The sequence below is a fragment of the Ixodes scapularis genome, unplaced genomic scaffold, assembly GCF_016920785.2.
Source record: "Ixodes scapularis isolate PalLabHiFi unplaced genomic scaffold, ASM1692078v2 PGA_scaffold8__174_contigs__length_109621045, whole genome shotgun sequence".
Classification (NCBI taxonomy): Eukaryota; Metazoa; Arthropoda; class Arachnida; order Ixodida; family Ixodidae; genus Ixodes; species Ixodes scapularis.
In genome coordinates, this window is record NW_024609883.1 from 80,654,155 (window position 1) to 80,937,366 (window position 283,212).

Genomic DNA, 283,212 nt, shown 5'->3' on the forward strand with positions numbered 1-283,212 from the left:
AACCTTGACATTTTTTAATTATTCAAATTCGAACCTTAGCGAGGTTTGAAATTTGAAAAACCTTTCAAACTCGAACTTCGGGAGGTTCGCGACACAACAACATCAACAGACGTCATTCCCAGTAGTGGAGAAAGCCCACAACAGCTATAACTGTAAAACAGCCACAAACTGCACCTAACAAGCGCCCAAAAAACCAAGAGACAAGCAAGACTCATCGATAGCAGTCAAGCAGTTAAAAAGCAAGTAACCAGCGTACAGAGCTTGTTGCAGCACTTTATTGAGCGACGTCGAAGCTAGAGATGAGGCGACGCTGCCACCGCGACATCGTCGTGAACGACATTGCACACGCAGCAGCCACAGAACGCCGTCCAGGATCGGCTCTCGTGGTGGAACGCAGTCGTGCGGTTGTGCGCCACCTTCACGGGTCGCGTGGCGTCAAGTCCACGGAGATATAAATGGAGGAGCTCGACGGGGTCGCGGACGTCACAAAGACTCGCTGTTGCGTGCCGGCCGCAGGATGTTCCGCTTCACGCACTGGGTGATCCACTCGATGCCTTCGTTGATGCCTTCACTGCAACGACCCCCATTCGTTCGTTTGAAGTTGCCCGGTCTATACTTCGTTTCAAAATAACTTGGCGAACAGTGAAGGCTATGGCATCCGCAACCCAATAAGAGCATTGGAGTGAGGCACGTGACACCATGTCACGGGAGCGTTAGTGTCGCTGCCTCTGATACGCGGTCCGGAGGAACCGGCTGTCGCCTGCTGGTCAAGAGTCGTCTGCAGCGAAACCAACCAACTTCAAACGAACGTCCACTGTTGCAACATTGTCGTCTGCTAGAGTAGCGAGCTCTTCAGGAACAACCATACACTCAATTTACCCGCGAATCTGTGGCGGGTGCTAATGCGAAGTCTATATTTTAAGCAGAAGCGGAGGATTACATGGCTGCGATGGTTTAAACATCGTCCAAAAACCATGTTTTTCTCAGGAAAAGTGTTAATCCGTATTAAGTATCGTTGAGAAGTAACATGTCTTTGTCTTTTTTCTGTGTCATGTAGTGTTGCAGTCAGAAGAGTCTGACCACAACACTACTAAAAGAAACGCTGTTGCTGTGACAGTAAGGAGGGCACCCTCGTCTCCACCATGGAGTATTGTTACGTGGACGCTTTTACTGGCTCGATGGGGCCACAGCCTCCACAGCTTGCCAAGTTATCGTGAAACGGAGTATAGACAGTGGTGTAGTGCACTATCGCATTTCCGCAAAGATGAGAGGGGACCTTTTTGGTAACCAAAGTTTATCTTCCCTCATCTCCAATTTTTTTTTCTTTTTTTTTTGCAGTTTTTTCTTGATACTCTTCTATAGGGGGGTTTCACGTGACATACATCCGGCTCAAGATTTCACCGGTCGCCCTGTTGATGAACTCTCGCCTACGTATTTCTATGCGTGTAAGCAGCGTTTTTCTGCTCGCCTGAGGTTTTCTTGTCTTTCTTTTTTTTTTTTTACATCACGATTGATAATATGAGCCAGGGCTGTTGGAACATAAAAGTGAATCGGCTGGTACTTTATTTTTTCGCATACCAGTTTTCGTTAGGACTAAGACCCATCGACGACCGAACAGGCCCCATAGATGCTGACGGGTTCGGCTCCAAAAGGGATAAAAAGTTTAGTGAGTATGGGTTTACGCGACCCAAATACGGCTTCAGTCTCTTACCGAGTTCTATCCTTGACGGAGCCGCATCCCACGCTCATGCGTTTCACCGATGCTAAGAACGACGCCAATAGCTAAGTGGCGGACGCTGTTTGTCAGTGTGGCGGAACACAGCTTGCCGGAAGTGAAATGATGATTTGTGAAACTGCCCTATAGTCAAAACAGCAATGCACGGTGGTGACACACAGCCCACAATCATGGAGATCAAGAGAAAAAACCCAGAAAACGCATCCGTAAGCCCACAAAAAGGTCTTCTCTTGAAAACGTCACTTGTGTCAGGTTCTGGGCATCCGTTGCGGTGCAGACAGAATATTTGTGCAAAAACAATGCCTCCACCGTGTCGTCTGCTTGTTCATAATGATTGGGAAATTTATACAGGCATAAATACCGCAGGCTACTACCGAGGAAATGTGGTGTCTGCTTTTTTCTCAGAAAAACGAAGCACATCTCGTGAAGGCCAACTCCAACACGAGTAACTGTTATGCTTCAAGGTTAGAAACCCATTGCTATTAAGTTGCCGGCAGCTTAAGAAAAGTGAGGCACGGTTCGTTATGTTGCTGCTTTTTGCTTTGCGATTCATTCTTTGGTGCTCTTATTGAGTTATGAATAAAGATTGGCTGATTGATTGACTGATGTTGCAATCTCGTTGGTCGCAAGGCTGGGCAGAGATGTACTACTCCAAAAAGATTTCCGGAATACAAATATTCAGATACATTTGTCTTTTATGTGATGGGATATCCCTTAGATACTTCCGACGAAAAAAGAAAGCACCGGAATACAGATACGTGTATACATACAGAAATAATTTACTGTTCCCCAAACGGTGATAAGTGCCGAGGGTGCAGTTCGTGGCCAATGGAAACGATTGTGCTTGCGTTCCTCTTTATGTGCCAGTTTATACACCTCCCTTAATCTCCAGCCATTCGTCCATTCACAACTACCATCACAAATGTTGCAAAAAAAAAAGCATTATTGCTCTCAGTGAACCACCTAAGTAATAGAGGACAACGACTGCTTTCTCGATACAGAGAAACAGATACTTTCACGACACTGCCCAGCCCTGGTGCAGAGGAAGGACCAGATGTTTAGAAATCGCCACACCCTTTGGTGACTACCTATGTGATATTAAAAAATTGGCAGACACCTGCATAGCTTTCAAGTGCGCATGCCTCGAGACGGCTTAAGACGTTCTCACCCGTGCAGCGCGGACGCTCCAATCAAGTGACAGTCGCGCCGTCCAATCAGGTGCGAGCTCTCCCGGAAATGCTGCCGGATTTCGGCAACGCTGTAGCAACCCTGTTTGGAAGAACGGTAGTCAATGAGGTCACGGTAGTCTCAACCGTTTCGCGCGCTACGTGGGACGTGCGCACCTCGTCGCTTTAAGCGTGCTCTTGCCACGGGATGGGGAACGAGGGCCACAATCATTAAGAAAAAATTGTTTGGGATAGTTAAGAAAGTAATTCCATCGTGGTTTTTTTGGGGGGGATGGCGGGGAGTTAAACAGTCCCAATGCATGTCGCCCATTGTCGCCGCAAGATGAGAAGTTTGGCCAATGCAGTGCCACTGCTAAATGAGACATGACCGCACACGCTGGTATGATGCTCGACCAGATCGAAGTTGCAGCGCAAAGCTTTTGCTCCTAATACTCCGGGCCGCGGTGCCCAGACCCGCCTGGATAGCTGAGCAAGACTTGTGCAGTCAACAGTAGAACCAGCTGCCTTCGTACTCAACACGTTGCATCAATAGGGTGCTTTCGAATTTTGTGGGATGCGTGTGCTCCGCATTCCTGAACGGGCCAGAGGTTTCAACAGTGTCGACGCTACTCACAGCAATGTCTTGCTTGTTTGCCACCATGAGCACGGGTACGCCGTGGAGGGCGTCATTCCCTATCATTTTCTCTGGAGAGAAAAAAAGCAAAAAATAAACAAGTGTGCGACATGGTCAGAATGTTTGTTTTAAGAGAAGACGAAACATGCATTCCCCTAGTGGGGTGCAAATGTTTCCTCGTGAACTGTACATAGAGTTTCATGGGATTTCGATTATGAAAAATTTGCTTTTGGTCATAGAATATTTCGATGCTTCGTAAATGCTATTGAATTATATTAGAGTAGTACCTTCAGAACAGTGACTCTACTTGGGGCATACTTCTGAATTCAGTCAAAGCTATGGGCACCCGTGCTCCACTTTTTCTTACTTTGTGAGGGAAGTTGTCCCCAAGTGTAGCTATTTCACTATTTCACTACAAAAAGTGCACTTCAATATGTGAAAATGTTTTTTTGTACCTTCCCGAGAAGACGCAGACGACAAGCGTTATACAAGCATGCAAGCCAACAATCGAGCAAAAGTCCGGCATAGCCGACCGTCTCACGAGGAAGAAACAGTCGTAGGCCATGGAGGCCACATACCAAATGCCTGTTTTGATTCCTCTATCCTCGCTTCGTTGGAGGAGTCCACAACGTAGATGACAGCATGGGATTCAGCATAATACTGAAATAGTTTTTTTTTTTTAATCTTTAAACGGGATCAATATTAGATAGTTACACTCTACATCTGTTTCACAACATCGAAGAGATGAAGGTGAAATGAAAAATATTCAACAAGCAATCGCCACGGACTGGTCATACAATGTTCAGATAACAAAGCATGCATTTGACTGGCTTCCTTAGCATGCGCTCCTGACGAACGCCAGTCAAATAGGATAAAGGGGCGACCACATTCAGATGTAAATCTCAAAACAAGGTCAGTATAAAAAGAAATGCACGCGCGCACACGCACACACAAAAAGAGAAACAGATTTTATTTACTTTGTCCCAGAGGGATTGAAGCGAGTCTTGCCCGCCCAGATCCCAAAAATTGAGTCGTATTCCCTGGATGTCGATCTTGCCGACTGCACGAATGCAAATAATATTTCAACGCAACTTCTAACTTCTATATTATTACAATTATTATTCTAACTTCATCAAACGGCTGTTGCGCAAATCCTTACTGTTCAAGCCAACTGTCGTGGTGATCTTGTGTGGGTTCAGACCCTTGTAGCCCCTTGAAAACTTGGTTTTCGTCTGTTCAAGGTACGTCTGGAATCATATTATAGTCAAAAGCATAAGCTATTTCGGTCTGCAAACTCAACAAACACAATAATGCCGAGTGTTTTCGTTCGGAAAAAGTTGTGCTCACCGTTTTGCCAGCGTTGTCAAGCCCCAATATGAGCACGTAATACTCGTCTCGCTGACTGATGTATTTCCAGAAGCCGTGTAATAGTGTATACATGGTTGGTTTAAATTACTAAGGCTGGGTATTTATTTTTTATTTTTTTTTTTACATTAAATTAACAAAAGCAAGGTGAGTACATTACATCGCTGCCTGCTGGCGTACTTTGCGACCCAAGTAGTTGATCAAAGTTCTGTTTTTGGTCTCTGGAGCAATGTTGCTCGACGAACTTTTAGATTCGCCGTTACCAGCAGTTAGCCAACCGTCACCAGCACCCGTTAAAAATACGTGTTGTTTTTTGTTTTTCTTCATTTTTTTTTTACTTATATAGCATGCAGGACAATCTAAAACAAAATAATTAAAAAACAGTAATATAAAAAGGACAAAAAAAAAAAAAGCTGTACCAATCAAGCATGCGCAGTTGATCTGATATCCGAAACCGAAACTTGACCGTTACCACCTGCGCGTACTGCTTTGTGCGAACGAAGGCAGTTTCTAAATGGGGAGTTTCTTTCGCGAAATAACCCTTCCCAGATGGAACCGAGGAAATGTCGTCGGAATCTCTACTTATATGCGTTACTTTCCTGCATCTATTTGGCGGCATCAGGTAAGGCATCTGTGACTTTTGGTCAAAACTTTATTCCAGTACCATTGATGAAGTGCGCGGTTATATTAGTGAGACGCACGAAAGCGACGAATTAATATTAAAATCATATTTGCGAAAGGTGACTATCCTGGGGACTCTTTTTGTCCAGACACCCTGCGGGCGTGGATAAGGAACTAATTTACCTCTGGAGATATTTATTTTTCACGACGATATGTGACGGCCGCAGTGATGCGATTTGGTTCGAGTCATTTTGAAGCATGTTTTGGGCAAACCAGATTCATTTTGGAACACAATCACACACTTTAATCCTCATTGAATCCACTCGTTGGCCTATCCAAATAAAAGACCCTGGCCTTCACACTCTTGTGCAACTTAAAACATAATTCTAAACAGCAAAGGTAATTTAATTCTGCACAACAAGAACATCTTACCTGTAGAGATTTGAAGTGAGTTTGTGGAGAATAAATACGCCTTAAAACAAATTCAGGACAGCATAGGCGCCGACTACATCGAGCCCCCTCCCAGGAGCTCCTCGGGAAGAGCAATGTTTTGCACTCGCCAAGGAGCAACAAATTCTGTGCCCCCCCCCCCCCCCCCTTTTTTTTTTCTCTCTGTAATGTCCACTGGCAATGTATAGGTACAAATAAGAAAAATAGAAAAATAAACCCTCGCTTCGGGGATTTCTGGGTGCACGGAAACAAAAGGGGTGTATGGGGGGGAGGGGGGCTTGGCTTGTTGCCGTCGCCGTCGCCCCCCCCCCCCCCCCCCCCCCCCCCCCCCGGAGAAATTGAAAATTTCCCGTCTATGCAGTGCAGTATTCCCAAAAGCTTTCCTTCTGCTGCTCAAGTAAATTTCATTAGAACAGTTGAAGTTTATTTAGACGTAAAAATTAACCCATGGCACAGCCCAGCCACACCTAATCAAGTGAGTCATTAACCCTCCTTTCTTGATGCCCAAACATCCTTCCTTCAAATTATATTTAAAAAAACAAAAAAAAAACAAAAAAAAAAAACAACAAGACTGCTAATGATGCACGCGACTTGTCAGAGTCTCGCATGGTTGGAATAGGATAGAGCTGTTGCTCCCAGTTTCAGAGATCGAGTTGTTCTCTTCTTCTCTTTCCAACCTCAATCGTCCTCTTCCGTCTATGTAATAATATAAACGAACTGCAGTTTCTCTTTTGGAAATTTTACTGGCGTACGTTATCTTGTCAATCAGCATTTACCGTATTTCCTTTTTTTTAACTTTCTTTTTTTTCTTATTAATACACAACGCGCGGTCGTGCATCATTTCATCCTGGAGGTGTGTTTTACTTCTTAGTCTGAGGCTGCGCTGTGACGAAGCGACATACACAAAATCGCAATGTCTATATACTCCGCGAGCGTAGCTTCTCTGCAGTGCACGAGTGCCCGGCGAGGAGAGCACCCAACGGAGCTAATTAACCGCCCGAACTGCCCACGAATAAAGCCCCTTGGTGTGCACCGTGAAAAATTAGAAATCTCCCGCAACTTCCGAGCACCGAGTCATGTTGAATACGAAGATCATATCAAATCACAGCTTAATCTACATGGTAGCCGAAAGTTAAAAAAATTCCTGCAATCATACCGTAACAATTTCTGGCAGGACGCCACAACTATTGGTTTCAGTATTTCTCTATTAATAAAGTGTAGTGAACTCTTGGCGCCATGTTGGCTCAAATTTCTCACACATTTTGCTGAAATGTAGCAGGACGTAGCAGGGTAAGCGCTTTGGCGCAAATGGCGCAGGAATTAGTGCAATTTTTCTCGGGATAACATACATAAAGAGAGGCGAGTAACCATAAAGTTGTGCAATTTCCAGATGAGGGCTCCCAAGTTTCTCAACAGAAAAGGCTGCTCCAGCACTTACTCGATCCCACGAGGTACGACAAGGGAGCTCGACCGGTGCGGTTCAACTCAAACATCACGCATGTTCACCTGAACGTGTCGATACAGAATGTGGTTGACATGGTAAGAAATAGTAAAAACGATAAGTATGACAAGCTTGCAAGCATTCAGAAGTCGCTCTGATTGCCACAGAAATTAATACTGCACTCAAGTTGCTGCACTCAACTTGCTGAGTAAAAAATGTACACAAAGAAATACAAAAGTGAGCCTTTGCATAAACTAGGATGTGTGACTAATGCAGGTAACAATTTTCAAAATAAAAATGTCAACGAAACACGCAGAGGCTTCATTCTGGGCAGTGAACAGATATTGTTTCATACTAGGTCCTTCAAATGTATGCATGAAATAATGCAACAAACCGTGGGCAAATTTTTAGCAACTTTACAATGAACGCTTTCAAGTCACTTAAGCTACAGAGGATGCTACTTACAGGACCACTTCAAGCAAGCCCTTAAAGTCAATACGCTGATTGCAATGGTAAGTTAAAAGAAAAGACAAAAATTATTCAAATGCTTAAAAATTGTAAGCACTTAACATTGCTCCTCCACATTTTTAGAAATGGGACGACGAATTCCTGACCTGGAACTCAAGTGACTACGATGGACTCTCTTACATCATCGTTCCATCCGACAATGTTTGGATCCCTGCATTCATTTCTGGAAAGTATGGGAACTTAATATATTGTACTTTTTGTTAAAACGAAAGAGCATAATTCGCTACTCCTTAGGGGAAAATGGGTGCAATGTTCTAAAACTCTACAGTTTTAGCTCCCTTAGAACTCTACACTCACAATCTATAGGTTAGCGTCGACTCTGAAAATACGGTAGATCATATTTTTTATATCCTAGGCTATTTGGTTGTATACCACGATTATGCGGAGCGGAAGTTTGTCTGCTTCTTTTGCACGTGTTGCGGCGACGTCAGAACACCGAGCTCTGATTGGCTCTGATTGAAGGATAGTGAAAAGACCTCAAAGCAAGCTGCCTTGAGATCTACCCGCTGTCCTTCAATCGGAGGCTAACGGAGCTCGACATTCTGACGTCACCACAACCCCAGCAAAGGAAGCAGACAAACTTGTGCACCACATACTGCAGTGGGCTACACAAAACATCACGGCGAAAATGTCTTCCACATGGTTTAATGTCTTACGTTTGTCGCCCCGCTTTTCAGGAATGCAACCCATTATTTGCACGAGGGAACCAAAACGTCAGTCCGAGTGGACTCCAAAGGAAATGTGGTGATGCACCAAACCAAGCAACTGCAAGCTCACTGTACGAGCACCGTGGACGGATTCTCGAGCCTGCTCTATTACTGCACCGTCATCCTGATACCCTGGAACTACAAAGGCTCCGAGGTCAACATTCACGGTGCCATCGACGTCGCCGGGCTCCACAACGCAAGCTGGGATGCGTCCCACATCGACATGCACCTCGACGGGGGCACATTGCCATTTATGGGTACATATACCCTTACACATCTTTGCGGTTCTCCAAATCAGATGTTCTGGAAATCCGTACCACTAGAGCCACTAAGGAAGCTGAGCCTAGTTTGTCGCCACTCATACCCCGATGCTCTTCTGGGTGCTGCCATTTTTGGTAGCGTGCGCAATTGGCAATCATTACAATTAGAAAATGCGACTTCCTGGGCCTCGGGAAGTTTGGGCGATATCATTTCGCTTTGTCGTAGGCTGTTTTAAGATTTCTAAAGGACAGAAAACTGCTTCCTGCAAATTCATGTAAAGCCTTAGACAATTGACAATGATTTTGAGCACCAAGAAGGTTGGAGGGCCACTACTTTGAAGCGTAGTTAGGCTATTTAGCGGCCCTAGGTATACAGTCAAACCCATTTATAACGAACAGCAGGATACGCTACGATCAGTTTGATATAGCAAGTAATTCGATATAGCAAAAACCATTTACAATGAACTTCCACGATGCATTTGTTGTAAGGCAAAAGCTTCTCTTTCTTTCTCATCTCTTCGCTTCCGCCCTGTAACAAAGCGTTGAAAACTTTTTTTTTTGCATGCGTGCCGTTTTTTTTAGCTTATTTTCCTTTTTGAATTGCTTCTTTTCGTGGGCAAACAGTTTTGGGATGAAAGCTTTTTTTTTTGTGCATGCGTGCAAAGCATATTTTTCAGCTTTCTCCACTTCTAAATCGCTTCTCTTCAATTTTGTTTGCAACTTGAGCTTTCGAAATTTTCTTTCTTTCCTACTCTTGCTACCCGGGGGAAAAAAGTTTGATATAGCCAATAGGTTGTTCGTTATAAAAAGTACTTTTTACATGTATTTTTATTTAAATTATCTCAGAGTTCAATATCGACAATAATTCGCTGTACATGGGTTCGTTTTAAACGGGTTTCACTGTACTTGCACACCTTCGCAGTTGTTTGAATCTGATGTTTCTTGAAGTCGTGATGAGTACCACTTCTAGTTTCACTTAGAGCCACTAAATATAAGCTACACTTGGGAGTAGCGTAGCAACACTTTAGCTACTTTGTGCTTAAAGTCGATACGTCACCAGTTATCTGAAATTGCTAGAAATATTTTTCTCTCCTCCAGAAATGTTACCATGACAGAAAAAATTTACATCGCCCGAGCTCTGTGACACTCCACTTAAGGCCCAGGAATAATGATTTTCAAATTTCAGGTATTGCTAATTGCATTCACACTGTCACATTTTCAAACGGTGGGTATCGACAGTTGCACCTGCACCGCACCAAGAACCGAAATTGCTGCACCCACAAGATAATCAAGGAATGCAGTGGCGGTACACTAAGCATAGGTCATTGGTGACTTTAGTTCCACCAGTGCAAAATGTAGTGGTTGTACTTCCTTTTCTTCCTAAAAGAAATGTCATATGCATGCCTCCCAGGCTAAAACGAAGGGTGGGCTTTTCCACGTGCACTCTTGTGCTGCGGGGGAAGCGGTACGCAAGTGCCACATGCTGCGTGAATAGGGAATAGGCGAATGAGTGGCGCAGCCAGTTTTTTTTTTTGAGGGGGCGGGAAGGGGGGGTGGGATCTCAGGCACGTATTAAGGGGGGGGGGGGGGGGGGGGGGCATGGGGCCCCAGGCCCCCCCCCCCCGAAATCTTCCATTTTGCTGGGTTCTCCTCTCCCCTCTCCCCCTCATACAGAATTTTGTCATGGGTGGGCCCCTCCCCCCCCCCCTCCCCCCCCCCCCCCCCCCCCCCTCCCCGAAACAAAATCCTGGCTACATGCCTGTGGGATCTCAATGACAGGGTTGGGGGGATGGAAGTGGACATGAAGAGAGAGGGAAGCAGGGGGTTTTAACTTGAAGTACCCCTCTGCTTATGCCACTATATCCAGGTGAATGTAATCTTCCCTTGAATGCGGTTACTTGCTCCGAAAACCTGAAGCTTGTAGGTGTAAACTTATTTAACTTGAGACCAAGGAAGCAGAAAGGTGACAGATAACAAAGGACATATACACCCCTTAAAAGGATGCTGAACCGAAACTTGGAGCTCACAAAACAAGGCTGGAGCAATAAGTGGGACATTGCAAAACCCCAAAAAACATCCCTCATACAACAACATATCTAACAAATGGCTGTATTTTTGGAAACGAGGTGCGCGACTGAACACGGCCGACGAGATGTGTGACGTTGCAATTTCCATTCCATCTCCGCTTTGTTTTGTCCCCTCGAGCAGGTGAACTAATGCGAGGCCGCTTCCCCTCGTTCTCAACTGTTTGAATAGAATCGTGAAGTCACACTTCTTGCTTGATCGCACCCTTCCTTTCCACAAATATGGCCATATATTTGAGATAACAATATACGAGTGATGTATTGAAGTTTGGAGCATCCCGTTCAACACTTCTGCGGCCTCATTTTACGAAGTCCAAATTTCGATTCAGCATCCCTTAAAGGGGTACTCCACCGTTTTTTTCATTGTCTCCGATTTGCTTGAAATTTTGCTAAACTAACCAACAAACATTGCTAAAATAGTATCCCAAATATTAGGTCAAAATATTGTTTTTTCGCAAAGTTATTGAATTTACAGTTTTGGTCTTCACCATGTTTTTCAAACTGAAAGTCTCTACCGGCAACAACAAAGTGACGTCAGTGGAAGGCAGGGGTTAACTTTTTGGACAATAGAAGTTGTTCCCAACGGATTTGAAGCGGTTTCTTGGTGTCGAATGAGTGCTTTGGAAGCTCGCTCCCGTATCCGCGCTCCAGCACGGAACAAATGATTTGCATATTCTATTTTTAGACTACTTGCTCAACTGGCAAGCCCGCCTGCCACTGACTTCACGGCACTGAAAAGTGCGCAAATATTTGAATGTTGGTTTTTGCACCATTTTCATTTGCCGATTTCACAATACCTATTATGAATTTTGCGATGCTAAATAGCATACCGGAAAGGCTAAAGGCCGGGGAGTCAGAAAATATAGTTAGTTGAAGTAGCTAAAAAAATCGGTGGAGTACCCCTTTAAAAAGATGGCATCTGGTTGTCTTCCTCTTTTTATCTGTCTTTTATCTGCCTTCTTGAACTCGATTGTTTTAGATATGTTTGCCCATCGGCTTTCCCGAACATACTCTTCTTTTCCGAAATGCACATCCTGCCACGGTGATCGCACGAGTGCAGGCTCATATGACCTCAAAGCCCACAGTGCAAGTATTTGCTCAACACTAATGAACTGCAACGGACCACTAACAAAGCATCTTCTCCGAACTTTTGACATTCCAAAATTCAGAATTCAGCTTTATGCTCAAAAGGAAGTACGAGACCAGCTGGGACCGCCCCACGGCTGCTGTCGTCATCACCACCCTAATCATCTTCTGGCTGCCTTCATCGCCGCCGAAGATCACCCTCGGTGGCATAAGCCTGCTGCTCACCACTTTCCTGATAGACAGCGTGACCAAAGAGTTCACGGGCTCAAGCAACGTACCTCCCATCGGTGCGTTCCTCCATTCACTGGGAGGTTCCAGGACCTTGTTGACCGTGACTGCATGACAAACCCAGAGGGGCTGTACAAGGATGTTAAGAGGGCACACCCCTAGGAGGGTCGACTTTTGAACCCTTGGCTTAAAATTAATTAAATTTACAGGGTAGGCTGGTGGTCACGCTAGAGAATGCATAACAAAATTTTAGGTCTGTCGGGTAAATGAGAAGGAAATTAGAACAGCTTCTATCAGCAACACGTCCACATTGTTTAGTAAACCTATTGTCGGAAAACTATCACAATATTCAAGATTTGTATTCGCTAGATAAGTAGCAGAATGCCTAGGGCTATGGAAAGGTTTTTGTAAGAAGCCAGTCATTTCTATAAATTTTCTCTTCTGCAAAATTAGTCAACTTTTTGGTCTTCAGTGTCTTCGATAAAATGTCAACATTTTTTATAAAAGACATCTGTAAAGTGACAAAAGCAATCCATAGGCATAGCCACACTCCTTATTAAATTTCAGTCAGGAAAAGTGAAGAACGAGCCTTCCCAGTATTGCCATTATCAAACGATAGGCTGACTAAAATGGAATTTATACCAAAAAGTGGGACGGAGAAAAATGCGTTCAAACTGCTCCAAACCCTACCTTTTCTTTAGCTTCAGTGGACAGAAAATAATTTATTAAAAATTAACTGTGCAGTCTACACTAATGAAACTTTCTGGGAATACTCTCTAGATGTTGTTGGATGTATTTATGTAATTTTTCAAAATCAACTTTTTTTGCAGAAACTTTTTTTTTTGGGTAGTGTCCCCCTTTAAGTAGAAATGTTTCTAACTTTACACGAGCTTACAGGCGCTAATGGAACCCAAGTACACATACTCGCACGCAACGCCACCGACCAAGAAGCTTCATTGTCACCGAACAATTTCAAGGACAAAAGCAGACGTTTTCTTTGAGTATCTCCTTTGCAAAACTTGATGACGAAGTTGCGGGGATCGCGTTATTGCGTTGTCAACAATGTGATCCCCAAGGTTTCATTGTCAAGCTTTGCAATATCCTGCGGTGACAATATTCAAATGTGGCTCATAGAGTGGACACGAGCACTCTGCGAGCACTTGATTTGGGCTCCTGACAATTGGTGCTTCGACATTAGTGTTGCGTGAATATTTAAAAAGTAGTTCCGAATAATAGGCTATTTGATATTTGCTTCGAGATGAACTGCGATATTTGTACTTTTTGAAGTGTTGATCACAGTGGTTTGGTTAGCCCCGTTGAGCGCGCTTCTTGCCGAGCACCGGTGCACTGCGGAAAAGCAACGCCCGCAAAAGCGAGCTTCGCGAATGTTGCTTCTCTGCAGCGCACCGGTGCTCGGTAAGAAGCGCGCTCAACGGGCCTAACTTGCCGCGATCAACACTTCAAAAAGTACAAATATCGCACTCGCGTGCTTACACGGAAAGCACACTTTCAAAGTGGGATGGTACTTGCCCACGCCTTGCATATTTAATTAGAAACACTCTTTGTGAATGCTGGTATCTACTCTACAGCAAAACTTCCCAAATTAAACTGTGGCTATTATGCAAGCATATATGTTAGGCAGGTATTTTCTGACAACCTGCATTCATTATTCATGATTGTCTTTTCTGAAACTTGAAATTTAAAAAAAAAATATTTCCATATAACAAGATTTATAAATGCTCCCAATTGGGTACAGATGGGCATCCTTATAGTCAAAATTTTATGTCAAATGTGTCATTTACTTGTTGTCCCAATGTAGGCATTGGGCTTTCTGAGGCCACTGTCCATAAATATTAGATTAAAATGAACTTCGAAATAGATAGGTGCAAGCTTGGGAACAACCTGCATGGTTCAGTTGGGCTTTCGTTTTAAAGACTTAGAAAAACTATTTGACATTCGATTCGAAAATATATGGCTAAAAACCACTATTCGCTTTGAATTCGCATCAAACTCAAAATCCACTTTTTGCACATGACCACTTGACATGCATTCAGGTAGTGGCTCATGCCCCATCGCTGCGACGACACAAATGGCTGAACCTTAACATGAGCAACTTGGCGCGTGCCCTGTATTTTGCCAACCCCAATGCATGGCTATGAAAATATTCACTGCATATAATCAACCCCACATCACGTGGCCACTTGCTCTGGCTGCGAGTTAAGAGAACGAATGCTGCTCACTTTCCTCGAACATTTTTCTGCGACTGCACTTGTCTGCAGAAAAAAACAACTAACGTGTGTTTCATCGGTTACGAGTGTCGAGGAATAATTCTAAGTGGCATTTATTGAAAAATACAAGAATTGTTGAAGGCCCCTTTATTGTTGCCAGACTGAGGTTACGATTCACCTGTTTACCCACGTCGGTGCACTTCTTTTGCTAACCCCTTTTTCTCGTGTCTTCCGATTCAGTCACATTCCTGTGCCACTGCACAGTTCTGACCACTGCGTCGCTGCTGTGCGCCGTTGTCACGCTGAAGCTGCTGCACAACTCCCACGCCTGCCAGCCTCCCCGCTGCCTGATGCGCCTGCTAGACGGGCGCTTGGGCAGTCTCCTGCTCGTCGGAGACTTCAAACTCGCCGACCGTCAAACTGAGATGGCCCAATTGACGGAAGACGCGTCTCCAGTGGTGGAAAGGACAGTCTCTCGTCGACGGGAGTGGCAAGCCGTGGCCCGTGCAGCAGATAGAGTCCTCTTCCTTCTCTTCGCAACTTCGTTTGTCACTCTTCGCCTTTACGATCAACTGTACCATAATGTACTGCACGTGTGAAAAAGACTGGTCGGGTGTTGCGTGTTTGAGCTTGATATCGTAATGTTCGAATTGCGTAAATATTCAAATAGTAGTTGCAAATAATACACTATTTGATTTCACCTCGAGGTTAACTGGCATATTTATATTTTTCGAATTATTGATGGTGGCGGGGTAGCCCTGTTGAGTGCACTTCTTACCGAGCACCGGTGCAGTGCGGAAAAGCAACACCTGCAGAGCTGGCTTCTGAGGGTGTTGCTTCTCCCCAGTGCACCAGTGCTCGGTAAGAAACACATTCCATGGGGCTAAAACACCGCGATCAACACATTGAAAATGACAAATATTGGAGCCGCATACTTAGAAGAAAAGCACACTTCAAAGTGGAATGGTCACGCTTGTATCTGGTGTATTTAAAAAGAAACGAAAACTTCACAATTAAACTGGCTAATATGCATGAGTATATGTCACGTACAGATGCCCTGAAAACCCGCATCGATCATTTGCAACTGGAGAAACGGTATTTTTACATAGCAATAATATTTATAAACCCCTATCTTATAGGCTTAATTTTATGTCAAGTGTGTCATTCACTTGCCAATCCAATGCATGAAACTTTCTGAGGGCACAGTCGATAAATATAGTTACATAGATAAAAATTAATTTAGCTTGGAAATAAACAAATGAAAGCTTGGGAACCACCTTTACGAATTCAGCTGGGTTTTTGTTTAAGCATGGTGCAGTAGTGAAAAGCTTAGAAAAACTATTTATTATTGGATTCGAAAATATTTGGTTAAAAGTTAAAAATCACTATTTGCTTTTCTGAATTCGCTTCAAACATAAAATCCACTATTTGCACATGACTAGTAATGTTAGAGCAGCTTGATTGAGTGTGTTCAAAGTAGCTGTTACTATATATGTGCTACAAGCAGACTAGCTTATTCAAACATATATATCCTTCAACAGAGTATGTAATCAAGTCAGATTTGTGCATTAAGTAATGTTTACTTCCTACCAAAGTTGTAAATGCTACAGTGTTCCAAATAAGTTCCACTGTATGTGCTACAAGCAGACCTAGTTCATTCATGTAATCTGGTTATTTAGTGCTTTAAGAAATGTTTATTTCCTACCCAAGTCGTCAATATTAACGTGTTCCAAGTAGGCCCTCTGTATGCACTACAAGCAAATTTAGTTTATTAATGTGAAAGCATTAACTGTCTCATGGAGCGAGCTGACGTCATCAGTTTGAAACGCGAAAACGGCAGATAGTTCCCTTTGGTTCCATTGGCTGGCGTGCGTCGATGGGGCTCCCATTGGCCGCTGCACTCGTCAGTTTCCACGACTGCTCACCCCATGGCGCTGCGTGTTCACCAGCGTGCCATTGCTCCCCTGGGCACGGAGGGTCAAAGGTCACCTTGCCTTGGGGAGCATACGTGCTGACCGGCGACGAAAAGTATGCAGCAGGCGAAAAAGAGAGCGGACGAGCGGCTTGCATGCTTTCACATTCACAACTAATAAGACGTGCTTAGATGTACCTCAATCTTTTTAAATATATCAGTCCTTTGACAAAGTACTGTCGTGCCCGCTTATAACGAAATCTGTTATAATGAAATAGCGACTATAGCGAAGTGATTACAATTTTCCACTCCCGTTTGCACTTTAGTTTGTGTCTGTTTTGGCAAAGCAAATTGAGCGGCTCCCACAGATATAGCAAAGAGAAATTTTGTGATGATACTTATGTTACCTAGTCAGATTTAGTTTTTTTATCTAGTCAGATTTAGTTTCCCACCAAAGTCATTTGGTTACCCAAAAATTATTGCCTACACACTGAATATCACATGAACTTTATTTAAGATTTTATTTGGTTATACTAATCAGTAGCATCGACTGACTTGAATCTTGCTGTTTCCATGTAATAATTTGTTACCAGTGCTATTTGTTTGCTTTACCCCTGTTGTACTGTTCTTGGGGTAGTGGTGTTGCCTAATGAATAAAACCTAAAGCTTTGGCAATCTCCCTGTCGTAAAAAGTTCAAAAGATGATAAATAAAGAATTACTATTGCAGTAGCTGAGTAGTTAGAACCTTAGTGACGTTGCTGTGCCAAGACAGTTGATGGTGTAGCCCATAAAATATAGCACCTGGCAAAAATGTGTCTGGATCCTTGAAAAAAAAAATATATATATAGTTTCCTAAAATAACCACTTTTAATGTCAATAAAATAATTAGATGATTATTGGTAAGTAATGCCACCAAAGAGCTGGAAAAAAGTTTTATTATTGAGACAATATAAATAACGTTCAAGACAGAAATCACTGCCAAAAGACTCAGTGCAATACCTTGTAACCAAGAGTAAAACTCAAATTTCTGCCGGTCTGTAAATCCTTTCAGATAAGCGAAAAGGTGGGAAAGAGGGCAAGTAGGAGGAATTGGTAAGCACTAGCTGTGTGTCAGTTCTTAACCCACTTATAGTTGAAAAAAAGCCCAGTTTGTCTGCAGTATTCCACTCTTAGTACATCAGTGAAAGCAACGACTGTGAGGATATAGCCATAAAAGAATAATTCTGTGCCTGCTCAGGCCATGTGAGTACCTTGGAACTCTGCTTTATCTAAAGTAGAGCAGTGGAACTACAGTTACATACTCATGCTTATAGCACTCCCTCTTGTGGTACTAAGATGCATTTGAAGACAAAATGCTTGAGCTAAGGCCTTGGCATGGCCACCACTTCAAGCTGAAATGAAGCACCGAAAGGTATAATCTCGAGCTTGAAGCCTCCACAGAACTGCTAGCAAAGCGCTACAGATCACCAGACAAGCCAGGGTTGTTTCTGCGGTAGTGAAACAATTAAAATGGCTGCAACAAAAACAGCCCGGTAGCACGTCTCGCACCTCAGAACTTGCGGGAGAGTACAGCCACGTACACCCAGACGGCCAAGACGTTGGAAGGGTACGGATGAATGTGGACGGCCAGTGCAAACTCGGCGTTCTTTGCTTCTGTCAGATGAACGCCGGTAGAAAGGACGTTTTCGATGACCGTGTCCACGTCCGTGAAGCTCATGGAGAGGGGGAAGCCACTCATCTATACAAAAAGGAACCAAGAAAATTCAGCAATCCTGTGTGAATCAGCAATACAGACACGGCGATGGCTGTGGCAGCTTGTCGGACCACAATGTATCCTCACGCTTGGACATGAAGGAGCCATCGCCGATGCCTGCTTGGAGAGTAGCACATGAACTAATCTTATGCACATGGGAGCCCTCTAACGGACGCGGCGTGAGACTCGGGCGGCATGATAAGACGTCCCCTCAACTGCGGCCACCTAGCGGACGCTGCGCGAGACTCGTGTGCGCAGCTGTCCTCGACACGTGCAGTTTCTTGGGCGGCATATTGAAGCAGCTGGCGTGACTTTGAGGTAGCGCGCTCACCTCACAATAGACAAACCCGAGATCGAATCCTGAGAAAGCCGTGGTGGGCTTTAGGGATTCCCTTTTCCCACGTTTGGCAATATGGACAACGGACACCTTACAACTGCAACAGTTATGTCATTTTGAGTGGTGTGAAAAAGTGGATAACAGCTATCATGTAAAATGGTTAAAGGGGTACACTCATCTTTGTTTCCTGGGCACCGATTTGTCTTAGAATGAACAGATATGGCTGAACTTGTCCCCTGAATATTATGCCAAAAATAAAATTTTTTTATGAATTATATTTTCAACTCTGGTTACCAGTTTATATTTTTTATTCTTTCAAACTAGAAGTTTTTATTGGCAACACTAAAAAAGTAATTCCAGTGGCAGGTACAAATTCGCTGTTTGGACAGTAGAACTGATGGTGTCAAGGGAACGATGTGGAAGCTCACTTCATGGCTCGCTCAGCACCACAACATAAATGTGTGACATACTGCATTTTCTATTATAGGTTACAAGTCAAGAAGGTAGCGGCGAACGCCCCTCAAGGGGAACCATATATCCCTCCACCACCTCCGCATCCAATAGCGTCCCATCGTTTCCGTGACGTCACGGCCAACGCGCGAGGAGGGTCTTGCCCTCCTGTACATATTTGCTTTATCTTTCAACTTTTACTTAGCATTGTGGAAGCCACGAGAGGGAGATTAGAGTTTTCCCCCTCTGATGGAAACAAATACGACTTTCGGGGATTAGGTTCCCCCTCTTATGGATACAAAGACTGCTTTCAGGGGCTCAGTTCCCCCTCGGATGAACACAAAGGTCGCTTTCTTCAAAAGTGGGATCGGAGACAAGTTGGAATCCATTGAAGCGGAACAAGGAGCGTTTTTAGTTAACTCTTCTTTCGAATGCGGAGGGATTTGAAACGGGCGCATTATGTTTGTGGGAGGAGCTTCTCCCACCTTCTTGACTTGTAACCAACTATAGACTGCCCCCTTGACGTGCAAGTCTGCCTGGCAGTGACGTGCCAATGGAAAGCGTTGACAACTCTGAGCACTGATTTTGACATCCCCTTCATTTGCCATTTTCTCCATAGCCATTCTGAATTTAGTATAGTGTTCCGTAAAAATGGAACCCAGATACTCGGAAAACATAGCTAGTTTGGGTAGTTTGAAACAAAGGACAACACAAATGCAGAGACGTCTCAAACACAGCCGCTGTGTTAGAGACTTTCCCATGTGTGCGTCGTCCTCTAGAAAAACCGAGCCTCTGTTCAAGTCTCCGCGTTTCACCTTCACAGCTAGCTTCCACCCTCGTTTTTTGTATGTGCAAATTCTTGCAACAGGTTCGAGTATCGAAATTGCACTACAAATTGCCTCTTTAAGGCCTGTTCACACATATAGCATAGTGCTAAGGCAGCACTGAAACTATAGCTAATTTATCACTAATGCAGCACTGAATTTGTGCTGTACCCGTGCTGATTGGCACTGATACAGCATTTCATCATTACTAATTATGTTCAAGACAACGCTGCTACGTTCAAGGCAGCACCGCATCACCGCTGTTACTACAGTGCTGATTCAGCACCAAGACAGCGCTCAGCTGTACGAGTTAAGTAGCCCTTAGCGAGACGGCAATTGACATATGAAATCAATGCACAATCTGTAAATGTTTGGGGCGAAGAGAACGCCAGGAACCAATCGTAGCATATGTGCTAATGGTACTGCTAGCACGTACGCTACGATTGGCTAAACTTTAAATCAATGAAAACAGGAAAATATTTCTAAACATTACTGTTGTGCTATGCATAGGACGCCGACATATACCTTGTAGGTTGCCAAAATTTCCGAAAGTTCCTGGATGTCGTCCGTGCTCGACAGACTGGCAGCCATGGATTCCAGTCTAAAGAGAGATGTACTTTCAGGACACAGAAAACAGCGCTAGTCACAACTGCGTCAAAGGCTGTTGCAAAGCGATGGGGGAAACAAAACCAGACTTTCCTTGGAAGTATCTTTCTGAGAACTTGGCTGGCATAGCGGTTCCAGGATGTTCGAAACCTCTTTCTCCAATTCATGATGCTCTCTTTGAGGACATACTCAATCTTCTGCTGAAGTTGCTCCACGTAAGAGGGATCCGTGGCTTCGTAGACAAGTTCGCTCGGCTTTGAAAGAAGAATACAGCAGCAGCTGTGTATCAAACACTTCAAAAGAACAAACAGTCGTTCCTGCACCTCCCTTTTTTATTAAACAATGAGCTTAACCAGTGCCTACAGCTGGTTTACTACACATTCCTGCTTGCTAACTGTTCATGCATATTTGACTTCCACTTCAGGCATGGTAACTCTAAAAGTGGAGTGTTTCGTATGTTACACAAACTAGGGATATAAAAAAAATTTACAAACCTTCATTCTGGTTTGCAGGCATTTAGAAAAGGATGTATCCATTATGTACATTATAGAAAATGCTTGTTTTTAATTCGAAACTTTTTTTTCAAAGGGGGTGACTATTACATGAAAACCATCTTCTTTTACATGTTAATTGAGCTTGGCCAACATCTAAAGGTGGTTATTCAAAGGTGGTGCAGCTAGCACAACCTTTGGACAGCAGCTGCAAACGTGGTCATCCCTTGCCAAAGTTTCAATTTGCAATTTAAAATTTCAGAAATTTAAATTTAATTTTTGAAATTTTAAGAAATCTGATAACTAAAATAAATCAACAAATATTGAAACTTGCTAGCGTATATTTCCAGCTGTTAATTGTCCAAGGCAGGCTATATGCCATTAAAATAATTAAATAGCATTAAGAAAGTTATCTGCATAGGAAATGGTATCAGGGAAAGGAGTTTCCATTCGGACATGGTGTGAGCAGATAAAAACAAACTACTACCGTACAAAAACCGTGGAAGCGTCCTTTTTGTTTAAGCGCCTACTACAGTAAACCCTGAATTGAGCGAACTTCAAGGCACCCAAGGAAATACTTCATTTAACTGAAAGTTCACTAAACTGAATATATTCACTAGAATGTGGAACAGCATAGGGCACAGGATACATTGTGTCAAAAGTAAATGCAATTAATGAGTCATGTACATAGATATATACAAAGTGCATAACAGTTACGTTGCTACCTTTCTCAATTTGAAAAAAAAAATAATTCCATTTGCACCGGCACTCAGCGCATGAAGTAACAAAGCTGTTCAGAGAGAATATGTTTTTTGGCCCTTCCTCTGGCACAGCTTGTTGCTGTGACGAAATCATACCGCAACGGCATCGTCCACTGGCTCGAAATATCCCATGCAGAGTCATTTCCTGTTGGGATTGAACGCAGTTTCTCCTTCAAGCTTCGACTTTTGCTTTACTATCGTTGCCAAAGTCGACAGTAGAATCCCGTAGTCCTTCGCAATGTCCACTTGCCTTTGACCACTGTGCAGACACTGAAAGATTTTGAGCCTGTCTGATAGAGACAACCGCTTCCGTTTTGCCGTACTCATTACAAAAGTGGATGCACAAACTGTCGTCCTGCCGTTGTTACCCAAAACTAAAATGGCCGAACGGAACCGATGACAAAGAAAAAACAAACACCACGCGGTTCGATTTCGTCTTCTGCACCGCTGCTTTGCCTCGGCAGTGCTGTGAATGCCAGCTTTCCCCCTCGCCTAGGGGGAGGAGCCCTGTCTCTGGGGCTTCTCCTAAAGAGGGGGTGGTTCCTCTAGCCTTCCCCATTGATAAAGGGGAGCCCCTTGTTTGGGGTGGCTTCTTTGAGGGGGAGGTCGACATAAAAAGTGGTGACTCCACAAACCTACCCAAGGCTGAGGGGCCCTCACTTTGGGGCTCCTCTGGGGAGTCGTGGGATAGCAAAGATCACTGCGGCGGGGCTCTTTGGCGCCTAGTTTCCTTGCAGTCTCGTTAAACCCACTGTCCTGCACACTCATGGCACCTTTGCAGGGTCGGGCGGGGTTCAGGGTCTGTGGGGCCCTCTCTCCCCTCTTTTCCGTCAGTCTCTCCTGGGTCGTTTTCGTGGTGGTGACCAGTTTTTTCTTGGTTCAGTTCCTAATTGGCTTTTGATGAAATTTTCATTTGATCCAAAGATTAAATTTTTCTAATTGGCTTTAAATCGGTTGTGCTTATACAGGCGGTACTAATCAAGGACCTCATATTTTCATGCTTTTAACTTCCTCAACCTAACTCATGTAAACGCCAGCGATGATACGCCACCGTTGAAGAGGCGGCAGCGGCGGGGCAGCGGGCATCGGCGGGGCAGCGGGCATCGGCTACGCCAGCACTGCAGAGCACAAAACTTCGTTGAACAGATTGCAAAAATACTCCTGGGACCACCGATCAAGTTCGTTGAACTGAAATATTCGCTATTCCGAAATTCGTTCATTCGTTTAACTGAAACATTTTTTGCATAGAATGCATAGGAAAACTGCCGGGGATTTCCTTAAAGTTAGTCATTCTGAAACATTTGTTAAACCAACATTCGCTCAAGTGAGAGTTTACTGTATTAACACCTCCCAAACTTGGGAATTCTGTAAATTATACGCTAAGCGCCCAATTTGACCGGACAAGCACCCATGCCTAGATTAACCCAGGTTCAGTGAAAGTGGGGTAGCACTCCCCCGGTATTCTGCAACATGTATGCGAATTAGAGCGCAGCTCTTAGGCGCCTGTTTCCGGCTTAAGCGGCGTCGTCGTCGGCGTAACCGCGCGGTGCATTATGAGATGCATGACGTCACTGGTGACGTTACTGATGACGTCATCAGTGACGATGCCGATGACGTCATCAGTGACGATGCCGATGACGTCATCAGTGACAATGATGCCGATGACGTCATCAGTGACGTCACTGATGACATCATCAGTGACGATGACGATCAGGTCATCGTCATCGTCACGTGACCTCACAGGGGTCACGTGACCCCGTGAGGTCACGTGACCTTGGCGACATCACATGACCCCCGTGAGGCCACGTGACCCTTGTGAGGCGACGGTGACGCCGCCTAGAGGGAGGAGTAGCAGACAGGATGAGGAGGTGAGGAGGAGGGAGAAGGGGTATACCTTCCCTTCAGTACCCTTCCCTCCTCCTCAAAAGCTGCGCTCTAATTCGGCGTTACAGGCAGTTCTAAACGGCTTTCATTTTTTTGTGCCAACATTAAAAAGAGGAGCACTCTTTTTTGCCCACAATGTGCGAAGAAGTAAGAGTGACAGCTGTGGTATGTTCGTGCAATGCGGGCAAAATGCCGTCGCCATGTACCCAAGGATGGAGTTGCAAAGTGGTTAATGCGCACTGCTGTCGGGGTCGGTGTCGTGGGCGCCACCGACGACTGCTACGAGTGCTCGGTTATCGGTAAAGTAAGCAGCCAAGGCAAGACATAGATGCGCATGTCATTGTCAGTCGAAACTGGTGCCGGCACGAGTTGTCGGTGCACCGACGTCAAACACCACGCAGAAGCCCAATTCCGCCGCAACGAGGCTGCAGAACCGCTTGTTCTTGCGGCCGCCAAAGTTGACGTCGACGTCACCGGTTACAACGAGTGGGACGTTGTTGCGGTACGAAGCACAAAATCGGCAAAACGTTTGTTGCGGGTTGGCCACGTCGAAGGCGTTCGCTTACAGGGGCCGCGCAGAAGTCGGACATTGTCTCCGCGCTCGCTTCTGGGACGGAGTACAGCCTTGGCACGGTGGCGCCAAGGGGAAAAGTCTGTTGCGATGACGATGTGAGCGAAGGTGCAGGTTTCCCCCAATGTTGTTGAGTGGCGAAACGAGGGTGTAATGTTGACGCTCAACAACGAGCGGAAAGGGCGATGCATAATGTTTCATCTTCGCGCGGTGCAACTACGGCGTGCGCAGCCAAAGGGAATGCCCGACTTTTTTCTCCTTACACCACGAGGGGAGTTAAGAAGTTGTCTTTCGATGTCTGCTGTCAAACGTTTTTCTAGTCGTAACTGTCTATACTGACCTGCACGGAGTCGAGCTCTGTTTGGTGCTTTCCCTTAGGAAAAAACGGCTTCCAGTGGTTAGCCTTGGACAAGTTGTACGACAATCTTGAAGGGTGCTCGTGCTTCTGAACGTTGGCCCAGATCTGTTTATGAGAGACACAATAAAATAAAATATTTGGTACCTGTGAATATTAAAAAAAAAAAAATTAGTATGACCAAGAAACAAAAGACGAGACTACATGAGTGATAGGCATGATTTGTTATGTATTATCTATCGTCACTTGCCCGAAAACAGTTCAAGAAACGCATAACAGTGCAACCTTGCCATAGCAATGCAGAAAAACATTTCCAAATCACTGCAGCTTAGTTTTACAGCACAGAAGTGTAGTACTAAGCACATAATGCTGGTACAAGCATTTGAAATAGAACTGATATATAGAGAAATAATTGTACAATAAATTTGCTTCCTATCTTAAACTAAGTTCTTTATGTAGGCTTCTGTATACAGTTAAACCTCAACTTAACGAGTTGTCTTTTAAGCCGAATATTTTGTTAAATCGTAAATTTCGTTGGACCAAGGTTTTTGTTTTTCAGCATTACAATTGGTCTCCCAGGCTCCCAAAACCCTCCAATTGCCCCACATCTTGCAAGTAAGCGTTTACAACTTTACAAATAAGATTCCACTACAAAATGTGGCGGTAACAGAAGAAAGCAATTCACCGACCCTCATTTTGCATGGTTATGGGAGCAGTGCCTCGCACCGCAGGAGAGATTGCAGTCGGGAAAGCAACCACTGGCACTTACGGTAGCCCTAATGCTGTCTTTCAACTTCAAAAGTGAACTCTGCGAAATTGCATAAGTATTTCTCGGCAACTGTCTTTCTTTTTGCCATTCGTCACTTCAGCGATTATTTTCGCCTTGATGTCGAGCGACAGGACTTTCCTTTTGGGCGGTGCACCACTGATTGTTCCAAGAACACAACCTCTTTCAGTGCAACACTTGAGGCATGAAATGATTTTTGTTGTTGCAGATGCGTAAAAGCTCTAGTTCGTTGGGCGTAGGTGCATGTGATGGCGAACTTTCTTTTTTCCACGAAAGGCAGAGGCTACGAGACTACTCATCATCGTCGTCACCACTACCACCACCACCGGTGTGAACTTTTTTATTTTGTGAAAAAGATAAAGACCGCATATTTTTATGCTTAGTTTTCAACAATAAAGTTTGTTTCTGTTAATTTTTTTTTTTTTTTTTCACACGGAGGTTGTTGGTTTGTGTATGTGCGATTTCCAAAGTCTTTGTTAAATCAAAACTGCTGTGCAAAAGTACTCGGCTAAATCGAGATAAAATAATACATTGTCTTCAATAAAAGCAAGATAAGGAGACAAAAAAAGATTCAGTTAAATCGCAAATTTTGCTAGATCGGTGTTCGTTAGATCTAGGTTCAACTGTATTATTATTTCGATATGGACTCATGCATTCACTCCGGCTGATTCATACTAATTTGGACAAAAAATGGTACTTTAGTTGCGACCGCTAAAACGGGCATCGAGAACGGCATGGTGACGTACGTTGTCCCTCCCGACAAGGCAGCCGATGTTCTGGAGCGGGCCGTAGCTGTCGGTGGCGCTGTAGCGCTTGCCCGTGACCGCATTCCAGATGGAGACCCCCCCGCTGTGCCCTTCGCGGGTCAGGACATACGCGGTCTGTCCCTCGGGGATACCTGTGCCCAGCAGCAGGTAGGCCTCTTTCCCCAAATGGAGGAAGAAGTTGCACAGCAGGATGGCGTGCTCTTCTTCGTCGCCCACCAGGACTTGCAGGAATTGCTGAAATTTCAAAAAGTGGTGTCGTTATGAGGCGTTTCTGAGCACTCTTCAGGCGTAAAAAAAAAAAAAAAGTTTTATGAATAAACAAACAAACTTGAGTGCAACGAAACTTTTTGCAAAGGTGTCTTTGGTGGCACATTTATTGTACAAATATTTCGAAAACATAGGTTTTAGAAAACAAAATCTACCGTAAAGTTCCGAGAGAATGTCCGCTTCAGAGAGAACGCTCATCACGTTTTTCTGGCTAAATATCTGCAACATAAAAATTCCGAAACATCGCCCACCCCCTCGATTCCCGTCGAACGTCCCGCGATATCTGATGGAAATCGCATTCACTGCGCCGTCAGCTGTACTGGTACGTCTGATAAGTGAGTTCATAGCGGGTTCCCGCGTTTTTGTCCGCTATTTGCGCACACGCAATATCAGCTCCCATAACACGCAAGTTACTCCCACGTGTTTATTGCATCGTAAAATGTGAATCTACTGCGTCCGCGATCTGCAGTGTCCATTCCCGTGACTTGAGAGTTTGTCAAGGACTCCGCGTTTTTGTCCACGACTTGTGCGCGCGATATCGGTTCCTGTAACATGCGAGTTGGTACCGCATGTATATTGCATCGTAAAATATGATTCCGCTGCGTACGCAATCTGCGGTATTTGTTCCCGTGACATACAAGTTTGTAGCGAATTCCCGCGTTTTCATCCGCCATCTGCGTGCGTGATATCGGTTCACGTGACGGGCAAGTTTGTGGCAGGTTCCTGCGTGTTTGTTGCACCATTAAACTACCTAACTTGAATCTGCTGCGTCCCCGATTTGCAGTATTTGTTCCCGTGAGATGCGAGTTCTCGGTGAGTTTTAGCGGATCCTTTGCACGGTAAAAAGCAAATCTGCTGCATTTGCAACCTGCGGCATCCTTTCCCGTGACACGGGAGTTCGTAGTGAATTCCCGCGTGTTTATTGCATCGTGAAACGCGAATTTGCGGTGTTTACGATCTGGAGTATCAGTTCCCGCGTCACGTGACTTGTAGTGGGTGCCCCGGTGTTTATCATTAATATTTTATAAAGTTTTGCTGTGGCATCCCCAAAGATGGCCCACCTCATGTTTTTTACCTTTTATCTCTTTAATTTAGGTGGGTGTTTTTTGGGAACTTTACGGGCAAGTCCGAAAAATCCCACTCCTTCCTAGACATGAGGAGGAAATGGCGAAAACCGTCTGCTTGGCGCTGCTACTCACAGGTGGCACGACGTAGAGCAGATGTGAAAGCTTTTTTGAGACAAACACCCGAAATCAGTTCCAGCACATCCGAGCGTGTGTGGTGCCATCCGCGAGCAGCAGCATCAGCCAGACGGTTTTTACTGCATTTTCCTCCCTGTGCACGAGAGAAAAAAACTTGAGGTTCACCTATGTACTTCTTATGAGTTGTGAATGTGAAAGCACGATAGCCGCTTGTCTGCTTTGTTTCGTTTGCTGCATATTTTTCGTCGCCGGTCAGTGCGCGTGACTTTGAACGCTCCGTGTTAACGGCGCGCTAAATGGACACGCAGCACCATGAGGTGAGCGGTCGTGGAAACTGACGAGCGCATGCAGCGACCAATGGGAACCCCATCGACGCACACCAACCAATGGAACCGAAGGCGAAATTCATCAGCTTTACTTCGCTCCTTTGGGATTGCGGAAACTAGGTGCCATTTTCGAGCTTCAAGCCGATGACGTCAGCTCGCTCCATGGGACAGTTAATGCTTTCACATTAAAAAGCAGAACTGTTAGGCCTACATTTTTTTTCTAGAGCCCTCACTCGTAAACTTTGAGTATGGTAAATATACCACCTAAAGACACTTTCATGAAAAGTTTCAATGTACTTTGTTCGTTAATTTATTTAAAAACAAAAAATTGTATGCTTTAATAGTGTTTGTAAACACCCTGTACATGGCTTGCACCCGATGTCATCACACCGTGTTGTTGGTCGTTCGTACTTGTTCTCGCCAAGAGAAATGAATTTGGAGGTGTAAAACGTATACTTGCATAAGATACACACTCGGCAGCATTACGTTACCTGACACACATTCCCGACCAGCATGTTTAACGTCCTATCCCCACCCATACATCGAAAGTGGTCCCAAAGTGGTGACAAATGACGTCGCAGGAGCCGAAAAGTTGTGGTGTCGGATGTCGCGATTCTGGCGGTTGGCGTTAGAAGTACCGGCAAAAAGTATGAGCGAACGCAAGTATCGCCGTCGTCGCGGCGTCTCAACTACTGACAGACGTAGCTTTTGTGGACTGTCAAGCTGGAGAGCAACTCTAGATACTGTCAATGACATCGCTACTGACAATAAAATGGAACATAGAATATGCTAAAACACACAAGTTTATTGTTGCATTTTTTTTACTTAGTGGCTTTAGTTTTGATTGATGGGAGCCAGTATCTTGGGATGACATCACTGACCAGGAGGTGGAACTCTGGGCCGAAATGGCGGCGACGGGGTGGTGGCTCTGCCGTCTGCTCTCGTTCCGCCAGACGCGAAGCCACCGACCCACCACATAGGATTCAGCCCGTGTGACCGTGTAGTTGAGCTCTCAATTCTGTCTTGGTGCAGTTTAGTATATTTTGGGTCTGAACGTTAATGCCTCCAAATTAAAAGAGTGTCTCCCATAAATTACCAGCGTCCGTCTGTTCTGCAAGAAGGTAGGAATGTCTAGTCCATGCAATGGACACCTGCTAAATGAGTTTAAATGCTGTAGCTCCATAGGGCGGGTGGTGCTCTTAGTTCAGGTGATGCCTAGGGCAGGATGAGCCTTAGTCTTTCAGTGCCTGGGGTGGGTGGTGCTCTTAGTTCAAGTGGTGCCTTGGGCAGGGTTTTGTAAAGAAACAGATTACTCCACACCATTGTCTCTTTATGATGCTGTGCATGCTTCCCTTCAGCTTCACTTGGATACAAAGCTTTTGCACTGTATTGTCTGGGTCATCAAGAGAAGGGAAGTGTGCTTTCTGCCCTGTCCACTTTTCCTCGTTCTGCATGCTCCTCCTACACCACCTGTTTCTGCAACACTCTGTCTTGCCCTTTCCACTCTGCACACTTTCTCACACCACCTGCTTTTGCTCCTCCCATTCCTGCGTGCTGGATCCGTAGCTCAGTCAGCAGCGCACTCCGCTTCCACACTGGTGACCGGAAATTTACCCCTGGCACCGGTTGACGTTTTTTTCAAGATCGTTTAGCGGCTACAAACTGACCACCCTACAGATTTTGTGCTGGTTGGCCCTATAACGCTACTGCTCTAATACAAAACCTGTGTCTGAAGCAGTCAAGAAAGACAAGGAGCCAACACTCACATCGCAAGTGCTCCATATGTCGCAGAGGCCGGGGAAGAACACGCTGTCCGACAGCGTCGGAATCAGAGACACAAACCGTGCGACCAGGCTCTGCGACACAAAAAGAAGACAGGAATAACCTAAATAATTAATAAAATTCAGCAGAGAGACTTAAGATTGCTTACGTGTAGGAATGTGAAAGCATTCCTACATGCAGCACATTCCTACAAGCAGCGCACCCCGTCTTCTTTTTCACAAGGCACTCCGGCGGTGACATTACGCTCCCCCACTGCACAGGCGTGGCGAACCCTATCGGCTTCACAACGGCTTCCGTGACGAAGCATCTGCGTTCCTATGCTTTTCTTTGTGTTTTATTTCTGAAGCATGTGCTTGATGATGTATTGGTGTGACCATCTTTCGGGCACAATGCCGACGCTTTTTCGCATAATGCGACAAGTAAGGCTTTCGCCTTAAAAACTGGCAGCTGGTCATGAAAGGGAGGCAAGTGAGACCCTTGAAATCCCTCTACGTCTGTCCCCGTCCACGCATTCCCCAATCCTCGACTTCTTTTGAGTTGCGAATCACCAGACTGCTTGTTCCTCCTCCGAGAGTTTAAATCACCGCCCAAACAGACAGCATGCAAAGCAGTGTCCAAATCTCTTAGTGTCCTTTCCCCTTCCTTTTTTATCTTTACAATTTGGGAGGGGAGGAGCCTAAAAAGATCTGCATTGCAGAAAATCTGGGGTGTTGTTATGCTTTCTTAGACAAACCACCCAAAAGAAAATAATGGCCTGCAAACTGGTTTTACCTCGTTCAATAGTCTAGTAATATCTATGGTTCTTTTGTTCCAACATGCCTACAAGCTGCAAAAGTAAATATAAGACCTAAAATAAAATTAATTGAACCAGTTTAATTTTCTGTTAAATTACAACATAAAGAATTATTTGAATTTTTTTTTTAATTCTGGCATTTTATACAAGTCTTTTTGAAAGAGGTTCTACAGAACTGGCATGGCAACCATTTAATATTATTTCCCTCTTTGAAAACACAAAAATGAAAAATGACACGTTCAACACGGATTCTGTGGGACCCAAAGGGCAAACATACAGCAAGAAAGTTGACCACAACGTAGGCACAAAGGCTTCTGTCTCTACCCACTAGGTCCTCCAATCGGAACTGCGCTGTAACATCACTGTACCTCTGTTCAAAAAGCAGACAAACATGCTCGCTGTATAGAAAAAGAAAAAGCAAACGATTTGCTACATCCCCTGCATATTGTAAGGCATGTTCACACGCTTGTGTGCTTATGACCGAGTTCTTGCGACCTCTTACGACGAGAGAATGCGCTGGTACACTAGCGCCATCTATGAGGTGACCCTGGAACTACACTAGAGCCAAGGCTTTGTAGTATTTACAAGATCAAATGTACTACACGCTATCTATGAGAAATGGTCATTTATTACATTGTCAAAAGTTTTTCAAGCCAATAGTGAAAGAATGAATGACATAATAAGAAAAAAATGAAAGCCGTTTACAGCTCTCTGTAACACCGAATTAGAGCGCAGCTCTTGAGGAGGAGGAGGGAAGCCTACTGAAGTTGACGTGTTCTCGGGGGGGGGGGGGGGGGGGGGGGGGGGGTGACGTGACCTGGGGTCACGTGACCCCCAAAACAATTTCCCCGCTAAATCTAGCGGAAAAATTTTCCGCAAGATTTAGCGGGGAAATTTTTTCGCTAAATTTAGCGGGGAAATTTTTCCACTAAATTTAGCGGGGAAATTTTTCCGATAGATTTAGCGGGGAAATTTTTCTGCTAGACTTAGCGGGGAAATTTTTCCGCTAGATTTAGCGGGGAAATTTTTCCGCTAGATTTAGCGGGGAAATTTTTCCGCTAGATTTAGCAAGGAAATTTTTCCACTAGATTTAGCGGGGAAAATATTCCGCTAAATTTAGCGGAAAAATTTTACCGCTAGATTTAGCGGGGAAATTTACCCATAATGCACCACGCGGTTACGCCGACGGCAACGCCGCTCAAGCCGGAAACGGGCGCCTAAGAGCTGCGCTCTAAAATAACATGTTCTCCAACTCCTTGGTCTGTCTTGTACGCACCATAACGTCCTTGGGTGGTGGCCCCTCCATGATGGAGCTCGCCCGGCGCGCCGCCAAGACCGAGAGCTCCTCGGGTGGCGCGAGTGGCCTCAGGAATCTCGGCACAAAGACCCACTTCCCCGAGGCATCCATTGCCAGGGCCTTCACAAACCGCTGCGGATGCTGGGTGTGCAGCGCGCTCTGCCACTCTTCCGCGCTCTGCACCAGCTGTGATGGCTCGGTACTTTCACACTGGTTGGGGGTAAGTGGGAGAAGGAATTGACTTGTGGGGGGGGGGGGGGGGGGGCGCTGAGCTTCCCTCTTCGTTTTGCTATGATGCAATCGATAGTACTTTACTGTATTTAATATGTTTCAGTGACAGATCGTACAGTGGAGATGAAAAAGAACCCAGAAGGTTCCACCAAAGCTATAGGATGACCATAACCCTCGAAGTAGAAAACGGGACACTCAATCTAGGAGGAAAGGGGGGGGAGCGCTATAGTAGTCATTGAAGCGTAGAAACAGATATTGCTCCGGAGTCGGACAAGTGACTTTCACCACAGTCGGACTAAAAGCACAGCCCTTAGAGCAAATATATATCCTAAAGCACGTTGACTAAAAGCGAATCTCCCAAAGCACGTCTTTCAACAGTGCAACAGCTGGTGTTGGCAGTCGTAGCACATGCCTATTTTTTTTTAAAGTAAGCCTCTTTAGTGGTTTTCCATCTACGAAATGAGCACTTACACAAGCCCTCAAAACTTCAGGTGGTTGGAGGCCCGGCTCGATGGTCAGGTAGAAAGAAATGTAGGTGCACATTGAGGGCGCGTCATGAATCAGAGCCCACGGCTTCACCTCGTGGACGTAGCCGAGCAGCACGGGGGGCGTGTCCAGCCTGAATGTTCCCTCAATCTGCGTGTCGGCAGAAGAATGTGCCGTTAAGAGTGGTACCGGCTGTAACCGCCGCTGCACATTTCAAACGTCGAATCGGGACCTGAAAGTCGTCTCGCGACTGGTCTAGACATTCGCGGTTGAGTGTGACCGAGCGCAGTGTGGCCGCTTGTGACTGCTCATGACGAGGTGGTTGCTACGGCAACCGAGGCCTGTGCTACACGTCATAGTGTAACGTGAGGGGTTGTAACGCAGTCGGTTCACAATCTAACATAAGTGTTGGAACACCAAACTCGAAAAAAAAAAAGTGTTGCGTTTGGTGTTTGATAGGATGCATATGGCACTAAACAAACATTCGCTCCCAAAAAACCGACAAACGTTTCTACAATATTTACGCCGCGAGACTTAATTTGAGTGAGGATAGATTCCAATACATGCTTCTATTTTGACGCGTAGTTTCAAACGGATGCACGAAATAGAAGCATGCTCAAAATTAATCTCGCAACCTAAACATTGCACAAAAAATAAAAATAAAAATTGAGGGGGGGATGTGTTTTTTTGTTACATATGTGTTGTATTCAAGCACTAAAAAAAGGCATACGGTACAATGCAATAAATGAAAGAAGAACAGTGCCATCAGTGCAAAGAAGGAAACATGCTCGCTGGAATGCTCGTCTGGCTCTGCGTTGCTGCGGGGATTCATACTTTGGAGTTGAGGTAGAGCGTTGAGAAGGGGACCTTGAGGTTTCCCAGCCACCTCCTCTCAAGCCGTTGGTGTACCGTGCTCAACCTTTCCCTGTCGTCCTCGAGCAAGTCCAGCACCACTTCGTCGAAGAGGTTGAGGTAGATGATGTCCCTCACCGAGCAGGGTCCGTCGGAGTCACCCATGCTGTCGGAGACAGGCGACGCGGGGGTTGTTTGCTAAAGCCCGATTGTCGTCACTACACGTGGCTTGCACACAATGTTGTTGCAACATACCAACGGTCACTTCTGCTCCTTCGTACCAAGTAAAACAAATTCGGTGGTGTAACATGCACGTTGCAGGAGGTATGCACAAAGCAGAAACATCCTTGAGATTGGCAGCTGATGCGACGTCAATTGCAAGCCATGTCTAGTATCATGCCTACACCCGTAGAACAAAAATTCACGCCTTTCCTTCACCATCATGAAAATGGCAGTAGTTACATGGAATGTATTGTGTGTTGGTTTGGGGTGATGTTGCACAGAGCAACCTAGTAGGCCTGTTGTGCTTCGACGGCGCAAACGTTGTTGTGCATGGTGTCTCTCAGGACACGAGTGCCGCATCGGCGTTCGGGTGGGACTGATGTTCAAGACGAATCCTGATGAAGCACTCACGTGTCACTCTTTCACTACAAAAGCGGTAAGAGCCAGCTGTATAACACATTCTGAGTAAAATAGAGAAATAAAGCTGCCTACGAGCAACATCCACCCAGGAAAAATAAATTCAAGCTATGGTTGCCAGTATCATAGCCAGGAAATTTTTTTCGAAAGGGGGGGGGGGGGGGGGGGGGGGGCGGGTTGGAGGTAACTGGGATGTCTATGACTTGGGGTGCAGGGGAGGGGAGGGGGCTCAAAATGCATGTGCACATTATAGGGTCGGCCGGATTTTGGTGGGGGGGCTGAAGACCCGTAAGCTACCCCCCCACTGGCGTCGCCACCGATGGTTGCCCCCCCAAAAAACAGTGACAGTGCATTTCAAATATTCGGATTGATGACTCCATTTCGGTAGATGTGCGGAGTTCTGGAACAAGAGTGACCGAGGTCACTATGTACTCGTTTTCACGTCAAGAAAAAAGTAAGTTTTGCGCAGAGCCGATACGCTCAGCGAAGTAGTTTTTGCAAGCTGTGGTCGTCGGCTGAAGAAAGTGATGCTTTTGGCTTTTGAAACGAGTTTGTCTTGATAAGATAACACATAGCTACCCTAAAATTAACCAACATATATCTTAATTCACCACATAAAGAAAAAAATTAGTAACGCTCTGAGAGGAGCCGGACTTTTTTTTTTACTACGGTCGTCGAGGTGACTACGAGCATAAGCTCACTCACGTGAGTGGGAGGCGCAATTCCTGGTTCCACGTTGGATGAGGGCCCTCGGCCACAAAGGTCCGGGCCGTTTTGCGCTGGAACATGACCTCCACGAAGGGCCGCACCTGGCACTCAATCACGTCTTCTGCAACACCTTAATGTAAAAAAAACAACAAAAAAAAACACAAGTTGTGAAACACATGGTGTAATGCACAAAGTGCAAAACAGAAGTTGTTAAACACGACTTGTGAAGCACAAGCTGTTATGTACTAGGTGTCACAGTTGATTGTTTTTCACGATAGGATGTGAGAGTGTGTCTGAGTTTTCGTGATGCTGGAATCGCTCAATAAACATTGGCTGCCAGTTAGCACCTGTCCTGCGTGTGTGTTTCTCCGACTTCTTCCTGCCCTTTTTGCGCTTTCTTTCATTATGTGCAAAAACACGAGTTGTGAAGCACAAAGCTATGACGCATAAGTAGGGTGTGTACTTTCCGGTGTTTATTTGTGAGAAAAATCGGCGGATGTTTTTCGGTGTTTATTTATTTTCAAAACACCGGTGTATTTCGGTGGAACGTCTCACGACGAGGCTAAAATCGGTGATTATCGGTGAAAAAAGCGATTGATCACAGACAAAGATTTCCAATTTTATTCACATAGTTCATACACTTCTTCTCTAGGAAGCAACTATTTCTCACACTTGGTTATTATAGTAGATGCAAGCATACTTTCATACTTGCATCTACACGTAAGGAACGTGCTGCTGCCATGGCAGCAAGTTCCTTGCGGTTCGCTACCCGCATTTATGAAAACGCATGCTCCTGTACGACACGGACGTCGGCAGTGTCTTCCAGGAACCACAGCAACCTCTAAATACATGGCTTGCACCGACATTACTTGGCCAGAAACAATGAGCAAAAGGCACGTTCCACTGCGTTAATTTGTCCACAAAAGGGGGCCATGGGAGACACTATGGGGGAAAGGCGTATGAGAGCTTAGCTTCCACTGCGTTCACTAGACGCTTTTGACCCCCAGAAAGGAGGGCGGACTGACGCCACCTGCAAGCCATGTATAAACACTGGAAGAATGCAGGATCCACAAGATAACACGTTTGACGAACCTCTACGGGGAAAGGGTTTCGCTAGGTCGGAAACTAGCAACGACCGGTGTTTTTCGGTTTTAACCAGGGTAAAAATATCCAACCACCGGTGTTTTTCGGTTTTAACCAATTTTATATTTTCGTCACCGACGGATGTTTATCGGTGTTTTACGGTTAAAACCGGAAAATGCACACCCTACGCATAAGGCGCAAAACATACAGTAAAATACCAAGCGAGCGCCCCCTCCAAATTTACAGATTATCCAATCATAATAGGGAGGGGATCCTTACTCAGTTCGGGAATAACATTCAAGATGGCGGCCACAAAAATATCACATTTTCATAAAACGGGAGGGTGCACTTACATGAAAGGGGGCACATGCTCGGCATTTTACGGTAAGTTATGAAACACAAGTTGTCATGCACAAGGTACAAAACACAAGTTGTTGAACGCAAGCTGTTATGCCCAAAGTGAAAAACACAAGTTATGAAACACAAGTTGTGAAACACAAGTTGAAAAGCACAAGTAGCGAAGGAACTTCTGTTCACCTTCACTGGCTCCAATTCTCATCTGTGCTCTTGAAAATAGTTTTTCATCAAAATAACAATGCAATCATTTTTTTCAGCTCAGTTGTGTTTATTGGGTTGCGAACATAGAAACTCATTGTGTCCTATTGAAATTTCCGAGAACATTTCTTATTTTAGCTTGTTGCAAGTTAGCAAGAAATGAACAAGCTTACTTAAGAATTATAAAACAAAATGAGCTAATACTCTTTATTTTTATGACCACAAGACTTCGCAAAGTAGACTTAGGACATGTACTGTATGCGTAACGTCAAAATGTGACAAGTTCCTAAAGTTTCATAGTACTGCTGCAAAGATTTTTTGCATGCCCTAAAATTTAGCAAATATGGCCACTTCAGAAGCTCAGAAAAGAATAGGGGCTTGTAAAATATTGTATGCTTTACAGTGAATGTTTGTCAAAATTAAATTTGGAAGAGAAGAACCAAGCTAATTCGAGAAACAAGGTTCTTCTCAAAACATGTGAATAGTCCACACACAGGGAGAAGACATAAGGACTAACACATTTGGCATGCCTCGCAAAATTCAAATTCCAAACATACATACCTGAAATTGGGCATGTGAACATAGTTTTGCCAGAAGTTTTATGTCTATTTTTTTTTTAGAGCTCAATTTTGAGGTAGTGAAATATTAAAAACAAAGCAAAATCGAAGGTCGTGTAGTTGTCTGCACACTGGTTTATGAGCTAGCTCCCGAGTGGCTTGCCGAATACAAAAAAAAAACACTAAAAACCTATAGCAGAGGCTCCTGATGAGCAAGATAATTGCGATAATTAATACTTTTAACGAAATATATGAACAATGACCACTTGGGAACAAGCTCACAATCCAGTGTGCAGACGAAAACATCCCGTATAGGGCACAGGAAATGCACAGTCGCCGTTCCTGCTTTATTTTTAATATTTTACCACCTCTGACTCGAGCTCTGAAAAAGATACACATAAAACTTCCTGTGAAACTATGTTTACATGCCCGATTTTAGGTATGTATGTTTGGAATCTGAATTTTGCTAGGCGCGCCAAATGTGTTGGTCTTTGCGGCCGCACCCTGTATTTGACAGTAAATCCCACCTTTGGTCAATTGTCCATCTTTCCTGACGGGAACGTTGGTGGCTCTGAGGACTGTGACCAGAATCTCGGCATCGGCAGCGGCGACACTCTGACCGGTCACCTTGCGGCGTTCTTTACGACTCGGTCGTAACGGACGATGTTTCTTCACAAGTTTGAACAGGCCAAATCCGAGAGACCTAACAAAAGGCAGACAACACTGTCTAATAACAACCCATTAAAAAAAGAAATTACTGGGATCTTTTTAAAATTTTTATAGCCGAAAAAAAAAAAATCAACACTTTGCGCCTTAAATAAGCCTAAAATGGCCGCTTTTTAACCAAGTTTTTTTGTCGTTTTATTTACAAGATGCTTAGTGCCATTGTAGTTTAAAAAGCATTTTGAGAGTTGATATCTTTATGACTGAAGTAATTAATAAGTCATAAGTAGGCTAAAGCAGTCATAAATGGCAGTTAAAAAACCCCATTTAAAGCTATACGGCAAGCAAGAGTTCCAAAATGCGTCTTTGGTGCATCAAAGCGCAATGAGGGGAATGCCAATGAAAGGGCAATGTAGAGAATGTGCGGTGAATGTACTATGACGAGGCAGCCAAGCATGCATCGTCATTGGTTAAGGTCGAGGGGAAACAAAACCATGTGTATGTATGCATTTGGCGGGTAGACAAATGTATGACGTTTGCAAGGAGCAGACGAACTTGCACGCCGTACAAATTACTCTCAAAGAACCACCCCACAGTATTTTCCCAGACAAATTACTGATCAATGTACAAGGTGTTTCACAGCTGACCAAACTGCTCCTGCAAAAAGTATGAATTACACACAAAAAAAAAAGGTTGATATCCTGTTGGTCTTTGCCAAAGGGATTATTAAAGAAAATTATAATTGGGTTCTTCATTATTTTAGAGCACAGCTCTTAGGCGCCTGTTTCCGGCTTGAGTGGCGTCGCCGTCAGCGTAACCACGCGTTGCATTATGGGACGTGTACCATAATGACGTCACGAGGGTCATGACTGACATCACTCCCAACCGCGTGTTGCATTATGGGACGTTTTCCATAATGATGTCACATGTGATGTCACGAGGGTCATTAGGGTCACGTGTGATGCCACTTGTAACTGTGCATTGCATTATGAGACGTTTCCCATAATGATGTCACACATGACGAGGGTCACAAGTGACGTCACGAAGGTCACTTGTGAAGGCCACGACGAAGGTCAGACCTTGACAGTGAAGGACACGTGAAGGTCACGATCTTAGTGTCACCTTCACGATGCCTTCACGAGTGATGTAACGAGGGTCACGAGAGGAGGAAGGGGAGAATGAGAGGAGGAGGAGGATGAAGGAGGGGGTGAAGAAGAGGAGGAAGAGGAGGGGAGGGTACGGAGGAGGGGCATACCCTCCCCTCCTCCTCAAGAGCTGCGCTCTAATTCAGCGCTACAGGGAGTTGTAAACATCTTTCATTTTTTAAGTAATTAACTTTTTAATTACCATAAATTCCCAAGCAAGCACCCACTCAATATTTTGAGGAAATCATGAAAGACTGGGTAATGGGTGCTTCTTAGGTCAAAAATATGTAAAGGTAGGTCTTTTTTGTATTTTCCGAATGTTACAAAATCGAGGGGCGGGCACTCATTATGGAATGGGCAGATGCTTGGTATTTCACGGTAGTTAAAAATATTAATTGGGTTCTTGGTTGTTTTTAAGTAATTTACTTTTTAATTACTTAGCATTAAGAGAGAGTTTGAAAATAAAAGGGCAAGGAAGTGTTACTATGGGCATTCAGCAGCATCAGTCAGCTCGTGATCTAAGAACTCCCTCAGTAAATACCAATTCCTACAAACATCCACATTCTAACTGTCTACAAAGGGCCACTTAATTTAAAAGGTTGCATCTAACGTTTCAATGCGTGCAAGTTATTGCAAAAGAGCACAAAGTGCAACCTACATTTCAAGTTAGTACTGCCTAATAATGCAGATCATAATACTACATAAGGTCATTTCGAAGATAAAAACAACATCTGACTTGATAGCCCACAACAGACTGAGAGCTGTATGTTTTACACAATACCTCGTAGTGGGGGATTGAGGAAACAGCAGGAATGCTATGTTAAAGAACATTTAAGAAAAAAGATTTATATATGTCTCGATGCCAACAGAACATTATTCACAACAAGAGGTTAAAGATAGTGACAGCATTATCAACATGATAAAGATGTCACTCTAACAGACATGCCAGAACTCCTGCCAAGAAGGAAAGAAAAGAGGAGATGTAAATAAACAAGAGCTTGTCAAATAATAATAATAAAAAAGACTCCATACACCTCATTTTTGCCCTTCCAACCCACCTTTTGCTACTGTAGAAATATGCAGAAAAAACCTTAAAAAAGGTGGCTCTCGGGAAAGAAGCAGCTACACAGACTTTTTGGGTGATTAGGAAAAATCACTGAATAAGATATGCTTAGATTATCGCCACTCCATTTTTCAATTTTTACGGTCGAAGTTGCCATTTTGGCGCTTGGCGCAGAGCGAGCGCAATTGGTTGGCGATCGTCAAGATAAGAAAATGCCACTTCCCCAGCTTCAAATATAATGTCGGGAAGCTGAGGTCATATCAGCTTGTTCCATCATGAACTGCTTTAAAGGGACAATGAAGGCGATTTTATTTAATTTTTTTAAATGGTGTTTTAATGCTTCTTGGGAACATAGCATGCAGCCCAATTTTTTGTACCCATTTGTGACGCGTATTTCTGTGCATACGAAAGAAGTAAAGAAACCGAAACTGAACAATCTCCATTTTCGTTTCTGGGCCTCCAAAAACGGAGGTGACGTAGGAGTGACGTCAAGTGTGAATAGTCGGTATCGGTAGTATTTAGGAGATCGAGATTCTGGTTACCGCGGTGGGTTATAGCGGCGCGGTCGTTGCGTCGAATCTGTCAACATGGACGGCAATGCCGCTCTCGCGAGCGAGTTCGAGCTTCCGTTCAGTAACCTAACACACACGAAACGGGAGTACATGTGTGGCGGCCTCCGCCGTCACCCGAGGGAGACCGCCCAGCCGGTAACGACGGTAACGAGCGGCCCGCATGCCGAAGTGCCCATAGTTGCTCGTTGGCCGTTTCGTGTCCAGCGTAGCAAAGAAAAAAACAATTATGCTGCTTTATTTACGGGTTAGTAATCCTTTCCGGTCCGATTTATACTTTTCATGGTTATTCAAGCGGAAATTAGAACAGTATTCCTAAAAACCGAGAACCAAAACGTGACCGAGGGCGCGTCTCTCGTTTCGACCAATCGCTGAGGCGTCTCTTGTGACGTCGCGCTTCTTGACCTCGCATCGGTCACGTGAGCTCCGCTTCTCCTGGCTTCTCCCGCAATTATCGGGGCGTCGCCCCAGTCAATTCCGGTACGATTATTACTGCGACTGTTTAATTGATTTGCGCGGCACACAAGCGCTGGTTTCAGCTGAAATTTGGGCAACGTGGTCTGAGACGTGCCTGGAACCCAGTTCAATCGCCAAAAAGATGTCCGAAATTGCCTTCATTGTCCCTTTAACACATCGGAAGGACGGTAAAACCAATTTCATAGAAAGCTTCAGATGACCGGCAGCAATGATTTTAGGGACCAAGAAGGCTGAAGTGTCGACACTCCGAAGCACAGCCCATCCAGCAACTCTAGAGAAATCTACATGCATGACACTCCAAACTAAATATTTTGCATCGAGAAAACCAGGAGCTCGGACGAAGTGGTTGTGGTGCGATGTAAGGACGGAAACCAGCAAACTGCGGGATTCTAGAAATAAGGAAGACCAGTACGTGTGAGCTACGATCTAACTAAAGGTAAACTTGCCCGCCTGCGTCATAGCGCTGCGGCGAAGCCGACCCTGCGTCGCTTTAGGAATGAAAAAAAAAAAAACCCGGACGTTAGAGTCCACATTTTAGTAACGCGACACTTTTCTCAAAACTGAATTGCCCGAGTCACGTACACTAGTATATTAAGACTTGTATGAAACGTGTCTGCCATGAACATACCAAAGTTTGAAGAAATGAAAGCGGTGTCTCTCTCTACACGAAAAGCTACTGTAAGAAAGCTTCAGAAATTGCGGTCTTGCCAAAACCACTATACAGTCGAATCTCGTTATTTCAAACCCGAGGGGGGCCAAAAATTTGTTTGAATAAAGCAAAGTTTGAATTATCAGGAGTTTCCTCCTATAGAGACGCACAGGCTGGGACCTGCATGTTAGTTTGAATTATCCACAAGTTTGAATTAAGAGAGTTTGAATTAATGAGGGTTGACTGTATGCTTTGTTTCGCCTTACGAAGGACTGCAAAGGTCGCTACTAGCCATCAAAGACAATCGAATGCTGTGTGGCTGTCACAAGACCTCCGAGAGGGGTGCAGCGACATGAAGCCATGTAATGCATTCGTGGCGCCGGATTGGCCGAGATGGCTCGTACGCTGCTGTCAATCGTAAAGTGAAATAGACTGAAGTACAGGAATCAAAGTTTAATTTTGCAGCGGGTAGTCACAGCATCACCAGTAGGCTGCAGAAAACACTTCCTTAAATTAAGTCTTGGGTGCACAGGTTATGACAGTGGAAATATACACACAGTGAGCCTTACTTAAAAAATAAAATTTTTGACCTAGGCACTAGTTAAGGCCCGTTCACACTCTTGCGACCTAGTACGACCGAGTACGACTGAGAGAGACGCGATCTCTTACAACTTCTTAAATGTTTCTAGACTGAGGGAACACACTGACATTGTGGCGCCATCTATGCGGTGACCCTAGAACTGCATTTCACAAAAGCGAAGGTTTTGCGGGATTTCCGAGGTCAAATGTGCGTAATACCCATAGAAAGGCTCGTTTATAACATTGACAAAAGTTTTTCGAGCCAAAAAAGAAAGGATATTGCGCGAGAAATAAAAAAAAATATGCCGGACCGCTGAGTTTACACTGCTTCCCAATAGATGGCGCCAGTGTGTTCTCTGGTTTAAGAAGTTTTAAGGAACCCAGGTTTAAGAGGTCGCAAGCAGTCGCAAGAGTGTGAACGGGCCTTTACTCTAAAAGCAGGCTAGACCTCAACACAAGTCCTATACCCATATTTGGCAAGTTGCAACATGAAAATTTCGAGGCACAAACCATGACACTCACATGCTCTAAGACCAACTTCTAACGAAGCTAGCATAACATAAAATTGCAAAGATTGCCAGCCTAGAAAAAAGTGAAAATGCAAATGATGCAGATAGATTATATAATGTTTTATGACCCATGAACCATCTGCTCCACTGTCACGCCCTTTTGTGCCAATGTGATGTTTTTCTCTGGGCAGCCCTTATCAGAAATTGGAGCTACAATATTCAATAAACCATACAAAAATGTATTAGTATAATTTTGGTATATTTGTAATACAAGCCCGAGAAAACAGTCTAACTTAAAGGGGTACTGTGACGATTTCTTCAAAGTCCCCGATTTGCCTGAAAGTTTGCTACGCACACCAACCCACATAGCTGAAATAGTATCCTAAATAATAAGTCAAAATATTTCTCTTTTTCACAAAGCTGTTGAATATACAATTTTGGTTCTCACCGTGTTTTTCAAACTGCAAGTCTCTACTGGCAACAACAAAAAAGTGACACAAGCAGAAGGCAGGGGTTCACTCTTTGGACTAGAATTTTTTCCCAACTGATTCCGAGCAGTGTCATGATGTCAAATGAATGCTTTGGGAGCTCGCTCCAGTACTCGTGCAGCAGCACAGAACAAATGCTTGACATAGTCCAATTTTTAGACTGCTTGCTCGACTGGGAAACCTGCCTGCCACTGACGTCATGGCACTGAAAAGTGTGGGTATATTTGAATGTTGGTTTTTGCATCATTTCAATTAGCCAAATTCACGATAACTCTTATGAATTTCACTATACTAAATAGCGTACCGGAAAGGGTAAAGGCCGTGGATTCAGAAAATATGGTTAGTTGGGGTAGCTCAAAAAATCGCCACAGTATTCCTTCAAGATAAAGCAACAGGTGCAAAGGTTAAAAATTTAATTCTTATGAGTTCTAGCAAATATGCAGCGTACAAGTTGCAGTTAGCACAGTCGCAAGCTGTACAACGTCAGATGTTCCTTTAACTTTAGGAGAAAAAATTTACCACTCACCCAATTATTGGTACTTTCTCTTCGATTATAATGTCTTCCAAGACACGATGGGTCTGAGACTCGTAAACCTTCCTGATGACTTCTTCTCTCATCTGGTGATGGTCATCGAAAAATGAGCTTTGAAGTTTCAGAAACTAAGAAATTTTAGATCACATACCATAACATCACAATAAAGACATTTTTACCAAACAGTGGCTGGCACCATATGTTGTATCAGTTGACATTCGTCAATTAACTGAAATAGCAATTAAGACTGTTTACTTACAACACAAAATATATTATAATATTATTTGAAAAGCACAAGGTACCTATAACAATGGCTAGTCCTGGTGCACAAATTAAGATGTAAGCTAATTACAATTACAACCCAACTAAACCTTCCCCTTAAATGAATCCGACTTAGAGTTAATTATACTTCGCTACTATGTTCATGTGTTCTTTTTTTATGTTGATCATGACGATTTACACACAAAACTAATGCACACACCTGGAAAAGCAAAAATATAAAGAAAAAAAAAAAACAGTGCATGTCATTTGACATGCTTCTCCCCTAACATGCAAACGTGTACACTAAATGAATCTATACTTGTAGGACATAAAACAACTACAGAATACACAATGCACCAGCAAAGAGAAATTCGAAAGCTGTCACCTGCTTCATGAGATGAGCACGTTTCACCTGACGGTCCTCAATTGGATCTCGGTGACTCGGCAACTTTTCATCGCATGGCTCCCTCGCATAAATTTTCTGGGTATAAACCATCATTATATAAGTCCAAATTAGGACTTATCTCTAGATACTTAAATAGGAAAAAAAAAAACAAAAAAAACAAGCATATCATATTATCAATGTCTAATGATTCGAAGTCAAAACAGCAAACATGGTGATGAGAGACGTGGACAGAAATGCCAAATTACGAACATGTTAAAACATCAAATGTAGCTTGTAATAACTACAAGTCTCGACCCAATGTTGAAGCTTTATCTTTAAGGGAAAACTCGCATCTAGTTATCTCTACTACAAAGGTACAATAAAAAAAGTGTAACATGTTCGAAGTTAAAATAGAGGAGCCAATTTATGTGGTCTAGTAGATGCACTGATGCAGTGCATGTCCCTAACTCATGTTTGCCAACTGGGCTAAAAGAAAATCCTCTGGCATTCCTCGGAACACCAATATTCACTCTACTGTCTCTACCACAAATGAAGATCTCATACAGTTTAATTACAACTTAAACATAGCTGAGCCATGTAGCAACACATTACCATGGGCTAAACATTAACACGCACCTCTCCGTCACGTCCAGTGTCCCTAACAAATTTCTTAAGCCTTTGGAATTGTTTTAGAATAAAAACCCCAGAGGGCTAAAGAAGTTAATCGGCTCTCACTCATGGTAAACAAAGATTCCCCGAGATCAAGCAGTTCAAGAATCATTGCTATCGAGGGGGATGATGGGTGGCCAAGTGTGTTAATGCCCCACAGCTCGGAGCACGTGGGGCACAGCACAGACACGAGACGTCTATTGGGGCTAACTAACTTCACGCTGTCCAAAAGTAAACGCAGCATGATCACTTTACCGAGATCTTACTGCAGAACAACAGATACAAGCAAGACTGGACATGATGTAGATCACTGGTGAATTGGAACGACAAACGGGGAAGTACAGAAGGGGTGGTGACCTCGATCAGCGACACCGAGTACTCGTTCAGCAGCAGGGGAACCGCGCCGAAATTGCGGAACTCTGCTGAGCCGCTGTCTCTGAGCCGCAGAAGGCGGAACCGTGGATTCCGCTCTAGTTCTGCTTCATCGCAAAACTCTAGTCTTTCCTCCTTGGGATCGCTAAACTCCGTGGGGACGTCCTATTAGAAAAAAAAAGAAAGACAACTAAGAAATTGAGCTTTTGAGCAAAACTTGCAAATTTGGATGCAACCTCGTCTTGGTTACAGTACCTAGGTCTTCCTATTGGAATAATTAGGTGCTGAGATTGTACCGAATAACCGAGCTCATCAGGATCAAATTCAAATCAAAAACATCAAGATTTGATTTCGTAATATGGACTGTAATTGTGGTATGATAACTGTGGCCAGTGCAAATACATCTTTAAAATAAATTAAAGTTTGCTACCTTACATAAAATAGCAAGCTTTTAGCCAACAATCTAAGTATCATTCTCCTGAAGGACTAAAAACGGACAAACACTCACATTGGGTTTGACCAACTAGATATGCTAAAGTTGTTTTTGAGACTTTTAAGTGTGCGTGTCGTACCTGCAGTCTCGGGGTTTTTGAATCATGTCTAAAGTTGTCCTCAAATTCACTTTTCAAGAAAACAACCAAGCAGAAGTAATTTTAGAATGCAGACTGTGCTTTTGTTGCCGCTATGGCCACAAGCAAAAACGAAAGTGGAAAAACTATGTTTCCAAGTTAGACACATTTTCTTTGCCTCTCCACCGCTTCTTCTAAGATTGCAGACATGTGAGCCTCTTGCAATACATTTCCACCATGACTACTAAGCATTTCTACAGACTACAGCCATCTCCACCTTGGCTCGGGACTGCCTGATTCCATGGGATTTCATAACCGCAAATGAATAAAGTCTTTTGCATGTGAAAATAAAACTTTAGATGTCAAATTACGCTGTTCATGCGGGTGTTTGTTGCCACTTGTGCCTTATTTTATTTCAAATATGCACTCAGCCGAAAACAACTGACCTGGTCGTCTGCTTGCTGCACCTATCGGGAGATGGTGCCAAAGGCACAACCTTCGCTAACTCTGTCATCCGCGTCAATGTCAACCGTTGATTCTGGCAAGTTTGCTGGTTCAATCTTTTATGGAAAGAAGCTAGGCTTTGAAATTTCACCAGGTAAAAGTTTGCTGGTTCAATCTTTTATAGAAAAGAAGCTAGGCCTTGAAATTTCACCAGGTAAAATCCACCACAGAAATACACCTTTGATGAAAATTCGAGAACACTGCTAACAGTGAGAGGAAAAAAAAGAATAAAACAAACTCGGGATGAGGGACGACGAACATTATTCTTTCTTTGCCAGTCAATGTTACCAACACGCTCTTCAGTTAATGCGAACTACAAACAGGCACCGATTCCTTCAGCCGATTTTAGAGCCTTGGGATTTATGCCACCCTAGGTACAGTACTCACAATGCTGCGCCTGGAATCTCCAGCACCTCCCTGAGCAATCACCCTGAGTTTTGAACGGTCCAGTATGCTGACTGACCTCGACTTTCTTCCATTTCCATTGACCACGAGTCCCCTGGGCATTATGTAATGTTAAGAATCAATGAAGAGACAACCAAATGCCATGTCTGCTTTTATGCAGAGTGCACATAGTACCCAGTTTCAATAAATACATTTCTTTCAAGCTCCCGAGCATAATGAATTTATAGGACGTCGAACAAAGAGTGCAAGTCAATATAAAAAAGTGATAAGTGCATCGTTGTCCCGTTTCCTTTCTTCTCCTCATGCCTCCAGGTTTTTAGGAGGTGCACCAACTTAAAATTGTCGATTTTAGAAAAAAAATGAACTTTCTCATTTGTATGTATTGTGGTTCCACAACTAATAGGAGTGCACATACCTGCAAATTTTTATCGGGATATCTGGAGATATTTACATAGACATAAAACATTCACAGTAAGCTTCACATTTTTGCAAATGCGAAGCTTATCGTACATAGAAGTTTCACATTTTTCCAAATGTGAAACTTCTATGTTTATGATTTTTGAACGGCTGTAGCTCCGCACCGATACGCCCTAGAATGATGATCATGCTCTCTTTGGAAAGAGCATTTCCTCAAAATTTCAGTACATTAAATATCTTTGTTCGTCTTCACTGTGAATGTTTATGAACTAAAATTTAATGAGGAATGCGGCTAGATATTCATTTTTCAATTTTAAATGAAGCTCTTATTACCAAAAAGTAGGGTTTTGATGACGAGAAAATACTCCATTATATGGAATACTTTTCAAATTTACATTTTGCATAGGAAAAGCGCGAATTTCAGGGTCAAAATAGATGACCGCACCCCCCATATGTTCTAGTTGAGGCTGAAGCTTAGAAGTGTTCAATATTTTGGGGCAATTTTATATCATAGATTCCCTTATTAAGTGAGGCGACTTACATCAATAGCTGTATACCTCCCCCTGTAGCTCATCGGAAAATTTGTCCTACGGAGATGAAATGTCATACAGTGCATTTAGGCAATGAGATGAATAGACCCTCCAAATTTCATCAATATTAAGCGGCTGGTTTAAAAGTCGACACTCAGAGCCCTGCGCGGATAACAGTTTGAGTATCCGCATCCGATCCGCAACCGCAGACTTTTTACATTATTGTATCCGTATCCGATCCGCATACTTTGCATCCGTATCCGAACCGCATCCACAAAACGTGGAACCATGTCTATGTTCTTGCTAACCACCAGAGGTTACGATTACATTTAGACTAGCAAAATCAGCGGAAATCACGCCGACCGCGTTCTTCCCCGCCGGAAGCAGAATCGGAAGTCTGAACGCCTGAAAAAAAAAAAGGTCATAAAAATTTTTTAAAAAAGTTTGGAAAGAGAGGAGGAGAAGCAGTGGTAGGAAGACGAAATCCTTTCTGTGATGTTACCGAGCGTATGCGGCCGCCTCGAGTCTCACAGTGTTTCGTGTCAGCCAGCGGGCAGATGCGCCGCTAAGTCAAAGTCCAAGGCCTGATCGGATCGACTAATGTGTTGTTCGAGAAAGATTGCGGCCTGCAGGCGCCCAAATATATATATTAAAAAAAAAACTTTTTTTTTTTTGCTTGGGCGGTTACAGAGGTTGCGCGCGGCAGCCGCTGGCATTGCTGGCGCCCTGGCGTCGTACTCGTAACCGGACGAATATGAACTACCAGACTTTCTTGGCTAGGACTCTAAGCATACAAAAAAAAAACAGACAATTTAAGGGCTGCCTATGTGCTTGCGCCGCTGATACCGAAACTTTGCAAACCGCGGCGCCATAGAGTCGCGCTTGCTGTCGAAGCACTTCTTCTGCTTTTGGTATCATGACCACACCACTCTCTGCAAAGAGGGGGAGGTTTCTTCTACTTTCTTGTGACCTGTGCATTTGAGGTTTTCTTTGCCCGAGAAAGTTTCTCACTCTTTCCCTGCCAAAGAACTAGCTTTCTCGCGACGATTAATGCCCCGCATTCTTTATTTTTACTTTTTCTATAGATAGCATTTTTGACGAGATGAAATGCACTAACTGAAGCGATCTTCAGTAAGAATCAGATCTTTCTTAAGATCCCTACCGTTTCTTCGAAATTCGTTTTGTGGAAATACGTTTCGTGGACAACTTTTCACGGACGTACATTTCATGGACACACGGTTCGTCGACGCTGGACGTTTTGTGGGCACATGCCCCTGCGACGTTTTGTCGACAATATATTTCTTCACTAAGCCGCTAAAAGCTAGCACGCGATTCACTAACGCATGCTTAACCAAACCATGTCCCCCTCCCCCCTGTAATCCTGGCGAGACGCAAAAAGTTTGTTACGAAAATAGCAGGGTTGTGTGCGACGAAACGTCTCAAGTTTTTCGATGAAACGAACACGGGAAGCCTTTCGATCAAACGTTGCATGTCGACGAAACGATCTGTAGATGAAACCTCGATTGACAGACTGAATGCCATTGAGCAAAAATTAAGATGCGGATCCGCGGATATCCGCATCCGCAGCCCCCGACATCCCCATCCGATCTGCAATCCGCTAAAATGTGTCTAATTTTATCCGCATCCGCCAGTTTACTGCAGATATCTGCGGGTATCCGCGGATAATCCGCGGATATGCAGGGCTCTAACTATATGTAGTGTTGTGTGAATATTCGAATAGTAGTTTTGAATAACGCGCTATTCAATATTCGCTTCATGGTGAACTGCGATATTCATACTTTTGGAAGCGTTGATCGTGGTGGGTTAGCCCCGTAGAGTGCATGTGTTGTCGAGTGCCTGTGCACTGCAGGAAAGCAACACCCTCAGAGCTCACGGGTATTGCTTTCCAGCAGTGCACAAGTGTTCAGCGGGAAGCACACTCAACACAGCCAACCCGCCGTGATTATGCAAAAGTATGTTAGGCAGCCATGTCTTGACAGCCCGCACTCATCGTTCCTGCTTGTTTTATTTTTTGGGGTTAAATTTCAAATAGAAGAAAGAGTCTTTGCATATAGCAAACAGATTTAAAAATCCCCTCGATTAGGATAGCTGCAAGAAATATGTCGTTTACATGTCACAGTTCATAAATATTGGCACGCGTGGGAAATTTTTGTCGCTAAATTTAGTGGAAAAGTTTTTATGCTAAACATAGCGAGGAAATTTTTCAGTTAAATTTATCGAAGAATTTTTTCCGCTAAATTTAGTATGGTCCGCTAAATCTAGCAGGAAAATTTTTTCACTAAATTTAGTGGGAAATTTTTTCCGCTAAATGTGGCCAGGAAATTCTTCCGCTATATTTAGCAGAAAATTTTTCTGCTAAATTTAGCGGGAAAATATTTACGCTAAACTTAGCGGGAAATTATTTCCGCTAAATTTAGCGGAAAAAATTCCCTCCTCCTCCTCCCCCGCGACGCCACATGTAATGTCATTATGGGAAGCGTCCCATAATGCAACACTCGGTCACGCCGACGGCGAAGCCGCTCAAGCGGGAAATAAGCACCTAAGAGCTGTGCTCTAATAAACGAAAACATGCATAAAGGCTGCAGAATTAATTAGCTCCGAACAAGGCAAGATGTTAGGTAAAGCTTTCAACTTCGTTCTGACACTCTCCAACAATGCTGTTGCTGGTGTGCGCCAGTGTGTGCCATACGACAACCAGATTCACTTACGAGAAGTCTAAACAGCGAGATTTTACTAAACAAACCGAGCATGGCCTACCTATTGCGCAGTTTTCCGCTGGGGACTATGATGTCCCGACCGCCAAGGCTTTCAACCCAGGCGGCGCCACAGGTCAGGTCTCCGTTCAGGCTAAGCCATTGCCGAGTGCTCTGGCCCACTTCCAGACGGAGACCTTCAATAAAAGGACAAAAATACGGAAACGCCAGATTTGTCATTTGTATGCCGAATAACCTAAGAGCTTTCAGAATGTCCCATTATGCAAATCTACCATTATTATCTCAAGCTCCAAAACATTCCCTCCTCTTCCTCCCTCCTCCCTTGCGAGATCATCTCCATACATTTCCGAGAAAATAGCTTGTCTCTCCAGTAGGGCAAATGCATCCAATCAACCTCTCTTTCTCAAGACTACTGCTAACTGGTACTGAAATAAAACTTTGGATTGGGCTAATTGGTTCGTAATTAAACATAATTAAAAATGTTCACGATTAAACAGGATTTAGCTTCAAAATTATGTAAGGCAATCACATTTTGCCAAACGCTTTAGGAACTCTTACAGTAAACAACTTTATTTTTGCTGGCACAAAATTTCGTGATTTGGAGTGAAATGCCATGTGTTTTAGTTATCATAGGCCAATATATTTGCGGGACAGATTTTTTGCAACGTATTTCACGTTGCGTAGCTAGTCCTCGCAAAAATTAAGTCCCTATCTACAGCATTTCCTCTCCCCTCCCTTGCTATTCATTTCAAACCCAAAATGCACTATCGTAAAATATCGGACAAGCGCCCACTCAAACTTTGGAGATTATCGCAAAAAAATAAGGGATGGGCGCTTGTCCAATCATTAATTTTACATATAAATGTACTGTGCATATTTTCTCAGATCTTACAGGTTTGGGAATGGGCGCTTAATGTGGAATAGGCAGATGCGCGGTATTCTACGGTATATATAGTGGGCACAAGCCTAAAAGCTAGCTAGTGATTATGATTAAAAAAATTACCGCATCTTCATGTGGTGAATGATGCTGATTGGGGCGAAACTGTGGTGGTGCTGATGATACTATATTATTTTTGTTATATATTAACGACATTGTAAACATACATGGCAGTTCAAATATAGTCCTATATGCAGATGACACAAATATTTTCTTTTCTGGCTCGGACATCGACGACCTCTTTGGAAAGGCAAAACAGTGGTTGCGGGGATTAGACTTATGGCTTAGATCTAATAAACTTTATTTAAACATAGAAAAAACAAAGTACTTACTGTTTAGACCAAAAGGAATGATACCACCTTCCAATTTGCAATTAAAATTCCAGGACTCTTATATTCAACCGTCTTCAACCATTCGATTCTTGGGGGTTTTATTCCATGAAAATCTATCATGGATGCCACATATTGATTCTTTGAGAACAAGTCTTTGTCGAGCTGTTGGTGTCTTAAATAGATTAAAATATTATCTTTCAAGAAAAGTGAAACGTCAAATTTATTTCGCTCTTCTGCAATCCCGCATAAGTTACTGCCTTTTAGTGTGGTCAACGACATCCCAAACAAATCTAGACAATATTGTATCCATACAAAAGCGAGCATTGCGAGCAATTGGTAACATACAACTTCTTAAAAGTGCCACACCATATTTTAGGACATATCAAATACTCAACGTAAGAAATCTACATCACTATAAACTATCACTTGAAATTTGGCGGCAATTTCAGCTTGATAAATTGGTGTTCCATGCTAAGTACCACGCGAAAGATAGCCCGTATAATTTAAGGCGTCATTTATTAATAAAATCGCGTTCGCGAACGAATTACGGAGACCAGAGGTTGAGTTTTTTGATACCAGACCATTTAAACCAATACCCATATATTTTAGCTTCATCAGAGTGCCTACGATCACTCTACCAATATAAAAATATTGTAAAAGAATACTTACTCGCAGGGGAATAAAACCGGATGTGTTTTAAGCAAAATGCTTGGAATGATAAGTAGCTATTGTCCTTTCACGTCATGTTTTGTGATGTATTTGTTTTGTTTTGTATAGATTTTTAGTTTGGAGTGAAATTGTATCATTCCTCATTTATTTGTTTTTGCTACCGTTGCTGCCAAAAGGGTGGCATGGCCCCGTCAGGCATTTATGCCTTTTGCCATGTCCCCTGAGACATCTCTGTACCATTATGTCTTAAATAAAAAGTTATCAATCAATCAATCAATCAATCAATCAGAATACTAATTTTGTTTATAGGTAGTGCTGGTGGTGCTTAATTTTTTTTTTTTTATTGCTTGTTTCATGCAACTTTTTATCCATGACATCCCCAGCTCTACCACATCTCAGAGCACCCTACTCGTCCCGTAGTCGTGGCCGAGTGGTTACGGCGATAGACTAGAAATCCATTGGGGTCTCCGCGCACAGGTTCGAATCCTGTCGACTGCGCAAACATTTTTTCTTTTTTTAAGAAGACAGATGGGATGGCAATCGATGTGAGCACGGACGCCAGACGGACAAGGCTAGACCCTAAGGAGCTTCGCCCCTAAAAAATAATTTCAGGTCAACCTTCGAGAAAATTTTAATATACAGTAGAGTGTGAACGAGTCACATTCATGTTAATCATTATAGTGGCTGGCAAAGCAATAGGGAAACACACGTACCACACCCGACGCCTGCTTGCGTCGAAGTAACAACGATGTCGCTCGCGAAATGGATCGTGGAGAGATGCGCCTTCTCGACGGTCTGCTCTTCATCCGGCACCGGCAACAGCACATCTGCTAGCTTCTGCGACGTGATGCCATGAGATTCGTGGACCTGCTTCCAAAGACCACTCGTCAGTTACGTTGCAACATTGAGGGGGCAAGCACAGCACTAACATGCACTGCGGTGCGACGTCGAGTTTCTGTGTCATGCAGCTGATATCAAAAGGAATCGAGAATCCAGTTAAAGGCCGACATAGACTTTGCGCTTTCCACACCTTTGCGACTTACTCCTCTCCCATATCCTCTCCACCCTTCACTCTTCTTCTGCTCTAGAGTTGAATCAACACCTCCTAGACTACAAGGCCTACATAGCACTGAGTTGACTACACCACCCACCAGCGGCCAGCGGGGGCACAGATTGGAGATGATAGCTGCATCACTGTCTGGCCACGACTCGTGGCTTCACTGATTGAACACGGGTCCCGGCCAAACGCAGCATTCTTGTCCATTCCATGCCCCGTGCCGACCTCTGGAAGGTGACATAAAAAGATCCAGCACTACGCCTTGTAGTCTTGGAGGTGTCGGTTTACACCCCCTCCAACTGACTGGACAGTGTGGGAGTGCAGTCTCTTTTTTCGCTTCTTTAACTCCCCTCACAGTTTAGGGGAGGGGGACACTAAGAAATCGGCTCGCTGCTCCGTGTAGATACAAAAACAACTGACATTCGAGAAATATTTTTAAACTGCTCCGACCAAGCCCTGTGATTCTGTTGTACATGAATGAAACACTTATTGGCAGTTCAGTATTTGAGCAACCTATGTAGTGATTTTGCCTAAAGAAAAAATGTGCACAAGCAAAGCTAAAGCATCTATACAGTACCAAAGTGCGCATGGACATGCCCACCCTGAAAGTATGTCTTTTCTTCACGCGTGGTGCATTGCAGAGAAGCTGCAGATCAAAAGGCCCGCAACATTTGTTTAAAAGTAAATTTCTACAAGACATTTTTCTGGCATCTCCGCACGGTTGGCATCATCAGACATGCTTCTCACCTCTCGGTGAAAGAAACCACTCCAGCATCAATGCCTGGCAGGAATTCAGGCAGTGCAAAGATGAGGAAACAAAAAAAAAACAAGAGCCTCCACAGGCAAAACGATAACCGAGAAGTGCCGTGACCCGAGCAGACGAGGAAGAGTACTACCTCCACCGTAAGCGACTGCGGAAACTGCAGCACACGCAGGGTAAATATCTGCCCCCAGGTCACCGTAAAGTCTTGACTGAGAGCCCTGAGGAAGTTATGGCAAGCATGGACAACCGTCACGACACCGGGAAAGCCAAACTACGGTGCCCCGAATGGAGTCTCCGACCAGTGCAATTGTAGTCCCATCGAGCCTATGCGTCGAAAGTGGTCCCAACAACAAACGTCACAGGAGTCAACCTGTCACGCTGTCGGACGTCGCAATCCTAGTAGTCTGTCGTAGAACTTTTAGGAAAAGGGTATGAGCGAACACGAGTGTCGCCATCATCGCGATGTCCCAACTTTTAACTGCCAAAACTTCTGCGGACTGTTGAGCTGGAGAGTGAACTGCAGCAGAACAGGCAACAATGCAACACTTCTATGATGACGTCAAGTGGAAATTGAGGGACCATAATTGAAGGTGCGGTAATCCCACTGGTCGGAGCCGTATTCTGGGCACCATGGGCTAGACCGACGAAGCAATGTTTTTGCTCACCTCGGCTTTGTCTTACAGACTTCTTTGTTGTTGAACACTATCCGAAGATAAAGCCTGGTGTTTGCAACGTCCCGTTTCCTGTGTTGTTCTTCCCTTGAAAAAGAAAAGAAAGCGTAAAATAATTTGCCAGTTTCTGAAGTGGTCAAACATACTGTATATTGCAACGTATAAATCGACTCCGAATATAGACCTAAACCCTTTTTTCCTTTAAACTCTGACCAATAAAAAAAAAATGTTTTCAATGATAAAGTTTTTTTTTTTTTTGCTTATATTTGGAACACTTTACTTTGAGATATTCATTTCTGAAAAGGTCTATTTATACACGACAATATAAGGTAGATAACGGTGCCGGTATGTTACAAATAACATTTGACGGTGCCCGATCTCAACAGAGCTATCTGCAGTACAGCTTCGTGCCAACTGAATCCATAACAGCAACACAAATCGGCGAGCAATGCAAGTAACGCTGTGTAAGAAATTCAAAACAAATTTTAAAGACGTGCCCGGGAGATTATTATGTGTACAGGGTGTTTGACCTTATTCTGAACAGGTATATAAAAAAAAAAAAAGCTGCAAAAGGTACACGAAAGCAGTCTGTGCAGGCGAGTTATATGGCCAGGGGGACATAAGATATGACGCTAACCGACACAATAAGCCAAACCAATAAGCGAGATTTGTTAACTAACTCTTCAATTAGCGAAAATTAACATATGGTTCCAATTAGAAATTTGCTTAAGAATGACAGAAATCCACGCAATTACTATATTTTAGAAAGCCTCATAGCACGTGAGAAATATGGCGTGCTAAAGTTATTGCTTGTGCAACAGGCGCAAGGCTAGCGGCGGTAAAACGCGGATGATGAGATTATTCTCCACATTTTCTTACCGCCAGCTTTGAGCTTGTTGCCCGAGCGGTAACTTCAGCGTATCGCTGCACTTTTTCAGCTGCTTTAAGCATTTCTAAAATCTACTAACTTAGTAGTTTTTTGGGACGCTCAACAAGTTTCTAATTAGAACCACATGTTTATTTTAACTAAACAGAAAGTTCATTAACAACTTCCAGGTAAATATTTGACTTACCTATTGCGATGATTAGCTACCAAAATTGTGTCCCCCTGGCCCTATAATTCACCTGCCCAGGCTGTATTAGTGTACCTTTCACTATTCTTTCTTTTTATAGATCTGTTCGAGTTAAAGTCAGACACCCTGTATAAGAAAGTATTTGTAGCATATTAATGCACACTGGCGGATGTTCCTGTAGATGGCGAATTAGTCATACCAACGGATGGAACAACAGAACTCTCATAAATCATTTCTGCAATGCCAATGAGCATATTTCGGTTTTGCTGCAAAGTTGATCTGACTTTGCCAAAAAGAGCAAAGACTGAAAGCAACTGGAGCTTAAACTTCGTGACTTACCGAGGACACTGATTTGCCGGCGTTAAGTGTGAGCTTTGCGTTAGATAAGCAGCATTTTCTCTAGTTCCTGAAGAGAGGTGAAACAACACAGATTTAGCAAAAACAGATTTACAGCCGTCAAGTTAACACTAACACTCAAGTAAAACAGACTTTGAAAAGAAGCAATTTTAGGTTCTTTTGATCTAAAATGCAGAAACACAAACCTGCATTTTTGCTCCTTTGTTCCAGTGTTCGTCGCACCTCCTCCGCAATTTGTCCCTCGTCGAGTTCGGGTGGAGGAAGCGGCTTCATTTCAAATGTCTCGTTCGAGTTGGCAGAGTCCAGGGAGGTATTTCCCGGTGACCGCTGTGTTTCAGAAAAGAAAGCAACATGAGGACACTGTTTTCTCGTTTTTTTCTTTTTTTAATTTTAAAGAGTCGAAATAAATGTGAACATTAGCACTGGTGAGAAGAGCTCTTTTAAATAGTAAGAGCTTTAACTTGTCAACCAGTGATCAAAAAAGAAAAGCTTCCTCCAAGAACCTTACAGCAAACAAACACACTCCAATTCCTTGCAATAATGACCTTTCTGATTGGTTGCATCCCAAACTATATATTGCCACGAGCGTGGCAAGTGGTTACCGCGCTTGACTTTCGCGTGGAAGGTGTAGGTTAACATTCTCGTCTGATCGAGTTCCGAACGTTCTATCCACCGAAAGTTCTACGCCGAATGATCCAGAAACCCACAAGAGTACATAAGAGACTCTGCGAGGCGGGTGGAGTCAGTCTTGCCCTCGCGTTTGATCCTGCTGTTACGCCACCATCGACGCCCGCGGCACTCTATTGTTATCTTCTGTTCCCTTTTTGTTTTTGGCACAAGTTCGCCACATTAAACGTTTATTTCTTCCCGTTTATTTATTGTTCTTTTGGTCACCACCCGTGACAATATGCATATACAGTGCAACCCACTTATAACTATAATGAGAAAACCCGAAATTTCAATCATTATAGCCAATTATTGTTGCATCTGGACTAGAAACTGATCATTTCCAGTATGGAAACTCTAGAAACTAATCGTTGTAAGCGGTACATTGTTATATGTGGTATCGTTGTAAGTGGCTTGCACTGTATTCTGCCAATGATAACTAAAAAGCCTTTACACACAACACAAAAGACTATCATTGTGGTTGGTGTGTGATGGTCTACAGAAGAACCGTTCCTCATTACAAAGCAAGTGTCGCTTCTGCAATCTGTAAGCACTAGCAAAATTATCTATGCATTTTATTTATTGAAATATACTGTCAGCCCTCTCTTGAGGGCCATTACAGGGAGAATATAAGTTACAAATATATACACACGACAATGCAGAGAAAAGTTGACAATAAACACACATTAACGTGCAGTACAAATTTGTGATTCCATTAGATTAACAGCCGAGTGATGGAATGTTTGAAGAATAAAGCAGCCTCTATATTGACTATTTTGTTTGGCAGTAGGTTCCAGGTTTCAATCATTCTTACAAAGCATTATTACTTGAAGGTATCTAGTCAACTACTGAATGTTTAAAACTGTTTTGGAGTGGCTTATTCTGCCTGACCTTTTTGTACTTGCTGGCCGAATATATTTATATTATGGCTTAAATTAAGCTTGCTGTTAATAATTAAGAAAAGTAATGTTAAGAGTGCAGTTGTTCGCCTTATCTGCAATGGTTGTAGATTGCTTGAGAGAAGCATTTCTGTTGGAGATGCCTTTCTCTAGTACACAATTTTTGTGGCTTACAAAACAGGTCCGCATTGATACATGGAAACCTACCAAAAAAGTTCCAGCTTAATTAAGCAACCTTGCACCTGACTTGGCAAAGCAATGCTTTGGGCCAAAGTGTTTCTGAGCAGACCAAAAGCGACTGTTTAGTGATTGCAACAAAGCTGCCACTGCGGAAACATTGTAACGGGTGAAGCGACTCACTTTGGCAGTGTGGGGACGGCGCCACTTCCTATCGTATTCCATCAGCTCCACCCGTCGAACCATTTCCCTAACTTGAAGCTCTTCGCCGAGCTCATCTTCGAAGTGCTTGGACATGGCACTGCTGGCTGCTGCATCCTCACTGAAAAACCACAAACGCCGGATGCTCTGGCAAAACCACAAGTCATCAGCTTCGCCCACAAACGAGTCGTAATCTGCGCGTGCAAGAACCGGTCGATTTCGATTCCCGTCCCCCGTAAAATTTGCTGCGACGCGACTTGGAGTCACACCCCTGCCCTCCCAAACTAAACAAGGTTACTGGGAGCCTTGCCACTTCTTTGCACTCTGTCTATACAGTCATCAAAGAAATGAAAAGGACAGGGAGGTGCTTCAGCTATCTTGCCTCCAGTGGGAGGTTCCTACCTTTGATAACGCCTCGGTGTCTTGTGATCCTTGATTGCACACGCGCAGTCAAAGAACTGAGCAAGGCCACGAGCGCGTGCCGGAGGTGGAGCATCGAAAAGAGATGCCTTGGCATTCTCATTCTGTCAATGAGTATGTATACTCTTTTTCGTAGCCTGTGTTATGCTACCATCCCGCCAGAATGTCTTTTCACGCCTTTTGATCTTTGTGCAACCTTGTGAAAGCGGTGTTGTCTCGGCTTCGAAGATACAACTCGAAAAGGACTTAGTAGTCCGAAAAGGTGTTACAACTAAAAAATAGTTTGAAGTGGACTTGGCATTCAAAAAGGAACCTAGTGAAAGTCTCTCTGCAAAATTAGAAAACAATGAAACATCAACTGCCGTTCTGAAGCTTCCGAGAGATCACCTTTTCAAGTTTTTGTTACCAGCTTTGACTACCTCTGTGTTTTGATTAAACATTTTAACCTGTTTCCAATGAAGGAGAGTCAAATCTGGGTGCAGTTGCTACTTTACTTAATCCGTTGCAACGATATAGTGAGCCAGTTTCAATACTTTTTGTTATTGCGGACCTAGCCTCTCTTTAAGATTGCGATTCACGTAAAGTTTGCCCTCATCACTGATTTGACATTTACCTGCTGTGCCTCAACGTGACTTCAGTCACTGTGTAGCCTTGAGATCTCCTGAGATTCTCTATCTCTTCCCAGACTTGGGACATTTTGTCAAGAACTTCTCCCAGGCTCTTCTCTTTCTGGTCTCTGAGTTTCCGCGAATCACTGGAAGTCAAAGGAGCCGAGTTACTCATTCAGGTCACGGTGCCCAGAATGTATCTCCGGGTGATGAGCCCATTCAGCGTCCTAGACTGCAGAATCGATTTAATTTCAATGCACTGGTGGTTTCAAGAACAAAAGGCACGACAACCCGAGACAAACTCGCACATGTCTTCCAACTAAAATTGAGCAGACGAGGTATAGATACGATAAACAAACCATAATTGTGACGTTCAAGCTTCAACATCCCGGTATAATTTTGTGATGAATCCTCATGACTAAGGAAACTAAAAAAAACTGCTGTGTTGTTTGTTTCAAGGAAATACCGTAACTATGACGAAATAGTGAAAAAAAAAAAAGAGATCCAACGCCCCCATGCGAGGCAGTGGCACGAAAATCACACAAACACAAAAACAAAAGCACCTCGATGCATGCTACAAGAAACTTTAACAAACTATTCAAAGCAAACATTTATTATAAAAAATACAATAAAAGGAGAACATGGTTACAATACTGGCTTATTGCAAAGACAGACAACTAAACACTAGCAAACTCACACAGGGATTCTGTTTTCACTTCCTTGACAACTACCACCGTTTCACTGCAAATTTAAAGCCAAGCTAATGAAGCCAAGTAAGATTTTTATGCAGCTCTGGTACCACACTCTATTCACATCTAAGTTGACAGGGTAATGAAAGCTATGTGCTAGTTGGAGCTAGTTGGAGCAATCAATTGTCTCTCTTGCACCATATGATCAGGCTTTCTGCTCAGGGTCGGGCAATAAAGGATGGGCAATCGACTGGTGTGGCGAGCACATAGCGGCTACCATAACCCCATCAGCTTAGCGGAGAATGGAGTTTAGTACTGCACTTACACCAATTGCATCAACTTCTTCTTGAAGGCTGCGATGACGTGCATTTCAGTGTCGGCATCCATTTTTTCCAGCTCTTCGTGTAATCTTTTGATCTAAAAAAGAAAAGCACTGAATTCATCAGTCAAAAACCATGCTTTTCAGTTTATGTATGGATGCACAAATTTTGGAGGGCAAGGTCTCGCAAGTTTTACTTCCGGATGCAAACTTTCTTTTTAGTATAAATTCACCACTCAAGACACGCCTGTCAAGTTAGATTTGCAATTAAACTAGGTATTCTCAGGCCCATTACCTGCATTCAAGAACAGCTTGCAAAGCAGACTGTGGAACGCCTCTCAAGAAATTTTTCGATGTAAATACAGACGTTTACGCTTCTCTGTAATGCGAAATTAGAGCGCAGCTCTTGAGGTACTTTGATTTTGCGATACACCATGGCAAAGAATTTGAGAGAGAAATATATATAGTATACAATAATCCCTCGTTTAACTGAAATCGCCTTTTCCGGATTATCGCTTTTACTGAAGTTTACTGTGGTCCTGAACGAGATGCACGCATTTTTAACCGGATTATTATAAGTGTATCGGCAGCCGACCACGCTTATTACGAATGCCGCAGGCTAAAGGCAGGCCAGCCTACAAGGAAGAGCACGGAGACCCTTCAATTCCCTCCCCCTTCTCCACCGAGCCAAATAGTAAACTGGGGAAATGGAGTAAACAGGTGACGGAGGGCAGAGCTCGCACAGCGCCGCATCCGATGCCGATGCGTCGACGTGGGAACGTGGACAGGGAGCAGCAGGAGCAGCGTCAAAGTTCTGACACTACTCACGGCGCCCGCGCCCGACTTTTGTCGGAGATCATCTTTTTGGGAGCCCCCAACGCGTGCGCTTGCGCGAGTGCGCCTGCAGCGTACTACACACAGACGTATATCGTATGGGAGGTTGGTAGCGTTTATCGAAAATGGCTTGGTCCTGCGAGCTTGAGAAAAGTGGCCGGCCCAACTCCAAAATCGCCAAAGAATTCGACGTTGTGGCATTGGCTGTTCAAAACCGTCCAGCACCTTGCACCGTCGAGTTGGTTATCTCTTTCTTTGTCCCGGCGTGGCCGATCTTCCAGACCCACTGGTTCCAGCCACCGGGTCTGTGTCATTACTGGGTAAGCTGCCATTCATCGAGCTTTGGCACAACTTCTCCCTGGGACGCTTGGCTAAAGGAGCTTTCACGCTCGGACTCAGACGATCGGCTGTCAGTCAATTGTCCCCCTTTTCTCTCATTTGGGGTCCATGCTAACCCAGGGAAAATATTACACACATCCACTTCATCTCTGCAGCACCCAAGTTCTCGGGGGACCAGTTTAGCCGGACTACACATGACCTTGTAGATGCTTCGGGGTTAGCCCTTGACAAAAAGGCGGCCTAGGAACTTACCTTTTCTTTGTCGTTGGAGTGTTCGATGCCGAGAACTAAGAGGGTGTAGCTCTCGTAGAGGGTACTCAGGTTGCTTGCCAGCACGTGTTCCCTGCTGAACAACGGATGGTGGTGAAACTTGAGGGACGAGACTTCTATCTCCAGTTCCATGTATTGCTCCGCATCGCAGTTGTATGGATTATAGACGGAAGCCTAGAAAGAATCCCCGGAGAAGTGATCAAAATGAACACTGGACAATCTGCACGAAGTCGAAAAGCTGTAAAAAGGGACAAGGTGGCACAATGTGATATACATATGTACAGCAGAACCTCGTTGATACGTTTCTCAGGGGACCGCTGGAAGAAAAAGTATAATCCGGGAAAACATAAAAAGACAAGAAGGCCCTTGGGCGGCTGGGGCCCGCGGTTTTGAACGTAAAAGCCGGGAAAACGTAAAAGCTGCGGAACGTATCAACGAGGTTTTACTGTATACAGTACGGCCTGTGGGAAGCCATCCCTCATTTAATCCGTTTCCTTTATTACTTTTTTTTTCCACACACATGCAGCTCAGTGACTGGTCTCATAAGGGAAGGGCGCCACGAGAGCACACGACACGAGAGCGCCGACGGAAGAGCGCGCGACAGGAGAGCGCCGCGACACGAGAGCGCACGACAGCAGAGCGCCGCGATACCAGAGCGCTTGACGGGAGAGCGCCGACGGAAGAGCGCGCGACAGGAGAGCGCCGCGACACGAGAGCGCACGACAGCAGAGCGCCGCGATACCAGAGCGCTCGACGGGAGAGCACGCGACAGGAGAGCGCGTGCCATTAAAGCGCGCGTCACGAGAGCGCGTGTGCGCGCCTGGGGAATGACCAATATTGGAGTCTTCAAACACATGTTTTCTCGGATAGCGCAGTTTTTTGCACGTAAGTTAGTGTCCCAATATATTGTAAATTATATGCAACATAATGACGTTTTTTGTTTTATCAAAACAATATCTGTTTAAAGTAGGGCTTTGTGCTTTGTGGATGTTGTCTTCGCTAAATGCTGTTCAAGGTTGGTGGACATTGGAGGTACCAATATACGGTAAAATGTTGGACAGCACAAAGGAGGAAACTAGCGCTGCGCCAGCGTTCGGCTGGCGGTCGGTCTGCCAACTTCTGTTGCAGGTACCTAACCGGGAATCTTTAGGTGTCAGCCATACAACACATTCTGTGTTAAAACTAAAAATGCCTCCCGAGATAATACTACATAAAGTGCCGTGCAGACTACTAAATCTTGATTTCCAATTAAGAGTACAGCATGCAAGCACTGGAGTGACCCACCTTCGAGTATCTCACATGAAACATGTTTTCGGTGTCACTGTAACTTGGCAAACGGGAGGGACGTTCATTCAGGAAATTTTCCACGGAGCTGATGTTACCACTGGAGTCAAACCAGTACAGTTCCTGAAATAAGATATGATGACAACAGTGAAGTGTTCAATGGACAAAGAACAATGTAAGTGGCACACCAGGCATACTTTTATTATTTCTGTTTTACATAACTAATTTATCTATAATTTGTGGCAAATTCTGCAGATATGGGGGTCAATAGAGATGGTGTAAAAATATCAAATTTCAAAAATCTCCCAAGCTGGAACAAGTTGACTGCCATTCAAACTTTCTACATGAGGAGCACAAGACTAAATTTTTGTTTAACTAGTACCAAAATGAACTTGCACTTCTTTATTTTTTGCATCAACCAAGTGATATATAATGCAATGATATTCTTAACAGAGCTCATACAGAAAACAAACCATGAAAACATTATTCCAGGTAATACGATATGCACGCTAGTGTGCATGCACAAGGTAAGGAGACTAAAATAAAGGATTAACACATAAAACAAATCAAACTTTTGCACTGCAATACTCAAACTTTTATTTTCAAAAACGCTCACATGCCAGAACGCTGTCTTACTCTTTCTTGTTGCACCTACAAGGCATTTGTAGGGCATTTTGTTTTTTAGCCTATACAGATTCTTTGTTGAAAAAGTCAGCTATAAGAGGTGGTAACATGCTCACATTGTGCATCACTAATCTGTTTTCCATCTGGTTGGCCCCAAATCGAGAAAAAGGAAGCGTCCTGCTCGGTTGTAAGTTCACTTCGTCCCCAGGCTCCCCGCTGTCAGCATGGTAGTCTACTTCCTTCGTTGACAGAGACACTGAACGAAACAAAGAGACGAAGGCCACACACTTGCATTTGTCGAAACGTCAATGTGATGCGTTCAAAGCTGGCACCATTAGACGAAACCGAAATTAAAGTGTTGAGTGTTAATCTGCAGACTGAAGCACAGTCGCACACAGATATCCTGGACAGAAATATTCATCTGTTGTGGTGAGTGTCCTGCCAAATGTAAAAAGTTATTTGCCAAAGGTGCGAGGATGAGTCAAAAGTAGACGGTGAGTGACGTTTCCAGTTGGCTCTCCTCTCAGCCATGTACTCACACAATAGGTCCTGGCTTCTTAGTGCTCATGCAACTTTAGTGAATACATTAAAACAATAGAGTGGTTGTATGCACGGTTCATTAGAGATCTCGTTATCTGTCTTCGTTTATTTTACATTTAAAAAATATCTCAAATGAGCCAGGGCTGAAAGTGTTAAGGATTCAAATACATTCAGTTAGGCACAAACCTTTTCTTGCAGAAGGCACATGGTAGATCAAAGACTCATTCAGCTTTCTCTCATCCAATGGCACAAAGGTTGGCTTTACCATCTTGTACATCAGTTTCTCTTCTTGCACATAATGGTCGGCGCTCAAGAGGTCGTCATCTTGGGAAGGAAACGAGAACACTGTTAAAAGGACACTGACACCCCCCATAAATTGCTTTTTATTTTTTGCCAGCGATCCATTATGATGTCAGAAGACTACTCAATCAATATCAGCGTCACATATTTTTAACAAAGTAAAAAAAAACTGAACTGCCCGAAACCGAAACCGAACTGGGGAGGAAGAAGAAATATAAAGGAGGAGAAAGTTACCAAAAATCATGTTGCTGTGCAACTCTTTTTTTTTTTTTTTCAATCAACGTATTTGGGTGTCATATTTTCAGTCTATTTTTAGTATTGAGTGTATGCATTCGATGACGCATTACGTTGATTATCTTTGGTGGTTGTGTCTAAAGCATAGAAAATGGCACATAACCACGGAGAAGAGTGAGCGTGACTCAAAACGGCCAGGTCTTGATCGGCGGTTTTCAGGCGGAAAGAAAACGAATTTCGAGCCGCAAATTGTGCTCTGGGTAGTTCGGCTCTCATATGTCATGTACAAATAAAAACCTTGGCAAGTATAAATACCCTGCCAGTGCCCCTTAAACATAATCCCGCTTTTCAAGTGTACCATATATTCCAGTCTGTAAGTTCTGCCCCCTTTAAACAACTGTTTTCACAGAGAAGTTGACATATAAGTCGCACTTTTTTGTATGGTCGGTAATACTGCATTGGTTAGCCCCAATATAAATGTGTACTGTGATCTCGAAACATGCGGAAGCTAGAGCCAGTCTCAATATTCCCGCAATTAAAGAGAAATATAACCACGCCCAGAAAATTCACAAGGTTAATTAGGTCTGGACTTACAAAAATGTGCAAATAAGTCACATCGTTGTATAAGATGCACCTCCGGAACATTGGGATAAAAATCAAAACTCGTACACCAAAACATATGGTAGTTGTACATATTTTGGCTATAAAATGGCAAACTGGGGGGCATGGATAGGTTCAAGACTTGACAGATATCCATGCATTCGGGGTGCCCCGGAAAGTTGGTTTCCTTTTGTGCGCCGCTGCACGACGAAGAAGTTGCAGATGGAGGAGAGCTCACTTGTTCGAAAACGAAAAACCGGCGACATTGTGAATAGGACGTTTTGTGAATAACTGGGCTTCCGATTGGCACTTACAAGTTTAGCTATTGCACGTAGCGATTGTGAGCGTATGATGAGCTTGCAAGGAAACAGCTGAAAATCTAATGTCCAAAAGTTATAGACGCTTTACACACGCGCCATATTACAGCCGCCATTGCTGACCTTCTCTTGTCTTACCGAGATGCCGAGCAACTGAAACGGTCGTTGACAATCCTCTACAAAGGCCGATGCTTTAGAAAAGGACACAGTTGAATCTAATATGGCAATAACCTGGCCTGCTATGGTAATGATGAAGTGAAATAAACGAAATAAGAGGAAGCAAAAACTGAAGGTCAGTTATGGCGGCGTCCATGCACAGCTGCTGCAAAGCGTCTATAAAGGGATCTCTTAACCTTTTCTTGAGCCTAGCCCACAGAGAAGCATGCTACAGTCGACTTGCATTAATTCGACCTATTGTTTAATTCAACCCTGTTCAAAGGTTCTGGGGAAAACCTATACATTTCTATAGAACAAACTTTCGGCTCCTGAAGAAGGAAAACCAGCGAAGCTGTACTATGGTGGGAATGAAGTAATGGCTGGCCACAAGTTGGCAAGCCAGAGTGGAAAGGCTGGAAAGGCTGCCGCCGTCTATAAGCAATTGCGGCAACCAGACAACCGGCAAGCCAGTTGTCTGGTTGCCGTGTCGCTGCCGCACCAAATGCGCGAAGGACATACGCAGCCATTGCCTCCGCCGTGCGACGGTGTGCGGCGGCTCATTATGAAAATGTTAACACCCCTGATCTAAAGCGCTGGATATTCGGAATTTCGCACGCATCTTTTAATTTGACTTTCGGATAATTCAACCCAATTTCGGATGTCCCGTCAAGGTCAAATTAACGGACGTCGACTGTAGATAGAACCAGAAACACCAAAATTTCAAAAGTTTTGCACAATATTTATGTCACAAGACTAATTTGAGCAGTTCCAAAATCTGCTTCTATTGCGGAGTCAACAGCCTGCAATAGAAATCTATTTCCGAATCACTCCCCAACTTAAAATGTGTCTCTCTATATAAATATTGCGTTAAAATTTTTTTTCAAGAAAAGTTTATTAATGTTTTATTGTGTTCAATGAAGCATTGTGCCACCCATTTCCCTGGTTTTCAGACTAGTGCTTCGACACTAAAAAAAGTGCACAGCACAAGAAAAACAAAGACAAAAAATTAAAAAACTCAGCAGAACAAACGCCTGTCCCTGTTTAGTTCCTTACTTTGTCTTCATTCTTTGCACGCTGTTTACCCATTTTAGCAACTATGAACCGTCATGTCCACATTGCCACCTCGATTACTAGGCGGTTTGACCCCACAACAAAACACGACGCACCTTCTTCGTCCTCCGCAGCAGCAGGTTCGTCTGCATCTGGAGAAATCGCTTCTTTGTCGTCGCCATCTTCTCGCTTTGACCCGATCAGCGACGGCTCGGAATTACCGATTGCCGTGTCGGTTTCCGGCCGCTGTGCTTCAGCCGACGACCACTTCTTGGTGAAAAAGTCTGCCGACTCGTCGGCTAGCGTCCTCTGGGCTGCCTCCTCCGACTTTTCATGCACGGGGACGAAGGACAAGTAAGTCGTCAGCAAAACAATACACTTTACTTTGTTTCATCGTAAGTCTGAATGCAGTCGAAGGCCCAAATACATAAAAATACCGACATGCAGACATACTAAAAGTGCAAGTTGACGGGCATTCGCAGCACTTGATTTGTTTAGCAGATGATACAGCAAGTGGAAAAAGGTACCAAATGCCACGACGTTGCGTTTATGATGCTGTCCGATTGGTCCCGTCAGCTTGTAGTGTCAGCTGTGCTCGGACCTAACCCCTTAAGTGGGAAGTTTTCTTTGTGGGTGCGCGACCATTCCTTGGGGAGTACCTGCGTACCGTACTCCCCCAAAAATTTTCATTTTTTTTTTTTTACATTTATGGAAAGGAATAACACATTGCCTCTTCTTGTTCTCAGCATGTTTTGCTCGATAAAGAAAGCGTGCTCTCGAGGTTTCGCTGCCTTGCTACGGCAACATAGAGGATGCATACATGATTGCTGTCAGCACGTCGCCCAGGTCTTCTTCAGTCATTGTGATCGTCGAGTGAAGAGGTTTTGCTGTCACTAAGCATGGTCTACTTGTTGTCTGAGTCACTGTCGTCACTTCACTCAAGTGACGCTTTGTGCTGCTTCCGAGCATGGAAGATCCAGAACAAGAGCAAGAACAGAAATATTTTCCATCAATGCAATTTTGTTATGTTGCCACCCGGGAAATGCAACTCAATTAAACTTGTCTAAAATTGTGCTCAATATATGGTATAACGTCCATTAAAAGTTTGCACCCATTTAAGGGCACACTAGTTCCGTGTAAAGGTCAAACCTGAAGCACTTCCAAAGAGGTGCTCGCCAGTTAAGAGGTTAGGGTGCAATGAAATATAGTAGCTCTAACTCCCAAGGTGATTGTACGAAAGAATACTTTTTCCCATGTCAAAATTTTTCTGCATATATATACTGATGAAGCAAATAGTTTCTTTAAAACTGTTTACTGCTAAACATAGATAGTGTTCCACTGTATGAGGAATACAGTACAAAACATTTCCGATAAATTCGTAATATTGTTACAGGCATTTTAAGTGCTGTTCTCAGAAACTTGCGATACTGATATGGATGTTTGACATACTTTTGAACATTTGAAATACAATCAAAAGACTAATGCAGTAAAAATCTTTTTTTATTGCTAATTGAACTTATTATAGACAGTATAAAAAGATTTTGTTCTAGTGAATTGTGCAAATTTATTCATACAGTCATGTCTCGATCGTTAATATGGACACCTTTATTCCACCCAATAGACCTTTTCCGAAATTCAGTGCCATCTGGTGGTTTGTAAAGCAGTTTAGGTTTTGCCATATCAATGGCGGAAATGAACTTGTATCGGCACCGTCACTTTCGCAAGTACACAGCACGCGAGGAATTGTTTAGTGAGTTCTTTCTCGACCACTTTCAGTTCGACAGTGACCAAGAACCTGCATTCAGAACAAAGCTCCAACCCACTCAGATGCCTCGAGAAAATTTTATACACCAAAGTGCTTTAAAGCAGATTGTGTGCCGCACACAGATTAACTGAATCTGAGTTATTAGAAATAAACGCTTACGTAGCTCTTGCGTTCCATTTACTACGTCGCGTCGTACTGACCCCCCGAATGTACAGACCTCGCAAGATCCGCTTAGGAGCATCTTCAACGTCTTTTTTTAACAGTCATTAGGAGGCCGCCATTGGTATGGCGCAGATGCCGTTTCACTGATGATGATAGTGATCAAAGTGGCCAGACTGAATTTCGGAAAGGGTCTATATTCATTCATAATGTGAGTTGTCCATGATGACGAGACAAAAATGCATACATTTACCCAGTTCACCCATGAAACTGTTGTCTATGTAGAGGGGTATCCATACTACAACTAATAGGATTCCTAATAACGAGACATGGCTGTGGTGAGAACAAAAATGACCTCTGTCAGCACAAATGTGGAGGCAGAGGTTCCATACACAGATTTTATACAAAAGATAATGTAGAAGAATGAAAGTGGTGAAGCATTTTTACCTGCCGCAATGCCAAAGAGGCACTCGTCTTCCACTTCGAAAGTGCCTCATGGCGTCTTCGTAGCGCATCTTGCAGAACGTCTTCGTTCATGTCGACCTTTACAGGTTTAAAATGACAGTCAGATCTAGAATGCTCAGCTGCCTCCATCTATGGTGCATTAAATTACTCCAAAGTAACGTATCTGTGAGCGGCAGATACCTACCTGCTCGTGGGCCGCACGTGGGAGCACCAAGGGTTGGGGGTCTTCCACGGTGATGCTTCTGCGTTGCTCAGCGTTTCTTCGCTGTTTTGAAACAAGAATAACGTTCACCGAGAACTGTGTTTGTTCCTTGCATGTTGGCACTTTCAGTATGCTCAAATTACAGCCGCCGCAGATGCCCCTTTTGTTTCAGTGACATGCTGAGCCACATGAAATAGGTGAAGATGAAGCTACTCAGACTGCATCAGCATCAAAGAACTTCAGGGTGTCTAGGAAGCCGCAGATGAAGCGAAGCCACCAGATTTAGAAAAAACAAAATGGGAAGGTCAAGTACGGTTTCAACCATGCACAAAAACGTCTCTTTGTCACCATCAAATTATTCGAGATAACTGCAGCTTGTTGGAGAAGTTCAGATTGTGGAATCTTACCTGGATTCTACTGGTGATTGTGAGTGCATTTTCCTGTTCTTGCAAAGTAATCTGTCTTATTGATGCAGACCGCTAAAAAGTAGCAATGATCTGAAACCAGCTCTGCTTCTCCTTGATTTTACCAAACACTACACGACCACCTCTAACGGGTGTGATATTGTTTCAGAACGGCGAAACAATCCGTCCATTTCTTATTTAAATTATTCAGAAATAACTTAGACATACTTAATACAGCTGAAACTGTCCCTTCTCCACCTGTACAAAATTTTAGGTGTGGGCATCAGTATATGTACTTCAAAAACTCCTGGAGATGAAAGGATAAATTGTACAAATGTCCATATCATGGTGTAAGATACACAGGATATAGGTGTGTACACTGCACGCGTCCCAGCTGCCAGACAAAGTCCTCTCCTCGCCTTGGTGGCAAGCGGCGCCACCAAACGACTCCTCGGTATGCGGCTAGTGGCAGTACGTCGCAGGCTTGGTTTCCCATGCTTCTTTATGGGAGACATGCTTGTGCTTTATTATTGTTTTCTGGGCACCCCACGTCATGTAGAATTTGGTACTTGCACTACACGTGTTGCTTAGACGCTGCTTTGTCGCTGACCCTAGTGTTGTCCCTCAATGGCAGCAATAACAGTTTTATAAACGCGTTGAAGCGGAGAGATGTCTGGCGCGGTGCTCAAGCCAGCGTCCTTCAAGATAAGAGCAGACACTCCGAACAAAAAGAGTTTCATACTTTGTTTGTTTCTTTTTTTCTCAGCTGTGCCGTCTGGAAGGCCGACAAGCTGTCGGCTGGGGCTACTTGGCCACTCGCCAATGGGACTTTATCTGGTCGACCGCATTGTAGCGTTTGCCGTGCTGTGTGTCCTCACCTATATATCTTACACCGTGGTCCATATGTACCAGACTTCTACAGTGGAGCACGGGCAAGGTTTTACAAAATATAGACGGACCAACCTGAAGGCGGAGCCGGTGACGAATCCTCTCTTTGCTCGCACTCAATGGCTTCAGACTCACCGACGAACTCGGTGTCGGCGGGCCCGTACTGGCCTCTGCATTTGGAATCGGAATCACTTATGTTCACTGTGTGACATTGTTTGCGTGAACACAATAACATTTACCCTTTTTCGCATATGACTTAGGAGTACTGGTGGGCACCAAATTTTACCACTTAGCTTAGTGCCCTAAATGAGCACCTGTCATCACACTATGGTCACCTACAGGGTTGGAACACCTGGGAAGCCCTCTAGCTGTCCCGCCTCCAGTGAGAGCTTCCTACCTTTGGCAACTCTTGGGTGTCTCACGAAACTAGAGCATGCATGCTCAGCCGAAATATGACGGAGGGCAACGAGCACGTGCTGGATACCAGGCATCGGAAAGACATGCTTGCAGAGTCGTGCGGTGTACAATCATTTACCAAGTAGTTGGCAGCCACTCTTTGAAGACAGGTACACATCACTGCTGAATTCGGTGACGTCAGTAGGCACGGCTGGACGCAAAGCATAGGATTGGCTACTCATCATCATTGATGTGTTCAGCCAATCCTGCTTGCCGCCCTGCACTGCGACGTCATGAAATTGGGAACCGAAGCTCTTCTGGGGCCCTGCTCTACATGGCGGGTCAAAGCTAGACGAAGGGACTGGTACATCGCCGCCTGCTGTGACTGGTCAGCGGCGCAGTGCCAACCAACCGCAGTAGCCATGTATATTAGGGCCCCAGGAGAAAAACGTGCAGGGTTTGGTGGCCAAGTGTGTTAAAGTATGTTGCAGCTCTGAGCACCATGGAGCAAAAGCTCTCGCTGAAGAACCCAGAGATCCCGACTTTGATCCACACCCTCGTGTGTTTCAATCCGGATGAGCACCGTATCGGCATCCGTTCGTGTAATCACTACTGCACAATGCACGTTAAAGATCCCAGGTTAGCAGTCATACTCACTAAATTGCTTGTCTACAGCAGAGACACCAGACACCCATTGGGGTACTGACTAACTTCCCGCTGGGTTGACAATAAACGGACTAACTTCTCGCTGTGTTGACAATAAACGGAGTTCTCACTGTGTTGACAATAAACGGAGTGACGCTGGCAGGACGCGACAAGCCGGACCTCTCTTGAAAGCGGTCGTCGAAGGATGCGAGCTTGACCAGCTTTGGCCTTTGTGCCAAGCAAGTGCTGGACAGGTGCACAATGCATGCTGCATTGTTCACGCAGGCCAGAGTGGCTACAAAAGAGCGCCTCCTCGGCGACGGGAGAACACCAGCCCCAGTGTTCGGCTAGGTCAGTCAAGCGCTGCGTCATCATTATTCCCATGGGTTCAGTTCCGAGGTTAGCCACTAGGGGCGCAGGGGTTGGATCTCCAGAAAATTTCACACTGCCGCTTACCCGAAGGAGCTTTCTTCCTGGGGACAGGAATGGGGGGCAGTCTGGGCGATGGGCGCTCAGAAAGAGGAGACACGGGAGCCACAATGTCCTCCTCTTTGTCTGTGAAAGCTTCATTGTCGTAGTGGACCACACTCTGGAATGGAATGGCACGACAGTTCTAGGTTGTGACGTTTCGGAGAAAAGGGGGGAAAAAATGTGTAGCAGATTCGCTGGGCGATTCTATTGCATGTGAAATGTGTGGCGTCTATGCTCTCAGTGCTCTTCATCGGTTAGTTTAGTGACTGGCTTAATGCATGGCATGTACACTCGACAGCAATACATGGAATGGAGATACCGGCGTTAAAACAGGTTTTAAAAACATGTGACACGGTGTCAAGTTGCTATCTGCCGGATGCAGAGCAGATGCCACGCAAGGCTTTCCCGCCAAATGGCACCTCAACTCATGGCAATGTGTCGTGACATGCTGGAAAGACACTCGCTTAATAATCTAAACCAGTGGTTCTCAACCACTGATGTTTCGCGGACCTCTTGTAAATTGGCGGAAATGATGGGAATCCCCATTTGTGGCAAGAGGAAGAAAAGGTATAGTTTAATTATGACAAGGATTTAATTAATGGATATAACTAAGGACTAGTGTGAAGTAGACTTCTCTAATTGACATACAGGCAAGAAAACTCACTTAAAAATTGGAATGTTTCTTCTCACTCTAAGAAAAGACAACTTTTATTGCAGGGCCTCACTGATAAGGCAGGGCTTAGCAGACCCCTAGAACTCACGGATCTGCGGACCACCATTTGAAAACCACTGATCTAAATGGTCTAGACTTGATTCCTGCCTGGTGCAAATGTTTTTTACTGTGATGGCCTCTTCCTTTCTCCCTCTCTTCCTTCCTTCACCTCCCCCCCCCCCCCCCCTGTCGAGCCTCGCGGCCATGCTTTTACGAAATGCCAAACACATAGCCAAAGAATGTTTCACATTAAAACTGGCTGACTCTGCTATTTCCTAAGGCATCCTAAATGTGTAGCATTTGTACTCCTTCGCACTCCTTCTTTTGCAGGCACAGTAAGGAAGCCACTGAAGGACTCGAAATTTTTGTAAAAAGGTGAGCAGTCATGTTTTAATCCACAGTACAGTGACAGCGATAGCTGTGACACGTCACGGTGAAGTCGTTGGGCATCGGCAGCTCGGTCACGCACCATGGGGTGCATGAACAAAAACGTTTGGAGCAAAATATGCATCTGACCATTTAATTCCAAACACTTTTGCTCCTTTTCTGTTCTGAAGCGCGTGAAAGCATTCTCCTGGCTTGAGCTCTTGGCATTGACAGTACTACAACGGCATTTTGTTATCGGCTATTTTTTCCCCCCCAGAGAGCACGTGTAGTGGGCATCGAGTACTATGAAAACAAAATAGACATCTGAGCATTTTGTTCCAAACGCTTTTGCTTCTAATTTGTTCCGGAGCATGTGAAAGTGTGTCTGCTGGCACGAGCTCTTGGAATTGACAGTGCTACAACATTTTGTAATCAGCTATCTTTTAAATTTTTTTTTTTTTAGAGAGTGTGTGCAGTGGGTACTACAAAACCCCTAAGTATATATCTGGTTGCTAATGCTGTGGCGTAGCTCAGTGGTAACGCCTTCGCTTCGCACGCAGCGAACCCAGGTTTGACTCCCGTGTGCAGCAGGCTATCTTTTTTAAGGATTTGGCAACATCGATGATGGATGCTCCACAACGACAACTCCAACATCAAACGTCATTTCCAGCAGTGGGAAGAGCCCAGCGATCGCTGTAATATATAAAGCTGCTACAGGTAGTGTCACATGACAATGCAATATGTCACGTGACGTCGTGGTGCTACGTGACGTGATGTCACGTCATTGGGGAATTGTAGTAGACCGTTTCTGCAGCCCGCTAAGCACCCGGATAGCGCTCCGTAATCCGCCACAAGACCTCTAACCATGCAGAGAAGGCTGGCGGCGCGCAAGCGCAGCTTCGGCGTTTTCTTCGGGGATACCGTAGCGAAGGAGAAAAACGGTCTACTACAATTCCCTATTGTCACCCAAAGTCAGGCCCGGCCTTACACCATCAAGCTCCCTGGGCGACCTCCGGCCGTGGCGCCCCCCCCCCCCCCTCGCCCCTTTTTTTTTTCACTCCCCTATCTACTAGGTATGACATCACGTTGTTAGTAAACATGTGAGTAATAGCCCAACATGAGCGTTTCGTCAGACGATAACCGCATTCCAAAAACGAAGGGCGCTGTGTTCAAATAAATAAAGAAAGCTAAAATAATCTCAAAAGGGGGGGCTCGGGGGCGCCCCCCTATTGATGGCGCCCTGGGCGACCGCACAGGTCGCCCACCCCTAGGGCCGGCCCTGCCCTAAGTCACGCAACCATGTGATACATTAGGCCACATCATGGCACCACGACGTCAGTGGCGCGTGACATGACTTCGCGACGTCACGTAATCGTGTCACCCGACGGCAGTGACACGTGACGTAAGACGTTTCGTGGTATTCGGGATGACGTCACAGCGCCAAAGTGCGACGTCATCGAGACTACATGTGCGGATACGAAAACCGACAGAGGTGGCCCAATGCTTTTAAAACAAAAAGTCGTACGCACCTCTTTTTTGTGGTCACCCAACTCTTGCTCACCCTCAGATGGCCTCCTCCTCCTCTGGCGCGCTCGCTCCCGCAGAATGCTACGTTCACGATAAGAGAGAACGAAAGCTCTCACATTTTGATCTCAGGAACGCCATCGAGTAACTGCAATGCACGGTACCATTAGTACCATGCCTTCGTAGGGACTCACGTTTGTATTCCAGACATCGTATGTCGTAGAAAGAGATGATTCAGATGCCGATTAAAAACTAACTGGGGAAGAAGCTAACCACGGCGTGAACCTTGCATAGCCTGTAGATTTCGAAGAAAGCGCACACTCATCCAAACAAAACACACGAGATCTCCATAGAAACGAAAATCGGCGCGGTTCTGATGATGCTGTCCGCGATGCAAATCTCCATACGTCCATACCACCATACTTGAGTCTTGACCTGCTAAATTAAACATGAATTGTTTGTAGCAATAAATATAAAAATTAGTAAGCGTATTTTTTTTTTATAATCATTATTGCCGCGATCACTTTTTTTTAGGTAACGCAAGTTACCGCCCACCTATTTATCCTTATTATTTATCCACGTATGCATATACGGCTCTGCACGAGCAGCACGAGCTCCACCGAGATCTCTGCTGATCAGCTGTTGCACTGCCAAACGCCAAACTTGCGTAAGTTTTTCTTCCGCTTTGGAGATACTTTTGCAAGGAAAAATTAGTTTCAACAAGCAGTTTCACCTAGTCACTCTCCAATAACCCAAGTTGAGCGAGCTTGTGTGGCGTAAACGTGAACAGTAGTAAAGTTTGGTTTGGTGTTAACGTGCACTGTGAAATTTCCCGAAAAGATTGCGTAAGCTTAAGTATCTTTAAAACAAGTTAAAATTACAGTAGTGGTGAGTTCTCAAACCATAAAATCACGATCTAGATCGGATGTCATCACATAAACAAGAAGTAATAAGTGAATACATTTTATTTGAATATATTGTGGTTTTCTTTTGGGGCACAATAGCCCGGGGTAAAATAATGCCGGCAGTTTCGGACGGCACGTGTGAAGCGTGTTAACGTGTCGCTCTAACAGTGTCCGACAGTGCACATAAATACATGTAACAAAGCGGTTCCAACACCGTTTTTAATGCCGCGAATTTCAAATAAAAATGCTGTAACTGACCAATTATTTCGTCTGCGTGACTGAGAAATGTCCCAATGTGCCTAGCACGCTCAAATTATTCGTGATATTTGCTCTTATAATCGAGCGCAGAGAGAAAATACACTCGCTTTTTCCCATAGAAATGCATTACCGGAAGTCAATTTCTGACTGCTTGCTGTCTGCTTCAATTTGCAACAGCACACTGGCGCCAGCTGAGCCTCTAGCGTTTATTGTAATAACTCTATGCACGTGACCCCCTGACGTCACACAACCCCCCCCCCCTCTCTCTCCTGAGGTCACGTGACCTCAAGGAGTCACCTATCCCTCTGTACGCTTCCATCCTCCTCAAGAGCTGCACTGTAATCCGGCGTTCAGGGAATTATAAATGGCTTTCGTTTTTAATCCCAGTGATAATGTTAAAAAAAAAAAAAAAAAAAAAAGAAACCTGTAATAACTGCCAATGTTAAAAAAAACAGTATGCCAACTTTGGATTTAAATTTGGGTCTGCTGCATGTGAAGCGGACACCTTTCCACTGAGCTACTCTGCAGCTTCAAATGTTCATTTTCATAATTCATTTTACGAAACCCAATAGGGGACACTGCCGGCATTTCTTTTCCCGGGTTATTGTGCTGGCTGCCAACAAAATATCCGCTTGTGCTGGCTGCCGGCAAAATATCCACTTCCTTTTCTTTTTAACTCGCATTGGGCACACTGCATGTGCATGCTGGTGTAAAAATAACGGCTGATGGTGAATTCTAGTTGTAGATCTGGTTCGTAGAACTTGGCCTCAGCATCTCAAGGGTATGCATGGCTTATTGCACTAACATCGCACCAGCGACCATTACGAAGAACCTCTCTGCTGCGCGCATACGTCACTTGCAAGCCACATACAGTTGTATTTGTTGCCAGAAATCCGGGGGACTTGCGTTGTGCAGAGAGAAACCGAAAGGCAGGGGGAGATCGGAGAGTTCTGTGACGTCAGAGTGTTAAGCGCGGTTCACACTCATGCAGCCGAGTAAGACCGAGAGAGACAAGACCGGTTTTTAAGCCCCTTGTGATGGCAAAGGACCGGATACGCTACTTTGGAGCAGGTCCTCCGCCGTCGCAAGAAGCTTGAAAACCGGTCTTGTCTCACTCGGTCGTTCTCAGTTGCAAGTGTGTGAACGGGCCTTTAAGCTCCAATTGGAATCGGATAGAGGGTAGATGCAAAAGCTAGCTGCCTTGGCGTTTGCCCTCTGTCTCTCTTCAGTTGAAGCAAACAAGAGGGTTGTAGTATTTAAATTTTTCGCTAGTTCTTTACACACTATTTAATGGCGCCACTCTCCACCATTGCGCCGTGTTGTCAGGGTCGCGTTCCTGTGACGTCCTACCCCCATGTTTGTTTACCGTTAATAAAGAGGGTTACGCTTCAGCCACCGACCGCATCGGACATGTCTCTCTCTCCTTCCGGGGCTCCCATGCCCGGCCGCCCGGCCCGCCGGTCACCACTTCGGCATGTGAGACCCCTCGTTTTTTCCGCAGGCCCACGCAGGCACTGCTCTATTTTATTTTCTCGGGTAACCGCTTTTAATACTACATTTTGGCGACGAGGATTTACCGAGAATCACAACAAGGGTCGTCTGCTCGCCAAATGCCAGATTCTGCGCGAGAAGCAGACGACGCTGCTGTTTGCTCTAATAGACCCTTTTCAAAACTGCACACCGTCTGGTAGCTAGCTGCTGCACAAAATTTCCAAGTCTGCCATTGTCTGGGCACATACTTTGAGCATGTATTAGACATGAGGGCTGCATCGGTGTTCAGCGTGAACAGTCGGCTCGGCTTGTATCAAAAACGAGTGCTGCGTCAGCGTTTGGCGAGGAGTTGGACCCAATCACATGCTTCGTGTCCAAGAAATGGCGGCCGTCAATGTTGCATGATGAAGTTTTGAAAAGGGTCTGTCGGTGGGAGACAGTTGGCAAAGACTTAAGGACAGCTAGAGTTTGCAACTATACCGACTATATTTTCAGTCGGAGCTCGGCACTCCGACGTCACACCATGTATCTCCTCTTCTCCTTCGGTTCCTATCTGTATTGCTTAGACCCAAAATTTGTGATCTCTTCTTTACAATCTCGAAAGGTATCTACGGGTACCTTTCAAGATTTAAAATTTCTTTTTTCCAGCGGGGTGTGAGCGATGGGTATGCTTTTGCACTTCAACGATGCCGAGAGGGAGCTGAACGCCAAGCTGAAGCCTCACCTCCACTCGATCCATGCGTCGCTTAAGCTGGACCAGGACATCACCGACGCCAACGTCGCCATCTTAAAGACAATATTGGACGACATCTACGAGCAGATCAAGCGGAACGATCCCCTCTTCAAAAAGATTTGTAGGAGGTGGGAGGAAAAATCCCGTTTAACTGTCTTGGTGTTGCTTCAACATGCCACAAACAAAAAAGACTCCCGGTTCCTCGCCATATCTTGCAGATTAACTGCGGCGACAGCTGCCACGTTTAAATTCAGTGCATGGTGTTCACATGACCCTAAATTCCCGCGAAATTTAGCGGGAAAATTGCGACATCATGTGACGCTGTGACATTGGGATGTCACAACACCGTGATTTCGAGCTAGTTGTGGTGGAGCAGTTTTCTGTCTAAGCTAAGCAGGCCATGACATACATACACAAAACACTTGCAGAGGATTCACTGCAAAACCTCGCCTTAACGTCCATCACGGTAAAAGAAAGCTCGTGCGGTGTCGGCGCCATGGAACTGTGATTCCGTCTTCAAACACTTCACACACCGGCTTCAAGTGTTTTGTGTATGACTTTTTTTCAACGTCTTTGCTTCGAGGCTTGAGCAACTCTCATCTTCTGCATCCACGCACAGGAACCGTCATAACAGCAATGCACCATATTTTGTCGCAATTTTTATACTTTTCAATAGCGTCATGAATGTTAACCGACTCCTTTGAAACCAAACGAAAATGATCAGATAGCAAACCAGAAAAGGGTTAAACTCCCTTCTCGATCAGGCAGAGCACAAGTTCGTCTGCGTCTTGCACAGGGTTGTGATCATGTCAAAATGCCGAGCTCTTATTGGCTGATTGAAAAATATACTAGTGAGTGGACCTCAAGGCATGTAGCATTGAGGTTTACCCGCTATCCTTTTAATCAAAGCCAATCAGAGCTTGCTTTCATTCTGTTGTCACCGCAACCCCCGCACAAAAGGCAGACAACTTACTCTTTGCATTATCATCAGCCCCACGCTTAGTCATTGGTTTCTATCCAGATCGATCCCCACAATTTTTGCTGCAGTGGCCAACAAGCAAGCCATCAGCAACCCCAAAATTATGCAAAAAAAGTTGCTCCAAATCAGGTAGACCTAACATCTGTAGGGTGGCTACGATGGATCCTAGCACTGTCAAACGAACAAGAAAAATCGGTACCCGAACATAGACGCTCAAACATTCACCAAATGTGCATTTAGGTGGTGGTAGATATTACCTTGTGAAATTTCAACGTAGCTTCCTTCCTATGAGAAACGAGACCAACAAACGTGCCAGGGTCAATGGCGGACGTGTTCGCAGACAACCAATTCAGCGATGGTTGTTACTTGTGGTGCCATCTGCCGATATGCACGGCAAGCAGACAACAAGATGCGTCATTTGCTTGCTGCACCTATTGGGAGATGGTGCCACAAATTGCAGCCATCGCTGACTCAGTCTGTGAAGGAACAGTGGCAAAAAAAGCTTGGACAAGGGTAATGAAACACACACGACAGGGTGTCGCTGACCGTGTGTTTCTTTACCCTTGTACAAGTTTTCTTGCCACTGTTCCTTCCCAAGATGTTAACTTCAAGCCAACTAGCCCAATACATCACATTATTGCAGTCTGTGAACATGTCCGCCTGGCAAGCTTGCTGGTATCATTTTCACAAGAAGGGAGCTTCGCTTCGGAATTTCACAAGGTAAAATCCACCAAATCGGTGAAAGTTTCAGCTTTCTGTGTGCAGGCACCAATATTTCCGGTTTGTTTTACAGCGCTGGGATCTATTGTGGCCACCCTATAGTTTAACACGCCGTTTACAAACAACTCTGCATTTGCCCAGATATGGTGTGGGTGCTGTCCGTGTGCAGAAACCAGATTAATATGCGGTGAAGCATCTGCACATGCGCAGTGCCATCATAGCGGCACGATGTAACCACAGCATGTTTGTGTACGTGGGTTATTCCACTAAGGGCTCTCTGGGCAGTGCCATTTTGTTCGACTTCAGCGCCGTCTACATAGGTCCAACTATTTCAACGGAATCGTTGGGGTACAAGAGGGAGAGGACTCACGCCCGATCCCGACGACAGACGACAAACCGGCAGTCCTCTACGTTCATTTAGTCCGATCTGGTGTGGTAAAAAGGAAAAGGGCACGCACCACCCTCATCGTTTGGGCAGTTCTGGCAGGCAGTATCACCGGAACTGTCCAAACGGAGGATCATTTACCTCTTCGTTCTCACCCTAGTAATATAGTTTGTAGTTGTTAACAAGATGGAAATGGCAAGTCATCTTTTTTAATGCCTGGCCTCTAGCATGCGCTCATGCTGAAGGCAAGCTCTAATCCATTCTAGTTTTATCAGTGACCATAGGAACAGTATGAATAGGTTGTGCAATAATATTGTCCTACTGAGCACTGTTTTCCCTTAAATGGTGGGACGCCGTAGTTCCTGCACGCATCCCTGAAGATTTTGCAGCGTGTCATTAACCCTTTGAGTGACACGCCCGAGTATACTTCGGCACACTCCCATGCAGGTTTCAGTTTTGATTTGCTCCCTACCTCTCCCAACTGGGCTGTCGATTTATTTGTATGCGTAGAGCAATGTTCTGTTCCGTAATAATGCCTGCTGACGGCATGTGTAAATTGGACTTAGGTCATGGTTAGCTCTTTCGTTGTTCCAGAGAGGCAAATCTAGTATGTCATTCAACCTTGCACAGTATGGAGAACACTGAGATCTAAGAATTAGTAATAAACCAATTTAGCAGTGAACTAAATGAGAAGGTCAAAGTTCTAAATAAAAAATGTTGGTTAAGGCCACTCGAAAAGAGTGATCGCAGGATGCAAGGCGGTGGGGGGGGGGGGGGGGGGGGGGGGGGCCCTCTTTGCAGGGTACCATGTCTCGAAAAGTATAATTCGAAAAAAATATCAGGGTGTCTTCGATAAATAAATATACTTCATAAAGTGTGGTACAGTTTGTCTGCGTGGAACCAAAGTTTGCACTCAACATGCGGGGAAAAAACCCGGCACTCAAAGGGTCGAGGTCCCTTCAATCTTTTTGTCTTAACTTGTGGAGACCCTGGATTGCCTTTTGCATGCCACTGTCCAGGCTCGTGTACACTGGAAGTTACTACATCCGGCTACGGACCAAGAAAGCAGACGAATTCGACATCAATCTTGTCCTGGATTTACCTTTTCGGAAAGGTGAATTTACCGTAAGTTTTGCACCGCACTATTACTAGCTGCTTTTTCTTGGTGCCTGATGTAATATAGTCTTCCAACTAGTGTTTATTTATTTATTAATTTATTTAGTTATTGTTACATTTCGCCAGGGTCTTTACACGGGGGAGGTAGAGTTTTTCGTAGTCGCATAGCAATGAAACACTTCTTTTTATGAAAGCAAGCGGTTAATTATAAACTATTCATAACTTTCACTTGCAAGGCCGTAGTGTTTGTGTATAAACCCAGTGCACTCTACTTCTTAAAAATAAAATGAGATTATTCAACGTGAAGAAAAAATGTACCGTAAAATACCGAGCAAGCGCCCACTCAAAATTTAGAAATAATCGCGAGAGAATGGGGGATGGGCGTTTGTCCGGTCATGAATTTTACATATAAACATACTGCACATATTTCCTCAGGCCTTACAAATTCGGGAATGGGCGCTTAATGTGGTATGGGCGGATGCGCGGTATTCTATGGTAGTTGTTAAATGGACCACCCCCCCTTCTGCAGACTCTCTTTTTGTGACAGAAAAAGAACATCAACGAACCTGGCCAGGTAACCTTGTCTGCATTTTTTTGGAAAAGTTGCATCCCTTTCTCGGATTTCAAGTTAGGCCGAAAGCATTAAATGCTCCCAGCAAAGGCAGCACAGAAGTATTTCCAGCGCTGAAGTGTGCTGTACTCTGTTTCATACTTCACGTAAACAGTGTCGAAGCTGCTGGCACAAGCATGGAGCTTCATCTACAGGTCGAGTCAAGGGGAGCGATGGCTGTTGGAAAGGGCCATATAAATCGGTTGCTGAACGTATCGAGACAAGATATTTCGCAAGGGTGGCCGAAGAATGTGCATTATCTGTATCAAAATTTTACTGAACAAGCTTAGCCAAGTAAAAGGTTAGAAATCAAGAACTTTAAATTCCTACCTACGGCATCCATCTAACGAAAGGCCTTTGCTTGGCGCAACAACCGACAGATGTCAGCAGTGCTCTCTGGGTCGGCGGCGAATGCACCAAGTACTGCATTTTCCAGTGTTAGCTTTGGTGATGATACCACTGTTGTAGGTGGCTTGTCTTGGAGGTTTTTGTCTTCATTGGAGAGCCCTGAGGTCACCGTGAGGTCACCGTCGACCTCTTCCTACGTCTTTTTTGCGCTGTTCCCACCAAACAGTATGTACCACCAACTAGCCCAACAACATGCCTTGCTGAAATTGTAGGAGAGCCCTGAGGTCGCCGCCAAAACTCTGCCCGAAAACATCACCAGACCTCCTCCGTCCTCTCGCACACCCCATACCTGAGAGCAACCTTCACAGATAAAAGTTTTAGACGTGTAAAGAGACGCGGGTAACAACCAAAGTGTGCAAAGCAGAGAACGACCTGTAGCCGAAAATAATTGTAAAAGAAACAAGACAGCACATGTTTTGTTTTTCTCTCGTTTTCGTTTTTTATGTTATATTGTGATTAAAATAAAATAACCATGCACTGACTTTTCGTGCAGAAAAAAGCGGTCTCTTTTGGCTCGGGAACGCCGTCTGCTATCGCCAAGGTCGAGGGAGACGCCCGTCGTGGCCGCCTGCTAGAGGGCATAGGAGTAAAGAGGGTCCATCTCAAATCACGAGGAGTGTTTGCAACTTAACGGTAGAGATTAGTCGCAAGTGTGCAAGCACTGCGGATTTGCATGGCAAGGAGGAAGCAAGCGGAAAGGCGGAGATGCTCGTAGAGAACCAACGCATTCGTCACCTTCTCGCAGCTAGTATTGCCAATGAGGCCCATAGACCATGTGACCCCGATCGAGTTGTTGGAAACTCTCTGTAATGTAGGCTCTCTACACCGTTTGCGATCTTACGTGCCACCATCTGTCGGCTCCTGCACTAATCAGACGCCTTTCGTTAGCAGACGAATGCCATAGGTAGGTATTTTATGTTCTCAATTTCTAACTTTTTACTCGAGTGAATTTGTTCAGTGAAATTTTTATACCCTTAATGCACGTCTTTTTCAAACGCCTGGCCTCCTCCAGCACATGATTCATGCCTTCCGCTGTGTGTTGGCTATGCACGCGTGGATTTGAGGTGCTGAGACATTAGGGAGTTTTAGTAGACCGTTTCCGCAGCCAGCTAAGCACCCGCATAGCACTCCGTAATATATGCCACAAGACCATGAACTACGTAAGCAAGGCTGGCGGCGCGCACGCGCAGCTGCGGCGTTTTTTGTACGGATACGGTAGCGGAAAAGAAAAACAATCGACTAAAACTCCCTACTGAAGCGTTGTCAAAGGTAAGAAGCTTGTGCTAGGAGGAGGAGTGGGAGATTTAAGCTCCTCCATGCCATCCTCACGTTGTCAGTTACTGCAGTGCCTTGTCTGTGCAAGTCTGACTCATCGTCCCTTTAAAGCTGAGGGACACTGAACAACATTCATCCTAACCTCCAGATTTTGGACGAACGTCCCGGCTATGTCGGCTACAAAGTCAGCCTAGCGGCCGTCAACAGGCTTCTCCAAGAAGGAGAAAAGGAGTGGGTCCATCCCTTGCTCAAGTTGATCAACGGCGAGAATAGGCTTATGCCCGAGAGGGTCAAGAGGAGCCTGCAGTCTGCCTTCGACCGGGTTCTCCAAACCTATGTCATCCCTTCTGGACTTCGCTCATCCGTGGCTAGGGTGAGGGACTGTCTGCCACGGTTGTAGTCGGGTCAGCGGACTTCTCCAGGGGTCCGATTTTGGTCACCGCAGGGGTGAGATCAAATTTGCCTCTCGCTATGCGAGTGACGATTGCTTTCACGGACGGTTCGTCCGTCTGCTACGAAGCGCCATTCGCGGATAGAAATAAAACAAAAAACACAATGCGTTGCCTGCTAACAGACCGGAAAAAAAATTAGACGTTTAGAAATCTCGAATGCGAAACTAGAGCGCAGCTCTTGAGAAGGAGGAGGCGAGGAGGGTACAGAGGGAAGGATATGCCCCTCCTTCTCTTCCGCTCCTCCTCCTGTTCCCCTCCTCCTTCTCCTCCTCTTCTATCCTCCTCCTCCTGCTTTCCTCCTCTCTTCCTGTTGCTGAATTTGTTTATGGGTGACGTGACACGAAGTTGTGACGTCATTTTTCCTCGCTAAATTTAGTAAGGAAACTGAATTGGTGTTGAGGTCACGTGACATCAATTTGCCCGCTAACTTTAGCGGGGAAACGTCCCATAATGCAACACGCGGTTACACTGATGCCGATGCCGCTCAACCCGGAAACGGGTGCCTAAGAGCTGCACTCTAGAAAGTTGATTGTCTGCTACGGACCGAGCACCGCAGCAAAGCGAGATCGGAAGCAGGCTGAAATTGTGATTGTATGCTATTTCATGTCGGAAGCCATTGACAACCCGCGCTTCGTTTGCAAGTCTCGAGTTGTTCTGCTGCCATACACGAGCTAACATTGACCGGTGGACGAAGAAACCGTGATACCTGTCTCGCTATTCTATGTTGGCGAGACGTTCTCACCAAATTATTGCCCAACTGTGAACTCACTAATTGGTCAAATATGCCTCATTGATCGATTACGCACAGGCTGTGGTGCCATGTCCAATCAGCAGCAGAGAACACTCGCGCTCTCACCTCGACCAAAATCGGACACCAGCCGAGTGTTCTTTTTTCATCTGTTTCGCTTTGCTTCATAATTGAAAGCTCGGTTTGAGAGTATGCAGTGAAGCATCTAAGCTGCCTCTTTAGTTACTGACAGTAAAACGGCAGGGCTTTTCTTTGAGATGCCCTAACATCTAGCAGGGGCTCTTTGCCTTCCGTGGTGCTTTGGTTGTGCATGCACCCTTAAAGGCCACGAGACGCCGAAGCGTTATCGAAGGTAGGAAGTTAGCGCCGAAGGCAGGACAACTGAAAAATTTTCCTGCCGTTTTTATCCTACCAGCATTTAGAAACGAGCGTCTGTAGACATTTGCTCTTTCACCTTAGTTTAGAGCACAACAAAGGCTATGGGCATGCAATCAAAGTCTTGGAGGGCACAGCGGTGAAAGTGGTTTCCAAAGCCAAGGCCTCAGACTCCTAACATATATCCTTATGGCGGGAGTTTGGACGTGTGATTTGCTCCTCCTCTGGGAAGGGGGGTAGGAGGGGCAAAAGGCAATCGTGGGATAGTCACACACATAAAAATAAAATGTGAGCACACTACGGGCTGTAGCGCTTGATGCCAATAGCTGGTTTTCTTCAAGCTGGGGTGTATGATGATCTGTCCACCACGAACACAAAGAAGAAAAAGAGCGGAGGAAAAGAGATGCACAAGGAATGGCACGGTTTTTCGGAAGGGCGCGAGAAGGGCTCGAACTCGGAAGGCCAAGCTGCTAACAGCTGGGCGGACCTTCGTCGGCGTGACCAGACGTCAGATGGCCGACTCCTCTCATGGTCAAGGAACCGACCTGACCGAGGCCAACTGGACTATGTGAAGTGCGGAAGACAACTCCATTGATCGGGCACATTGACATCCCCAGGAACCAGACATTCCAGGCTCCCAACAACTATATCCGAGCTCATCAATGAGGACCCCTCCACCGTTTTCCTTTGGCGGTCCAATGGTAATTGGTACCGTTGGGAAAATTCCAATTGGAACCTAATGGGAATTTTCAACTGGGTGTGCGAAAGACGACTCTCAAAATGACATTCCTTGAAATAGCTGTGGTCCAAATATCTAGTTATTCTCCGATTTATGTTGCAATAGCGTAAGATTCCCTGATGCATCCTGTGTCTTCCTTACTTTTATTAACACCATAAACACATGAAACATACCTTACCATCACAACTGGCATCCGCAACAGGAAGAGACCTATCGAATTGCGGTAATATTATTTCTAACCTGCGATGTGAATATCATACAGTGGGAGTTATTTGGTAGCTTTTTAGCACATATATAGTGGAAGAAGTAGCATTTCTTCTAGCTAGCAGGTAGGATAGAAAAATTTTGTAAAAACACTGAGCTCAATCAGGTAACCAAACTCGGGGAGTCACAGGGGATGGACAAGGTGTTGCTTAAGAAATGGCTAGAAGGTCACGCTTTGTACGTGAAGCAAGAGTAAGAGCTGGAATTTTTAAAAAAAATGGGAAAAATGCTATGGCAAGCGACGGACAATGGGGCTGACGGAGATTCTTTAGGAATACAGAAGTGTTAAAGAGTGACGGTCGCACGACAGTCCCGTTTTCAGGCCGAGTCTCAAAACCTGAAAGAGATGATAGGGCTTTTGGAAGCCATAGTGGCGACAGCTCAAGATGCGATGTGCACATCAGTTAAAGAGCGCTGCACAGATGAGAAAGTTGAGGATGACGCGATAATGCCCCCCTGTACCCTGAGTGCAGATGCAGAGGTGCCTGCCAGGGAAATGATCTTAGTTAGGGAGGCTATCCTTATGGAGGTTTAAGTTGCACCCCAGAAACGGTGAAAAATGAGACACCGAGCGGGAAAGATGCAACCAACAAGTTGGGGCTGTGGCTTCTAGCCGGTGATGCTGCTGAATCCAGACAACAAGATGGCGGCTCGAAGAAGTTTGAAAGAAAGAAATGTCGGACCGAACCTCGTAGAACGAGATGCAGCATTGTTTCTGCAAGAGTGACGGAGGCAAGTGTCCTACCCCGTGCAGTTCGGAGGAGGGTGAAGAGCGTGTTTCAAGATATGCAAGCTTAGTCGCTCAACAGGAATCAGTGGGCTGAGACGGGACTCGCGCCAGATAAGCAGAAGAGTCGGCCAGAAGACGCGGAAGCGAGTTCGGATGCAAAGACAAACCGGGAGCACGATATTCTCGGAGGTTGAGTTCAATCCCGTTGATGCTTACCTAGCACAGATTGAGTGTGACGCCTAAACGCAGTTAGGTCCCACACAGTTCTGGTCAGCTTGAAGGCCCAGATCAAGCAGTTATCTAATTTAGATTTAGAAGGCCAATTTAATACTGAGATTTTGACCGGATATTGCATGCTGCCTGTCTGTAGCGTTTGCTGCAATTCATTAGCTGCTTCGTCTTGGTTTGTTTTTTGTCTTCCGATTTAGCACTTTTGTCATGGCAATTCTTGTGTTTTCTTTTTAAACTTGCACTTGGCAAGTGAGTTGTATGTGGTGTTTGAACTCTAAACTACAGGTTTTCAAACTTTTGTGATGCTGCCTGGCTACTTTTAACCCAATTATTTGGAAGGAAGTTTGTTATTTTTCGCTTTCTTTTTTACTATAGGGTTAAGCGTCGAGTGATAGCTTACAGTATGAATTTAAGTTGCTTTTGGACTAGGGTTTTGTGTCCAGGTTTGCACGTCTCAAACATGTTGATGTTTTTCTAGGACATATTTCTCGTAATATATTGTTTGCAATCTTTTGCTTTGTGAAAGCGCAAGTGGCTCTAAGCATTATCTTTTCTTTGCTTCAACGCAAAGCATTATTGCTCTGTGTACATCTGGAACTACTTTGAGAGGCTCATCATCGGCGGTTTCAGTTTTTCTTTCTCGTGAAACAAAAACCTAAAGGGGGTGGGGGATTGTGTGATGATGTGCATGCTGAAGGGAAAGAAAAAGACGACGATGCAAGAAGCTTAAAAGGAACAGCACGAGAGATTAGCCAGCGACCGACAGCCAGGTCACGGCACTTGGGAAAACAGCCCGAACCGGGACTGGGTTGCAAGCCACTGGCAACCAGGAACCCGCCGTACAAAGTCGGAGTCTCCAAGTCGGTGCGTGGACCATCGAAACTTCCATTCAGGGAAAAGCCTAAGAGTCGTTGACACAGCTGCCTGTTAATTCGAGCTCGGCTTGAACTGAAGTCGCATGGGAAACCCAGGACACGCTCGACGTTCCACCGCGAGCCTCCAACCTTCATTCTCTCTCCGACACACAGAAACTCGAAGACTGATGTGTAAACAGCAACACCTCTGCCGGAAGAAATCGAACTGAGCATTGCCGTTTCTGCTGTAAATGTTTTGTTTTTATTACAGCGGAGCTGTTAAGGGCTAGGTTCCCCAGGATCATGTCCGGTACCAAAATCTTGTCAGCACAAACCTCCACAAACCTCTAGACAGCTACCGCCATCTATAAGCAACAGTGGCAAGCACACAACCACTCTGGTTGCTCCCGTCGCTCGTAGATGGCGGCAACCTTTCCAGCTATCGTTCAAGAATGGATAGTTGGGCGAGTTTGCGGGAATTCAACGTAGGAAACGGCGCACAAAACAGACGAGGACGAAGAAGAAACACACGTGACAAGTGCAGCGCTCGTCACGTGTGTTTCTTTGTCCTTCCCTGTTTGAGCGCTGTTTCCTACGCTCTTATCAGTTTCGGTTTAGACTCAGGATGGGCCAAGCGCGTCCCCTTTTGTGAAAAGAAGACTGGGTGCGGAAAGAGCGGCGACATACGCAACAGCGCGAATGGGTCCGCAGCTGACGTGAAGCCGCTGTCGCCTCGACTTCCACTGCGTCCATCGCTTCAGACTCCCTTGCGAAAGAAGAGCACATTGCTTGCCTGGAAAGCCGCCGCAGAGAACAGAACCAGCGCTCCACGGCAGCTGAACTGTTCCCGGGTGCGACGGCAAGGTTCCGGAGGGAGTTTGTCGAAAACCCGTTTGGCGTCACGTGCGCCGTGTGCAACCGACTCTGGTTCACCGTAGACTTATCCACGATAGGCGACGTGCCGGACGAAAAGAATCAGGAAATGGGCGCGTGCGCATTGCGGTAGTGTATCGAGTTGGCGGACATCTACAGTTGAACCTCGATTTAACGAAGTCACAGGGACCCGCTAATTATTTAGTTAAATTGGGAACTTCGTAAAATCGAGGAAGGGAGACCTTGTGCATAGGCTGCGCAGGGAATCCGAATTTGTTCGTTAAATCGGGAACTTCCCAAAATCGGGTTTCGTAAAATCGAGGTTTAAAGGGCAACTCCGCTTCATTTTTGATATTTAGAAAACTATGTAGCCCTCTTCAGTATCATATAGGAAGACCCCATGTCAAATATTACTATCTAATTCCGTCTATATATTTAATAAACTGGCCAGCAAACTTTAAATTGAGCCAAGTCGCCGACATCTGCCAACTGTAGCGTGCGACATGAGGCGCAATTGTCAGCGAACTTAATGCAACGAAGTTGGAGCGACCAACGTTGAGCCACTACGTCAGAGGCATGACTACGCCATTCTCACGTTTTCTTTGTTTTTACTTCTCGGAGCAAAATTGAACGATGACGCCATGAGTTTCTCCTCCCGGAGTTGGCTGAACGGCGTCCACGTGATCACCGTAACGTGGATGCGCTAATTTGCGCTGCCCTGCGCGCTTATTGGTCTGTTTCTCCGTTTCCCCTCTGCTCTTTTGTCTTATCCCCCTCCCCCTCTCCCCCAGGCCAGCACCGTCCACGCCATGCAAAGCGACCTGCCCGCGTCGCATGTCCTGTCTCTCGCCCCTACGAACGTCACAAGACCACGTGGTTCGACGTGACGTAGCCATGACTCTGACGACACGATACCCATGTTGCCTGACGCAACCGAAGTTTCAATTTCGGCATCAGCTGATGTTTAAATTAAGATTACACAAATAATATTCCACCTTTTGCGAATCCGAGGACGTAGAGCTGTTTAGTTGTGCTTTGTAAAATGGAATCACATGTAAGCCTAAATTTTTCGGAATTGAGCGGAGTTGCCCTTTAAGTGTACAAAGAACCGGCGTGCAGAACATGCCGAGATTCTCTGCCCAAAAGCGCGGTGCCCCGGTTCGTGACCGTGAATGGCTACAAGTACCCACCCGTACCGGGGCACCTACCGAGGTTGAACGTAATGGAGGAACGACTAGTGGCGCCTCAACTCCCGTTCATGAGCCTTCGGCAGTTGACATGGTATAACAAAGACAACCGGTAACAATAGGGTTCTCACATAACCAATTACCCAATCACAGCTTAATCCTTACATTTATAAATACTTAATTTCACCATAGTACAGCTTCACTGATTTTCCTTCTTCATGAGAGTGGAAAGGCAGAAAGTTTTTCTGTCTTATTTTATGTTCTATGTTTAGCTTCTTTTTTGATGATTACAAATTGCTAAAATTTGATTTAATCTTGTCTTTGATTATTTTACCATCTTAATTTAATGTGAACAAACGAACCTCATGACCAGAGTCCCATGTTCCCATAGCAAAGATGTTATCAGAAGCTAAACTAATGAGGCTGATGAGCTATTCTAGGTTCATCATGGAGATCTGCAGCTGGGAAATCTAAACTGTGGGATTTCTTAGTCTTAACTCTTCATTCTGGGGTTACCTTTATGGCTTTTGCAACTTGAATGAAATTGTGCAAGCGTGATGGCTAAAGCTTTAGCTGGGACATGCCTAATGGAAATCATGGATGGCCTTTTGCTTCCTTTTAAGAAATGTTTGAGAGAAACGGCTATTGTTTTTCCAGATTCGGCCAAGTCAGAGTGGACCTGCCAAGACATTCCGTATCATTCTTAAAGATGGCCAGTGGATTGATGTAGATCTTGTGCCTGTGATAGAATTTTGTTACCCCAACTGGCCCAGTGGCATTGAGAAGAAAGACTGGATGGATAAGATTTCTCCCTTGGTAAGCACCTTCGGAATATCTTCAGCTTTGCAGTTATTTTGGAGCATTGCTATCAATGCAAGGACACAGACACGCACAATTCTGACATCAGAAAGGCTCGCGAGCATTTGAGTGATTCTCGTGAGGCAGGCAGAAACAGCCAATTTAGCTGATTTTAACACAGACTATGTTTGATCAGCCAAGTTCTGTGAGAAAACCGTCATGAAGGACTGTGACATTACGAAGTTACGTGGCAGCGTCACTGTGATATGTACCCAGCTCATATTACTTTGAGTTTTTCTTGTGACAGCAGTGTTCATGTTTCTTTTTTTTATTTTTGTTGCAAAGGATCAGAACTGGTTCCTGGTTCCAAAATCACCTATGTCCAATCCCTCTATGCCCGACGGCTCCCACTTGTGGCGGCTAGACTTCCAAAATATGGAAAACAGGCTGATTCAAGACTATGGTTGCGTCAAGCCCATCATTCGTTTGCTCAAGGTATAGTGAACACTGCCAGATATATTAAAGGCCCCCAAAAAATGGCTCTTATGTGTTTCATGCATCTTAGTCACCCGTATGGAAGAGTGGGGAGGCAAGTGAGCATGCTGTCAGCCATTAAATGTCATCTTTCTTATGTTGTTCTCCCTGAGGATAATGATGATTGCCATCAAACCGAAACTGACGTAAACTGAAACTTAACAATATTCACATATTGCAACAATATGCTTTCAACATGTTGACGACACCCTTCTTCTGCTGGAAGGCGTGCTTCTACATGCTTCGCATGCACTAAAAATAAAGGGCAGACAAGGTAGTTTACGGAAGCTGGGGATGCACAGGGCTTTCTTGAATGTAGCTGGTATGGCCCGTTTCGTGTATGCAACTCGAAACGGGCTTTTTTTTTTTTCACCACATTAGTAATCTTCAAAGCGATAGTTTTATACTGGAAGCCTTCACGAACCTTGGCTGCTCATGCGGGAGTTGGTGTTGGTTGCACTGCAGCTAGGCCAGGGAAGCAAGCGTTAGCCACGGAGCGCAGGTGCGTCAGTTACTAGTTTGGCATTATAGCACACGTGCGACGTGTTCTAAGTTTCATGGAAGCACAGGACTGGCATTTCTGAGCATAGCAGTTTAGAAAACTAATAAACCGAGGACATATCAACGAGGTTAGTGTATGTGCTTGAGATGACGGGGTAAGCAGTAAATAATAGAAAAAAGACGAGTTGAACGCACAGCGTCCTGCTGTGTATACATTTGTACGAGAATACAAAACCTCGGAAGAGAATGACAAGCTACTAGTGTCAGTAAATTCATCCTGAACAATGTTAATTCATAGGCAGGGTTCTCCCCACCGCTCTGACTGACCGCCCACCGCTCGATTGTGCCACACGATGACGATGTGATTTTGCCTGCGCACATGGCAGCAGGCCTGCACACACCGCCCCCCCCCCCCCCCCCCCGTTATCGCATCTTGTCGCTACTGCCGTTGCCACCACTCTTTCAAACAAGGAGAGCGGAGCTGCAGAGTGCCTGCCGCCGGGGAGGATGAGGAGGGATGGGGTTGCTCGGCGGAGGGGAAACACAAAATAAACAGACGACATAAACACACACCGTGCAGCAGTTTTCTCCACAGTTCGCTCTCTCCCTGCCTTCCCCACTTTTTTTTTCCCCAAGGCAATTTGGTTTTAGTTTTATCACGGAGGCATGGCACCAGTCACAGGGTTGCAAAGTTAGAGAGCCTATGCAAAGTGCGTTCTGTTGGCTAGCCTGTGCTGTATTGCAAACTACTACTACTACTACTACTACTACTACTAATACTACTACCCCCCCCCCACTCGCATGGTACTTATGCGCACCAATCAAAAATTACTGGGGAGAACCCTGTCCATAGGTATAGAATGCCTGGCAACCTTAATGCTGTGTTGATCTCTAGATAGCTCCAGACCATGGAGCCAAGCTCTAGTTTTGAATGCACGATAGATGTGCAAAGGCTGACAAGGCACAACAGCGCTTTGAAATCAGGTCTAAGTCTAGGTTCAGGTGTGAACCAGAACAAACAAAATATGGAACATCCGCCTAAAGAGCAGGACGGGTGACGAATTGCTGGGTTGCGTCAGTGGACTTGAGTATCAAGTTGTTTTACCAATCTTGAGGACAGATTAGCAAACAAAAAGGTGACAGTTGGTTGTTGTTGTTTTTTTTCTGCAGACTACGAGGGATTCTTACACGTGGAACCTCTCCTCGTATTCCTTGAAGACGTTTGTCATGCATCAGCTCTTGGCAAAGTATGACCGGGGATACTGGGACCCCAAAAACCAGGGGATCCTTTTTATCACGGTGAGTAAACCTTTTCCATGGATTCCTTCGCCGACTGGCGTGAGCATGTGCAAACATGAACAGTGACACTGGGCGCATACCTGCACCAGTCTACACCCCCAGCATATCACCTTATGCAGCATATCTTAAAGGGCAACTCCGGCCAAAACTCAAAATGAAATAAATTACTGGTATCATTGTAGTGACACAAAATACAACCCCAGCCAAAATATTACGACCGTGGGACGCCGCATTCTCAACTAATGCCGATAATAAAAATGCGACCCGCCGCCAGCCGCTGCTCCTTAGCGAGCGGCCAGTGGGTTGCCGATCGCTAAAGCAACATTGGGCCGTAACGTCAGTATCGTTCTCTTTTTATCCTCCGGTCCGGGCGTTGCGCGGAGTGCGCTTTTTTGAGCCGCTACCACCGATACTTCGGCTTGTGATTGCCATGTTTAGCCGTTGCTTTTACCTGTAGCCCGTGTAGCTTCGGTATAGCCTTTTGTTTATTTGCTTGTGAGGACTCCAAGACTCGTTTTAGCGAGCAACTTGGTGCGCCCAATACTGTAAAAGAACTTGTTGTTCGGCTAGTTGGTGTTGATTGTACTGAACCATGGTTAAAAGCACTAAAAAGACGTACACAAGATAGAATATAGCGCCCGTGTTTGTATTCTATCTTGTGTACGTCTTTTTAGCGTTTTTAACCATGGTTCAATGCGCCCAATACTGCCCAGCTGTTCCTCGAAACATGCCCAGTGCGACTTGTAGCGCTGTGGGCTGCTCAAACAACCCGCTGCGCAACACGGATGTGCTTTTTCACAAGTCTCCATCGGACCGGAAATTTGAGAAGGTGTGGGTGAACGCTGTTCGACAAGTGGACTTTTGACTTTGGTTTTTGCGCGCCTGAGGAAAAAAAAAACACGAAAAACAGACGTGTACAGCCCAGCACACGTGTGTTCGGGCGCCGCGGCCCGCGCCGGAGAGCCTCAAAGCTTTGTGTCTGGGGCTGACCCGCAGTGCGAAAGCGAGAGGGCCCCCAGTACTGTACGTCACTGGCAACGCGGCGTAGAGCAACACCGCCCCATCCACGGAGCCCCGATGACAATTTAGGCCTAGCGACGAGTACGGAAGACCGCACACACTGCAACAGCCACCGAATACGGCACCGAACAAGTTCACTCGTTTTCCAGTCGCTAACTTTTGGGTATACAAGTGACGAGTACGACATAGCGCACGCACGGCGGCGGCCGCCGAGTACGGCATTGTATGAGTTTACGGGTTTTCCAGTCACTAGCCTTTGGGTAGACGCACTAACTCTTGCCAGTGGCGTCACCCGGAGCAGTAGCTCGCCGCGCACCCCCCCCCCTACACTCTCGCGCGGCCCACCAACCACTCCCCCGCCCCTTCCCCCCCCCCGCTCTCGTGGCCGCCGCGACACCCCCTTGAGCCCTGCGCCCTTGGCGATCCGCTCCCCCCCCCTTTCTGACGCCACTGCCTCTTGCTACGTATGCTGAATAACTACCACGTATACAGAATTAAAACAAAATCAGCTTACCTCCCATCTTTAGACGTCTAGCGCAAAAGAGGTAGGTGCCGCTCGGCCTGCATACTCGTTGAACGAGAACGATCCTGACGTCACGTTCACATAGCGGCTGTTTTCTAGTGTTGCCGGGACGTCGAGCGGCTAGTTTCGGCTTTGTTGGCCGCGCCCCAAACAAAGCATTGAGGCGTCAATATCTTTGAAACTACCCACAATAACGAGAAAAAAATTATACCTTGCAATTCAGGGACGCTGACTGCACTAAAAACAGTCATAATCCCAAAATCGAAAGTATGAACCGGAGTTGGCCTTTTAAAGCACATATTGGTTGTGCACCACCCTGCACCAGTTTACACTAACTTAAATTTTTCGGAATGGGTGCAGCTTGGCATAATTGCAAACTCAGCGGGTCAGTCTATGATGACTTCGAGCCACTGCACAGTGATGGTGCGATGACGGCGCTGAGCTTCCGCTTTTTGTCGCTCTCTTTCCTGAGGATCGTAAGGGCTTGAAATGAAATAAACCTGTTTATTTCATTTCATTTACTTACCCTCAAAGGGGTACACAGCATTTTCTTCATAGTCCTCAATTTGCCTGAAAATTTGCTAACCACACCAACAAACACCGCTGGAATAGTAACCCAAATATTGGGCAAAAATTACTGTTTTTTCGCAAAGACAATGAATTTACAATCTTCGTCATCACCGTGTTTTTCAGAGCGAAAGTCTCTACTGGCAACAATGAAAAGTAGGGATGGGCAAATATTCCATTATTACGAATAGCCAATCGAATTTTGTTCTATTCAGCATTCGCTTCGAATCGAATTTAGGTATTTGACAATATCTAATTATTCGACAATATTGAATTATTCTACCTTTCGAAATACAGTCAAACCCGACTATATCAAACCCGTCTACATCGTATTATTCCTTATATCGAACAATTTTTATGCACAGTAATGTTACAGTGATAATATATAGCAAAAACTATGGTTACACCGAACAAAAATAGCAGTCGCTACCGATATATCGAACTGCCATGACCTCCGTTTTGCTCTGCAAGCTGGCTTTCCCCCAACGCGAGCGGCTGCATTGGGGGAAAGCCAGCTTGCAAAGCACGCTAGCATTTTTTTTTTTTGGGGGGCGGCCAAAAGAAAAAATACCTTTTGCGAAGGGAGCGGAGAGAGGGTGCTCTGTGCTCCCTCTCCCCACTCCGTCCGCAAAAGAGAGTCTTATTTTTTCTTCCAAATGGCTGATGCGACCGCCCAAAAAAAAGCCAGTCTGCCATTTGTCTTAGGGGGAAAGCCAACTTGCAGAGCAAAACGGCGCTCTGCAGGGGAAGGTGCTTCTGCTCGGAGATGCTCCGTGCTCTCGGCACAGTTCGGCGCTAATGCGCGAATATAGAAGGCAGCGGAGTAGTAGAAAACATGTACCAGTTTGCACAGCAACCAATCACAGCGCAGGAGGGCGAGGCCAAACCTGATCCAACCTATCACAGCACAGGAGGGTGGGGCCAAACCCAATTCAACCAATCACAGTGCAGTAGGGTGGGGCCCTTTCCCTCTCTCCCATCCCAGTGACCAATGCCAGGCAGTGGGCATCGATGGCCCCGCCCACAGGGCATTAGCCAGTGACCAATCGGAGCTCAGCGAGGTCCCGCCCTCGAGTAACGTGCTCGGTATAGGTGTAAAGTCACGTGTGCGTTGCGTGTCAGGCGCGTGCCACTTACCATGACCTCAGACCTCAAACCTCAAACCACAAGCATGGTTGACCAGGTGTTGACAGCTGTGGTCATTGTCTGATAACAACCACCTCAAACCTCAGACCTCAAACCACAAGCATGGTTGACCAGGTGTTGACAGCTGTCTGATAACAACCACGTGATGTCACGGGGTCCAAGCTTCGTTCGACAGAGGGCGTTATAGGATTTTAATCGCGGCGCGTCTCACGTGTGATGTCACAGGGTTCGAGCTCCGTCCGACAGAGGGCACTCATGTGATGTGACACAGGGTTCGTGCTGCATCCGAAAGAGGGCGCTGCGCTGCGGTCACATGACGGTCACGTGTTTTGAATTTGAATCGCTGCGCGGTAAATGCCCCTTTTATTCGATAAAAAAAGGCTCCGCGGCCGGCTGGGAATCGAACTCGCTACTTCGTGCACATAGGCCCGACACTCTACCCCCTCAGCTACGAGCACATTGCTTCCGAGACCGCTTAAGTCGTCTTAGTTGTTCGTCTGTGTGTGTGTTCGATGCAGATCACGTGATGTCCCCCGCGCTACTTGGCTTTTGTAATACGGTTAAAAACAGGATGCGTCATTGCCGCAGGTCACGTGTCCATGGTCGTGTGACGTTCCTCGTCTTCCTATCACGTGATTTCGCGCGCGCAATTCAAGCGGTGTTCGCGGCCGCAAACCCCATTACTGTCACATGTTCAAAGTCCAGGAGAGCGGAGCCAAACCCGATCCGACCAATCACAACGCAGCAGGGCGGGGCCAAGCCCAATCCGACCAGTCACAGAGCAGTAGGGCGGGGCCCCTTCCCTCTCTCCCATCCCAGTGGCCAATGACAGGCCGTTGGCATGGATGGCCCCGCCCACGGGGCATTAGCCAGTGACCAATCGGAGCTCATCGAGGTCCCGCCCTCGAGTCACGTACGCGGTATAGGTGTGAGGTCACGTACGCGGCGCGTGCCACGTACGCGACACTTAGCCTGTATTCACCAGGTGTTAACAACCAGTATTATCAGTCACATACGCGGTGCGTGTCAGAAGTGTGGGAAAGACACGTATCAGAGATGTCGTCACCACGGCTCCCATCACGTGATTTCAACCACGTGATTTTCCCCGGGTTCGAGTTGCATCCGACAGAGGGCACTCACATGATGTCCTCACAGGGTTCGTGTTTTCCCCGGGTTTAAGTTGCGTCCGACAGAGGGAGCTCACGTGATGTCACACAGAGTTCGTGTTGAATCCGACAGAGGGCGCTGCGCCGCGCTCACATGACGGTCACGTGACATTATCTGAATCGCTGCACGGTAAACGACTTTTATTCGCTAAAAAAGGCTCTGCGGCGGCTGGGAATCGACCTTGTGCACAGCAGCCCGACACTCTACCTCCTGAGCTAGAAGCACATTGCTTCCTAGAGGGCTTATCTCGTCTTAGTTGTCCGTGTGTGCAAATCAGATCACGTGTTTTCCCGCTACTTGGCTTTCGTAATATAGGTAAAGAATAAACCCCACATGATATGAATGCATCATATCGCAGGTCATGTGACGATGTCGTTATCCGTATGTCGCGCGAGTCAGATCACCTGTTAAAGCTGTCCTGCTACATGGTTTATGCAATCTGGTCTTCGACCCGCTAAATTTGGCCGTCATGTGACGGTCCCAAAAGGCACCAGCTGGATTCCGCTCAATTGGGGGGTGAGGTGACGGTAAAATTTTGGAGCTCGCGGATCGTGATATATCTTGGTCCAGCGTAAAGCTTTAAACTAGCCCTGCTAAAATTTGGGGCCAGCCCGTAAAACTTTGTAAAGACCCAGCGAATTTCGGGAATAGGCGCCATCTAGTGTTCACACTGTGAAGTTGTCCTCGTTAAAATTGAGTGCCATCTGGTGGTAAAAGCTTCGACCTGCTATAAATTTTGGGCGTCATGTGAAGGTCCCAGTTAGCACCAGCTGGGTGCCGCTAAATTGGGGTGAGGTCACGGTAAAACTTTGAAGCTGGCGACCGTGTTAATTGTTGGGCCAACGTAAAGCTTTGAAGTGAACTTGCGTAATTTTGCAAGCCAGTGCAAAGTCTTGAAGCACACAGATCATGCCGGACCCAGTGATTTTTTTTTTTATTTTTTGGATAGACACCATCTAGTGTTAGAGCTTTGAAGAGTTAAATGCTAAAATTGCTGACATCTAGTGGTAAAAGCTTCAACCCGCTAAATTTGGACGTCATCTGAAGATTCCCTTAGCACCAGCCGGGTGCCGCTCAATTTTTGGCTGGGGTCCCACGGTAAAACTTTGAAGTTCACAGGCCGTGCTACATCTTCGCCCCAGCGTAAAGCATTCAAGTGGCCCTGCTAAACATAGAATTCCAGCGTAAACTTTGAAAAGCTCACAGACCGTGCTGGACCCAGTGAATTTTCGGATAGACGTCATCTAGGGTTAGAACTTCGAAGCGCTCATCGCTAAAATTGCTCACATCTGGTGGTAGAAGCTTCGACCCGGTAAATTTGGGCGTTACGTGATGGTTCCTTAGCACATGTGGCAAGCTGTATCCATCTAATTTTGAGGGGTCACGGTAAAATTTTGAAGCTCACGGACCGTGCTAAGTTCAGACCCAGCGTAATGTTTTGAAGTAGCACTGCCATATTTTCGGGCTAGCGGAGTAGGTATGACCTTGCGACATCTTTTGCGGAAAAGGTGAATTGCTTGTATTTCTAAGGTGTGCTCATCTGTATTTTCACGCTGGCGCAAGTCCGGACTTTGTGTGGTTGAGTTGCCAATTCCGTTTGTACATGGCGCGCACCTGAATCCCTTAGCTGGCGTGAACGTTTAGCATTATCGCGCGACATCTCTTGCAAAACTTAGCGTCAGCTTAGTAGATGGCGTGAACTTTCTCTCGCGCGCGCATGATATCTCTCGATAATTTTAGCGTCATCTGTCTGCTGAACGGAGCAGTGCGGGAAATGGAATGGAGCGTGGGCGCATCCATACGCGCTAAAGAAGAGACTGATATGGTGTTTCATTTTTTTTTTATTCTCGTTCGCTCGTAGAGCACGCACACTTATAAATTCAGACTCGGCGTTTAAATTCACTCTACGCAACAAAGACATCATTGGAAATACTTTACACAAAAAATGTACAACAGAAGCAGTTTCAAGACAAATCCGAGGCAAAAAAGTTGTGAAATGACATCTCACGAGCAACGCGCGCGAGACAGTCCAAAAATATTTACAAGGTCAGGATCTTCGACGAGGAGAAAGATTGCTCGCTTCCGTACTTTATCGGATTATAGAAAAAATATGTACAACAATACAAGATGTTTCAAGACACACCGACGGCAAAAAGTTTGGGTAATGACATCTCGCAAGCGCTTCATTGACTCTGACGGCGTTGTATCGGTGAGCTTTTCGGATATCGAAACAAAAAAAGTCCTATCAGCCAGGGATATACCGCGCGTGCACTTCCTTGACGGGCGCTTGTTGCAGACGTGAGACGTTAACAACCTTCATGCGATGTTAACTATCTGGATCTCATTTTGCATGTACTTCCAAGAAGCACGTCTTGCACCCAAGGAAAAGGTTTGTACTAAATAGGGGTAGAAACTGACTCGCGGTCGCACTACCCAAAGGCAGCCTCATAACTACCCCATCATTTTAAAGATGGCAGAGGACGGACAGCGAGTCTTTGATATTGTACATTCTCACTTCATCGAGCGTTTTCGGCAAATAAACCCTGAGTCTTTGGAGGAGATCATTGCGTTTGTCAATCCGCAGCTCCTCCACGACTACGGCTCGGGTGAAGGAGAAAACTGGGACGAGGAAGAAGATGATCCCGGGAGAGATATACAACCACGTCTATTTGCATACTTGGTGATGAAAATGTCAGCAATTCCTTGCGGTCGCCTTCGGTCAGCATATCTGCCCTTGCGGGATTCTTCTATCGTATTTTTCACCCTCTGACCTTGTACAACAATTGACGGCCCGCTTCCAGACTCTACAGTTTTGGGCTGGCTTGGGTAGATCCCGCGAGGCTGCCGGGGGCGGCCGAGGCGACGCATCAGGTGCGAGAATTTGTGCGGGATCATCTGATAGTGGCTGAGCACCTGCTGCCAGTGCGGACTGGTGAGTCACGTATGTACAGCTTGATAGCTTCATCCACTTTTCTTTTTCTTTTTTCAGATTACGATAGTGGTGTGGAGGATGACTATGTGGACAGCGAATAACAGCTGATACTTCGTGTCACCTCCTCATCGGTGAGAAATCCGTGTAGAACATTATGCTGTTGTACCTAAAGGATGACATGGCAGAAACGCGTTCGCCGACATTGGTTGGAAAAAGGGCGGAAAAATGTCAATGCGTTCGGTGGGTAAAAGAAAAGCCGATCAACTTGCACGCCCTATCGGATTTTCTTTACAGCTTTCGATATGTCATCTGTCGGTCCAGGCTGGAGAGGATCCCCCACAAAGCTGCACCTGCCAAAAGAGTGCTCCCGGAAGCAAGCGATCTTCATATCCTCATCGCACGCCCTGACTTTGTAAATAGTTTTTAGACTGTGTACCGCATTGCTCGCGAGATGTCATTTCCCAAACTTTTTGCCGTCGGTGTGTCTTGAAACATCTTGTATTGCTGTACATTTTTTTTCTATAATCCGATAGTGTACCCATATCGAGCGATCTCTCTCCTCGTCGAAGATCCTAACCTCGTAAATATTTTTGGACTGGCTCGCGCGCGTTGTTCGTGAGATGTCATTTCACAACTTTTGTCTCGGATTTGTCTTGAAACTACTCCTGTTGTACATTTTTTGTGTAAAGTATTTCCAATGATGTCTTTGTTGCGTAGAGTGAATTTAAACGCAGTCTGAATTTATAAGTGTGCGTGCTCTAAGAGCGAACGAGAATAAAAAAAAAATATGAAACACCATATCATTCTCTTCTTTAGCGCGTATGGATGCGCCCACGCTCCATTCCATTTCCCGCACTGCTCCGTTCAGCAGACAGATGACGCTAAAATTATCGAGAGATATCATGCGCGCGCGAGAGAGTTGACACCATCTACTAAGCTGACGCTAAATTTTGCGAGAGATGTCGCGCAATAATGCTAAACGTTCACGCCAGCTAAGGGATTCAGGTGCGCGCCATGTACAAACGGAATTGGCAACTCATCCGCACAAAGTCCGGACTTGCGTCAGCGTGAAAATACGGATAAGCACACCTTAGAAATACAAGCAATTCACCTTTTCCGCAAAAGATGTCGCAAGGTCACACCCACTCCGCTAGCCCGAAAATGTGGCAGTGCTACTTCAAAACTTTACGCTTAGTCTGAACTTAGCACGGTCCGTGAGCTTCGAAATTTTACCGTCACCCCTCAAAATCAGATGGGTACAGCTTGCCACATGTGCTAAGGAACCATCACGTAACGCCGAAATTTACCGGGTCGAAGCTTCTACCACCAGATGTGAGCAATTTTAGCGATGAGCGCTTCGAAGTTCTAACCCTAGATGACGTCTATATCAAAATTCACTGGGTCCAGCACGGTCTGTGAGCTTTTCAAAGTTTACGCTGGAACCTGATATTTAGCAGGGCCACTTGAATGCTTTACGATGGGGCAAAGATGTAGCACGGCCTGTGAACTTTAAAGTTTTACCGTGGGACCCCAGCCAAAAATTTAGCGGCACCCGGCTGGTGCTAAGGGAATCTTCAGATGACATCCAAATTTAGCGGGTCGAAGCTTTTACCACTAGATGTCAGCAATTTTAGCATTTAACTCTTCAAAGCTCTAACACTAGATAGTGTCTATCCAAAAAATGAAAAAAAAAATCACTGGGTCCGGCATGGTCTGTGTGCTTCAAGACTTTGCACTGGCCCGCAAAGTTACGCAAGTTCACTTCAAAGCTTTACATTGGCCCAACAATTAACACGGTCCGCCAGCTTCAAAGTTTTACCGTGACCTCACCCCCAATTTAGCGGCACCCAGCTGGTGCTAATTGGGACCTTCACATGACGCCCAAAAATTATAGCAGGTCGAAGCTTTTACCACCAGATGGCACTCAATTTTAACGAGGACCACTTCACAGTTTGAACACTAGATGGCGCCTATTCCAGAAATTCGCTGGGTCTTTACAAAGTTTTACGGGCTGGCCCCAAATTTTAGCAGGGCTAGTTTAAAGCTTTATGCTGGACCAAGATATATCACGATCCGCGAGCTCCAAAATTTTACCGTCACCTCACCCCCCAATTGAGCGGAACCCAGCTGGTGCCTTTTGGGACCGTCACATGACGCCCAAATTTAGCGGGTCGAACACCAGATTGCATAAACCATGTAGCAGGACAGCTTTAACAGGTGATCTGACTCGCGCGACATACGGATAACGACATCGTCACATGACCTGCGATATGACGCATTCATATCCTGTGGGGTTTATTTTTTATTTATATTACGAAAGCCAAGTAGCGGGAAAACACGTGATCTGATTTGCTCACACGGAAAACTAAGACCAGATAAGCCCTCTAGGAAGCAATGTGCTTCTAGCTCAGGAGGTAGAGTGTCGGGCTGCTGTGCACAAGGTCGATTCCCAGCCGCCGCAGAGCCTTTTTCAGCGAATAAAAGTCGTTTACCGCGCAGCGATTCAAATAATGTCACGTGACCGTCATGTGAGCGCGGCGCAGCGCCCTCTGTCGGATTCAACACGAACCCTGTGTGACATCACGTGAGCTCCCTCTGTCAGACGCAACTCGAACCCGGGGAAAATCACGTGGTTAACATCACGGGATGGGAGCCGTGGTGACGACATCTCTGATACGTGTCTTTCCCACGCTTCTGACACGCGCCGCGTACGTGACTGATAATATCGGCTGTTAACACCTGGTGATTACAGGCTAAGTGTCGCGTATGTGGCACGCACCGCGTACGTGACCTCACACCTATACCGCGTACGTGACTCGAGGGCGGGGCCTCGATGAGCTCCGATTGGTCACTGGCTAATGCCCTGTGGGCGAGACCATCCATGCCAACGGCCTGTCATTGGTCACTGGGATGGGAGAGAGGGAAGGGGCCCCACCCTACTGCTCTGTGACTGGTCGGATTGGGCTTGGCCCCGCCCTGCTGCGTTGTGATTGGTCGGATTGGGTTTAGCTCCGCCCTCCTGGGCTTTGAACATGTGACAGTAATGGGGTTCGCGGCCACAAGGCGACGAGGCCGCGAACACCGCTTGAATCGCGCACGCGAAATCACGTGATAGGAAGACGAGGAACGTCGCACGACTATGGACACATGACCTGCGGCAATGACGCATCCTGTTTTTAACTGTATTACAAAAGCCAAGTAGTACGCGGGACATCACGTGATCTGAATTGCACACACGCACACACGAACAACTAAGACGACTTAAGCGGTCTCGGAAGCAATGTGCTCGTAGCTCAGGGGGTAGAGTGTCGGGCCTATGTGCACGAAGTAGCGAGTTCGCTTCCCAGCCGGCCGCGGAGCCTTTTTTATCGAATAAAAAAGGCATTTACTGCGCAGCGATTCAAATTCAAAACACGGGACCGTCATGTGACCGCAGCGCAGCGCCCTCTTTCGGAGGCAGCACGAACCCTGTGTGACATCACGTGAGCGCCCTCTGTCGGACGCAGCTCGAACCCTGTGACATCACACGTGAGAGGCCCTGAGGGCCACAATTCAAGTCCTATAGCGCCCTCTGTCGAACGAAGCTCGGACCCTGTGACATCACGTCGTTGTTATCAGACAGCTGTCAACACCTGGTCAACCACGCTTGTTGTTTGAGGTCTGAGGTTTGAGGTGGTTGTTATCAGACGATGACCACAGCTGTCAACACCTGGTCATACACGCTTGTGGTTTGAGGTCATGAAAAGTGGCACGCGCCTGACACGCGACACGCACGTGACTTCACACCTATACCGAGCATGTGACTCGAGGGCGGGACCTCGCTGAGCTCCGATTGGTCACTGGCTAATGCCCTGTGGGCGGGGCCATCGATGCCCACTGCCTGGCATTGGTCACTGAAATGGGAGAGAGGGGAAGGGCCCCGCCCTACTGCACTGTGATTGGTTGGATTGGGTTTGGCCCCGCCCTCCTGCGCTGTGATTGGTTGGATCGGGTTCGGCCCCGCCCTCCTGCGCTGTCATTGGTCGCTGTGCAAACTGGTACATGTTTTCTACTACTCAGCGTCTTCGACATTTTGGAGTCCGTCGATAGCTTAAAAAAATATCGTTATCGCGGATGCAATGAAGAAAAAGCAGCAGAAGATGCAAGCTTACTACTTCATTATGTAATATTTCTGCAGAAAGTGGATTTTTGAGAGTCAAACTCGTTAAAACTTTTATATCGAATCACCCGCTATATCGAACTGGCAGGCTTTTTTTGCGAGTTTGATATAAACGGGTTTGACTTAATCTGGCTTGGATTTCCACTCAGGTGGTGCAAGCTTCCGACCATTTAATACTCCCGAATTCAATACACTTGAAATTGAAATTAACAATTATAGTACTTATAATACCAAATAAGGGCAAATATAAAACTATAGTTTGAACATATCTTGTGGTATTTGTTGCTTGTAGTATTCGAACTATTCTATTCGAAATTATTCGGCCAGAATCACTATTCGCTTCGAATTCGTTTCGGACCCAAAATCCTCTATTCGCCCAGGCCTAATGAAAAGGTGACGTCGGCGGAAGGCAGGGGTTAATTCTTTGGACTGTAGACTTTGTTCTTAACTGATTGCGAGCAGTTTCACGGTGTCAAATTAATGCTTTGGAAGCTCACTTCAGCACCCACGCAGCAGCACAAAAGAAAATGCTCAGAATAGTCCATTTTTAGACTGCCCATTCAACCTGCAAGCCTGCCTTCCCCCGACGTCACCGCACTGAAAGATCGGGTATATCTGAATATTGGTTTTGGCATCACTTTCACTTGCCGATTTCACAATAACTATTCTGAATTTCGTGATACTGGATAGCATGCCGAGAAGGGTAAAGGCCGGGGATTCTGAAAATATAGTTATTTTTGGGTAGCTAAACAAATCGCCGGAGTAACCCTTCAACCTCAAGGCATGTAGCATAACAGAGGGGAAGTGGGGAAACACTGATTAGCAAGTAAGTACTTCTGTCTTGAAAGTCAACAATCAAAACAATTCAGCGGAATGCACGAGTCTGGTGCAAGTAATATTGCATGGAAGACTTGGAAAAAGCCTGAAAATTTGGACATATAAACACGCTAGACATGCTGAAACTTTTTTTTAAAGGCATGTTAGATTCCCAGACGTTTTTTTTTAAGAAGAAATCTCTTCAAGTTGAGCACGAGGCTTTTGTTTCTTCCTCGCGCCTTAGGTCCTCGAACGTTTGGGGCTTGCCTTAGCTCAACCAGGTCCTGCCATTCCCTTCCTCTTCCACCCCGAAGTCGACCTCGCCGAGAAAGTGAAAAAGGCAACCAGGGAGGACATTAGTAATGCAATTCAGCACATCGTGCACAAGCTCAGGGAGTCTCCTGACAAATGCTGCGAGCTCATCTTGAAGAACGAGCCAGTAACGGCTGTTCCTCCGAACAGTGTTGTCGAACGGGTGTCCCTCAAGTCAAAACTGTGAGAGTAGTGAAGGGGGGACGAGGAGAGAGGGGTCGGAACAGGAGGGAGCAAACAAATCTGGAAAGCGGGGTGTGCCGGCCTTATCTGAACACGAGTTTGGCCCAAGTGCCACATTTTTCGGTCTATAATTTGCATAAGAAAAGCTTTCAGCTGAAGAAATGGTTTGGAACGCAGCTCTTGGGCGCCCGTTCCTGCATATATACAGTGCAATCCACTTATAATGATATCACATATAACAATGTACCGCTTATAAACAGTCGGTATCTTAAGGACCATGCATTTTTGTGTGGGGTATCCAATCCAGGTACCACGATAATCGGCTATAACGATTGCATTTGTGGATTTTCTCATTATCGTCAAAATAAGAAAATTCTCCACACTGACAAATAGAACATCATGAATGACGTGTAGTAACAGTGGGTGTTTCGTGCCGTCGAGATCATTGATCCATATTACAACCGGCTACCTGCAGGGGCATCATGGGCGAAAGCAACACATAAACAATCTCTGCTTTTCTTGCTGACCAACGTCTGGTCGCGGGATCTCGACAATCGCTCCGATAACGAACAGTTTTGCGAAACAGATCCTCGTATGGTCCACGCGTTTGGACGGTCCCCACAGCATAAAATGTTAACTTTTAGACACGGCGTATAGTCGACAGACCTTGGTCCGGAAGATATGGTGGCATTATTACGCTGCAAACACAAGGTTGCCTTGGAATTCGGACGCGCAATTAGGTGTGCTAAACAGCCCAAACTTTTTTCGAAAAGAAAGCTCTTCAAGTTGAGCTCAAAGCTTTGTTTTCTTCCTCGTGCATTAGGTCCTTGAAAGTCTGGGGCATGCCCTAGACCAGCCAGGGCCTGCCATTCCGTTCCTCTTCCATCCCAATGTGGACCTCACTGAAAAGATTAAGATACCCACCAAGCGGAACATCAGCGGCACAATCAAGCACATTGTGCGCAAACTCCGGGAGTCTCCTGACCGTTGCTGCGAGCTCATTCTTGGGGAGCCGGGAACGCCGGCTCTGCCAAACGACGTTACTCAAGAGGCCAAATTCATTCCCTACATGGTTCATCAGACGGAAAACTCGGGAGGTGCATGGCGCTGTCTGATTAGCTGAGCCGCTTGTCCAGTGGCACGACTAGATCACACTTGTATTTGCTTACGACAGAGTTCTTGTAATCTCTTACGACGAGAAAATGTAAAAAAAAAGAAAGACATTAGCAAATCTCTGTAATGCAAAATTAGAGTGCAGCTCTTGAGGAGGAGGAGGAGGGGAGGGTATGCCCCTCCTCTCTCTCCCGGCCTCCTCCTCCTCTCCCCCTCCTTCTCCAGCTAAATGTAGCTGGAAAATTGACGCCACGTGACCTCGAACACCAATTCAATTTTTCCGCTAAATTTAGCAAGGAAAATGACGTCACATGACTTTGTGTCATGTCACCTATAAACAAATTCAGTTTCTCCCCTAGATATAGCGGGAAAATTGACGTCACGTGACCTCAGCAGCAATTCAGTTCCCGGCTAAATTTAGCGTTGAATTGAATTGGTGTTGAGGTCAAGTGACAACAAATTTTCCCGCTAAATTTAGTGCGGTTACGCCGATGACGCCGCGAAACACTTAAACGGGCGCCCAAGAGCGGAGCTCTAAAAGCAAAATGAAAATATACGGAAACTAACGTTACTAGAACACTCAGTTGGAAAGCTGCCATAGAGCCTGCTCTGAAAAAGTGGCACAGACCCGTACTCGAGAACCGAGCTAATGACGATCGCAACACCGATATTTTCTCCGCAGCGGCCACTCGGGGAACTGCACGGCTACTTGTATTGGTTCGGGTGTATCGCATTGGATAGCGTCTGTTGCGACTTCTATTTTGGCTTTAATCGGCCATTTTGGCGCCGAAACATATATGGTGGAAGGGGTTTCAGGATTGCCAACCCTCATCTCCCAAGAGGATGCGCCCAGGTTGGGATGCGCTACCTGAAATCACTGATGAAACGTGGTTGTATAAAAACAAAATTAATCATACCGCAAAACCTTGTAAACTAAAGATTTTAGAAAACATCACGCGCCTGTATTTTGTACTGATCTCCAATGAAAGTTCCTGCAAAACGAGTTTTTTTCGTTTGTTTTTATGCAAAAACATGCTTTCTGAAATCTCATGGTGACCACAGTAAATAAAAAAAAGATTGAGCCGCCATCTTGGCCCCTCAAGCCTGGGAGTTTCGGTACTCGGGGAACATTCAGTGACTCTAGCAGTAGCCATATAGAGCAACCTTCATGTTTCAACTCGTTGCTAAATGGTGGTGCTGTTATCGTATTTAGCTCAGCCTCGGTGGACGCCAGCGGCCCAGGTTTCAAGGGCGAGTTTCCAAACTGAGTGTTCTAGTTACGTTGATGGAAACTGAACATGTTCCACGGATGCCCAATAGGCGGAGCCACTGTGTTCTCTCAATTGCAAGAGATCACAAGAGGTTGTAAGGCACTCTGTTGTCGTAGGGAGTCGCAAGTAATGTGAATCAGCCTTAATTGTTTGTACGATAGCACCACTCGAATCCTATGTCTGGTTTAATCTAATTTCCGTGCGTGTTACCTGTACGGGATGGAACCGTCCGACACTATTACTTCCCAAGTCCTGCGGGATTTGGTTGTTGCTTTTAAGAGTACAAAGTACACAGTATGGGTTTATATTTTTTAGAGCGCAGCTCTTAGGCGCCCATTTCCGGCTCAAGCGTTGGCGTAGCCACGCGTTGCATTATGGGAGGGTTAACCTCATGAGGGTCAGGAGTAATGTCATTATAGGAAACACACTGTGTGTGACGTCACACGCATCTAACATTGCCAATATTCCCGCTAAATTTAGCGGGGAAAGTTTTCTGCTAAATTTTATGGAAAAACATTCCCGCTAAATTTACCCTCGTGACGTCACAAGGGTAAAATGTTCCTGGTAAATTTAGCGGGTAAGGAAGAGGGGCATACCCTCCCCTCCTCCTCCTCAAGAGCTGCGCTCTAATTCGGCGTTGCAGAAAATTGTAAAAATCTTTCATTTTTTGCCTCCTTCAGTGCTTATTTATATTGCGGGGATGGGCAAGTGCTGGTTCCAGGCAAGCAAAAGCTGATCGTGCTCCACGTGTTCACTTAGCAGTGCGTCTGTGACAAGGTATACATAGCCGAACCCTGTGATGTAAAGCATACTTGGCCCATTCAAACGTTATACTGGTCTAACTTTTTCTTTGTGCTTGTAATGAGACGAAGGGTAGGTAGTTGCGACGGTGCCTGTATATTGTCCGCGAAAGTTTGCGGCGGACCTCTGCACGGGCCAAAGACCAAAGCTTTGTGACATCTTGTATACTTCATTGGTTCCCATATACCATACCTGCAAGTTTTCCATGTTGCCATGTCTCTTTATGCCTTCACGGATGTTTTTAAGGTGTGAAGACATTCTGACACTTTGATTCAGTGGGACAAGTCCTATTGGGCTGTTTTTTATGCGTTTTAGTCACTGGGAACATTTATAAATGAAGCTGCAAACAATGTTCAGCCGGTTCCTCTCTTTTTTTTGGACGAAAGGCTGAACAACAATTTGACTTGACACTCGCATTGCATGGGTTTAGGTAGTAGTGCTATTACTTTTTTACTTACTTATCGTTACTCACTCATTCTTGCATTGTATGATGGAGCTTGATATTGTGGATGCTTGGGCTAGTTGGTAGCTGTGTGCCTGCGAGTGTGACTGTACATCTGCGCTGTTCCATTCAAGTGTGATGGAGACTGTGGTGCTTGAATTGCATAAACCTTGTCCTGTTGTGTTGGTAAAGATGATCGATGAAGACTATATAAGGAGGAGGATTAAATAAATGAGTTAGTTGGGTTTGAGACGTCGTCCTGTCTATTTTCTGTCTGTTCTACATTTTGATGTTTCTCCTCCACCCCAGTCTCAGGTTAATCTAACATGGTTAATATTCACCAGCTCACCTGCACCCAGGGATGGGCAGTATTTCAAATACAAGTATTTGAAATACGTATTTCAAATACTTTGTGTATTTTGCATTTGTATTTAATTACAAATTGGGTAATGTATTTGACGTGAGTATTTAAATACTAAAACGTGGGTATTTCAAATACAATTATAATTAAATACAATTTTGTGGGCAAAAATACATTAAAGGCACTGACCAGAGCAGGAAGGAAACTACGTTCTGCACCGAATGCAGTGTCTCTCAATCAAGCACAAGCGTTTAGTGACTTTGTGATTACGGTGCTAGTCCAGGGCAAGAATAGTGACGAAATCGACGTTCACAGGCAGATTGACTAAATAAGTGCGTGTGACAACTTGTAATGCTTTCCAGCCTGATTTCCATCCATATTTTTGCCTGGAACGTTGTAAATGCGCGGGTTGTCCAGATTTTCGTAACTGGTGCGAGTTGCATCAATAAAAAAATCTCTAGCTAGTGCTGCGCATCTTGGTCGTCCCGGTTCTTTGTTGGTCTATACCAAAATGTAATCGACAAAAAAGGCTCCTTGAAGCTCTCTACTTTTTCACCTATTACGTCCAAGCTGATTACATTTTTTGTGATTATATTTTTATTATGTTACTAGAGCCTCGCACACTAACGATGTGCAATGCAAAATTAAAATGAGATACCCAGAAACCCGTTGCAGGTGCCCTGAAGTCGCTCATGCAAATTTTGAGGAATGTATTTGGAAAAGTATTTGGAGGAGACCAAATACATTTGGTTGTATTTGTATCTTGTACTTAAATGCTTTTTTTGGCAAAGTAATTAGATTTGTAATTAAATACATTTTTGACAAAGTATTTTGTATTTGTATTTCGATACAAATTGGCATGTATTTTGCCCATCCCTGCCTGCACCCTTACAATATTTTCTCTTGTATTTTAATTTTTCTTTTCATTTGCCTTTAAAATCGCTGGTCGCTAGTCCCAGTGAAGTATTTGTGTTCCTATGTACATACTGTAAGCTTTTATTTTTGTGGGCCTAATATTTCGCCAAATTCGGAAAGCTGCTTACCCGTTACCATGGGTCGATATATTCACAAGATCTAGTTTCTGCAATATTTTTCAGGTCACAAATTTCGCGAAAATTAAGTTGCCGTGTAACCTTGTGGTGTGCTGCCTGAGTGTGGTCTTTGCATCTAGGTAATCCCATTGCCCTTGGATCATGGCAGACAAATGTGAGGCAGCACAGTGAGCCCGAAGGAAACTTTGTTTCCCCTTCAAGTATTTATTGACGATTTAACTTTCATAGCTTTTTCTCTGATCGTATCACATCTCTTAGTTTGGTGTGCAAATTGTTTGAGGGAACTTGGTGTTGGAGTTCATGCCTTTCACATTGTCACAAACATGTCTATTGATTCCAGGGACCAATCATGAAAGATTGCAAAACCTTTTGTGCAGATTTTGAATTTTTTTTCTAGACAGGTGATTGTTTGGGGTGCAGCTACAGTGCCTTAACCTGTCCACATCTCTCTTGGGACAGTGTCAAAACATCAAGTGATATGGCAACTGTATGAATCTCGGACAGTAAGTTGTTCTGTCTCGAGAATGTGGCAACCTCCGTCTCCCCTGTCGAAGGTCCACTTGGCTAGTGCAGTAATGACTACTTACTCAATAGGGATCACAATAATGACTGTCCTTATACAATGATTGTCTATATTGAAACCAGTGGAAGTGAGGTGTATCTCTGAAAGTGCATTTATTTTTATTTTCACATCCTGTTGTATTCTCCGCACTTGCAAGCCCTCTCACTGAGAGACCAGCAGACATCTCTGAATGAACATTTTCTAAAAAAAGGCACAACTTGCGACCACAATGCAAACTTCCCTCGTGTATCAGTGCCATATGCCATGGTGTTGTCCTTAACGCATGTACACTGATCTCCATTCTATAACTGCCATAGTAAGCAAATGACAGGCCATGCAAGGCCAGATGACATCTCTTATCCTGTGGAGGCATCTACACAAATTGCTCATTATTATGCCATGGCATTGTTTTTTCCTAGTGTTGCATATTGGATTGTATGCTTTGTTCAGTGATTCTCATTCTCTGCCATTTTCAGTTGACCATATGCACATGTAATACATGTTCCAAAGGGTTAGGAAATAATAAATAGTGTAAGAGCTGGCAATGGTCATTTCCTTCCTGCACTGTTGACCTGCCATGCTGAACCTGTGTTGAATGGCAACTGTCTTGGCTGCAAGGAAGAAGTCCACAGTGTTGCTAACCGCGCACAAATCTACAGAATGCCATTCCAGCTAAAGCCTACCTTTTTGTTGCTCGTCCTGTTGACTAAGGAATAAACAGGTCTTGGCAGATAGAAGAGAAGGACTATGAATATTTGAACAAACGTTAAATATACTAGAAGATGGAAAACCTGCATGCACGTGATCTGTTAAGTTGTACTCGCGCATGCGTAGATCAAGTTAGAGCCTTGAAAAGGAAGGACATGACCTTCTTTTTCTCGACCATTTTGTGTCGTGACCTGAAAAGTAAGGTCATGGCACAAGAAAGGTACAAAGCTCATAGACTTAAAGGGGCAGTGCAACGATTTTCAGACGTTGGCCAACTAACTGCGGAAATTAATCTGCGTCACCTATAAAATGAAAAACAGAAAACCGCATTTTCTTGCGAGCGCTAGTTCTTATTTAAAAAAAAAAAATGAAACAAATCGAAGGTCAAAGTGCCTCTCAACTCTCCACGCCGACTTTCGAGTGACGTACTCTGGGGGTTCACGTGGTTTCCCCTTGGGCCCTTTCTTCAGAGACCCCAGCCGCTTCCTCCGCAATTGTCGACTTTTGAAGGATTAGCCTCGTCGAAGGTCGCGGCGAGCGATCGACACAAAAGACGGTTCGCCACGGGGCTGATGGCGAGTGTAGCAGTGGAGGGGTACAGGGTTTGTTGGCGTACCCCCAGAGATGCCGTCATTCTGATTCCTGTAGCTGCCACAGGTGGCTGCAGATTGGCAAATAATTAATTTTTTTTGCCTTGCGATTACGCAGCAGAATAGCAGTTTTTCGGGGAAAGACGACGCGTTTTTGGTCACTTGGGCTTGTATAAACAATATAAAAAATGTAAACTGGCAATTCTTTCAACATTAAAACCTTTGCACTGCCCCTTTAACACAAAAACCTTCTTTAAAAAAAAATGAATGTTGAATGGTTGTTACACGTAATACAGTGAACCAAATCTGACAGTACAAATTTGGCATTTCACATTAACCAGTGCAGTCTTTCTGCAGAATGTCACGCAGAGTACCTTCTGACCAGACATATCGAGTTGAAAATTCTGAGATTGCGCAATGTCCAAGCCGAGCCCAAGCTTAGCTAACAAGTGCCCACTGGAATTGACACGGGAGTAAGCAATGACTAATGTATCTATTTTTGTTTTGTTCATTCAGCACACTAGGTCAAACAAAAGCCAGTGTGCAAGTGACAAACTTTGGCTTCCAACATCATGTCACTTTTTGGTCCCCGATGGGCTGGTGGCATCCAGAAACACACTGATGGTGGTCATTCAACTATCGTGAAGAATGTCAAGACATACCGTAGTCCCATTTTGATCCACATTTCTAGTCCACTTATTGCTTCATCAATGCCCAAGTATGGCAGCCAGTCAGTTACTACTTGCATGATGTGTTAGCGACGGTGTCACGAGAGGCTTCAGTATTGTCGCTGCAGATACGGCTCACCCTCATGCCAAAGATATTCATGCGTGCCTTTCCATGCAAATATTTAGTCGATTCCAATTTCCTAGAAACGCCAATATTTATTTTGGTGTGCTCTGCGGCTACAGTCGATTCGTCAAGGATGTATTGTCTCTTTCCTGGAAGGTGCATGGTACGTCATGTCAGCTGCTTTGCATGAACCTCTTGGAAACTGCCTGGACTGCTCCGAAGCACTTGCGATTGACCTTACTTTTCTTGGTCTGCCATGTCCATACTAATGCTGAAATGTAACAAGTCAACTGGACCATGTTTTAAGAATGAACAAACACATTCATTATAAAGGTTGAATGGCTATTTTTTTCTCAAAGTATACTGTTTCATACATAGCATATGATGCTGGCAAAGCTACTTGCACCAGCGCAGCTTAGTTTGTTATTCTGTTTTACCCGTGCACGCAATAAAACGAATGAGATGCCAGGTGTAGCCACTCGCAGCAGTACCATAGTCCTTATATTATTGCTCGCTGTGCTTTGTATGGAACAGTATAGCAGTAGCACAAATTTTGAGTACATAAACAGTTTACAGACCCAAATCTAATTTTTTGCATTCTTGAGTTTTATGAAAATAAAAGCATCATGCCTGAACACCATCTGCCTGTAAGTTATTCCTCGCAGAAATGACAAATAAATGTACCGGGAACATCAGTTGCTACAATCCCAAACAGGGTTAAAAACAGGTATGAATCAATAAGCAATTACAGTCGAGCCCGGTTATATCACACCCGGGTATTTAGAATTATTGTTTATATCGAATAGTCCAAACATCCCCTTGAAAATCACGTGTAATATGGGAGCGTTCTTTTTCTGTATCGCTGGTGAGCTAGCTCGCGTTGCGGGGCTGGCAGACCGCCAAGCCAGCATACCCGCACGGGGATACACAGTGAAAGAACATAAAAAGAAAAGAAAAAAGTGGGGGATGGCAAAAGCAAGGGGAAGGGCACGCGCGTGCGTAGGGAGGACAGGGAGTGCTTGCTGTTGGAACCGTAGTGTGCGCTCTTTCCACAAACACCACTGTCACTGCACTACTCCTAAGCTCCAAAATAAAAGAAACAAACAAAAAAAGTCTGTCAAGTCAAGTGTGTCAACGACAGTAGAGCAATCTCACTTCGAATGCCTTATCTCTGTTTACCTTTTTCTTTCGCCGTTTTTTCTTTGCCCATTTTTTTTTTGCTGCTTGAATTAATTGGTTTCTTTTTTCTTGCTTGGTTACGTTTATTCTATGGATCAACAACTTTTTTATCCGGCTCGCTTTTTCTGTTTTCATTTTTTTTAAATTCTTTTCATGTCTTGTTGCTGGCGCTGTGTGGAGGTTGTGGCCCTGCATAAACGATCGCAAACACCGTCACGTAAACGCAGCAGTGTTTGTGATCTCTACTGTATTTAGCGGCTGTTAGAGGCTCCATTTAATAAGGTCCCGTTTGTCGTGGCCTTCCGTATTACCAGAGACACGCGGAAATTTCAACTGGAACTTAAGATATTTTTGTATATCAAATTAATTATCGATATATCGAACTATTTTACGGTCCCCTTTGAATTCGATATATCCGGGTTCGACTGTATTTCACTGTTCACACTCTCTCTTAAAACTGGGTTCCTTAAAACCCCTTACAACCAGGGCAACCAGGGGACACACTGGCGCCACCTATTGGGTAGCAGTGGAAGCTTGGCGGTCCGGCATTTTTTCTATTTCTTTCGCGCATAATCCTTTTTTTATTGGCTCGAAAAACTTTTATCAACGTTATAAACGAACCGTTCTTATAGGTATTACGCACATTTGACCACGGAAGTCTTGCAAAACCTTCGCTCTTGTGAAATGCAGTTCCAGGGACACCGCATAGATGGCGCCACGATGCCAGTGCGTTCTCTTGGTTGCAAGAGCAGCAAGAGTGTGAACGGGCCTCTAACCTGCAAGCTTGAAAGCAAGTAGAGGTCAAGTTCATGACTTCTATCTAGTTGGCAACAATAATGAAGTGTTTGTTGGGTTGCAAAATGTTGATCGAACACAGTACAGGTAAAAAGTTGTATTTACAATGCACAGCGACTCCATATTGCAGCTTTCAATGCCTACCTAAATTGCAAATACAGTGCCTGAAACAAGTCTGACTGGTGCGTTTACTGCACTCATGAAAATCGTTCCTGAATTTCCGCTTGACGACGTCGTAAAATTGTCATGCTGTCGCCAGCCACGATCCTGGCAGTGTTGCAGCAGTGGTGATAGATGAGGCAGACACTTGTTCTGCTACAGGCTGCTGTCCAGCTCGACAGGTCACAGGAGTTTCGGCAGGCGGGAGTTGGGAAGCAGTGATGAGAGACACTACCATTTGCTTGAGCTTTTTTGCCAGAACTTGTACGGCCAATCACCAGGATCATGACATCCGACAGCATGACGTTGCAGTCTTTCCGACATCATTTGTTGCCACTTGGGGACCATTTTCTCTCCATGAGCAGAATAACTCTAGTCAAAGACTCGTTCCAGGCAGCATAATTGCAACGCACATACTAAAAGTACAGTCGACCCCGACTATATCAAACACGTTTGCATCGAATTATTCCTTATATCGAACAATTTTCGTGCACAGTAATGTTAGCGATAATATATAGCAAAAACTATGGTTACATCGAACAAAAATAGCAGCCGCTACCGATATATCAAACTGCCAAGAGCGCAGCTTTGCTCTGCAAGTGGGCTTTCCCCTAACTCTCTGGTCACATTGGGGGAAAGCAAGCTTATAAAGCACGCCGTTTTTTTTTTTTTTTTTTTCCGGCCGCGTTGAAGAAGAAAAGAAAAATCTCTTTTGCGGAGTGAGCGGGGAGAAAGTGCTCCGTGCTCCCTCTCCCCATAAAAGAGAATGTTATTAAAGAGTTTTCGTAGATCGTTTTTTGCTGTCCCACAATGCCCCCCCCTCTGCAACCCGCTACGATACCGAAACTACAGTCAAGGCCATAGGCGCGCAGGCGCAGAAGCGGCTTCTTCGTTGCGGAGGGATTAGCGGAAGAGGAAACGCGGTCTACAAAAACTCCCTATTTTTTCTTCCGAGAGGTTGACGCGGCCGCCCGGAAGAAAATAAAGCCAGCTTGCCCTGCTAGCTTGCTTGCTCTTGACGCAGCCGCCTGCCTATGGGGAAAGCCAACTTGCATAGCAAAACGGCACTCTGCAGAAGGTGTTCCTGCTCGGACGTGCTCTCGGCATATACAGGGTGAAACAAAGAGACGCCAGGCTCTTTAAATCGACTGGAAAATTCGGTTTCTTAACCTATCGCGCAACGACTTTGTGCAGCGTTGCCCACAGATGGTGCATTTTTTTTGTAAAATTTGCGAAGAGCGAGCTTACCTGAGGAAAAAGTAAAGTAAGGAAAAGTCTTAGCCCCTACGGAAACGCAGCGACGCCACCGGTCTGCAAAAAACACGGCGCCATTTCGCACGGGAGACGAGATGGCGCAAGCGGTCGCGACGCCAACTGCCGCCATTGAACGAGCAGACGACGCCGAGAGCCGGCCCTTTTGCAGACAAGGAACTGCAGTTCCTTGTTGTTACCGCGCCTGCCTTTTTTGTTTCTGCGACTGTCGCCGCCTGTGAAACGCGCGCCGCTTTTGAGTCGAAAAGATGGTCTGCTAAAAAGGCCTGCTCTCGGTGCCGTATGCTCGTTCGTTGGCGGCGTTTGTTGCGCCATCTCTTGTCTCCCGTGCGAAACGGCACCGTATTGTTTCCAGACCAGTGGCGTCGCTGCATTTCCATAAGAGCTAAGCCTTTTTCTTTGTTTACTTTTTCCTCAGGCAAGTTCGCTCTTTGCAAATTTGACAAAAAAACTGCATCTGTGGGCAACGCTGCACAAAGTCGTAGCGCGATAGGTTAAGAAACCGAATTTTCCGGTCGATTTAAAGAGCCTGGCGTCTCCTTGTTTCACCCTGTAGTTCGACGCTAATGCACGAAGATAGAAGGCAGCGGCCTCAGCAATTTGGGGTCGGTCGATAGTGCAGAAAAATTTCGTTATCGCGAATGCAATGAAGAAAAACCAGCAGAAGATGCAAGACTATTTCATTGTGTTATATGTCACCAGAAAGTGGATTTTTGAGTCAAATTTATTAGAACTTTTATATTGAATTCCCCACAATATCGAACTGGTAGACTTTTTTGGCGAGTTCGATAAATAGGTTTGACTGTACAGCAATGCTGGTTAATTATTAAGTTCTTAGACATGCACACTTCCAAATGTCCAGTGCACAGAGAAACAAAAAAAACAACAAAACATGTAACATTATAAGAGCTTAGGGACCTGCTCCTCTGGCATCTGTTGCTACCCATCATGCACGAAGATCCTTGGACAGCTTTCCAAAAAACCATTCCGAGAGATTCTCGTATGCCTTAGCAGCTACAAAATTTCTGCCATCATCTTGAGCTGTGGAAACCTGCTCAGTGCCTTTCTCTACCAGTCTTGTGCATACCAAGTTTCCCGGCCTTTCTTGGAAGTTGCCACACTATTTTTCCTATTCATGCTGCACATCCTATAGGATGAATGGTTAGTGGGATATCGAGCTTTCTTTCTTCCATGGACAGGCATGTTTTCTAGCCGTTCATTCTGGTTTTTCTGCACGTTGCCTTCGTAGGATAGTACCCTTCTACGGCGAACCACCCACGACCTTGACAGCTGCACACTATCACAGTTGTTACTTGTGACCTATAACAAAACTCGGTCTTCTGCAAGATAATGATTTGGGAGCGTTGGCAGACATTATACATGATGAAAACCACTCAAACGACGAAGATGTTGTAAAGACAACAAACAAGACGGGACGAAGCTGTTCTCGCAAGTTTTATTAGTGAAAAAAACAAAGAAAACAGTGAAGCCAACACTGATTACATCAACACCTACTCAGTTATCAGACACCACACAATCTTTGGAGCTGAAACGGTTCACACACTGCTTTAACTTGCCAAAAAACAAACTTCTTTATCCGACGGAGCTACCGTCAAGCTGTCATTAAATTTTTTTCTTTTTTACGAGTGTCCCATGTTCCGATTTTATACTTGCGGCATCATAATAGACAGAATGGGTGATGACTAATTTCTGAGGAATCAGTAAATAAGCCCAATAAACTTCAAGAATATTACAAAACAGGACATTTACTTTTAATGAAGTGACAAATTCTTATTGTGTTAAAATGCCACGTGGCGCAGAATCCGCTAAGCTAAAAAAATAAACAATTCGGTGAGCTTTTCTTTGCATCCGCTGAAGGGCCGGTGAGCTTTTCTCCAAATCTGCTGGTTTTTGCGGTAAGCTTTTCTCCGCCGCCCATAATGTGGAATCCACTTTTTTGTATCTTGTTGTTGAAATCCACTGAGGGTAAGATGATTTTCAACAAGCTTGTTTCAAACAGACATATTCCAGCACACTGAATTTGGGTGGTTGACTCACCCTATAATCAAGCCAGAAGATATTGATGATAGAGCCTTCTAACCAATGTTATCTCACAGTGAATATGCCTACATCTATGAAGTAAAACACGAGAAAGCATTGGAATATTTTTTTCTAGTATTTTAGAATACAAGCAAAAGCCTTAAAAGTTATCTTTGAAAGAATAAGGCTAGAAAAACAGCCATTTTATCATTTTGCCGATGGGTAGTTTCAATGGACTGATTTTGTTTTTAGTAAACTGAATTCACTGCCAAACACATTTTCCAGTGGCTACTCGTTTCATATTTTGTATGCACAATTTCAACAGAAAACCTTTTAAAATCTAATTGGGCAAAAATTGTTGACAAATAGGACCTGTTTTCAATCCCAATACAGGCATATGCTACTACTTAGTATATAAATAATACATACAATTTGTCTCGAGTCAGAGTTTAGAGAGTACAACACGCCAAAATTTACACTTAGGTGAAGCATCTCTTGAATCTGCATTTCACAGATCCAATAGAAAATATTTCCTTGTCCATGATAAAAGTAATAAGAAACAACCAAATATCTGGCATAGTAGAGTGTGTCCCCCCTAAAAAAACAAAAACCTAGTTTTTATTTTTACTGCAAAAATGAACTGTGCATTGCTGGACGCTTATTCTCCGCCCAAACGTAGCACTAGCAGTCCGCACCAGATTCCAAATTTGCGAAACTATCCGTTACCTCATTCAAAAGTTATAACTGATCTTCTGAAGATTTATGGAAACTGGGCCCATTTTCGGTAAATGGCGCCCCTCTAAGTGTTTAAGAGCTCTGTTGGCCGCCATTTTCACCATCGGAAATTCAAGAAAATCGCCTATGACTTTTGAATAAGGCAACTGTTAGTTCTAAAACTTTGGCAGTTTGTTCGGACCACTAAGGTCACATTTGGGTGGAGAATGGGTGTTCAACAATGCATAGTCCATTTTTGCAAAAAAAAATAAACAAAACCCTTGTCACTTTTTTTTTTTAGGGGACATTAAGCATTGTTTCTGGCTTCTGCGAAATAAAGACTCCGTCACATGTACGGTACCTACCGCAACGTTTGAATATGAGAACCACTGAATAAGCTACGCTTCAGAGAAACAATGCTTTGGTCACCTTGGTGTCTGAAATCATTCTTGCCAGTTATCTGAAGCTCCATCTAAAATTGTAAGAAAGACTTTTCCATTTCCCAGGAACGTTAAAACAGGCGGCGACGCTGCAACAGAATGTCACCGAGGTTCCCGATACTGTATCTAAAGCGGTACCAAAATAGTGGCACCCACAATAATAAGCACCAAAATGGCATCGCCTAGAAGTACAAAAATATCGGGGAGTGAGGTGCCGCTGCTCGCACAGCTTTAGTATTGGCTGTAGTGGATGCCACACACCCCTTCCTAATCACCACGTTCAAGAACTGGCTTGGTGCAAAATGTGCACCAATGTAAAACATGCACAGGTACGTCCATTGCACGCTTGCCCTCGTCTCCCTAAAAACTCGGAGAAGTGAGTGTAAAGAGTAGAAAAAAGGAATGGTATTTTGTCAGTGTATGGGCTGCGACAGAACTTGCTGAAACAGGCCCAGAGTCCTATTTTATATGGTCAGCGAAAACCAGCATCGCAAAGGTAGACAATGCAATTTTTCACAAGAGGCACTTGTTACACTCCATTCATTGCTAATCTGATAGTGCAGTGAAACCTACATGCTCGTTAGACCAGTCATTCGTTGGTTGATCGATACGGCGAGCATGTAGCTACCATTGCACTGTTAGCTTGGGCGTGAACGGGGTATGGTTAGCATATATCGAATGCATCGAGTACGATAAAACTTTTGCTTACTTGATACCACCATGCGTAAGGCACTGGGAGAGTAAAACAATTGTGACATGCACTCGTTTACAGATATGTCAATTAAAGGGCAACTCCGCTTCATTTTTGATATTTAGAAAACTATGTAGCCCTCTTCAGTATCATATAGGAAGACCCCATGTCAAATATTACGATCTAATTCCGTCTATATATTTAATAAACTGGCCAGCGAACCTTCAAGCGAGCCAAGTCGCCAAAATCTGCCAACTCTAGCGTGCGGCGCGAGGCGCAATCATCAGCGCAGTCAATGCCACGGAGTTGGAGCGGCCAACGTTGAACCACTACGTCAGAGGCATGCATACTTCGTTCTCACGTTTTGCTTGTTTTTACTTTTCAGAGCGAAATTTAACGATGACGTCATGAGTTTCTCCTCCCGGTGTTGGCTGACCGGGCGTTCACGTGATCACCGCTGCCCTGCGCGCTTATCGGTCTGTTTCTCCGCTCCCCTTCTCCTCTTTCGTCTTCTCTCCTTCCCCCTCTCCCCCGGGCCATCACCGTGCACGCCATGCAAAGCAACCTGCCCGCGTCCACAAAAAAAAAAAAAAAGGACCTGCCCGCGTCGCGTGTCCTGTTTCTCGCTCCCTCCCGAACGTCACAAGACCACGTGGTTCGAAGTGAGGTGCTCATGACTGTGTTGCCTGACGCAACCGAAGTTTCGGTTTCGGTATCTGCTGATGTTTAAATTAGGATTACACAAATATTATTCCACATTTCGCGAATCCGAAGACGTAGAGTTGTTGAGTATTACTTTGTGAATGTGAATCACATGGAAGCCTAAATTTTTCGGAGTGAGCGGAGTTGCCCTTTAAAGCCCTACCTTTGACCATTACCCGGATGCAACTAATATCTTTGGTAAACCTACATCCTTTATCAAATCGTTTCAAAGCATAATCTACCTCGCTTTTATGACCTCGAGGGGCATTCATCTTGACACCATTCACCCTTCGAACGTGAACCTGAGTTTCAAATCAACTTTCGAAGACCCCAAAAAAATTGTGTTTTTTGGTTGCCGAGCACTACGTTATGCTGCCCGATCGCTTCCCATAATTTCCAAAGGAATGTTTTTCACTAAGAAGGCGCTGTGGTCCCTCGATGCGGTCAACTAACTGCATGAGACAAATGCATTCAACGAGTGCTTTCCCTCTCATTTCCAACCATCATGTACAGTGCCACCATCTCCTCAGTCTGCGGAGCAAAAAAAATGGCTGGCTCGGTTTATAGCTCTACCCCTCGCTGCCACAAACATCTCTACTACACCTTGCAGTCATAAAATAAATCGCACTCCAAAGATTGTGTTGACGCCCCTTTGAAGCAAGAGGCGGCAACCCCTCAAAGGATGACGCAGCACTTCCACGCCCTTCCCGAGCTCTGCGTCAAAGGGGCCTCGTCGCTCATCGCGGTGTCTTCGACGTCGTTCGTCTCCACGTCAACAACGTCGTTGGACGGAACATCTCTAACAACGTCGTTTGATGCAACAATTCCGATGTCGTCCGACATGACGTCTCCCAAGACGTTTTCCAACGGAGCCTGGCCCTTCCACTGGTCCTTCAAGATGAGCTCGCGGCACTTTTCTGGAAACAGCCGCAGCTTGCGCACGATGCGCTTGATTCGGCCACCGATGTTGTCCCTGGTCACTCTCGTAACCGTCTCGGCGAGGTCCACCTCTGGGTGGAAGAGATATGGAATGGCAGGCCCCGGCTGCACCAGGGCAAGTCCCAGGCGATCCAGGACCTTGCATGGGACAAAGAAACAAGAGCCCAGTGTTCAAGCAGACCCCACGATCGCCCCTTCCGGCTGCGAGCCGAGAGGATTAAATGCCGCTCATTTTTGCTCCTGCTAGTACATTGAGAAAAGCGCAATTCATAGGTTGCGAATAGGGTTATCTACCCGTTTTTTGGGGGGATTATCTTTCTTCTAATTCAAGGGTGTTTTTCAAGCCTTAATTTTTCTCAGAGATTTTGTGTTTTTCAGAGTCGATCTACCATATTATGGGCGATAGTAGGGTAGTAAGGTGTACCATATTTTCTGGCCTATAGTCTGCGGTTTATAGATGTTTAAGAATTAAAATTTTAGGCTGTGTGGAATACAGTGATGGAAGTGCAATTTGACCTTTTGGAGCAGGCCTTGTAGCAAGCAAAATGTTGTTCTGGAGCAGTTAGTGGCCCTTTTGGAGCAGGGTCCGGCATATGTTGGCACATTACTTGAAAATGAAATAATGCTGCATTGCTATAGAAAGCCCATCTCTATTATTGGAACACAGCGCCTGTCACCTTTTTAAGACTATAAAATTCAACAAAGTAAACGCAAAAAAAAAACATTTTGTATATAAAGTTTATCTGCTCGTCAGATAAAAAAATACAATTAAATATGTCACACTGAGTTCTGATGGTACAGGATATTAAGTTTTATCAGCATGCACTTCTTTTAAGGTATCTGCAGCAGCATCTAACGACCCTCACTGTTGTGGAATGTTTTAGTTCAGATTAGAGTTGTCTTTCGGGCAGCAGCCTCAAAGATTGCGGTATCTGATATTCGCTTCAAAAATTCCAATTCATTTTCGATGTGCTGGCGAAGTCACGATCGGATCACGGCGAGTTAACCCGTTGAGCGCCCTCCTTGGCATGCACCGACGCGCTGCAGAGAAGCGACACCCGCAAAGCAGACACCGCAGACGCGCGAGTCGCGCAGTGCTTTGTGCTCCGAAAAGGACGGCGAGGCTTTACCAGCACTACATCCAGAGTTTGGTGCAACTCATCTATACTTTGTTTCAGCTTCGGTGCGAGCGCAGCCGAAGCTACAAGCGCGCGCATGGAGCCCGTAACGGTGCCCACACTGCACGAGCCCACGCGCGAGTCAGGAATGCACAGAGCGGCTCGCGCTAGCTTTGACTTCGCTGGTAGCTAGCGCACGGGAACAGGGCGGGCCAACATTAAAAACATCCACAAGCTCGACCATTTTTTTTTTTTTTTTTAAATAGGCTGTTTAGTGGGATGGTTCTCCGCTTAGTCTCTGCGGCTTTGGTCTCAGATGTTGCTAACGTTGCTCCTTTCAATGATGATAATGATGATAATGCGCCCTCGCAGTTTCGGTTTGCGTAACAGCTGCGGCGCGGAGAATACCGCGGTACCACCACGCGCTCTGATAAGACTTCAATTTTTATTTTTTATTGCTACATCTCATCTCGGAGCAGGCATGGCGCAATTCTTCGGTAAAATGACGATTTGGCGCTACATGTAGCAGGATTGAGTCCTTGGCGCAATTTGGCGCAGTTGGCGCAGCACTTCCATCACTGGGAATATCTAAGCATGCGCGCGGACTATACAGGAATTTAGTTTTTCATGATCGTTTATTATGACGAGATGTGATAGACTTTGTGAATGATGATTTATGTATAACACAAGCTTCTTCGTGAGCTAAGGAAGCAGACATTTGTCAAGGTACGCTGTGCATGAGAAGATATTCGTGTCAACTAAGCACCAGGTGCGGACTATGCATGGCGTGCGGACTATGCACCGGGTGCCGACTATAGACTGGAAAATATGGTATGTTGAAGGAGATGGGACACGGGTGTACAATTCCCCGACCCCTGGAAAACATGCACATGACCCAAATGTTTGAAAAATATCATATCTAGACGCCAATAAAAGGATTCCCAAAGAAAGAAGAGACCTTGCAGACTGAGCCGTATTCAGGGTCGAGGCAAAAGAAATATTCTATTCCCCCCCACCCCCATGAAACTCGTGTTTTTACTTGATCAAGAACAGTTCCAATTTGAACTTTTTTGTCTTTGTCCCCATTCGACAAAATCGGCCCAGGAGTTACCTTTCAGGTTTGTCGGTATATGGAGAACATGGAACCCCACTTATGAATGCCAAGGATTCGTTCCAATCCTGCTTTTAGCAAAAGAAAAGGTGGTTTCGTGGCCTCTTTAAAGTTCACAGCACCTGGGACCCGATGAACCAACCCGAAAAGCCCATCGAGGCCTCGGTACAATTCTGAACGGGTATGCGAGACTGCTTGTTCTAGCTCCCGAATATGTTTTTACACAACTTTTAACATTAGTATCACCACGTTAATTTTACTAACCTAAGACTCCATTTTCGTCTCTTCCAGGGTGTGTTTTAATATACCTAGACTGCCTTCGTAAGGCACTGTAGACAATAGTGCCTGACAAGTTGAGAACGGCAGGGTGGTTCTTCAGTTGTCCTGCCCCCAGTGATGTGATTGGCCTTAGCCATTTTGGAGCAGCCAAAACAGTGTTTTGGAGCAGCAAAAGTGGCCTTTGGAGCAGCCGGAACAGTGTTTTGGAGCAGAAAAAGTGGCCTTTGGAGCAGCCAGAACAGTGTTTTGGAGCAGCAAAAGTGGCTTTTGGAGCAGATATTCTTAGAAAAATAAAATTATTTGTTTTAATTGCTGGACAAACGAAGGGCACTTTGTGGTGTGTTGTGACAGAACTCGCTGTTTGTGTCTTACTGCTGAGACATCTCACAAGTGTACAGTGTTATAGGCGTTGCCGAGCAATTCCGAAGAGGACGCTTGCCACCATTTTACTGGTTCCCGACGGGCCAGATTTTAGTCAAAAGTAAGCAAACGCAAAACAATGAATCGCAAGCGTCCTGGCTGGCGCCTCTGTCATGCAGTCATGTTCACATGCACGTGAGGGCAACTTCAGCAGGCTTGCAGTGGCATGTGCTTTGTTGTGCGAGCGGAGACAACGGCTGTTCAATCGAAAACGAAACAATGCCACTCCCCTCCGTCGCCAACTGGTTCCCAAAATAGTATGCAAAATGTAACTGTCCAACATACAAAAAAAAAAAAAAAAAAAAAAAAAAAGAACAGTCGAGCGGCTTGTATTTGCCAGGCCGGCAGGCGATGTACAAGCTAAACACACAGAAAAAAGAACCTGAGCGCATCGATGCATGTCATCGGGAGCCAGGGTCAAAAAGTTCTTGGAGCGCTTTGTGCAACGACCAAACTCAAGACAAACAAGCGCGATGTGCGGGTTCAACGTGCACACATTGCCTTCTTTGCTTTAGCTCAATTCTCCTCACCAACTTTCTTTCGCGGCAGATTTTTCACGTACCGGGCTGCGTGTTTGAGCAGTCTTTGAGTTAAAGAGGGATTTTTGTTGTAGTGTATGATTTAAACAAGGACAGGATTGTCGATGAACAAGTTTAGAAAGCGCCATATCTGCAGCGACGTGGGGACGGCAACACCTGACGTCGCGCGACCACGGTGACTGTGGTCGAGCGAGCGTTTCAGCTCACAAAGTAACTCTCGCTGCCCAAAAAACGTGGTTTTGTTTCACAGCATGACGGCATGGCTGGCACCTGGCACGCTAGCATCGGGGTGTCCACACACGCCCGCGCCTATCGTCGAAAAAATTTTAAAAAGACTCGAGACGAGATTTTTGAGACGACGAGGGACGAGGACACAAGCAACGTTGGGCACGAGGGCGCGAAACCAGCGAAACGCGAGACGGCGGCAAGGAGGTTAAGCGCGAAACACATGTACGACGAAACCGTCGGATCCGACGTCCGACCAGGCAATACGGCGGTCATTCCGGCAGTGCGCACGTCGGATTGGAAAATTTCGTCGTACATGTGTTTCGCGCTTTAGGACCAGTTAGGACGGCGGCAGAAAACATGCAAAACCGGATGGACGATTAATGCAGGGTACTTTGTGTCGGGCGGCCGGTTGCACCACCTAGCTGACGCATGCGCAATTATGGTTGTCAGTCTACTTTTGGTTCTGAAAGGCGACCGAAATTGCTCCTTTGGTGCAGGCTTGGCGCAGATTACCTACATTTTGGCAAAATGTAGCAGGATGTAGCAGGGTTAGCCCCTTGGCGCAGCTTGGCGCGATTGGTGCAGCAATCACATCACTGTGCCCCCAGTGCGAGCTTCCTGCCTTCGACAATGCTTCAGCATCTCGTGAGCCTCAGGTGTGTTTGCGCAGCCGAAGCATGGTGGAAGGCAAAGAGCCTGTCCTATAGGTCAAACTTTGGTAAGAAAACCAAACAAAATGCGCCCAGTTTTTGCCGTGCACGTTTGTGCGTGCCAACGCTCACGGTAAGTATGAGAAAACAGCCCACTCACCCTGACAAAAAGCATCCCTTGGTTGTCGGGGTGCCAATATTGCACGTCGTAATTTTCCACAAGCTGCCTCATGACAAACGTCTTGAGGGAATAAGACGAGAGATTCCACTTGTATGAGTCTCTCATGGCCTGGGGAAAAATTTATCAACAGTCACACCCTCGTTCGCCAGTCTGGCACCACGATCTGCCAAAGAAGCTGGCTCGCAAGACGTGCAGTGGAATGTGATGGACTTGCGGCGGTGCTTTTCCCCGCTAAATTTGACAAGAAAATTTTGGCATCGTGTCATGTGACATTGATGCCACATGGTACCCCGATGACGTGCGACACCATATCGTGCAACACCATATCATGCAACACCTTGATGCACATGACACTCTGATGTCTTGTGATGCCGCAAAATGCCACGTGACATTGTGACATTATGCGGTGGGACCAAGATGAGCGAGTAAGGTTCGCACCGATTAACCACCCATTTAGTCCTTTAGGAAAACTATAATCTAAATTTATCAAGAAAAGCAAAGAGAAAAGTAATTTGTCTGCAACCCAAACAAAACCGAAGTAATGATGTGAAGAAAAAAAAACAAGTTTCAAGCCTAGATATATAAATAAATTTTAAAAAATTCCGAGGACACCTAAGCATTTCTTATGAGTTGTGAATGCGAAAGCATGAATGTCGTTTTTCCGGCCCCTTAGTTTGTCTGCAGTGTACTGGCGTGGACATCAATGTTTCGCCACTGCCAAGGTTGCAGCCGCCGACAATATAGATGCCTCGGGCGCTGCCATGTTCCATGGTGCCGAGAGGTGCAGAAACGGCCGCAGCCCCCCATCCTCCTCCGGTAACGCCTACCACGAGAGCGTCGGCTCAGTGCGCGGTCTCGTGAAGCAGTCGAAGCTGCGATGCCCATGGTTGCACTTCATGGGCATTGCAGGCATTTTAACTGCCTTTAGTTGCCCGTTTTTCACGGTCACAGCCAACGCCAGCTGTGCTCCATGGAACAGTTAATGCTTTCGCATTAAAAAAAACTTAATAGACCCCCTCTTTTTTTTTAAGGAGTCTCTTTTCTTTTTTTAAGGAGTCTCTTTTCTTTTGCAACGTCCCCACATCTAAATCCACTTAGCCCCTAATCCCTATAGAAATATTTCTAAACAGAAATGGTGACCAAACATATTTTAGAAAAGGGGGTGGCATCCCCTTCACGGTACCTTGAGTAAGCGAATGATGGGCTTCACACAACCGTAGTCTTTGATGAGCTTCTTTTCTATGTTCGGGAAATGCAGCCGCCACAGGTGGGAGTTGGGCGTGGGGGGCTTAGGAATCAAGAACCAGTTGAGATCCTTTCGTAGGGAAGAAGACAGAATCGTAAACACTGTGCACACGAGAAACTCCAGGTAAGAAAGGTTAATAAGAGAAAACAACAGAGCATCAATCCTAATCAAGACCGAGGGAACTTGTAATGCTGGAGTCAGCTTCGTCTAAAAAGAAAAATGAGTGGTCTGGTTGCTGGACTACATGTACTCACAATCTCAGTCAGTGATAAGCTCCACAGTTCCAATTGGAGTGTACCACATATTCTTATCATCTCTATAGTCCGTTGCAACTCAAGAAGGTAGGGCGAGGGTAAGACAGGCTGGGGAAGAGGAAGCAGACAAAACGCTAAAGAGTGAAGGAGGTTTCCCCCTCTCTTCTCCAGCGATCCATCTGCAGCCTTCTCCCCGACCCATCTTACCCTCACCCTACCTCTGAGTTGCAACGGACTATGGGTCCTTTTTTTTTTTTCATTTTAAGGGCAGTCAAGAACAATAACAAAGTTGTGCGCATCTAGGACTAAACGCCAAATGTTCTGGAAACGCTCACCTTTGAAAACATATTAGCCATCCAATCTTTCTTCTCAATGCCTTCGGGCCAACTAGGGTAGCAAAATTCTATTACGGGCACAAGGTCCACATCAATCTGGAGGCCATTTTTGAGTATAATATAAAATGTCTTGGCAGGGCCGTGCTGGCTTGGCTGTATCTGAAAAAGAAAAAAGCTCCTCTCCCTTCATTTTCTTTTCACCAGCGAATATCATCAATGGCTGAATCTTCCCCTCAAGAAATAAAACTTTGAGCCTGCCCATGCTGGAAATCCAACTCCCATGCATGCATAACTTCAACTAAGTTTTGAAAGCCACAAAACAAAAAGAAAAGAAAAAGATAAAATGAGGTCACTATGGTTGGTTCTATAAAACAGTTCCGTCCAAGAGTGACAGACTACGTTGAAACTGCGTGCGACCACTTGTGACAAGAGAACAGACTGCCATGCCATCTATCAGCTTCAAAACACATCCAAGCTGCCCATATGCCTCACACATCTATCTACCTTTCACCGAGCACTTAAAATGATTGTTACAGTGTTATAAGTAGGGTTCCGCGTTTTCCGTAAATACTACAAGCCCCGACAAATAACCTCCAAAGTGTTTTTCTCGGAATTGGGGAAAACCGAAAAACCTTGATTCAGAGCTGCCCTTGAATAGGGAAATCCGTCGTTTGGGGTGAAGAAATCTGCAGCATTGTTTTCGTGACCCTACCACAACTTGTACCACCTGTTCCTGAAGTTGTTTTTTTTTTCTCTGGAAACCACGTCTCTTGCCCAGAGTCGTATATTGAGAGAGTCCAGCCAAAGGGTGTGGCAACGAAGGCAATGGAGAGGAGAAAAGTGGAGGAGAGAAGGGAAGCGCCGAAGGGAGCAAATAGGAAACGACCGCCATTTTGACACAGAGCTTTTGAGGCTATGTGTCGTTTGCTACGGGTCGACTTCTTTTTCACCTGAATTAAAGTTTGCGGTCAAGTGTCGAGAAAACTTAATTCATTCGTTTCTTAACCCACCGAGGAACAGCAGTGTATCATTTTCTTGCCAGAGCCAGCAATATAGAAGGAAATAACTCAAATCTAGATGCCGATCCCATGCATTACATCGGGCGAATAAATGAAAACGGCAGCCCTCCCAGCTCAGCTCGGAGCAGCCGGAAGTTCACGCGATGCGCTCATGCCCCCCCCTCTGCACCACGGGCTGATTGGCTCACTCGGGAGAGGGGGCGTTACGGCGGCGAAATCATAAACTGGCCGAACTCTTCCAATATATGGCTCTGCCTCACACCAGGACCCCTTGTCTCCTGTTGTCTGTACCGGAATGATGTCTCTTATTCGAGTATTTGGGTCATGGGCATAAGTTCCATGGACCCTCGAAGGGGTCACCAATTTATAGATATGCAGTCATTTTATAACATTAGTCCCGATAAAACCTTGATTTCTTGCCCAGCGCTGAAAATAAACACCGACTCTAGAAGAAATAATAAACCCCCAAAACACGGAAAACACGAGAGATCGCCCATTCTGTTTTTCTGGCTAAATATCCGTAGCATAAAAATTCCTAAACGTCGCCCGCCTGCCCCCCCCCCCCCCCCCCCCCCCCCCCCCCCGATTCCTGTCGGACATTGCATGATGCTTGACGGGAATCACAACTGTGTGATTCGCGGTTCCTGCACATTAATCCCTCGTCATAACGAAGGCAACGGTATGGCAAAAAAATTTGATAAAAGCGATAGACTTAATCAGCGCCAGCAGCCTTTAAAGGGCAACTCCGCTCCATTTTTGATATTTAGAAAACTATGTAGCCCTCTTCAGTATCATATAGGAAGACCCCATGTCAAATATTACGATCTAATTCCGTCTATATATTTAATAAACTGGCCAGCGAACCTTCAAGCGAGCCAAGTCGCCGAAATCTGCCAACTCTAGCGTGCGGCGCGAGGCGCAATCACCAGCGCAGTCAATGCCACGGAGTTGGAGCGGCCAACGTTGAACCACTACGTCAGAGGCATGCATACTTCATTCTCACGTTTTGCTTGTTTTTACTTTTCAGAGCGAAATTTAACGATGACATCATGAGTTTCTCCTCCCGGTGTTGGCTGACCGGGCGTTCACGTGATCACCGCTGCCCTGCGCGCTTATCGGTCTGTTTCTCCGCTCCCCTTCTCCTCTTTCGTCTTCTCCCCTTCCCCCTCTCCCCCGGGCCATCACCGTCCACGCCATGCAAAGCGACCTGCCCGTGTCCAAAAAAAAAAAAAAAAAAAGGACCTGCCCGCGTTGCGTGTCCTGTTTCTCGCTCCCTTCCGAACGTCACAAGACCACGTGGTTCGACGTGAGGTGCACATGACTGACGACCCGAGACCAATGTTGCCTGACGCAACCGAAGTTTCGGTTTCGGTATCTGCTGATGTTTAAATTAGGATTACACAAATATTATTCCACATTTCGCGAATCCGAAGACGTAGAGTTGTTGAGTATTACTTTGTGAATGTGAATCACATGGAAGCCTAAATTTTTCGAAATTGAGCGGAGTTGCCCTTTAAGGGGCACTGATACATCAAAATCATATTTTTTTTTTATTATCTGAAACGATTGAAAACGATGCCGGGACATTACCCTCAAAATTCGAAAATTGGAAAGTCAGTATTTGTGAAGTAAAAAAACAATTTCCAAATGCCGAATTCGAAGTTCCCGCGCTATCCGTGCCGGTGCGTTGACATAAAATATTCTGGAGTCCTGAGAGTCCCACTTTCTTTCACGACTTCCTGCTGTTGCCATGGCGACCCAAAGCGAAGAGGAAAGAAGCGAGCGCCGATGGACCGGTTTTGAGTGGTGTCGCCTGTTTTCCGTGGGAGGATAAAAATCCAGGAGACGGCACCACAACGAACTCCCGATTTTTGGTATTTCAAAAAGAAGGCCGTAGTGCGTTCGCAATTGCGTTAAAAAACATGTTTTATGGTTGCCGTTATTAAATGTTATAAAGATGTCGCCTACAAACCTTCTAAATTTCATGATTCTTGACGTCACAAATCAAAAGAAGCGAGGCGAGAGAATCAAACGCCAAAAATAAAAAGGCGCACGCACGCGCGGGAAGATTTTTTTTTGCAAGTCTATGACTGCAACTTGCATTGTTTTAGACAATAAAAAAAATACGACCTTTGGGGTGTCAGTGCCCCTTTAAGGTGGATGAGAACATTACGGAACACTCTCACCGTATATTTACTCAGACAATCCTTAATTATGAACATCTTGCAGCAGCTTCACCGAGTAAAAAAAAAAAAAAATCTGTGGAGTTTGCCAGTAATTTCATCCAGGCATCAGCTCTACCCTGACTGCTCCAGGCATCGCAAGAACACTGCCACTGCTGCTGCTCTCCAGTATGTCTCGAAGCAGCCGTAGGATGTTTCGCATCTCTGCAGTTGTCGGCGTTTCTCGAGGTACCTCTCAGACGTTGCTTCGTGTTTACCCAGGCCGCATGCAAGGTTCACATTCGCAGCACCCGTGGCAGGAGCAACAACAGGAACATCCGCATCAACAAGCGGAAACGAATCAAAGTTATCCTCAGTGGCTTTGCGAACATGTTTTCACACACTCTTGTATAAATCGTTGCAGCTATGGAAATCGTGTGCCGGCTCGGCAAGCATGTTAGTGAAAGAAAATCCGATCTGTGCAAAGCTGTTGGCGATCTTTCATCCTCAGGTCATGGGCGTGCTTTCTCCTGCATGAGAAACTTCTCAAACCCGTCCAATGTGCCTTGCTTATTCTGCAAAATGATGGACAGTGTCGAACAGCCGATGCCGAAATGTAGAATTCTTTGTCGATTTCGGACTTGGGCTGGCCACTTTTGTCAACCTCGCAGATCTAAGCGACTTTCGGTAAACACTCCTGATCTCCCATATACAATCGCCGACCGATTTCTCGGACGCCAATGATTCAGACTTGTTCCATATTTCTGACCTAAAGAGGGAACCGTGACCTACCCGATAGAAGTAGTGCACATTCATGACCGATGTTTCGGACAGCTTGAAGTCGGAACGTTCGTCTAGAGCGACCGGTGGGAAACACCACCGCGTAGCAGCCATTTTGAATTCTATGTTGGCTGCACATGGATTGGCTTGGTTTGGCAGGCCTAAATGAGTACTGCTAAGTCCTACTGCTAGGTGACGCTGTATGGGTCTTTTTTTTTTTTCTAGCTGTGTGTCATTATCATCAACATTGTTTTTACAATTTTGTTTTCTTAATTCACCAACGCAGTCGTGGACTTGCGCCTCATCTCGACCTCGTTTCGGAGAATTCTGTTTTCGGACTATGCTGGCTTGGACGTCACTGCCTATCTGTTCTTCTGCCGCTGCAATATGTCGCTAAGAAGCGCAGAAAGTACTCGACCATAACGCTAGAAAAGAAGGCAGCGATTCTCAAGTTAATAGAAAGTTACCAAACACGAACGGAGGCGTAACCTGAAACAAGGCAATACTTATGGCTTTTTTAAGCCTGCTTAGACATAATAAAGGCAGGTTTTTTAATCTCCTGATTTTTCGGACTGCTCCATTATTTGGACGTTTTTTCGGTCCCTGCAAAGTCCAGAAAATCTGTCGGCGACTGCACGACGCACATGTGCGTGCAGTATGCCACAAGGGCACCCGCATAGGCAGGCGCGTTGGGGGCTCCCGAAGGAGTGATTTACTCTGGGCTCCATTGCTTCCTTGACCAGATTCCGACAGGAGTCGACCGCAGGCGCCGTGAGTAGTGTCGGAACGTTGACGCTGCTCCCTGCCTGCGCACTCTGCCCTACGTCACCTGTTTACTCTGTCTTCCCAGTTTGCCGTTTGCCTCGGTGGAGAAAGGGGAGGGAATGCAAGGGTCTCTGTGCGCCTTTGTGTAGGCTTGCATGCTATCGGCACTGCGGCCTTCGTAATAAGCGTGGTCGGCCGCAGCTACACTTAGCATAATTCGGCTAAAAATGCATCCATTTCGGTCGGGACCGTGTTGAACTTCGATAAAAGCAATAATTTGGAAAAATTAATTTTGTTATAACATATATTACTTACTTGCAACAAGCGAGTTTGCAGTGGGGATACCCTGTTTTTGTCCATGATCTATGCGACCAATATTGGCTCCCGCATTTTTTGTCCGCCCATGGCACAAGAGTCTGTAGACGGTTTCTGCATGTTTATCGCACCGCGAAACATGATTCTGTTGCATCCGCAGTCTGCGTTACCCTTTACCATGACACGGGAGTTTGTAGCGAATTCCCACGCGTTTATCGCGTCGTAAAACGCGAATTTGCCATGTGCGCGATGTGCGGTATCAGTTCCCGTGTCACATGGTTTGTAGCGGGTGCCTCTGTGTTTCTCATTAATTTTTTTTATTAAGTTTTGCTGTCTCATCCCTAAAGACATCCCATTTCATGTTTTTCGCAGAACCAATCAGAACCTTCAGTCTAGCTATACACAGGTCGGGGGCGGGTGGCACCAGTGAGCTAGCGTGTTCTCTCGTCGTGAATGGTCACCAGTGGTTTCAATGCAGTTGCTCACACTCGCAGAAATCTGTGAACCAGCTTTGGGAGAGCTTGTAGCTTAGATTCCCGGTTTCAGGTACACATTATTGATTGGCCGTAAACCTGCCAGTTTCATTGCTTTACCCCTCTTCATTTCTAGCCATTACAGCAGACATTTGGCATCCTAGCACAAAAAAAAAAACTAGCTAGTGGCTTGAAATACGAGAGCTGGTATTGTGGGCTGCTGTTTTACTTTATCCAAGCAATGTTTTTTTAATGGGCTGTGTTAGGAATAACCCACGCTTGCACGGCGGGAGAAGGTTGTGCATCCATGCTACTGGCATAAAAACACTGGCTAGGAGCCTGAGCCCTTGGCTTCAGAAGTTGCCACCACTGCGGCGCCCTCCAGAGCTTCCACCACATGCCCGTAGCCTTTAAATGCTCATATCTTTACTCCGTTTTACCTTAAGATAGATCGTGGAGGGTGCCGTAACGCAAGCGTCAACGTGACCTTCGGGGAGGGCGCAGCAATGCGCGGGGCTCGCAATCATGTGACGTGCTCGCAGCGTTGTCTGCTCCATCGTAAGCTACAGAATTAAACACCGTCACTCGGCTTATTTCATATTTGCCGTGTACCTCTCGCTGCTGGTCTTTATGTTTCTGCGTTTTTATTGTGCAATAGATTATGCAGTAAAAATCGTACACATTTCTTTGTGTGTTAGCCTCAAACCTTACAAGCCACTTGAGCCAAAGATGATACACCTTTTTCCTTATCTCAATAGGTGGTAACTATGCTGTCACAAACTTTCACCTCTACATCCTGCCCATAAAACATAACAAAACATAAATGCCACTAAAATGTTAGCCTTTCTATAGAGTGCAACCCAGTTATAACAATAATGAGAAAACCCAAAATTTCAATCATTCTAACTGATTATTGTTGTATCTGGACTAAAAACTCATTGTTTAGAGTCTAGAAACTCTACGAACTGACAGTTATGGGTGGCATATGATTGCATGTGGTATCGTTGTAAGTGGATTACACTGAACTACGTTTCACCTTACAATAGACCGCAAAGAACACTGCAAGCCGCTGAAGGCAATCCAGTGCCGTACAAACGTCACACGACCTTTCAGAGGGATGCAGCGACGTGCGGGGTGCGTAGTCACAGGATGAGATGAAATTTCGTTAACGGTGCAATAGAAGCCTTTTAAAATTCATCGCCAGCTGGTGGCTCAGAAAGCAGTTTCACTTTCGACAAACTAATGGTGGTCATGAAAGTGCATTTTATTGGGCACCGTCCCTTTCACATCAGTGGCGGGTGACAATCGGTGCTTCAATCATCTTATAATTCTTTCTTGATTTGTTTCAGTTTCCATGATGCAAACGCAAGAACTTTTCCAGTATCAAGCCCCTCGATTCAACTGACGCCATCAAAGGGACTCAGAGCCGAACTTGTGCCAAGAGATTGATTGGACCACCCTCCAAAATAAACGCTTATGCAGCCATCGTATCTAATTTGTGCATTCTGTTGTACTCATATCTCGCGTGTAAAGGCCTTGTGTATCCTCCACTTGGTAGTGCTATCTTCAACTTCTTTCTTCATCAGCCTCAATGAGTCTGCCATTAGTTTGGCATACACCAATAGGATGATAGTCATCAAAGCTGCTAGACTAAATTTTGCAAAGGCAAAAAGGGTCTATTGGATGCGTCAAAACCAAGCCTTGAGCTCTGAAGCAAACCAGAACGCACTTAAAAAAACCGACTCGCGGCTGGAGAAATCCGACGAACCAACCACAACTACAGCAGACACCCCTCACCTTATCCACAGCCGAGCAGGGCCCAGAGGGAACGACGTAGGTCTGGAGAAAACGGTCAAAAACCGACTGCAGCCACTGCTTGACCCTGTCCGGCTTGAGTCTCTTCTCGGCGTCCCTCCACTTCAGTAAGTGCGGAACCCACTTCACGTCCCCTTCCCGGAGCAGCCTGTGCTCGGCCGCCGGACCGATTTTGTAGCAGACGTAGCCGGGACATCCGTCCGACACCTGGAAGGTACAATTGATGTCATTTGGAGGACGTACCCGGTGCGTAGTTTCGCAAGCTATGGACACTGACAAGGTGAGAAAGGAAGGGAGGAAGTTCGGTTGTCTCGTCTCCAGTGCGTGCTTCCTACCTTCGACGACTCTTCAATGCCTTGTGCACTTCGAGCGTGCACGCACAGCCAAAGCACTGCGGAAGGCATGGAGCATGTGCTGGGGTTTGGGCATTCGAGCATCACGCCCTGACATTCTCGCTCTGTCGGGGACAATAATCAGAATCATCGTCACCAAAAGACTCGTGAAGGACTAGCGACATTGTATGTATTTTGCGGTATACGGATGTTTCCTTTAAATGGTACGTAGCTAGACCTTTAACTGGATTCTTTCGTGTGCCTTTTCCATCGCAAAAAAACCTTTGAAAAAGGCAACTCTGTCACTCCATAGCCTCCATAACTCCATAACTGTCTGTTATGTCGAGTCTAGCTAACTTCCTTTGTTGTCCCGACACGTGACGGGCTGCAAACGCAAAATAAGAAAACTGAAGCTAATGAAGCCGACACTTGTTTTGTCGACTGCCATGTTGTTTCGTCGTGCAACGTGGTACAAAAATGTGAGACAATAAGTTACATATTAGTATAGGTTAACCTACACCAACATCTAACTGCACACCAGAAAACAAACACGTCAAAGGACAGGCAGATAGTTTATATGTCGACTCAATAAACATGTTTGTAAATGACGGCAATATTTTATATAAAAAAAAAAACAACCACCCATCCATTTTATTACTTGTGACCATGAATGGCTTCTAGGCTGACCACATTTCTCAAGGTAGAAAACGGGACATCCCAGCCCGGAGGGGGGGGGGGAGTGAGTGAGTGAGTGAGTGAGGGGGAGAAAGGAGGAGGAGAAAAAGAGAAAGAGAGAGAGGAGGGGAGGGAAGGGAGGGGAGGGTATAGTAAAGGTTGAGATAGGGAGAACAAATTTAAGGCCAGAGTTGCGATTTCAAAGCGTTAACATATTTCATGCGTGCTGTATTCATTAACCAAAAAAAAATATTTCTATTCACGAGTCTTGACAAAAATACGTGTTTGTGGGCAAGAACAGTTCTCCGAATTTTACTGGGTAAATGTTTTAAAGTACCTACCTTTTTTTTTTTTTTTTGTAAAATATATTTGTAATAAGTGGGCATAGTTTCCGCTTGTTTCAACTCGCTTTGTGCCAAGTTCGAAATTATGCACGCCTGCGAAAACGGGACATGATTCCTTATTGGGACAAAAAGACAGGACGGCCCAAACGGGCCTTAAAAACGGGACTGTCCCGGCCAAAACGGGACGTCTGGTCACCCTAGGCTTCACCCCTCCCTGCTTCAGTCTCATGTCACTGTAAATGTACGCAAAAATTAATTAATAATTAACTATGGTTGGCACAGCGCTATGATAAGCACCGAGACAGAGTGACCGGTGCAGCTGCAAAACTTACGGTGAATTCGTCCTTCTCGAAAGGTAGGTTCAGCACAAGGTTTATGTCAAACTCGTCTGCTTTTTTGGTCCGCAGCCCGTCGTAGTAGCTTCCGGTGTATTCGAGCCTGGGAAGCAGCACGTGGAAATTTAAGTGTACACGATTGTTAGTGAGCTCTCATTCAATGGTTCCCACTTGTTTTTAATCCTTTGACGATCGTCGCCGTACATTACGCGGCGATTTCACATTTGAAATTTCCCACACAAACGCCACACCATGTGCAACCCGAGAGGTGCTGCTTTCTATTATGTCTTTGGGGAATTATAAATGTTATATTTTCACGGCGTTTTGCTTTGCTGGGGCTATTTGTACTAGATTCGACACAGTGCACGAGAAACAAAGACTAAGTAGAAGGTATACACAGGACGAGTGCTTACTCTCAGCTGAAGTTTTTATTGAAAATAAACACCTAAGTAAACAGCAGCATTCCACACCATCAGGCCAATTCAGCATGTGTTCAGATAACAGATCTCTTTGCTATGTGGAAGGACCGATGTTTGGTTTGCACATTGCCCAGTCCCTTTTTTTCTGATCGTGTAAGCCTCTAAAATTTCCCGTCACCTGATCTCCCCTCCTTCTAGCAATCGTGAAATGATGGAAGTTGGGCTGGCATCCACAATCTGCACAATGAAGCGGCAAGTGTCCCCCTGCTGTCGACCGCAAGGACCAACCATGCTCACACAATCTTCCATTTAGTCAGCGTAAACCCCTACACAATGCCTATATCGCACATTCCACATATTTGTTCCTATGTTTGACTGAGCAAATGTGCTTGGATCCACATTTGTTGGCAACTCTTGGGCACAATTGCGCGAGTTTGTCAAGTGCAGAAAACACGATAGGCATGTTGTATCTCTGGGCCATATTTTACAGCAAAGCTGTATACGCCTAGGGTTCCATGCATTTTTGGTATCCGTGTGCAAAAACAAATTGCATGTAAAAGTGCTCCATTGTATGGAAATGCATATACGCCCAGTCACCTCGATATGCATTTTGACAAGGGAAGACGTTGAAATGTGTGATAATGGAGACACATCCGAGAACAATGGGCCTTCTCCCGCTCGAGTCGGGTGATGTCGCTGCTTTACTATATTGATTTATTTATTTATTTTATTTTATTTTACGTGCCCAAAAACAACCATGCAAGTCTCTTTTTTGGCACACAAATATATATTTATATATATTTAATAAATAAATACATATATGAAAGCAGCAGCTTTTATATATGTAAAGCAATATATGTATAGATTTAACTTCAGCAAAGAATCTCACCAAAGTTCTAATGGACCCCATTAGTGTATATCAGTGATCACAAAGCAGTAGTCACTGCCATTTCAAAATGATTTAGATACCTACATATACTGTAAATAAACATTTGATGAAGTGCTTTTGTGTGGCCCTTGGTGAACCATTTGTGGTGGTGCTCTACAGCTTTGCTGGCCAACCACCTTCGCAGAATGGAATGGCTCACAATTTTCGAGATTGTAGAATATTTGATGAAAGTAGGGAATGACTATTGGTCTCTTGCTTGGCCTATCTTTTTACACTGTAGCCCTCCCCTCAACTTCTTAAGCAGCGACTCTGCTATTTATAGTTTCAAAGCTACATGCTTCCCACACCTGATACGCACAAAATTGTTGATTCTCGTGTCAACTGCTCGGACGATGGTGGCAATCGGAGCGCCGGCTCTCCAGAGTATCAGCCAATGAGGAAACTCTGTGAAGAACCTCGGGTTCAGAATCGAATATTGCCATAATGTTGCAGAAGCACGCATGCCAAAGTGAAACCGAATAAAAGAAAGGTGACATTTTCCCCTCAATATTCGCATTCAATGCTTCTCAACTTGAACAGCTTTAACGGGAACACTGTGCATAGTCCCGATAAATAAGATATAAAGAAAAAACTGTACATTGACTCTTTCATTGTCCTATCCCTTAGGAAACAAAAACCCAACCACTAGAAAAAATGTTTTGGGGAAAAAACAAAAAAACTCTTAACTGTGAAAGGGTTAAAAGAAAGAAAAGCTGAAGGGCCCTCAATAACGCACGGAACATTCTCAACGACATGGAAACCACAGAATCCTCCCTGTATAAGGAGAAAGTGTTTTATGGAGATTACGACTATCGTATTGTGACAAAGGCACGAAGTTCCATCCTCCTCAGGTAGTCTGAATAAAAACCAAAGCTTTGCAATTTATGAGCCTTCTCTCATAACGAGAAAGCAGACACTTCCTTTTTACATATTTGTTGGTTGTAAATACGGTGGGTTTGATTATCAAATTGCCTAGTTCCACCGTCTCCCTGAAGCCCACTTAAGGAAAGCATTTTCCTCACCTGTTAAAAAGAAGGTTGAAGAGAGCATCCTTCTGCTTCATCTGAATGCAGATGTCGTCCAACAGGGTCTTCAGAACGGCAACATTGGTGGTGGTGACTTGCTTGTTCAGTTTGAGCGACGCATGAATTGAGTGGAGTTGAGGCTTCAGCTTGGCGTTTAGCTCCTTCTCGGCGTGGTCGAAGGGCAGAAGTAAACCCATTGTTTCAGTCTACCGGACTTTGGTCTGTTTCCTCTGGATCCCTGCATCGTGACATAGCAGCAACACTTTCAGCGGACTACAGATTGAGGTGGCCATCACTGCCCTTAGCACGTCCTACCAACACACCGGACATCCAGAAATGGGGATGGTGAACCTAGAGCCACGGAATGATCCAAGTGTACACAAACTTCATATGCCTCGGTTCTGAACGGCGTATCAGTGTTGGAATTGACGGCTACGATCTGGCGGCCCTCTGCAATCAGATTGAGCCGGGCAGAAATACCTTAAATAGCCTTTTTTTTTTTTTTGCACAATCGCTTTCCCAGCCTGATCACCTTCCGATCAGGCATACGTCACCACCTTTTCAAAGTTATAGTGCGCACACATTTTTTTTTTTTTTTTTCTCGTTTCGTTCTTTTAGTGCCGATGTGCCCGGCCACAGCCAATGGAGTGTGGAACTCTGAGAAGATTCAATGGTTTCAGGTGAATTCACATCCATGACAAAATATCCATAGTGTCAGAAAGTGAAGCAAATGGAGTTTTCTGAAGAAACAACAAGTGGAGGGTGGTGCAGTTGTGGTTAGATCCATGCACACCTGCTTAAAAGCAGCACATGCTAACCACAACGTATTTCAATGGTGCTCGTGGTTTTCGAAGTACTAGTACTTCTGCTGCATGAAACATCAAGAGAATAGTTCCTAGAAGGTTAATCACCAGCATGGCAGACCCAACTATGTTGGTGCAAGCTACCGAAGTTCATTATCAGCTTCCGAAATATTAAACGAAGGCATCTAGGACTGCTGTAATTGTGTTACGTCTATGTTTACACGGTGGGAAGTTAGTCAGCCACGACGGGTGCCTGGTGTCACTGCTGTAGAGGAGCAATTTCGCCAGTGCAGTACGACTGCTAGATCTTTAACATGCAACACGCAGCAGTGTTACATGGCCCCGTGCCGGTGTGTGCTCATCCAGATCGAAACGGGCAGGGGTGGGTGGTTAAGGCTAGGGCCTCTGGGTCTTGCAGTGCAAGCTTTTACGCCACGTGCTCACAGCTGCATTGCATTAACACACTCTCGGCGACCAATCTCCTAGTGGCTTTGCGAGACTTGTGTCCACGGAAGGAGCTTGCAAGCATGTACCAAAGCTGGAAATTGTACAAAAAAAAAAAAAGTTTTGGGCTGCAGGTACTATTTTTTTAAGGCAATAGACATATCAAGTTTAAGATTTACTTGCATAATGAACATACTTTTTTTCCACGAAAAATAGGCACATATTTGGGAGGGAGGGAGGGGGGCATTTATTACACGGTGTAAGATTTTTGCATTTTCACACTTCGTGCAAATGCCATATTGGGTGCCAATATGACACGGCACGGTACTGTGGCACGTCTTTACTAATGGAGGCGCACCCACGGCTGGTGGGGGCACGCCACAGTAACCATGCTTTACAAGTGGTGCTTAACATCTGCCTGCTGCAAATCTTCCTAAATATATCATGGCAGAGTGCCAAGCAGCCACCACCAAATTTAGAGGTTGAAAGTTGGACATTACGTGACATGTCATGTGTGAATCACGTGTAACAAATTCTGATGAAGTTTGCATATAATTCAGATATATTAAATCAGATATCTACCTCTACATGCTTTGGTGCCTAGATTGTGTTATGTTTGTAATGTGTAGTTACAAAATATTTTAATGTTTTGCAGCTATGCTCTGGCAACACCAGGTAGTTCAAAGAGAAAGATCCACAGGAGATAAATTGCGAAAATCGGCCTTGCAACCTACGACACTAATCTAGCATGTAAGTGCAACCAGGTGGCACACTTGATTTCTGATACTGTCAAAGACTTGCCCCAGTTCAATGGTACATGCAAAAACAAATATTTCTATGGACTGACAGAGGTTCCTAACAGAATTAGAACCATTCTGTTTACTGGGGCATTTGGTTCAACAAAAACAGAACGAGATCAAAGCAGGGACTTCATTCCCTTCCCAGTTTTTGATGAAACAAACATCCCAACGGGCGACATTAATGCTTTGTAACTTTTATATGAAATAAATTTACTCATGTCAGTCTGTAGACCTTGTTTTTATTTGTAACTTTCGACCGGGAAATACCTTTTTGTCTATATTTACAGAAATTAACTGCACCGCCTAATGTAAGGTGACCACCTTCCTGCAGGCGATATGCGGGGCACCCTGACCGGGGAGGAGGGGGGGGGTAAGAAGAGGACAGTATTTTCACGACTCAAGAAAAAATTATTTAAAGAACATTCACCATCACGCACACCCCGATACCCTGCGTTGTCCGAAAGCATATTATACACCTCAAAATTTTGTGGCAGCAATTAAGCTAAAATAATTTTCACTTGCAGTGATACATTTTTTGTGTAATTGTAATGGTAAATATTTTACTATGGGTGTCTAAGTTGAAAACATAAAAATTGACTGCAGCAGACCCCAATGCATGAAAGGGAAATAAACAATAAATCTTTTTCGGCGTATACACCTTTCCGAAAAACGCTCCTAGGCTGCTGCCATGTTGCTGATGCCGTTGGTGCGAATCCCGCGCCCTCTACCAGCTAGGAATTTTCTGTCACTCTCTTGGACTGTGAAAACCCGCTCAGCGCGATTCTCTACCTCCGTTTTTTTGGTTTTGCATTAGCTTTCTGGCCCCTCTTGAAAGTTTCCACTTAATTTTTTTTTTACGCATGCTGCATATGCGCAGCACGTATGCAGCACTTACGTGCTGCGTACGCACGTGCGCAGCACAGGCACGTGCGTATGTATGCAGCCCGTGCGTTTGTGTTATCTTCCACTGTGAGAAAACAAGGCTGGTAAGTGCCTGCCATTCGAGCGCTTCTGCTCGACATTCACGGGAAACTAAGGAGGAGAAGGACGTGAAACGGCCCTCGACGTGATTTTGCGAACAATGAGAATTGTTCTCCCCCCTCCAGAGATAATCCACGTAGAATCCTCAGTCACCTCCAAAAATAGTTGTCCGAGTTGGAGTGGGAAACGGGTCAGTCGTGTTCGTTCCTTTGCCTTGGTGCTGTTGTGAAAAAAGGAAGCTCTCCCCAAAACGAGGTCATCTCGGATTCCGTCCCATCGTCAAGATGTGACTGTCGTCGACTGTGACTGTGTTATTTGAGATCTTTCTCAAATGAATCTTTTTTAGATAACGCTGCATTGTGTGGTACAATGCTTTCCCAATGTCCTCAGCAAAATACATGCACCATGAAACGCAAAATACAGTGGGAAAAGACGAGAACTTAGCCGCCAGCAGTGTTGAAACTACGCCTATCGAAACCACAGTCCACTCGGTTAGGGTTAGCAGGGATGCCGGTAAGAGTCTAGCCTCAAACCCAGTCACTGGGCTGGGCAAAAACAGTTTGCTGCCTCTGGGGTTGAGTGTTTCTTGGAAAGGTGTATTGTTTCCTGTTGGTACTATACTAACATGCTCTTACACAAAATTAGAATCTAATGTTGTTGTTTCTTCGACCCTTGTGAGTTACAGGTTTTTTGCCTCGTGTGGCCGTCTTCACTAAAAAAAGCTTTCTACAACAACGCTTTCGCATGACGCATTATGATTTGCAAATAATTACAATAGTTTATTTTTCAGCTTTTGGCGAGCAATTTTCGCTCGCAATATTTTGGCATCAAGGGGAGAGGCACAACGGCACATGGACGTCTTCTGCAAGAATGACAGTCGCTTCCTGCAGTGCTTGTATAGAAAATGGCATACCATCAAGATTCACATGTTTATCAGTGACCTCCACGCTACCCCGTGGCTTGTTCAGAAGCGCCATAATTTGCGCAGCGAATGCTACAACAATGTGAAATGCGGGACATTTTAAAGATTTTGGTATTTCTTATGGGACGCGGGACACAAGCCTTCAATGCGGGACAGTCCCGGGAGTCACGGGACGGGTGGTCACCCTAGCCTTGTGACTTACGTGATAAATTAGTGCCGTAGGTCGCAAAGCCAATATTTGCGGCTTAAAGTGGGTTCTCTTCCAGTGGACAACCTGGGATTCCACATGTTACGTGAATGTGTGGAATAGAACAATTGAACAATGTTTTAAGAAAACATTGTTTGCTATGTTATAGCGAGTTCGTTTCACACGCACTGGCACCGTTTGAGTTATCTCCCAGAATGCATCGCACTCGCAGGGTGTTGCACGGAGAGCTGGACACAAACGAACACGCGAAATGCACCGAGTGCACAAGACTGATGGTGCCGCCATCTATGTTGTAGAAAAGGTACCAACCCCAAACCGAAACTAGCGCCTTTCTGTTTGGAGTGATGGGTGGGAATGCGAGGATGCAGTCGCTACCAAGGTTTATCTACAAACGTCGGTCACTGCAACCTGTAGTTTATATTTGCGATGACTTTAAGCAACTCGGTTGTTGTAGAGATAGTTACAGTTGGCGTCATTTTCCGCAAGCAACTGTCTGCAAAGCAGCTGGTTGCGATCTCTTAATAACCGCTTAAACTGAAGAAAAGTGATGACGCTATCCGAGCAGAAGCTTGATCCGTTTGAGCGTGGTATTATGTGTGAACCACTGAAAGGGTAAGGCTTAAAACTAGTCTGTTGGAATATCCAGCAAAACTTTTCATGGGACTTTCTATTTCGATCGTCATTACAGGTGGATCAGGTATTAGCCTTGGTGAGGGCGTCGAGAACGAGAGTTTTCTCGAACAAAATACGACGGGGAAAGTTAGCTGACGTAGGTAAATGTTAAACATGATGATGTTGCCCAAGCCTCGCGTAAGGTCACTATGTTTAGCTTTCTCTGGTGCTTATCAGGCAGTCACAGGTTTCTGCTGGGGGAGTTTTGTCGACAAAAGTTAAATTTTTCACCCGGACGCGGATGGTGATAAACATCTCGGGGACCGCTGATGCGTTTGTTCTGAGCATTTCTTTACACACTGGTATATTTCAGCGTCTCTAAAACAACAAAGCGACTTCAAACCTGCAAATAAAGCACGGTTTGTCAATTGCTTCCTTTATGAAGTAGCAGACGCTCACAATTCAAGCTCGCATTTGATTCCATTGCCCGCGAGACGCGATTTCTATCTGAAAATCTCCTCTTTTTCCTTTCGGTTCTGCGACTCAGCGTAGCAGACAAACTTTCGTCGCCTGCTCCCGCTCCTCGCCGGCCTCGCCGGAGCGAGGAATGACGGGATTGCGTTTTGGCGCACTCCCGATTTTCTCGGTGCAGCGAGTGCATGCACGCGTGGGAGTCGGTGCTGAAGCGAACTCGGAGAGTGTAACCACTCGTGGAGTGCCGGCTGAAACGAACCCGCTCCACGCTGCGAGTGGGCACGCATGGGCACGAGTGCCGTGAAACGAACTCGCTATTGTATAAATATACACAATAAGTTTTATAACTTTTTTTTTGTGACATTTATACAACAGTAATTCGGCAACATTTCTCAAATGATGTTTTATAACATTTTGGAACATGAATTCATAACATTATTGGCGAGGTGTTTTGCATTATTACTTTAACATTTTTTACAATATTACCAGAGCGTAAAAAAAAGTGTCAATGAACAACATATCTACTATCTGTACCCATGCGTTAGAGCGCCGTGCCGTAGCGTACGCAAAACTGAATTTTGATGAGTTTCATATCTGGATCACCCGGTGTACGTACTACATACATCTGCGCGCGCTTTTACAGATCCTTGCAAAGCTGATAGAATTTCTGATCCAAAACAAGATATCATACCATGTGGAGAAATTCTACAAAGGTTATTCTGCTGGGCCTTATCACGAATGTAAATGGCGCTGATAAAATATTTAAAAAAGAAAAGTGCAGGGGGCGATTAGAAGAGGGACCCTGGCTGATCACCGTGCGGCAACTCCAGAAAATGTATGCCAGTAAAGGCGAAAAAAAAAAAAAAAATGCAGTGAAACACCAACCAGGTACTACATAAACGGGCCTCACAGATCTCGACCCATAGGCAGTGCAATAAATAATAAAACTGCACTTACGTCGCTCCCGCTCGTCGTCGATCGTTCGTACACCACTTGAACAACTGTTGATGGAAGGAATCTTGGATTTTGTAAGTGCTTGACAATTTTAAGCGTGGCAGACGTAGCCGCGGTTAAAAAAGGCGCGAAATGGAAGAGCTACAGTTGCTACACTGTTCTAGAACATCGTAGAAGAGCACAGCACACGGCTTTGGAAGAGCCAGTGGCAAAGCCAAAGCCAAAGCCCGAAAGTTGGCAAAGCTGGCGAAGCGGGCAAAGCACGGGATGGATGGATGATAGATGCTAATGGCTGTACCCTTACAAGGCGCGGTAGCTTGCGCCACCTAGCCTAAAAATTAACAACCATACGTATGATTTGTTTACTTTGCCATTTTTAGCTGAACCAGCGTTCATGCAGCCTCTAAAATTGAAACCGAAACCGAACAGGGAATAACCAAACTGACCCGCAACGCTCTCAGCAACCCGCTGGAACTCTGTCAAAGCCATCGGCGCGCAGGCGCAGTAGCGGCGTCTTCGTTGAGGAGGGCTTAGCCGGAGAGAGAACCGCGGTCTACGAATCGTGCTTAGGGAGGAATTTGCGAATTTACTGTGGAAATGTCCGCGTGGTTACCGTTTTTATAACAAATATACGTATGTGCCCTGCTTGAGCCCTGTTGAGTGCGCTTTTCACCAAGCACTGATACACCGCGGAGAAGCAACACCCGCGGAAGCAAGCTCCGCGGGTGTTGCTGCCCTGCAGTGCACTGGTGCTCGGAAAGGAGCGCACTCACCGGGGCCGCGGGAACAAAAAGTACAAATTGCGCGAAAATGCCATGCTAATTAAGCGTCTCACGAATACATTGAAAACATAACGGGACAACCAACATTTTGAAATTTCTTTGAATTAATCAGAAGTAGGGAACATTGGAATTTGAATAATCGCGAGCCTACTGTATATAGAACGTGGCACTCCGAGCGATGGATAACTATGACATATGGGTGCGTCTACAGCAACCAGGCAAATGTTTAGAAAGCGGTCCGAGAGCACTACTATCGGTGGAGAGGTTTCCCTCAAGCCAATTTGGACTTTCGTTGTGATAGATGTTCTCCTGAATTTTATAAAACACCGTAGGTAAATTTAGGGGCAAAACACCAAGAGAGATTTTTGAGACTTCCAATATCAAGGTGCAGGGTGACAAGCATGTCGGTGTGCCCTCACTGCACCTTTCTCATAAGGAATTTGAATTTATTGTGTGGGCATTTTGAGAAGATGGTACTACCCACGTAGCACGAGAACGTCCTGAGAACATTCCGGGAATGTTCAAGAGAATATAGACAACATTCTTGGAATGTTGGAAATTCATGTAAGAACATGTTATCAACGTTGTCAGAATGTGGCGCAGGCACTTATCGCTACATTCGGGGAATGTTTTCAAAGGGATATTCTTAAAACGTTCTGAGAACGACATAGAACATTACCAGGATATTCAACCAACATTCAAATATCCTAACAAGGTTCTAAGAACATTTTCAGAACATCCAAAGAACTTCTGCAACTTTCATGAAATGTTGCAAATTTATGCAGGGACATCCTTTCAATCTCCCCGGAACGTGCGTGGGTACAACCCTACATTCAGGGAGCATTTTCTGAGGTTTATGTACAAATATTTTACAATTACGGTTTGATTTGGAAACAGCACTAATCAGCCGCACTACATATATGGATGATGGTAAAGCTGCTCACGGGGCGATGGATATTTTTTAATCAAAGATATTTTTAGAGAGCGGAGGCACAAGATTACCGCTTTCCCAGCTCACCAGCACGAGCATGTACTAACGACAGTTTACTCCTACCCATCACTTGTCAACTTCTTTCATTCAGAATGTTCTGCGTAGATGACCGATTACTCACTCCGAGCTTAGAACAGATTCACATGGCATCCCACACTCAACTGCAGGATATACCCTTTTCAAAGTTTTCTACCCCACATGCGAAAAATCGGGTCTATTCAAAACTGCACCTCTACATACACAGCGAGTGCCAAGTTTATTATGAAGTTTTGAAAACCATTGTTTTTCTCCTACACCTTATATTACATTCCTCGGTAGATTCATATAAGATAAAACTGATCCCTTATGCTAAGTTTTCAGAAACTCCACTTAATTTGCATATTTTTGGCACAAAGTGGCATATAGTGGATGGTGTTTAGAACCACAGGTTGCGTGAGAGCTCCGTAAAGTTGGCTTCACCTGCGAAAATTTTAGGAATGTTCGCAAGTGAACGTCCAAAGAATGTTCCGCATATAAATATTCGAAGGTGAATGTTCTGAGAACATTAGGCATACGAATGTTCGCCAACAAACGTTCCTAGAATGTTGAGCAGCTTACCTTGTGGTGAATGTTCGCATACGAACGTTCCTAGAACGTCCTAAATAATGTTTTAACGTTCCTTTAACATTCAGAACACAAAGGGAATGTTTGCACAACATTGGGTGCTACGTGGGTACTATCGGGTAGGTGGGAAATGCAAGCCGCAAAGCACGTGGAGGCCCAGTGGCGTAGCCAGGAGTTATTTTCAGAAGGAGGTTGAGTTTTCCATGACCAGTAGTCGATGTCCTGTAAAATTCATGGGTACGGGCACGGCCGTCCCCAAGCCCCTCGGCGATAGTCGTTCAATATTTGTCTTCCTTTACTAACCAAAAATAAATAATAAAGTGATGATTTCGGGGGGCTTTGACCCCCCAAACCACCCCCCTCTGCCTACGCCACTGTGGAGGCCCCTAGGCAGCGATGAAGCTGCACCGTTTCACCAGTTCCAAGGGGCCTCCAGGCAGCAAAGTCTGGGCAAGTTAGTCCACAAGTTAAAAAATATAAAAGCACCAAAAACAACAAGGACCCTGACGAAGTAAGAAAACACGTGCAGCCCAGCATGTATCGAAGGCCACGTGCACTGCCGTTTTCGTATCATTCATACCCGACAGCGCATATGTTTGGCAACCGTGTTTTTACATTTGAAACATGTGGTGCATGTGTATGAAAACACAACAAAGGTTACATTCCCAAACAATCCGTCAACTGTTTTTCCACCGAGTAAGGCTTCAAACTATGATGGCTTCTTGTCTTCGTGGCTCTGTAAGTGCCGAAGGAGCCGCGTCTTATGGAAGTACTTGCGACCACACCGTTCGCACGCAAATGTCTCCGTCACATGAGTCGCATGGGACCGCTCGTGAACTGCGAAACTGGTCCAGTCGGAAAACGTGAGCCCGCACTTCCCGCACGTGTAAACCATTCCCGCGCGGTGGAACCGCAAGTGTGCATCCAAGTTCTGCCTCGCGGTGAACGCTGCCTCGCAGTGCTGGCACTTGTACGGCTTCGCGACGGCGTGGCACCGCTGGTGAACCCGGAGGCTGAGCAGGTCGCCGAAGACGCTTGGACAGTCCAGGCACGGGAACGGCCTGTCCTTTGAGTGCGTTCGCCCATGCCTCACCAACTGGGGCTTGCTCGAGAAGGTCTCGCAGCAGAGCCGGCACTCATAACGTTTCTTGTCCTTGTGAATGCTGACGTGATTTGCCCAGAGGTCTTGCGTGGGGAAGAGTTCCAGGCAGAACCTGCACTCGTAGGACTTCTCAGAGTCATGTTTCTGCATGTGTGCCGCAAACGACGCCTTGGATCTGAAGACCCTCGTGCATGGGTTGCATTTGAATGACGTGGCGGATTTCGAAGTTTCAGCGGGGCCCGCTTGGCTTTCGGGCAGTTTGTCCGACAGTTCAACGCTTTCCGTCGTTTTTCGAAGCGTGGGGTTGATCTCGAGGGCATTGGAGAATTCGATTTCGTGGTTCTCTCGGGTCTGGGGCAGTGGAGCCGCCGTAATTTGCAATTGTTTCTCTGCGGCTGGAGAAAAAGAAACACGGAGGATCACTTTGTAGTCATCCTACCTTCATCGTTCTTGTCAACAAAGTTTTAGATGATTCCAATAAAAAACAAAATAAATAGACTAAAAGGTCACATAGGGCTATGTTGACAATCGCTGTCAATTTAGTGTGCATAAGGCAGCATATATTAAGTCCCTGCAAAGCAGGCCACTTCCAAGGTTACCGTCCAAAATGGACAGTAACTTTAGAAGTGGCCTGGTTTTCACGGGCAAAAGATGTGCTGCCGCCACACTTATGCATACTGGATTGACAGCGATTCGATAACATCACATTCAGGACAAAAAGATTACTCTATCTCTACCGACTGAAAACAATGATGAATGACCTAGGCGCAAGCTCCTTGCCTTAGAGTGCATCTCGCCTTTATGAATGCCTGTGCAGCAGGAGCACCTATGAAAGCTACGTGCTCGTGCACAGATGTGCACTTGAGTGTGATCGATTGCACTGCGACCGTTTGAGACCACTTATGAGAGATCACGCTGGCACGCTGACACCATCTTTGAAGTGGCCTTGGAACTGCATTTCACTATTGCAAAGGTTTTGCGGTATTTGCGCGATCAAGTGTACATACTGTTTACGAAAGATGGTCGTTTGTAACATTGCCAAAAGTTTTTTGAGCCAACGGTGAAAAAAATGCTGCATTAAAAAAAGAGGGAGTATATGGAAATGTAGTGTTCCACGGCCGTCTGACAGATGGCGCTAGAGTGTTCTCTTGTCGTAAGAGGTCCCAAAAGGTTCTAAAAAAAGAAGCTGAAGCACTTCAAAAAAAAATATCTGTTAGCAGCGGACTTCTATAGCCTTTTGTATTTTGTTGCGAACAATACATGCAGTGATTGCCGCAGGGCGCATGCGACGAGCCTTTCTGCCGCCTGTTACCTGTCCAAAGCGTCGTGACGTCATTGTCAACATCTCCGTGTCAGCTTAGTGGGGAGCAAGGGCCATCTGACCCCGCTGATAAATTCACTTTTGCTAGTTTTTCTTTCTGCTCTTGCATTCTTCTGCACTCGGTGCACCGCCACAGGCAGGGCTACACCGAAATTTTAATTGACGATTACGACGCTCCTACCAGTAATTAAAAAGAAAGAGAACTGAAAGTGTAACATTTTTAAGGTGCCTACATTACACCTCTCAGTTTCTTTTCAAATTCAAGGACTACTACAGCGTTCCTTTAAAGGAAATATGGAAAGAAAACCTTTTTTTTCTGCTAAACAGCCTGGATGAAAAAAGAATGTCATTAAATAAATTCATGATAAAAAAAAATATTTAGCGGCGTGAAACGAATTTACGGCGTGAAACGAATTTGTTTTTGGTGCCTGCAGGATCCCGTGGAAAAGTGTCAACTAGCAGTCACGTGGCTGGCCACTATAATCACATGGTGCTTGCACTTTTTCGGGAGCTTCCAGTGCTTCGTTGAGCAGTGGTGTCGTTCCAGGGGAACCGACATGTTAGAAACTAAAACATGCGACACCGCGCCCCTTTGAACAGAAAATGGTGAAGCCCTTGTTTGTTATCAAACGAGTCAAAATGAAAGTGACGACTTCATTATACTTGTTGTTGCTCAAACATCAAAGTACAGTAAAACTTCGTTATAACAAAGTTGAAGGAGCGGTCGTAATTATTTCGTTATAACCATTAGTTTGTTATAGCCAATGTCCATTTCTTCCCACTATTAGCAAGCAAGGGGAATTATGGTTGCTTTGTTATATCCATTAGTTTGTTATATCCCGTTTTGTTATAACGAGGTTTTACTGTAGTTTGTTAAAAAAAGAAGTGCAGCAAAAATACAAAGATTAATAAGTAACTTTTAGGGCCCATAGGAAGCTCACAAAAGAGCGCAAGCACCACGTGACTATAGTGGCCAGTCATGCAACTGCTAGTCGCCACTTTTCTGTGAGATCCCACGAGTGCCAAAAACAAATTTGTTTCGCGCCATAAATATAGCTCTACAAAAACTTTCTATTGTTGTAAATTAATTTTATGACATCCTTTTTCCATCCAGTCTGTTTATATATAAAAAAAAAAGTTTTCCTTTGCATATGTTTTCCAAGGCACTCGGTCGCAAGTTGCTGCAAGCCTGTAAACCAGCCTTCAGCCGTTGCTGTAGTCCGAGACGGAGTGTAGCAGTGCCTACCCTGCTGTCCTCCCGCCTCTGTGAGCGAGGCCAGACCGTCATTCCCAAGCCGTTCTTCCATGGGGCCAGATGCTGACATCGATCCACGATCGGGCCAACACCTCAAACGAATCGGCCACCTGAAGTCAAATAACAAAACGCAACACATCAGCACATCCTCTACTACAGTGTGGATCTCTGTCGACCTACAGGGGGTTCGCGAAACATCAATGGATGAGAATCACTGCTCTAGTAGAAAAACGCGTGCCTCTGAAGAATACAAAGGGGGTCACCGCTCCCTTCCAAACGATGTACAGTGTGTCCTCCAAAAAAGATTAGCATTCTTTTTAGCCGCAAAAATGTACTACTTTATATGCATCGCCGAACGCTGATGTTCGCCCAAATGTAGAGGTTCGAACCAGATGCCAAAGTTTCAGAGCAAGCTCTTATCTCATTCACAAGTTATAAACGATTTCCTCAAATATTTTTAACGAAAATGGTGGCGGACAGCCAGAGACACATGGGGCCGAATGGGGCAAACTACCGGGAATGGGCTCCATCTTCCCTTAGAAAGTTTCAGAAAATCTTTTTTTGAATAAGATAGAGGTTAGTTCTGAAACTTTGGCACTGGGTCCAGACCGCTAGCATTACATTTGGGCAAAGACAGAGCATTCGGTGATTCATAGTTTAGTTTTGACGCGAAAAAGATGCTGTAAATCTTTTACGAAGGTTCACCTTATAATACTTCTTAGAATGTTCCGACACATGCGATAGCACGTTTAACCCCCTTGGAACAGCTGAGATATGATGTACTAGAGACGTTAGGATACTGGGCGGTGGTGGCAGTAATATTTTACAGTACTGCTCTTTCCCAAGTCTCCCAGAGGATGGGTAAACAGAATTGACCTTCTTCAAAAGAGCGTCCTTTGTTGCGAGCTACGGAAAGGCTGAGCAATGAACTGAAAACCACAAAGATATTAATTTCATTACATTGTCATATTATGCGGTTTTAAGCTTGCGTGTTCTGCAGTGCCAGTTGTTACATCATTGTGCAATGGTTCATATTTTCTAATAATTAGCATGTGTGACCTTCGAAAGGAGTAACTGATTTATTAGACGAGGGCCGAAAAGAAAGGAAAATGAGTGACCAATAGATTGAAAGTAGAGAAAAGAGGCAAAGGTAAAACCCTTAGGTGAATATGTATATATTTATTATTTATTTTGCCTGCTGACTGTTGTAAAGGGTCCGATGGCTACATCGGAGGACTGTCTTCTTTTGCCGCAGTGTCTCAGACAAGCGTAAAAAATTCCTGCTTTTTCCTAGGCACAAAAAAGTAAACGAAAAAAGAAAAAAAAAAACAAAAACACCTATGGTTGATGCAGGAACTTGTAGATGGCAGAATCTAAAGCAAAAAAGTGAAAGCTTCTTTGCTAGTGCATTCCGCCCGCAGATTTGGAGCACACCTTTTGGGGTGAGCATCTTTCGTTGGCAGATCCGGCTCAAGTTGGTCATCTCCCGTTCGCAGGTTTGTGGCAGTTCCCGACCTGTGGAGCGCTTCTAACCCCGCCTAAGTTGCACCATTGAATTTGGAGGGAGCGCGGCAGACGTCGACAGAAGCGCGCTACTTCAGTTCCTTTCACTCGGCGGTGCGCATGAGCGTTGCGGTCTCTGGACCTAGCCGGACCTTTCAAGTCTGACTTGTTTGGTAGTCCGGTGCAGTTCAGTCATGTCGGTTGTTTGCACAGGGTTGTGACGTTTTGAGTGCTCCTATCTCACAAAAAAATCGCGGGTGCAGAGGCGGGACTGGAGTGTGGCATATCATAAGCACCGATATCGATCCCGAGCTGAAGAACGAAAGAAGGAACAACAGAAAAGCTGAAGGAAGAAGCAGACGCAAGGTTAGACGTGTTCACTAATTTTGCCACAACACCACATGCCGCCGCCGTTTTCTCGTGCAATAAAGCAAGAACAAACTAGGCAACGACCATACATGTTAAGATTTGCCACCTCTTTGTGATTGCTGAATTCTTATCAACAATCTGGGCTCCACCAAAGGCGATCGCTGCGCGAGGCCAACCGCTCAGACGCGGTCGCAAGCCTCTGCCTCTCCATTTCTTTGCGACGTGAATTCTGTGGATGCGCGCGACCCGTGTCGTGTGTTGCTTCTGCAGCTAGACAGCGACGGTAGTGATGGGTCATCGGAGAACTCAATTGCCTTGAAAGGTTGAAGCGCGGGCAAGATCGAGCGGCGGCCATTTTGAATGACAGATCGTTTCGGCTGGTCACTCCAAAAATGTGAGTCCATCTACTGCTTGTCACTAGACAATATACCAAATGCACAGCGCCATCCAGTGGGGCGTGATGAGCATGTTTCGCCTCACCAGTTGGCTTCAGCACTGGCAAAGACCAGGGTGCAAAAGCGTAGTTGTGAAGAATCCTTCGCTCGCCCAAGCACTTGCGCAGTGCTCGCCCAAACACCTGTGCAGAGAAAGCACATTTTAAAAGTGGGTATGTGTGCTTGTGCCTTGGCCGGCACTCAAAGCCAAATGTCGAGCTGAAGCGCACGTCCGCCAGGTTGGTTGCGGAAGAAAACAGCGACTGGCGGGGCGATGAGCAAATACATGCGCAAGAAGAGCATAAAATAATACTAGCCCTTAGCTCGCAGGTATGGGCGAGGATCTATGACGGTGCGCAGTAGGCCTCAATTGTTACCGACAATGCTACGAAATCGACAAACAGCGGAGGAATTGCGATGTAACAAAGTTGGCAGAGCACAGACTGTTGACAGACTATTTGGAGCACATCCCATGAAGTGGATTTTTGCCTCCCGCAAATTTTCGATACTGCTTCGGATCTACCAGTGGAATTCACCACGAGATGAACACCCAAAACGAGGTTCAGCAGATCCAACTGTGTGTGTGGTACCAGAGCCGTATATGTAGAGAGTTTGGTCAATGGGAGGCGCGGGCAGAGTCAGGGCGTGCGGCAGAGTCGGAAAGAGGGCTTGGCATGCTCTCCTGACCAACCAAAAGCCAAAAAGAATCCCCTAGCGGTGGTAGCGGCAAACAGTTCTGATCAAAAGTCTATGTTCGTATATGATTTTAATAAGCGCGTAAGAGTGAAGTGTAGTAACTCTTTGTGGCTGAAAATAGGATGCACGTGTTGTTTTGATCATGATCATGCAGAAAGATGTAAGAAACGAATGCGCCGCGCAACTCTGTTTTGCGCGGACAGAGTGTGACCGTTCGGACGGCAGATTCCCAGCCCTGGGCGCTTGGCATGCGGATCATGTCGATCGTCCCGCTGATCGCACTCTTCCACCATCATTTTGGATTACCGTGATTGAAACATCACGTGTACCATATTTTCAGCCATTGAGAGTTACTCCAATGCAGTTATCAGGTTTGTTTCTCGCGACCACCGCCAGGGTATTATTTCCGGCTTCTGGTTGGTCACATTCAAACTTCTGAAGACGCCCTGGAACACGCCCAGCCCGCTTTCAGCCAATGGTGCCTCCTCATTTGTCTCCTATACTTCCCAACGAATGGCCAAACTCTCTACATTTACGGCTCTGTGTGGTACCACCCGTGACTAGCAGCATGAACTGGATAATTTTTACCGTTTTCCTCCCTGTGCATTGATAGAAAAGCAGATTATTTTTAGGCTTAAGTTGTTTTCCTGAAACCCACAATTACGAAATTGGAGTAGGATAAATGTGCCTCCAAGACACCTCTGTGGTAAATTTTGATGCACTGCTTCTTAATTTATATATAGATTTTTTTTTTTTTTTTTTTTTATGGCTGAATAGCGCTCAAAAACACCCTGCACGTCTGAAATAAATATTATGGTTATTATTATCATTACATGGGCAAGGAGGAGGAAGAGCAGCTCGGCTCCCCATGGGAGCAAAAATGAATAGAACCTTTCAGCATCTTTATTCAGTCCTACAGCAGTGCAAGTGCAGAGTTCCCCTAAAGATAACCCAAGCTGCCTCACTCTAGCTTTATTTTGTATACATTGTACGCTTCCTTTTTTCTTGCAGTCTGCATAAAATTTGGCGTACGCATCTAATAAATGTGGCTAGAATATATTTTTAGTATCAATTTCTTAATTTCACTGTTCACATATCATGCGCAAATCAACATTCACAGGGCCTTAGAAGAGGCGCCGTGGAAGGAGCGAAGACGAATGTTGCTCGTGGGAACAATATTCGTCCATCAAGAACAAACCAGCGGATCTGTTAACAGTGCATTCGAACTTACGAGGTCACCAGCTTTCAGAGAATTCGGGTGGGGGGGATTCCGCGGCTTCCGCGCACCGCCGCCATCGCTGAGAACGTTGTGGATTGGATTGATATCTGACATGCATCCTTCAAAACGTAACCAAAACTAACCAGAACTAGTCGACCAGACACATCAAAGGACAAATATTGTTCTTCTTATTTTAAAAACATGTTATTATTGTATAATAATACATCTTATAAAATATTGTTTTAGTTTATATTTGAAAAGCCTGAAGTTGAAGTGACTGAAACCGCTGAAACGGCTGAAGAGCCAACCCATCCGGTCAGCAACCTTCACCAGCGTCCAATATGGCGCCAACTTAAATTTTTGTCCGTCTTCGCGTTTCGGGTCATAGAATTTTCCAAACTCAGCAGCGCGCCTTGTCTTCTCCTTAATAATATGTTTTTATGTGTACTGAGGTAATGACGGAACGCAATACCTGCACGATAACCGCTTCTTATCTTTGATTGATCGCAGAGCCGACGTCGGAAAACAACGGAAAGACCGCAGTTATCGTCATCCGTGCGTGAAAAATCGATACAGTTCGATGTAGGTGGCGGGGTCAGTGGCGCTTTGCGGGGCCGATGTCGCGCTTGGTCAGTGCACGTGCTGCATCGAAATGTGGCCTTGGCCGCCTTGGATCACGATCGACGGGAAACGTACTACCGGTACTACAACTAGGACGGACCAGCCCCGGCGAACGCTGCTCTGCGGTGATGTTTGCTAGTGGCTACTCGTTGGTTTTCCGCGAGTTTACCAACAGTATTTGTCGCGTTTCGTGACTAAACTTCACGAAGGCACCCCTTTAGTCGTGACTACGTGTGAACCTCTTGAAGGGCAGGTCGTGACTATAGTGGCCTCGAAGTTGGAAGTCGTAACTACTTGTGAACTTCACAACGGAGAGAAAGTCATTACTATATGCAAGCTTCACGTAGGGGAAGTCGGGACTGCTTGTGAACTTCGTAACTGAGAGGAAGTCGGCACTACGTGTGATTGTCACAAAGAGTACTTGTGTTGTGGCTTTCAACCTCGCGAAGAACAACGCATGTCTGTTCGGCAATTTCATGAAAAGGGAGTCGTGTGTACTGGTGAACTTCACGAAGAGTAAGCCATGACAGATTGACCGTTTCCACTCAAAGACATGTAACTACAACTAGACTAGCTACATTTTGTTTTCCCCTTGAGTGTTTACATTTACACTGCAGGGGACATGGATTGGGACTCGGACGATGACGTGCAGTGCTTGATAACGAAGCTGTGTGTTATTCTAGCGAGGGATGCCGATCCTGGTGGCACTAGGTTGGGGAACGTTTCAGTGAAGGAACTCCGTAAGACGGCATTCTCAATACTGCTGAAAGTGGGCGAACAGCATCAGCAAGTGTGTGGTGAGTGCTGAATGTTTCTCTGAGCGTCCACGAAAAGTCTTATTACCCGCCTTCTCAGCAAGCTATAACTTCAAAATGAGGTTTGAGGCGAAAAGAGTACAAAGATGAGTAAGCTGTGCAGATTCTCTAAATAAGAGGCTGCACAGAAGGTTGCCTCATACGAACAGGCAACGGTCAAGACACCACTTTAAGCATGCTGCACGTATATTGAGCTCACCATTCCTGAATGCTAAGCATCTTATCACGTATGTACCTGCACGAGCAACCTCCCTTCATTGGGTTTTTGAAATGGAATATCTGCCCTAGGGATAGTATCTCTGAACCACTGCAAAATTGCAGCCTGTAAGCTGCCTTCCTTGTCTAACTCGTCCTTCTAAGAAAGCTGCAAACGTGAGGTCTTAGCTCGCTATGCTTTGTTTCTTCTGAAAGCGGTAATACAATGACGACTAGCGTGACCACTTCGGAATCTACCTCAGTTATCTGATGAGAAAACTTGCCAGGGCTGTGAAGGCACACCTTTGAAGTCAAGGCCGCAGAGCCCACTGTTGGATTGTGGGGCAGGAATTGTGCAACTGAAACTCTGACACCTTAAAGGCCTGTTCACACATGCAGCGGAGCGCTACAAGCATAGCGCTTACCTCGCGTTAAGCACGTGCTTACGGGAGCGTTCATCAGCTTTGTACGGGAGCGTTCACCAGCTTTGTATCGCACCGTCAAACCTGTTGCTCTTGGCAAACGATAAGTAGCTGACGGCACGTGAGGAGCGCTACATCAGCGCTTCGCTGCATGTGAGAACCGGCCTTAAAGAGACAGGGCATTAACACTCGCCGAGGTTTCTATTTTAACTTGACCTATAAGGGTCCAACTACCGAGAACATTACTTGTGGCTGAAATTTATTTTCTTTACGCCCAAAAACAGCCAGTCGAGAATTGGCCGGTTTCAGTCGCGCTCAGTCTCGTTTCCATGGTCAAGTGGTGTTCAAACTATGTGTCAAATATATTCAAAGTCGTAGCTTAACTAAGACGCACATTCAATATTAAAAAGAGAAAACGGTATGAACCCCCCTTTTTTGTGACCTCCAAAAAGCTGCAAATACGTTGATCGAAAAAAAAAAAAGAAGAAAGAATGTTGCACAGATTACAGGTAGTGCATGTACAGTGGCCCAAGTTTTTAATGATATCACACGAGCGTCGACTGCCGGGCTGGCCAGTGCCGTGCTGGGCATGCCACGGAGGGGTGCAGTGATACGGGAGAGATTATGCGCGTGCGCACAAAGATCTTTCCGGTGCGAGCATTTTCTGCTAGGCTTTATTGTTTACCGCACACAACCCCTGCTTTTTATCTGCTGGCAAAGCTAACTGCCTAGATCTGAACAGCTCTTGCTTATCAATCGCTTTTTTTTAGGCACACAAAATAGCAAGTGGCTGCAAATTCAAACATGAAACAACACAACCAGATGGCAGAATAAAGCTATCGACATTGCGCCACTGTTTATGCCACAGAAGGCGAGTATCACACCAGCGCTCGCTTTTCAGACATTTTTCTCTACCAACAGATAAGAGAAACATGGAGAAAGAGGGGTAAGTGGGCATTGGATAAACAATTATGCCAATCAGCACCGTGCGCCCTTTTGCTATTAGTAGGGGCTGCGCGCTGTCAACGGAATGGCCTAGCAGATGACGCTCGCACCGGAAAGATCTTCGTGCGCACGCGCCTAATCTCTCCCGTATCACCACACCCTTTCGCGGCATAGCGCTGGCCGGCCCAGCAATCGACGCTCGCGTGATATTATTAAAAACTTGGGCCACTGTACACGTCATTCTCAATGTGGCAACGGAGCGACGTTGTGATGGACGTGGGGCTGCTACTTCGGAACTGTCGTTCGTGGTACCGGCCAGTCGATTTTAAAGCACAGAACATCGAGTGGAAGGGATATGAGTTTGAAACAATCGCACGACAAACGGTTCACGCAAGTTCGTTGTCGTCGTCGTCGTCTGCCTCAAAAACCAAAAAAGCGGAGGAAGAAAAAAAAAAAAAATGGCGGTGGGTGTAGCTACATGACTTCTGGCCATGAGCTTCCTTGCTCGTGTTTTGGTTTCGGTTTCGAGCAGTTGAGTTTTTTAATTTATTAAAAGATATATGTGACCGCAGAAAAGTATGACCTAATTGGATAATCTCCTGACACTACATTAAATTGCCTGACAGAAAAAAAAACAAAAAAACAAGAAAGTTTTAGGGGAGTGTCAGTGTTTCTTTAAAGATATTTACCGTAAAATACTGAGCATGCACCCATGTCACAATGAGCGCCCACCACCTACTTTTCAAACATTTCAAATTCTGTAAAACCCTTAAAGTTCATGAGCCCTTAATTTTCGTGAATTGAAAAATTTGTGAAATTTAAGGGCACACGGAAATTTCTGTCCTTAAGAGTTTCAATGCAGGCATCTGGAATTTGCGAAATTTAGTGGCTGCGATTATGTCCTCTGTGACTGATTTGCGAAAAATGGGGGCCGCGAAAATAAAAGGTTTTACAGTATAGGCAAAGGACATGCCAAGTTTGACATGGCAGGGCCGGCTTAAAGCAAGCTTGGCGAGAGTGCCGTGGTTGTTTTAAAAATAAAAGGTTTTACCAGACCCCGTTTCTATGCGATTCGTTCGGATCAAACAAGGGCCTACCCCCTTTCTACTTTTCCACTGTTGGACGTAACAAGTGCCCATCCTAATTTTTTCTCGACTATCTTTACCTTTTGTGTGTGGCGCTCGTCCAGTATTTTATGGTGGGTGGTCTAAACCGAATCTCAGTGTTCCACTGGGGCATGCCAGATGCCCTTCGGTGTTTTAGTTTGTAAACCCCCAAATTACATCTGTTGATTTCCAGGCGGAAGAGCTTGTGTAAGTACATGTGTCTTGTACTTAAAGTGCCGGAGGTTGGGAAAATACAAACGTAGCGATAAAATGCTTATGCACATTGCACAATGACCCTTCATGTTCGTTTGCAGGCGGGAAGCCATGGGACGTTCCGGTGGAGGATCGCGTCGTGGCCAAGGCCATAGAGATGCAGCTCAAGTCAAGGCACCAGGATGCACTCCGACTCAGGGCGTGCCTGTCCAAGCTCAGGGGCACCAGCGGACGCTGCTCCGGTATGCAATTCCCGCCTTCCCTTCTTTCATTAGACATCCATGTTGTTTTGTGGACTGCAACATTAGTTTTCTGCTTAGCTCGCTGCCACTTTCTGAGGTGGTACCCAATGGACGCTGGAACTCCTCCCGTAGGGAGTCGTGATCTTAGAAGCTAAAGTGAGAGTGCAGGTAAGCTGGATTAAAACTGACAGTAACCCTGGAGCAAGGTGAAGAAGGTATGAACAAACACCAAACTCCAAACTTAGCTCAAATTTGATTGCACCAAGACATCCTTAAATGGGCCCACAGCCATCCAAGGCACATACCTAAAGCTAACACAACAAAAGAATCTGAGGGACTAGGAACTACAGTCTAAGCTCATTACAACATACCTGGTTACAACAGACATTTGGATATAACATACCGATTTGCGAAGTTCGGTTGGTTTTCCTCTACATACCACTGACTCAACTTCATATCTGCATACAACATATATACTCCTTTCACAACAAACCGAAATGTTGGTCAAAATCAAGGTCTGTTAAAATGAGCTTAGATTGTACCAATAGAAAAACAGTGACAACCAGGAGCATTAACACAAAGACACAACCACATAAACAGAAACCAACTAGGCTGCCATGGTTACCAGGCACAAAGGGAAAGGAAAAAACAACAACATACTTCAGGAGGACCCTATTCAACATACATTTATAGTAGCAGTCATTTTCCTGATCAAGGCCTTTAGTTTCATTCTTAGCAATACCAGAGTCAACACAAAGAGAAACATGTTAAGCTAATTATGAAAATTTATTGTCATTCTTAGCCACAGAATCTGTCGTTAATACACCTAGCAGTTTAATTCACCTGGCACCTGTTTGTCTTTTGTGACAGTATTTGCCTTAACATGTCGTAAGCCCCTCTTGATGTCTTGTCAGACGGCGTCCAAGCCTGCCTGGAGTTTTTGCTCTGCCTGTCCGAGACCAGACCTGCGAAGCCAAGCAAGGGGAGACGTCTCTTCGAGCTTCCCTCGATCATGGAACCAAGCTATCAGGTGAAGGATCCGAGTTGATCCTGAGGGGATCAGAATAGTCCAGTTTTAGAGCGATTTAACATTGATCAATCAATCAATAATTTTATTTGCACCTATACAAGATACTATTACAAACATCACATACTAAACTTTTCCAGACATCACCTTTACAGTTGGCAATTTCCGACTGGAACAAACTTCCAGCCAACATTGTGTCTTTAGTAAATGTCGACGAATTTAAAAGTGTGTGTTCTCAATACTGCGTAAATTGAAATGTATGTTTTCCACGTGCTTTCATTATATTGTTATTTTTGCATGACATGTGTTCATATTTTCGCTGTTCTGTTTTCCTTGTATACTGTTGAATTTCCCCCCTCATGTATGCCCCCTTGGGGTGCTTGTGAGCTACAAATAAATGAAATGAAATGAAAAGATGCCGGGAGGCAGACAAAATGCCAACAGTTGTCTGCTTGATAAGGTCTCCTGTCTTCTCGGCAAAACGAGCTGCAACAACAACAAAACAATAGCGCAAAGATAACTAACATCTTTTGACTGGTTTAAAAATAGAAATTAAACAGACAGTTATAGTTCTTACTACAGTGTTGTGAAAGCATTTCTTATTAATTTGGGGAGCTATATGTTCTATGTGGATATCATTTCGTATGACTTTGCCTTTCTTCCGCAGGCACGACACTCCGTGTGTTTGGTTCCAGGAGTTCCTGCATTCAAAGACTACTCGAGGTAGGGCCGCTTTCTTGGTTTGTCAGTTTTGTTGCCCTGTCATGCTCGTTTACTGCACTTTCCAAGACTGGCTTGCAGTTGATTGCAAAATTGTTGGAGATTAAATCACTCCCCACGAGCTATGACCTCGAAGGGGTTCCTACACGAGGCGCGCGTGATTGAAGGTCAGGGTCGGTTCTTATGACCTTTGGTCAGCCAAAGGCCTCGACTGATGTCAGTTTGTTTTTGCAGAACGAGTTTATTCAGATTGTGAAAAAGAGTATAATCCTCTCGGACATTCCGCAGCATTTTTCTCAACCCAAGCTTTTTTACGGCTGTAGCTGTTAGTATCCCTTCTCGACAAAAAATGCTCGTGCGCAAACGCAGAACTCCACTCGACAGCAGAGGCACCGCTCTCCCTCTCCCCGTCGCTCCTCGCACAAGGCAAGGCTCCTTCTCGCTCCCTTTCTCCCCTGTAGGCCACTGCTGTTCCGGAAAACCCGCATGATCACGGGGAGGGCACTCTTAACTTCCCCATTGTTCCTGCCACATCTGAGTGTTCTCGGACGACAATCTCCCTCCCCTCAACCTCTGGCAGCCGCCGTCGCGAAATACCAACGCGCTTGCTTTGTGCGGACGCACTCCCTCGCCTCCCCACTGTCGCCGCCCAGGTTCCATTCACGTGTGCTCTCCACGGCTCTACCGAACAGCTCGCGTACATACCTTCGCCTCTTCCACTGCAGGCACAGTCACGGGCGCCCGCGTTCTAAAAAAGCGTTTCAGGCAACAAAAAAGAAATGCATCTCTGTGTCCTTTTTTAACGCATGCAGCATCTTGCACGATCGCTCCACCAAAGCACGCATCTCCTCACACGTGTCTCCTGCATCCATCCCACTGAAAGCGAAGAATCCACTCCAAATGTTGTACAGCACACTGTCCGAAGGCAAATCTTCAACATGCGTTTTCTCAATGCAGCAGCTACTGCCGTCAATTGCAGCACACTTTTTGTGGTAGTTTCTTTTCTTTTTTGTTAATTAATGAACATATGCATTAGACATTACAAAATAGAGTGTGTACCATTTTGTTTGTTTTGCAGCTTCCCTTTATGTTTTGCTTGTGGAAGTGCTGGCTGCCTGGCTCTTCCATTTGCTTACATTCTCTTTTTGGTGTGCAGCGAGCTTTTCGAGCGCATTGACGACCTGAGCAACGCTACGTCTAAGGCATCGTTTTTTCCTGCAGTGAGTATATCTTTTTATTTTTAGAGCGCAGCTCTTAGGTGCCTGTTTCCGGCATGAGCGGCGTCGCCGTCGGCGTAACCAAGGTCAACCCAAGGTCATGTGACCCACAAGGTCACCCCAAGGTCACGTGACCCCCAGGTCAGGTGACCCCCCCCCCCCCCCCCCCCCAGGGTCACGTGACCCTCCCAAGGCCACCCCAAGACGTGACCCCTCCGAGGTCACGTGACAGGTCATGTGACCCCCGAGGTCACGTGACCCCTTCGCCGAGGTCACGTCACCCCCCCCCCCCCCCCCGATGACGTCATCGTCACTGATAACGTCACCGGCATCCGCATCGTCATCATCACCGATGACGTCACCGGCATCCGCATCGTCATCGTCATCATCACTGATGACGTCATCAGTGACGTCACTGATGACGTCACCGGCATCCGCATCGTCATTGTCATCATCACTGATGTCGTCACCGGCATCCGCATCGTCATCGTCATCATCACAGATGACGTCACCGACATCCGCATCGTCATCGTCACTGATGACATCATCGGCATTGTCATCGTCACGTGACCCCCCAAGGTCACGTGAGCCTCCCCTCCGGTCAGTTGACCCCCCCCCCTCCCCAGTACCCTTCCCTCCTCCTCCTCAAGAGCTGCGCTCTAATTCGGTGTTACAGGGAGTTGTAAACGGCTTTCACTTTTTTTAACGTTAATTACATTTTTTCACATGCCCGTTGGTTGTTGCTAGTACCGCACAATCGAATTTCATTGCTGACTAGTATCGACATCTAGTCAGAAGAGAGGTTTTCAGTTCAGTTCAACTAACTGTTATCAAGGAACAGAGAATCTCTACTTAAGCGATAGCACCCTCGGTTCAGTGACATAGATAGAGGATGCTAGCTTGTAACACTTTTGTGTTTACGGTTGACATGCTCCGCTTTGGCGTAACAAAGTGTCAATACTTTGAAACGTAGCTTGGTCGGCGGCTGTAAAGGTAACGACCCTCGCTCAAAATCATTGTAGCTGGTTATCCGAAGCTTCATCTCAAGTTGCAGGAAGCGTTTTTTCATCTTCCAGAAATCTTAAAACTATCCACGACAAAGAAAGATGATGTCGCCCGAGCTTTCTTTACCATATCTAAAGAAGTAGCACTTTCAAGCCGTTACCACCGCCAAGTGCATCTGCTTTGCACAACAAAATGGCGGCACCCACGAAACAACCAGGGAACAGAGCGCCGACGCTAGTTAAGCATAGCTCGTCTAGTGTCTCTAGCGGCACCGATCGTCGTTTTCAACACTCTTCTCGATCTCCTCTGGCTCCAGCTTTGTGCAGCACAGCCGGGCTTTGACCTGAATGGCAACCCCCTCTTCGGATCGTTTGGACGGCGGAGGGCAGTCGGCGGGACGTCGGAAAACGGGAGGAGCTTTGCTGGCTCGCTTCCGAGGATTGCGCCCCTCAACGCGCTCACGCGGAACACGTAAGCATTTAATTGACTGTTGGCCGATTTGAGGTCAGCGACCTGAGCCGTTTCGTCTGGCGTCCCGTTACAGGGTCGTCAGCAGACGTTTCAACGAAGCGAGGTCGACGAAGGTAAGGAGCCTGATCAGGGGCATGTGAATAAGACATTGTTGAAGTCTTCTGTTTATTGCAATGGAAATGAGCAGCACAGAGGTGATGCCAACGAGACAATACAAACAAAAAAACGTGGCACCATCGTGATGAACTTGTCTTTTTCTCGTGGCTATTTGTCTGTTTTGTTTGTCATTTCTACTGCATCCTGTCAACTATAACTGAAGTTTCTACTTAGTTTGTTTTTACAGCATATGTTCCAGGCCTAATGACATATACTGCTCTAACTTCTCAAAGCATCCTAGATGACTTCTACCGCCTGTTGCATCTCATTTGAGGCTTCAGTTACACTGCATTCTTCAGCGCTTCATGTGAAGCAGGTACTAAGGATGGTGTTTCATTCTGTGCGCCATCATTAACTGAGAATGAAATGGAAAATGGAACTAAATAATCTATGCATTGGCTCAGCTATTCCCAACATGCATATCCGTTACTTCAGTCTGCATTGGGACCTCGCGGAACTGTTTGCTCCAAATGTAGTTACTAATGAGATCGGAATTATCTTTCTCTTATAAGGCTACAGATCTGGCAAGTTTGTTAAGGCAATTGAATTGCATGAACAAGTGGAAAAGACCGATGAGCTCGGACTCTTTTTTTTGTTCCACTTTTCTTTTTTCTGCCTCGCACGTGCTTGCATGTGTACATATGTATGCGTGTGTGCAAGATAAGATTCATACAGTCGGAGTCACATTCAACTGGGGCACGAGAGGGAATTTTAATGCAGACAAACTAAAGCATAGCAGTGCTCAAAGCATTTGTATGCAATCTAAAGATGTAGCGTTGATTGAATGGAATAAAAGAAGACGAATAAAATGAATGAAAGCCGTTTACAACTTCCTGTTCGCCGAATTAGAGTGCAGCTCTTGAGGAGGAGGAGGGAGGGGGTACTGAGGGGAGGGTATACCCCTCCTCCCTCCTCCTCACCTCCTCATCCTGCCTGCTATTCCTCCCGCAGCGCGTAAAAACGTTGTACACGTCATCGGGATATCAAACGATATCACGATGACGTCATCGTCGTCGTCGTTGTCACTGATGACATCACAGTGACATTACTGTGACATCATTAGTGACGACAATGATGTCATCACTGATGTCACTGATGACGTCACCAGTGACATCCAGAGGGTCAACATTGTCATCATCACTGATGACGTCATCAGTGACGTCACGCGTCCCATAATGCATCGCACAATTACGCCAACGGCGACGCCGCTCAAGCCGGAAGCGGGCACCTAAGAGCTGCGCTCTAATAACTGGACAGTAGAACAAAACCACGCATGAGCACAGAGAGACAGACCAACGTATGTCAGGAGTAGGCTTAGCGTCTGCTTCATTTATACATATGTTTGCGACTGTACAGGTTGATTTAGGTGAATTCTTGATAATTCAGGGAAAAGTCTGTGGCTTCATGGAGCTTAAATTAATGACAGTCTACTGCATGTTGTTCATGACCGCAGTGCCTTCTGGAAAACGTTAGGAAGCGGGTAACAACATTCGTGTTCTTTGGTTCAGCCCGACGTCTTTAGCGGGGCACGTCTCAGGGAAGAGGAGGTTCACGTCGGACAGAAAACTGTTCAGCAATCATCTAAGACGGATGAAGACATCTGGGAATCCGTTCTTCGATCGAAAAGCAGACAGCACTTCACCTGGGAGACCCTGGGATGGTGAGTGACAGGCAGCATTTTCTGCTTCTCAGTCTTTTGTGACGTGACTTTCCTGCGTGACACTAACCATTTTGCGACGTTTTCACTACACAGTGTTAAGCGAAGGTGATAGTCGACGGTGATTTTAATTGTATTTTAAATGCAAAAGGTTGCTCACACGACCTGAGGAAAAACGACACTGCAATGGGCCTTTCTCGAGTAACGAGCGTTGTCTGCAAACTACAAAGGAAGGGCAGCCCAACGTGCCTCTGCTTGTCAGAACACATTATCATTGTGTCGTTGTGTCAGTCTTCATTGAATTTTTATGGCCCATACTACCCACAGTCAAAAAACAAACAACGTCGCCGAAATCGCCGCTGTCACTACGCCGATTCTGAACGAAATGCATTGGCATTTAGCGTGGGGGTTCTGGCTCGGCAAAAGATCGAAATTCCAACCTCACAACAGTCTGCACATTGTTGTCATCGAAGAGCCAATCTTCCCTCCCGGGTGTCGACGTTTTCTCGCAAACTGCATTGTCGCTGCACCTTGATTTTACGTTGTCAATTATCGTGTTTCAGGGGTGGAACGGCTGCGCCATTTGCGCCATTTTGCGCCAGACGCATTTGTCTGCGCCATCCTGTGCCATGTTTCGGAAACTGCGCCACAGTCAATACCTCGCGCCATTATGCACCAAATTGGAAAACGTGCGCCAAAAAAATTGTATTTTGTCTTGGTTTCGGTTTCTATCGACTCGATTGGCAACAATGATCGCGTTTAGCTTGGTCGGCCTTGCAATCCTTTTTTTCTCTTTATTCTCCCTGTGTATCCCGAGTAGGAAGTGTGCGAAAAAAACTCGGGGTTCGGATTCCAAGCGCTACACCATCTGCCTCTGGATTGTTATTCTTCAACCATAAGCGGTTAAACAAGTCGGTCGAGGTAAGGTCGAGTCGTTAAACGTCAGATTGCCTGAGGCTCCGAAGCCCGGGATCCGGACGTCAGTCAGTTGAAAACAAATGAGCAAAAGATTCCTTTGAGCACTTCATCGTTAGAAGTTGGAACCGCATTCCTGCAAGATAAATCGCGATTTGATAGATCTGAAACGCAGTCCGATCCGAAACCTTGCCGGCCAGCAGCTCTCACGCGAGCGGTAGATCTGCTCGGCATACGTTAACCTTGCTCCTGCTTATCGCTTCGAATACGATAACTCCGTTAATCGTAGTCTGCTGCTTCGATATTGAGTTGCGCAATAGGATAAACTCGAATTTTGTTGCGATATTGAGTTGCGCAATATGAGAAACTCGAAATTTGTTTCCCTGTTCTTCCGCGCAACTGCACGTTCGTTGCTTACGCACGTCACGTGGTTCGCACATAAAATCACTCTGTCGAGGACGTGTGGACTGTGCGATAAGCGGTGCTGGTTTGCATTTTGAGCAGCTGAAAGCCACTCAGAAAATAACAAGGCTCACAAAGTTCCAAGTTTTCGCATCTGTTACACTGTTATCCCATCTGCCTAGGTCCCTAACCACTCATGTTTATCTGGGCTGCTAAGCACAACTGAAATTGCTCCCGTGCTTGTCTAAGACACAAGCTGGAGTGCAATGAAAACTGATCTGAGCTGCTCCTAGCCTGCTCCAGAGCGTAGTTTTAGCTGCTCCCAACCTGCTCCAAAACAGCTGTTTTAGCTGCTCCCGTGGCTGCTCCCAAGCACATTTCATGAGTTCCACCCCTGTGTTTGCATGATTCTTACACTCAGGCAAATAGTTCCCACCCAGATATTGAAAAATTTAATTGCTGCTGATTCTACCGTGCAGGTAAATTAATGGACTTTGAACACATACCCTTATAAAAACCGATTTTATGAAACGCTTGCCAATACGCAAAAATAAATACCGCGCACAAGTCGCTATTGTCGGAATCTGGCAATGGTTCTTCACTGTCCACAGACCGCAGAAGGTCATCCTTGCTCTCGTCTAAAGCGTTTGAGGAGCCGTGCTTTTTGCGCTTGTACGAATGCACGACCGTTGCCTATTAGAGGGACGTCTTCCAAACAACACTTCGCGAGCTCGTCGGGTCGCTGGGATTGCAAGGCCACACAGCGCCGCTCTGTTGTTATTGTTTCCCGTCAGCGTGATGACGTTTCATTCAAATAAAGCCTCCTAGTGGAATTTATTTTATTTTTTCATCTTAAAACGCCAGACACGAGTCCGTAAAGGCGAAAGAACGTGCAATATGGATACCAAAATGGCGAATGTAAACAAACTGTCATGAAGTCGATTGGGCTAGATGCCTTATTCTGAGTATTCTGTTTTTCTTTCGAATTTTGGTTTTTGGTTTTGATTGTAATGCGCATGTAATTTTAGGCACCGATTTTGGCGAAAAAAAGTGCGCGTTAGAATCGTGCAAACACGGTACGTTGTGCATACCGGGGAAACAAAATCATGTGCCTAAGTCCCTGCCATCGTAAGAAGAGTGTGCGCTAATGGCGACGCGTCATTGGAAGCGTGTGAACAGACCCTTTCCCTCTTACGTAAGATGGAAGGTTGACATAACGAGCAAACGAACAGAACGAAAGAGCGCGGCGGGAATCGCACCAATACCTCACAAAACCAGTCCTGTCCAGTCCAAACCAAAGACGGCTGCAGCATGCACTGAAGCAATAAATGCGAGCGCATTTAATAAACAACGAAATATGAGCGAAGATTCTAGGTGTTGATAATGTTGGTCGTGCGGGACACCGCCCTCCGAAAATGGCAACAGCGGGAAGCAAGGCCAGGGGAGGGGGTGTGTGCATGCACGGAGGCTTACCTTAAAAAAGTCCATTTGGGCGCTAGCGTCATAAATTGTTTATAGAGGAACTTTAATTTAGGCTTTCTTTTCCAAACGTTGAGTAGCCCTTTGAGTTTGAGGTAAAATTGCCTTGAAGGGCAAAGTAAAAGTGTGTGGGATCAGGGTTACGGTCAGAGTTTGTCGACAGTATTTTGCTGTTCTGACACTTTTTGGTTCTGATCTGGCGTTCGTGTGCTTCAGCCTTGACGAGACCCAAAGTTAACGTATAAAGCCTTTTCAGCCCTTTTAAGGATGCTTTGGTGCCGCTGCATTCAGTGTAGTAAGGATTCCGAATATCCGTACTAAGCACTGCACAGTGCCTGGTACGGTAGGTCACGTGACTTAACGTAAAATACCGAGCAAGTGCGCACCCAAACTTTGGGGACAATCTTTAAGAACGGGTATGTGTGCTCGTTAGGTCCAAGAGCAAAAATGCTGAAGGGGCATACGACAGGGTAGACTTTGCCACTTTGCACTGGTGTGCGCTCCTTAGCTTTTTTGTTTTTGCATCGTCATGCTCGCGCCTCTGTGCTTTGCACCGACATGCTTGGAAAAGCATCCAAAGCAGGGGAGCGTCTCGGGTAGCAGTGTAGGGCCGCTTCTCCGTGAAAGCTGCACCAGCGTCGACAACGTAGCGCGAAACAGTCGAGCATGGTGCATTTGTTTACGCTTGTACCTAACCCGACATCTCTGAAATATGGAGGAGGCAAAGCGAGTGCCTTTTTACTTACAATAGGTGTTCAATAATTTTTGCCTCCTGGGCTGTATCTTTGAATGCAAAAGCTGTTTTGTGCGGCGTTTTGGGTTGTAGCGAGCATCATGAACGAGTGACACACCGGGAGCATTACAGATGTTAGGATTATATATAAAGTTTTTATATAAAGTTTAAGCCCCCTAGCGGGGCTCAATCCTGGGTCTGTACGGTGGCGGTCGGATTAAAGGTACACCAACACCCCCCAAAAACTCTTTTTTTTTTTTCATTTTTTGTTAGGCGATTTATAATGGTGTCGGAATACTACCCAATTAATATTTTGCTACAGAGTCACATATTTTTTTAATAAAGCCAAAAAAACGCAACTGCACGAAACTGAAACCGAAACCCCCGCACCGCACGGAGAAGTAGAGAGGAGAGAAGGGGGGTGAGTGGCGGAAATCACGCAGCTACGCCCGACCGTGCTATTTTTTTTTTTTCTTCCGCGCACAGCAGACAAAATGCGTTGCGGGATTTGTTTAACGTGCGATTCCTTTGCAGTAATGTTTCTTCCGCTCGCTGTTCTGTAGTTCGAGATGAGTTGTTTTGTACATTTCAGTGTTGGCAACTAGTAGTGAGTGCCTGTATGGTGGCTAATGAATTCCCGTGATCGGCTCCGAAAAGAATGCTCCCAAGATGTTGCGTGAAGAGCTGTCTCGCATGTCCTGCATCTGAAAGTGGCATTGCGCGGCAGAGGTGTCAAAAATGAAATCCCATACCATTTAGTTCACAATTGTTTTTTTTTAGTAATAATTGTAAAAAAAAGAAATGTTAACATCAAAAAATGTTTGAAAGAAAAAAAATGGTACGCCCACACTAGGGATCAAACCCTTGCCCGCTGTATGTGAAACGGACGTCTTTCCACTGAGCTACTGAAGGAAGTCTTTCGTTCGTAGTAATGCAGCTGGTCGACTTGCCGATTTCCCTCCAGTGCATGCACTCCCGGCTTACAGTCGGGCGGAACCCCGCATTGGCCACATTCGCACCTATAAAAAAAAAAAAAAACCGTACGCATGTGTATTCAATTTGGGAGTACACACTTCGTGCTTGACGTTTGAGCGAGTGATGCCTTCAGCCATGAGAAGTGACGACGGCTCGGTGACGTCTTCGTGCAATCGGCTCACTGGTCGGGCGTGTCGTAGGGGATGAATATCAATTCTTTTGATCGGTCCAAAATTTCTTTTTCGAAGGAAGACAGAATTTGCCGGTACCGTGAACGACAGTTCTGAAGTAGAGGTCCCACGCCCGTCGTCCGCTGCCACCCTCGAGTCCCACAGAATGCAAAACGACGCTTGAGAATTATGCAGTGAACGCACAGAATGCTTCCAGTTGTCTGTGCAACCTTCTTTTTCAATCAACGTATTTGCAGCTTTTTGGGAGCCACAAAAAATGGTTTTTATTTTTTTTTTTCATTTTTAGTATTGACTGTGTGCCTTCAATGACCAACGACTTTGATTAAATTTGATGGTCGTGTCTAAACCTTAGAAAACGGCCCGTGACGACGGAATAGAGAGTGAGCGCGACTCAAACTGGCCAATTCTCGATCGGCGGTTTTCGGGCAAAAAGAAACCGAATTTCGAGCCACAAATTTTGTTCTGGGTAGTTGGGCTCTCATATGTCACGTACAACTAAAAACCTTGGCGATCATAAATACCCTGTCAGTGTCCCTTTAAGGCCCTTGCCTTAGGTCGGACGCCATAGCCACTGAACTATACTAGCACAGCTGGTATGGACGGGTCGATGGTTTTATTCGAATGCAAAGGTGCCAGCGACAACAGCAGGCTCTGGATAAAAATAATTAGTTAACTAATTGAATAGAAAAATTAAGTAACTTAAAAAAATGAACAAAAAAATTAATGGAAAAAAATAGAAAGAGAGATAAATGAAGGTATAGATGATAATAAAGATAGAAAAATCTTGCACAGAGGACACACAGAGTGTGATTTTGTGTGGGACACATTATATGCTTCTTCCATGATCAAGCCTGTATAATTTTTTGGGACGGAATTGGAAGATGTCACATTCAAATGAAAGTTTGGAATCTCTTTCGCTGAGGCACATCGCCTTTCCAAATATTGTCCCCAGCAGTAGTGACATACTTTCGCCACCAACGAACTAGTCTTCGCGTGCCATCGTAGAAGAATGAGGATGCCTGTTGACGACACCGGCGCCACACTGGAGGAGCTGCAGTTCCGAGATGTTTTGGCCCCGCTTACCATGCAGACCGCACCTCGCGCCATTGGACTTCTGGCAGCTTCCCAACAACGAAGGATAATCCGAAAGCTACGCAGTTCGCGTCCGACGAAGAGGTCACCAATGCAGTGCGCCTTCGGTGTCTCCGACAGCCACCCTCTTTTTCTACGACGGCACGCAGAGGCTAGTGTACCAGTGGCGGAAGTGCATCTCCGCTGGCGGGGACTGAAATCGAAAAGAGATGTGCTCTTGGGAAAGAGGAAATTCCAAACTTTCATTTTAGTGTAACATCTTTCAATTTCGTCGTCGAATAAAAAAGTTACAGCCGAGAAGGCAAAACCTATGCCGAGCGCAAGTTCGTCTGCTTCCTGCAGGGGTAAGTCAGAACGCCGAGCTCTGAGTAGCTCTGATAGAGGGATAGTGGGTAGACCTCAGTGCTAGCTGCTTTGAAATCTACCCAATATTCTTCTGATCGGAGCCAATCAGAGGGTGTTCTGACATACCCACAACCCCTGCTCAAGAAGCAGACGAACTTCCGCTCCGCATCGAACACTCCTCATACTTTTCTTTCACCGCATGCAGCGTGGGTGTCACGAAAGAGGAGCCGTTCCTCACGGAGGCTGGGCAGGAAGCGGCGGAAGCGATGCAACAGTTCTGCTTGCAGCTGTCCTCGATCGTGCTGGGCAGCGAAACGGACTCTGCTGTCGTGGACCAGACTCTCCTCGTCCAACACATCGTGCAGCTTCTTGCCGGAATCCCGTCGGACTACTTTCCGTACGACGCGGTGAGGAGCGGTGTCATAATCTACCTAGGCACAAGTTAACTGCAAGTTGGTAATTAGTGTTTTTCGGTATTATTTTTGTCTGCGAATGCCCTTTTGTAGCAGACAAACTCCACTCTTCTCTCGCATTATCAGACAAACCATCTGCTAACTCTCGGCGTGTGAGGCACATTAGATCTCATTCTCGCGGTGACCCAAATCGAACCTCAGAGGCGGTTTACCGGTGAAAGCAGGTATCTCTCCTGGTGGCAAAAATAACCGCGAGAGAAATTTTGAGGTCAGGTGACCGTCTTTGTGGAGACAAAAGCTTAAAAAACCGTCCTCGAGGTTGTCCTAGAGGTCGTCCGAGAGGTCGTCCTAGAAGCCGTCCTCGAGGTTCCTAGAAGGCATCGCCAGTGCACGTGTTGCAACTGATATCGGCGTCGCAAAAAGGCCCCCTCTGCGACAAATGTGCATCTAGTGCGCATTTGTTATGGAGTCGGATTTTTTTAGCGTGCAAAATAACCATGTTTGGTTTGATGTTTTGGATAAAGGGGCTAAAAACTACAAAACCTCTTTTCATAGATCTATTAAAATGACTCCAATTAAAGCCTCGTTTAAAAAGAATGAAGAGGTCGTCAGGAGGACTTTGTGTCCACCGGCACGTAATAAAAAGCGGAAATTCAAAGTTGGTGATACTATGAGGTCACGAAAATATAAAGGGGTTTTTGAAAAGGGTTACAAACAGAATTATATGTCTGAAGTGTTCAAAATCAAACAAATCCTCAGTGATGGCATTTCATATTAAAATGTAGTTGACATGAAAGAAGAGCATATACTGGGGACGATTTGTGAACAGGACGTGGTGAAATACGTTCCTACAGGGTGATTTTTGTATATTGTTGTCATGTTATTTCTTGAAGGTCATTTTTCAAGGTTGGGGGAATGGGGGAGGGTCCAGAACTCTTATTTTCTATACTACTTATATGAAATGAATTATGTTTGCGTATTCAAGAGTGGTTACGTAAATTCATTTCTGGCAAATGTTGCAATAAGTGCAAATTAAAGAAAACGACAGGCAAGCCGTATGTGTACCGTGCAGAATTGGCTGAAACTCTAGGTACTCTCCCCCCCCCCCCCCCCCGCAACGGAACTGGGCATGTGAGTGCCTCTTGCAGCTATTTTAATCACCGGTAGAGATACCCACTTTTAGCAGCAAACTGGCCCTGGTGTGTTTAGTGAGACCAGTCCCATGTCATGCAGTTTGTCGGCCGCTTTGTCGTCAAGAAGGGGATCCGACTGAGCGGCATGTCGTCCGAAGCCCTGGCTCCCATGATGTCCGAGTTTGCGAGCTGCGGTGCGAAAGTGCGCTTTCTGGACACCATTTCAAGCCCTCCGTCGGAACCCGGCGATGTTCAGCGCTGTGAGTGGCGTCGTCCCTCGTTTCCCTTTTGTGCAAGCGAAGAGATGGTGTGGTGCACGTTTTTGCGGTTCTTCAGCACTTAATTCATCTACAGGCATGTGCTCCTGTTCAACTTCTTTAGTTATTACAGGTGCGAGCACCTATACCTTACTAGAGGCCCATAAACATATTTACATCTGAGCACGCCTTACTGTGGAACAGCGTCCCTGAAGCAATAAGTGGATTGCTCAGTGTGCGAAGCGTACAGTGCGCCACAGCACGAGACAAGGGAGTAGAAGCAAGCTTAACTTTACAATGCGGTGCACAGCTGTAGGACAAGCGGAGGTCACGTGCTTGCCCGGGACCGGTGGGGAGTCGGGGACACAGGAGCAGGTTATTCTAAGGTTGCGACGGTGGAGCCGTACAGAAGTCGGAGAAGCCAGCGGGATTGCCCCAAGACTGTCGTCGGGCGCCACCATATTTGCCATGGACTTCACTTGCTGCTGGCGAGCCGCATGCTACGATAGCGCATTCTTATTGGCTCTTGACTGCAGTTGATTGCGCGTCAACTCAGCCGTGTGTGCAAGCTCGACACAAATGCTCTTCGCAGCACTCCGTGTCCTCCTGCTGCACATGAATGCACCACCACGCTAATGCGTAAATGTGTGTATGGGCCTTAGCACCCTTTCCCTTCCCGTCACGTAGGCATGCACTCAACAGGAACTGCCACTGGCTTATGCTTTCTCAGCTTCGCAGGGTACTGAACAAAACGCATAAAAACTGCACTCATTCTCACACGGAGAAAAATTCGAGTTGCGCACATAACTAATTTGTACACTGCTCAAGGTCATTCCTGCAGGATTCGGTTGCTACAGAAAAGGACAATGCTTCTTGCGTCTGAAACATGTGCGCTTTGGTGAAATAACGAATAACAAGCATCTTAATTTGTCACATAGGGATGCAAATTCATTAACTCTGCTAGAAACCACTTTTCTTTTTTTAATTACGGCTCTTGAAGCGAAAGTGACAGTAGGCTCTTCACATCTTCAAAGAAATTTGAGTTTTTATTTCTACATTTTTTTTTTCTTTTTATGAAGGTTGGCACTCAAAGAAAACCAAGTTCTTGACTTATGTGGACAACTGAGTGAATGAGACAATATTCCGAGTTAGGAGCACTCTAGTGGAGTATGTACTTTCCCGTAGTAGTAGTCCAGGCTACCTTTTTGTTACCTTTTTGTTACCTTTTTGGTTACCTTTTTGACCAATGTCGTCTGGTTCTCGGCGGTCGGCAGGCCTCACTTTGGCCGCTTTCCGGGAGGGCCTCAGGCGTTACCTGCACCACTACCGGGGTGCCCTCCTGCCCATGACGGAGCACCTGGATTCCCTGACGGTGATGCAGCTTCACCACCTCACCAATGGCCTTAGGGACCAGATTGAGTGAGTGAGATTGTCTCGGTGGGGTGGATCCTTCTGATGGCTTCCTTTAACACCGAATATATTTTAGGGCTGGTTTTCATAACTAAAACGTCACAAATCTTTTTTTAAAGATCGGTAAGTAGGCTTGCGATAATTCAAACCAGGATATTCCATACATCTGGTTAATTCAAACAAATTTCGAAATTTTGGTTGTCCCGCTATGTGTCTAACGTATTCGTAAGACGCTTAAATTTGAACGGCGTTTTCGTGCAATAGACCTATCTCTAAATTATCCAAGCATCAAGGAGAACGCAGGGATTGGTATTCCACGCGCCGCACGTACTGGAGTCAGCAGTCAGTATTAACTTATCTAAAGAAAATACCTAAAACAAATGGCATCTTGCACGCGCGTTCGTCAGCGCTTTGTTTTGGTTATTTACTTCGAATCTTTTATACGAAGGAGGTGTGCACATGTGGCGCGTGGAACACCGATCCCTGCATTTTCCTTGATGCTTGGGTAACATAGCAATAGGTCTATTCATGCTTTTTGTTCCTGCGGCCCCGTTAAGTGCACTTCCTTCCGAGCATTGATGCACTGCAGAGAAGCAACACCCGCAGAGCCTGCTTTCGTGGGTGTTACTTCTCTGCAGTGCACCAGTACTCAGTGAAAAACGCATTCAATGGGGCTCGAACAAAGCACATATGAGCCATGAAAACAAGCACCAAGCGGAAATTTCCACAGCAACTTGCGCGGTTGTTGTGATGTGGTGGCATGGCGTAGGACCACGACACAGCATCCACGCAAGTTGTTACGAAAACTGCTGCGTGGTGTCCATTTTACAGCGTCTGTTAAGGGCTGGTTTCCCTAGGATAGTGTTTGGTTTTAAACAAATGTCGACCCCCGTGGCCGACACAACACTCTGGTTGCCGCCGTTGCTCATAGATGGCGTGTTGTGTTTGCCGGTTGTCTGCTTGCTGGTGTCGCTCATTGATCGTGGCAACATTTTTTCGGAGGAAGAAGAGCGGGAATGAGCAACAGCGCGAATGGTTTCGCAATTGCCGCGAGGCTGCTGTTGCCTGGAGTTACACTGCTTCGAGCGCTTCAGATTCCCTTGCGAAAGAAGAGCAGATCGCTCGCCTGGAAAGCCACTGCCGAGAACAGAAGCTACAACTCCGCTGCTCTTCCTTCTTCACCAGAGTGGAAAGGCCAAACGTTCTTTATTGCTCATGTGCCCCCTGTTTTACAGTTCACATTAGACAACTTCCTGGCCTGATGAACAAACTTAATTTTGCTTTGAGTTGTCATGTGCTGTATAAACAGTCCAGGATAAACAACATTTTTTAGGGATAAATGTGTGGCATACCTTCTTATGATCAGTAGGCCTGTGTAGTGGAAATCCTCAGATATCTGTTTTGTATATGTAGCCATTCATATGGCAAATCATAATTTTAACTTGCATCATTGTTTAGATAAATTTTTAATAATTCAAACAAAATTCGCGGCTTCCTGGAGTTTGAATTAATGAGAGTCTACTGTGGGTTGTACCAGGGATGCAGCCACACTGTGGCATGTGAGACGTCTTGTGCATGTTGTAGAGGGTATATGGGCACTAGGATACAGAAATTATATAACCAAATACACAACTTACATTTATTCATGCATTACAAAGCTTACATGCTTAACTTATGTTACAGCTAGTGCAGGTCTTACGGTCTAATCGTGCAACCGTGCTTGCTTCTTATTCGCTTCCTATGGAGATGGACACGTCAAGCCGTGGTCAAAGGGAGTGGGCGAGGATTGGCCTTCCTCTGTCTTGCCATAGACTCTTCACGCCATTTCTGAACCCTATGTGTCGAACACAGGGGTGCCATAGCCGAGCAACCGTAAAATTTCTGCAACAAACTACACACTCGTAAGCCTTATAACTCCCGATGAGCACCAGTTTGAGTTCGATGGATTATGCCTACTATGGCAAAGTGAGCTCTTTCGAACGTGACCACTCTCTCTTGGGTCGACAAACATACTGCCGAGCTATGCCTCTGTGAGCGCCGCGCACGAGGCTAAATTTAGCTCCGACCGCGTCGTGCATGGTGTGACAATGGCACCATATGCGCACGAGACACATGCGTGAACAAGCAATGGCTTTTTTCCTCTACGCAACAATACTGAAGTTAGGCACGCAGGTAGTACGGTGGCAAAGATATAAACGACATTAGTGTTACATGTTTCCGTTACATGCAGCTTTAGCAAGCGACCTCTTAAAGGGGAACTCCGCTTCATTTTTGATATTTAGAAATTATGTAGCCCTCTTCAGTATCATATAGGAAGATCCCATGTCAAATATTACGATCTAATTCCGTTTATATATTTAATAAACTGGCCAGCAAACCTTCAAGCGAGCCAAGTCGCTGAAATCTGCCAACTCTAGCGTGCGGCGCGAGGCGCAATCATCAGCGTAGTCAGTGCCACGGAGTTGGAGCGGCTAGGGTGGCCAACGTTGAACCACTACGTCAGAGGCATGACTACATCATTCTCATGTTTTGCTTGTTTTTACTTCTCAGAACAAAATTGAACGATGACGTCATGAGTTTCTCCTCCCGGTGTTGGCTGACTGGGTGTTCACGTGATCACCGTAACACAGATGCGCTAGTTTGCGCTGCCCTGCACGCTTATCGGTCTGTTTCTCCGCTCCCGTTCTTCTCTTTCGTCTTCTCCCCTTCCCCCTCTCCCCTGGGCCATCACCGTCCACGCCATGCGAAGCAACCTGCCCGCGTCCAATAAAAAAAAATAAAAAATAAAAAAAAAGACCTGCCTGCATTGCGTGTCCTGTTTCTTGCTCCCTTCCGAACGTCACAAGACCACGTGGTTTGACGTGACGTGGAGTTGAGCGGAGTTGCCCTTTAATGACCAAAATGAGACTTTTCACGTCAATATAATAACATGGCCAGTTGTCTTTACAAAGGACTGTGTCTCCCAACGAGAACCAAACCACTGACCCCAGACTCGGTGATCCGATACCCTATCTTTTCTGCTGGCAGAGGGCAGCTTTGGTTGGCATGGTTGTATTTGGTACAAACAAATTGGTGTTGTTGCAAAAGCTTTGTCTTTTCAATGGTGGAAGGAGCTCGCAACACTACCCATTTTGTGTTTTCCGACTCCATCTGTCGAATTAAGATACGTTTAGATTTCTTTCCGACGTCTTGCCGATTACCGCGTACAAACATGGTTCACTTTTTGTTCTATGGAAATGAGCAGTGGCTATTTAGTAGTACATTGTTAATGCAAACATATCATTGGCGCTTTTTTGTATTTTACTTTAAAAAGTTACTGGCAAGCACCAAATTTCAACGCCTTGATTTGTGCTCTAAACAAACACTTTTCCCACACTTTTAATTAAAAATGGCACTTGTTTGCATTAACTGATTCGTGCTATGTAGATATAGCTTTAGATATGTAGATATATAGATATGTAGATATAGCTTTAGAGATGTAGATATAGCTTTAGATATGTAGATATAGCTTTAGAGATGTAGATATAGCTTAGAAGCGAAAGACACCTATGTGTGAGGTGTTACTCTTGCTTGCTGTAGTAGCATCAGGTCCCTTGTTAGCACACTAGACTTTGGTTTCTTCCTTTGGTCCCATCCTGCTGTGAACTGATCATGTGAATCATAGGAGGTTTTGAATATATGTTAGCTGTATACGTTGCTTGTTGTGTGGTTCATAGCAACCCGTGAACAATCTCGTGCTTCACGAAAACCAATTCTATTCTCGGTAGTACGTCGTGCTTTCTTACCAGCTGAATATTTGTTTGTTAAAGCTGAGCTGCGTTGCTTCTCTGCTTCTAGGGGAGTGCTTAGTGTTTCTTGTTTTCTTCAGTTCTAAAGTTTTGAGGTCGGATATGTTGTTGGGGTGCACTTCTTGTACTACTGCCATTTTCTCGAGATGTGGAGATGTATGTGTTCAATCAACTCTTCCCCGTGCTTGGCCACATACTTTACGCAGATTGGTTGTCGATGGCAACCGTATGCCGAAATTACATTACACGGGTCTAATCAATACTTTTTCTTCTTTGTGTAGATTTCTGGCCAATTTCTGTGTAATGGAGGTACAGATGAGCGGAAGCGGACAGGAGGTGAGTCTTGGAAATTCGCTTTGGGGACAAATAGGTATTGGATCGTTCTTCTGCCTGGGTTAATCGTTTGTGTTGTGCTTATTTGGCATTTCAGAACCCGAATTTCTGCTCGATGAAAATACTTTGATCAAAGTACAAGGGGTTTGAGATATACTAGCAGTGTACTGTATTTACTCGCATAATGAACACTTTTCCCCCAAAAAATTGACATATATCTGTGGAGTGCGTTCATTAGGCGGGGTAAAACTTTTGCATTTACACATTTTGTGCAAATGTCATTTTAGGTGCCAATATGACACGGCAGAGCATGTCTCCACTGACAAAGGCGCACCCACGGCTGGGCTGGTCGTAGGCGCACCACAGTAACCATGCTCTATAAGTTGCGAACCTTTTCTAGGGCGCTTTTGGCGCGCCTTTTGCCTAAGGGAAAACGCCCTACGAAGCTCACTCAGCACGGAGAGCGATGCGACGATTCTTAGCTTTAACCACTTTCACGATTTCACTGTCCGAAAGCGGACCACAGATGACGGCGTGTTTATTGACATGAATGCATTCGATGGGTGAAGCATGTGTGGGGTTGGGCAATTCCTCGACCCCAGCTTCGTTAGGGGTGTGCGCCGCTGGGTTTAACTGTTGATCACTTCCGCAACCACGCACTTGCAGCTATTACGAGAGTGTGTATTGCTATGCTTGGCTTGGCTTGACTTGGCCTGGCCTGGCCTGGCTGCTTGGTGGCAAGAGCAAATTGGCTTGGCGGCTTGCTGAGTTGGATGCAGTTTGAGACTCGTGGAGCCGAAAATTAGAGGTGCGTTCATTATACGAGAGAAAAAAAAAAGTAAAAATATTGGTGCCCGTTGTGGGGGGCGCATTCATTATGCGAGTGCATTCATTATGCGAGTAACTATAGTAGTAAGGTTGTCGTTTCTGAAAAACAAACTTTACTCTAGAAAAACATTTTTATAGGTGAGTGTAATCTGTTTAGGAAGTTTTTAATGGAATTTCTTCTAACAACTGTGGAGCCCTATAGTATACAGCTTTAGCAGGGGTGGTGGTGATATTTCGCTTGATTGTTCGTTACATTGATGCTGACTGTTTTCCGACGCAGGGCATGAGGCTGCTGGGTCGTCTGCAACGCAAGGCGGAGGAGGTTCGGGGACTGCAAGGGTATATTGTGATGGTCTTCCTCCTTCAGCATGCCTGCAGGCCTTACCTGGGGTATGTGTCAATGCGCCATTTAAGCAGTGCTCTTCAAAACTACTTTAGTGACTCTGTGCATGACATGAATGATAATATTAAGTTCCAGTTAAATCATTAAACTGCATGCATCAGTCTCATTTCTTGGAATAAAATGTGTGGCAAAGATGGTGCTTTTTAGAGTTTCAGGATGCAGAAAACTATAAATTGGAAGCCCTACTTTTCTGCGGGGGTGGGGGGGGTATGGGGGGGCTAGTTCAATATTATCAGGGTGGAGAAATGCTCCTCGAGAACTGCAGTAAAATTTGTTTTGGCAAAACCATGGTAGTAATGAGAAATGCAAGACCAATGTTCCCATTATTTCCTGGTTTTGTCGAAATCGATGCCTACCTAGGTAGCCCACAATGGTAGTCTTAGTAGGGGATATTTTAACTTAGCACAAGACTAACAAGCACTATAGGGAAAGCCTCAACAATAGTATATTTTTATTGAAAAGGTGTAAACAAATATGCACAGACTTACCGCCACATTTGACTCTCGACTGCCTCCATGTCGTAGAGATTCTGCTTTGGCCTCTGGAGTGCAAAGAGCAGGGCTCAAGCTTATCTGTGGTCCCTTTCCCAGGGCGTCTTTGGGGCATCGTCACAGCCTTGATTGCTTTGCAGCATAAACCTCCAATATTTACTTCTTTTTGAGGGCAACTGTGTTTTATAGGCCAATTTTATATTAAAAAAAACATTATGAAGTCTCGTCACGAGGTCTCAGTACTATATCCCATCACGAAGACCTGTCACAAAGGACTGCAACATGACGGTGATATCATGACATTACGTGACACCATGTCGTTGTACGACAACACAGCCTTGTGACATCGTAACATCACGTGACTGTAACGTCGGTGGCACACGACATCATAATGTGCGATATGACATCACACAACGTCCTGACGTCACGTGATATGACGTCGCATAACGTCATAGCGTCATGTGATATGATGTCACGTGACATGATGACATCACTTGGCTTCATGAAGTCATGTGACTGCAATGTTGCGTGATGTCATATCATGTGACCTTAAGTTATGTCATGAAGTCATGGCATGCCACAGTCATGTGACATCACATGCACGTAGCATGTGCCCAGCTCAATCACAGTGCAGCTCGGTATTAATGCGAAAGCATTATATGCCCCATTATGAGAAAATCGGACGGCGGCGGCGGCGTGACTGAGCGATGGTGCCAAAAATGGGCGACGTGCAAAGAGTAAAAACACGTAGGAAATGCTTGGGTTGACATAAAATTTTTCGGAGAGGTTCCTGTAAAGAAAGTAAAGGAAGGTAAGGGTTTTGAAGAAACGTTCAGCATTTCCACTCTCGTGAAGAAGGAAGACCAGCGGAGCTGTACTCGATACACTGTGTGCTTCTTCTTCGTCGTTGTCTGTTTTTCGCGCTGTTTCCTAGGATGAATTCCCATCAACGCGCCCAACTATCCATTCTTCTATTATAGCTGGAAAAGTTGGCGCCATCTACGAGCGACGGTGGAAACCATACTGGTTGTGTGCTTGCCGCCGTCGCTTATAGATGGCGGTCGCTTTCCAGGTAGGTTTGTGTCGACATACACGGGTACGATCTTGGGGAACCTAGCCCTTAACAGCTCCGCTGTAAAAAACAATTTGGTACATTTCGGTCTGGATGGGAATTGAACCCTAGCCTCCGGGTTGCAAGACGAGCTCGCTTTCCCGACGCCGTGGTGGCTCCACGGTTCTGGCTGACTAAAGGTGTGCCTACCTAATGCTTGCATCATTGCACACGTCACGTTGCAGCCATCTGGCTACCTAAAGGTGTGGCTTGGTGCATGCGTCATCTGGCACGTGACAGCACAGCCAATGGGGAGGAGGTGGCGCCACGTCATGAGTGTGTAAAATGAGCGTGCTGTCTCAAAGGGACTGTAAAGGCCCGTTCACACTCTTGCAGCCGAGTACGACCGAGAGAGACAAGACCTGTTGAAACCTTTTAAAATTTCTTAGGACGAGAGAACGCACTGGCACGCTAGCGCCATCTTTGCGGTGACCCTGGAACTGCATTTCACAAGAGCGAAGGTTTTGCGGGATATCTGAGGTCAAATGTGCGTAATACCCATAAGAAAGGCTCATTTATAACATTGACAAAAGTTTTTTGAGCCAAGAAAGAAAGGATAATGCGCGAGAGAAATAGAAAATATGCTGGACCACCAAGTTTACAATGCTACCCAATAGATGGCGCCAGTGTGTCCTCTCGTAAGAGATATTAAAAGGTTTCAAGGCACCCAATTCTATGAGGTCGCAAGAGTGTGAACAGGCCTTAATGCTTTTGCATTCCCACATATAAGCAGTGTAAGGTGTCTCTGCCGAATTTCGATTTGTCAGCACGATCGAGCTAGCGTAATTTTTATGCTGTTTGACTCGGTGTCTTGCATCACGGTACCCCCTTTAGTTCACACCTAGCTACGCACTCATTCCGACGGTGTTTTTTCTCAGGTTCTTGCAAGACTGGCTGTTTAACGGAATATGCAACGACCAATACGGCGAGTTTCCCATTCAGCTGAACGAAGAGTCTGCAGCACTCAGAGGTGACTATTGTCATTTTTGTATTGTGTTTTCCGAAGGGCCTCTTACAATGCATTAATACTCACCTAGATTTGTGCAGGAACCTTACCAACTAAGGGCCGACAATCGAGGAAAAATTTTGCCGACTTGAAACCTTGTTAAAATGGAAGCTTGTGTATGTTGGTAAGGCATGACGATTAAAACTTACAGCACACAAAGATAAGACAGAATAAAGAGGACACACAGTCACTAAACTTACAACTGAAGTTTTATTGTCAAGGCGCAACCTTACATTTGACGACTACAGTAACCTAGAAAACATGCCCCTATTGCTGTCGTCATGGTGCAAGAAATTGTAACTCTTTACCAGATCCCATAAAAAGGATGGGGCGCTTACGCAGTCTTCCTTTAGGTGTGCAATGTCTTCACTTCGATACGTAATTTCTTTGGTCAGGGCATCGCCGTTTCTTCCAATGACTGAGCATATTCCGAAATTGGCAGCACACCCACAATCGTGACAGTGAATACTGAAGTGCCCCGATACAACCCTGTTTACATTGTATTAGTGTTCCCTTAATCCAGTGGTTCTCAACCATTGAAATTTTGCGGACCCCTTGCGGATCGGCGCAGGTGATGGAGGACCCCGTTCGTGGTGAGGGGAAGGGAAAGTTATAGGTTAATTATGATAGTGATTTAATATATGGTTATAACTAAGGGCTAGTCTGAAGCAGACTTCTCTCTCTTATTGACATATACACGAGAAAACTCGCTCGAAAATTGGAGCGTTTCTTCTCAATCTGAGATAAGACAACTTTTATTGCCAGGCTTGACTGATGAGGCTGGGCTTCGCGGTCCCCCTTTTGAGAACCAGTGCCTTAATCTATCGTTCAGGCATCTGCCAGCTTGTTCTGTGCATTGAGTAAACCGATTTTGATGCTTCTTAGTACAGCCCAGAGAACCCCAGCTGTTTGATTAACATTTCTACAAAGCTTAGACAACTTGTTAGGGGCAGGGAAGATGACAGTGTCTCTTCCTTCTTTTCTTCGAGCCACAAGAAATTCTATGCAAATACGGAACCCCAGGAACTTTATTTCTTTTTTCTTTTCGGAATCTCCACTATATTTACACCGCCTTTTATTTTAATTTTCTTCAATAAAGTGCCTGAAACCGGGGTCAGAAGATGTTTCGGATACACCGCCCTCCGAAGTCGGGACATTTGAGCATCAAAGCTGGCCTGTGCTAAATGGGAACAGGACTTCTTTAATTAAGGCATTCGTGAAGAGCAAATTTCTGATGCCCCTTTTTACTAATTTGCAATGGCAAAGTAGTAAGCTAAAAGCGGTTTTAGTTTACGGGGTTCATACGACCAACAGACGCGTGTTCTGAAAAGTGAAGATGGAGGTTGAGGCAACGTATGGGCCCATTTGCAGCCAGCTCGTGCGTCAAGAATAGTGGAGCCAGGGAGTTACCAAATACAGACAAGCATTTGACATCGAGCGGTTGGCGAGGTGGTTGGTACAATCTAAAATCACAAGAAAGTTGTCAATATACCTAAAGACTTCAACCACTTTTGAACCAACTAAAAGGCTGAAAAGGTCTTTGTTGTGATGTGCAAGGTGTATGTCGCCCAGAATGGGTGTAACGCAAGACCCTCTGCAAACTCCCTTCCTTTCTACAAAGGTGCTCTGTTCCCATGTGGCAAAAGTCAATTTAAGATAAAAGGAGAGTAACTCGAGAAAACCACCGACTGAGAGGTGAAACCACCGACTGAGAGGAGAAAACCACATTCTGGGAGGTGATTGACCCAAAACTTTTTATGCCCGCCTTGACACTGTACAGAAATTTCCCATGGGGTGACAAATAAAACAAATCTTTGATATCCATGGAGCAGGCATTGAGTGAAGTTTTAAGGAGAAAGCATTATCGAACCCATGGAGCGGAGCCGGCGGCGTCTGTAACCGCAAAGAAATGCTAATTTTCCCATTGGCTGAGCAAAATGGCTCCTTAGATAGCCATTGGCGGCTGCTTCACGAAAGCACGCGCGCTCAGCCGCCTCTATATCATCGGCGGCCACAACCTCAGCAGTAGCGAAACATGGCCGTCCACGCCAGTACACTGCAGACGAACTAAGGGAGCAGAAGAACGACATTCGGGCGTTCGCATTCACAACTCGTAAGATGTGCTTAGGTGTTCTCGCAATTTTTTTTCTTTGTAATATCCCTTCGAAAACAGAACTCGACCACTAAAAATAGTTTATGAGGGAAAAAAAGAAACGACCGTGAAGAACTTGAGGGGTGACACCACCTTCAAGTGTCGACTTTTAAGCCAGTCGCTCAATATTGATGACATTTTGAGGGTCTATTCATCTGGTTGCCTTAATGCACTCTATAACAATAAATCTCCGTAGGACAATTTTCCGGTAAGCTACAGGGGGAGCTACACAGCTATTGATGTAAGTCGCCTCCCTTGGCAAGGAAATCTATCATATAAAATTCCTGCAGAATATTGAGCATTTCTAAGCTTCACCCTTAACTAGAACATATGTCGGGTGCAGCTATCTATTTTTTACCTTAAAATTTGTCATTTTTAATTCAAAATGTCAGTTTGAAAAGCATTCCACATAATGGGGCAATTTCTCCTCATCAAAACTTTACGTTTTTGCAATAAGAACTTCATTTAAATAGAAAAATCAATATCTACCCACATTCCTCATTAAATTTCAGTTCAGAGACATCTACAGCAAAGAACACATTCACTAATTCATTGAAATATAAATGACCGCATCTCCACGTGGTGAATAATGTTGATTGGGGCGAAGCTCTGTTGGTGCTGATACGCTGAGCCGCAGCATCCCGAGCTTTTCATTCATTTTCGTCCATGTCAGACCATCATGTGTGGTATGGAACGTGGTTATATACGCATTTGAGCATTTGACCGCAGCGCCCTCTCGTCTATAAACGTTGAGCCAATGCATGCAAAGTTTAACGCGATTATATACGCATTTGACCGCAGCACCCTCTCCTGTATAGACGTTGACCGGCTACGTGCAACGTTTCATCCATGACATCCCCAGCTCTTGAGTTACTACCACATCTCAAAGCCCCCTCCTCGTCCCGCAGCCGTGGCCGAGTGGTTAAGGCGATGAACTAGAAATCCATTGGGGTCTCCCCCCATAAGTTTGAATCCTGTCGACTGCGCAAACATTTTTTTCTTTTTTTAAGAAGACAGATGGGATGGCAGTCGATGTGAGCACAAACGCCGGACAAGGCTAGACCCTAAAGAGCTTCGCCCCTAATAGATTTCCTAAAACGAAAGTTTCTGCAAAAAAGTGAAACTGAGAAAAACCTGTTTGAAGTTTCTACATTACTACATTTGATATTACTGGTGGTGGTGGCAACTAAAAGGCACTAAGAGCATAGGTGGTGCCTTCTGCTTACGCCCAATCTCCTGCATGGCTTTGCTGAGTGAGTCCGAGCTTAAGACGCTTTCTTCGAGTGTCATTTTGTTGTCAGCATGTGGACATTGATTGTGAAATGAGTGAGGAATTCGGTTTGCTTGCAATACACAACCCAACATCAGCAAGAATGGGCGGGGCAAGCGTCATTGAAATACAAAGCAGACAAACCCACGTGACTTTCTATAAACAAATGCTGGTTTTAGTCAGTTTCGTGTTCAATCAAGGCGGGCTTTTCGATTCACGGCCATATGCATAGCCTCTTCTACGTGAGAGCTGGACTTCTATGGTGTTCTTGCCCGAATAGAACTTACTCTCGATTAAAAGAAACTGTGACGAAATGCTCTTTCCAACAGGAGTATGGTCATCACTCTAGGGCGTACCGGTGCAAAATAGCCGGTCGTTTGTGGTGCCGAGCTCCAACACATGCGTCCATAACTCTGTTACCGGTTATGTTCGATGTTACACCGGATCCTCGTTGTGCGACCGATGGCAATGTTGGCTGCTTGAATGGTGTTCTTGGCAACTGACTGGCAGCATGGCGGGAAGAAATTTGCCCACTTCAAGTAAATTCTATGTGTGTTGAAATTCAAAAGATGTGTCGTCGTGTCCATCCCCGTGTCTATTCTTTTATAGCAACATGTAATATCACCAATGGGCTCATCTTCTAAACTTAGGACTCTGTGCTTGTTGCAATTTGTTTATTAGGAAGTCCTGGATTCTGCATTCTAAAGGCCCGCTCACACTCTTGCGACCTCTTAAACCTGGGTTCCTTAAAACTTCTTAAACCAGAAAACACACTGTCGCCACCTATTGGGAAGCGGTGTAAACTCGGCGGTCTGGCATATTTTTTTTTATTTCTCGCGCATTATCCTTTCTTTTTTAGCTCGAAAAACTTTTGTCAATGTTATAAACGAGCCTTTCTATGGGTATTACGCACTATTGACCTCGGAAATCCCGCGAAACCTTCGCTCTTGTGAAGTGCAGTTCCAGGGTCACCGCATAGATGGCGCCACAATGCCCAGTGTGTTCCCTCATTCTAAAAACATTTAAGAAGTTTTAAGAGATCTCGTCTCTCTCAGTCGTACTCGGTCGCAAGAGTGTGAACGGGCCTTAAATCTCTAAGTGTGGCTTTCCCCTTTACGGATTCTGTCATCACGGTGATGACGTGGAACTTCATGCAGATGCAGAGTTCTGGGAGAGCAGTTTTGCTCTCCGCTTTGGCGGCGACAGCGCCGAGGAGGTTCCATTCTTAGACGACTGCCTGGACGACGTCTTCAAGTGCGCCAAGGCGACCATGCTGCTCAAAGTCTGCAGGCCTCAGGTGATCCCAGCTCTCACCTCGCCTCCAGATGGAGCGCCTAACCCTTTTGAGGGCCGGGTTTTCCTCCCACATGCTAAAACGAAAATCTTGGTCTCAGTAACACTGTAGCATGCTCTGTGGTCAATATTTATTTATGAAAGACACTATTTTATGGGCAAGAAGGTAATTGATGAGCCTGCGACATATTTTTTGAATTGTACTTTTCTAGACACAGAACCATGTGGTGGCACCTCGACTTCGCACCCCGAGGTCGCTCTTTCGGGCTGTCTTTAGTTCTCGCCCTTTGTTTATTCAAAATTGTCACTTTTTTTTGTTTTCATATTTGTCATATACAGAGTTCATTGCTATGATTTCTAGATCTCTGCATTTGCCACGAAGCACAAAGTAGAACGGCGTAGATTCACCGTTCTGTAACAATGAAAGAGCATACCAAAACAGAAGTCGCCTAATCCAGGCACTTCGAAAGTATTTTTTGGCAGTTTAGTGTCTCTGGAATAGATTAAAAAAAGAAAAAAAACAAAAAAACATGCTTCTATTTTGGGTTGATGTGCCGAAATATCGGAGTCACTCCCAACTCAAAACATGTCTCACCGCAAAAATATGTCCTGCATGTGCTAAAAAAAAAAAAAATTTTTTTTAGGGACAGTGTGTTTTATGACATGTGTCACCTATCCAAGCAAAAAGAAAATAATCTTTAGGGAGTTCAACTTTACGTTTTCGTACTTTTTCATTGCAGACCCCGCTCTTTCGAAAAGGTATGGATCGTCCCACACTGAGGCTGGCTTTCACCGGGAGCAAACTGGCAGAGATCGAGGCCGCCTCCCAACGTTACCTTGAGGACACCGGGCGGGAACTGGAGCTCGGGGTGCTGCCGCGGCTGCGGCCGGGACATTTCCCCGACGTTGAAGGTGGGTCTTTAAAGCTTTCTTCCGCTCGTAGGCCACTGTGGTAATCCGGGTCTTCTGCTCTCGAGCGGCTATGGTAGTACCAACCAATCGATCCATGGTTGTCACCTGTACCATATTTTCCAAACTATGCAGATAGCAAGTCGTTTGTTTCTTGCTCAGAGGTTGCGGTGACGTCTGAACGACGGCGAGCTCTTATTGACTTTGATTGAAAGGATAGTGGGTAGACCTCAATACTAGATGCCTCGAGGTCTACCCACTACTTTTTTTTTTATTAGTCAAGAAGAGCTTGGCATTCTGACATCATCACAACCCCTGTGCTAGAAGCAGACAAACTTTCACAGACAAAACACGTTTAAGAGTTTAAATTTGATGTGGGACAGATTGCAGACAATACAAGTTTTTTTTATTCTTTTTATCGATTATTGCATTATGATGAGATGTTTCGAGAATGACAAAGTATGTTAATGGGTATTTTTGCATGATACAAGCTTTTTGTGAGCTAGAAAGCAGACATTAGTCAAGATGGGGTGCATATATTGGAATTTCTAGGCGCAGACTAGGCGCCGGTTGCGGTCTATCGACGGATACCTTTTTCAAAATTTACTTCTGCGGACTGTAGTCCGGAAAATACGGTACATTTTTATAAGGGGGCGACTTTGAGACCAGCAAAGCTGGAATCTTTGTACCGTATTCTAACGCCGCATGGCTCATTGTAAATATCGCAGAGAGCTTGAACGCCAAGACTTGCTTTTAGGATATATTGGCTTTAGCGAATCAAGCGGTCCGGTCGAGAAAAAAATTAAATAGCTACAGGTATTGGAAAATGTAGAGTCCCCCCCCCCAAAAAAAAAAGTACTTATGATGGCAGGATAGTGATTGAGCCAAACAACTTCTAATTTGAGTTCATGGAGAGAATGGGATGAGTATGCACACTTGCGTTCGCCTAGAACCGAATTCTTCGGATCTCTTACAACGAGAGGGCACGCTGGTGCCATCTTTGAAGTGACCCTGGAACTGCATTTCACTAGAGCAAAAGGTTTTGTGGTATTCGCGAGATCAGACGTGCATACTATCTATAAGAAATTTTTGTTTATAAAAGTAAGAAATCAAGGTTTTAAGGCTTATGGTAGTAAGCCTTAAAACCTTGCGACGGCTTAGGGTAGTAAGCCATCGCAAGAGTGCCAACCAGCCTTTAGTAGTTCATTTTTCTCCTTTTGCCCCTCAAGAAAAGAAAAGGAGACTGATTATAAAGTCCCACTCGCTCTATCTTGACTCAACATCCTTTGTCACACTTTTGCATGGTTAGGACTCTAAGTGGACGATGGAGTCGGTAAGCTCAGGCTTGGCCGCCATGAGCGCTCCTTTGTGAAGCGTTCTGTGCTAGCATTTGTGGAGCGCTCGTTTAAGTCAGATGCATTGCGCTTTCCAGTTCCAGAAGAATGGCCGAAGCCCTGGGAGAGCGGCGTTCGAGTTGAGGAAAAACTTCGGCTCTACTCCGTCCCGAGGCAAGTTGAGATTTTGGGTCCAGTGTGTAAGGCTCAGCTCTGTTAACCCCCTCTTTGTACCATCAAACACTGTGGTGCTTTGAGCACTGCAAGTGTTTGCTCATATGCAAATATGAATACTAGTATGTGAAGAAGGAAAGCCAGCTGGTGGAATTTATCATTGTTAACAAACTGTGAGCCAGTTTGTGATAACTGAATGAAGTGTTTCTAAAAGAAAACATGATGTTTTTCTTTTAGAAACATTTCACGTTTCCACACTGGATGATCATTCCACATTTCGAGTGTGCTATGCATGATCCTTACAATAAATATATCCTTTAAATTCCTCGCAGCCGTTTTCATTTCTTTCGCTTCATGCATGCGTGCTCATGCATAACTCAAAAAGTCCCGAAGCTGCAACAAGAGTTCTTTGGTGTGAACATGGTGCTGTCACTCTATTCTAATGAATGATCAGCGGTCACGTAGGATACATTTTCCTGTTAGCTTACAGGCATCATACTGCAATTTTGGACAAGCCTACCCTACTCTCCTGTTTAACCAATGCAACAGAATGTCCACTGTTGCAATGCTACATAAATCGCTAATTATTCTGTCACTAAGAATATGAAAGCTCATTTAATTCATCTTCGTTCGTCAAAAATGTACCAGTTTTCCCTTTAAAATTGCTTCATTTACCTGACATACTTGCATAGCCCTAACTATCCTAATTGTTGGAGTAACACCCTAATCGAGGATAGCCATTCTTTTTTTTCCTTTTCCTCAACAGGTCGCCTAGCTCAACCTTGAAGAAACACTCAATCTCACCATCGCAAGACACTTCTGCGCGGCCCTCCGAAGGCTCCGAGACTGCTCCGGATTTGATCTACTCCGTGATCACTGGAACGCACATGGCAGTGGGTGGAAGGTCGCACGGACGTCGGGTGGAAGAGTCGGAGCACGTCGAGCACGGACTTTACTGCAACGAAACCGGGACGTACATGAAGCCGGCACAGCGCAGCGCTCACGGACACGCGTCTCGTTCCCAACTCGGACAAATCCTCTATCCGGATTTGGATTTGGATAAAGGAGGGTGCACGGAACGAATGGTTCTGGAAGCTGGCGCGGGAGAACCGGTACCCAACTCCGGCTTTAAAGACGTCCTTGAGTCTTGTCGATCCGACGCCACGGCGGCGGAAGTTGAAACCTCTGAAGGGACGTGCTCCAGTACCGACCAGAATCGGAACGTTCATGACGCAGAAGACGACACCAGCAAAGCCGGCGAGAGGCTTGCAGAATCGATGCCGGATTTCCATACCGACGAGAGCGACGAGATAGTGTCAAGCATTTCGCAGACGTCGGCGAGAAAAGTCGGCAAAGCAGATGATGGGGGTGGTGCCAACGAAATTGGCGACGAATCAGACGACGACGCGTTTGACGACGAAGACGTGGAGAGCGATCAGGTCGAGGACGGTCGGGACGATGTTTCGTGTGGGCAGAAACCGCGAACGTCCTCGGGTCCTACCCAGGGACAAGGGGGAGGTGACATGGTGGGATGGGCGGAGGGTTGGAGGACTCCATACGTCGCGACGACATACCGCCGGGCATTCCCGGAATGTGGTAAGCTCAAATTTTTTTTTTTTTTCCCACTGGTAGTTTATAGAGACTTCCCAGTTGCACTCGTGGCTTCGGCATTGTGCCAGGCAAGAACTTTGGTACACACTCGCGCGACGCCAGGCAAACCTCGTGCTCTTAACTCTTGCCAGGCGGCAGTGTCCTCTACTTTTTTTGTGGTGGCAAGGGACGCTGCTACACATTCCTTGCCGTACAACTCAATTTGCACATACTATCGAATGTAAAGCAGCCCACCACTCGTAGTTGTAGTACCTGTCTCAATTCTTGACTCTTGAATGCAGTGCATTCCTTTTTGTACATGCTTCAGTGACCACAGGTCTGTGTTGTGCGAGATAGAATGGATATGCATAAAAATGGCCATTGCCACGTGCAATATCGTCTATTGCTGTCACTCTTTTTGCACGTCACAACGAAAAGATGCAGATTTTGTTTTTAATTTCTGTTTTCCTACTTATTAGAGATATGCACCAGTGTTTACCTCTTGCAAATTGCTCTTTCACGTCACAAATTTGCTACACCTTGTATGAGTTTTTGTCTGACTGAAGCAGTTTTCACTTCTGGTAAGATCGCAGTATTTTACACTTGTTTCTTTTTTGCCTGCTGTAGTAGTGGTGTGCCATAGAAAAAACTCTGTTGTGCGCTCAGACACTGTTTGTTTATAGTCTACGATATTGCGGGGATATCTAAGGCTGTCTCAGTATGTGCCCATCGATAATCTTCATACTTTTCTGAGTTATGTCTTTGTTTTGCTCATGAGCTTTCTCTTGCTATTTATATTGCTATGCACGCTTTTTGATTGTTGATCCAGCTGATTGGTCCTTTAATATCGCCTTTGTTAATGACCATCAACATTATCGGTAGCCATCTGGCTGATAGGTTTGCATTGGAAGAGACCACATAAGCAGAGTTTTTTGCTTATGTTTCCTTTTAGGCACTGGGTCTAGGTTACCTAGCACCCATAGCTTAATAGCAGGAAAACTATTCAGTAATGAATTGTATTTTACAGTGCAGGAGCCATTCCCCTCCAACCTGTTTCCCCTGGCTGATCACGAGCCAGACGAAGAATCTCTAGCCGACTGGAGCCAAGACAATGGGTTTGACCGGCTTCCCTTGGAGGTGGTGCTCAAGCGTTCTCTCCTGCCGCCACTGACTGCACAGTGAGTTAATATTTTAGCTATATATAAGAACCGATAGCAAGGCCATGGAAGAGTGCGGTTGCAACGAAGAGTAGCCATTGGTTTGACGTAATAGCGTGCGTGACCAATGTCATTGCACCGTGCAGAGTGTCCTAGGGGGTTGTCACCAGTGCACTAACATCCCTACCAGCACCCCCTTTCCTCCTCCGCTGCATAGGAACAGGGGCTATGTAGCAGGGTGGGAACTATATGTAGTTTTGTTACACCTTCATTGCATTTGACAACATGGCCATGCAATATCTTTTTCTTTTTTGCCATCAATCAGCAGTGTTTTTTTTTTGTAGACAGGCTTAAAAAGCAACAGCTCTGCAAAGGCTGTTCCCCGTAAACCTCACATTCTATATTTGGACGACCTTGCAGTAGCCGTTCTCAGAAAGCAACACTGTTGGGTTTGGGATGCCAAGAGTACCTCATGCAAAAAGTTTCAGGCCGAAATGTGGTTCATTGTTTTACGGTGTGGTTGCGGTGGGAGGAAGGGGGGGGGGGGGGGGTATTAGACCTTTAGCAGTCACAGTTGTAGACAAAGCTGCCAATTTCAAAACAGGGGTATCTTTATGTGGTTTGAGAGAGTCTGGGCTGTCGCTTCCGTTTCCAGAATTCGCCTGGTGGACAGGGCGTGCGTGACATTCCTCATCAAGGACCTGGGCTTGTACGCGCACCTGGAAGCCCTGAGCAACTTCTTCTGCTTCCAGGACGGCGAGTTTGGGCAGGGCTTCTGCGATGCCGTCTGCGAAAAGGTGACCTCTCACTTTGGCAAACGGCCATGATTTTTTACTTTGGCAAATGTCAGAACCTCTTACTTCGCAAACAGCCATGACCTCTCACTTTGGCGGACAGCATGGCCTCTTACTTTGGCAGACAGTCATGGCCATGACCTCTTACTTTGACAAATTATATGACTTCTTACATTGGGAGAACGCTTTAACCTCTTACTTGGCAGATGGCAGGGCCTCATACTTCAGCAAACAGCCATCAGCTCTCACTTTGGCTGACAGCATGACCTCTTACTTTAGCAGGCAGTCATGGCCATGACCTGTTACTTTGACAAATTATATGACTTCTTACATTGGGAGAACGCTTCAACCTCTTGCTTGGCAGATGGCAGGGCCTCATACTTCAGCAAACAGCCATGACCTCTCACTTTGGCAGGCATCATGACCTCTTACTTTGGCAGACAGTCATGGCCATGACCTCTTACTTTGACACATTATATGACTTCTTATGGGAGAAGGCTCTAAATTCTTACTTGGCAGATGGCAGGGCCTCATACTTCAGCAAACAGCCATGACCTCTCACTTTGGCAGGCAGCACGATTTCTTATGTTGGCAGATGAACACGGCCATGACCTCTTACTTTGGCAGATGACATGAACTCATAAGGGCATGGTTGAGGTCGGCATTGTTTCTGCTGACGTTTTTGTTTCATAGTTGCTGAGGCACTCGTAAAAGAGCCATTTAGTCTTCGCTAAAAAAGGCATGGACAAGGCATGGGCTGGTCAGCCGTAACGTTTGACAGAAACACCAGGCCTCATCACAGCATCTTTGAGCTTTCCTTCACTATGTCGTTAATTATGTTTATGGTTTATTTTTATGTTGGACTTATAGCGTTCTGAAATTCGCTGTGGCCATTCTGATTGGCACTCGAAATAAAAATAAATTACAAATATATGCCGGGTATGATGCAGAGAAGTGCACTTTACAAGACTGCCAAGGATGAGTGAGGGCTTTCTCAAAGCAGTCTAGGGGCGAATTCTGTCCGTCTTCTCAAAGATTTGGTTGCACGTTACATTGCCCCGTGACAAAAATATCTGGGAGATGTTCCAAGTACCCAAGTAAAATATTGCACTTGAAGGAAAAGAATGGCCACCTGTTGGAATGTTTTCCATCCAAAGATCAGTGTCTCCTCATGTTTGCTCGTTGCGTTTCATAGCAGCCAATTTTATTTAACATTTATTTGTATATACAGTCAAACCTGTATATAACGAAAAGCAGGAAACGCTACAATCAGTTTGATATAGCAAGTAGTTTGGTATAGCAAAAAACGTTTACAATGAACTTCCGTGATGAGTTCGTTGTAAGGCGAGAGCTTCTCTTTCTTTCTAATCTTTCAGTTCCGCCTTGCAACGCGGCGCTGGAAAGATTTTTTTTTAAATGTGGGCAGAGTTTTTATGCTTTGGTGATGAAAAGGTTTTTTTTCTATGCGTGCTTGCAGGGTACTTTTTTATCTACTCCCCTTCTGAATTGCTTCTCTTCGCTCAATTTTGTTCGAAACTTGAGCTTTTGGAATTTTCTTTCTTTCATACCTCTTTCTTGGGGAACGGACAGGCTAGAAGACGATTGTCTGCGCGTTTTTGGAAGCCTTCCGGAGGGGAAAAAGATTGATGTAGACATTATGTTGTTCGTTCTAAAACATACTTTTTACATGCATTTTTATTTAAATTTTTAGTGAGTTCGATATTGACAATAATTCGCTGTACGGGGGTTCATTCTAAACGGGTTTCACTGTAATTGCAGCTTTTTACATTTTTTGCTGAGCCCCGCGAGAGTCACGGTCTGTCTGCTTTTTCAGCTGGGAAAGCCACTGCGGTCCCCTGTGGACTTCCTCAACCCCGCAACGCTCAACGGCGTGCTTCAGCACGCTCTGCATTCTTCGCTACGAGGCGACACCCCAGAGGCGTCCAACCTGAGCCTGGATGCCAGGCGCATACCGTCGGCTATCGCACCAGGTGCGTAACATCCTTGTAATAATAATTTCATGGTAATTTGTGACTGTGCCTTCACTATCACCTGGTAATTAACCAAGCTAGGTCTACGAGAAACAAACGTGATCTAACCATCATTGAACCATTGTGTACTAGTACTCTGTTTAACCCTTTGACAGTTGTTTCCTCTCATATACAATGGCGATTACACATTTGCCTAAACGAGAGACCGCATGCACTGCGGGAGGTGTTTCTATCTGTTATGTGTTTGGTGAACTATAAACATTACATTTGCATTGTGTTTCGCTTTGCTGGGGCTATTTATAGTTTTGAAGTTAGATGCTCCGCGCACATGGTACGTGCGAGATGGTTGCTTTGCACGTCAGCCGCTCTGGCAGTAGGGGCAATCGGAACGCCGGCCCTTCTAATTCAGACTTTCAGAGCTTCTCAAAATTGAATTTAGAGGATGAGGGCTTATCATTCGATGGAGAAGCTCTGTGAAGTATGTCCGGTTCGGAGTCTGAAACCACTAGAATGTCGGCAGAAGGGGACGCTTCCAATTAAGAGCCGAATGGAAGAGAGGTGACAACTTTATGCTTTAGTATTTCCATTTGTTGCTTTTAAGCCTGAACAGCTTGCAAGCACTGTACGTGATCCCGCTAGATATCTAAGGAAAAACTGCGCATTGACCCTTTCTGTGTACTATTTCTTTGGAAACAAAACCCAACCGCTGGGAAACTGCTTTCGGGAAAAAAGCTTGACCGTCAAAGGGTTAAAGCATCCTTCTTCCCTAACACAATAAGCAAATGAAACAAACTCCCTAAAAGCATTATTAGCCCAGAATCGCCGACTATTTTTAGCGATGCGCTACTTGAGCACTTTCTGGTCGGGGAGTGGCCTGCATTGCAATGCTACGATTTGTTTTGTCTTTTTTGTTGAATGTATTTTCTGCCTTGGCATTTATACAGAATGCTGGCAGGGTAAACAAATAAAGAAAAAGTGAAGAGAGCAGCATACATAGCACTCTCGTCAAGTTTTGTGTCCCTGATCATGGTTTCCTTCCGTATCTTTCAACAGGACAGAACATCCTGAGCTGCCTCGTGCTCAAGTACAAGGTGAGGAGTCCAACAAGAGCCACACCCAACCATTGGCATGGAAAACAATATGTCCGCAGGCCGACACGGTTGATTGTTAAACCAGCATTAACTGGGCTCTCAACGCTCTGTTGCAAATTGCCGAAACTCCTTTGGTTTGGAAGCATTCGTCAGACGTCATGGGGAAGTGCCCTGTACACTGGCCCATAAAGTGGTTTAAGAGATTGCCTAGTTATGGTCACAACTCAATCTACGGCCCCTAAGCATTCAAAAATACATAACCAAGACTAGATTGATATGCGCCCGATTTCCATATTAAAAATGGAATAAAAGATTGTGACGTGCTCGTTTTTTTGCTATTCAGCGCAGGAACCAGCGGGTGCCCTCGGATGCGCGACAGCCAGTTGCAAGCGATTGCTTTCGGTGCAGCAAGGGGGCTGATCAACGGCGCGCTCGTCCTTGAATGTGTGCGATTCGTGCGCGGGAAGCAATCGCTTGCAATTGACTGTCGCATATCAGACGGCGGTTTCTGCGCCAGATCGCGGAAAAACAGGCGTGTCGCAGTCTTTGATCTCATTTCTAATCTGGAAAGGTGACATGTATCAGTCTAATCTTGGGTCTTATAGGTTGTTTAGAGCCCATAGATTGAGTTATGCCCATAAATGGACCATCTCAAAAACCACTTCAGTGCTACAGGACCACGAAGATACAGTCGACTTGCGTTCATTCGACCTCGGTTAATTCGATTTGTAGTTTGATACGACACTGTTTAACGGTCCTGACAAAGGCCCATACATTTCTATAGAAAATGAAGTCTCGTTTGTTGGATCTTGAAATATAAAATATAGGCTAATGACAAGCACGATTGGCTGCACCCGTTGGCCAAGAAACCAGTTTTCAAATTTTGAAGCGCGCGCCGAATTGTGAGGAGAAAGAAAAAGAAAGCACATGTTAAGACGGCCGAGTCTCAACAGAAAATAACCATTGCAACACCGCCGCGGTGCAGCGTCCGCAGTGGTGTTGCAATGGCTGTAACAGCGGCGCCGGCGCACACAACCAAAACAACCATCGCAACACCGCTGCAGAGCAGCGAGTGCTCCTCCGCAGCGGTGTTACAAGGGTCACATTTATTGAAGGCGCAATGGGGGACAGCCGGTGTATCACTGGTCCATGTGTTAACCCACCTGGCTCCCCTGTTTATGCCGTTTTGTGGCAAAAGTCTGCGGATGGGACAAAAAAAAAAAAAAATTAAACCACCTAGCTTACTCCCACACGCCGCTTCGCGGTGCCCTGCCAGCGGCCCAAGCCTCGCTGTCCCCCATTGCACCTCCAAAAAGTGCAACCTGTGTTGCAACGGTGCCAATCACCATTGCCATTGCCACACCGAACTCATGGAGGGCATACACGGCCACTGCCACTGCCATGCGGCGGTGTGCAAAGGCTCAATATAAAAATGTTAGCCCACCTGACCTAAAGCGCCGAATATTCAGAATTTTGCATGCATCTTTTAATTCAACTTTTAGATAATTCAAGCCAATTTCGGATATCCCGTCAAGGTTGAATTAACGGAAGTCGACTGTAGTGAGTGACTGCCTTTAAGTTGGAGATAGGGACAGTTGGTCGCACCCCAGGTCAGAGAGCGACCAAGAAGTTGGAATATGATTGAGCGGTTAAGGCGATTGGCAGTGTCATAGCTCCGACAGCATTGTCCTGTTTTGTATGTTCTTCCTTGTAGTCCGTGTTTTCTGTGCTGTTTTCCCCATCATGTATACTGTCATAGCTCCAAAAACGGGGACATTGCCTCTCCAGTCCTTTGAGTTGATATTTTTAGGGGCGAAGCTCCTTAGGGTCTAGCCTTGTCCGTTCGGCGTCCGTGCTCACATCGATTGCCATCCTATCTGTCTTCTTAAAAAAAGAAAACATTTTTGCGCAGTCGACAGGATTCAAACCTGTGCGGGGCGACTCCAATGGATTTCTAGTCCATCGCCTTAACCACTTGGCCACGACTGCGGGACGAGTAGGGGGCTCTGAGATGTGGTAGTAACTCAAGAGCTGGGGATGTCATGGATAAAACGTTGCATGTAGCCGCTCAACGTCTATACAGGAGAGGGCGCTGCGGTCAAATGTGTATATAATCGTGTTAAACTCTGCATGCATTGGCTCAACGTTTATAGACGAGGAGGCACTGCGGTCAAATTCTCAAATGCGTATATAACCACGTTCCTTACCACACATTCCATACCAATGCAACCCGGACCTCAGCACTACCTATGAGCAATAAAAAAAAATCGGCACCATCAGCGCACTACCTATGAACAAAATCAGTATCATCAGCACCACCAGAGCTTTGCCCCAATCAACATCATTCACCACATGGAGATACGGTCATTTTCTTCTTTTCTCTGCCTTGTTGTTACTAATTTAGAATTTGATGTTTAGATAGATGCATTCTTATACCCATATTTGTTCCCCATGTTCTGCACTACTGCACTGAAGTCTCTAGTTTAAAGATATTTTTGCGAGTAAAAATAAATTTGGACTCACCTTTGCAGGGTCTACATCGAAGGACATCACTTCAGTAATACTAACTGGAAACATAAAATTAATTAAACAATGTTGTGCATTCGATGGACAATTGTACCATGACCCCATTTGACCTTTCACAGTGTGCAGCTCCACACCTAGCATAAAAGTTATGAATGATTCGTAGCTAGCATCGGGCTCACATCGGCCGAAAGGGGAAGAGCCAAGGGTTTATGTAGGATTCTGCCATTTGGTGCAGAATTGAACTAAAGAAAGATTCTTGATATTTTTAGTTGTGTGATTACACCGCATTTGTCGGCAGAAAGTTTGATAAAGTCTTTGAGGAATCCAAGAGATGTAACCATACAAAACGTGAATACAGTTAGTTATTTTGGGGAAGTGGCATTCACCCAGGTGCACCCTCTCCACACAAGTCTAAGCTCGGTCGTTCTTCCGGCCATCGCTATAATTGTCTAACTCTTCGCCGGGAGTCCTCAAACTTTGCAATCTCATGGAAACCCCTTCTACCTCGGACGGTAGCCAAAGGAACTCTCTCGGTCTTAGCATTGATGCTGTAAAGCAGTACAGGAGGCAAGAGGCTTTGCTAATGATATTGCGCACACTAAAGAGTGTTTGACTCGTTGTTATGCATCGGTCAGTGGCTCAGACCTGCTAATATAGTGCTCAAACTGGGAAACCACTTCACTTTGGGGCAGGTACGGTCAAGGGAAATAGGGGGCTTGGGGGAACCTCGTGAGGGTACTAGGAGCCTGGTTCGGGAACTTGCATCTTGTGGTAAATGACGTGGCGAGAACGGCAGGCCGTGTCTCTCTAACGCCCGGCATCCAGCATGTGCCTCACGCACTCCGCCACGCCTCGGCTGCGCGCGCGCTCGGCTGGAGGCGAGACGACTGAAGCCGCTCCCTGCTATCCTCACCTCATCGGTAATTGTAGGTTCCGTAGAGCACCCTTGTGCCATGTTGTTCTTCTTCATTGTCCGAATATACGTATGCCTTTTGTCTTTGTGTGGCAGATTGACTGGCCTCTGAACATCGTCATCACGTCACCCTGCCTGCTCCGTTACAACAAGATCTTCGGGTTCTTGCTCTACATCCGAAGGACGCAGTGGGCCCTCTTTGACATTTGGTGCAATCTGAAGCCCTCGGGTGCGTGAGGGTTTCTCCCAAAGTGCGCAGAGATTTCAGTTTTTGCGAGTTGTATGCGCCATGCAGTGTATCTGAGATATTTCTGAAACAATAAAGCCACATAAGGACCGTGCTCAGTAGAACATAACATAAGAACATAACATATTTTCCGGACAATAGGCCACACCCAATGTATAGCCTGCAAAAGCAAATTTTGGAGGAAAAAATTAATATTTTTTTAGATAGTTTCCACCCAGTGCCTAGTCTACATCTGAAATTCTCATGCACAGTACAGTTTGACTAATACCCGCTTTATTAGCTCGCAAAGAAGCTTGAATCCTAAGCAGTCATTATCGACATACTAGGTCACTCACAAAATCTGTCATGTCCTGTCATAATAATGATGTAGGAAAAATAAATAAATGTATAGCCTGCACCTGTAGATAGTCTGCACATGGTATAATTTGAAGTTTTAAATATGTGTAGCCAACTGGCCCGCGGGTCATAAACCCTGTGGGCCAGTGGAGTCTAAATCGCTCATTCACTTGCTTGTTTAGCCTCTTTATTTATCAGAAGCTTGGGGACAATGTGCATTCAGTAGTGGAATCCTTATTCATAACTGGCAATCACATTGAGATTGTGTCGCAACTCAGCCGGAATGTGGTAGTAATGGTACTGTCTGTGCCCTCTTCTTGTTTCAGCCTTACCTCGGAATCCACACGGATCGCCCCAATTCCAGCAGTTGCAGCTCATGCGGTAAGAAATCCTTTGTAACGAGACATCCAGTTTTGTCTCACTTTCATCTCTGCTGAAGGTTCACACTAACCTTGGGTATCTGTGTACGGGTGATTTCATCTCGCATCAGGCAGGCTAAAAATAAAATAATCTAATTCTTAGTTTTACTAACAAAAAAAAAAAAGTATGTTTTGGGGGCATTTGTTTAATCTGTGTTTATTCTCTACTTTAATGTTACACTTCCAGTTTGTTTAACCTCTTATTGACCATTCCGATATAATTGCTCCCTGGGAGCTATTGCCTTTGTCTACTGTAGTGTGTATTGTGTCCTCCTAAGCATATACAATGGTGCATGCTTCCATATATCAGTGATTCGGCACTTTCTTTGCAAGGGCAATAAGTAGTGGTGTGTGAACCACGACCAACTCTATTACTTCCGACCACTCCACCCGCGAAGGCCACAGCGCGCGCCTTGGCGACGTTCTATTTCACGCATCTGCCGAGAGATGGCGATCCGTCTCAGCTGTACTCAGCTGTACTTGGTGCACCTCGGAGCATTGCTCGGAGCCTCGGGAAGCGTTCGTTCTTGCTTATTTCCGAGCTTGTTACATGTGGTTTGTCTCGTTCTTGCTTTTGGGCTAAATTATTTTCTACGCTTGCGGCAGTTGAAATCGCGTGTCGGTGGTCAGATATTGAAGAATGTAATACCCCTGTCAGATGGGCACGTTAAATGGCATTTAAGCAAAATGACATTATAGATCGGCCAATTTGCGTGTTTAATACGCCACGCTGCGCGTGCACCCGCCACATGCAGAGCCAGCATCAAGAGCCGATTTGCCAAGCGGTGAATGACATTCGATCAAAATGACATTTACTTTCCCGACTGACAGGGGTATTAGACGGGCTCACAGGAGAAGGGTCAGAATGGTCTAACTGCTGGGCATTTCAGATAAGATCGAAGAACCATGTCCGGTGACCATTTTTAATTTCGGTGAAAAAACTATATTTTGCTGGCTTTATGCCCAGAAGAATAAAACCAATCCTTGTTTTAGGAAAAAAAAAAGTGTCTTTGCGAAAAACATTTGTAAGCGCCCCCTCAGTCACGTCCCGTTTTGCGTATCGCGCGATGTTGACATTTCGGGCGGCTTCCCCCAAAGAACTGTTCTGACTATGGGCCTAGAAACATTCACTGACAAATTAGGCATAGGAAGAATTGACAAAAAGTATTAATCACCGAGTATTAGGGTAGTTATTTAGAGAAAAAAAATTGCAAACACGGCAGGCACATTGCGCAATAACGCTCTGGATTATAGAATATTTTTCTCCATATCTATAAAAGCTGAGGTCTTCAAACTTTGCCAGTGTGTTGCCCTGTATGTAGTTAATTTTTGCATGAAATATTGTTGTCCTGGTTAGCGGGAGAAATTTACAAGAATTGCTCACACAGAAGCATTTAACTAAAAATGCATTATTTTGAAAATCATTTAAAAAAAAGACCATCATTAATATTATTTAAACTGTCTGAAATTAAAGTGTATAGTATGTACTAACAGAGTGTACAAAAAACATGATGCAATATTTGTGTGGCTTTTGAGTTGTAAAGCGAGAAACATGGCCAAATTGACGCTAACGCGGTTGCTATAAATGGGGCGTGCCCATACCCACTCTTCACCATTTCATTAGTATTAAAAAAAGCGTAAAAATGCTATGGGGTGGTCAGGAAAAGACAAATTGACAGCACAGAGGTGGACGGTAGTTTTGAAGGGAAAATTCGTAATACATTTTCGTAGAACCGACCCAAAAATGCCCATGGGCCCGAGCGATCGAGGTGCGCCACCAACATGCTTCGCTGTGCCTGTTTCAACAGCCGGTGTATAGCGTCTCCGTCTATGCGACGTAAATGAAGCAACCGGAGCGACTTTGCAAACAGATCAGCCTACAACCTTAACAGTAACATGATATAGGAAGCAGGACGCGGCAGAACATGAACCTGTGAGGCGCCAATTGATCCGCTGCCGTGGAAGGCCGCACAACGCCTAGAAAATAAAGATCCATAAAAAAAAAAAAAAGAGAAAGAATTGCGATTGAATGAGATTGTCTGTAACTTAATTTATAAGACAATGGTTTGGAGAATCGTGGAATCCAATTTAGGTATGCTCATTGGACCTGCACAAATGATGGTGCAGAAAGAACAAGTACCAACTACATGAGCTGCAGAGCCACAAATACACATCAGCGAGGTGTATTTTTTCCGCAATTTGACATGGCACCAGTGCCAGTGATTAAATCTAGGGTCGTGTCAAGCTCCAGACAACGTTGTACAGCCTCCGACGGCCCACCAAGTCATGATCAAGTCGGCGTCAGAGATGGTTGCCCCACTGAACACTAAACTGCCGAACGTGAAACTAATCGAAAGCAAAGGACTGGGACGTTGTGCGTGGAATTCAGCCCTGTCACTTTTTCGCAAAGACAATTTTTTTTCCGAAAACAAGGATCGGTTTTATTCTTCTGGCCATAAAGCCAGCAAAGTAATTTTTTTTTCATCAAAATTAAAAATGGCCACTGGGCATGGTTGTTTGATCTTACCTGAAAACGCACTGCCGCGTACCGTTCTGCAAGTGAGAACGGGGCAAGGAAGTGGGAGTCAGCTTTTATGAATTTCCCACCACAAGGATCCGGGACGAGTGGATAAAGGCCGTCAGTAGCAAAGGTAAATATTATTCAGTTTGAGTAGTTCACTAAACAACACCTATTTTCCAATCAAGTTAACATAAAAGCACGCTTAGAACTAACCTTGCTTCACAAAATTTATGCTGAAAATTCATCAACCCCTCAGTACCAATAACCCTCGAGCTCTTAGGAAATTTCAAGTGAACTCCAATAGATCTGTGGCTATATTTTTCGCCCAGGCTGAACGAAAATGTACATTAAATCGCATGTTGCCTCTTTTGGGGGTCTCTGATGGAAAGACTCTCAGTTCAGGAAATTTTTATCAAAAGAATGAGGCGGAAGTAAGTCGTTCATCGACAATTTGCGGCCGCGCGGAGAGCTCAGCCTTTGTTCTGCTCCCGAACTCTACAGCTGAGCTGTGGCGCCATCTAGTAGAGTGGCGCGAAACTAGGCGCGCTCCGGGTGAAGTGGTCGGAAGTAATAGAGTTGGTCGTGGTGTGAACAGTGGTTCGAATCGCACTGCATCATTCATAACCTTCGTGGTGCCATGAAAACATACAAACTATCGGCTCTTTTTGCTGTGTTGAAGCTAGGGATCATGCTGTGCCATTTGATTCGCAGCTGTACAGAATTCACATAGGTACTCCCAGTAGCGAGCACAGGAAAAGTGTATATGTGGTACTTGACTGTGTTGTGCGTATCTTGTTTCTATCTCTTTTTGCATTCATGCGCTTGTGTACGCCGTAGATATGCAGCTAGAGCGATTATAAAACCCACGAAGCTGTTGTTCCAGCAGCTGTTGATCTTCAGAAAACACGCTTGGGCCTATGTATTTTTCAGGCACGAGATGCAGCAGTTTGTGCAGCTGCTGCAGGGCTACGTGGGCGGGCAGGTGATGCAGACGTCGCTGGCCGAGCTGCAGGACGACCTGGACAGGCAGGTTCGCAACGTGGATGACCTGCGCAACACCCACCTGCTCTTCCTCAAGCGCCTCAGCCAGCGGTGAGGCCCGTCGACGCCTTTGGTACACGAGGCCGAGACCCTCGCAACTTACGGTGTACTTGCACGATGGACCTTTCTCTGTGGAGGCAGAGGGGCCAGAACGAGAAGGCGGTTCGGAAAATCCGACCGCGACCCCTCACATGAGGGAGTCGCTCATAGTCGGGTCGGCGATCTTCCTTTTCACGAACATGTTAGTGACCTTCACAGACTTAAGGCCCGTGTAAACAGGACACTCCAGAAGTCGTGAGACGACATCACTCAGTCAAAAGTATGTTCCCCTGTGTGTTTTACAACACGAAAGGGAACATACTTTGTAACCAATGTTGTAATTTTGTCCTTAAAAGACGCCAGTTCACCCCAACAGAGTGCTCCAAGAAGTGACGCAGATAAGAATCCATAAATATGCACAGTTCACGGTTCATACCATAATAATAGGCTCTCACATAATCGTGGATGCACTTGACAGTCATAGCATGAATGATTTTTGGAATATTAAAAAAAAAAGTATAAGATTAAGTGGTCGCTAAGGCCTGGTAGACAAGTAATCAGTGCTGCAGTTCTGCAAGATCACGCAACATTTTTAAAACCAGATCCAGAATATTGGCTGTTGACGACGTACCTCTCGTGGGCTCAGTAACCAGTTGTGAAATATATAAATCGGCACAAAAATGTAAGAATCCGTTGCTTTGTAATGAGTGAGGAAAACAATAAAGGGTATCTTCAGACCAGTTAATATTCGGATAATTAAAATCGCCAAAAATAAATAGCCAGGAATTTGGAAATCTTGACACAATCCTGTTAATAGTGTAATGCAACAGCTCAACAAAGCCATGGCTAAAGTTAGGGGGGCATTAAATGCACAGATGAGAACGCTCTTGTAACTTGAGTTGCAAAGGCACACATGATTTCTAGGGTAGATGCTAGATTAACATCAAAAGACTGAGTGTTATCAGTCACAGCTATCAATATGCCTCGGCCGGTCTGAGGTTCCCTACCATGCCGATAAACGTTGTACTTATCACAATTGAAACTTTCATCGTTACATTTTTACCATGCTGCACCCATGACACACTTACGACTGACGTATATAACCATTTAGAACAGATTTGTGGTAATGTTAGTCTTGATAATTTTAATAAAGATTCCAACATTTAAAAAAAAATTAGCTTTAGCTTCCACATTTTGAAGCCAGTTAGAAATATCTGTGATCTTATCTTCCATTTGTTTTTAGTTTACCTTTATTTCATTTGCAGCTGTCAGCGGTTTTCACTGAGCTTCCTGAAGAAGTTTGCACACGTCGTCAAGTTGCTTGTTTCGCGTGTCAGGACTCGGATTTTCCTCGACAACACCGCACAAAATCAGCAACTTTACAAAAGAAAAGCACTGACATACCGTCGAGACCGGTTATAACGAAGTCAACGGGAATCGAAAATCACTTCGCTATATCCGCTATAGCCGACTTCGGTTATAACAATGTGCAAAAGGGAATAGGAAATTGTGATTGCTTCGCTGTAACCGCTATTTCGTTATAACCGACTTCGTTATAACCGGTCTTGACAGTACCAACGAAAGTAACTCCCCTTGGGCATGGGAACACCAGAAGGCAAGCTTCACTTGATTTTCTAGCATGCAAGGAAGGAACGTTACTAACCTGCACACAGAAGAAGCGGATAACGTTAGCCGTCTGCATCACAAGGCGTCTCCCATGCCCACTGAACGTGTAGGCGGTCAGCTGGGTCGTTTTAACTACTGGCGTAAACATGCCAACAATGAAAAAATGGTGCGTAAAAAAATGATAAAGATGTGCATCACGGAACATTCAATTTCCGCCCAAATGTGGCACTAGCCGTCCGGACCAGATGCCAAAGTTTCAGGACTAATTGTTGCCTTATTCAAAAGTTGGTGATTTTCTAAAAATTTCAGCAGGAAAGTGGTGCCCGTTCTCTCATTCGTGAGCTTTGTTGGCCACTGTTTTACCATAGAAAACGTTCAAAAATCGTTTACAACTTTTTAAAAAGATTCGAGAAAGGATAATTTATTTTTTCAATTAAAAAAAAAAAAAAAAAACATTTTTGTTTGGAGAGGGGGACACCTTGTACATTGGGCGACATGAACTGGGGCGCATTCTCTCGCAGGCTGCTCCTGGCACGCAGAGCGACTCCGGTCGCCAAGCTGCTCCGAGAAGCGCTCAGGACGGTGCTCCTCTTCCAGGCGGAGCTGTCCGCCCAGTCGTGGCTCGTCGAGGGCGGGGAGCTCCGCCACCCCGCGTTCCGCAGGTTCCAACACGCTCACACCAAGTTTCGTCAGACAGTCAATCTCTTGCTCACGAGTGAGTATGTGCACCCGAAGCGTTTGGTCCGTTGCGAGTATCATTTGCGCATCCTTGTTTACCCATTGCTTACACCAAAAGTTCCTAATCCTTTTAATGTCTAGGAACCCCTCGTATTTGCCGATTGATAATTGGGAAACCCATCTTGTTCGCCGATATCTTCCAGTGAGGGCAAGCAGCAAGTGGTCCTGCACATTGCTGCACCAAATTCTCAAACAGAGATTGTTTTGTATTCATATGTGGAAAGTAATTTAATTCCCATTTAATTCCCATTTACTCGGATTATCCGAGTAAAAAAAAAAAAAAAAGATAATGGGGCGAAACAGAGCATTACTGATGCTGTTTTATATTTTAGGATGATTTCTGAAAGCCTCTCGGTTCTCACTTGTAAAGTAAAAGCAGTTGAAACAGTCTTGAATTCAAATAAAGCTTCCCTGGATGTTTAGTCAAGGAAGCCACATTTCAGAACACGCACAGATTGAAAGCCTAGGCGTTAGTACCGTGACATTATTAGCGCGAATAAGAGACTGCCGGTCTTTCTCGGTTTTTCCCTGAAAATCGAAAGGCTGTCATTAAAACTACGGGCAAGTTGGGAAGTCCTCCTTCGAGGCAGCAACCCAAGCGGTAAAATTCAGCATTTGCCAACACCCCTCACAAGGTCAAATGCGAAAAAGTGCCAATGTCGCGGTCGCGCCAACGATGTTACACAGCGCATGTTGACCCCTACCAATGGTGTTGGCCAATGCGAGACTAACCCTCCGTTAACCCTTTCGTCTCTCTCCCTCTCTCTCTTTGCATACCCTCCTCGCCTCTCCCCCTCACCCACTTTCCCGTCTTCTGCTTCACACGCTCGTTGTTGCCACTACGCACTCACCGAAACACTGCACGACGCCCGACCACCCACGCAGCTTGGCTGGCCGACGCCGTTGGCGCCCCAAGGTACAGAGCACCGTTGTTCTCGATTTCTGCCGTTCGTCTTGCAAGCTTCTTTCCTCCTTCTAGGGACTTTTGCACTGCTGCAGCTTGCCTCCTCTCGCGTTTACTGACCGTCTCCTTCCAACTTTCACACAACTAACTGCCGCATTTCTGGAAATTAGGGCTTGGCATTTGATTGATTAACCTATCGATTTTACCCGTTAATTGGCTAAATTGTGACAAACAAACGAAGAAGTAAAAATTCAACACTTTCTCTCCTGAAACGTGAACGAGCACACATCCGTAAAGGCAAACTTTAGGTGAAATTTTGGCCTAAAGTAAACTGTAGGGGCGAGATTTGTAACTTCAAACAAGTGGAGAAGGTTTACGTGTCCTGGCCACTTCAACGTCACGCGATTGTCCATTTAGCGCAGCAAACACTATTGTGAACCATAGAAGGAGTTCGCTCTTGACAAACCTCTTTGCCTCTGCAGCTAAAGTAATAATTTTCAAGTCTTTTGACTGTTGTCAGCTATGCATTAAGGTTGATATAAATTCCAAGATTGTACGGTTTCCTGTAATATGAAAGACCCAGCGGGAGCACGTGGCTGAGACGGCGGCAGGCGGAAGCACTGCGCGCGCTTCATCGGCGTCATGCTTAGAGTTATGGTCACAAAGGCTCGAAACAAGCTAGTCATCACTGTTTTTTTATCGGTTGTTTCTGGTGTAAAATGTCAGAACAGGCACTAACAAATAAGCATATTTTAAAGTTATACCCGAGTCTCATTATTAAAAGATGAAATTCGTTCAAGACCGCACTCATTGGTTAGAAGAATGGCACAGATCTCGCACTTAACACAGATTCCGAATAATCGCCTTGGTCAGGCCAAAAGGACATAGCCATTATATGACACTGACGAACTGCTCTCTGCCGCAAAACAAAAACTGATGAGCGCGTGTTGCGCTTTAGCTGAGCCCCGAGCGAGTTCTCCCCTTGGGGCAAAATGGAATCGCCCGGAGCGCACGCAGCACCCCTGCCAGCCACCCTCTCGACCACATGCTCCCAGTGGGTCTTTCATATTGCAGGATACTGTACATTGCCCCTTTCATCGCATATTCAGCAGAATCAAAACATTTAATTTCGAATTTAAGAAAATATTATATATGGGAATGAATGAAAGGCAGAAGGGCTCATCGGTGCGAGACAAGGTGGCCACAGCCATCTTGTCTCGACCGACGAGCCCTTTTGCGTCGATTCGGGGTCGGCAGTCGTACTGCACCAGCCAAATTGCTCGTCGCCGCCGAAGCCGCGTTGCCTGGAACGCGTCTTTGACTGGCGTGTCTGCTGCACCCTCAAACGCGCTTCCTCGATTTCCGCCCGCTGTTGTCCTAGAAGCGTCGTGCCGTCGCCAACCGTGATCCCGGCAGTGGCGCAGCGGTGGAGACGGACGCAGCAGACGCCGGTTCCGCCGCAGGTCGCTCTCCCGGGACATCGTCGGTTGCCGCTTGAAAACCACTTTCGATGCGCTGGCAGAACGGGGTGCCAAACACGCCGACCAAGGTCGCATTCCGGGCATCGCGGTTGAAACCCGCATCCGGCGAATCTCGTCAGCTACCTTGGTTTATGAAAGTCTGACGAGCCGACACGGGGCTCTTGCCATCCCCTTCCGTCTCCTTTCTTCAGCGCTGACGAGCTGGGAGGAGTTGCAGTGTCGGCAGAGCTGCTTCAAGCTCTCATCGGTTCTGGGCTCCACCGCGTTCCTGTGGCCTGACGCCGCCGTCCACGGTCAAGACGTCGGGGGTTCCCCCTCGGAGGCGCAGACGGCGCCGTCCGACTGCTCGGGGGTTTCGTCGATCGCTTGCAATTTGTCGTTTTAATTTGTTTGTTTGTAAACTCTGAGTGCCAAACTCGAAAAAAGTGACTCCGCGGGAGGGCGTCTACGTGGAAGGGGGTCGTTAACCCCTTAAGTGCCAAATTTTTTTTTCTAAAAGTAACCTAAAAGTGCCATATTTTTTTTTTATTTTGAATTGTTACTCCTCTAGTATTACACATAAAATTTGAAAAGTTTATTGCACAGGCATCGGCGGAGGCGAAAAAAAATATTTGCCAACTAAAACGAGTGCTGCCATCTATGATCAGCGCCGCAGAACTACTCGGACGAGCCCAGCTCGTCCATGGAATTGAGGGTTACCGAAAAAAACCACTGACAAGCTGAGCTCTTCCACGGCATTTTTAGCCAGAAAGTGACCGACGAGCTCAGCTCGTCCAAGGCACTTAAGGGGTTAATCCTGCTGTTGAATCGCAGTTTTACATATGTACATATGAAAGATCTTTTTGAACTAGGCACCGTTTCGGCTTGCAATGGATGCTTCGAGCCATCCCCACAAATCCAGCGCCGTGTGCATGTCGTCAGACGCTGCGCCCCACACGTCACGTAACACTCGCACGGCTTTGGATTGGTTCCGACGGCTCATAGCCTCCACTGCGGTCCATTGTAAGATGAAACAAAGTATGCAGCATTCATCAAGAATTTTTTTTTTCATTATTATTTAATTTTCTAGATGTGTGTGCTGGTCTAATTGCCGAAGACAGTGCGACCAGCTATGCTACTTTCCGTTAATTGTATTGGCGGATCAGATTGCGCCATAAATCCAAAACTGAGGTGGATGACAAGTCAGCGTTGATATTCTGTCGACGAGCCCGAAGAAATGTCGCACCTAGAGTTCCTGTATAGGGGCTCCCTACGGGAGCCAGAGTTGTGTGTCTCTTTTCCACGTGCTGCTGCGCCGCTGTTAGCTGAGATCTGATCACGTGAGGAGCAGGATCAAAGGCCGTGCAGGAAAGTAGATGTTACACGCACCCCGACGTACATTCCCGTGCTTTTTAGCGCGCCTCGAACGTGCGGCGCCGCTATTCGCTGAATTCAGTCGCGTGAGGAAGAGGATCAACATGTTGTGCAGGAAAGGTGGCGCTACAGGGATGAACGCGCGACTCTGGCTCCCTTGGGAGCCTATACAGGAACAACAGTCACGTCCGGAAAGATTTGCTCCAGGAGCCAAATCGTTTGTCCTGGCAGTTTTTTTCACACGTTCAAGAACTGAATAAAAGTTTGTTGACAAGCAAAATCACTGCATTTCCGATCCCAGCACCCCCTATAGTAGTAGGTTCACCACTGAGCTGTGGGAGCACTGCATGCCCCAGACCAATAGGCTACCTCCCTTTCATCACCTGTCCCTGCTCTCTGCTTGTGTAGGTATGGGGTGGTAGCGTGATCATGTGGAGAAAGATTGATATATGACCAGTTTAACGAGCACGTAGCTCCCGCCGCGCACTAAGCTTAGGAATAAACGAAGTGTAGTGGAGTACAACTGGACTTCCACACGCACGAACACCTGTGGTTACTGCTCGGATGTAAGTCACCAATCGTCCTGCGGCAGCACGTAGGTATCATTATCCACCCTCAGGAAACTGAGTCCCGGCCCGAAGAAGCTGATGACGTAGTGCGAGCCGTCAGCCGGTCCCACGACTTGCATCGATATGAGGACGATGTCGACTAGTTGCCCGAGGAACATGAAGCCCAGCGTGCAGAACTTGGCGAGTCCGATTGCCGGGTAGCCGAGGTAGAACCGGTCGACGCCAAACATTCCCAGGAACACGGACAGCAGCAGTGCCGTCTCGAAGGAGTAGCCGTTGGTGTAGCGGCACGGAATCGGCTTCTCAAAAGTGTCCGGGCCAGTGCCCGTGCCGTTCCTACAGACGATGCCGTCGGCGGTGACGCACTGGAGTCTGGCGGTGTCGTCGGGCCCGCAGGACCGGGGCTGTTGCGTCGCAGGGTCGATGTCGGGCGGCAAGCACGAGTACTGGCCCATGAGGAGGGTGCTGCAGTTCGCCTCGTACGGTGTCAAGTTCGCCGAACTCGTGACGAGGAGACATATTACGATTACTGGGACCCAGGTAAAGCATTTTTGGAGACGAAGCGTCAAGTCCATGGTTCTGCGGAGTGTCGATATGCTTCGTGAGAGGTGAATGTCGAAGAAATCATCACAGTTTACTGAGGAAGAGTCGAAACGAGCACAGCCAATGGCACAGCTAACGTACCATACTCGCGTGGCTAATGCAGCTGTTTCGGCCCGTTTTGGATTTTTGCTATGGCTTGGCTTGGATAGAACACTAAATCTTTAGACTTTGTCTTTACCGGTAGATACTACGCATTAATAAGCTTTCTTGAATAGGAGTGTGTTGCGCGTCATCTAGCAAGTGTGACACACAAATAATTTTAGCGCTAAATTTGAATATTTCAATATTCGGATCTGACATCCCAGGCTTGTACCTTGCGGTTTGGCCGAGATGCTGAGCAAGTCCCATCTCTCGATCAGCGCCAGCCAGATTTCTGGCGCTTGTTCATCTGCAAAATAAATATACGAAGATGAGTAATCTTATTACTTCCCCAAGCTCCAACGAAACATAAAACCTATGTTGTAAAAAAAAAAAAAAAAAAAAAAAAAAAAAAATAATAATAATAAATAAAAAAAAAGCATAAACATTTTTGCTCGCTGTGCCTATCCATTCATTGTGATTGAACTAGCAGACGAAACTAGGATGGCGACAAACGAATCGGTGAAGCAGTATATCGACGTTTGCGTCAAGTCAATTCGAGAAATTTCAGTGCAAAGTCAAAATCCAGAGTTTTTGCGCTCGTGCCAGACGGCGCTTGGCGTGCGTACCTTGCCGACAATGATCGAGGCGCTAACGGAAAAGATGTGGAGCCTCGCGCAAGCTCATCACGGAGCCGTTCCCGACCCTGACTCGGCAGAATCGTCAACGCTGGATTTTGATACCATCATCGCGGACCCAATGATGAGCGTTCAAGGAAACTGTGGTGGACACCTCGTGGACTCGGGTAGTTTCCGCGTCGATTCTTCTCCGGGTGCGGAGGCTTCGATCGCAAGTCAATGCAGCCAGTCGTCGAACAATATGACGTCGCCGAACGAATCCAGTCAGCCTTCCACTCAAGACAGCTTGTCGCAGACGGATTCCGACTTCTTCGATGAACTTCTGAACGTTGCCAGCTCACTGAAAACTTACCGAAAGATTAGCTTTCGATAGTCGCTTTGATTTCCGAGCATTCAAACGGTCCTTGGAGGGTAGCTAGGCCCTGAAGTAATCCTGGAGTACTGGATTAAATTAAAGTAATATGTACCTCACTTTTTTGAAGCATGAATAAGGCATTTTGTCAAATCAATACATGTTGCTAATGATGCATTCTTTTTACGAATGGCACATCTTTTGGGTTGTGCGTGTTCTGTCCTGCAATGTTTACCCTGCAAAGCGTTTCCGGGCATTTATTTTAATTTGCATCGCGTTCGATCGAACTAGCAGTGGGATTCTAGCAACACATTAAAAATAAAATCGAGAAGATATCTTGTGTCACATTTTGAACATAATAGGTGAAATATGTTCAGAATTTTGAGCACATTCTTTATTCTTCATGACGTCCTTGGTCTGTCCCAGAGAGAGAGAAAAATAAATCTGTAATCAAATAAAACGGATCACTGTGCAGATTTTAGCAGCTGCAGGACCAGCGGCGACTACCCCAGACCATGGATTGAAATTATGAGCAGCATATAGACCTTTCTAAAAAACACTCGACCCCAGGGGCAACAAACCGTTCTCGAGCCCAGTCACTGAGTTTGAGGCTAGACTCTTGCCGGCGTCCCCAGTGTGATTTCAACAGGCACAGCCTGCATAGGCACAGTTTCAAACACTGCTGGCGGCTAAATTCTCGTGTTTTCCCGCTACATTTTGTGTTTCATGGTACATGTATGTTCCCGAGGACATTGAAAAAGCGTTGTGCCACATTTGAAAAAAAAAAAAAAAAAAAAAGCTGTAAACTATTTTTGTTGGGTACGCGCGCGACAGAAGGAATGCGACTGGAATGTATAGTTTTTTTCTTACGATAAGTTTTGACGGCGCCGCGGGATTCGCCGCATGTGAAACGACAAAGCGCTTTGCTATCAAAAATCAATTGCAACAGAAGAGGGCCGAAAGTCATGCATTTTTCACGCTCACAAATAACGTGTTTACCGATGGACAGGACACCGACATACAATTGAGGAAGTGTTAACATCCGAACAATATATCGTACGTACCACACAATGCAGCGTTATCCAAAAAGAATTTATTTGAGAAAGATCTCAAATAACACAGTCACAGTGGACGACAGTCACATCTTGACGATCGGACGGAATCTGAGATGATTTCGTTTTGGGGCACGTTTTGGGGAGAGCTTCCTTTTTTCACAACCACACCAAGGCAAAGAAACAAACGCGACTGACCCGTTTCTCACCCCAACCCGGACAACTATTTTTGGAGATGACTTAGGATTCTACGCGGATTATCTCTGGGAGGGGGAGAACAATGTTCGCAAAATCGCGTCGAGGGTCGTTCGACATCCTTCACCTCCTTCGTTTCCCGTGAATGTCGAGCAGAAAAACTTGAATGGCAGGCACTTACCAGCCTTATTTCTCACAATGGAAGATAACACAAAAAGGGTACGCAGCAGGTATAAAAAAATTGAGTGGAAACTTTCAAGAGGAGCGAGAAAACGTTGAATGCAAAACCGCAAAAACGTATGTAGAGAACCGCGCTGAGCGGGTCTTCACAGTCCCAGAGAGTGGCAGACAATTCCCAGCTGATAGAGGGCGCGAGACTTGCACCCGCCGCATCAGCATCAGCAACATGGCGGCGGCCTAGGAGCGTTTTTTGGAAAGGTGTTTAGTTTGACAAAAAATATGCTCTCGTCCCCGACCGCCAAGTAGGCATATCCGGTATGGGCGACGAAAAAATATCAAAACGTTTCCACCTGCAAATAGTAAAAAAATAGAGGGGAGGCAAAACGAGAATCTGTGGCGGTTACGTTTATATCCTAAATGCCTTTTATCAGTGTGGCGACGGCAAAACAATGTTTTCGCCCATACTGGAAGTGACGATAGTTCAAGATGGCGGCGCCCTTGCGGAAAAGGAAAATGCGGAGCGCAAGTTCGTCTGCTTCGGGGTCTGCTTCTTCTACAGGGACGTTATTACCATAACAGTTTTACCTCGACAATTGGAAATGTTGAGGTCACTTGGAAAAAAGTGAATACGATTTTACGGGGTAGTCAAAGAAATTAACACCTAGAGAAGTTGTATATAAACGGCGAAGAAATAAAGAATACTGCTTTAGCTGATATGTTTAATGACCATTTTGTAAATTTAGTGAATATAAATTACGATGATGATGCTTGTAGGTATATTAAAAAGAGAAGTGCAAATTCAATCTTTTTGGATCCGGTTGACGATTCCGAGGTTTTTAAAGCATTTATGAATTTAAATAATACTCGTAGCAGAGATATAGATGATGTACAGATTAAACCTGTGAAATACGTTTTAGAGTTAATTATGCCTTATTTGACTTATATATTTAACTTGTGTATTTCTGAAGGTGTATTCCCTGAGCGTATGCAAATAGCAAAAGTTTCTGTGCTGCATAAGAAAGGCGATAAAAATGATATAAATAATTATAGACCAGTTTCCATACTGCCTGTTTTTTCAAAAGGGCTAGAAAAACTTATTCATACACGGCTCTCAAAATTTTTTGATAAGCATCAGCTAATTACAAAGTCCCAGTTTGGATTTCGAAAGCACCGTTCCACTGAGCTTGCGTTACTTGAAGAAAAGGAATTTATTTTACGTAACCTAGAAGATAGGAAACTAGTTTTGGGAGTTTACATTGACTTTACGAAAACTTTTGACTATTTGAACCACACGCTCTTATTACAGAAACTTGAATGTTATGGAGTACGCGGGCAAGCCCTGCTTTTATTGCAATCATATCTCGAAAATTGTAAACAATATCTGTGCTGTAGTAATTTTTCATCCAGTATAAAACCCATAGTCTCTGGAGTACCATGCACAAGGAAGTATATTAGGCCCTTTTCTCTTTAACGTATATGTAAATGACATTGTGAATATTGACCAAACAACTAAATTGATAATATATGCTGACGATACAACACTTCTGTATGCTGTGGACGATCCTGAGGAGCTCGTGTCAAAAGTAAACCTATTGTTAGGTCAGATATCGGTATGGACAAAAAAGAACGCTTTAAAAATAAATACAAGTAAAACTAAAGCCGTACTATTTCGACCTAAGCATAAAATTCTCCCTCCAATAAACACTATTACATTAAACTCGGTAAATATCGAATTAACTGATAATTTTAAAACACTTGGAGTAGTGTTTTCCCAGAATATGTCCTGGGATAGCCATATTGAACATTTAAATAAAAAATTGTCAAGAACTGTGGGTATTATATGTCGGCATCGGTATTTACTTCCTACATCTGTTAAAATATTATTATACAAATCATTATTTTATTCCCATTTAAATTATTGTTCGTTAGTTTGGGGTACTACCACTGCAAGTAATCTTGAGAAGGTGCACCTGATTCAAAAAAGAATGTTGCGAGTAATTGCAAACGTACCTTATCTTTCGCACACGGAAAACCTGTTTAAAAGTTATCATATACTCAGCATTCACAATCTTTATAACTATAGGCTATCTACAAAACTTAGAACAGAATTTCTTTACAACACATCATCCCTGGTAGAATTGTCTGCTTTGCAACAACATATCGTACCATACCAAATTCGTAATCCAGATTACTGGCACGTACCAACGTGTCGGCTAAACACTGGAAAGGAAATGTTAGCATACCGAATCCCAAAGCTTCTAAATGTATTGCATTCTAAAGGTGTCTTTATAGATAGATTGAGCCTGGGTGGATTGCGATCTGTCATGCATGATGTTGCATATATTGATTGATGCGATTTCTTTTTTCTTAGTTTAAAAGTGTGTTTCGTGTTGATTTGCGAATGTCAACTCATATGGTGCTCAGTGGCGTTTTCTAGTTTCATGTTGTTTTCTTTGTTGTTTTTTTTTTTTTTTTGTATTCGTTGTGATTATGCACGATTTTTTGTATATTGATATTTCCGACGCTTCTGCAGAATGTACTGGGGCTGAGAACTCGTCAAGCCGCGTAGAGCGGCTTTTTTTCTTGGCTCCACCATTAGGTGTAATGGAAATAAAACTGTTATTATAATTATTATTACAAAATTACTCCAAAAAGTAATCGATTACAAGTAATTTGATTACTTGTAATGCGCACGGTACAAGTCTGCCTACAGCAGAATTTTATCTAGCATTGGCGCCTTTATTGCGTTTTTTTATGTTCTTATTTATTCAACGAACCGATATGACGTGTCTTCCCCTTGTGTTTCTGTGAAATGGCGGCGAGCGCTTTCGAACAAGTTCATCATTCCTTGTAATTTGAAGACAGCCTATTGGACGAAATACTCCATTCACGATTTCAATTCGAAGGACATTTACGGCACTTCGGGGATTCATTGTGAAAGAGTTTTAATAGAGTGTGCGTTCCCCACCGTGAACTCATTTCGAAGAAAAAGAAGATATGTTATTTTTTATTACTGGCCATAGTAAGATAAATTTTAAAGAGTCACGAACTATGATCCAGAATTGAAAGACAGATTCTGTTGATCTTCAGTTCATAGATATTAAAGAATTTTATTCATTTTCCTCGCAGCTCTTGGCAGATAATAAATTCGATCAGGTGCTACGCATACTACATACGTTATATGGCATGGCATGCATTAACATGGGTTTAAACCCTGCACTGTTTTATTAAGGGATCGGGCCGATGCCTTTCAAATGTTAGTAGAGTTTTTATACGAAGTGCACTGAGGTTAAGAGGTATGCAAAAAAGGTCATATGGATTTATTTATTTCTTAATTTTATTTGAAATATGTCTGAAGTAATACCGAGTGAAGTGTATTAATGATTATACCAATTTCCACGGTTGTCAGTTTTACGTAAAGTCCACATGGAGAGGAGATAATATTCTTCCACGGGAAACAAATATGTCCGCGGACAGTGTTCATTGTGCTCTCGCCAAATAAATACTGCAGCTAGAGTGCCTTGTGTCAACATTTTTCAAAGAGGTTAGTAATTTCACTGTCTCCAAGCTAATAAGACACCGCATTTTCCCTTGGTTGTACTCGACAAATTGAAGCCAATTTAAACACGACCAATATGAACTACTAACACTTCTACACTGTGCCACACTATTAGCGCGAACACGACACTGACTTTTTTTTTTTTTTTTGTGTGTGTGTGTTTTTTTTGTATTTTACTTTTAACGTGTGTATTTTGAAAGTTGTGAAATTTTACTACTTAGGTTAGTTTCACTATTGAGCAGTTCCCACCACCACGATAGCATTTCTTTGACAACACTCATTTTCCTAGGCAAAAAAAAAAAAAAAACGACGAATATTTGTTTATGTTAATCGTGTCAAGTAGAGTACGAAAACTTTCTATTAAAGTGGAAAGATTTTTATCGTGTAACAGTATTTAAGCCATGTTTTTATTTTATTTCTCTTTTTTTTTTTCTGGGGGAAGGGGGAGAGGCAAATTTTTGCAAGCTTTCATACGGCCTTGACCAAAAGAGAATCGTCCAAAGAGTCTATGGAACACAACCGTTGCATTCGCCTGTGGCTATATTGTGGCTGGTGAACAAGGTGCTCAGGACATCTTTTACGTCCGTGACCGCCTTTTTCAGATCGCGGTAAGTGCCCTCCTCGAGGGCGTTCGCCCGGCCTAATTGTTTTTCCAGCGGAAGGGCGTGCGCAGACACAATTTGGTTCAGGACGTTGTACGCCTCCGTCGTGTTTGTGATCAGACCTGTGCCAACCTTGATCGTGAAGGTGTGAAGCTCCAGTTCGCACTTGATGGTCCTGCGTGGAAGGTATGACGCTAAATATTGCAAAATAGATGCGTTTTGTTTTTTTCGGAACGTTTGCATTTTACTTAGCTACAGTCACACTGCTTATACACCATTCAAAAGGCCCAGTGTTTGCTGCAGAGACTATATTGTCTGTGCTGCCCGCGGTTAATATCTGCGGACATACCTGAAGCTTGTTCGAAGCATGCTTGCAATGCTTCATACATATGTATGCTTCGTTCATGATCTGCAGCAGATTTTTTGCATGGCCAATGGTTACAGGTCCGTTATACAAGGACGAAACACGCTTCAGATGGTGTCTGCTGAACTCCGCCGATTTTCGAGCCGCTTAATCCAAAGGTATCATCTGAATGCGGATGGCTTCCTGATTCCGAAATGCTATCTTGTTCCTCCAGATTCATTCTAGTTAATTAAAAAAAAAGTGATATTTTGTTCGCTGCCAAAACCAATACATCGTTCTCCCCAGGATTTCCCTAGTTTTCCCCGTCAGTCAAACGTGCCGTCACCGGTGGGCAGGGAGGCCCTGCGCCCGCCTTTCTCGCGTCTAATAGCGAAAAAACAGGGACCTTCGTGCTACAAACATTTCTAGTTGCACAAAATACGACCTTGGCCTACGTGCTGAAGTATGGGAAAGTAAAAAGAAAAAAAAAGCAATTTGGATTTTAAGAGAATCGTTTTTGCAACTCGATACGCTCAAGCCACGGCTCTCTTGTTTCCTGAAATCGTTAGCAAATCCGTTATCCTTTTATCAGAAGCTGGCAGTTACTCTGGCGAAGAAATTGAGACCAGTCAAACACTACATTTTTTGACAAAATTATCCAAGCACCACGGAGAATGCTCGGATGCCATTTGTTTTAGATATTCTTTAATAAAATTTACTTTTACAGACGCCAGCACGTGTCACTACTCTTGTAACATGCATATGTTCCTTAGTGATTGTTTAATTTGGAAAAATAACTAAATATCATTAAAGAAAAGCGCCATTTTCAGCGTTCGTGCATGTGGCGCGTGTTTTGCTCGCCTTCCAAAGCAGCGATCATATGCGCGTGCTGGGATCCGAACTAACACGCCTAGACTGTGATTCTCGCAAACAACCGTATTCGTGTAGGCCAGATGGCTGGTTTCTGGTTCAGGAAGATCGGGCTAAAATGACAAAAGAACTTCGCAACCATGCGAGACAAACATCAAGGTGCAATGAGAGGCGTATAAAATACACAAGTACACTGTTAATCTTCAAATAAATAATCTTTGCTCGAAGATACAATAGTGCGTAAAGTACAGAAATGGATAATCTTATTTTTTATTCAAAATAAATTAATAATAATTTTAAAAAAGTGTAACATATTTTTTTTTTTTCTGACGGATTAGATACAACGCGCTTAAACAGTCACCCACGAGTGTACGTAAGAAGGAAATAAATCTATAGAAGATTTTTTTTTTAAATTAAGTTTGAATTTTGCACAGTTCCCACCAGCCGTAAATTTGCGTGCTCCCCTCAACGACATTAATCATTTTCATGGTTAAAAAAAAAGCTTTTTCAGCCGTATATAACATTTCTTCGCAATAGAATAAAATAACGATCTTTTCACTACCTCTTCTGCGAGGGAACATTGCACGCCAACCACTTGACAAACCAGGCACCAACTCCCGTATTTACTCGAGTAATAGCCGCCCCACAAAATACATATACAGCCAATCATTGCGTTGCGAATAAATAACACTGCGAATATCCAGATCGAGAACACGATTCTCCATACAAATGAAATCTTCACAGATGGTATCTTTGCATGAAGACGTTATCTTCGTCCTGTATAACAGCTGGAATGATGCTGTCGATCGCGGTGATTGGCAATCTGCGTGCTCCGCGGAAAAGCGAACTCTCAGGTTTTCTTCATAAACAATGCGGCTATCACTCGAGTAAATACGGTCTTTCGCATATTAATGGATCGCAACACCTGTTCCATAAGCCTCGGTAATACCAGGCACAAATAGCAATATGTCGACAGTCACGTCTAAACTCAGAGTTCAACTTTGTTTAGACGTTTCACTTTTCGTCTTCAACAGATCGTTCGCGTGAGTGGAACTCCAAAAGTAGTCCGAGGTACATTCGATGTCTAAAATAAATATAATGTTTATGAAACAAAAAATCATTGAAGCAAGTGTGAACAATAAACGTGGCTTCGCTAAACGTCGACTATAGTGTTAGAATGTTGACTATTTTTCTCGATATTATAAGCGCTCCTTTTTGGATGGATGCCGTAGTGGTCACAGCCGGATTGAGTCTGCGCTTGCAGCTCTTGAAGCTGTTCCAGCTGCAGAAAGATACTCAACTCGCAGCACGCGGCTATCAAGTATTCAGACCATAAGTGAGAATGTTTCACGTGACACTAGTTCTCTCGGCACACAGCTCGCGCAAAAGCACCTTGACGTGGCTGCCCTCCATTGCTGCCGGGGGGCAGATTTTGATTCTCCTACAAAAACAAGGGTAACAAAAATTTAAATAAAAAAGCTTTCCCCGGCACTGTTCTAACAATCTACCGCGGAGCACAGATTGCTTCCCATTGCAAAGCTGCGAAAAAAAAAAAATAATCTCGATCGCTGGTGCCCGAAAAGCAACTCCGCGGCTGCCCCCATCTTCGTCCTCCTGCCCTCCGGTGACGTACCCGGATTGGGAAAAGTAGGGATTTTTCACTGTTTATAGTAGAGAGTCGCCTCCTGGAAACCTCGAGGCCGGTGTAACTTAAAAATTCAATAACTTCGCGGAAAACTTTTGTCCTATCAAATATTTTGCCTATCAGTTGAGAAAGGGTTATTGATGCGGTCTGCCAATTTCCAGCCAAATCGAACACTATGAAGAAATCGGCGGAGTTCCACTTTAAGATATCATTAAGACATTATCGGTGTTTTTTAATGCACGAACCACAATTGAAGATGGCCGAAAACGTAGACAACCTATGCTTATAGATCATTGAAAGGTAGACAGATTATTAAGGTCATTAAGAAAGGTCAGTAAGTGCCTTTATTTTTTTTTCTTGGAGAAAAGATAAATAGCTAAATAGAAGTTGTTATATCAGCTGGATACAATTTTTATCTTGTTCACTGTCGAGACCACAACCTATACTGTAACTCTAATCTGCAGGCAAAAGAGACTCTAAAGCCGGGGTCGCAGTGCGGACAAAAGAGACTCTAAAGCCGGGGTCGCACCGTTTACACATCAAACAAATTACAGTCTGCAAACGCGAGTCATCGCAATATCCGTGGTTCGAATGCCGCGACCCAAATTTCCCACTTGAACTCATTGCCATGGGGCATTCGAAGCGCGCGGATGTCGCGGTGACTCGCGTTCCAATCTCTATGCTGACTGCTCTTCCGTATGATGTATACTCAGCAAAGCAGTGCAGGCACACTGCTCATATATCCTACAGATGAGGCGGTATCCGATACAGACACCTTGACATAAGTATCTGCAAACGCAGCTCAATCATTAAAAAGAAGAAATGAATGTCTGCAGATTCAAGGAATACGTACTTCTCATGAATAGTGGTTATGAGGCGCGAGATCTCCCTCTCTCGATTTTGAAGACGTTTCCGATGCTGTTGCAGGCTCTTCAACAGCAATGACCCGACGAGTGATCGCAGGGTTTTCAGCCTCCCTTCAGCGAGCTTGCAACTCTCGATGGTCTGCTTGGTCGATTGTATCCGGTCTTTTTCTAGTCTCAAGATCTGGAGAGGGTAGGCATGAAGAAGAAGCTCGCTTAATGGTCTACATACCACGTCGCGCACGACATCGTACCAAGTGTTTAGAAAAGATTGCAATGGTAAACCCAAGATCCATCTTTACTCCATTTCATTTCTTGATGTTACTGCAGCGAGCGTTAGAAGTTAAGCGCTCCACACGTGCCACGCGACTTCACACTCCGCACGTCACTTTTGCCCAGCTGGAACATCACGTGACACGTTCCAATTGTGGATTGATGCCAGCGTTTTCCGCTTACTCTCGCCCCCGACCGCCAAGTAGGCATATCCGGTATGGGCGACGAAATATATCAGAACGTTTCAACCTACAAATAGTAGAAAAATAGAGGGGAGGCAAAACGAGAATGTGCGACGGTAACGTTTATCTCCTAAATGCCTTCTATTGGCGTGGCGACGGCAAAACAATGTTTTCGCCCATACTGGAAGTGACGACGATTCAAGATGGCGGCGCCCTTGCGATAGGCTCATGGTAATCTGGAACGGAGTATGTAGTAACTTGTTTTATTTGTTTTATTTTCTGCACTGATTCATTACCTCTTCTGTGATGTGTTACGAAGAACTGTGATAAAAAATGAAATGTAAGTTCCTACACAATCTGTTTTCTACCTTTAAACCCGAATGACAGTGCTTTGTGTCGTTTCACTTCTTTGTCCTTGTCTTTTTCTGCGCTTCTAATCATTTAAAGAACCTTATGATCTGTTTACACTGATGGGTTTGCATATCGCTGGAAAACGAGAATGATTGACAGAAATGCTGACGCTCCTCGAACGACAAAGTCGAATTTTATAGAAACCGTATCACATGTACGAAATGTATTCGACCACCTCAGTGAATGCCCATTCATCTTCCGGATTTTTAGGCGAAGTAAGAAATACAAAATACTATGTTGAGTTGTGAAACCGCCCTGGAACCTATGAGTGGAACTAAACCCCCACGATGGTGTGACCTTAGATGAACGAAATGTATGTAGACGTCTGTACATGAGACCAGCGACAACCTTGGTGTACCGTGATTTCAAGTGCCTTGTGTTTTCTAACCCAATTCCATGTACTAAGTAAACATAAAAATAAAAAAAGCTCGAGGTACACCTAAGCACTTCTTATGAGTTGTGAATGCGAAAGCATGCAAGCCGCTCGTCCGCTCCCTTTGTCGTCTGCTGCGTACTTTTCGTCGCCGATCAGCGCGCGCGCTCCCCTGGTGACCTTGGACGCTCCGTGTTAACGGCACGCTGAAGGACACGCAGCGCCATGGGGTGAGCGGTCTTGGAAACTGACGAGCGCAACGGCCGATGGGAGCCCCGTCGACATGCGCCAGCCAATGGAGCCGAAGGCGGTCGCGGAAACTAGGTGCCGTTTTCACGCTTCAAACTGATGACGTCAGCTCGCTCCATGGGAAAGTTAATGCTTTCGCATTAAAAAAAGAATCGGTGGCCGAGTGGGCTAGCGCACACCAGCTCGGAGCACGTGGAGCGAAAGCTCGCGCTGCAGAAACCAGGAATACTTAAAGGGGCCCTGCAATAATATTTAAGCGGCTACCTTTTTTGCGGTTTCCACGTCTCTTGGGGTTCGGGCAAGCCAGCGGCCACGGAGAGGGTAACTAAATATCAGTGCGTCATATTTTAACCGGACGACGCGGAAACCTGCGGAAAGCGGGCTGCCAGAGCTGCTCTCCTTGCATTTGCTGCGCGATTAAACACTTATTCGGCATGACACTTCATTGGCCACAAACGACAGCAAACACGGGGTAAAGATCAGTTCAGAATGGGAGCTACTTCGCGCTGCCATACCGTGAAACGGCCGAACCGCAAGACAAAGCTTCTCGCCGAAGGCCTTCGGAACGCGATCGGAGCCGGTCGGATCCTCCTGTCCATACGACCGTAGCGCCGCCGTGTACATCCGGGACCTTTCCGTGTCGGCGCCTGATCCCACTACTCCTTTCTTGTATGCGCCGCCTTTTCCACCGCTTGGTGGCGGGTTTGTCGACGGGTCATTTCTTGCTTCCATACTTTATACACTGCATTCGTTTCTTTTCTGATCTAAACTAATGAATAAAAACTAGTTTTATAAATAATTGAAACGGTTCGCGCCACTTATATTTTGTATTTCGACTAAAAAAAAGCTTTTAGCGGCTCTGACCATTAGTAAGCCCAGGACCAAAGACGTCACTATTTGCGCGCTTTCGGTACCGCGGGTCGCCCTCGTCGGTGGAGGAGGTTTCCGCGTCGTCCGGTTAAAATATGACGCACTGATATTTAGTTACTCTCTCCGTGCCCGCTGGCTTGCCCGAACTCCAAGAGACGTGGAAACCGCAAAAAAGGTAGACGCTTAAATATGATTGCAGGACTCCTTTAAAGCCCCTTCATGTTTCAAAAGTAGCGCAAGGTGCGTCGATGCACGAGGCACGTGCAACGTGCAGCCCTTGGGAAATTCATGGCGGCACAGCGCAGCACTGAGTTAGATTTCAGACGCCATGTTCTTCCCAAAAGTGGCGCGCGGCACGTTTCTCGAGTTTTTCACAACAATGAATAGCGCCACTTTGGGATACTGGGTTCAATCCCCACCCCTGCCCGTTTCGATCGGGATGAGCATCGTACCGGCGTGCGGTCGTGTATTAGTATACTGTGCGATGCACGTTAAAGACCCCAGGCCAGCAGTCGCACTTAAGTCATTTTTGAAAAAGGTCGTTTTTAATGCGAGTGCATTAACTGCCTTATGGAGCGAGCTGACGTCATCAGTTTGAAGAGCGAAAACGGCTCCTGGTTTCCGCGCCTTCGGTTCCATTGGCTGGCGCGCGTCGACGGGGCTCCGATTGGCCGCTGCGCCATGGCCTCCGAGATCCCGAAGCGCGCGCGCTACTACGCAGCAGACGACAAAGGGAGCGGACGAGCGGATTGCATGCTTTCGCATTCACAATTCATAAGAAGTGCTTAGGTGTACCTCGAGCTTTTTTTTTTTATCTTATATTGTTTGAAATGTTTTAGTTCCCACATATACCAAGTTCTATATTACAAAACGGCATACTCGTCTGAGGGCAATAGAAAAACACGTGGACTCTTCTTTCTCGCGGACTACATTGTGTGGACCATTGAAAGCCCTACAATACGCGTAGATTCCGATTAGTTTTTGTTATAACTTGTTTCGGGGAGAGTCTGATTGGTACAAATTCGGATAAGACTCCTGTTTTTCTCCGCGGGCGAAGCCATCGCTTGCAACTTGCCGACAAGCGCCCTCCGGCGACCACTTCACTCGGAAGAAAATTATTCCTAGAAAGACCGTGTCGCGATCTACGCACGGTTGTGGTTTCGGGTTTATTTGGATGCTTAGAGCGTCTAGATTGATGATGTAATTTGGGTATCGAAACAACGTGGGATCGAAACTACCCGCCTGACAACAGTCGAGCGCGGCTCACAGATTGGACTCGAAAACTGCGGGAACGCTCAAATTTGGTTCGTAACAATCGATGCCTCGGCGGACACTCGGGTAGTGGCTCGTGTCCAACCACTGCTGTGATGAGAATAGCTGAACTCTGAGGCCCGCTTCAGACGGTGCAAGTTCGCCCAGCAACTTGATGTCGCAACGCTACAGCAACCAGTTGCTGCAATTTACCATCATTATCATGAAATTTTCTTTTTCTTTCACTATTTAGACACACAATTGCGCGCTATAGACGGGTTTTTATACTTTTAATTCTAGTTGAGAATACTAACTCGTCTTTCTGAAACGTTTGATTTCCGAAAATGATTAATTTCAAACCAGAACCAAGTCTTTCGTTGTCATCATCACCGGCACGAGGTATCACGTGAAAATATTGCGTCCCTGATTGGCCTGCAGCCGCTTCAAACGTCTTCGAATTGATCCGAGTTGCTCGCTTGTTACGAGCCGGACCCCGTTCTCAGCAATTCGTGTCGATCTAGGGAAAGCTAGGGAACAACCCGCCAGCGACACCAAAATTGCTGAGGAAGCTGCCTCGTCTGAAGCGGGCCTAAGCGCGAGACACATGCGCGTCAAAACTGTCCGATCCGACGTGCGAACTGTCGGAACGACGTTCGGAGGCGAGGGTTTTCGTCGCACCGGAGCGTCGGACGCCGGCGCCGACGTGCGACCAACTTGCCAGATATCGCCGCACCATTGTCCGATTTTCGGAGGGCCACAGCCAATGGCAGCACGGATGGCGCGAAGGTCATGTTGTCACGTGACTTTTGGACCAATCGGGCGAGGAGGTGGGACACACTCTAAAAAACGCCCGTGCGTCTACTTTGCCGCACAGCACTCAGAAAGCCAATCACCGCAACTTGGTGAGGCAGCTCAGCGAATGACGATGCCCAAAACAGATGTTTAGACCAAAAAACGCAGTCCGAGTTGTGACATTAAGCAATGCAAAACGCCACGCTTGCATTGCTTAATGTCACAACTCAGACTGCGTTTTTTGGTCTAAACATATGTTTCGGCATCGTCATTCACTGAGCTGCCTCCACTAGTTGAGGTGATTGGCTCTCTGAGTGTTGTGCGGCAAAGTAGACGCACAAACTTTTTTAGAGTGCAGGTGGCTCGGGGATGCGGATGTGGCGGTGCGCGATGCGTCACGCGACGCGAGTCGTGGTTGTGAAGGAAACAGTCGCCATCGAGTTTTCCCGCGCGCACAAAACGAGCTGCTGATTTCGCGCGCCAAAGCAAGCCGGCCCTCTGGGGTCGATCGAGACCGTCGAAACCCGAATATACTCGGTTTCACCTTAGGATGGACAGCAGCGGTCGCTACGAGCCATTCCAATGGCATGTGAGTGTCACGTGACTTCTGGAGAGACGCAGCAATGCGCGAAGTCTACCGCGCAAAGAGCCCCTTAGGGGTGCGTGGTGTCAGGGACCAACACGCCATGACACACCGTTCAGGATCACAGGAGGAGCGCTGGAGGACCAAAAAACAGAGCTCACAGAACCCACCCAGAAGTGATGTAATCCCGCAGAGATGTCACTACAGTGTTCTAGTACACTGTAATGTCACTGCGCACGGACAACGTTACTAAATTAAGCACGGGGACTGCTCACGCTGTAGGGAACTACGGCGCCTGAAACGCATATCCAAGATAGTGTGTTTACTGCTGGCAATGTCCCAGCAGCGGTGGTGGATGTGGCCGACGCCTGTTCTGCCGCAGGTCGCTTTCCAGTTTGCCATTCCACGGAAGCTTCGGCGGCCTGGAGTTTGGACGCCGCGACGACAGCGACACTCGCGTTTCGTTCGTGCTTTTCGCCAGCAGTTCTACGACCAACAACAGCCAGGATCGCGACATCCTACAGCATGACATTCCGGCTCCCGTGACGTCAATTGTTGCCACTTCGGGACCTTTTTTTTTTTATGTAATGGCCGGGATCGGACGCTACACACACCAGTCGGAGACGCGCTCCCGCAGCACCATAATAGAACCTAAAAAAGGAATCCTGTCCCTTTCATATCCATTCGTACCCCTCTTTTGTCTGAATAAGCATCTTATGTGTATGTGGTAGGGGGATCGGTGGACAAATGTAAGACAAGCACAGTAACAGTATGAAATAGGCGGACAAATGGAATGATTAGTGGGGAAAGACCTAAAACTAGAGCAGCCTTTGTCTCCACTGCACTCGCCGAACGCGTTAGAATGCGGAGCGCCGGCGTCCAGCGCTTTGGCCTCCGGATATTCGAACGCTTTCGACGAGTGCAGTGAAGACAACGGCGCTTGTCGCCGTATTAGCGCAAACCAGGAGCCATAATCTGGAGATTTGGCGAGAAATCTGGGGGCCGTGATTGGCCAACTCCGCACTTGACCTTGGCGCCGGCCAATCAGAGCTGCCGGGTTTCTCGCCAAGTGCCCGGATGAGGGCCCCAGCTCGGAGCACGTGGAGCGAAAGCTCCAGCATCAGAGCCCGGGGATCTATGTGCTCAGTTTCCACCCCTGCCGATTTCGATGAGCATCGTGCGGTCGTGTATCACTGCTGCGTGACGCATGTTAAAGAACCCCATGGCTAGCAAGTTTTGAGTTTGAAATACGTGTGAATTCGAGCCCTCTAGGAGCGAAAGCTTAATTTCTGTCGGCTACCAAAACATGCGCAAAACAGCCAACATTTCTTCTTGTGCCGCCGTTTTATTTATTTCGTTTTTTAAAGATACACAAAAGACACACTTTCTCTTTCTTTCTTTATTTCTTTCTTTCAAGTAGCGAGCGCGTGTGTGTTGGCATGTGGAAATTGCACGCAGGACTGATACTTTTCAGCAATGAAATGGTTCATCAGAACGTTTCTCTAAACAGGACCTCAAAAATTCACAGAGTGCAGAGAATCTCAAAGTCGTGCTTATACTCACATATTTCTCCTCCGATGTAATATGAGTTTCCGGCAAGCATAATGAAAAGCAGCGAGGTTCCGAGCTCAATGTGCCCCCTTCGTCGAAGGGTAGAAAGACTGCATCTACTGATTAAAAACACACACAAAAACACACGCATATATATATATAGTGAGAGAGAGAAAGAGAGATCACCTTCTTTAAATCCATCGTACAGCCTCTGGGCGATACAAATGTGGGGCTCAAAACACGTTTCCACCCCCCCCCCCCCCCCCCCGACTAAATTTCTATTGCCGAGGCCAGGTGACGTGGCATTTTGAACCGAACACTAATGAAGCAGTGAAAAAAGAGTTTACACCCTCAAGGGTGGACATGAGTTAAGGTCCGAAACGAAATCTCCCTGGAATTGACAATTAAGTATAAGGACAACAAACATGTTAAACTTTATTCGCATATTTGTGGGTATTAATAAAATTAAGGTATCTTAAAAAAGAATGCGCCACGACCTCTTTGCCCGAGGAAATTAATTCGATTCTCGTTCATCTTATGATCACGTAGTCTGAGCTTAAACAACAAGTACAAACATAAACAAATTGCTTTTGGTTCAGAAAGCGCGATTAGCGTGGTAGCAAAGGCACCAGATTACTCGCGCACTCAGCCGCTATAAGCATCGAGTAAAGAAAGATATATATTACAATTATAAGCTTGCCGCAATGTGCGCGGTATGCTATAAACTTATACGTTGAAACAAACGTTTACACTAACTATAGAAGATATTGCACATGGAATGTGTGGCAACGGGTCCCTAAAAAGCGCCACGTCACGTCTTGCCAAGTTCGCTATATATGGCATCTCTTTTTTTCTTTTTTTTTTTTCTGTCCCCATACCCCCAGTGCTTACTCGGGGAGTAAAATAAATTAAAGCGAATCGAATTAAATCAAAATGAATTTGTATACGGTGGATGGACACTCACGTGCAGAGTTAAGCTGTGCGTTCGCTGTCGCGATCGTCCAGGAGCCCAAAACAAAGAGTAGCACAACTGGGGCTAACATTTTTAGTGATGAGGCGCGATGAAGAAGGTTTTGATAGACCGCACTCGGGAGGTGACGCCGAGTGCGGTCTAATTTTATACTCAACGATCTCCGCAGGCACGTGATTGCCCATCGTTAAACTAAGTCAATGATTAGTGCATCTGCCGCGAAAAGTTCTTTGTTTGTTTTGTTTTGTTCTCGGAACAAGCCAAATAAACACTTTTCCCGTGCTCTCGCGAAATGAAGGCGAGCGCGTCTGTTAAGAGCCAGATTGACAATTTAATTTGAACGCGGCGCTTCAAAAGCATTCAATAGACCTATTGCTATATTACCCGAGCATCAAGGAGAGGGAAGGGAATAATGTTCCACGCGCCGCATGTGCTGGCGTCTGCATCAATAACTGTTCTAAAGCAAAAGCCTATAAGACAAATGGCGCATCTTGCACGCGCGTTCATTTGAACGCTTTATTTGGGTTATTTACTTCGAATCTTTTTTTACGGGGAAGGCGTGCGTGTGCGGCGCGTGTAATGCCATTCTCTGCATTCTCCTTGATGCTTGGGTAATTTAGCAATATGTCTATTCAGGGGACTTGTGTTTTCGGAGCACACAAACGACACTTCATGCGTTCGTGACTATACTCTATAAAGTGTGCGTTCCTCCGTGACTTCATTTCGAGCGACTCTTTATTTTAACTCCTACGAATAAAATTTAATTATATACAGGCGCGCGTGCGTTTAGATCGTCGTTTTTGCCGATGCTGAAAGGAGGATAATAGCGAGCTTTAAAATAGGGGGCGCTTTGGGTGCCCCAAACAGCTTGGGGCATCGCAATGGGCATGCGCAGAAGTTCTGCGCATGCACAGTGGGACGCCCCAAGTTGGGACATTCAAAGCTCTAGGGTTCCCTATTCTAAAACTTGTTATAAAAGTAAACTCGATCTTGTTTACATGTAACCACTTAATAAATCGTAGATCACACACGCTAAATACGGCGTGATCCTGCGTGTTTTTTTTTCGGTTTTTTGTGCGTGATTGATTTGGTCGTGGATCGCAAAACACACAAAAACGACGGGTCCCGCGACTGCTCAATTTTGGCGCGGATTGACTGGCTACGATCGGGCTTAAAACTTGCAGACGAAATTGCGAAGTGGCAAGTTCGTCTGCTTCTTGCACAGCGGTTGCGATGATGTCAGAACGCTGAGCTCTTATTGGTTGTTAAAAAAAAAAAAAATAGTGGGTAGACCTTGAGGCATCTAGCATTGAGCTCTACCCACTATCCTTTCAATCAAAGCCAATCAGTGCTCGGCGTTGCTCTGACGTTACTGCAAGTCTTGTGCAAGAAGCAGACGACTTGCTCTCCGCATAGCAGAGAATGCAGAACTGTCGCCGCAGGGCTCTTACCTGGAGCGAGTTTCGAGTTTTGCCGTATATTCTAAGGATGTGGTCTCATCGATATTAATTATCGCAGTATAGCGACACGTCAACGTCGCCGGCGCCATCTCCCTCCTCGTCGAAGTCAAAAGGTAGATCTGCTTCTGTCGTCACGGCTGTTTTGCGTCTGGTTCATCGTCTTCGTGAACGTATAAGGGCGTTACTTTTACCTTCTTTATAAATTATCCGACTGCTCCGTCGTTAGCGTCTACGCATTAAATATAAACCCTTCAAGGCTGCAGTTTCACGGGCTCGCTTACAACCTATATCTTGGAATCTCTTACGACGAGAAAACAGACTGGCAAGCTGCCGTTATCTATCGGAGGTTCGGTGCCATCTTTGAGGCTTCGCCTCCCCGCCGCCCGCCGCAGTACGAACCCCTCTCCCCGCGTTGCGTTCGGGCATGTTCCTGCGTTTTTCTTTTATTATTATTATTTTTTTTTGTATATTGATAGTGTTAGTTGCTCGAGAATAACTTGCGAATATTAAGCCCAAGTTTGTTTTCAGCTTTTCAGCGGTTTCATTAAGAATTTCCTTTTACAAAAATGAGCTTCAATCCAGCACCAGAGCAGGCCGACTCACGCACTTGTTTCAGGATCGTGCGTTAAGTTGCCTGATCCGCCGATTATGCCTGTTCGCACAAAGACGATCTATAGGATATATTTAGCAGAGCCGTCAGCTACTGTGGGACAGTTTGTTTTTATTTGTCATTTGCGGCTGCGGGTCTAAATAATGCGAGGAGTTCTTCACCCAGTGCGCATTGGCCCAGCGTGAGCAGACCCGAATTGCAGAATTCTATGATTGCGGCCTTGAACATTAAATTTTGGTTCCCGTAGTCTTAACCTTAGGAATATTGAAGATATGATTACACACACACACACACACGCACACGCACGCGCACGCACTCACGCACGCACGCACGCACGCACGCACGCACGCACACACACACACACACACACAAACAGGCATGCAAATAAATATATTACCTCGATTTTTATTTAGTTTCTTGGGGAGATCACCGAATGGTATCTCAAAACATCATTATAAGGAGTGCGTGTGATACATCACGAATTTACGATAGTAGTATTTTTTATCGCAGGTGAAAAAAAACAAAAAAAAAAACGATGAAGATCTACACTAGCATGCTCACCAAAGCGTATGCGAGGCACAAAAGCGTAAGAGGAAATGACCGGCGTGTCGCGGCAATGCAAGTGTGCGGAAAATAACGTATGAAAAAAAAAAAAAGCGATTTTACGGAAAGTTGGAACATTTTTCTTTTATATTCATAATAATAATACCAACATGAATTCAGTACACGCGCATATATACTCCTTGGTACCTTGAGAAAAACTGCATTAATAAATGTCAGCGACATTTTAATGTGCTCCTCCTGGTAGCGCGGTTACATAGAGTTAAATTCCATGCTTACTGGCAATAGAATATGACCAGTGCTCATAAAAGTGGCTGCTTGCAGTATTGGCTCCAAATAAGAAGGCTTTTCCCGCAGCGCGACCCCAATCTGTTGGGAAGCGAGCAAGCGCCACTGTTAAACTCGCCAACAGGTTTAGGTTAGCGGTCAAGAAGAGACCGCGCTTCTATGCTTTCGTCTACATCTCGAAAATGTTTCTCGAAATGTAAGAGTCGCGTGATAATAATGATACAGCGTAAAGTAAGCGGGCGTTCACCTTTGCTTTTTAGCATCGTTGTCTTTATCATTCATGTGTTAAACGAGGTTGTTAACGTTGCCAAGCTCTTCTGCACTTTGCATCAGCCTTCAATCGGACGCGCAGAGGAACGGACTTCGCCGTTCCTCTGCGCGAGCGAAGCTACGATGCTAGCCAACATCGAGCTCCCAAAAAAATCACATGAAATAATAGATGCTCGCTGTTGTTACATCCAAATATCGTGAGCCCTTCATGCCATTGTAGAAAGTGTCATATATTAAAAGCGGTTTAAAAGCCTCGTAAAAGCACACAACACTAACGCGCGGGTGGCTCTTGTTAGGGGCATGAATAGTGCAGGAAAGCGCTACGGCTATTAAAACGTTGGCTATAATACCTTTAACTTGAAAAGAAAACAATACGATTCGAATCTTTACATATGGGTCGTTTTTCATTTTATTTCCTCGTTGAATACGATAGCGGAACAGAGCAGTCGTGCGGTCGCTTCGCGTCGCTTTCACGTACCGCAAACGGCCACAGCGCTACAGCGCTTTGCCACTGCCAGTCGCCTCGAAGATGGCGTCGGAAAGAAGGTTGGCGCCACGTCCGATAGATGGCGCGCGAATCTGAATAAGGTTAGGGTGCCTGCATGTCTGTCTGTCTCAGGGTGAAGACATCCATTGTTGCCCCGAATGTGCCAGCGCGTGACGCTCTCGCGCACTCGGTGCGAGACTTGGGCGGTAAAATGGCGTCTACGCATTAGCCAAAGCTACGCGCTCGAGCTGAGTGACACCGGATTGCGCGCACTTCAAAATGCATAAAAAAACGATTGGGCGGAAAAATGGCTGAGATGTCACCACTCAAGCAAAAGCGCGCGTATGTATGAAGGCACTCTAAATAAGGTCTATTGTTCTACAAGGTTCGAGAGTCGAGCGTTCGGGGTGAGAATGAACATAAACTCCATAAAACAAGAACGTGGGACCAAATTCTTCATGCGGCTCGCGCAAAAGCTAAAAAAAAAAAAAAAAAAATACAAGTGCAGTCGTCTGGACCAATTAGGTGTACCGAAAATTGTAGGCCATCTTTCTGTCCCTTTATTTCCGTGATCGTTTATGTCCTTATATTGGAAAGTTCAAAACCATAACGAATCACTGTATAAGCTTAAAGACTAAAACAAAAACAAAACGAAATATGTTGAGAACAGCTTTACGAACAATCATCAAATTTATTAAACAGGCTTTGAATAGCAGCCTCATAATTTCCCTTCAAATAATCTAACGAAAGAACAGATGTTGCGCACTGAGACTGTAAATAGCTAGCAAAAATAATAAGTAGTGACATGTCGCTAGATTTTTCGTGTGTGCAGACTAGTATTTATATTCACATTCGTGATCTACCTACTCTTCCAAAAAAAGACAAAAAAAAAAAAAAAAAAGACAGGGCAGTGCCTGCGGCAGCCAATCAATTTCCGGTCTTCTGCCGTGTGCCTTCCCGCGCAGTTCGCGCAGAAAGTGTGATCTCTGTGCGGCAACCTTTAATTCGCATTTCATGACATGTTTTAACCCCTTTCATTCCAGGAGTGACGTCACGTTTCACGTGAGCGTTGTGGGTCGTTTGAAATTATCGCGCGAGGCCGTGTGGCTGTACACGAACTGCCGAAGCGCCAAAAAACAAGCTCATCAATCTCGGCTCTACGGTCGCTTCTCTCTTGCCTTAGTGAAACGTGGCTGGACCTGGGAGAGTACGACACGGAGCTTATGGATCTCTCTTCGCACTCAGTTTATCGGAAGGACTGCGGCAGCAGAGAGGACAGTAATAATCCCATTACCGTAATAAAATTACAGTAATTGTTGTGTTTGAGCATTGTTTCAATAAATAGCGCGAAGCGGCGGGCAAAGAAGTGAGCGCGCGCCTGGGATGTGCGAGACGAAACGAGGGCACGGGACATTAAAAACCGTTTGGCTCTGGAAGCTACATCGGCTGCACCTCGTCCTGTCTCTTGTCGTAAGCACCGTGGTCGTAAGCCACCACAGTAATTATATTATTTTTTGTGGTAATTAATAATATAACGCATTATTTTTCTAGGCTGCTAATTTAGTAATGTAATTAGTTACTTTCAGGCAGTAGGTTCTAAAAAATTATTTATTACTTTTGAAACTACTTTCGTCCTAAAGACGAAAGTTCGTTTGCGAGCTTTTTTAAAAAAAGAACAATTATTTTGCGTGGTTAACTGTCGTAACAGTGACATCATAGCAAATAAACGACGGCCATCTGAGCGCAAAGCCTCGTACGAACAAGTCGACGGACGCACAAAGGCGGGCTGGAAAGGCGAAGCGGAGAAGCTTACGTATAGACCATTCCATTTAGCGCTCTCTGGGCGGCACCATTTTGTTCGACAGCAGCGCCCTCTCCATACATACGGGAAATTCAGCGGGTTCGGCGAGGTAAAACGAGAGAGAGGGCACGCGCCCGACTCCGCTAGCAGACGACAAACCGGGAGGTTGCCATTCTCCATCTTTGGGCTGTACCGGCGGGCTGTACGGAACATCGAACTCTCGCTCGTGGCTGCCGTTGTGAAGTGGTTCGCGTTCTTAGAATAGTTATGGCTAATCCAAAATCAGCTCTCTGTTGTTCTATTTTGCTAAATGATCAACTAACATATCTTTTTCCCGTTACTTAAATAGCAGTTGAGTCAGCCGGCAGTACTACCCTCAACTACTGCGTGTATTGCGGCAGGAGAGCACATTTTTATTTATTATTTCAGACTTCCACTCACGGTCGCTAAAGGCTTACACCAGTACGAACTTTGTACAGTAAAAAAGGTACAGCAACCGAATTTACTTTTCGCCGGAGAGACCGGCCACTCTGACACAGTTTTTCCTTTTTTTTTATTTACGCGCAGGTAACAACGCAATTGGACCCTGTTAGTCTTCTTACTTAGCATAGTATTACACGATAACTGGCATACCAAAAAGATCTTCGCATCTGCGCTTGAAATTTCCAAAATGACGCGATTTTAAACAGAGTTTGTACGCCAGCCGGATGCTAGGTACAGCCCACTCGGCGGAGCAGACGACATGGGGGTGAGAGGGAGAGGGCATTTTTTTTCTCTCGATTACCCTCTCTGCTATGACCCTAATGGAGCCTGTACCAAGGACGTTTAGGGGTTCCGCGCAGCAATAATCTCGCGCCTTTTGGGCTTGGTCGTGGGAACGTTAAAAGTGACTTTGAAAGCAGTTTTAAATAACGCCGCTTCTACATAGCTCTGTTCGGGTTTGTTTGCCGCTTTTACGCAGTGTACAGAATAAAAATTATTTTCTTTTCAAACAATCATGCCGCCTTTTTTAACCAAAAAGTGAGGAGTAGCGGGTAACGTAATTTGATAGGCGATACCGTAAGATAATAACGACATTACTTTACTCGTTAACAGAGCACGAGCTGAATCCACCTGGTGACATCTTGATGTTCGAAGCCTTGTCACGGCTTTCTTTGTCTACAGAGCAGGTTGTAGAGGCGACAGCGAAGGACAGTCTATTGGTGGACGTGTACCGAGCTATCCAGAAATGCACACGTACAGCGGCTTCACTAGCAAGATTTTGCATCATACGCAAAAAGAGTGCCCCGTTGTCCACGCGGACAATGGGGCATTCTTTTGACTTTCCGACCGTGACGACCTTGGCGAGGGAGGACAGATGGGGGCCACGAAAGCTCCTAGAATCGTGGCTTGTTCGCATGCAGGGACACATCCGTGTGTAACAAAAACCGCGGCCCTCTCCACGAAGCTTATACGGACATTCTTGATAAATAGCGTTTACTTGAGGTTGAACCTTGCATTTGCTTTGTAACTACTGAAGATGCCTCCCGCACGGGAGGCGAAACGTCTGATGAAATTGTTTTTTCTGTTGTGTCAAGTCGGTGCTCTTATTTTAATTATAAACCTTAACGCACGTGTGAAGCGCTTCGAGCACAAGACTGGCGATGTGGAAACGCGGATAATTAGAGTACCATTCGCATCACCAGCAACGTACCTGTTGCACGAGGGTAAACTTCAGCGCATGGTATACTGAGCCGGAGCTTCCGCTTCAATAAACATCTGGTCCCACCATTTACTATAAACGTAAGCTCAGAATTCGAACCTTACGTTTATTGAAAAGGAACGTATACCGTCCAATTTTAAACCGACTTTAAGCAGGCTTCCCACGTGCTTGTAGGTGTCTTCATATAAGCTGATTTAGGGTTTTTCGATTACACCCGGCAAGCGTCTTATCGGGACAATACGTTTAGGTTCAATTTTTCAAAAGTTAACTAATATATTGAAGATGAATATTTTACCAATTGGACTGATTGTTGTATACACGCACTTCCCACGTGGCTGGAAATTCGTTCCCTAAAAGGGTTTATTATTAGCGAACACCTTATTTCGAGGGATCTTTAAAAATATTTGCAAAAAGACCCTGTGTATATATATATATATATATATATATATATATATATATATATATATATATATATCAGAGTGTCGAACCGGAACCGAACCAGTGTTTTTTCCGGAACTGAACCCGAACCCGAACCGTTATATTGTTATCGCGATGAACCCGAACCGGAACTGAACTGGAAAAAAAATATCGGTTACCGGCTCATGTCAAAACGGTTCGGCCACGCGCTGTTGACAATGAATGTGCTATCAATGCCATTTGTTTTTTAAGTGCCGTCAACTGACACACACCTCGCTTACATATTTTTCTACTCCACTCAGTCTTAGGAATATAAACGCTGCATCCATGAATCTTGACAAACGCTGCATCCATGAATCTTGACATAGGAACCAGTATTGCGCTGGTCGCGGCTTGCACAAAAGAAAAAGAATTGGAAGGCTGTGCAAAGAAAGAAAATCGCGTCACGGGATTTCATTTTCCTACAATCTCGTAAATCCTAAATGCTGCTGTGTGCTCATTTCATAACACGTTTCTAGAACGCGCGAGTTCTTGAAGCTTGCTTCCATCGGAATGAGAAAAGAAAAGGCTGTGGAGTTTGATAATAATGCATCCGGTTTCGTATAGGCACTTAGAAGCTAACATATTTGTGAGACAGCGAACTCTTCTATTTTTTTATATTTATCCTATTACGTCCTTCTGGCGTTGCGTTCGGTGAAGTGTTTTTCATATTCCGTATCTTGTTTAATGAAAACTTATTTAAGGGTCTAATTTGAGTTACCGAAGGCTAGTTTAAATAAAGAAAGCTGTATTTTCTCCCCACTGTTCCTTCAATTGCTTACACGCCGAGGTGGCGGGATAGTTAGCGAGTTCCACTTGTAAGTGGGTTTGTAAGGAGGTCGCGGATTTTACAGCTACTGCGTCGGACCCAATTAGATGAAGTCCGAATGCGTAAACGTCGGTTAGGTAACCTTTGAGTGCACATAAAGAAACCATTCCTGGTAGAAATCCCTAAGCCTTACACTACGATGTATCCTGTTTCGCATGTGCTGATTTCAGATGTTTTATTTGTAATTTATTTTGATGTTGCAATTTGTCATTTATAATTTCCGAACCGGTTCGCGAACCGGTTCAGCGCCCCGAACCGGTTCGCGAACCGGTTCGCGGATCGAATTAATCGAACCGGAACTGAACCGGAACAAAATAAATTTACCTGAACCTGAACCGTAACCGAACCCGTATTTTTTTCGGTTCGACACACTGATATATATATATATATATATATATATATATATATATATATATATATATATATTCGATATTCGACATTCGACATTGTTGATGCCGATACTGGAACAGTATAATTATAACGCCATCATTGCGCCGTATCACAACTGGTAACTTTAGGGCACAACGGCACTTCTGACGCACCTCAATTTGGTTTTGTTTACTTATTTTGTAGCGTTTGAAGAAGCTCAAAACATGTATAATTGAAATGATAAGTATATTTTAACAAATTACAAGGGTAATTTACAAACTTTCTTTAATTATATAGTTTATTATTACGATTCGCCCCCTCCATTTTGGCTCCCTGGTCGTATAACTCACCCGCACTGTCAACCTTTCTGTGGATGTCACGGCTTTTTTTAACGACATTTGTACAGAGCGCGACACTGTTAGCGCGAACAAGCGATTGCCGGTTTCTCCAGTTTTTCTCTATGAAACCAAGGAATGTCATCCAAGTTATTATTGCTACGGAAAGAGCTCATTTAGTTCTATAATTTAAGCGATAAAATTTCGTGCTCGCTAATACTAGTTGGAAGTAAATTGCGAAAATGCGCCGATGTCGTGTTCGCGCTAACAGTGTCGCGATGTGTACAGCCTAGAAAGAAACACCCTGTATAAAAATGTCGTGAGCCAGCTGGTAATGCATTCAATATTGTTAGCATGTAACCAATTTATTTCAAGAAATAAATTAATAGTTTACCCACATGAGTTTTCCGAGCACAAAAAAAAAAAGTTTTAAGAATCCTGCTTTCACGCAATGGCCTCATACAGCGAAGGGATCGAGCAACACGACAGCAGCCCCAAGTGGCAGTTACCAGATATATCAGGTTTTGCAGCGTAAAGCAGGGTTTATATTGATTTGTTAGTAACACGAACGTGGAATCTGCATTTATTTAGTTACATCTCTAACCTTAAAATTATTTTGGGTGTAGAGAGGACTTTATCTTCAATTTACGCACCAACAATGTGCGAAAGTACTGCTCTTCAGCGTCGGACGTCAGCGCAGTTAATTTGTTTGCGTCATGCCGTTCTAACATTTTGTATCAATTTAGCAATTTTCCACAGCAAACCATATCCTCGTCGCACTGACTACGCTATTTCCACATGCTGATTTTGCGCAGAAGCTATTGTAAGGACCTCTGGCATATTTATTTTAGCTGCACATCAAAGTGGAATCAACGTGGTGTCGATTTGATTTGATTAGCCAACAGACTACATTTTATTAGATTTTATTTTTATAACATATGCGTAACAAGTCTTTCGTAAGCACCTGTCGCATCCGCGGTTATTCAAAGGGGTTTGTTCTTATGTCCAACTGTGAGTACTTTTCTATTTTTTTTTATCTTTAGAAAAGCTTTGTTGCCTATAAAAAGGGTTACGTCCCAATCCGGCTGAAGCCTCAATTCGGCTATTGCCTCAATTCGGCTAGAAGTTTCAATTCGGCTGGACGTTCCAGTTCAGCTACATCCTCAATTCGGCTAGAAATTTCAATTCGGCTGGACGCTTCAGTTTGGCTAAATCTTCAGTTCGGCTACAAGTTTCAATTCGGCTGCATGCTTCAGTTCGGCTAGATCCTTGTTTCAATTCGGCTGGACGTTCCAAGTTGATCAAGCTAGACATCCAAGCAAAAGGTGCCCCCAATTTTTTGAGAGAGACATTAACTATATCTGCATCTTGCCTTAACATTGCAACGTGCAAGCTCAGATCAATAAGTTCAAGCAGCTACGAAGGTTTTGGGCACAGAAACATTTGTGTTTGTGTTGTTTGTTCTGTGGAGCTGCTGTGCAAACACCAGGTCTCTGCTTCAAAGAAATTTATTCACTTGCCCAAAGAATGGATTACAGCAGTCCAAAGACTGCTTCTTCCAGTGCTGGCCACTGCTCACGTGAAAGGGACAGGACGCCTTGGCAGCTCCTGTGTCGAATTGAGTTGAAGAAAAAAAGAAGATACCTGCATCAGTTATGAGACAAAACAATATGGTAGGGGCTCAATCCAGTGATTTACATCTTCAGGAGGCTAAGGAGAATGTAACAGTATACCTGTAATTTTTTTCAAGGTCACAAATTTGCCTCAAAATTGGCTAAACACACCAGTAGCTATGACTGACCTCGTAACCAAAAGCTTACGTCCGCAAAAACTTGTTTGGCGACATTGAATTTTCAAATTCTTTCCTCATCATATTTTCAAAGTGAAAGTTTCTACTGGCAGTATTAAAAATATGGAGGCTCGGGCAAGCTGGTGTTGCATACTCCTCCACAGCGCGAAATATTCGCAACCAAGCACAGACACACACAAAAGGAAAAGACATTCATGAAGCTCTGACTTGCAACCCAGACTTGTATTATTTCTTCTCTGCCTGCGCCTGTCTTTTTAAACAATAAGATTTTTTATTTTTTTTTATTTTTGGTTTCATCTGGATGCAAGATAATCTAATTCTTTTTTGTAATAAATCTGGACAAGGTTTAGTGACACAGTTTTCTTCTAACCTCGAAATCTTTTCAGCTTCAATAACTTCCCTAATTAGTTGATTATTATTTTTACTTATTACGGGGCAATGTTTTTAGTTCTGCTTGACATCTGCAATCTTGGCAATGTATGCCTTAGTGTCCAAAAGTGATTCTGTTTATGTTGTAGTCGTGTTCCCCTTGTCTATGTGACATCAGTATTTGCGACGTCGGGGTGGGGAGGGGTTGGGTTTTGGCAGTAGAACTTGTTTCCAACTGATTAGAAGAATTTTGATGGCAAAAAATAAAGCCCGCGGAACCCCAACAATAGCTCAGCAGCACGAAAAAAATATGTTCCATTCTGTTCTCTGATGTGGTTGTGCTAGCCATGCTCCAAACAAACAAGAATTTCGAACGAACCATTTGGGCTTCGTAACGTGAAGAGGGGTGCAGTTTCTATCATGAAGGAAGCCATTAGCCCGCAGATTTTGTGGGACGAGCGAAGGCGGCGGAACTTTCTAGATTTCACACTTCACCCCGCACAGCCATGCAGCGCAGCACGTTCCCGTGGCACCTACGGCTGTGAGTAGCAAGTATGTCAGGGAGCCTTTAAAAAGGTGGGTAAAACAAAGTTTTTCAGTGACCGAATCGAGGAGACTGATAGCTTAATGTACCGACACCTGGATAAGTAACCCTGTTGTTGTTGTTGTTTACGGGTTTTATGGCGCAAGAGCTCCGACGGCCATACTGCGCCAAACTAGGTAGGATAACTAACCCTGGTTTGCAAGTTTTGTCATGGGAGAGTTGGTATTAACTGGGGTGCACTGCGAGTTGTAGAGGATCTAGTCACACCGCCATATTCAGCTCAAGAAAACTCGTCTAGGCACCGGCAACTCCTTCCGCAATCATTGAGACTATAAATTAATTAATACACTTGTGTCTGGTTATTTTTTCTGTTTCTTTTTACTTTCTGAGAATCGGGAAACTCAGCAAGCAAATTTAATATCTAAATTATTCTGAAAAACTGAGAATTTAATCAAAACAAGCTCTGAGAAACATCAAATTTTCCAAAAAGATAAACTCCAGAAAACACCCTCCAATGCCGCAAAGGATTACATTCTTTTCCCCTGTCTTTCTTCTCCGACATTGTTTCCCTGCTTTTATCAGTCTCGGGTTTTCTACATTATGATCGACAAAGGATTAATTCTGGAAACACGGAATGCCGCTTATAGTGATGCTGCTATATGTCACGCTAGGGGTAGCCAGGCAGGCTCTGGGGCAGCTTGGTTTTGACCTTCCTCGCAAAGGGAAGTTTTGGCATTGCATATGAGGCGATACTTGCCCAAGTCTAGAGGTTACCTTGGCAAGGTTATGGAAGCACCCATGCTCACAAGTACGGTAACTGCCCAGGTCACCTTGGAAGGTCTCAGCACACGGCAGGCACCACCGTCTGTCGTAGGTATGATGTGCTGCAATGTCTGATGACACAAACTGCAGCAAAACAAAACATATTTTCCTGTGAAACAGTATCCATAGCTGCAATCTCCGTACCAGCACACTGCATGAGTAGCTAATCTCATTGTGCACCTCTTTCTACATTAGAAGCACAGTTTAGCCTGAAGGCGTCGGCACATTTCGGTTCCACGTATAAAGTCACTCATACAGACTTACGTCAAACAAACATATTTCGCCACGTCTGTGGCTGTGGCAGAAAATACTAAGAAAGGCAAGATAAATCGACGATTGCATGCTTCAAATGGTCAGAAATGGGAGGAAAAAGCCCCGAGACACTTTCCTCCCATTTCTCCTCCTGTGAACCGCAAGGTCGAGGGAGCCCACCAGTGGTGCAATCGGTGGTTTGTATGCGGTCCTCGAACGTGATTAATTTACGATGTTTGGATACCATCATTTCAGCCATGTTGCAATTACATTGATACCTTAAGAACTGTCAAACGCTGATTGAAAAAAAATTGTACCGGCTCATTCACGGCTTTCTTAGCTTTGGTTGCTCCCATTACGGAATGAAGGGTTTGTTCACCAAATAAACAACGCACTCCCGAGCTTCATCCAGTTTGTCACTGAAGGCTTTGTTCGTGTTCGAAGCTAGATCTTTGCTCAAAAAAACAAAAACCGGGAGGTCTTTTGTTTAGAGCAATAAACAAAACTCAAACTAATTTCGGTCTATCTTATATGAGTCAAAAGCAGTCCAATTGTGCGTAAGGCAGCAGTAGCACATTTAAAACGTGTTTCGTTTCTCTTTTTGGGGAAGTGCTCCGCAAGAGAGGGGGGGGAGAGAGAGAGGAGGGATAAGGGAGGGAGCGGCGAGCCGCACTCTAACACGCGGAGAGCCGCAGCTTGGCCACCCCTCTACTAGGGCATCGCCATGCAGGTTCTCAAGGAGCTTGGGAACGGCCTTTCCCTCTAAATGAATTCCTGGCATTGTATACTAGGCGGTGCCTGCTGTAGTCTATGGGTTACCTTTGCAGGGAGATGGAGGCATCGATGATCACACGTACGGCAATTGCCCATGTCGCACATCATCGTGGAAGGTCTTCATGAAGCAGGCAACTTGTCCTGTCGATGGAGACCCAAACATACCCTGCATATGTGGGTAAAGTGCCTAAAATTTAATTTAATTACAACTACAACTACTTCTTTCCAAAAGCATCATGACATCAAAGCTTGCCGCTTTCCATAGATGAACTCGCTAGCACAGCCTGGCCTTTTTCGGTCGGCCAGGGTGTCGAGAGTGTTTTGTAGCGACCCGCCACACGCCCTCAAAGTTGAACTTGTGTCTTATTCAAATTTCGGAAGAGAAGCCTACTACCAAGTATGATAGAATTGTAGCAGGGGGTCATGATGTTAGCTCTGTAGCCCCGCAACCCAACCTCCATTATCGCCAGCCCCTTTGCCGTCTACTTCCTCGCCCATCATGACTACCCGTCATCCCTTGTGGTTGACGCTTGTTCGTAGGGAAGGACTGGCTGGCACTGCTGGGCTCTGCGCCGCTACTCATCCCAATTCCCAAATGGAGGCTGCGGCTGACCGGTGACATCCGTCGTCTGCTTCCTTTCTTCGGTACTTTGCTTCGGTTAAGGAACTGTTTTTTGCAGATAGTATAACGTGTTGAAATTGCTTACCTCTTAATTTCAACGGCAATTCATCGTGGAAGTGCCCGCGCAAAGCTGCTGTCGCGATGTGTGGTGATATCAAACGCAGAGAGTGCCTGAAGAATTTTGAGGTTGCTCAAACGGTTTGTGGATTTGCTTGGACGCACTTTATGACAAACAAATCAGCGGCAAGCGGCTCATAGTCAGATCTTCTAAATTGCCGATTGCGACACTTCCCTGATGACTTGCTAAGTGCTTTGATATGGTAAAAAAATCTTCGAGTTAAACCTATTCCTTCAGACTACGGATACGGAAGGCTCCGCTTCTCGGGGCGCGATGACCCAGGTCCCCTCTACAGCCCATCGAGCCTTCGGACGACGCTCGAATGCGTGCTCAGAGTGCAGTCCAGTGTTACTTTAGTGCCATCGGACGGCACTCAGATACAACCTGGATTAAAACAGTTCGCTTTTATTGTTATTGCGGTCACTGTGTAGGTCACTCACTGAGGTGAAGAGGAGGTGAGACGTGGTCCAGTCACCGCCGCGATCAACGACCGAAATCCAACGGTTCCGCAGCCCGCTGAACCTCGTAAAACCAGGAGAACTGGCCACAAATTCACTTTACTGCGAATTGTATTATGCTGTGGGACTTAACGGTGAAATGTAATGCCTTCGGAAGAATAACCTCAACGGTCCTTGTAGTCGCGCACACCGCAAAGCCCCATCCTGGCCCCTCCGACGAGCGATGCCACATACTTTCGACTCCTAGAGCTCGCCTGTTCATCGCAGTTCGCCCAGTCTGCCGCTCACGGCTGCGCTCGCTATATCCCTTCCGTTCTGATAAAACCCACTAGACAGAACGAGTGAACGGGTGTGGTTTCGCAAAACGTAGTGTCTAGAAAACTGTCCGATGGCACTCTTGCAGAGCGTTCAAATGCCGTCCGACGGTACTCCACTCGCGCGTTCAAGTGCCGTCCGAAAGTCTCGTATAAAACGAGTTCTCAAAACGACTTTTACGAAGGGGAGTGTGGCGTATTGGTAAGATGTGTCACATAAGCACGTGATCCCGGGTTCGATCCCCAGTGCGGGCTTACTTTATTGTTTTTGTTTTCTCGAACATTTTATTTTGCCGACGCATTTGGCGATATGTACATTTATTTTTTTACCATTAACACAGGAAAAAAACGAATGTTGCCGCCGAAATTTCGCTGAACGAAATAGTATGGTACCTCGTTTCCGGAGGTGCATCGGGTACAGCGGGGCTTGGTTTGCCGGCTGGACGCCGCGAAGCGGCGTGTACGACAGGGCTAAATGGGTCAATAGTTTTGTAATTAGCAGCCGCATACTGTCGCCGCGAAGCGGCGTGAACGCAGGCGGGGGTGTGTGTTGACGAGCTCCCCAGTGATTCACGCGCCGTCCGACTCCCGGACGTCACTTGTAGGCGCGATTGGAATGCCGTCGGGCGGCATTGTAGACACAGCCTTCGGAAAGTGCTTTGTGGCCCCTTCCCGAACTTGTGCTACCATGCTTTCGTGGATACTCACCCTTGATGAACGAACTGTGAAGTGGGACCGGTCAGTGAATCGGTATTACTTTCGCTGCAATCGGAGGCGTTGATTTGAACCGCTCGTTCTCGAAATAGGAGCCTTGTCTTGAACAAAACCATCCAATAACTCAAAGGCCGCAACCACGTCGCACACAAGTTACAACGCTCTACCTGCCCTACATGCGTTGCGCCATCTTGGGTACCAGAGTTGCCAGGCGAGGAAAACAAAAATCAGTGGATACTGGACAGAACTCAATCGAACTCCCTAAAATCAGTTAATAAAATTATGCAGTTTTTTTACTCCCAGACTAATCTTTTAGCAAATATCATAAGCTATAAAATAGCAGTTTAGATAAAACTGTATTCCCGAATTGAGCTATAATTAAGAAAAAAAACCTTTGCTATACTAAAATTAGTGTTATTTTCATTGCGTCACTCTGCTGCAATGTCCGGCAGAAATGTTATAACGTCCAAAAGTTGGTTTGATTGTTTCAACTATTCCGATGACTTGACTCAACGCCTGCAATACAAAAACCCAAACCCTTCTGCGTGAAAACGGAACTACGTGGATGCGAGTTGCAAAACCTCTTCGTGGTCTGGAAACACTGTACGGGCGGCCGTCTTGAGTTTCGGTTTCTCCGCTTTTCCTTCCAGGGCATGGACGCTCCGTCACTGAGTGCGATTCGGAAATTTTATTGTTTTCTGACTTCCGACCGATCACCCAACGTGGCCGAAGAGCTAGGCCGTCATGCGCTTCATCTCTGAGGACACTCTTTTTTCGATGCGAACACCGATGAAATCGTACTGTTTAGCGGTAGACTGCCTACGGGCCTACGGTGTTACATGCAACTCAATTTTTTTTTTTTGTTATTGACAAAAGTGTTTTATTATTTTTTTTTTTTTAGAAAGCTTTGTGTTTCAATGGAAACTGTGCCCTGGGAAATATTTTTCAGACGTTGCAAGAGCTAAATTGGTTTCAGATAGGAAAAATTGGGTTGTGTGTGTGTTTATACAGCCTAGAACTTGGTCTGCCTCACAGGGGCGAGGAGTCTCCCAGCTGTAGATGAGCAATTTAGCCAGTGCAGTACAATCGCTAGCCTGGGGTCTTTAACGTGCACCACGCAGTAGTGATACACGACCGCACGCCGGTACGAGGCTCATCCAAAAGATAGCCCTTACCTCAAGCACAGTTGACGGATGTTTCGCTATTATTGAAGATTTGTTCAACCCTGCCAGGATAACTGCATTGACTTTCTCAAGACTAAACAACTTTTTTTTCACCTCGGCTGCGACAAAAAAAAAAAAGATGTAAAAAGTGAGTGTGAAATGAGGTTGGCACCACCCGTGTTGCTCCACTCGACGTCCGCCACGTAAGTTTTCGCCGCCGCGGCCGTCGAATATTTAGCCACTGCGATAGCAAAATCCCTTCTCCATGAATGGTGAGCAAACAGACACGTAGACTGTGTCTGTTATGTTTTCTATTCAAGAATATTTCAACAACAAACTTCTGTTTTGTTTTAGATGTGTTTTACAAACCTCGTTTACTGACGCCAGACAAAGTGTATGGAAATCGCTGCAAAGCAACGAGGTTGTTTTTTGGCTTTCCAAAACATTAAAGCAAGGCCTCTGTGGTATAGAATATTTAAACTCTCGGTATTTTCCGCACACATTGAGCTACTTGCGCATCAAGAAAAACGACTCTACAACGCGCATAAAAAAAAAAAAAATCATAAAGAGGTTCGGTACAACTTCGTGAAAAGATTAGAGCCCAGTTCAACAGTTGTAAATGGCTTCACGCCGCGCGATAACGTGCGCTTGTTTCTTCGCGTTGTCATTGATTGTTTTCCTAAAATTTTTCTCAAGATTTGTGAAACAAAATATCAATAATAAAAAAAAGCTGGAAAAAACGCCCGTTCCTGCTTACATAAAATTTAAAGAATAAAACACAAAGGACAAACACAGGACAACCACTTTCTTTCGTGAAAGAAAGTGGTTGTCCTGTGCTTGTCCTCTGTGTTTCATTCTTTCAATTTTATGTATTCATGTTCAACCCGCTCGCCTTCACCAGTCCTGCTTACGTCGAGAAGTTTGGGTTGGGAGTCGCTATCAGGTAGATCCTTTTCGCATCCCAAAACAAGATTGAATCGATGTTCTTTTTTCCCCCTTTTTAAATGTATTTTTTCACAGATAACGCAGGGCTATCTGGCTACGTTAGCACTCAATCAACATTAGAAACAGGGACATATATGTACTTCGCATGAAGCGCAGCAACAGGAGCAACCTAAATGCGGTATACGAGACACGGCCGGACATGCCGGGGTGACTCGCGGTTCTAACATGAAAGCTAGATCGGTGCTGTATGTGGGAACAAAAACATCAGCGCTTGATTAGCGCGTGTAGCCGCCGCAGTGAGGTAAAGCCCCTCATCTTGGGAAAAGTGGCGCCATTAATTGTTTTGGAAATGCTCGAGACACGTGCAGCGCGTTACTTCTGGGAAGAGCATAACGTCTGAAATATTGATCAGTGCTGCGCTGTGCAGCCATGATCTTCCCAAGTGCGGCACGTGCCTCGTGGATCCACGCACCTTGCGCTACTTTTGAAACGTGAAGGGGCTTTAGAGTGAGGATCGCTGAAGCGCCCCTTACGTGCTTCTCGCCGGGAATACATTCGTGTTATCTTAGTGCGGACAAAGCCCCAAGGCTACGAGCGCGAGCTCCTAGTGTGACAGCGGCACGGCTAAACGAGCGCTCTAGCTGCAGGACCAACTGTAAAAATTATTGACACCAAGTATAGGATTTCGAACGGAGGCTGACGGCGCGTGCTCCATTTTTGTTTTCTTGGTTTAAATATTTTTATTCATTAGCGCGCGTGGATACGCTGTAGTGCCGCTTTATATTGGCACGCTCACGCCCTCGCCAGACAACACGGCCGCCGCTCCGCCATCACTCCCTCTGACCAGACAAAGGAGCCCCGCAAAAGATGGGACGTTTGCAGTATTGATCTCTATGAAAATTTACCTAATACTAAATTACCCAAGCATCAAGAACAATGCAGGGATTGGTGTTCCAGGCGCCGCACGCCTATGCCTTCCCCGTGTAAAAGATTCGAAGTACATAACCAAAATAAAGCGTTGAAGAACGCGCTTGTAAGATGCAATTTGTTTTAGACATCTGCTTTGGAAAGTTACTAATGTGAGGCCAGCACGTGCGGCGCGTGGAACACCAATCCCTGCATTCTCCTTGATGCTTGGGTAATTTGGCGATAGGTCTATTGCTGATCGCGCATACCCGCTTGGTCGCTGAAGTGCTAGTGAAGTCACCGGGCGGCCATCTTGCAAATAAACAAATTGCGTTTTTGCTAGCGTTACAGAGGCAGCCGTCAGCGTGCTGGAGAAACGTTTTCTACTCGTTCGTCGTCATTCGCAAAAGAGGTTTTCCAAGGCCCTGTGTAGGCGTTGAGACTTACTGTTGAGAACACGTGGAAAATTTTACGAAAGTGCACGGCCGCACGAAAAAGGCACAATTCGTCGAGAGCAAGTTTCACCGGTCTCGCGACGTAATCAAAATTTCCTTGTTACGCCGAAGTGCTACGTCTCTGTGCCTTCGTACGCTTGGATACCGATCAAGATTCGACGTCATGTGGATGTGTTTTACTAGTACAATGTGCGTGAAGGTGTGTGTGCCTCTACAGCAGCGTTTTACTTGACTCTGCCGACTGTATTTGTAACTTGCGGCACTCGCAGTCCAGAAACGAGCTACATCCAGCATTAAGTGGCGACAGAAGAAGGGGGGAGGGGGGGGGGAGTACGTTGTTTTTTTTACGGGTTACAGAATACCAAGGAACAGCAGCTCATCACTGATCAGTGGTCTGACCCGTGGGTCTGACTCATGATCAACAGCTGCACGCGACATCAAATTTGAGCGCGGCTCGATTAATTATGATTGGTGAACGGATTGCACTCCGCTTCAAAGATTTTCAATCTCGCCGTCTTGTACTTTTGCCTTCTAAAACCATCCTTGCTCCGCAGCGTTGCTCTATTAGTTCTGCTATGTCATCGATTAGAGGTCAGTGCAGCAATCTTTTGCGGGGCGCCTTTGTCTGGCTAGAGGGAGCGCGAACCACTCCTCTATTAGGGTACCTCAATGTGCGTTTGTCATAAGGCGAAGACACCCATTGTTGTATTGAAAACTGCCTGCGCATTCCGAATGACCTTAAAATGGTGCCAAAGCGCTGGGCAGGGCTAAGCGCTCGCTCCGAACGAGATCGAAGCGCGCGCATTCTGGGCATAGAAATGGCTGAGATGCCGCCACCCTAAGACAGACGTGGCGAAAGTGTATGAAGGAACCCTAGCCTCTATCCTGGGAAAAGTGGTGCCATTCAATGTTGTGGAAATGCTCGAGACACGTGCCACGCGCCCCTTCTGTGAAGAACATGTCGTCTAAAGTCTAGCTCAGTGCTGCGCTGTACCGCCATGATCTTCCCAAAAGCTGCACGTTGCACGTGCCGCGTGTATCGACGCATCTTGCGCTACTTTTTTTTTTAACATGAAGGGTCTTTAGTAATGATAAAAGCCCCTTCATATTTTAGAAGTAGCGCATAGCGCGTCGATGCACGAGGCAAGTGCAACGTGCAGGTCTTGGGAAGATCATGGCGGCACAGCGCAGCACTGAGCGAGATTTCAGACGCCATGTTCTTCCCAGAAGGGGCGCGTGTCACGTGTCTCGATCATTTCAACAGCAATGAATGCCACCACTTTTCCCAGGATAGAGGGACTTTAGTAATGATGGCGGAGCGGCGATGGAACTTAAAGCGGCGCCGTGTCGTCTGGCGAGGACGCGAGCGTGCCTACATAAAGCGGCACAACAGCCTCTATACACGAACGCTACTGGATAAAAATATTTCAACTAAGAAAACAAAAAATAAAGCACGCGCCATCAGCCTCCGTCACCTTAGCCTGGGCTAGTAAAACGACCTCGTTGCTTTGCAGCGATTTCCATAGACTTAGGGCTCATTCACACTGGAAGCGGATCCGCGTTCGCAAAGCGGTTGGGAACGCGGTTGTATAAGGATCCAGTACAGTTGCACGCGCATTTGATGACATCAAATGCGCGTGCAATTGCACTGGATCTTTATACAACCGCGTTCGCAACCGCTTCGCGAACGCGGATCCGCTTCCAGTGTGAAGGGGGGGTTAGTCTGGCGTCGGTAAACGAGGTTTGTAAAACACATCTAAAACAAAACAGAAGTTTGTTGTTGAAATATTCTTGAATAGAAAACATAACAGACACAGACTACGTGTCTGTTTGCTCACCATTCATGGAGAAGGGATTTTGCTATCGCAGTGGCTAAAAATTCGACGGCCGCGGCGGCGAAAACGTACGTGGCGGACGTCGAGTGGAGCAACACGGGTGGTGCCAACCTCAATTCACACTCATTTTTTTTTTTTTTTTTTTTTTGTCGCAGTCGAGGTGGAAAAAAAGTTGTTTAGTCTTGAGAAAGTCAATGCAGTTATCCTGCCAGGGTTGAACAAATCTTCAATAATAGCGAAACATCCGTCAACTGTGCTTGAGGTAAGTGCTATCTTTTGGATGAGCATCGTACCGGCGTGCGGTCGTGTATCATTACTGCGTGGTGCACGTTAAAGACCCCAGGCTGGCGATTGTACTGCACTGGCTAAATTGCTCATCTACAGCTGGGAGACTCGTCGCCCCTGTGAGGCAGACCAAGTTCTAGACTGTATAAACACACACACAACCCAATTTTTCCTATCTGAAACCAATTTAGCTCTTGCAACGTCTAAAAAATATTTACCAGCTAGGGCACAGTTTCCATTGAAACATAAAGCTTTCTAAAAAAATATAATAAAACACTTTTGTCAATAACAAAAAGAAAAAAAAAAATTTTTGGGGTCGCATGTAACACCCTAGGCAGTCACCGCTAAACAGTACGATTTCATCGGTGTTCGCATCGAAAAAAGAGTGTCCTCAGAGATGAAGCGCATGACGGCCTAGCTCTTCGGCCACGTTGGGTGATCGGTCGGAAGTCAGAAAACAATAAAATTTCCGAATCGCACTCAGTGACGGAGCGTCCATGCCCTGGAAGGAAAAGCGGAGAAACCGAAACTCAAGACGGCCGCCCGTACAGTGTTTCCAGACCCCGAGTGGTTTTGCAACTCGCATCCACGTAGTTCCGTTTTCACGCAAAAGGGTTTGGGTTTTTGTAATGCAGGCGTTGAGTCAAGTCATCGGAATAGTTGAAACAATCAAACCAACTTTTGGACGTTATAACATTTCTGCCGGACATTGCAGCAGAGTGACGCAATAAAAATAACACTAATTTTAGTATAGCAAAGGTTTTTTTTCTTAATTATAGCTCAATTCGGGAATACAGTTTTATCTAAACTGCTATTTTATAGCTTATGATATTTGCTAAAAGATTAGTCTGGGAGTAAAAAAAGTGCATAATTTTATTAACTGATTTTAGGGAGTTCGATTGAGTTCTGTCCAGTATCCACTGATTTTTGTTTTCCTCGCTTGGCAACACTGGGACCCAAGATGGCGCAACGCATGTGGGGCAGGTAGGGCGTTGTGTGCGACGTGGTTGCTGCCTTTGAGTTATTGGATGGTTTTGTTCAAGACAAGGCTCCTATTTCGAGAACGAGCGGTTCAAATCAACGCCTCCGAATGCAGCGAAAGTAATACCGATTCACTGACCGGTCCCACTTCACAGTTCGTTCATCAAGGGTGAGTATCCACGAAAGCATGGTAGCACAAGTTCGGGAAGGGGCCACAAAGCACTTTCCGAAGGCTGTGTCTACAATGCCGCCCGACGGCACTCCAATCGCGCCTACAAGTGACGTCCGGGAGTCGGACGGCGCGTGTATCACTGGGGAGCTCGTTAACACACACCCCCGCGTGCGTTCACGCCGCTTCGCGGCGACAGTATGCGGCTGCTAATTACAAAACTATTGACCCATTTGGCCCTGTCGTACACGCCGCTTCGCGGCGTCCAGCCGGCAAACAAGCACCGCTGTACCCGATGCACCTCCGGAAACGAAGTACCATACTATTTCGTTCAGCGAAATTTCGGCGACAACATTCGTTTTTTTCCTGTGTTAATGGTAAAAAATAAATGTACATATCGCCAAATGCGTCGGCAAAATAAAATGTTCGAGAAAACAAAAACAAAAAGTAAGCCCGCACTGGGGATCGAACCCGGGATCACGTGCTTATGTGACACATCTTACCAATACGCCACACTCCCCTTTGTAAAAGTCGTTTTGAGAACTCGTTTTATACGAGACGTTCGGACGGCACTTGAACGCGCGAGTGGAGTACCGTCGGACGGCATTTGAACGCTCTGCAAGAGTGCCGTCGGACGGTACTCTAGAGACTACGTTTGGCGAAACCACACTCGTTCACTCGTTCTGTCTAGTGGGTTTTATCAGAACGGAAGGGATATAGCGAGCGCAGCCGTGAGCAGCAGACTGGGCGAACTGCGATGAACAGGCGAGCTCTAGGAGTCGAAAGTATGTGGCATCGCGCGTCGGAGGGGCCAGGAGGGGGCTTTGCATTGTGCGCGGCTACAAGGACCTTTGAGATTATTCTTCCGCAGGCATTACATTTCACCGTTAAGTCCCACAGCATAATAGAATTCGCAGTAAAGTGAATTTGTGGGCAGTTCTGGTTTTACGAGGGTCAGCGAGCTGCGGAACCGCTGGATTTCGGTCGTTGATCGCGGCGGTGACTGGACCCCGTCTCACCTCCTCTTCACCTCAGTTAGTGACCTACACAGTGACCGCAATAACAATAAAAGCGAACTGTTTTAATCGAGGTCGTATCTGAGTGCCGTCCGATGGCACCAAAGTAACACTGGACTGCACTCTGAGCACGCATTCGAGCACCGTCGGAAGGGGACCTGGGTCATCGCGCCCCGAGAAGCGGTGCCTTCCGTATCCGTAGTCTGAAGAAATAGGTTTCACTCGAAGTTTTCTGACCATATCCAAGCACTTAGCAAGTCATCAGGGAAGTGTCGCAATCAGCAATTTAGAAGATCTGACTATGAGCCGCTTGCCGCTGATTTGTTTGTCATAAAGTGCGTCCAAACAAATCCACAAATCGTTTGAGCAACCTCAAAATTCTTCAGGCACTCTCTGCGTTTGATATCACCACACATCACGACACCAGCTTTGCGCGGGCACTTCCAAGATGAATTGCCGTTGAAATTAGTAGGTAAGCGATTTCAACACGTTATACTATTTGCAAAAAACAGTTCCTTAACCGAAGCAAAGTACCAAAGCAAGGAAGCAGACGACGGATGTCACCGGTCAGCCGCAGTCTCCATTTGGGAATTGGGATGAGTAGCGGCGCAGAGCCCAGCAGTGCCAGCCAGTCCTTCCCTACGAACAAGCGTCAACCACAAGGGATGACGGGTAGTCATGATGGGCGAGGAAGTAGACGGCAAAGGGGCTGGCGATAATGGAGGTTGGGTTGCGGGGGCTACGGAGCTAACATCATGACCCCCTGCTACAATTCTATCATACTTGGTAGTAGGCTTCTCTTCCGAAATTTGAATACGACACAAGTTCAACTTTGAGGGCGTGTGGCGGGTCGCTACAAAACACACTCGACGCCCTGGCCGACCGAAAAAGGCCAGGCTGTGCTAGCGAGCCCCATCTATGGAAAGCGGCAAGCTTTGATGTCATGATGCTTTTGGAGAGAAGTAGTTGTAGTTGTAATTAAATTAAATTTTAGGCACTTTACCCACATATGCAGGATATGTGTGGGTCTTCATCGACAGGACAAGTTGCCTGCTTCATGAAGACCTTCCATGATGATGTGCGACATGGGCAATTGCCGTACGCGTGATCTTCGATGCCTCCATCTTCCTGCAAAGGTAACCCATAGACTACAGCAGGTACCGCCTAGTATACAATGCCAGGAATTAATTTAGAGGGAAAGGCCGTTCCCAAGCTCCTTGAGAACCTGCATGGCGATGCCCTAGTAGAGTGGTGGCCAAGCTGCGGCGCTCCGCGTGTTAAAGTGCGGCTCGCCGCTCCCTCCCTTATCCCTCCTCTCTCTCTCTCTCCCCCCCCCCCCCCTCTGTCCCGGAGCACTTCCCCAAAAAGAGAAATGAAACACGTTTTAAATGTGCTACTGCTGCCTTACGCACAATTGGACTGCTTTTGACTCATATAAGATAGACCGAAATTAGTTTGAGTTTCGTTTATTGCTCTAAACAAAAAACCTGCCGCGGCCCCCCCCCTCCCCCCCCCCCCCCCGGCCCCCCTCCCTCCCTCTGCGGCTCTTGTAAATTTTGTGATTTTGTTTGCAGCTCTTAGGCTGCGTCAGCCTGACCAACCCTGCCCAAGTATATAATACACTGGAGTGGCTATAGTTAGGGTTCCATGTTTTCAGAATGTGTTTTTTAGTGAAATTCCGAAGGTGTTTTCTCTTTTTGCACAATTAGAGGGTAATATTTTTGTAGCGTGCGATAGAGTTCACATTAAACGCTGTGCTGCATCCATGCTATTTAGGAGCACGGTGATAGTGTGACGCTCTTCTTGATGAGAAGAATGGACGCGAGAAAATAATTTCCGGTGCAGCCCAGAGTACTCACTCAGCAAAGATATACACAGATGCTAGGCTCGCACATAGAACAGTGAGTCCGCCCACAGCACCGATTCAATCGAAACATACAGGGAGGCCATTTTGCTTCCCAATGGATTGCTGCTGACAGATTGCGCAATCTTTTCTTGATGGGCTACATCCGAGCGATGCGATGTTGCGTTGCTCCTTGTCACTGTTAGTGATGCCAGTGACGGTTCCTATGGTAAGCGTTGCGGGACGCTTGTTTTATTTATTATACGGTGTGTTATATATCTAGGGTTGAAAGCATGCAACGACCGATCCAGTTGTTGTAGATCAACATGGATTACCCAGTCGGTCACGGAAGCACGTCGAATGAGAAGAACACGAGAATAAAAGCAAAGATAGGGTTCACTTAATGAAAGAAGATCAATGATACGTCTCCCCTATAGGGGGATCGAGCCCACAGCCTTTTGATTAGGAGCTCGATGTTCTACCCCTGCACCACTGAATGGCACAACGAACGGCGTTTCATCTGGGTTCTTTTAAGTCACGCAGCTATTGCGGAACATTCATGTGACTCACGTGGCGCTTGCACTCGCCAGTCATGCCCGGCGGCCAACGTGCTGTAGTGGCAGGCTTCCTGCCATGCTTTGTCGCGTCTTAGCATGGACTAGCCGGAGTGGCTACAAGTGCGGGCAAGCGCCCTGCGTTTAATTGCGGTTTGGTTGTACGAGAGCTCGAGCAGGAGGGACACCAGTGAAAGCAACTCGCTTGTAATTGTACCATTGCCAGCTAGTTCATGCTAGGGTAAGACAAAAGGATAATGTTGTCGCACCTTCCCTTCCATTTGGCAGCGAAAAAAATTTAATGTACCTTGATCCAATGGGTAAATTCGGATGACACATTGTGTGCAGGTGTGTGTCGCGGGAGTGATTAAAAGCTCATGAACCCAGTTACAAGCTTCGCAAGTCTTACTATACTCTGTGTCATCAGAGTTTTCTCGTAGGATCAAGGTGCATTTATTTCTTTGTTGTGTCTAGTGCTTAACAGTGTCGCGCAGTCTATGTACAGCATCCTGCGAGCTTTGATTGGACCTGCGTGGCCGTACTGCCTAGGTGCCAGGCTGTCCTTTCCAGCATGTCATGGGCGTACTTGTTTACACTTCGCATTGAGCAACTGTGTGTGTGAACAGTGCTAGTGACAGCCAGGCTAGCACTTGACGCTTTGTTCTTAAAATTGAAAGGCTGCCATCGAAACGTTAAACGCAAGACACATGTGCATCGAAACAATGTGAGCCAGCGTGCAAACAGTCGGAAAGATGGCTGCTCCGGCGTGCTGCACACAGCAGTTTGCGACACATGCTTTGGATCTTGCATACGTCGGGTCGTTCGGGTGGCTCCGCCCAGTTCAGGCAGATACGAGGAAACTGAAATTTTTTTACGTTTAAGCTCTTGTTGGAATCCTAAGCTTTTGTAGCGTTCTCCGAAAGACGTCAAATACCTTGTGCTCAAATGCCGGAACCATGCATTGTGTCTAGCTTTTAGAGATAATTATTTTGTTCTCAAGAGTCGTTACTTGTGGCTCCTTTGGGCGAAAACTGCGCTGCGGTTCAATGAGACGAGGGTTGCTGAGAGTCGTTGTAGATTTGTTTGTAATTTCCAAGTGCTTTTTGAGCAAAGATCTAGCTTCGAACACGAACAAAGCCTTCAGTGACAAACTGGATGAAGCTCGGGAGTGCGTTGTTTATTTGGTGAACAAACCCTTTATTCCGTAATGGGAGCAACCAAAGCTAAGAAAGCCGTGAATGAGCCGGTACAATTTTTTTTCAATCAGCGTTTGACAGTTCTTAAGGTATCAATGTAATCGCAACATGGCTGAAATGATGGTATCCAAACATTGTAAATTAATCACGTTCGAGCACCGCGTACAAACCACCGATTGCACCACTGGTGGGCTCCCTCGACCTTGCGGTTCACAGGAGGAGAAATGGGAGGAAAGTGTCTCGGGGCTTTTTCCTCCAATTTCTGACCATTTGAAGCATGCAATCGTCGATTTATCCCGCCTTTCTTAGTATTTTCTGCCACAGCCACAGACGTGGTGAAATATGTTTGTTTGACGTAAGTCTGTATGAGTGACTTTAAACGTGGAACCGAAATGTGCCGACGCCTTCAGGCTAAACTGTGCTTCTAATGTAGAAAGAGGTGCACAATGAGATTAGCTACTCATGCAGTGTGCTGGTACGGAGATTGCAGCTATGGATACTGTTTCACAGGAAAATATGTTTTGTTTTGCTGCAGTTTGTGTCATCAGACATTGCAGCACGTCATACCTACGACAGACGGTGGTGCCTGCCGTGTGCTGAGGCCTTCCAAGGTGACCTGGGCAGTTACCGTACTTGTGAGCATGGGTGCTTCCATAACCTTGCCAAGGTAACCTCTAGACTTGGGCAAGTATCGCCTCATATGCAATGCCAAAACTTCCCTTTGTGAGGAAGGTCATAACCAAGCTGCACCAGAGCCTGCCTGGCTACCCCTAGCGTGACATATAGCAGCATCACTATAAGCGGCATTCCGTGTTTTCAGAATTAATCCTTTGTCGATCATAATGTAGAAAACCCGAGACTGATAAAAGCAGGGAAACAATGTCGGAGAAGAAAGACAGGGGAAAAGAATGTAATCCTTTGCGGCATTGGAGGGTGTTTTCTGGAGTTTACCTTTGTGGAAAATTTGATGTTTCTCAGAGCTTGTTTTGATTAAATTCTCAGTTTTTCAGAATAATTTAGATATTAAATTTGCTTGCTGAGTTTCCCGATTCTCAGAAAGTAAAAAGAAACAGAAAAAATAACCAGACACAAGTGTATTAATTAATTTATAGTCTCAATGATTGCGGAAGGAGTTGCCTGTGCATAGACGAGGTTTCTTGAGCTGAATATGGCGGTGTGACTCTAGATCCTCTACAACTCGCAGTGCACCCCAGTTAATACCAACTCTCCCATGACAAAACTTGCAAACCAGGGTTACTTATCTTACCTAGTTTGCCGCAGTATGGCCGTCTGAGCTGTTGCGCCATAAAACCCGTAAACAACAACAACAATAGGGTTACTTATCCAGGTGTCGGTACATTAAGCTATCAGTCTCCTCGATTCGGTCACTGAAAAACTTTGTTTTACCCACCTTTTTAAAGGCTCCCTGACATACTTGCTACTCACAGCCGTAGGTGCCACGGGAACGTGCCGCGCTGCATGGCTGTGCGGGGTGAAGTGTGAAATCTAGAAAGTTCCGCCGCCTTCGCTCGTCCCACAAAATCTGCGGGCTAATGGCTTCCTTCATGATAGAAACTGCACCCCTCTTCACGTTACGAAGCCGAAATGGTTTGTTCGAAACTCTTGTTTGTTTGGAGCATGGCTAGCACAACCACATCAGAGAACAGAATGGAACATATTTTTTTCGTGCTGCTGAGCTATTGTTGGGGTTCCGCAGGCTTTATTTTTTGCCATCGAAATTCTTCTAATCAGTTGGAAACAAGTTCTACTGCCAAAACCCAACCCCTCCCCACCCCGACGTCACAAATACTGATGTCACATAGACAAGGGGAACACGACTACAACATAAACAGAATCATTTCTGGACACTAAGGCATACATTGCCAAGATTGCAGATGTCAAGCAGAACTAAAAACATTGCCCCGTAATAAGTAAAAATAATAATCAACTAATTAGGGAAGTTATTGAAGCTGAAAAGATTTCGAGGTTAGAAGAAAACTTTCACTGAACCTTGTCCAGATTTATTACAAAAAAGAATTAGATTATCTTGCATCCAGATGAAACCAAAAATAACAAAAAAAAATCTTATTGTTTAAAAAGGCAGGCGCAGGCAGAGAAAAAATAATACAAGTCTGAGTTGCAAGTCAGAGCTTCATGAATGTTTTTTCCTTTTGTGTGTGCCTGTGCTTGGTTGCGAATTTTTCGCGCTGTGGAGGAGTATGCAACACCAGCTTGCCCGAGCCTCCATATTTTTAATACTGCCAGTAGAAGCTTTCACTTTGAAAATATGATGAGGACCGAATTTGAAAATTCAATGTCGCCAAACAATTTTTTGCGGACGTAAGGTTTTGGTTACGAGGTCAGTCATAGCTACTGGTGTGTTTAGCCAATTTTGAAGCAAATTTGTGACCTTGAAAAAAAATTACAGGTATACTGTTACATTCTCCTTAGCCTCCTGAAGATGTAAATCACTGGATTGAGCCCCTACCATATTGTTTTGTCTCATAACTGATGCAGGTATCTTCTTTTTTTCTTCAACTCAGTTCGACTTAGGAGCTGCCAAGGCGTCCTGTCCCTTTCACGTGAGCAGTGGCCAGCACTGGAAGAAGCAATCTTTGGACTGCTGTAATCCATTCTTTGGGCAAGTGAATAAATTTCTTTGAAGCAGAGACCTGGTGTTTGCACAGCAGCTCCACAGAACAAACAACACAAACACAAATGTTTCTGTGCCCAAAGCCTTCGTAGCTGCTTGAACTTATTGATCTGAGCTTGCACGTTGCAATGTTAAGACAAGATGCAGATATAGTTAACGTCTCTCTAAAAAAATTAGGGGCACCTTATGCTTGGATGCCTAGCTTGATCAACTTGGAACGTCCAGCCGAATTGAAACAAGGATCTAGCCGAACTGAAGCATGCAGCCGAATTGAAACTTGTAGCCGAACTGAAGATTTAGCCAAACTGAAGCGTCCAGCCAAATTGAAACTTCTAGCCGAATTGAGGATGTAGCCGAACTGGAACGTCCAGCCGAATTGAAACTTCTAGCCGAATTGAGGCAATAGCCGAATTGAGGCGTCAGCCGGATTGGGACGACACCATAAAAAGAGCTTGACGTGTTGTGCGCTCAATGTATTTCGTCCAAAGGCACCATGATTGTGACTGGAATCTTTCTTCTGTTTGCCGCAGTGCCACCGGTATGCGTTGCGGAGGGTAAATATCCTATTTGAACTATTTATTTTTTTAATTATTGTGCCGCACACTCAAGACAGATTCATGCGCGTGTCCCCTTGTCCATTTACCTGAGCGGCGACTTTAAGCTAATGACATCAAAATCATCATTGGTCTTTAACCGACAGAATAGTAACAGTGAATAGATTCATGTTACAAACGGTTGCATAACCTTCTTTGGAAGCTCTTCAAAATATGAAATAATGGTTATACCGCCTCTTGCTGAAATATTTTTTTCACAATTAATATTCTTAAAAAAAAAAAAAAAAAAAACGTAGAGTGCAAGCCGCTTAAAAAGGCTACTCTGGCCGCCGTCATGTTGTACCCTATTCATGTACCGAGGCTCTAGTCATTAGTTTTGCGGCTGTTATTTCCTATCTCCTATATGATTTATTTAGGCTTCCTAGGTCTCCAGTTTGTAAGCATTGATATTGTTAACGATGCTGGCTTCAACTTGAACATCTGTACAGGTGTGAGTACCTTTTTGAAGGCTGCGTTATCTCAGCATTTCTGCAGAAAGTTTTACACGGAAGCTATCTTTCAAGAAATTACGACCAAGTCTAATGTTTCTGTTGTCATTAAAACGTGTGAATTGAGCTGCTGATATTAATTTTAACGTGAAACTATCTTTGGCAAGCTGTTCGGCATTTCGCGAAGCCCAGATAAAAGTGTGGTCACGACATTCGACACTGATTGGTTCACAGGTGGGAGAGGAGGAGGGATGTGCTGGGCGCTGATTGATTTAAATGGAGGTCATGTGAGAAGAAGGGTAGGCGAGGACGAGTGAGGTATACACGAAGAGGAGCTCGACCTAGAGTGCCTTCATGTGCGCTTCGCATAGAGTGATGCCAACTGCCTGTTTCCCTTTCCCACACCCTCTTCCACCGCCATTTTGTTTCTCTCATTGTTTCCCCGTGCGCCGGAAAGTGGCCTTTGTGTCCATCGGTAATCCCATCCGAGGGGGAAAATGCTAATCCTCCCTCCGTGGGTTCCACAACGCTGCTCCGAACTTCTGAGATAAGGTGCTTGTTCCCGGGAGGGTTATAAGCCCCACAAATTATCGCCGAGGAACAAAATGGCTGCTGGTTTGTCGGTGAGTGGTATTACAAAGGGTGGCATCACCCTAGCAAAGCGCACATGAAGGCTCCCTAGCTCGACCACTTGTGCGCACTGAGGAAGAGAAGCTCGAGAGCAAGGAAAGCTCTGGAAGATCGCAAGATTTATTAGCCCGATTAGCGCTAGTATTGGTTCATTCTAGGAACAACTATCAAGTGTACAAATGGTACGCGTTAAACAACCTGATGAAGAGCGCCCTGAACGTAGGCGTCTGGCGTCTGGAAGCTCGGAGTATCGCTAAATGTTTCTGAGGCTAGAACGTTGCACGTATGAAAACACAATTGCCTAACGTAAATACTGCCGTGTGCGTGGCGAAGTTGCCAACTCACGCGGCTGCCACCCAGAGGAACGAGGTTCATACCAAGCTCTGACAGGTTCTTTTTTTTTCTTCTTCAATATGTAATGTTCCGAAAAGTTTCAGATCATTTTCGGCTGTCTTCTATTTTGGTTCAGAATATTCGTGAACAAACGGCGTGCCTAAAACCTGCAGTAATGTGCTGCTCCGGGAAGTCGCTTTTCCGTAGCGCTCAGAAAATATACACTTTTGTTTGCTGTTTACGTTTGTAGGCACAAGTTCGCCACATTAAACATTTGTTTTCTGTTTTACATTCGTTTATTATTTTTTTTTTTTCATCGGCGACAATATTTTTAAAAAGCTTGAACTCGTTTGCATGAATTCAGACGTCGGCGGCATCTGCCACGTTAATCTACGGACGATTGGGGAAAATTTAAACGATTAGAACAAATTGGGAAAAAACAAAATATGGCAGCGGCCTTTATTTCAAAAGTACACGGATACATGAAATGTAGCATTCGAAAATCTATCGTTTAAAGTTGCGCAGAAGACATTAAACAGACATTTTCGGTGATTAAGAAAGAACCTATATTTATCCACTACCACGCTATATATAGCAAGAAAATTGATTTTGTTCGTAAGTCACGTGATGTCGATTTCCCCGCTAAATTTGACGGGTAAATTAAACCGGTGTATAGGACACGTTACGTCATCTAATGTGATGTCAATTTTCTTGCTACACTTCACGACGAAATTGAATTGGTGTATGCATGGCGTCAATGGGCCCACTAAATTTAGTGGGTAAACTAAATTTTTGTATAGGACGTCAGGTAAAATTATATTACTTTGTCCGCTAAATTATGCGAGAAAATCACCGACGAACGCAGGAACGAACGGACAGATGGAAGAACGGACACCGACACTTTTGTGATTTGTGGTTCCGGGTTAGAAAGCGTCTTATGCTTTAATATTTCTATAATGCTGTAGCACGTGTTTACACTGAGTTTAGATCTGCGCATGTGTACTCCCCTTTTCCTGCAGGTCTTTCTTCCCGCTGTCGCCATTTTCGCAGGGCAAAGTTCCGGTCGACCAGCGTATTCAGCACCTATCTTTGCACGTGTTTTGTCTTTTTTTCCATCTCGTCTGAGGATACTCTAGTATGGGTCTTAAAAGGTAACAAAGATCAATACGACAGTGCGATGCCCATGTATTCTCACGGGCGGAGGCAAGTTTGGCTAGCCCTCATTTGTAGTTCGAAGACAACTATGGGTGACGGCGCTCCGGTCTACATATCAGAGCGGAAATCCAAACACGGCGTCTGTTGTGCTCATGGGCCCTGGCGAGACCGGGTTCTGATATGTTCTGGCTTGAGCGGGTTTTGATCTTTTTTTACGTTTACATCAGAGCGGAAATTCAGACGCGGGTTTTCCATGGTGTGCTGTGGTCCTTAATGACCCGGTCTGACGAGACCGGGTTTTGTGTGACTTGGTGAGATCCCATGATAGTGTGTCAGGTTGTATCCCGGCCTAATCATAAGCGCGTTATATAATTTCGACATCAAAAATTATTTTTAATGTATCACTAACACGTTCTGCAATGACAACATTTCAATGTTTGAAAGGTTTAGCTGTTTCTTCAGTCAATCGTGCTGGTGCCCGGACCTCTCGCACCATATTTGGCATGGTTTCTGAATCAGCCGAAGTACCATATTTTGGATAGCTTGTCTACCACCAGTTCTGTAGGGCCCAAGCTCAAGCACGATTGCCTGAAAAATGTTGTTAGAACAATTTAAATATCAGGTGAAGCCAAAAAAAAAGAGGTTTTAATTATATTTAATTCATCTTGGCATGTCACCATTTTGGATCACATATTTTTAACTACTAAAGCAGGAACCAAAAAATCCTTGTTTTTAAAAATATTCTCATACGGCTGCAAAAAGAAAAAAGAAAAAAAAAGAAGGGGGTATGTGCTCGTAACTCTAGGTTCTGCTTGCCAGAGGCGAGTTACAGCGAAATAGGGCGCTGTTTTACCAACATCGGTGTCCATTGAGAACCTATGAAATTTTAAAGCTATGGCACCTGAACGAAAACATTTTAAGCACAAAAAACCGCTGCAACTTTTGTTTGCTGCAGCCGTCAAATAATGTTTCCTCTGAATTAACAAAAGGTATTCATCAATACCTCCAGCCCCTTTAACACCAAGAACCTAAATGTTAGATACAGGCGATTGTTTCTTTTTTTTGTTTTTTAAACATAAAATGAATGTCATGCACGGCAGAAGTGGGAAACTTCGTTCAGTGAATTGTTGCAAGCGTACAAGAAAGATTAGCACCAGACCACTCATGCACAGGGCTACTATAGCAAAACATGATGCCTGCAGAAGCCAGACACTGGACCTTCGGGTAACTACAGAGAACTGCTTTTCGTTATCTCACCGCTTATAGTAAACATTTCTTCACCCCAGATCACATTCCCGAGGAGGGACGCTTTTGCACTTTAATGCTGTTGTTGAATATGTATATCTAGTTGTTTTTTTCGGAAAAACCATGGTATTCTAGTAACCACAAACATAATCACCAAGAGTCAAGGATTAAGAGTAGATTTTATTAGGTGCCCCGAATCAACCGTACGGTCTTGGTGCTGGCGCTAGTGGTGCAAAACTATCGATAGTACTATCGATAGTATCGATAGTCGCCAGAAATCTGACTATCGATAGTGAAAAAACTATCGATAGTACTATCGATAGTACTATCGATAGTCGACTATCGGAAAACTATCGAAAGTCGACTATCGATAGTCGACTATCGATAGTCGACTATCGGAAAAATATCGATAGTCGACTATCGAAAAACTATCGATAGTACTATCGATAGTCGACTAACGAAAAACTATCGATAGTCGACTACCGGAAAACTATCGTTAATCAACTATCAGAAAAATATCGATAATCGACTATCGTAAACCTATCGATGGTACTGTCGACGATTTACTATCGATAGTTTTGCGACACTAGTAGTTTGCATCGCACCCTCTTCTCTTTTTATCGCTTTATTTTTTTTTTTCAAATGAGACACCAATTAGCTAAGGCACTTACCATCCCAACTTTCGTTCAGCTTTCAGTGATGAAGACGGGAGTTTGGGCGAAGAGAGGAGGAAGGGGAGGCGAGCGATAGGGCATGGGTAAGACGGGCCGGGGAGGAGGAAGCAGACGGAACGCTGGAGAAGAAAGGGGGAAACCTCCTTCTCTCTCCAGCGTTCCGTCTGCTTCCCCCTCCCCGGCCCATCTTACCCTCGCCCTATCTTCTTGAGCTGTAACGGACCATAGTGGTGCAAGACTATCGATAGCACTATCGATAGTATCGTTAGTCGCCAGTATAGTAAAAAACTATCGGTAGTCGACTATTGAAAAACTATCGATAGTCGCGACTATCGAGAGTACTATCGATAGTCGACTATCGAAAAAGTATCGAGAGTACTATCGATAGTCGACTATCGAAAAAGCTATCGATGGTCAACTATCGATAGTCGACTATCGAAAAACTATTGATAGTACTATCGATAGTCGACCATCGATAGTTCTGAGACACTATCGATAGTTTTGGAAAAACTATCGATAGTATCGATAGTCAATTTATCGATAGTTTTGCATCACTAGCTGGCGCACCTAAACTTACGCACACTACAATGTACGGATAAACTGAACACACCAATACAAGAACACAACGAATACATTAAAAATACATACACGCATATATTATTTCCGACCGAGTAGAATACAGTCCAAAGTGTACGGCATCAATATTAAAAAAAAAAAATTACATCTTGACACTAGTGCATTTAAGGCATTACAACATATTGTGGCGATGAAGTGGCGCGCACTCAAGGTAGTGCGTGCTTGGCGGAAGCACAGCTCATATCTTTGAATCGCCCTTCGATGATCTCAAAAACCATAGACTTTATTTGCTTATTCTAGAGCTAAGACACTCCCACAGCATAATGGAGGTGCGTAAGTGGCTCCTCTTCCTCCAGTGCCTCCAGCTGAGAGGCCACCCGTCGCAATCTCCGGGGCCGAACTCTGCCTAGGCGTGTTATGGCGACCACATCGACGTCCGTTTCAACTATGTCTTCATCACGTGTCGGAGCTCCAATCACTCCGGCAACTACAATCTCTACTATTAACCTCGGCGACCTCAATTCCATCCGTCCTTCAACCTTCATACCTCTTATCGCCTTTATCGACTCTCTTTTCAGGTACTCACCCTTCGGTACCCCCATGTCTTCTCGGGACTCGGCGATGAATACATTGAGGGATGGGCCGATTACAATGCACGTTTGACTCTCTGCAACCAGAGGAACGATCCAAAAGAGCTTCCGAATGGGATTTTCTATCTGAGTGATGCCTCCAAGAAATGGTTTCTAAACCACGAAATTGAATTTCCTTCTTGGAAAACGTTCTTAAATCGCCAAAAAAATATTTGGCCACCTTGACGATTGTATGGCAACTGCCCGAAAGAAACTTGCTACAAGGTCACAGCATCTGTCAGAAGGATATACGTCTTGTATTGAGGATATTCTCACCCTCTGCAAAAAACATTTATCCAAACATTCCAAAAACTGAGAAGTTAGACACGTGGCCTGAACCCCGCTAAGAAATGGCGATATGGATTAACAGGCCTCAAAGAGAAGAAGACGAAAAGAAGATAGACCGTGAGAGAAGAGGAAAAAAGAGAGGGCCGGTGGGGTAGAGGTCACGAACTGCGAACGTTACGTGATGTATCAGCGCCTCAGCCTAACAGCACAATGCCATTAGTTTACTGCAAGCACGAGCTCTTTGCTCGTTACTTGTGACCCACCTTAACTGCACCTACTCTCGCTCGGCAGAAGCATTTGTCAAAGATAAAGCAAAAAGCTTGGGCTTCTAGCCATTAGAAGCACGATTAAAACACAAGTATGTTGTTATGATGCTGCTATTAAATCGACAGGAGTGCAAAATCTGTCGTAGGAAGAGATCTTTTTTTTCCTAGAGACAGGTTGATCTTGATTTATTTTCGAGTAGATTAAGCGACAGGAAAAGGACGGTGTGCTTACTCTATTATTATATTGGAAAAAGCCAGGATGTTGGCGGCGCAGTGCGATTTTGAACCGTCTTATCACATCAGGTTGGTGCCCAGATATTTAAAACAAATCGATTAAAACTGGAAATGTCTTGGGCAAAATGACGACCTTACAAAAACCAGAGAACTTCAGGAATCCTCGCAGAAAAATTCAAATAGTGCGCCATCTCGCTCTACGATGGCCCTCGGCATTTGAGGGGTGGGTTATCTGGCCCCCATACTGAAATGGGCTTGAGATTTCTGTTCTAAGCTATGCGATCTTGCTCGTACCACGCACGCCCTTGAACATAACTTTAGAGTTCCTGATATTTCTAGCTAACTTCTAATCATAGCGATGCCAGGAACTCCAGTGTTATGATATCGTTATGATACGGCGGTGGAATTTCTTTTAGCACATTGTATGTTGTGCTACTGGGAACTCCGGCGCCATACTCACGCAAAAAAATTATCGAAGAAGAAAACCCTTTTCTGCTTCCTCAGAATGGGACACCACGGGACGTGCTTAGAAATTCTTTTTTTTATTTATAATTTGTTTTTAATTAAGGGTGTTTAGATACTGCTGCTTTGCAGCAGTTTACCGGAAGGAAGAGAGAAGACGAAAGGATGGTCCGACGGGAAGTGCGGGCACTTCCCGTCGGATCCCCCTCCTTCCTTCGCTTTCCTCGTTTGGGAATCTCCTCACTCTCCTCCACCTCCTCCCCTTCCCCCAGCTTCCCTTTCCCGTCTTCCCACAGAGTGGGCGGGCTTTGAGATTGAAGCCGAAAATAAATTTGTCTGATGTTGAAAGATTGTTCCGCCAGTATCGTCCCATATGTGTTGCCTTTTTCTAAATGCACAAAAGCACCAACACGCTCAAATACTACAACACTACTTTTGTAATTGGATGTCTAAAGTCGGAGTCACACTACATTATACATTATACAAAAGACAGTCTGCAAACAGATTTGAACGCGAGTCACCGTGAGATTCTTCCTTTGAATGCCGCATGGCAGTGAGTTCAAGGAGAAAACTTGGCACGCGGCATTCGAATAACGGAAATTGCGGGAACTCGTGTTTCCAGGCTGTCTTTTGTATGATGCATGAGCAGTGTGACTACGGCTTTAGAGCACAAGTTTATATTAAATAAATGGAGGCAATAATGCTGAAGACCTGCCCAGTTAAAAAAAGAATCTTGGATAGAGCACGCAGTCGGAGTTATTCATTGCCACAATTTGTTCCGGAAATCTGTCGATACCGAAACTAAACGTACGATGCCCGCCGGAAGGTCAAGCTTCATTGGTCGCCGGAGGGTCACGTGTCAATGACAAAATTTGCATCACTTTTGCGTCACAACGCGTCAAAGCATGAACTTTTTTTTTTTAATTTTAAATTTTTTTCCTTTTCAACCTGACAGGCTAAAGCCCCTTTATACGGAAAAGTAGCGACATCCTTTGAAGAATGCCACCTGTTATCTTAATTAGGCCAATCCAGGCGGCGCTACAGTCGATGCGCGGATGTAAAAAAAGCAAAACATAAAGATAAAAGGTGTGTGCGTGAGAGGAGGAAGGAGAAAATGTCGCTACCTTTCTTATTCAGGGGCAGTATGACAGGTCACGGCTAAAACGTTTTTCAGGGATATCCCGCAGCGAAGCAAAACAACATGTCGCGGTCAGTAAAGTGGCAAATCCCTTTAGTTCCTTCAGCCACGGAACACCGACTTTAACCAGCTTCGGCGCGTTGTGACGCAAATTTCGTCATTAACACTTCCCGCTCTGGCGCCTAACAAGGTTTGTCCTTCGGCGGGCATCGCGCGTTTGATTTCTTTATTTAGAGATTTATAGAAAAAAAAAAAAATTGACAATGAATAACTCGAACGCGTGCTCCATCCAACATACAAATAAAAACTGGGCTAGGATCCAACATTGATTGCCTCCACTTCCCCAGTATAAACATGTGCGCTAAAACGTCTAATTAAAATAGGAATTTGTGAATTTTTGTTATTTTTGTCTATTGGTTGCATTCTTTCTTGAAATTAATGTCCGCTAATGTTCTTAATTTAAAAAAGAAAATCATTACTGCGGAGCTTTGACCACTAAGAAGAGGCCCTTTGAAGGGTGTCATAGAGTGCTTTGTTCCTTCCCCGAGGCTCGTATTAAATGCTCCCCTTTTTTAAATTCAACTTTCAAGTCAATCTAGTCAACCCCATTGACGTGTCGTTTAGGCTATGAATAGGTCAAACCGGAAGATGCGTTAATGATTGGGTCCGCCAGCACGCCGCTTCAACTATGTAGTACCACCATCAGGGCATTTGGCTGTACACTGCCGCAGATGCTCTTGCATCCCGTCATTTGACAGCACTAGAATTTTGTCGAAGTACAAAAACAAAGTGTTACGCAAGCTTCATGAGGCATTTGAGATTAGGAGTAGGGATGACAAATGCATTAGCGATATATCTTTGGCACTATCTACGGATGAGTTTGGTTATTTAAAACGTGGGCTGGGTAGGGACTAACATGACCTGTTACGTGTGATGATGTGCTCCTGTTGGTATAGTTTGTTCGTTCTTTCCTAATAAATTCAGTTCAGAGTGCGCCCTGTGTCGTTATTCTACTCTTGGTCCGTTTTCCTTCGGCGCTTATTTCTCATTATTATGAGCCAGTTTGATTGTACGTACGCGGACATTATATTTCACTGCTTACGTGTTCAGCGTAAAAATGAAGCCGTATATCTTGCTCCTAAAGACAAAAATCTTACTCAAGCCTGCCGTGTCCTACTCTCCAATGTCTAAATTAGAAAAATGTGTATGATACTGACTTCTACTCCACCACGTGTACAAGTGTGAGTTTGCCTTTTTAGGCTGTGTTGTCTCCTTGAACATATCTCCGAAAGAACATTTTGTGTAATACGGGTCCGGGTTCATTTGCTTGTCATCCTTACAATATCAAACATGTTTAAGTAACAGAATGAAATAGACCATGCCCCTCTGGCGCTGTCCAGTCGGTGGCTCATGTTTGGCAAATTATTTTTTTATATATCTCTAGTGTTGAATTTGTGAAACTGTAAAACTTCCGCCTCTTGAACAAGGGAATGCAAACAGAAACTGCAACATTTATGTAGAGAAAGTTTTCAATAAAACCAGACTGAAACAAATCTTTCAAAACAATTAGTGCAGCGGTAGAACCTGTATTGAACCATGGTTAAAAGTTAGTTGGTGTAAAAACCTTTTGCACAACGACATTTTCAGATCACTAAAATGGTTAATAGAACAGATATAAACATAAACATCGACTAGTCGTTTGGTAGTTTCAAACATTTTTGCAGAAATATGCTAGTGGCGAGTGATGTGGCATTTTCTTTTGTATAAAACTTTTTTGTACCTGTCTGACCTTTTGCAAACTTTGTCATTTGCGCATCAACAAAGTGTGCAGATGTTTTCATGTTCAAATATTTGTTTGACCCGTTTTGTTTACGTTTAGCTTCGTGTTTATTTCTGACACCATCGTTCATGTTCCCTGTTCATAGCGTGTTTTATTTCGTTACAGCGGTTATTTTGTTGGTTTGGTTGAAACTTCTGTTGCTCCTAGGTTGAACTGTACGATTGGGGGGGGGGGGGGGGGGGGGGGGGCAGAGGCTACTTCAGGCATTGTGCCTTTACCTCTAATCCCTCTGCGGAAACAAAACCGCAAAAGAAATGAAGAAAAAAATGTCGCGGTCGACTTTACATTGACATTTGGAACCGGATATTAGAATGTCCTGTTTGTATGTTACTATATCTTTCTCTTATTTTTGCTCCATAACATATTAATATAGAAGCACTGCGAGTAAAGGTGTATAGTTATGACATTGACGACGTCTGCCACATTAGCCTTTGTGCATTCAGGGTACACCCGAAATATCGGCCTACAGAAATACAAAGCCGACGAACAAACAGCATTTTATCCCATCTGCAGATGGAATCCAGAAAAATAAATATCCTGTAAATATCACATTCGTGCCTAAACAAGGCGGATTTTTTTATGTATAACAAGAAACATAAGATTAAATGAATTAACATAGCGTAAGTTTACAATAGTATAATAAAAAAAAAACTATCACAAAGCGACGCAAAAAAAGGAAAAAGAAAGGGATGTGTCGTCTTCAGCATAATGTAATTACAGTCATTTTGACCACGTGACGTGATTCAGAGCGAATTTGTAAGTCTCGGTAACAACATAATCAGCCCTTTACAAGTCTATAACGTGTCTAAAGTAGAATAGTTTTTTTCTTGGAATAACAAAAATGAATTGCATATTGCGGGTTGGGGGGGGGGGGGGGGGGGGGGTTCATCTCAAATCGGGCAGGCTAAAAAGGTCTAATTTTTCATTTTAATTAAAAAATATATATGTTTTGGGGGCTTTTCTGAAATGAAGGAGGCCACAAACCGCAAGGTTCCCAGCTTTTTTGTTGTCGAGTGACAAAGCGGAGAAGCCGCAGTAGCAGAAACTATTACTTTTGCCTGCCATCGCAGGTCGCGTGTTTGACACCCTCTGCTGCGGCTACTGTTTTTTCTACGCCATCTTAACTTTTTCTCCTCATTTAATATGTACTATAAAATACCTTAATAATTTAAAATAGTTTTAGATTTTTTTAAATCTGAAACTCGTCGTTTAGGTCGATTTTTGCTCAACTTTTACAGGTCCTTAGTTTGTCTGTACTTAAGGTAAATTATTTTTCTTTAGCTCCATAGAAAGCCCCAAGCAAGCCCATTATAGATATAATAATACCATGATTTCTTAAATTTCCACTCCGCCAACTTTACGTAAACGCTGTGAGAAATAGCAAATGTTGAAAGTTTGAAATTGATTTTCTCAAAAAACCCATTTTTGCTAGTTTTTATTTTTTAAATTTTTTTTAGATATAACAGTCAACTACAAGAAAAAAACAATCTAGAAATGTAATTTTTTGGTTGTATGTCCTCTATTTGAAGAGCAAAAGTGTAAAATATGTTCTAAGTTTCACAAAAAACAGCAGCCTTACCGGCACGGCGCACCATCTATGATCTCAAAAATTTGTTTTTATTTTTGTTTACGTTTTTAAAAAGCAACGTAAAGTAGGTGAACTTGTGATATTCATTGTGATTTAATGAAAATAACAATAAATCTTTATTTCATGTTTATAAAAACACAGATTAAAAAAGTAAAAACCAAGCGAACAAACATGGCCGATCAAAAAAAAAACAAAAAAAAAAACATGGTCGATCAAAGGACGAGTTATCATAAAATTGAGCCGTGGAAGAGATGCGCGGAAAGTACGCACGCTAAATGGTTGCCATATGGTTTCTTAACTTTTTACGGAAAAGTGAAATGTCACTGAATATATCCAGGCTAGACAACGCGCTTCTATTGAACGAAGCCTGCAAACGAGACATTGGCAACACACTTCAAATTGAAGGAACGTAAAAAAAAAAAAAAATAGTAAAATGTCTAGTAGAACGGCAGGGAACGTGAAAATTAATTCTTCCCAAAAGATAGTCAGTGTCTAACAGCCCATTTATAACGTTGTACAAGAGAACTAGGTCACGTTCCAGCCTTTTGCTTGACAAACTTGAATTAAGAGAGAAGCCACATAAGCACACTACAAAACAATGAGTGAATATAATATACCAATCAAAAGGCCACGCAACATATCAAAAATTGTTTCTATATAAAATTGTTCAAAGTAAACGAGGGTGGCTACCCATTATCCAGCCTATTACGATTCAATGATACATTTTCGCACCATTCGAATCTTTTACATAAATCTTTTGGGAAAATACACCGGGCTTTGTCCTCCTCATCTTGCAGGTCGCGGACGAGTTATTGCACCTCAGTAATGTATAAACGCGTGAAAATAATCAGTAAAAAAACACAGAAACATCGATGGCCCATTTTCTGAAGGCAGTACACTTTTTTACTTGTTCGACTTAACTGTGAATCAGTTTTCGCACTGTGTAGGAACCACGCAGTCCACGGTTGTAGTTTTGATTATGGCGGCACGCGCTCACTGATGATCTCCTAAATTTCGGGACACAAAGCGTTATGAGTATTCCTTGACACGTGTATGCAGCTACTCTGAGCTTTCGAAATGTTTTCTAGGTCAACGTTCCAAGCGCCTCTCTCCAGTGTCTTCTTCACACATGTGAGGATCGGATGTCCCTTGGTGGCTTTACCTTCTCCCACTCTTTTTTCTTGAGCTCCCGGAAACGCGTGAGCTTTTCTTTGGCAAATGAGAGTAGAACGATTCCTTTGGCTTTCGCCGCCCACTCCATCACACGAGCTTTTCCCATGCCCTGATGCGGAGAATATCTACTTGGAGTCGACATTCTTTTTCTTGAATTTGTACACCTGGTGCCGGTTTTTGAAGGGGCTTGGACGACTGTCTGAAATATAAACAAGTTGCGTGAAAATAGGCAATACTTCAACCAGCCGCCTATCGACAACGTTAAGCGTAAAGAACGCGTCGTGGACAAAGTCGTGGACGATGTCGTCGCTCGCTACGCCAAAAATTAACGTTCCCTGTTCGGTCGTAGCCACAAGGGAAAACATGGAAACCATCTTGCTCTTCCAGGGATGGCCTTGCACCGCGCGCTGGATCACGAACCTCTATACTCCGTTTCACCTTCCGTCCGAGCACAGCGGACGCTAGGAGCCATCCCAGCCAATGCGGCGTTGAGGGAGTGTCATGCGACCTTGAGCTCCCTGTGTCGCCCCGCCCCACCGGCAGGTCACACGACTTTCTCCCGGCGCTTGATCGGCTGGGATGGCTCGTGGCGTCCACTGCGCTCGGACTGAAGGTGAAACAGAGTATAGCTTTCACCAAAATCGAAGTGCAAGTTGGACAGCACTTAACTTTGCATGCGCTTTCTCGAGCCATATGGCTCTTCGCTGTACGCGTCTGGTGAAGATGTGAAGAATGTATTTTTTTTTGTCCGCTTCTGTAGCTTGTTAAAAAAAAAAAAAAAAAACGTGGCATTTAATTTTTTTTTTTTTTTTTAATTTGTAATTGCAGTCCCACAAGGCAAGCTCCAGTATGTCTTCGTGTTCGAGTCCTACCTTAGCCAGCTATGAGTTATCCTTTTCAAACAGACTTCAGATCCTAGCAAGAAGCAGAATTGCGAAGGGATCTTTTTCAAAAGCGTAAACAAAAATAAAAAAAAAAATATATATTTTCGAAATTGTAGAGGCGCACATGGCGGTAAGGTTGCTGTATTTGAGTCAAATGAGAACACATTTCAGAGGATTGCGTCTCAAATATAGGGCATACAACCAAAATATTACAATTCTAGATTGCTTTTTTTTTCCTTATATGCGATTATTCTTTCTAAAGGAATTTAAAAAAAATAAAATTTACGAAAATGGGGTTTTTCGGAAAATCGATTTCAAACTTTCAACATGTGTTATTTCTCGCAACGTTTACGTGAAAGTGGCGGAGCGGCTAGTCGACAAATCATAATGGTATTATTATATCTATAATGGGCTTGCTTTGGGCTCTCTATATAGCTGATGAACAACAATTTACCTTAAGTACAAAGTAAGGACCTGTCATATTTAACCAAAAATCGACCTGAATGACAAGTTTGACATTTTGTTTAGAAAAAAAAATGAAATTCCTAGTCATATTTGAATAGATCAAGGTATCTTTAGAGTACCTATTAAATGAGAAGAAAAAGTTAAGATGATGGAGGAAAAACAGAGGGTGTTAAATTCGCGGCCTGGGACGGCAGGCAAAATTACTAGTTTCCGCCACTTCTATGCTTCGTAACTCGAGAACAAAAATCTGGGCAACATGCGGTTGGAGCCCTCCTTCATTTCAGAAGTACCCCCAAAACATTTTTTTTCTCTTAAAATTAAAAATTAAACCCTTTTAGCCTGCCCTATTTAAGATGAAACCACCCATTTATACATTTTTTTTTTCTTTTTAGTCCAAAGCTACCCAATGCACAACGTTGGCTGCTTCCTTAGTAATACTGTTTGAGAGACAATTCTGGAAAATATCAGTGGGAAACAAATACATTGGAACCTTTGTTGCAGATCTACCAGAATTGCCTTGCGGATGCAGATATATAAACCCCGATATTTTCAATAATGTACTTTGTAAGGAGAACTTAAGAACTTTTCTAGGAACGTACTGCGAGAAAACCTACGCCAGCTCTATCAAGGGGGGAGATTGGATTGGAGATGTAAGTACTAAAACATGCTTTCGTTGTGTTAGATCCAGTCCGACTTATATGTCTCATCAGGCTACATATGTAAATTTCTAACGTTAACAACCACTTACTAAAGAAAATTCATTTAAACCCTTTATTTTAACTTGATTTCACTCTAGGTAGGACCAGCAGTAGGCGAGTGCAAAGTGTGCTGCATACATAAAAATAAAAGTGGTGGTTTATCTTATAATGTAACGATCGCTCCAAATACCCTTCCCTGTGGCGGCAGCAAGGTAACTCATAAGTTTTTCTCCATTTTTTCTTGTTTGGAGTATGCTTCCTATATAGAAAGCTTTATTCAGCGGGTAATGAGGCATATTTAGAGTTAGCTTTGAGTAACGCCCCTTTTGCGCCGGTTTATTCGTACACAAATCTATTAGAGAGACTTCACCATTCACTTCTCTCGAAGATTTCTAATCTAGAGTTATATAAAGATTTCCTACATCAAGATAAACACTTAAATATATTTTCTCGCGGCATCAATATTGTTTGTGACGTGACAGTTATGTAAAGTTTATTGTCATAACTTCATTAATACACGCATACAGGTTCCGTCAAGACACTGTATGAATTTTCACGCGCTCTTGCAATGATACCACGAACGTTGTCATACATTCGCTTTTTGTTGGGATGCGAATAGGAAGTATTAGATAGCGGTTCAAAACAGCAATATTAACATATGCAGTAAAATTTTAATATTTTATTTATTTTATTAATGAATGCAGAAATGGATCTTTCGTATTGTTTGAAATATTTTCAAGAATTAAATTGAGTTAAAGTCGGTAATGCGTGAATTAAAACCTTAAAATTAAAACTTACCAACATATTTATTGAAACCTCACTATGCGCTTTATCCGAATAAAGCAATTTTTAATTTGACAATTAGTACCCCAGCGTCCCGAAACAAGGGCTCTAGCAAAGTTCTACCGTATTAACAAATAAAATTATAAATGTATTTTTCTTTTCCAGAAATGCAGGCGTGGTAGATGCATCACCTGGAACTAAAATTTATTTTTTGACCAATAAAGATGCTTAATAAGACCGTCAGTTGCCTCACGTTGTAATTGAATGTAGACAGAAGCCGTCAATTCATGGTTACTAAAACTTGTTGAACAGTACGTAAACCTATCAACGCGATTGTTAACTACCCAAACGTAAAAAACAAAAAGAAAAAAAAATAAAGGAATCGAATTGTCACACTTGATTACTTTAACTAAACCTAGTGTTACTATTAGCACAAAATCTTCATTCGAGAAGCCTACTATTAGTGCTAAAGTTGAAGTTGCTTGCATACAACCGAGACGGAAATGTGCATGCTGATAAGGCTTGTCTTATATCAAGGCAGACTTCAAAGGTTTGACATAAAGTGCGGTTTAACCAATTTTCCAATCGGCATGGTATATAATTCATTTTAAAAACGGCCATCTTATTACATTGGGTTCATTCTGTACGCTGTGTTCGACGCGACCGGCATGCCGCCTTGCGGCCGTTACCGAAGGTAGGCTGTCAGCACCCGAGCAAAGCTAAATCACATCCTATACATTGATGTGCATTAGGTCAGAGCGGTGTGGTTGCCCTGGGTTGAAAGTATAAACAGCTGCTTCGTCGAGTGCTCCTATAGATATACATCGCCCCACGGGGAAAAATGTTTCATACTCTTGGAACTTTCGCTTGCTTTGTATGACCGAAACGACAATGGGCCAACGCGGTGCGACGGAAAAAGTTCGGTCGCCTGTTGATGTCTGATATTGCATAAGCATTTCATGAGCCTACGGCACGGCGGACACATTCTACTCTCGTTTCGCGGACTGTTCTTGGTTTACATTGTTTGTTGTTACTTACCACCTGCATTCGCAGCGCCGGCGTCGCGCTAGCAAAAAACTCTAGTTCGCCCCTCGGCCAAAAAATGGGGCTCGTCGTTGCACTGCAGGGAGGTGCCACAATGGCAATCTAAAGTATATAAAAAAGATTAAAAGGCGACCAGGAAGTACAAAACGGCTGAACATTGGAGGATAGTGCAAGTACTAATGTTGAGGCTATCGAAAAAAAAAATGGGAAAGAGAAGAACGGAGTGTGCCAATGGGTTCATCAACAGGTGCAGATGGTATTCCAATAAAGTTGATTAAACAGTTAGCACCCGAAGTTATGGAACCGTTGAGGAAAACAGTAAATATCATTATTATGAAGGAAACTGCCTCAGGACAATGGAGGCTATGCAGAATGAGTTCAATATACAAAGAAAAAAGGGCAAAGCTGACATATGGTAACTATTAACCCATAACCGTAACGTCAGCAGTCTACAGGTCGGCAATGCAGATTATCCAGGAGATATTACAGGAATGGGTAGAAAATGAGGATGAACTAGGAGAGCTACGAAATGGGTTCCAAAAATAAAGAAGGTTTTAGGACAATTTATTTTATTTAACACAGTGTATCAAAGTAGCAGAAAAGGAAAGCAGACCACTTTGCTTAGAATTCTTAGGCATAAAGGGGGCTTATGACAATGTCATTCAAGGCAATTTGTGGCACATAGTGAGGAGCTTAGAAGTGGACGACGGAATATTGACATTTTTACAGGTTATTTACCGAGACAACATGGTACTAATAACATGGCAAAGAAAAAGAACAAAGCCCGTAGAGATAAAAGGAGGTCTTAGACAGGGATGCCCTTCGTCTTCATTGTTGTTCATGTGGAATCTCCGAAGATTACAGGAAAAGTTAAAAAAAAGCGACCTTGTGTTTCACCTTTCACACGAAGGTGACAAATCAGCGGTCATAGTGTTCAATGATGACAGAATTGCAGAGCAAATAATTCAAAGATTAGAGGTTCAGCGGATCGATAAATTCAAGTATCTAGGAGTATGGATTAACGAGGATATGGAATACCTCAATGAACAGGCAAAATGTGTGACTGGTAAGGGAAACAGAAATGTAGCTGTAATAAAAAAAGCTGAGCACTGCGAAACTATAACAGGAATGAGGTTGTGAGAGAGATCTAAAGGCTTGCTCGTTTTTTTGCAAGACGCGAGCCTGTTTATCTCGTTCTGCAAAAGCACCAGTATCAGTAGATTAATTTGATGTAAAATTTCGTATTTTTCTACCTATCCTAAAGCTAAACATATCAATTTTCTTATTGGTCAGCAGAAAAGAAAAAAAAAAAAAAAGAAGCGCTGCCAAGTGTTTATAGTACTAGAGCAGCAGCAATGTGTGGCTGTAATCATTTCATTGATTCGGAGGAATATGGACGAAGACGGGGTTGTGGTGTGCTCCCAGAAGGAAAAAGCAAAATTAGCTGCAAAGACGGTTATGCTTACGTGCTTTTCAAAAAAGTAGACTCTTGACACCATTGAAGGTGCGAGGAGCGAGGCGAATGTAACGCTAGAGTGCTTCCTGTAGAAGGTACTCCCAAGATCATTTCGAAGACAGTGACCCACGCAAGCCATGATCCGGATATCTGCAGAGTCAGTTATTCGATCGTACTCAAGAACGGATCAAAGCTCTGGTGGCGGCCTCGGGCGAGGCACCCCTGAGGATTGTGCAGCAGGTCACGGCAGATGTAGCAGCGTCTTCAGGGTAGCACCTTCCTAGCAATGAAACCTTGCGCCAGATTTTGAGAAGGAAGAGGAAAGCAGACTGCCCACACGAGCCGTCTGCCGTGCAGGAGCTCATCATCAAGGGCCAGTACAGAACTTTAGTTGGCCGGGAGTTTCTGCGATTCGACTGCACCATCGAGCAACTTCACCTGAGATATGGTGTTCGGTCCCAGGACTTTCCGGGAAACTCTGTTCTGTATATATATTATTGTTTGTTTTTTTCTTTATGACGGGCTCAAAAGAAAACAGAGGGCCCGCAATGTTTACAAGTCCCGGACGCGACGGCAGTTAACGAATTCCGAAGTAACCCGAATCTCGAGCAACGGGGTTGCAAATGTGGGGAGTCGGCGAGAAGCACCGCCGGGTCGGAACGACACGACGGGGGTGCGGAGCGACCCAGCGAGGTGACAAGCGATCGATGCTGACCAGACGCTTGGGAAAGTGGGGACGATTCCTGGAATTTTGAGAGCGCGCGGGAAAGAGAAGGTCAGTCTACGCTGAGCATCGGAGGGGGCAAGACGCCACCAGGACTCCAAGAGGTCTCGCGTAGCTCCTAAGATCTGTAAACCAGGTCGTAACTATATATGTAAATAAATCATATATATCTGTTCGGAACCTTCACCTGGGTGTCCCTCTGCCACTACATCTCCTTTGACCAAGGCGGAATCGGGGTTGCCATCATCACATCGCGGCAACCCAACAAAGAACTTTAGCCTCTCTCAACGGCACCAGAGACGCAGTCGGCAAGGATTCCGCCACCGCCCTTCGGAGGGGAAAGCTGTCTACATCATAAGGAACGCCGAGAGCTTTGCAGGTGAAGATGACGAATGACTGGGACTCGTCACCGTTGGAGTGACGAAGATGGACCCAAGAAGGCTGCGACCCTAGAAGGACGTCGATTGTCTGGCAGTCGCCGAAGGTAAGACAGTGGGTCGCAGGAGCTCCGATAGTGCGGTGCAAGAGTGGGTGATACTTCCTCATGGAAAACAGCGCGAAAGAAAAAAAAACAAAAAAAAACAAACGACGGGGACGTTCCGTGCGTTTCTTTTACGTCATCGTCGTTTTTCTGCGCTGTTTACCATGCTGAAGAGTATCACCCACGCTCGCACCGCGCTAACATATTGCCTCTGCGCATTGGTGGTCCTCCGCTCTCGCAAAACTCACGCGGATGAAATAATAGGCAGTCTTAGTTCATTGTTTTGATGCCTCCGATAAAAATAGTATCCATGCTTAAAGGCATCGGCGAAGTATCGGGTATTGTTATCGGAGTAATGGGAATAATCCACGAAAACATACTAATCAAATAGATGACCCTAAAAATATTTATCGAAGTTATTTCTGCTGGTGCACGTTGCTAGCGAAAAAAATGCACTTCGTAATTGATGAATAGTTTCGCGACTTCGCCGAAGAGAAGAGTAGCGCGGCGATCGCTAGGCACGATATGCCTCGAACGCAAAGGGCACTTATACTTCAAAGAGCAATCGCCAGGGGGCACTGATATACGTACCGCGGGCCACGCGGAGCGGTGTTCGAACTCATATTGATCGTGACAGTAGCTAAATTAGTTACATTTCTAGTATCCATATGCTTACCGAGTTACAATAAAATGTTTGTAATTGTAACCGTAACCTAGTTGAAATGTTTTAAGGAATTTGTAATTTTGTCACTTCAAGGTGTACGTAAAAGAATAAAAATTAAAAAAAAAAAAACAAAGCACGACACGAGCAGCTTTTCCAATTAAAAACACACCAGCGTCGTCCCTTGAGGCATTAATCAGTTCCTTTATTTCAGTTAACGGCTACGCATGATAATCATGCGGATAAATGTAAGAAAATCACATTAATACATAACTAAAGCAAACGCGCCCTACGTGTTGTCATTATGTTTCTGTTACAGTTGTGAGCGGCGCTAAAAACCCAAGACGAAACTGTGTCAACATATTTCCAACTAGGAAACATCCCTCTTGCCAGCCCCAATCGCGGCACACTTCCACATTCCTCAAGAAAACATGGGAACGCGATTTAATTTTTTTTTATGTGCTTTGACAACTTAAATAAATGCAGGGCGGGTGATTGTGTCTAGTTATACTGGCTTCGCCAGTCGTTCTTGGACGTCCTTATCGGCTCATGTCGCAACCTGATTGGGGCTCAGGAGGGATAGTATATATGTCAGGTCCTGACTTACCACGTGCCGCGTTTCACAAAGCCGGAATCACACCGCTAAATGCATCACAAAAAAAAAAAAAATGCTGCCGATTTTTATTTTTAAAGTCCTATAGACACCTTTCAAAATTCACGTGCCGATTTTGAAAAGTCCGGAACCGCTGCACAATGGCGGAACAACTGCATCGAGGAGCGTGCAAGTCATTTAATTAGATGGTCAACGTTGGAGCGCTGCCAACACTACGAGCCGACGAGCCAATCAAACCGCGTAGAA

The 283,212-nt window shown here is 45.1% G+C and overlaps 10 protein-coding genes, 1 long non-coding RNA gene and 1 other non-coding gene across 18 annotated transcripts; 4 read left to right on the top strand and 8 right to left on the bottom strand.

Moving 5' to 3' along the window:
* Positions 1 to 258: 258 nt before the first annotated feature.
* LOC8034877 (ADP-ribosylation factor-related protein 1) lies at positions 259 to 5,129 on the bottom strand. The gene is made up of 7 exons (XM_002410690.5): positions 4,883 to 5,129; positions 4,695 to 4,782; positions 4,513 to 4,595; positions 4,114 to 4,195; positions 3,536 to 3,606; positions 2,904 to 3,004; positions 259 to 571 (listed from the first exon to the last, which is right to left on the bottom strand). Exons 1-7 carry the CDS (start codon positions 4,973 to 4,975, stop codon positions 484 to 486), a joined length of 606 nt encoding a protein of 201 aa, XP_002410735.1. The 5' UTR covers positions 4,976 to 5,129; the 3' UTR covers positions 259 to 483.
* A 320-nt stretch (positions 5,130 to 5,449) lies between these two features.
* On the top strand, positions 5,450 to 15,132 carry LOC8034878 (neuronal acetylcholine receptor subunit beta-3). The gene is made up of 7 exons (XM_040501675.2): positions 5,450 to 5,522; positions 7,362 to 7,510; positions 7,880 to 7,924; positions 8,004 to 8,110; positions 8,606 to 8,904; positions 12,161 to 12,364; positions 14,774 to 15,132. Exons 1-7 carry the CDS (start codon positions 5,450 to 5,452, stop codon positions 15,130 to 15,132), a joined length of 1,236 nt encoding a protein of 411 aa, XP_040357609.1.
* A 2,233-nt stretch (positions 15,133 to 17,365) lies between these two features.
* On the bottom strand, positions 17,366 to 46,751 carry LOC8034879 (coiled-coil and C2 domain-containing protein 2A). Its single transcript, XM_029976897.4, has 15 exons — positions 46,632 to 46,751; positions 45,157 to 45,336; positions 44,131 to 44,226; positions 43,479 to 43,570; positions 37,338 to 37,513; positions 34,613 to 34,745; positions 33,251 to 33,434; positions 32,402 to 32,566; positions 31,679 to 31,909; positions 29,594 to 29,683; positions 26,012 to 26,266; positions 24,464 to 24,586; positions 20,510 to 20,670; positions 20,336 to 20,411; positions 17,366 to 18,184 (listed from the first exon to the last, which is right to left on the bottom strand). Exons 1-15 carry the CDS (start codon positions 46,749 to 46,751, stop codon positions 17,996 to 17,998), a joined length of 2,271 nt encoding a protein of 756 aa, XP_029832757.4. The 3' UTR covers positions 17,366 to 17,995.
* A 6,235-nt stretch (positions 46,752 to 52,986) lies between these two features.
* On the bottom strand, positions 52,987 to 56,242 carry LOC120841558. The gene is made up of 4 exons (XR_005715771.1): positions 56,173 to 56,242; positions 54,755 to 54,847; positions 54,223 to 54,307; positions 52,987 to 53,136 (listed from the first exon to the last, which is right to left on the bottom strand). It is a non-coding gene; the product is annotated as an uncharacterized LOC120841558 (long non-coding RNA).
* Positions 56,243 to 57,925: 1,683 nt separating this feature from the next.
* On the bottom strand, positions 57,926 to 75,124 carry LOC120841561 (coiled-coil and C2 domain-containing protein 2A-like). The gene is made up of 14 exons (XM_042287039.1): positions 74,909 to 75,124; positions 74,720 to 74,798; positions 72,098 to 72,230; positions 70,676 to 70,770; positions 69,291 to 69,371; positions 69,089 to 69,184; positions 66,834 to 67,044; positions 64,326 to 64,384; positions 62,897 to 63,019; positions 61,595 to 61,786; positions 60,176 to 60,267; positions 59,167 to 59,307; positions 58,116 to 58,254; positions 57,926 to 57,958 (listed from the first exon to the last, which is right to left on the bottom strand). Exons 1-14 carry the CDS (start codon positions 74,923 to 74,925, stop codon positions 57,926 to 57,928), a joined length of 1,491 nt encoding a protein of 496 aa, XP_042142973.1. The 5' UTR covers positions 74,926 to 75,124.
* Positions 75,125 to 75,325: 201 nt separating this feature from the next.
* Positions 75,326 to 135,650, top strand: LOC8034893 (cyclic GMP-AMP synthase). 6 transcript variants are annotated; one of them, XR_005715770.3, is made up of 9 exons: positions 77,961 to 78,229; positions 81,205 to 81,310; positions 83,743 to 83,967; positions 90,705 to 90,863; positions 91,191 to 91,340; positions 93,051 to 93,179; positions 100,404 to 100,534; positions 100,592 to 100,665; positions 100,829 to 101,166. XR_005715770.3 is itself a non-coding variant. In XM_040212462.2 (7 exons), exons 1-7 carry the CDS (start codon positions 78,030 to 78,032, stop codon positions 107,125 to 107,127), a joined length of 1,269 nt encoding a protein of 422 aa, XP_040068396.1. In that variant the 5' UTR covers positions 75,326 to 78,029; the 3' UTR covers positions 107,128 to 109,881. The 6 variants fall into 6 exon arrangements, 5 of the variants coding, with proteins under 5 accessions (XP_040068396.1, XP_029832753.2, XP_042142674.1 ...); XM_040212462.2 differs by lacking the exons at positions 100,404 to 100,534; positions 100,592 to 100,665; positions 100,829 to 101,166 and adding an exon at positions 106,828 to 109,881 and having other exon boundaries at positions 75,326 to 78,229; XM_029976893.4 differs by lacking the exons at positions 100,404 to 100,534; positions 100,592 to 100,665; positions 100,829 to 101,166 and adding an exon at positions 105,754 to 106,827 and having other exon boundaries at positions 77,960 to 78,229.
* LOC8034883 (cyclic GMP-AMP synthase) lies at positions 121,846 to 146,744 on the bottom strand. Of its 2 annotated transcripts, XM_029976885.2 has the most exons (8): positions 146,577 to 146,744; positions 140,373 to 140,613; positions 138,001 to 138,106; positions 136,300 to 136,524; positions 128,989 to 129,147; positions 128,337 to 128,468; positions 127,133 to 127,261; positions 121,846 to 122,765 (listed from the first exon to the last, which is right to left on the bottom strand). In XM_029976885.2, exons 2-8 carry the CDS (start codon positions 140,570 to 140,572, stop codon positions 122,364 to 122,366), a joined length of 1,353 nt encoding a protein of 450 aa, XP_029832745.2. In that variant the 5' UTR covers positions 140,573 to 140,613; positions 146,577 to 146,744; the 3' UTR covers positions 121,846 to 122,363. The 2 variants fall into 2 exon arrangements, with proteins under 2 accessions (XP_029832745.2, XP_040068395.1); XM_040212461.1 differs by lacking the exons at positions 140,373 to 140,613; positions 146,577 to 146,744 and adding an exon at positions 136,653 to 136,774 and having other exon boundaries at positions 138,001 to 138,086.
* A 2,357-nt stretch (positions 146,745 to 149,101) lies between these two features.
* On the bottom strand, positions 149,102 to 150,601 carry LOC121832946 (oocyte zinc finger protein XlCOF15-like). The gene is made up of 2 exons (XM_042287040.1): positions 150,562 to 150,601; positions 149,102 to 150,446 (listed from the first exon to the last, which is right to left on the bottom strand). The coding sequence occupies exons 1-2, from the start codon at positions 150,599 to 150,601 to the stop codon at positions 149,659 to 149,661; spliced, it is 828 nt and encodes a 275-aa protein (XP_042142974.1). The 3' UTR covers positions 149,102 to 149,658.
* Positions 150,602 to 152,618: 2,017 nt separating this feature from the next.
* On the bottom strand, positions 152,619 to 156,945 carry LOC8034884. Its single transcript, XR_006076718.1, has 3 exons — positions 156,861 to 156,945; positions 154,980 to 155,076; positions 152,619 to 152,737 (listed from the first exon to the last, which is right to left on the bottom strand). It is a non-coding gene; the product is annotated as an uncharacterized LOC8034884 (transcript).
* Positions 156,946 to 157,173: 228 nt separating this feature from the next.
* Positions 157,174 to 164,398, top strand: LOC120841560. The gene is made up of 5 exons (XM_040501673.1): positions 157,174 to 158,266; positions 161,267 to 161,407; positions 162,322 to 162,437; positions 163,102 to 163,157; positions 164,311 to 164,398. The coding sequence occupies exons 1-5, from the start codon at positions 158,092 to 158,094 to the stop codon at positions 164,396 to 164,398; spliced, it is 576 nt and encodes a 191-aa protein (XP_040357607.1). The 5' UTR covers positions 157,174 to 158,091.
* A 1,300-nt stretch (positions 164,399 to 165,698) lies between these two features.
* On the top strand, positions 165,699 to 213,144 carry LOC8034885 (gamma-tubulin complex component 6). Its single transcript, XM_040212460.3, has 23 exons — positions 165,699 to 165,847; positions 165,921 to 165,960; positions 167,512 to 167,663; positions 173,998 to 174,199; positions 175,439 to 175,598; positions 176,870 to 177,014; positions 181,075 to 181,129; positions 182,235 to 182,344; positions 184,838 to 184,929; positions 189,545 to 189,684; positions 190,421 to 190,592; positions 192,022 to 192,097; positions 192,864 to 193,693; positions 194,715 to 194,865; positions 195,500 to 195,641; positions 197,473 to 197,629; positions 198,683 to 198,720; positions 202,256 to 202,388; positions 203,069 to 203,123; positions 206,613 to 206,774; positions 208,910 to 209,103; positions 210,012 to 210,042; positions 211,703 to 213,144. Exons 4-23 carry the CDS (start codon positions 174,059 to 174,061, stop codon positions 211,788 to 211,790), a joined length of 3,072 nt encoding a protein of 1,023 aa, XP_040068394.1. The 5' UTR covers positions 165,699 to 165,847; positions 165,921 to 165,960; positions 167,512 to 167,663; positions 173,998 to 174,058; the 3' UTR covers positions 211,791 to 213,144.
* LOC120841556 (TM2 domain-containing protein CG10795) lies at positions 212,550 to 214,168 on the bottom strand. Its single transcript, XM_040212459.3, has one exon. It carries the CDS (start codon positions 214,006 to 214,008, stop codon positions 213,436 to 213,438), a length of 573 nt encoding a protein of 190 aa, XP_040068393.1. The 5' UTR covers positions 214,009 to 214,168; the 3' UTR covers positions 212,550 to 213,435.
* Between the last annotated feature and the right edge of the window lie 69,044 nt (positions 214,169 to 283,212).

Coding starts and splice junctions, on each gene's coding strand:
- LOC8034878 (XM_040501675.2), top strand. CDS start 5,450: ATGGAACCGAGGAAATGTCGTCGGAATCTCTACTTATATGCGTTACTT. Junction 8,111..8,605: donor CCTGCATTCATTTCTGGAAA/GTATGGGAACTT, acceptor TACGTTTGTCGC/CCCGCTTTTCAGGAATGCAA. Junction 8,905..12,160: donor GGGCACATTGCCATTTATGG/GTACATATACCC, acceptor TCCAAAATTCAG/AATTCAGCTTTATGCTCAAA.
- LOC8034883 (XM_029976885.2), bottom strand. CDS start 140,572: ATGGGTTTACTTCTGCCCTTCGACCACGCCGAGAAGGAGCTAAACGCC. Junction 138,107..140,372: donor TTCAACCTTCTTTTTAACAG/GTGAGGAAAATG, acceptor GCTGCTTCCCAG/GCTCGAATACACCGGAAGCT. Junction 127,262..128,336: donor CCATCATTCGCTTACTCAAG/GTACCGTGAAGG, acceptor ATTTTTCCCCAG/GCCATGAGAGACTCATACAA.
- LOC8034879 (XM_029976897.4), bottom strand. CDS start 46,751: ATGCCCAGGGGACTCGTGGTCAATGGAAATGGAAGAAAGTCGAGGTCA. Junction 33,435..34,612: donor GAATTGCGCCTCCCACTCAC/GTGAGTGAGCTT, acceptor TGTCTCCGACAG/CATGGGTGACTCCGACGGAC. Junction 20,671..24,463: donor CAGAGCTCGACTCCGTGCAG/GTCAGTATAGAC, acceptor CTTCTTTCAAAG/CCGAGCGAACTTGTCTACGA.
- LOC120841556 (XM_040212459.3), bottom strand. CDS start 214,008: ATGGACTTGACGCTTCGTCTCCAAAAATGCTTTACCTGGGTCCCAGTA.
- LOC8034893 (XM_040212462.2), top strand. CDS start 78,030: ATGGGTATGCTTTTGCACTTCAACGATGCCGAGAGGGAGCTGAACGCC. Junction 78,230..81,204: donor TTCAAAAAGATTTGTAGGAG/GTGGGAGGAAAA, acceptor GCCACTGTCCAG/GCTCGTGTACACTGGAAGTT. Junction 90,864..91,190: donor TGGATAAGATTTCTCCCTTG/GTAAGCACCTTC, acceptor TTTGTTGCAAAG/GATCAGAACTGGTTCCTGGT.
- LOC120841561 (XM_042287039.1), bottom strand. Junction 72,231..74,719: donor TGGGTGACCACAAAAAAGAG/GTGCGTACGACT, acceptor ATTCCATTCCAG/AGTGTGGTCCACTACGACAA. Junction 63,020..64,325: donor AGAAACTGATGTACAAGATG/GTAAAGCCAACC, acceptor ATCTTATTTCAG/GAACTGTACTGGTTTGACTC.
- LOC8034885 (XM_040212460.3), top strand. CDS start 174,059: ATGCAACAGTTCTGCTTGCAGCTGTCCTCGATCGTGCTGGGCAGCGAA. Junction 189,685..190,420: donor TCAAAGTCTGCAGGCCTCAG/GTGATCCCAGCT, acceptor TTTTCATTGCAG/ACCCCGCTCTTTCGAAAAGG. Junction 197,630..198,682: donor ACCGTCGGCTATCGCACCAG/GTGCGTAACATC, acceptor ATCTTTCAACAG/GACAGAACATCCTGAGCTGC.
- LOC121832946 (XM_042287040.1), bottom strand. CDS start 150,601: ATGCACACTAAATTGACAGCGATTGTCAACATAGCCCTAT. Junction 150,447..150,561: donor GATTGTCAACATAGCCCTAT/GTGACCTTTTAG, acceptor CTTTTTCTCCAG/CCGCAGAGAAACAATTGCAA.
- LOC120841560 (XM_040501673.1), top strand. CDS start 158,092: ATGGATTGGGACTCGGACGATGACGTGCAGTGCTTGATAACGAAGCTG. Junction 162,438..163,101: donor TCATGGAACCAAGCTATCAG/GTGAAGGATCCG, acceptor TTTCTTCCGCAG/GCACGACACTCCGTGTGTTT. Junction 163,158..164,310: donor GCATTCAAAGACTACTCGAG/GTAGGGCCGCTT, acceptor TTTGGTGTGCAG/CGAGCTTTTCGAGCGCATTG.
- LOC8034877 (XM_002410690.5), bottom strand. CDS start 4,975: ATGTATACACTATTACACGGCTTCTGGAAATACATCAGTCAGCGAGAC. Junction 3,005..3,535: donor CAAACAAGCAAGACATTGCT/GTGAGTAGCGTC, acceptor TCTTCCAAACAG/GGTTGCTACAGCGTTGCCGA. Junction 572..2,903: donor GGAGCGTCCGCGCTGCACGG/GTGAGAACGTCT, acceptor GGGTCGTTGCAG/TGAAGGCATCAACGAAGGCA.